Raw genomic sequence first — 288,358 nt, forward strand, 5'->3', positions numbered from 1 at the left:
AATAAAGAGCTTGTTGGATAAGTGCCTCTTTGTCATCCCTATGATCGGATTCAGGATTTAGAGAATGAAATAATCCCGCATGAGTAAACTCACCCACATTGTGCATGAGGTGGCAGGCAGGAGGCTACATAGTCACTAGATTTCACGTTGCAGTGGAGATATGAGGCATGTGATGTCCTGTACACAATTGGGAGAGAGGAGAGGGGAGATAACCACGTCTTCTCTTGTACAGGATGTCACACAAGCAGGTAATAAACACTAGGAGCATGGTCATGTGACTGCATGTTAAACTGGCTTACAGAGAAATTTCAGCTACAGAAAGTACATTATAAACCTCTTTGATCGCCCATACCAAATATTTGGTAAAAAGCTGTTCCATGTAAAATCTCATTGTAAGACAAGGGGGCACTATTAGGTTCATTCTCCAAAGACAACAAACATTCTTTAGGGCAAGAACTATGAATCTGTGGAATAGTCACCTCAAGAACTAGTTTAAGCAGAAACAGTTGATGGCTTCAAGAAAAGCGAACATCAACCTAGGGCTGGGCGATTAATCTAATTAATTCGATTAATTCGCCCTCAAGGCCTCTGACGATTGTTTTTTTAACAGAAGCGTTAAATCGATTTTTTAGTGGCGCCGTCGCGCCATGATGCAGGAGGAAGCTCAGCCCCGCTCCACCTCGTCACTGCCTGATCTGCCCCGTCTGACAAGCTGCACCCTGTTCTGTCTCTGCTTCCCAATGGAACTGCTGTTTTGTAGTGAACAAAGTATGGAACAGCAGTCCCGTGGGGAAGCAGGGACTCCTAACATATAGCCACACCACCCTGTAGATACTACCCCTCCTTGTAGATAGCACCCCCCCTTGCAGATCACACCACCCACCCTTGCAGATCGCACCCCCCCTTGTAGATCTCACCACCACCCCTCCTTTCAGATCGCACCACCACCCCTTCTTGTAGATAGCAGATAGCACCACTGTAGCTCCCACTAGGAGCTGTATCCCTGGTTAAAGTGTCGGCAACATCTGCCCGGGGATTGAGCCCCTAGTGGCGGCTACAGTGGCGCTATCTACAAGAAGGATTGGGTGGGGTGCTGCGATCTACATGTGGAGGTGCGATCTACAAGGCTGGTGCGATCTACAACGGGTGTGGGAGTGCGATCTACATGTGTGCGTGCATTGTGCAAGGGAGGGGGGTGTGATCTAAAATGGAGGGGGTGGTGCTGCGATCTACAAGGGGGGTGCGGATGCTAACTACAAGAAAGGGTGTGATCTAGAAGGAGGGTGGTGCTGCGATCCAGAAGGGGGGTGGGGGTGGAGCTGTGATCTACAAGGGGTGAGGGTGCGATCTAAAAGGGGGTGGGGTGCTTTCTGAAAGGTTGTGTGGCACTATATGGGGGGGGCACTGTTACTATATGTGGGCCCTGTCTCACTATATGTGGGAATTGCGGCACTATCTACAGGGATGCTGCGGCACTATCTACATGGGGACTGTGGTGTTTTCATGGGATTGGGACAAAAAAAACCCTGACAAAGGAAATCCATTTGGAGAGACACTGATGCAAAATGGACAATTGATCAGTTTTTAATGGCGATTTTTTTTTCACAGTTGTGTGACTGTAGCCTAAATGACTATGATGCCAGGAGTCCCGTTCACATGTACCGTGTTTGGGCCGGGAAATACGGCTGACACGGACAGTTTTTCACGGTCCAATCACGGTCGTGTGAATCTGGCCTTAATGTCATTTATTTGAAACCCCGTTCGGCCAGTACTGCACAGGGTCCTTCTGAGACTTCAGACACTATAATGTCATCTCGTCCCAGAGTTCTCCTGCCGGGGATCAGGTTAACAGAAATATAATCAATTAGAGATAAATTTTACCAATTGTATTTGTGATAAAAAAGTATATGCAGGGGTTAAAAGTTGTGAAGTTACGTACAATTATTATAGTAACATATGTTAAAAAGTTATTTATATAAAGAAAATAATTTATTAAATTATTTCTTGGTATTTTTTTCAGTTTATTTAACAGTAATAAGAAAATTGAGATTCAAATCTAAAATCGCCCATAGGGTTGAAAAAAAATCTAGATTTTATTTTTGGGCAATAACGCCCAGACCTACATCAACGCATATATAAAAGTATAGAATTGTATGAATGTCGAACTAGTCTGATTGCCACTTGGGGTCAGGAAGGAAAGGATTCCCTTTCAGGGCAGATTGTCTCATGTCTATGGCCAGGAAAACAAACACACACACACACACACACACACACACACACACACACACACTCACTTTTTTGCTCCGTTTTTTTGAGCCAAGGTCAGAAGTGGATCCAAATGGAAGGAAAGTAATAAAGAAAAGACTGATGCGTCTCGTTTCTTTTATGTCCACCTCTGTGTTTGGCTCAAAAAATTTAGCTAAAACCTGCACCAAAACCAGTATCAAAATTTTGTTTGTGTGGTCCTGACCCTATGGATTTATTTTTGCCTTCCTCTGGATTAATATGGGGAAACAAAGTTCTAAAATTTACCTCTACCCCTTGCGTTTACCCATCCACTGGTTGAACTTGATGTACATGTGTCTTTTTTAAACCAAACTATGTAACATTACTTAATAGGGTACATCAAAATGTATCACTCATGCATGAAATTATATTCATTTGTAAGGTTTTTAATTCGAAATGGTTATCCTGCGACTTTTCCTATCATATTTAAAAAATAAATAAATCCTATTTCCACTAGGATTGAACTTGCTTTTGAAAATAGCAGCCCATGAATAATAATTGTAATGGTAAAAATGTCCATGCAATGCTCATAGCAATTTTTGAAACCACCAATTGTTTGTTGTGGTTTGGGAAAAAAAAGTAAATGCAGCTTTACCCTATTCCTGTAAGCGCTCCACGTCCTCCGCTAGTAAATGCAGTTTATCTGTTTCTTGATTGCTGGAATGATCCACTCGATTAGCTTTCTTCTTTGTAAATATCTCGTTATCTTGCTTTCTAATGTTTATTTGGAATACTTTCTTTTCATTACACCTTCTCAATTTCCTTTTCTTCATACTTGTTAATTGTTCCTCTGTCACCATCTATTCTCTCCTCACTTCATTTGAGGCCAAACAAGATATTCTCCTGTCTTTACTGGGTTCTCTCTGTCTCTCAACAGAATATATGACCTTTGAGGTTACAGATCATTGCACATCCCTTTTGTTGTTGAGTTTCATCAGTCCCCGCCTAGTAACCCTGATCATGATACCTGGACCACTATTTGCTAACTCACATCAAACACCATCACCTGCGCAAATAATCAAGAAGGATTTGAGTTCTTATTATTATTTTTAACACTATGTTAGTTTGTTATTCTTTGTCATAGGATATGTGGCAGAAATGTTGAAAGGTGAAATTCGTTATACTCCAGTTTTAAAGGAAAACTAAACTTTCAACAAACTTCTGACATGTCATAGTGATATGTCATAGTGACATGTCAGAAGTTTTGATCGGTGGGGGTCTGATGAGCACTGAGACCTCCACCAATCGCCAGAACGAATCGGCAGAAGCGCTTGGGTGAGCACTGAGCCTCTTGGTTTTTTCTCAGAAAGCCGATGTAGCGGTGTACAGACTCAATAGAAAGTCTATGGTCCCGTACTCCGCTACATCGGCTTTCCTGAAAAAGACGTTCAGAAACGAAGCGGCTCAGCGCTCACCCGGGTGCTTCTGCGGATTTGTTTTAGCGATCGGTCGGGGTCTGAGTGCTTGGACACCCACCGATCAAGACTTGTGACATGTCACTTTGACATGTCAGAAGTTTGTTGAAGGTTTAGTTACTCTTTAAGGCAATGAATAGGTGGATATGCACTAAAATATTGATATAATGAATCAAACCAGATCTAAGTACAAGCACCTACTAAAGAGAGAGGGTAAGGCCACACGGTACGTCGTTGACTCGGTTTCGTGGCGTTTGAAAACTGCATGCGTTTTTTGTCTCTGTAATGCTGAAGTTCTGTTGCGTTTTTAAAGGAAATAATTGACGGACATAGTTTTCACCCGTGTTGAAGTTTGTTAGGTGCTTCCTGCATATAGTTCATTACAATACATTGCAGAACTGTTAGCAAAAATGCAAGCAGTTCAGCAACAACATTGGCAGCGCGGTCATTAACCGCATGCGGTCGGACATTATGAAGATGCAGTTAACTGCACAAAAAACACATTGTAATATAATAGCAGCAGTCTGGCCATAACAAACATTTCACCATTGACTTCTATTGAAAAATGACTTGCTGCAGTTTAAAACGCAACATAAACGCACCGTGACCGCACCGTGTGGCCTCACCCAGCGGGTCCAACAGCATGATACTGTCCCCATAAGGGCTCGTCCACATGCTGCGGAATTGCCGCATTTTTTAACAAATCTCATCCACATGCGTAAAAATTCAGAGCAGAAATTTACCTGCATTCCGTGTTTTTCGGACTGCAGCATGTCAATTCCTGCTGCGGATAGCGTCCAGAATTGCTGCGTTTTTCAGAGGAGATGTCTCCATCACCTAACATTGTGAAAAGCTTACGCACCATTTTCTGCCGTAAAAAACGCAGAAATTTTTTGCAACAGCGGAGAGTCTCTGACTTTCAACGGAATTGCTGCAGAGATTTTCTGATTTTCTGCAGCAATTCCATTGTGTGTGGACAAGCCCTAATGCTTAATGCGGTTGTCCAGGATTAGAAAAACATGGCTGCTTTTTTTCAAAAACAGTGCCACAGCTGTCCACTAGGTGTGTGTGATATTGAAGCTCAGCCCTCTTCAATTCAATAGAGCTGAACTTGCTGCAATACCAGGCACGACTTTCTACACATCCATTTTGGGGTACATTTATGTTAGCGTTTAATTCTTATTAACTTCATTTTGGGGGAGACAAGCAAAATAAAAAAACATTCCACCATGTTGTTTTTTTTAAGTTGTTCATTGCTGATCTGCAATAAGTATATATATTTATATGTGTTGGTTATGCGGATAGATTAGTGTATATGTATTTCTTTTTCAAATCAAATATATGTTATTTATAAAAAATGGTTTTGTAATTTTTTTTAAACAATACTTAATTGTATTATGTTTTTTCCTTTTTTTTCTTTAAATCCCAGTGAGAGGTTTCTTCACTGATCCTGGCACTTGTTGCGGGAGTTCGCCCCCCCCCCCCCGTCAGTGGTCACCTGGGCACAATGGCAGTGCCAGTGCAATCACCTTGATGTAATAGTAAGTCAAGATTTGCCAACCACCTCAGGCCCTTGACATACTATTACGTCAAGGTGCCAGAAGGGCTTGTCCAGAAAATCTGGCTGCAAAATAAGTGTTAAAATAACAAAACAGACAAAACTCACTTGTTAAATCTCTGCCACTCCAGCCATGATGCTGGATCGGTCATCAGTGTATTATCATTGGACACCCGTACCGATCAGCTGTACTGGCTGCCTCCAGAAGCTGTGCAGGGGTTGGTGCTGGGGGCAGGAGGCTCCGACCACCGTATAGCATCTGTGCTGGGTTACTGCAGCTCCGCTCCTATTCACTTGAATAGGAAAAAAGCTGCAGTACTGTAGCACGACTGCTTTAGGGTATGTTCACACGGCAGCCTCCGTTACGGCTGAAATTACGGAGCTGTTTTCAGGAGAAAACAGCTCCGTAATTTTAGACGTAATGGCATGTGCAGGCGCTTTTCACTGCGTCCATTACGGACGTAATTGGAGCCGTTTTCCATGGAAAACGGCTCCAATTACGTCTCAAGAAGCGACAGGCACTTCTTTGACGCGGGAGTCTTTTTTTACGCGCCATCTTTTGACAGCGGCGCGTAAAAAAAAATGACCGTCGGCACAGTACATCGTAAAACCCATTCAAATGAATGGGCAGATGTGTGCCGACGCTTTGGAGCCGTATTTTCGGACGTAATTTGGGGCTAAAACGCCCGAATTACGTCCGTAAATAGGGCGTGTGAACCCAGCCTTACAGTGGTCAGAGCCTTCTGCTTCCGGCACCGACACCTGCATAATTACCAGTGCCCAGAGGCAGCTGGAACAGCAGATCGGTGTGGGGTCCGTGTGTCGGACCCCCACGATCATATAGTGATGACCAATCCAGTGCATAGGTCATCAGTATAAAAACAGCCCCCAACCTGGACAACCCTTTTATCCTATTGTTAGTGTTGCTACTGGTGTCATGGTTGCCATTTCATCAGATTTTGTCCTGATTGGCAAAATAGCAAAACCAGAAGTACCCATTATATGTCATGGGGTCCATTGCAAAATGATTGATTATATAAGTTAAAGTTTGTAGGAAACTAGAGGGTCATATGTCTGTCCAAAAGCTAAACTTCTTGCCAAGCATTAGTTTAGTGTTACATTGTGGATGTAATGTTTTCTATATCCATATTATAGCCATATTTTGATCTGTACAGGGTCATATAGATGGAACACAGGGCTAGTGATGTGAACTGGGTGAAGGAAAGCCCGGCTACAACTTTCTTTTCATTAGCTGTTTTTGGGCCATGGTTACATTTTGAACATTTCAGGATATAGGAAATCGGCGAAGGTAAAAAGAATCAGATGTACTTGTGTATATTTACATTGTATGAGGTTCCAGGTATCCCTTCCTATGCTTCATGGATTACCAAACTGACCGAAACGAACATCATCAGCTGCTCATCAACACGACATTATCTCTATCGCTTTCCTTATTTACTCCTCAGGATATTTGTGTGGGTAAATAAAACAGTAATTCTAGTATCTTTCCCTTCAGAGACAGGATAACTTTCCAGTTTATTTTTACACCTCACCTCACCTCACCTCACCTGCCACCTTAGTTTCACTTTCTTTTAAGTAGTTAATCTAGTCATTGCAAATGATGGGAGTGATTGATTAAAGGGAAACTCCGGTAAAATGAAAGATACAGAGTTTCCCCTTCTAATTATTAATGAGAAAAAATGCTGTATAGACAGATACCAGCTGAAGACGGCCCCTGCATTCAGTAGAAGCGCTGAAGATAAGGGTGTGTTCACACAAGCAGGTTTTCTGGCGTTTTTTTGCCGCCTTTCTCCCAATACCATTAGCCATGAGATAAATGTCTAGATCTGTTTTAAATGTTTTTCTGTTTGACTTCTTTCCTATATTGATGAATAAATTGTCTTTCCTTCTGAAGGAAATGTTGTGTCCTGGTCCCTTAAAACAGTTTTGGGAATGAATTATTCATGTGACAATTCTTTGTAACGCCCTTGTATACAATACATTTAGGGTATGTTCACACGCAAACGCCAAATACGTCTGAAATTATGGAGCTGTTTTCAGGAGAAAACAGCTCCTGAATATCAGACGTAATTGCATGTACTCGCATTTTTCGCGGCGTCCATTACGGATGTAATTGGAGCTGTTTTTCCATGGAGTCAATGAAAAACGGCTCCAATTACATCCCAAGAAGTTTCCTGCACTTCTTTGACGAGCCGTCTTTTTTACGCGCCGTCTTTTGACAGCGACGCGTAAAATGACAGGTCGTCGGCACAGTACATCGTAAAACCCATTGATAGTAATGGGCAGATGTTTGCCGACGTATTGGAGCCGTTTTTTTCAGGCGTAATTCGAGGCGTAAAATGCCTCCATTACGTCTGAAAATAGATCGTGTGAACCCAGCCTTATACATCTTGTAATGTGTCATTAACACTTGTCAGAACATGTCATTAGGGACTTTTTAAAGGGGGTTTATTTATTTATTTTTGGAGGGACTATTTTTTTTTTTTACTAAACTTTAATTCACATGAGCGTATTTCACATCCGTGTCACGCACGTGAAAATAACGCACGTCACACGGACCTATGCAAGTCAATGGGGCCATTCAGACATTCCGTGTTTTTCACGCAGCGTGTTTCCGACACTGCATGTCCTATTCTTGTGCGTTTTTTGAGCATCACGCACCTACTGAAGTCAATGGGTGCGTGAAAAAAACGGAAAGCACATGGACGTCATCTGTGTGCTGTCCGTGTTTTCCACGCACCAGTTGCTAAAGAAATGATGAGGAAAAAATAAAACACGTAACTGAAACGCAGGAAAAATGCTGCATTTTTTATGCGCGCAAAACTGACACGTTCGTGTGAATTAGGCCTTACACTGAGGGGCAATAATGCTTTGGAATACAAGTATCGCAGCTTCATGTCCACTAATAGGACATACAACAAAATAAGGCTACATTCACACGAGTGTATCAGATTCACGCGTGTGAAATACGCGCGTAAATCTCGTCCGTGTGCGTTGCGTTATTGCATCTGTGCTTTGCGATGGGCATGTGTTTTTCACGCACTCGCAAAGCACATCTTTTTTATTTTTCAATGGAATTGATGCGCAAATCACGCACAGCACACGAATGTGTATCCGTTTGCTGTCCATGATTTTCACGCACCCATTGACTTCAATGGGCGTGTAGGTGTGTGAAAAACGCACCAATATAGGACATTTTCACACGACGGACACTCGCTGCGTGAAAACTCCTGCATGTGTGAATGGCCCCATTGAAATCAATGGGTCAGTGTACTGTGCGTGATTTTCACGTACAGCACACGGATGAGTTTTAGGGCTCATTCAGACGAACGTGAATAATGTCCGTGTGATGCGCATTGAAATCACGCGCAGCATATGGACCCATTGATTTCAATGGGGCCGTTCACACATGCAGGAGTTTTCACGCAGCGAGAGTCCGTAGCGTGAAACTTACTGCATGTCCTATATTGGTGTGTTATCACGCACCTACGCCCCTATTGAAGTCAATGGGTGCATGAAAAGCACGCACCGCACACAGATGCACATGCGTGTGCAGTGCGTGATTTACACATCAATTCAATTGAAAATAAGCTAAAAAAAAAAAGTGTCCGGCGCTGTACTGAAGACAGAACATGGGGTTGTATTGCAGTGTGCCTGCCATGTTCTGTCTTCAGTGCCGGCGCTCATTAGTGCAGCGCCGGCCACATCACATCATGCTGGCCGCACGCGCACTTCTCATACAGCCGCAGCCCCGCTCTCATACATTCATGTATTACAATGCTAAGCTATGTGGCCGCACAACTTAGTATCGAAATACATGAATTAACGGTATTGAACCGTTTGAGCATGCACAATAGCGAAACAGTATCAAAGTTTTGATGCATCGTGCAACCCTAGTAGATAGTGCCACGCCCCTGTAGATAGTGCCACATAAAAACCCCTGTAGATAGTTTTGCACACCCCTGTAGATGGTGCTACATCCTCATGTAGAAACTGCCACTATGCCCTCTGTAGATGGTGTCACACAGAACCCCATGTAGAGACTTCCACACAGAACCCTCTGTAGATTGTGCCACAAAGAACCCCTTGTAAATAGTGTCACACACCAGTGTAGAAAGTGCCACATAGAACCTCCTGTAGATCATGTCACACACCCCTGTATAGTCCAAAAAATAAAATATTTGAAGAAGCACAAATCCCGATATCAGGAGCGGTGTCACGCTGTAAAATCAGACAAACCCAGTCTGACGTAATGTAATCCTCAGAAAAAGCATGGTTGAACAGCAGCACACGTCTGCCAAATTTCAATCAATATATTCCTTTATTGGTCAAACATCCAGTAAAAAATGGCAACGTTTCGAGCCGTGACAAGTGGAGGGCTTGAGAAAGACCCTCCACTTGTCACGGGTCGAAACTTTGCCATTTTTTACTGGATGTTTGACCAATAAAGGAATATATTGATTGAAATTTGGGAGACGTGTGTTGCTATTCAACCATGCTTTTTCTGAGAACATCCCTGTATAGTGCCACACGCCCCTGTAGATAGCGCCACACGCCCCTGTAGATAGCGCCACACGCCCCTGTAGATAGCGCCACAGTGCCCCCTGTAGATAGTGTCACAGAAAGCCCCCTGTAGATAGTGTCACACAGCACCCCCTCCAGTGTCACATATCCCTGTAGATAATGACACACACACCACTATAGAAAGTGCCACACCCCCTGTAGATAGTGCCACACAACCCCCTGTAGATAGTACCGATAAAAACACAGGGACATATACAAAAACACCGAAAAAGGCCATACTTGCAAATGGACACAGCCAGGCCAGAAATGCTGATGAAAGGGCGAGCAGGTGCTTTAAATAATAATAGCCACTCCCACTAGTCTTGAGGGGAGTGGTGTGTGGTGCATGGGATGTGTAGTAAGAAATAATAAATGAATAGTGTGTGTGCAAGTGTAATACTATAAGTGAAATATAGGGGGCAGTAATAAATGAAGTGCCTCAATAGAAATAAATGGATAATGGGGTGCAAGTGAGTGAAACATGGAGGGATAGTGTGTACGTCATGAGGCACAACGTGACTAGCCAGGTAGAAGCCTATTTGTGACGCCTTGATAATTCATAGAGCGGGCTACCCTGCTTGCTATGCCAAACAACAACACACCATGCTCTCCCAGCATCAAAGACCCGGCTGTGTCCAAGAGAAGCGAATATACATAATAATGAAAAATACATGGGGTATTGGTAATCATTTTGGCCAAAAGGACGCAAGCTCGCAATCCACGACAAGGATCCCCAGACTTGCGAGTCCCTAACTCCTAAACTGGAACAGAACGTTCCTGATGCACAAACAGAACCGATAAAAACACAGGGACATATACAAAAACACCGAAAAAGGCCAACACAGCCAGGTCTTTGATGCTGGGAGAGCGTGGTGTGTTGTTGTTTGGCATAGCAAGCAGGGTAGCCCGCTCTATGAATTATCAAGGCGTCACAAATAGGCTTCTACCTGGCTGGTCCGGACAGCGGTCCACCAGTTGAGGACCTCTGTTCTACACAGTGTTCATTGAACCCTGTATACGTGAATACAGAGAAGAAAAAAGCGCTGAAAACCACTTCTGTCTTCTCTTCAGGGTCCCTGGCAGTCTGTCTGCAGGGCATCCGACATTAAAGGGGTTGTCCACAACAGGACAACTGATGACCTATCCATAGGAGAAGTCATCAGTATATGATCATTGGGGGTCCGACACCCAGACCCCGCACCAATCAGCTGCTCTGGATGTTATGCAGGGTATGCAGTAGTTGGAGCCGAAAGCAGATGGCTCTGATCACTGCATAGCGGCCGTTCTGCAGCTCTGCTGCTATTCTGTGACCGGAGCCATCTGCTTCCGTCATGGACGTCCGGTGCCCGAAGGCAGCCGAAGCAGATTATTGGTGCGGGGTCCGGGTGTCGGACCCCCACCAAGCATGTACTAATGACCTATCCTATGGACAACCCTTTAAGGGCACGTTCAGACGTGGCAGAATTGCTGTGGAATTACGCTGCAGGACAGTCCGCAGCGGAATTCTGCAGCGGACGTTTTTTACATTTGTATCTATACATTTTGAGGAAAGTTAGTACGGACGTTGCGGAAAACTCCGCTGCGGAACATACATTCATGCCATACATGCTACAGTGCGGAATTTTCCCTCCGCAGCATGCACTGTCTGTTGCGGAGAATAAGCGGAATTTCTCTGCGTATTTCAGCCTTTGCAATGCAAAAACTGAAATCTTTGGCAAGTCCGCTGGGTTTTCTGCAACGTCTGAATTACCTGTCAAATATGCAAATGTTGCTGCAGGTTCGTTGCGTAATTGCCCTAAATCTGCACCAACATTTGCAGCGGAAAAATTCTGCCACGTCTGAACATGCCTTTAAGATGCCCAATCGCTCGGGCAGCAAGCTTAAACCTGCGCCATATATTTACAATGGCCGGTCCTTAACCAGTTAAGGTTTGGATTGTTCTATACTACAAAGTGTACATAATCCTACACTTATGCGGTCCTGCATGGGCCTAGGATCTACATATGTCTCTGTACTGTGTGAAGTAGCTGCAACAGGTGTCCTTAGGTGTTATTCTGTGCACATAAACATTACATTGATACCAGCAATGAGGAAGAGCACGGCCCATGCTGATACCGTACACTACAGTGCATGGATGAAAAGCACGGAGCTCCATGTTCAGGCTCCTCAGCATCCCATGACTGTGAGGGACCGTCTGAATAGTGAGGACCTCCGTACAGCGCTGCGGAATATGTTGTCGCTATATAAGTAACAGAAATATGGTACTATGTCGCAGCACACCACCACGTCAGCCCGCCTCGTACTACTGCTTCCCCTCCCAGTGCGCTAATGAAGGGTCCCAGAACAAGGAGCCTGTGAGAGGGAGCCAGGAGAAAACAAAGAAAAGTGGGAGAGCGATTCGGTGACATCATGCTCCACCAATGCTCTCCCGCCCACACTCCTCAACCGGAGCTGCGGCGCTGAGAAGTCACAGAGTGCGGGATCGTGGTCTCCTAGCAACTCCGAGCTGTCATCCCCGACACAATAGAACGAGAGGATCGTGGAATGTCACAGTGGAGGAGCTCATCAATGCTGTGACAGTGCGGATCCTGCCCATTGTCTGGAGCTGCCGGCAATAAACTCCCAGTGTTCTCTATTGGCTGCTGCTCTCATCACCTTTTGTTTGGCATGAGGCAACATGCTAATGACTTGAACTTTCTTGTGTGCGGACATGAGGCCGCCTCCTGCTTTATAAACCCACCTGTGTGCTGAACTTGAAGAGCTGCTCTGGTCTCAGTCCGCGGGCAGCGGGAGCGCACTGACAAGAATAGGCTCTTTGTGTGAGGTAATGGAAGCTGAGCCGGTCACATTAGGTTGGCACTGCCTGTAGCTCCCAATGCACGGGTCTGTGAGAAGCCAATGCTGCACATAGAGGAGAAGCCTGGCCATCTGCATAAGGCGATATGCACGGCAGCTTATCCCCAGAAAGCCGTCAGTGTGGAGGCGCAGCCTGGGCTCCCCGAGACTCCTCTCCCCATCCTCAGCTCCCACCTCAACCCCTGCGTGATGTGCACCATGCTGCGCCCAGGACCAGCCCACCCTTCCCGCTGCCTTCTGGTGCGCAGAGCCCCGGGCAGCAGCCTGCTGGCTTTTGGCTTGTTCTCGCTTCTTTTGGGACTTTGCCAGTCAGGTGAGTTCTTGTACCCTGTGCTGAGAGAGATGGGCACCGCGGTAGTAACAGGTGGCATTATGACCTACCTGCCTCAACTACATCACCTGACATGTTATACACACAATATGGGGCTCAACATTGTTACTTTTTATTTCTATGCAACTAATAAAAGTCACATTAAATATTAATAGTCTATAATAATGAAGTTATTTAGTGTTATATAAATCCTTTATTATATAGTCAGTGCTTGTATAATACCTATAGCATCCATATAGGTATCTTTATGTGTGGATCTGGATCTATAGGTATATTTGGTGTCCATATAGCAGTATGTATATGTGGCCTCTATTACACAGATCTTAATGTACCTTTAGTATCCATATAGCTGTAGATATATTAGAACTTAGATCTATATATACATTTGGGTTTTATATAGCAGTATGTATAGCAGTATGTGTATGCATCTCCTGTATTACATAGATCTCAATGTACTTATAGTATTCATATAGTTATCTATATATGTGGATCTAGATCTATATGTATATTTTGAGTCCATATAGCAGTATGTATATGTGGCTTCTGTATTATATAGATCTTAATGTACCTATAGTATCCATATTGCTGTCCATATAGGTGAACCTAGATCTATGTATATTTGGGGTGGTTTATATAGCTGTGTGCAGTTGCTGATTTCATAGATCTTAATGTACCTATAGTATCCATATTGCTTACCATATTTGTGGACCTAGATCTATATGTACATTTAGGGTCCGTATAGCAGTATGTATATGCAGCTGCCTTATTACATAGATCTCAATGTACCTATAGCATCCATATTGCTGTCTGTATATGTGGATTTTTATATACATTTGGGGTTCATATAGCTGTATTCATATGAATGCTGTCAATAGACAAAGATATGCCCGCATTGTCAGTGGCCCATGCAAGCACGGTCCCCAAGATCAGCTGTCAGACACCAAGTCAAGCTTTGTTATAAAGTTAGGAAACTAAAGCAGAGCAAAATAGCTGCACATGTATAAATAAACTAGGACTGGTAACTGCTGGCCGGTGGAGCTAGTACAAAGGAAATATATTCAGTAACAAGGATCAGAAGAGATTCCCAGCACTTTACACAGCACTTGATGTGGTGCCCAGTAAGACTACTATAGTTTTTCATCATAATAACATTAGTCACAGTCCTGATGTAGGCACACAGCCTGCCGCCATAGAAAAGCTGGGAGCGTGATGTAGACTGGCGTTTACTGGTAAGAAGAAACCTCTCTGATGGCAGTGGCTGCAGACAGTTGGCAAAGTGACTCTCACATGCTTAACTTTTGGCATGCTGGCATATTAAATAGAGGCCACAAAGCCATTGTTTTTAGTTCTTTAAATACTTAGTGATACTCATCATGGACCATTTGTGAATGATAAAGTATTACTAAAGGAGTAGTGACCTTGGGTACAGCAGCTGTAGGTAAACGAGCTGGTCATTCTATTATAAGTGCTGTACAGGTACATCCACATGGATCCATTTCCCCATGCAAACCTACATAGGATGGGTCCGAAAGATCAAATCGTTTATCTTGGGCAATGTGAGTGCAAACAGTCCAAGGTAAAACTTACTAGAGCATCCGTGTCTCAAGTTTCTATGAGCGGACCTACTGCCAGACTCTCTGGACTGTCTTATTGCTATATGTCAATTTTGAGGACACCTCTGAAATCTGATGTTATGGGCTCGGCAAAAAGTCTTGTCCAGCCTATCAGTAGAACTGTTCTTTAACTTTTGCATGCCTGCTGTCAATTACCAATGTAAGGGCCCATTCACACGAGCGTGAATCTCGTCCATTGATTTCAATGGGGCTGTTCACACATGCAGGAGTTTTCATGCAGCGAGTGTCCATTGCGTGAAACTCACTGCATGTCCTATATTGGTGTGTTTTCACGCACCTAGCCGCCCATGGAATTTGATGGATGCGTGAAAACCACGGACAGCACACGGATGCACTTCCGCGTGCTATCCGTGTTTTACGCATCAATTACATTTAAAAAAAAGTAGTGCTTGCGAGTGTGTGAAATACACGCAACGTACACGGACAGATTTACGCACGTGTTATTTTACGTGCGTAAATCAGTCACGCTTGTGTGAATGTAGCCTTAAGCATATATGTCTCATAATGTCTAGATAGCAGTCCGTGTAATATAACTAGTTTAATATGTGCCATCCAGTGCTGACATTTACTTGGGCATATGCGGTTTGATGGTATTCTGTGTACTCACCTGATAAACAGAACATATCTATGTATGACACAATGATGCAGATTTACTATGGCACATGCGCCAGAATTCAGGCACAATTTGCGACAAAATATGACGTATATGGCGTGCGCCTGATTTGTTACATCTTTTAGACACTTTTTGCACCTCCGAGATGCTAATCAAAGGTGTCTAGAAAAGATGTGTCTAAGTAGAGTCCCAAAATGGCCCAATAAACAACGGACGTGCACCACAATTTATCTGTCTAAGGGTATGTTCACACGGTAGTAATTTCAGCCGTAACGGCATGTGCAGGCGCTTGAACGCCGCGTCCATTACGGACGTAATTGGCGCTGCTTTTCATTGGAGTCAATGAATAACGGCTCCAATTACGCCCCAAGAAGGGACAGGTCACTTCTTTGATGCGGGCGTCTATTTACGTGCCGTCATTTGACAGCGGCGCGTAAATATACGCCTCGTGTGAACAGACAAACGTCAGCCCATTGCTTTCAATGGGCAGATGTTTGTCAACGCTTTCAAGCCGCATTTTTCGGACGTAATGCGGGGCAAAAACGCCCGAATTACGTCCGTAATTAGTGTGTGTGAACATACCCTAATATGTCTATCAATATGCGCCAAATCTATCTCACAGCGTGCGCCACTGTGTTACATTTTTGACGCATCTTCTGACTGTCCTCTAGGTTTCTGTATTTTAGACAATAATAATAAATCTGCCCCCCGATATAAATGGGGCTGAACAGATCCTGGAGTCAGATGGCCATTGTGTCTAGAAATTTTCTACTGGAACTTAACTTATTGGGCTACTTTGTAGTAATGTCTATGACTACATTTCTTTAGCTTAGTTTTTCCGTTACTTTTGATGGGTCTAGTTAAGGTAGGCATAGCTGTAAAGACTTCCCACCAAATAGACAAAGGATCCTACATCTGTGCACTGTTGGGAAGCTCGTACGGTAACCCCATGCACACAAAAGGATTTTACTACTATTAGAACTTTCCCATTCATTAGTAGAAGAATGTTCTATACATTTTCACAACATATTCATTTGTGTGAAGCCGTTGGTTTATCGCAGCAAACATGTAGATTTTTTACTCTTACTTCTAGGTCCAAGTCAGAATTACAGCTGTATCTTCACTTCTATGGTCAGCTCTACACATAGATAGGAAAGCTTTATGTGCTTCTTTTAGTGTACCTGCATAATTCTAATAATTAAAAAAAACAGTATAAGGGCACATGCAAACATCCATATTACGGATCCTTTCAAGCTTCGATATGTGAGCTTTTGCCCCTAGAAGCATTGCTTATCAACCTTTCTATGCCAGTTTTCTGGCATAGAAAAGTCACAAAAGGGCCCAAAAACCTTGCATTGATAATTGCGACTTTTGGGAATTATACGCCGCCCTCGACACGTTTGTACAAATGGGGCGTTTCTTACCAACAAATTATAATTGATGTCAGAAAACTGGCGTAAACTATATTGGAAATCGACGCCAGCTTCTAGCTGGCGGAGATTTCACTCTTTGGGGCGTAGCAAGGTAGAGCATGACGTGGCTCACACAATGTACTAAGGGCGGGCAGTGTCAGGACATTGTATGTGACACAGCACTCAGGGCATTAAGTGCTGCGTCGCATATAAGGCCCTGATGCTGCTCAGCGTCAGGACCTCGTATAAGCCACAGCATGCCGAGGGAGGCTGAGGGGTCCCGGAGGGGAGAAGAGGTGAGGTGTATATAATTTTTTTTCATTTTATGTCTAAAGGGGGGGGGGGGGGATGGATGGCGCACAGCCCCAGTCATTACGCCAGTGCGGTCAGCAGAAGGATGTGAAAGATTTATAGCGAGACGTGCGCCTCTTATTACATTTGTTGCAACTTACTCCAGTGAAGCAGAAAGCTAGGACTGGCGTATAAGATACCAGTCTTTGTAAATCTGCCCCTTGGCGTCTATGGCTCGGTAGTACGGAACTATAGGGACTCCATGTACAAGCTCTGTCCACACAGCTCCATGTGTATGATGTCCTACTGATAGTTCAGTGAAAGTATAATATATCGAATGGAACAAATGAACTGTATCTGCTTACTATAGACAAAAAGCATGACACTGAATTTGCATGCACTGCAGGGATAAATGAGACAGACGTCTGCAGTACAGACATGACTTTATGACTTTACTCAACCACATTTGAGCTGTACATCCTCTGCATCAAACATATGTGAGAACTCTGCATGTGCATGTTTTAGTCTCCTGATATCCATTATAAATGTCCTCATCATAGACAACATAGAGTACAAATACTAGTATCTATAAAACCAAAATATGCGTGCTCAGTACTGACTAGTAAAAGATCGGTATAGTCATATAAGCCAGACTGTATCTAGCACAGCGCCGAGTAGCAGTATCTGGTGATATGTTTTCTTTTAGAAGAGCAGTTATTTTCCAAGACACAGTTTTCAAATAAATGGCCTTGACAGGGCAAGCGGGGTCACCTAGAAATAATAAACTAACATCTATCCTTAATGGCAAACATCAATCCAAATGAATCATTTAAAGGTGAACTGTCACTAGGCCCAGACTCTATGTTATTTGCTTTATATTCAGGTCATTATGTGTTGTCCTATCGAGTTGTGTTGAGTATACTGCTCTCTACTAGACAGGCAGCTGCTTCTCTGCTTACAGGGATGTGGCGGACCAGAATACAGCGTAAGGGAGGATTCACACGAGCGTGTATTCGGTCCGTGCGGGCCGCGTGGTTTTCACGCGGCACGCATGGACCAATACAAGTCTATGGGGCAGTACAGACAGTCCGTGCTTTTTGCGCAGCGTTTGTCTGCTGCGCAAAAAGCGCGTCAGGTTCAATAACTCTGCGTATTTCGCGCATCACGCACCCATTGAAGTCAATGGGTGCGTGAAAACTACGCAGGTTGCACGGAAGAACTTCCGTGCGAACTGCGTGTTTGCGCAACAGCTGTCAAAAGGATGAATGTAAACAGAAAAGCACCACGTGCTTTTCTGTTTCCGAACATCCAAACGGAGTGTCTTTGCGATGAGCGAAGCCGGACAAGCGAACCGAACTTCACCGGGTTCGGCCGAACTCGTTTTGGCCGAACCCGGCAAAAAAATTATCGGTACGCGACGTCAGGAGATAGTCACTGTCCATGGTGCTGAAAGAGTTAAACTGTTTCAGCACCATGGACAGTGACTTCCGATCCCAATAAACATGAACCTGTAAAAAAAAAACGAAGTTCTGACTTACCGATAACTCCCGGCGTCTTCCTCCAGTCTGACCTCCCGGGATGACAATTCAGGCCAAGTGACAGCTCCAGCCAATCACAGGCCAAGCACAGGCTGCAGCGGTCACATGGACTGGCGCGTCATCCAGGGAGGCGGGGCCCGATGTCGAGAGGCGCGTCACCAAGGACGCGTCACCAAGGCAACGGCCGGGAAGTTCTCGGTAAGTACGAACTTTTTCTTTTTTTTAAACAGGTTTTTCGATATTCTGTTCGGCATTCACTGTCGAGGGTGCTGAAAGAGTTAGCTCTTTCAGCACCTTGGACAGTGACGGGCGTCGACTAGCCTCATCTCTATGATGGCGGCTGCGCGAAAATCACGCAGCCGCGCATCAGACACGGATGACACACGCAGCTGTCAAATGGTTTTTGCGCGCGCAAAACGCAGCGTTGTATGCGCGCGCAAAAACGCAACGTTCGTGTGTATCTGCCCTAACTGTCATAGGACCTCGACTTCCGCTTGGGGCAGATCCTGGTGTATATGGTGGCAGGTGTGTATATATATACATATTGTTGTAGCATTTATAGCCATTTATACGATAATGATCATATTCAGAGCCGTTTTTTTGTTAGAATAGTCACACAGACCGTCTGTACAAAGGCTTGTTGTCTGGATTATTATTTATGTGGCTAGGGCAGCCTGAACTATGGGCCTAGAAGACCATTAAAAAGGAATCACCCATAATTCCCTCACTTGGGTTGATATATTCTTGACTGGATGCAAATTTGTATTGGTTATAGGTTCGCAACAGCAGTTCTGTGTGTTACTTTTTTTTAAAAATAAAAAAAATCTCTCACAAAGGAGACTTTAGTGGTAATTTATCAAAACTAGAGCAAGGGAAAAATGGAGGAGTTGTCCATAGCAACCAGTTCCCACCTCTCATCCTTTTGAAACTGAAAGCAGCAACCTGATTGGTTTCTTTGAACAACTGTCCCACTTTTCCTTTGCACTAGTTTTGATAAATCTCCCCCTCGTGACAACTTATGGCTGGGTCACATTTTGTCAGAGGCCTGAATCTTCTCATGACTTGTTGAAAGGCAGAATGTATCAGTATTTTATGAGGTTGTCGACTCACAAGAAATAAAAGCATCAATAACTTTTCATTCATGTTTCTTATTGTGCACGTTTTATTTTTCCCTGCTACAGGTTTCCATGGTCAGTATTTGTTAGGGCACGTTCAGACGTGGCAGAATTTTTCCACTGCAAATGTTGGTGCACATTTGGGGCAGTTACGCAACGACTCTGCACCAACATTTGCATATTTGACAGGTAATTCAGATGTTGCAGAAATCACAGTGGACTTGCCACAGATTTCAGTTTTTGCATTGCAAATGCTGAAATCCGCAGTGAAATTCCGCTTCTTCTCCGCAACGTCATGAGCATGCAGCGGGGGTGGGGGGGGGGGACGGGGAATTCTGCACCGCAGCCTGATTTCCACACAGTTATTTTCTGCAACGTCTGAACTAACTTTCCTAAAAATGTATAGAAACAAATGTAAAAAACGGCTGCTGCAGAACTCCACTGCGGACTGTCCGGTGCGGAATTCAACTTCAATTCCGCCACATGTGAATGTGCTCTAAGTCCTAACATACCTGTAAGCCTCCTTCACACACAGAAAATGTCATGGGTTTTAAACTCCATCAGAGAACGCTTCAAAAAACACTAGCAGTTTTCAAATGTAACACACGTTTTTTATGGCTTTTTTGTGGCGTTTTTTGTGGCGTTTTTCATTTGGTGTCATTTTGTACATCCTTTTTTTTGGTGTTTTTAAAGTCCAATAGAGAAGCCTGTGGGAAAGTCTCCTGAAAAAACGCCACTGACCACAAAATTACCTCAAAAACCAAAACGCAGTTGTGTGTAGTGCATTTGATATTTTACTATAGACTTTAATGTAACATCTGGCCGCACTTAAAAGTGCATTAAAAACTCAGCTTGAAAGGCCACAAAACATGCACAAAAACGCAGCGAAACGCTATGTGTGTGTGAATCCAGCTTAAAGGTCACTTAAGATTTCTACTGGCACCAAGAGATCAGACTAATTAGCTACCAATATTACCATTTTGCCAACCTCAATGGTATAGATATATATATATATATATATATATATATATATATATATATAAACCATAGAGGTGGGCAAAATGGTAATATTGGTAGCAGATTAATCTGAAATCTTGGTGCCAGCAGAAAGCTGAGGGTATGTTCACACGCTGAGCCAAAAACGTCTGAAAATACGGAGCTGTTTTCAAGGGAAAACCACCTGATTTTCAGAAGTTTTTTGAGCAACTCACGTTTTTCGCTGCGTTTTTCGCGCCGTTTTCTCGGCCGTTATTTGGAGCTGTTTTCAATAGAGTCTATGAGAAAACGGCTCCAAAAACGTCCCAAGAAGTGTCCTGCACTTCTTTTGACGAGGCTGTAAGGGTATGTTCACACGGCCAAATTTCAGACGTATACGAGGCGTATTATGCCTCGTTTTACGTCTGAAAATAGGGCTGCAATACGTCGGCAAACATCTGCCCATTCATTTGAATGGGTTTGCCGACGTACTGTGCAGACGACCTGTAATTTACGCGTCGTCGTTTGACAGCTGTCAAACGACGACGCGTAAATTTACTGCCTCGGCAAAGAAGTGCAGGGCACTTCTTTGCCATGTAATTTGAGCCGTTCTTCATTGAAATCAATGAAGCACGGCTCAAGGTTTACGAGCGTCACAGACGCCTCGTAAATTACGAGGAGGAGCTTTTACGTGTGAAACGAGGCAGCTGTTAACAGTCTGTCTTTTCACACGTAACTGCCTCTCAGCGTGTGAACATACCCTCAGTTTACGCGTCGTCTTTTGACAGCTGTCAAACGACGATGCGTAAATTACAGGTCGTCGGCACAGTACATCGGCAAACCCATTCAAATGAATGGGCAGATGTTTGCCGACGTATTGGAGCCCTATTTTCAGTCGTAAATCGAGGCATAATACGCCTCGTTTACGCCTGAAAATAGGTCGTGTGAACCCAGCCTCAAGAATTCTAGAGAAGTTATGTGTCTATTGTTATGGACAGAAGCAACTACTGTGATCTTTACACCAGTAATAATCTTGAGATACATTGACGAAGGCTGGATTCACACGAGTGTGTTTGGTCCGTAAAGGACGGAATGTATTTTGGCCGCAAGTCCCGGACCGAACACACTGCAGGGAGCCGGGCTCCTAGCATCATTGTTATGTACGACGCTAGGAGTCCCTGTTTCTCTGTGGAACTACTGTCCCGTACTGAAAACATGATAACAGTACGGGACAGTTGTCCCACATCGAGGCAGGGACTCCTAGCGTCGTACATAACAATGATGCTAGGAGCCCGGCTCCCTGCAGTGTGTTCGGCCCGTGATTTGCGGCCGAAATACGTTCCGTGCTTTACGGACTGAACATGCTCGTGTGAATCCAGCCTTAATGGTTTTCAGAGCCTCGTCCGTTGCCTTGTGTGCAGTGTTTTATACTCTGCTAGACTGTCAAGTCGACGCTAGAAAAAAATGGGCGACTTACCGGGAGAATAGGCTATTCTCCAACATGGGGAGGGCTTCACTAATTGCCCACGCAACAGACTTCTCCCTGCCTAGTCTATCTTAAAAACTTGACAGGGATTAATGTGTATCGCGGGCGGTCACAGAAGGCACTCAGCCTGACAGGCCTGCTGCTAAGTGGCGGTCACTGTCTGGCTGCTGGTTCTTTCAATACAGTTCATCTTCAGAGTGGTTGGGAGTGTTTTGGGGCATGGCCTTTATATGAAGGAACAGTCACTTCATGTAATACTCACAAGTTCTCCCTAAATAAATGTTCCGCAAAATAGGCGAGGATTATTATTGGATCACATCCAGCTGTAAGAAGAGTAATAAGATAATAACATTATATGAGGAACTTCCTAGTTATGCAATTTCTGAGGCTCCAAATGGGAGCTTCATTTTAACTTCATTTTATGCTCTTGTTTTATGTAATTGGCCTGTGTATGTTTGTTTGTGTGTGTATGTGTGTTTGTGTATATGTTTGTGTCTGTATGTGTGTGTATATGCTTGTGTCTGTATGTGTATATGTTTGTGTGTGTATGTGTGTTTGTGTCTGTGTGTGTGTGTGTGTGTGTGTGTGTGTGTCTGTATATATTTGTGTGTGTGTGTGTATTTGTGTATGTATGTGTGTGTCTCCTTTGAGAATGAACCTATATAAATTAATGGGTTTATAAAATAAAAATAGAAAAAGGGCTACTCTAGTACAACCCCTTTAGGCCTTGTTCACACATTGCAAATGTAATGCAGATTTTGCATGCATTTTTAAGCTAGACCCAGAAACGGTACCTAAACAGAAGAAATGTATAAAGGAAGGCCTTAAAGTGTCTCCTCTCCTGGATGATTTTGGATTTGGCTTGCAAAATCGGAATCTATTCTGCACCGTGTGAACAAGCCCTTAATGCATCCTCTGTGGACTAAAGGCACTCACTGCATGTATTTATATGCGTTTTTTTCTTTTCTTTTTTTATATAAATAGTGGCAGAACATTCTAGGGTCAGTCCCATGTGCCCTAGTGGCATTTACAGCCTAATTGCCCAAGCATGCGCATGTCATTTTTGTATCTTAAAACCCCAGGTAGAGTTGTCTAGTTAGTATCTTGCAGTTAGAACCATTTTATGGCAATGTTTTTTGATAAAGGTCACATGCATCTTTCCCTTTAGAATTCCTCAGTTGAAAGGTTAGATTTTTCCACCCTTCTGCCTTTAGAGACTTCATCTAAGATCACAGTTACTTTTTCAGGGCGCTATGAGGTGGAAAATAAGTATTATTTCTGACAGTTTTATGCTATAGGTCCATGCCAGATATCCATACAAGGTTGTTGTGTATCTAGAGTCTAGGATCATGACAGCCTGCAAGTCTTACATTAACATAAATATCTTACTATATAAGAAGCAGATCATTTTATCTGCAAATAGTGAGAATTGGAAACTATCGTCATACACAATGGGAGAGATTTATCAAAACTAGTGGCAAGGAAAAATGGAGTAGATTTTTATAGCAACCAATCAGATTTCAGTGCTAAATTTTCAGTGACCGTTTGGAAAATAAAAGCAGCAACCTGATTGGTTGCCAAGGGTAACTACACTACTTTTTCTTTACACTTGTTTTAATAAATCTATTTTATTATATCAGGATCTGAATGCTGTGCATGTAATAGAATAATGGGGGTCATAAGCCATTCTGGCTAAGGTACACACCTGCCTCCTAACTTCTGTTTATATCCAGGAGGAATAACAGAGGAATAAAACAATGCATAGTTCTAAGAAAAGATGCTCCAGCAGAGTTATTTCCTAGGAATGCCAGTATTTACTAAAACAGTCATGTCAGATTGACAGGTCCTCTTTAACCTTCAGTGACAATTCTAAAAACAACGAAAGAGATTAATGGGACAGTCAATAAACCACATTATTGATGTATGGCGGCAATGTTTATTTATTGTGTTGACAGGTCCATTATGGGTTAAAGAGGTCAAATCCATCTTCCTGGCTTTACTAATACCCAGGCTTTAAAGGTTTATTCTCATCATAGATCCAGGTGGAAAATGACTGGAGAGGTGGCTGCCCACGTCTGCCACGCTCTCCATTCATTTATGGGAGTTATGGAAATAGCCAAGCAATTGTGCTCGGCTGTTTCTGTAACTCCCATACAAATGAACGAAGGGGGACCATCCTTTGAGGACCACCATTCTGGAGATAGGTCTGACCCAAATCCAGAGGTGGGACCCGCACCAATCAAATGTCTATGATGGAAATACCTGTGTAATTTGTTGTTTTTTGTATACACTTTAGTCCATGATTTCAGTACTTACTGTGGAGTTGTACATTGTCTACGAACATACCTCCCCTCTCCCTTATGCCGAGATCCAATCCTCCTTTTGATTAAAAAAAAGACGTATAGGAGAGCGGATCTCCTGAACGTAATGTTAAAAGGGCCTTAGATTTACTTCTAGTGATTATCCAGTCTCATGACTGGACAGTTATTATTGGTCCCATTATACAACACCTCAAGGTACAATTCAGGTAAGATGCACTGCATTCTCAGATCTGATGTCATCCTGTATTTTTTAATTGGCCTCCTCTTGTCTCCTCTTTTTTCAAGTTATTCTCATCCACGTTCTATTTTTTACATGATTTATCGGTTTTCCTTTAACCTATTAGTGACCGCCAATACGCCTTTTCACGGCGGCTAATAACGGGCTTTATTCTGATGCAAAGAATCACGCCCGGAGCAGTTAAATCTCCCTGCTCTCATCTACCAGAAATAGCTGAGAACTTGGGGCAGCACTGCTCGAGCGGGCGGATCAAAATCTTCCCGTTTAACCCCTTAGATGCGGCATCTAAGTGGTTTTGGAGGGAGGGGGCTCGCTCTCTCACCCCACCGTCACTGCGATCGCAGGTTGCCAGTGGCTTCTATGGCAGCCGGGGTCCTTACAGGGCCCCCAGGTCCTAGTGGATGCCTGCTCTGGCATGGCCTAACAGGCATCTGTCAGTTTTTGCTGTTGAATTCCGCTCTGATTAGTCCGCAGTGGAATTCTGCAGCAGCCGTTTTTTTCATTTCTTTCTATACATTTTTAGGAAACTTAGTTCAGACGTTGCAGAAAATAACTGTGCGGAAATTAGGCTGCGGTGCAGAATTTCCCCTCCGCAGCATGCATGTTGCGGAGAAGCAGCGGAGCTTCACTGTGGATTTCAGCCTTTTCAATGTAAAAACGGAAATCTGTGCCAAGTCCACTGTGATATCTGCAATGTCTGAATTACCTGTCAAATATGCAAATGTTGCTGCAGATTCGTTGCGTAATTGGCCCGAATCTGCACCAACATTTGCAGCGGAAAAATTCTGCCACGTCTGAACGTGGCCTATCACTGAAAGGCAGTAATACACGGCAATACAGAAGTATTGCAGTGTAATATAAAAGCGATCAAATAATCGCACAGTAAAGTTCCCTAGTAGGGCTAAAAAAAAGTTACAAAATGTTTAATAAAGTTTATAATAAATAAATAAAATTCCCCCCCCCCCCCCAAAAAAAAAATATCCACTTTTTCCCCTTGTTGTTTTATTATGAAACAACAAAAAAAAAGTAAAAAAGTTACACATATTTGGTATTGCCGCTTCGGTAACGACCCCAAATATAAAGATATTAAGTTATTTAACCCGCACGGCGAACGCCATAAAAAATCAAATAAAAAACAATGCAAGAACTGCTGTTTTCTGTTTATCCTCCCTTACGAAAAAATGAGATAAAAAGTGATTAAAAAGTCACACGTACCTAAAAATGATACCAAGAAAAACGACAAGTCGTCCCGCAAAAGAAAAGCCCTCATACAGCTGCATTAGCGGAAAAATAAAAAAGTTATGGCTCTTCAAATATGTGGACACAAAAATAAATAATTTGGAAAAAAAAGTGTTTTTACTGTGTAAAAGTTGTAAAACATAAAAATTTTTATATAAATTTGGTATCGCCGCAATCGTAACGATCCGCTGAATAAAGTTATTATGTTATTTTTACCACACGGTAAACTGTCTAAATTTAGGATGCAAAAAAGTGTGGCAAAATTGCTGGTTTTTTTTCTATTCACCCCAAAAAGTTAATAAAAGTTAAGTAATAAATTATATGTACCCCAAAATGATCTTCTTAAAAAATACACCGCCAGCTCGGTGTGAGAACCTCTTTTAAAATTCACTTCTCTGTTGCTTCAGCACAATATACGAGTACATAAACACTGAATTGACCACTACATTAAGCTACAGCTATTAGGTCGAGTACCACCCATCTGACAATATCAATGGAAACCTTGGCCGTATGGGAAATTTGTGACTACAATTTCTGACTGTACTGTGAATACTCTAGGTCTGTGTAATGTGTGTGGTAAAATAAGATAGCGGAGGCATTGCTTTGAGTCGGCTGCTTCTGAAATGACCTTTGTTCACAGGGTCTGTTTTGGGAAGTCATCAGGACTAAGGTGGAAAATTTGACGCGCACCTTCTGACAGGTAAACCAGTCATTGCATCAGACGGGGAATTCCTTCTATGCAGTGTGACAGGTGATGTCTTGCTGGCATTGTATCAAATCATTTGCAAGCAAACAGGATCTGTAAACTCAAACAGTGCAAGACCTGCCCAAAAAGCATTTTGCATCAGCATAGTTGACGCTACAGGCAAAGCATATATAATCTATTCATATTGCTAGCAGGGGCAATCCAATAGATTGCTATGGATCAGACTGCATTGCAAAATAATGATTCTTTTTCTGTCAACCTTCAAGAGTCTGGGAGGAGGTAGAAACATGGGGGGCGATTTATTATGCCATTTCCACAAAAAAAAATTGGAAAGTTTGGTGCAAAAAAAGCGTTCCTTTTTTTATTTTATGTCGCTCTCGCCACTTTTTAAAAAACATGAGTGGAGCCATCCATGGCCCAACAGATTTGCTGTAATTTATGCCAGAAATTAGCATAGATTAAAGTGAAAATCTATACGAGTTTATAGCTGCCATAGATTTTAGTTTGTGGCGTACGAACAGTCCTAGATGTGCCAAATTTATAGCGTGCACCTCTTAATAAATTTGGCGCATCTTATTCCAGTGGGCTTCTGTTTAAGACCGACGTATGAAACGCCAGTCTTAGTACCGTATTTTCCGGACTATAAGGCGCACATAAAATGCTGAGAATTTCTCAGAAATAGAAAGTGCGCCTTATAATCCGGTGCGCCTTATATATGAACCCGACAGTAAAGAGAGGGGTTCATACAGGATCCTTTACCTCTATCGTGGGCGGCAGGGGTCGGCGGCGGCATACCACAGCACACACCATGCTCCTCCCCCCCGTGCGCCTAGGAATGAACTGAAAAAGTACGGTAAGGGTATGTGCACACACACTAATTACGTCCGTAATTGACGGACGTATTTCGGCCGCAAGTCCCGGACCGAACAGTGCAAGGAGCCGGGCTCCTAGCATCATACTTATGTACGATGCTAGAAGTCCCTGCCTCGCTGCAGGACAACTGTCCCGTACTGTAAACATGATTATACTACGGGACAGTTGTCCTGCAGCAAGGCAGGGACTCCTAGCGTCGTACATAAGTATGATGCTAGGAGCCCGGCTCCTTGCACTGTGTTCGGTCCGGGACTTGCGGCCGAAATACGTCCGTCAATTACGGACGTAATTAGTGTGTGTGCACATACCCTAAACGTTTTGATTTGCAATTACAGCTGAACCAGTTGCAAGTTATTGTTAAAAAGTGTAATAAATTTTGACTTGCAGTCTGAGCAATGGTTTATTTAACGGTAATGTGCTGCGCCTTATAATCCAGTGCGCCTTATATATGAAACATGATTGCTTATAAGGCGCTCATAGAAAGTGCGCCTTATAATCCGGTGCGCCTTATAGTCCGGAAAATACGGTAGATCTCCCTCTAAGGAGTATCTAAATCCTTAACCAAGTCTCAGGGATTCATCTAATGTAATCTGCTTTGTATGGTTTTCTGAGGTGGCTGCTTCTGCAATCTCTGCTTTCAACAGCCATCATTGTACTTTTTAATTTGTCCAATTTTCTGGAAAACAACGGCAAAAGATAGTGCAGCCAAACTTCAAGTATAAAAGCAAACACAAGAAGTTTTATTATACTGCAAAGGTAAATAAAATCAGCTGGTATAAGACAAATTTCTCCACGACGTCCCATGTCAGCTCTTTGATGATACCTAACCTGCATGTTAACGTGTGAACATTATGTTAGTGTTCATATAGCGATACTATACATAAAAAGTTAACTATATACAGTGCAATTTTTGTGCCACAGCCTTTATTAAAGGGGACCTGTCATTCCTGGCCGAAAAAGAATACCTATTATTTCAAGGTCATATAATCAATATATACGTATTTGCATATGGGAACCCATATAAGATATGTAAACTTCCCTTAGATGCTATAATAAGACCATATCCATCATTGTATAGCAAAAAAATACAAAAATCTTTATTAAAGACATAGGAACAGTTGTACATATCGTTTTAAACGAACACACCCATAAAAACCAAATGTACATATAGTAAATACTTGTTTTCCTCATGAAATAACGGTTCTGGAGCATCTTTTCTTAGAACTTTTCCCGTCCCTTGGTTGAACTTAATGGATATGTCTTTTTTCAGCCGTACTAACTATGTAACCATGTGACTATATATGTAACTCTGTGTTATGCCGTTCCTCTTTTATTCCTCCTAGAAATAAATTGACAACTGGGTGTTACCAGTTTAGGTCGTGTCCATAGATTGGTGGGGATCCGACTGTCAGCACCAGTGCCTATCAGCTGTTTGCAGGGGCAGCGGACCTCGATGCCTCTTTGTTGTTTACATGGTTTTCCTCTCCTCTCGTACTTGCACACGCTGTTACATTTGTAGTGGCTGTTCAAGGTATTGCACCACTGTCTCATTCAAGTTAATGGCACAGTGGAGCAATACCTTGCACAGTCGCTACAAATGTAACAGCGCTTGCAAGTACGAGAGGAGAGGAAAACCATGTAAGCAATGAATAGGCTACAGCGCTCGTACGAGTGCTGCAGCCCCTTCAAACAGCTGATCGGAACAGTCAGATCCCCACCGATCTAGAGACATGAACCAAACTGGTTCATGTCTACAGCCAATCTAATATTGATTAGGGTAGGCTATCAATTTTAATAACCCGAAGACCCCTTTAAAGGGGTTATCTGTTTTTGTTTTTTTACATTTTCCTAGGGCTGATAATGGTATAAAATAATACATTTATTCAATACTCACCCCTGAAATGTCCCCCTGCTCCAGGCCCCGGTGCTACATTCCCCGAAGCTCCTGCAGTGATTGGCTGCAGTGACACGTGACCGATGAACGCCACGTAATCACTGCAGGAGCTTCCGGGACCGGAGCCACTACGCTAGAGCAGGGCGGATTACCCCTTTAAGACAAAAGATGCTCCAGAATTATTATTACATGGAGAATACAAGTATTTACTAAAGCAGACATGTCAGCAGCGCTAACAGCTCCAGCACCTCATTTGCATGTCTGCTGGTTGCTATTGGAAACAGTCATCAGCTTTGTCAGAATCATCCCTAACAGCTTAACCGAGGTCTTATCAGATTATTGTTTCGTGCATTTAGTGTATAATAGTGCATTAATACTACGCTTGCCAGAATACAAGCCACCAGGGGACGCTCTATGAAGACACAGAGCCAGCAAAGGTTGCTAGGGAATGTTAGCTGTGAAGCTGCAAAATTGTGAATGAAGCTCTGGACTATAATACAGGCTGTAACTCAGAATCAAATACCAGACAAGTACTTCTATATTTTATGTATGTTCATTTTATAAGTAAATTGTAAAATGGTGTACAAAGACGAACAGACACTTTCACCACCCATTCCATCCTGTGAGAAGATAAGGCCATGTTCTCACGTCAGATTTTTCATGTCCGTTCAGGACCTTAGATGCTGATAGAAAAATCTTTGAATTGCAGTTTGTGCCAGTGTTCCCTGTCTAGCAGGAATCATTTACAGGTTTAGCAGGAAAGATCAATCTCATCCTTTTGGGATTCCTGAACTGCAACCCCACAAATCTACTAGAAGGAGTTAAATATGAGAAAATTATATTTTGGCAGTAAAATAGTCCTTTTTGTCTAAGGACCATGTGTGCAACAGTGATGTCATCTCAATCTGCAAATGGCTTAGTGTTCTGTATGTAAACCACTATATAACATCATTTACCTGATCTCCGTTTTTACTTCGTTCAGGGCCTACACAATATTCATTTATATCCAGCATGTCTACAGATCAGGTATGTGCGCAGTGAACTCTATGCATATATTTCTCATGTATGGATATGCTGGCTGTAACAATGCTGTCTCTGTCGTCCCAGATCTGCTCTTTGTGCTGCAGCTGTTTATTCATCTGAGCTTTATACACAAAATGAAGGATAGATAGATAGATAGATAGATAGATAGATAGATAGATAGATAGATAGATAGATAGATAGATAGATAGATAGATAGATAGATAGATAGATAGATAGATACTAGAGAGATAGATACTAGAGAGATAGATACTAGAGAGATAGATAGATAGATAGATAGATAGATAGATAGATAGATAGATAGATAGATAGATAGATAGATAGATAGATAGATAGATAGATAGATAGATAGATAGATAGATAGATAGATAGATAGATAGATAGATACTAGAGAGATAGATACTAGAGAGATAGATAGATAGATAGATAGATAGATAGATAGATAGATAGATAGATAGATAGATAGATAGATAGATAGATAGATAGATAGATAGATAGATAGATAGATAGATAGATTAGATTTCTAACCACAATGTCACTTATTTTTTTTTAAAGTAAATTAAAGAAATGTTTTTGAAACTTGAGACAAATACTGATTGTCTCTGTAAATCTGTTTTCTGTAAGGGTATGTTCACACGAGCATGTTATGTCCGTAATTGACGGATGTATTTCGGCCACAAGTATCGGACCGAACACAGTGCAGGGAGCCGGGCTCCTAGCATCATAGTTATGTACGACACTAGGAGTCCATGCCTCGCTGCCGGACAACTGTCTCGTACTGAAAACATGATTACTAGGAGCCCGGCTCCCTGCACTGTGTTCGGTCCGGTACTTGCGGCCGAAATACGTCCGTCAATTACGGACGTATGACCTCGTGTGAACATACCTTTACCATTCTGTAGGCAGAAGTCTTCATACATGACGCATAAGTTGTTGACTGAGGGTATGTTCACACGGCAGCTTCCGTTACGGCTGAAATTACGGTGCTGTTTTCAGGAAGCAGTTGGCTCCGTACATTGGATAGCCAAACTGCAGCTCTGCTCCTATTCACTTGATTATATACCGGTGGATAGGTCATCAGTTATCTGATAGTGGACAAACCCTTTAAGAAAAAGTAGCTGTCGGATTATGCTTTATTATCTGTTGAAAACATTCTTCTGTTTCCAGGTATAACTGATGGGTGAGCTTAAATAAAATAGGAATTTGCAGACGAACACCAGAAATTATATTCTGGTTGATCACTTTATTCTGTAGATCTTAGCCAAGCTATATAAATCTAAAACTGATAAATGGCTCTAACACGCAGTACAAGAAAAGCGATACCTACTGATCTACCTCTTGTGGAAATGAAAAATATACCAAGGCCTGAACAACATCACAGCACAAATGTAAGTTTTGACTGGAGATAGCCGTCTCTCCATCTGGTCTCCCATCTAGCACATGACTGGCAGTGTCAGACTCGGGATCCTTGGGCCACCAAAGGAGATGATTTTCTATACAGTGTGAAATTCATCTTTTAACTGTATCATCAACCTGTTATTTGTAAATCATCCTATAACAAATAGACAAGTGACTGTCTCTAAACCACCTCTAAATGGGGTTGTCTTGCGAGGGACTTTTGTGGCCCATTACTGTGTCAGAGCCTGAACCCCTGGTACTTCTAATGCACCATTGTCATAACCTACTCTAGGTGTGGGATCCCAGTTAAATAGGACTTTGTCTCATGGGCGAGGGAACTAAGGCTATGTTCACATTTGCTTTGGAGACTTCGTTCAGGACCTACTCTGGCATTTCCGATTTGAGGGCAAGTAAGAGTGCACAAAAAATTCTGTGGTAGGGTTTTGAGTAAATGTAGACTGGGTCAACACTCCACGAACAACAAACATTTCAGCAGATTGTTAAGTGCAATACAAATAAGTTCGGCTGACTGATATCTTAGTTGTACGGTTAAGTTAAAGGGCTTTTCCATGACCGGACAACTGATGACCTATTTACTTGAATAGGAGCAGAGCTGTAGTCCTGTGGATAGGTCACCAGTTGTCCGGTCGTGGAAAACCCCTTATAACTCTTTCATTGCAATATAGAAGCTCAGCTAATATTATAGGAATTTGTCTTGACGACAAGTATGTTGACTGTTTCCAGTGACTACCAGCAGAACTATGAATGCAGATCCAGAGGAGGGTACAGGATCACTGTAAGATGAGTAAAGCAATGTATTTATGAGGTTATTTTTTTTAGTTCGAATAATTTGATATATAAACTGTAAACTGGTGTTCCGAGGCAGACAAATACATAAATTGAATCCTTACCTTGGGCTTCTCATGCAAATACAAGACTCCTATTACTTTCATAGAAAATAATAAGTGTGTGTGGCTGCATGTTGGTGTCTGTGTATGCAGAGTCATATTTCAGCAGAAGGTATAAATTGAGTGTAAACATTATTTCTCTATAATTATCAATATTTTAGATCCCATAAAAAAAAGCAAGAAGAGAAATGCAGAATGTGAGTCACTGAGCTTTTCAATCACAAAGTTAATGGCTGTGAAATGTCTAAGACAACTGCAAGTTTTTCCAGAAGTTCGAGGGTATTTGCCACTTTTGTCAAGTCTGCAGTGTTTCGCTTCAGTGCTGTGAGTTCTGCAGTTTAACACAGACTCTGTATTGTTCCTGAAGAATGTGCTATTTAGGGAGAGGGCTTATGCTGCGAGCGGAGGGCTCTGTTTGTACTGATTTGTTTTACATATGCCATATCAGATACTAATCAGCCACCCACTAACTCCCTGTAGTATCTCTTGCTGCGTCTACACCCTCTGTTCAATGCACTTCCTTGTTTTTCTAAAAAAGACATTTATGGAAAATACGGCCCTATCTATTTACATACACATTTTCAATCACTTTCATTTTTTTTTCCTTTCAAAGAAAATCTACAATGTCTGTTCTTTCTCACCATGCGGCTGTGAGACTGCTTTCAGACAGGACTCTGGTGAATTGGATACCCCTGTATAAATGTCAGTGGAAATGAAGTAAAATAAGCTGGAGGTATTCCGCAAATATTAATAACTAGCATTCACTTTTTTAATTTTGATACAATTGTATGTATTTGGATTTGATCAATCAGAAATTGTATTACAAAAATAGAAAAACAAATTAACAATTATTATCCTAGCTTACAAGTAATCAAAAAACAAAAAAAAACAGCAACAAAGCACCAATAAAATTCACTTAGGGTAGAAAATGTTCACAGCCTCAAGATGCATTGTAAAAACAGGAGAATTACATTATAGCCCTGACTTAAAGAGTAGTAGAAATAACAAAGAACAATCACGTTGGTGCACTCCACCAGCCAAAATCACACTCCCTTGAAGGGATAGTCCAAAATGTATGCACTTAAAACAGAAATGGTGTAAACTTTTGCCCGTCACGGTCATTGTTTATTTTTTAACGCTAATGTAGTACCAACCGATTCTGCAGTGTTATACAGAGATTGTCACCATTTACATCAGTAATCAGTTGATGTCTTGACAATAAAACCACTTTGATGATTTGAAGACGTGTGCTGTTGTCCTACTACTTCTTTGCATTTACATCAGTGTCACCATTGAGGCTCACAATCTAATTTTCCTTTACGAGACACATACACACATGTCATAGAAAGTCAATTAACTTAGCAATATATTTTTTAAGTGTGGGATAACCCATGTAAATATGAGAAGAACATACAAACGTCATGCACATGTTGTCCTTGGTTGCATGTTATTCCAGGACCCCAGTGCTGCAAAGCAACAGTGCTACTGACTTCATAAATTATTTAATTCTAGCTTTATGCAGCCACCACTAGGGGGTGCAAAATGCATATGGATACATACAGCTCACATTGAACTCAATGGAAGCTGTATATTCAACATAGAAACACCATGTTGCGTGCTTTGTCTCTATGGTAGCTTTCCTACTGACCAGAGCATCAGGGAACAACATACCTGCAGCAGGGAACCTGAGCAGAATTGCAATGATCGGTATGTTAAAAGGTTTTTCTAGGGTCATACAGTACAAAGATGGTTTTTTTTTTAAATCTCGCAACCCCTTTCATTTTGGGTAAATAATGTGCCACCATAAAAAGAAATCAAATATCCAAATGGCATGTAAAAATCTCTGTTCAAATAATTTGTGTCATAAGTAAGTTCTGATCTACCTAACTGGGAACCCCATTAATATCAAAACCAAAAGGGTCTCTTTTCCTGAAGGTGGCTACATATATGCAGTCATATGGTTTTTCAATTAAATTACACTAGGTAAAAAAAAAATATTCACCTGTTATTGCATTGCTTATATGGAGTTAGATTATAATATAAAATCATCAATTTTATGAATATGGATTAGTGTGATATCCCTCTTTAGGTCTCATGTGTGTTCTGTTTATATTACGTGTGTTACTGAAGAGTTACCTTAACGCTCCAGGAGAGGGCGCTCCACTCATTAATACACCGGACTCAAAACTGATGTTTTTGCTAATAGGCAAGCTGGCCTATCCCCATACTACATTGTCCTTATATAGGGCAGCATAATTTGTTGAGACATTTACTTCTGTTACTTATACAGTGCTAACATATTCTGTGGTCGTGTACAAAGATCCACACTTACTGTCCCCATTGGGGCTCAAAATCTAAGTTCCCTATCTGTATGTTTTTGGGGTGTGGGAGGAAACTGGGGTACCTGGAGGAGGCCCACACAAATGTAGGGAGAACATACAAATTACATGCAGATGTTACCCTTGAACCCAGGACCCCAGTGCTGCAAGGCAACAGCACTAACCACCGAGCCACCGTGCTGCCCCACTTATCTGCTTTAGACAGGTTTCCCAACCATAAACCTTTCATGAATATCAATAGGATATGGTAGAAATATTTGATCAGTGGAGGTCTGAGAACAGAGTTGGCTGCCAATTTGTGGGCATTCAAGCGATTTAGTCTATAAGAGATAAGGAACCAGCTTAGTAAGCCACTAACCATAACGGAGGGTGCGACTAACTCTCTGGTCCTCTTTGCTCTGATGTGTACTGTAGTGTATTCCATAGAATGCATGACATGTAAAATTGGAGAAATCCTTTAAATATTAATACCAATGGGCAATGAGCTTGTAACTGGCTTGTAGGACATTAGTTTTGTGTATATTTAGGAAAAGTCGCCATATTCCTGCTTGATCGGGGTAATGTAGCCTTGTTCTGGGTTTGAGCCAATGGATCTTTGTGGTTGTAATAAGTAAACTATTTTTTCCAAACAAACTTTGCCTAAAATATATCCAGTGCTTGGAATCTGGTAGATTTAGATGCCTGAAATTTCAGCTACTGGTGATGACCTGTTTGAAGTCTTGGGAAAGCATGCGATGTACTTGCTTTTATTTCTAAATAGAACTTTGTGCTGCATACTCAGTTGCTGAAAAGCAGAAATATATCATTGACTGTGTGACAGAAGATTTTATTTTGCCTGAAATATTTATTAACTTGCAAGATATAGACTCAAAGGACAAAGCTGGCTCCTTTATGTGATGCTCCTGCAATGCATAGAAATAAGCCAATGCCTAAAGCCTTATTCACACGACAGGGTTTCCCGGCCGGGTGATGACCGTTCATAAAACGGCTGTCACCCGGCTGCAGTAGGAACAATAGACCCCTAATGGGGCTATTCACACGATAGTTTTTTTGACGGGCCGGGTAACACGGCCGTCAAAAAATGGGACATGCCCTATTTTCGGCCGGTCACCCGGCCGCCCGGCTCCCATAGAAGTCTATGGGGCCGGGTAATACACAGCCATTACCGGAATGTGTCACGAGTGACGGCCGGCTCTACCGTCGCTCTCTCCTCACAGCGCAGAGTGCATGTAAGGAGGAGTTTATGCCATTTGAACGAATGTGTAAAGGATCTGCCAGGCACAGCTTCGGGGTTAACGCCCATAGATAATCAGTCTGCACCTGCTTCTATGTCTGTGAGACTGACTCCATCTTCCACCACTCAGGGTGGCAGGCTTAGGAGTGGGAGAACCTATCACAGCCTGGCCAGACGGAGCTAGCTCCCGCCCTCTGTCTATTTATACCTGCCTTTCCTGTTCCTCCTTTGCTATTGATTCTGATTTAGTCTCTGAAATTGCGCTGATCAAGGTTCAGCTCCCGGGAGCCTTCCTGAGAACAAGCTGTTTGTTCCCCTGCAATTCCGGCTAAGGGTACTTAGGGAAAATCATGACTCTGCACTATCTGGCCATCCAGGCATCCTGGGTACCAAGCACCTCATTGCCAGAAACTATTGGTGGCCTGGGTTGCCTAAAGACGTTAAGGCCTACGTCGCCGCTTGTGAAGTTTGTGCTAGGTCCAAGACTCCCAGGTCCCGACCAGCGGGCTTACTATGTTCTTTGCCCATTCCCCAGAGACCTTGGACCCATATCTCCATGGATTTTATCACCGATTTGCCTCCATCTCAAGGCAAGTCGGTGGTGTGGGTTGTAGTAGACCGCTTCAGTAAGATGTGCCACTTTGTGCCCCTCAAAAAACTACCCAATGCTAAGACGTTAGCTACCTTGTTTGTCAAACACATCCTGCGTCTCCATGGGGTCCCTGTCAATATCGTTTCTGATAGAGGGGTACAATTTGTTTCATTGTTTTGGAGAGCCTTCTGTAAAAAGTTGGAGATTGATCTGTCCTTCTCCTCTGCCTTCCATCCTGAAACTAATGGCCAAACTGAGAGGACTAATCAGTCTCTAGAACAATATTTAAGGTGTTTTATCTCTGACTGTCAATATGATTGGGTCTCATTCATTCCCCTCGCCGAATTTTCCCTTAATAACCGGGTCCTTAACTTGTCAGGGGTCTCCCCCTTTTTCTGTAATTTTGGGTTTAATCCACGGTTCTCTTCCGTTTCACCTGGTAGTTCCAACAATCCCGAGGTAGAGGTCATTCATCGAGAACTGTGCACAGTCTGGGCTCAGGTTCAGAAGAACCTAGAGGCGTCCCAGAGCATACAAAAAACTCAGGCAGATAGAAAACGTTCTGCTAACCCCTTGTTTATGGTCGGGGATCTGGTGTGGCTATCGTCTAAAAATTTGCGCCTGAGTGTCCCGTCCAAGAAGTTTGCTCCCCGGTTTATAGGGCCGTACAAGGTCATTGAAGTCCTCAATCCTGTCTCCTTCCGACTGGAGTTGCCCCCATCTTTTCGAGTACACGACGTGTTCCATGCCTCCCTCCTTAAACGCTGCTCCCCGTCCTTAGCTCCCTCGAGGAAACCTCCGGTCCCTGTTCTCACCCCTGAGGGGGCAGAATTTGAGGTGGCCAAGATTGTGGACAGCAGGATGGTCCAAGGCTCCCTCCAGTACCTGGTCCATTGGAGAGGATACGGGCCTGAGGAGAGGACTTGGGTACCCGCTCGGGATGTTCACGCTGGGATATTGGTCAGGAGGTTTCACCTTCGTTTCCCCAGTAAACCAGGTCCACTTAGAAAGGGTCCGGGGGCCCCTCATAAAAGGGGGGTACTGTAAAGGATCTGCCAGGCACATCTTCGGAGTTAACACCCATAGATAATCAGTCTGCACCTGCTTCTATGTCTGTGAGACTGACTCCATCTTCCACCACTCAGGGTGGCAGGCTTAGGAGTGGGAGAACCTATCACAGCCTGGCCAGACGGAGCTAGCTCCCGCCCTCTGTCTATTTATACCTGCCTTTCCTGTTCCTCCTTTGCTTGTGATTCTTTTCGTTTGGTTTCCTGGCCCTGCTGCAGCTTCTTGTACTATTGTCCTTGCTTCATATTGACCCCGGCTTGCTGACTACTCTCCTGCTCTGCGTTTGGTACCTCGTACACTCCTGGTTTGACTCGGCTTGTTTACTTCTCTTGTTGCTCACGGTGTTGCCGTGGGCAACTGCCCCTTTCTCCCCCTAGCTCTGTGTACCCTTGTCTGTTTGTCTGTCGTGCACTTATTGAGCGTAGGGACCGTCGCCCAGTTGTACCCCGTCACCTAGGGTGGGTCGTTGCAAGTAGGCAGGGACTGTGTGGCGGGTAGATTAGGGCTCACTTGTCTGTCTCCCCACCCCCTGTCATTACAGAATGGCTGTACACTGGAGGTAACAATGTGGGGGTGCTGTATACACTTGCTCCCTTCTCCTGCTTGTTTTAAAAGCGCCCTGGCCCTGCGACACCTCCCATGGCCGATGGCCCCACTATAGCAGAGCAGGGAGGTATCTCCCTGCTCTGCTATGTGCTAGCCCGGGTCTAGCCCGGGTCTAGTAGCCCCACTTTAGCTCCCTGAAGGAGCGGAATCCCTGTGTGTTCGTGGATTCCGCTCCTGGACAGAGCGCTTGATGTCTCTGTCCATATCTGGACAGTGACATCAGGGGAAACTCTTGAAGCGGAATCCCCAAACACTCTGTGACCAGGGATTCCACACCAGGAGAAGCCAGTAACGTTCAGTGTCTATAAATGGACACAGACGACAGGGGCTTTTCCTGAAGTGGAATCACCAGCCACATGGGGATTCCCCTTCAGGAGTTGCCCCTGATGTCACTGTCCAGATATGCCCGGCCCGAAACGGATGCAAAACGAATGCAAACCGGCCGGGACACTCGGACTCGGTCGGGACCCTGTCGTGTGAATACGGCTTAATTCAAATAGTATTACACACGTAATGCAGAATATATGCCTATATCTTATCACAATCTTTCCACCGTGTATTGTATAGGGTGATTTTTCTTAAGGTTTTACTTGCTATACAAGATGCTGCCCGTGCATTTAAAACAGGCCAATTTTAGATAATTTCTACTCAGGCAGCATAATCATTGTAGAAGAAATTACACAGTCTTCGGAGAGGAGTAAATTATCTGTGGTGAATTGTGGGGATGGCTTTATGCAGCATAAAATGACCCATGTTTGTTGGAGGGGCTGGTTGAAAACCAGATGATCAGACTACACATTAGATCATCAAATTGGATCCACCACATAGGCTTATTAATGACTATCTTAGGCTTTGATAGAAAGGTCAGTTTAGCTATATTAGCCATTACATTGTCTATTTTTATTGTGTTTTATGTCATTATTGGTATCGGCGCTGTAGTTTCCGATTAAACACTAAACATCAAACATAGACATGATTTAGCTGACCATTAAGTAAGGCCTAAGGGCATGTTCAGACGTGGCGTATTTCTGCAGACACTGTCTGCATCAATGCCGCACATAATCTGCGTTGCAGATTCCGTTGCGCCTTTGCCTAAAATGTGAAGTAAAATGCTGCGGATTAGTCGTTGCGGATTCAGGTGAAGAGTACATCCTGCTCTCTTTTAAAACATGCCATCTCAGTCTGGCTATAGACCTCGAAACACCTAGGTCCAGCCAGAATGATGAAATATTCTGTTTGCGAAAGCAATCCGCAACGCAACACACAACATCTGCGGGATTTCATTGTGTAATTTTTCAACTCCATTGAAGTCAATGGAGAAATTACGCCACAAGTACGCATCAAGTCCGCAAAAGCCAGTGTAAGCGATGGACACCAAATTCCGCACCGCAGCCTATGGTCTGCAGTGGAGTTGTCCGCAACGTCTGCACGAAGATAACTAAAAAGGTGAGGAAACCAATGGACAGATTGTTTGCTGAGAATTTCAAGTGCGGATTGCCCGCAGCGGAATTCCACAGCAATTCCGCCATGTGTGAACGTGCCCTAAGTGGTCATGTGGTAGACAGAAGATAAGATGGCAGGTGTAAATCTTGTACTGTGATGCTGTGAGGGTATTCTTTGGTTTTCTACAAGTCGTATCTTGACTTTCCTTAAAGGGAACCTGTCACGTCGAACATACTACCCGATCTGCAGGCAGCATGTTATAGAGCTGAAGGTGATAAGCAGATTGATATATAGCTTTGTGAGCAAAAATTAAGTTTCTTTTTTTTCACCTAATTTCCTGCTTATTCTGGGTTTGGGTGTCCAGTTGGAGGTCCTAGTCAGTGATTGACAGCCTTCCGTGAATAAATGTGAATACAGATAGCTAGATAGCTGTCAATCACTGAGGAGGACCACCCACTGGACTCCTAAGCCCAGAATGAGTAGAGATTTAAGTGAATAAAATACAAGTTATACTGAATCTTTTTCCACAACGCTATATATCTATCTTCTCTGCTCTATAACATGCTGCCTGCAGATCAGACTGCACGTTCCCTTTAACCTAGGGCGAACATTTAGTTTTCCTGCTAAAGTCTTATCAGAATGGCTTGTTGGTACCCCCCCCCCTTCACCCAGCACCCTGCATGTCTCCTGCCAACCCACTCCCTCCAGATTTGCCACTACCCCACTAGATCCCTCTGTTAGGGCATCAGCAAAGATGTCTGTTTTAATGATATCGACAGTCCTTGCCTTTACTATTTTGGACCCAGATGACTAGCTTCATAATTGTTTTAAATATGTTACTTACAGAATTTGGTTTACTAGAAGTATTCATCATTTGTATTTATTGACTATGGTTACCATGCCCTTATTACATGTTAAAGAGTAATTACTCCTTCCCCTGAAAAAAAAAAAAAGAATATCTGCGCTGGACCAGTTCCTGATATGGGTTCACAACGTACATAAAAATATATAGTCCTTTTTACTTTTATGCTTGTTAAGACCCTTTTACACCGGCCGCTAAGCGGCTGGTGCAGCGAGTGCCGATCAACGAGACATCGTCACACGGAGCTATGGATGGGGACGAGCGGTCGTTACTACGATCGCTCGTCCCCATCCATTATTATCATGTCGGCAGCGCGTCTCCCTGTTTACACAGGGAGATTTGCTGCCGACAACGATAATATTTCACTTTTTAAAAAATGATACGACCAGCAGATGATTGAGCGTTTGCTCGTTCATTTTCTGAGTTTACACAGGGCAATTATCGGGAACGAGCATTATATGAATACTCGTCTGCCCAATAATCGTCATGTGTAAAACCCCCTTTAGTTAGCAGATGTGACATTCCTAATGTTGTGTTCATATCTGAATGCATGTCCTAATAAATAAATCCACTTATATTCCAAGTCATTGCATAGATAACATAGCTCAGAACAAACAAATAGCAGCGATTCTTTAGATAAGAAAGTGCCAACTAGAGGTCAAGTCTGGGCCCCAAGTCATGTCAAATGGCTGTACAAATTATACTGACACTTACCGAGACTGAAAATTAATTCACACGTCTATTTAGAGAATAAATGATGTCATACCTACCAAGCATTAATAATTCATGAGACACATTCTTAAACTGGAAGCTATTACAAATAGCAAAGCATTCGTACCTTGTTAGTACAGAGTTCTGTTTTTTTTTTGTTGTTGACCCTTTCACAGCGGCTAATAGCTGCCATCCATAAAAGTTCTAATTCCATAACATGAGGACCGTAGTTCAAGTATTTTAGCTGACGGAAAATTACATTTTAGGTTTTTGCCCTGTGTTCTGTTTAAAGGAATAGGCTGAATCCAAGCGCTACCGTGTGCTATAGAAGCAGGACAGGAGAATCTCCACAAATATAATGTTTGTGAGTAGGGTCAATAAGACCCTAATTTGGACAAAAATTTATTTGGAGATTTACACTATATGGACAAAAGTATTGGGACACACCTCTTAAAGAGGCTCTGTCACCACATTATAAGTGCCCTATCTTCTACATAATGTGATCGGCACTGTAATGTAGATTACAGCAGTGTTTTTATTTAGAAAAACAATCATTTTTGACGCGTTGCGGTCCATTTGACCTCAATTTTTTTTATGCTTTGCATCCGTGTGTCATCAGGATTTGTGAATCCGCAAAAGGGTTTGTAAATCCCCACATCCAGACCCTAAAATGCCTTGTCCTGAGTTTTTGTGGTCCGGATTCGCGGCCCCAGCACGGAGCCGTGAAAACCAGGGTCATATGCATGGAGCCATAGAAATAAATAGGTCCGCAATTTATCTGCAAATATGTGAATAACTTGCAGATGCAAAAGCACGGTCGTGTGCATGAGGACTAAGGCCCCATGCACACGAACTTGCTTTTGTGGCAGCAATTCCCCCGAAAATCCACGGGAGAATTGCGGCCCCATTCATTTCTATGGGGCCATGCACACGACCGTAGTTTTTGCGGTCTTTGCACGGCCCGGGAGCCCGCACCGCAGAAAGAACGGGCATGTCTTATTACGGCCGTCTTCTGCGGTCCGGGCTCATTGAAAACAATGGCGGCGGCCATGTGCATGGCCCGCGGCTGACAGTCCGCTGCCGGCCGACCCGAAAATCACGGCCGTGCACATGGCTACTGTGGTGTGCATGAGGCCTAAGAAAGAGCTGATCTTTAAAAAGAATATATGGGGTTACAAGTCCAGATCATATGCCAAAAATCTGCCTCAGGGGTTCTGCATCTTAAACATTCAGAAGAGGGCAATCTACCCATATGATTTGACCTAGAAGGAGTCTGAGAGTATTGATATTTAATACATAACTGTATCATTCTGTTAGCTGAGGGGGATACATGATGGTCTGATTTAGGAACTTCTTCAGGTCAATTGTCCGGTATTAATGTTTGCCATTTATATTCAATTGCAAGAGGACAAGAATTAACCGTGGCTGAGAGAAGATGGGTGTAAAGTGCGGACATAAGACCTTGAGGACCCTGAGATTTTAGAATTCTTATCAAAGGGATTGTAGAAATAGATCAGTCAGTATCCCTCCGGTCCCAGGACAAAATTATAAATGTGATGGAGTATTAGAAGTTATATTACCGTGTGGCCTCCAGTTGCGCCCCTCTGCCGTGGATCTGCCGCTTTGGTACCCTCTGTGTTGTCCTAGCATGGCTGCAGTGCTTCTTAGACTGCAAGTCTGGGAGACTCGCACTGTTCTTGGATTACCCAGAACTGGCCTTAATGGCAAATCCGAGAACAAAGGGAGTGTCTTAGACTGTGAAGCGATGTGGCCATCTTGAGACGACACAGAGGGGACCCCAAGACAGTGGATCCACGGCAGAGGAGCGCAACTGGAGGGCACCAGATAATATAACTGCATATACCCCATCACATTTAAAATGTTGTCCTGGGACTGGAGGGTCGCTTTAATATTATTAGACATTCAAAATTATGAAGATCATTGAGACATTAATCATGAAAAATATTGATTGTACGAGAGGGGCATCTCAGAGATCATATGGTAGTAGCTCACAGTCTTTTTAGTTTGCCTCCAAATTGAACGTGCCACTTTGTGCAGTTCAGAGGAGAACTTCTATAATGCTAGATCCAGGAAAGCTTATAAACATTTACTGTCAATTTCTTCCGCCAAGTGATGCTCTGAATTTGGAAGGGCAAAATCCAAGTACTTGGGACCTTTAACGGCCACCCCCCAATAATATAGATAGACCTTTGGAGAGTGGATTATTCGTGATCTCTTTGTCTATTCAGGGGATTTGGAGCTCAGTATCAAGAAAACAGTATAAAGATATATGCAAAATTTAATCTGCACAGAAGTTTGGTCCACAACCTCATTGTGTTAAAATGTGAACACTTTATGGACAGTTGTTCATTGGTCAGATGGGCATGTAATTTCTATGGGGGGAGTTGGGAAAAGCGTTTACAGATACTATAAGTACTGGTTATCTTTGGGATAATAGGATGAGTTCTGATGAAGTTCAACTTGTCTAATCCGATCTCTTCAATGGCAGACATCAGCAGATGAGATTGTCAGCAGATCTCTAGCTTTAGACCTACCGTGTTTCCCCGAAAGTAAGACAGTGTCTTACTTTCTTTTTATCCCCAAAAGCCCCACTATGTCTTACTTTCGGGGTATGTCTTATATTGGAAAAAAATTGTCGAATTTTTTGCACTTTACTTTATTATTTATTATTTTTTTATTACTATGGTCTGTCCCTCAAAGGTCAAAAAAGACCTTTGGGGAACTTTATATATATTTTTTTCTTTCTTTTACACCATCTTTTCCCCTGTAACTGGAGCTGCACAGCAGCCCCAGTTACAGGGGAAATCAGCCCTCTCATAGTGACGATTGTCACTAATAGGGCTGTGCTGGGTCTTGTTAGACCCAGCAGCAGTCTGTCACTAACGGGACCCGGCGATCATGTGACCTGTCACATGATCACCGGGAGGAATAGAGACAGCGCCGCTGCTGCTGTCTCTATTCCTATACACAGCGTTCATTGAACGCTGTGTAAAAACACATCGGAGAAGACAGAAGCAGCTAAAGCTGCTCCTATCCTCTCCTCAGGGTCCCCGGCAGTCACTGACAGCCGGAGACCCGACATTCAGCTGCCCGATCGCGCGGGCAGCAAGTTAAAACCCGAGCCGTAGAAAGTCTATGGCTCGGGTTTTAAGGAGGAGGCGGCATTGACAAGTGCTGGGGACGGCGCGGTGACGTATGGAGAGGGGGGCGGCGCGGAAGTGGGCAGGAGGCGGCAATACCCCCGTGTTTCCCCGAAAGTAAGACATATGTCTTACTTTCGGGGTACGGCTTATATTAGCCGACCCCCCTGAAACCCCCGATACGTCTTACAATCGGGGGTGTCTTACTATCGGGGAAACACGGTATTCTCTAACTACTTAAAAATTTGAGCAAACTAGTGGACAATTTAGACCCAGTCATTTTATTATTCAAGCAGTATAAACTGGGGTCTTATTATATTGTTCAGGAGTTTTTATAAATGTTATCATGGGCAAACGTCAAAGTGGCATAAATAGGGATCGGAACTGGTAGCACAGTTGGTTAGGTGACTGGCCACAATTACATTCTTGGGTGGAGGAGAAGATTTCACACATATGGCCTGATTTTTCATAACTAAAGTGAGTCATTTGGCACAAAGCACATCAGTTCCTTGCACTATAAGGTATGCACTTCCCATAAAAGTGAGAATGTTGCAACCGAGTGAATAATTGAGAATCTACGTATCAGCCGTTGTTTCATCGCTATGAACGTGGCTGCTCTGCAACAGCTCCGGGTAAAATAGCATGTTTTACTCTGTTTTTCATCTGCTGATCGCTGCCCTTTTACACTGGCCAATTATGAGGGAAACGAGCGTTCATAGAATGCTCGTTGCCGATAATTGCCCTGTGTAAACAGGGCAGCGATCAGCAGATGAACGAGCAAACGCTCGATCATCTGCTGGTCGTATCGTTTTAAAAAAGAGAGCACCGATGTCACGTTGATCGGTGCTCTCTGCACCGGCTGCTTATCGGCAGGTGTAAAAGGGCCTTAATACTACTAATGCGGTCTTCACACAGTAGCAGCAGGAATAACATTGTGGCGTGATAAGTAGATGTCTATCTATGGTCTTAAAATGATAGATAAGTCACTACCTTTGAGCAATTCTTATCTTCTGTTTGCTGCTTTTTAGTTCTGCTACATTAGATCACAGCTATGATCAGTGACTAGGATTCTTATTACACGGCCCATTTTTGACGTAACAACCAGCGCCAATCAACAAGACAGCTCGTTGATTGGCGCGAATTTCCCAATGAACTATTATCAGTAATGTATGAGGACGACCGCTCGTTACTTCAATCGCTCCACCCCATACATTTCTATCATGTTTACACAGGGAGATGTGCTAACAATAATATTTTCTGCAGCAGAAACTATATAATCAGCTGATGAACGAGCGTTTGCTTGTTCATCGGCTGATCGTTACCCTGTTTGCACAGAGCAATGATCGTGAATGAGCGTTCTGTGAACGTTCGTTATCCTGATGATTGGCCCATGCAAAAGGGCCTTAATAGGAGTCTGAAATCCATCTCTTGTCTCATTAGAGGCTCAGGCTGCTGCCTACTCTTCCATGCTTTACACTGCAGCACTTCTTATTATGATTATTATGATTTGCTGCAGTACATTAAGGGTATGTGCACACACACTAATTACGTCCGTAATTGACGGACGTATTTCGGCCGCAAGTACCGGACCGAACACACTGCAGGGAGCCGGGCTCCTAGCATCATACTTATGTACGATGCTAGGAGTCCCTGCCTTGCTGCAGGACAACTGTCCCGTAGTGTAAGCATGTTTTCAGTACGGGACAGTTGTCCTGCAGCGAGGCAGGGACTCCTAGCATCGTACATAAGTATGATGCTAGGAGCCCGGCTCCCTGCACTGAGTTCGGTCCGGGACTTGCGGCCGAAATACGTCCGTCAATTACGGACGTAATTAGTGTGTGTGCACATACCCTAACAGTGTATTGAGTATCTTCAATTGCTACATGGAGAATGAGTATATAAGTATAAGCTGCAAGCAACTTGACCAACAATGAGAAAAATAAAATAATCTTGTAACTGCTGCACATTCTGCGACAAATGAGCTTCATTAATGGAGTTTTCTGGAATTTGCTGTACAGAGGAATATTATTATAGTAATGAAATAGAAAGTAAATGCTGCTTTTATCAGTACCATGGACAGTAAATGTGCTGACATCATGTGAAAGTTGCACCTTCACAAAGGCAGTTACTGATAAAATATAATTTATTCAGTATTGCATGGATTACACCAGATATATTCAATACTAGTTATTGGTGTTTTGAGAATTAGTAATAATCATAAAACATTGTATTATCAAAGAGGAATTCCTGCGAAGATGAAAAATATACCTAGAAATATAGGGGCAGATTTACCAAGACTGGTGTTTCATGTGCCAGTCTTCGCTCGGCTGGAGTAAAATGTGGCAGACTTATTAATAAATCTGTGGCATCTCTCCGTTGGCCGTGCAAAACAATTGTGGCACAAGGACCGCAGACATGTGCCATCCATTCCCTCCCCCATTTAAAATGTATGTGCACCGCTGCTCTACACTTCTCTCACCGGGTCCCCTGAGCCTCTCTCTACAGGCCGCAGGTGAACATACATATGGGGGGGGGGTAGTCTGATGGGGGCCATTCCGATAAGCCACGCACCCTTTCAAAAAAATTGGCAAGAGCGATGTAATGTGCTCAAAAGGCGAAATTTGTAAAATAAATTGTGACTTTCTGGTCTTTGGGCGACTTTTTTACCTCAGAAAACTGAGTTGGTTAGTTTAGTCTAAAAATAGAAGTCATTACCAAACCTGTTGGGCTTGTCACCTAGCTTTCCAAAACTTCTGAATGGCATATATGTCTTCATAATCTTTCTCCCATTTTTTATTGATCTGCCTTTCACAGTAGTTTTATTATTATATCCATAAACCAAAGCTCGAAATGGACTTTTACCTCTCATATAGAAGTGTAGTGCACGGACTAATGACCATTCATGCATTATATGAGGAGAAATTCAAATGTAAATAAAACATAATTCTGCATCATTCTTCATGAGACAACCCCTTTGAAAAACTACCTCTGTTTGCTTCTATGCAGACCTATTTGTCTCCATGGTTACAGACTACAAAAAAAACCACTGTGTAGTCTGATCCAGCACCCATGCTACCTTCCATCTGTCCCTTACTTCTTGCTAACCTACATTTGTGTATGTAGTACTGTAGTACCTCTGTTAGTACTGTATATGCAATGAGACCATGTATGTATCAAAGATTCCCTTTTAGCTAAATTAGCTTTATGCCATAAAAGTTTGATCCGCTATTTACATATTTCAGGTTGACTTTAGTTGAGAAGGACCATGCAGGCCTGGGTCTTAATGGTCACCAATCAGGCTTTTTATGTCAAATCTACTAGATATACAATAAAAGTTTATGATGAAAATAGCCCTTCAACTAATCATGTATTTAGAGGTGTTAGGACCCTTCAACTACAGAGCGCCATTTATACTACTGGTGTCTTCCTTTGTGGCAGAGATGCTATTGGCCCCCCTCAGGCACTAGGACTCGGGAGTGTCTGCAACCTCTGCACCCCATATTATGCACCCATGCATGTAATTATATTGATCCCTTATACAGTTTAAATAGGAAGTATCATTTCTGTTGGAAAAGGTTGCCATATAGGTCACCATGATGGCTCAATCGTTAGAATTGTTGCCTTGCAGCCTTTTGGTCCTGGATTTAAATGTAACCATTGAAAACATCTGCATGGGTTATGTATGATCTGCCTTTGCTCGTGAAGGTTTCCCCTGGGTACTTCAGTTTTCTCTCACACTCCAGAAACTTAAGGTTAAAGGCTATGTACACCTTTGAGATATATATATATATATATATATATATATATATATATATATAGATATATATAGATATAGATATATTTATATTTATTTATTATTTAAATAAGAATGTCCATCAGTGTGTTTGGTGCAACTTTCTAAATAGTTTCTATTAAAAATATTTTTACTTTTTGAGATAAAGCTGCCTTGTATCCTGTATCCCTGCTCTACCATTCACTATGTATTGCCGGACACGAGGCAGTAACGTCACTCGTCGTTGTAACGGGGTTAGGTGAGTATGTAAATTACTATTTTTATCATGCACTATTAGGGCTGTGTGGGGGCATTATACAGAATGGGGGCAGCTATGGGACATTATACTGTCAGGGGGCAGCTATGGGGGACTCTATACTGTGTGGAGGACAGCTATGGGGGCAGTTATGGAGGCATTATACTGTGTGAGGGCAGCTTTGGGGGCATTATACTGTGTGAGGGCAGCTTTGGGGTAATTATACTGTGTGGAGGGCAGCTATGGGGTAATTATACTGTGTGGAGGGCAGCTATGGGGGAATTATACTGTGTGGAGGGCAGCTTTGGGGCATTATACTGTGTGAGGGCAGCTTTGGGGTAATTATACTATGTGGAGGGCAGCTATGGGGGAATTATACTGTGTAAGGGGCAACTTTGGGGCATTATACTGTGTGGGGTCAGATATAGGGGCATTATACTGTGTGGAGGGCAGTTGTGGGGGGCATTATGCTGTGGAGGGCAGTTATGGGGGGCATTATACTGTGTGGAGGGCAATTATGGAGGCATTATACTGTGTGGAGGGCAGGTATTGGGGGCATTATACTGTGTGGAGGGCAGTTAAGTTGGCATTATACTGTTTGGAGGCCGCTATGGGGCTTTATGGTGTGCGGGGGCAGATATTGGGCATTATACTGTGTGGGGAGCACTATGGGGGCAATATACTGTGCGGTGGCAGTGTCAGGGTGTATATTATATACAGTAGTATACAGCAGACTAGGGGGATAAATATTAATTCAGTGGTGTAGCATGCAAATAGGGGTGTGGCATGAAAAAGGGTGTGGCCTAAATAATCATTTATTAATCGTAATTGAGGTTACATGTTCAATTAATCATGATTTTGATTTAAGTCTAATCGCCCAGCCCTGGGCTATATCTTCTTTTTGAACATAAAAGAATAGCGCAGCATGTTAGGCGGTGCACTACCAGGTTGCTGGAAACTAGTGACAGCCAATACCTCCAGCACTATAGAAATGTACTGCTATGGAGAGTGTTCAGCGCAGTAACTGGGGCATAAAGTGGAAGTCATTTGCAGTAAGTAATATACTATACTATATGATAATACCTTAAACAGTGGAATCAGCTGCTAGGTCAGAAATACACAGCGATGCACTGGATGCTACATAGAGCATGTATCGGGGTCATTGTCTCCGTTCCTGTATTACGGGGATGGGACACGTTGATAGTTTGACTACACAGTATGGCATGCGGAAGATAAAGCAGATTGTTGCCAAACATTTTGTTCTGGAATTTGTTGGCGGATCTTCAGTGCTAAATCAATAATGGCATTATGTGGGAAATTACAGTTTTTTTCCCTACAGTCTGTATGTTTTGCATTATAAAATACAGATATGCCAAGCTGAAGACAAAGACAATCATTTTTCTAACCATTATCTTTGTTAAATAAATATTGTTTCAGTGTTTACAATTTAAATAGTTTTTTTTAACATTTATTTTTTAGAAATGATCATCTCTTAGTCCTTCTTCACATATAGCAGTAGCAGTTTAGCCACACCACCATTGCAGTAATATAAGCAGGCATCAAAAATGACTTGTGAATATTTATGGTTTTTGATGCAGTTTTTCGGGGAGGTTTTTCCTTTAAAATTGTTCCTTGAATTGCTTCTGTTGAATAAACATCACACCTGTACTTACCCTTTGTGGTAGTATAAATCCGTAGGGAAAAAATTGCTCAATTGAAGTCAGTGGGTGATACATTATTACACCAAAGTCCTCCAAAGCGAGAGCTGGCTGGGGACCTTCGTCTATGAAATTGATATTCCCTAATAAGCTATCTCGAAGGGGGGCGGGGGGGCTCCTGATGGTACAAATCCCTTCAATGACCACCTTCAGCCAACTTTTCATCAAACAGTTATTATAAAAAAATCTTCTGATTCTGGCAACTCACAGAGGAACGAAAATTTTAGAAAAGTTGGACAGTCATCATAGGACTGTCGGGCTGCCCCTAAACACATTATATTTTCAGAGAATGATGCTGAAACTGGCGGAATCAGATGATATTTTATATGTTTGGCCAGCTTAAGTCTGTCTGCTGATCAGAAGTTTATAGTTTGAAACCTATTGAATTAAAAAAAAAAAATTGCTGATCTCTGTGACCCCCGCCGATCACTAGATTGAAGTGTCAGTAACATTTGGAAGGCATGATGGCCCTTTGGCTCCTGTCGGCTCCACATAGCTTTTTCCAGATGCTGCATGGATACCCGTTGACTAGATGACCAATTATAGTTGATGGTTGATCTTTCAGGCTTTCCTAGCGCCGCTGCTGGGTCACAGCGATTTAACCCCTACAGATTGAATATTGATGGCATATCCTAACAATATGCCATCAATATCTTTAGTGAGATAAGACCTTTAACCTCTTAAAGCGGATCTGCCTCATTTATGCTGTCCTGTCTGAAGGCAGCATAAATACTATATGTGACAGACACGCTGATTTTAGCGTGCTATCACTGAGTTAATAATATTCTATAGTTTCTGTGTATTTTGACTTTATACTTATGGTGCGCAGCCAACGCCTCTGTCGACGAGTCCAAGTATAGTCATATATGCACCCTCCACCATCCTCCAGTCGCTCATTGACACTTTTCTCCCTATGTACAGAAATAGGGAGAAAAGTGTCAATCAGTGGCTGGAGGTCCAGGGAGGGTGCATATATGAATATACTTGGACACCTCACCAGCGGCGTTGGTCGTGCGCCTTAAGTATAAAGTCAAAATACACAGAAACTATAGAATATTACTAACTCTGTGAGAGCACGCTAAAATCGTGTCGGTCACATATTTATGGTCCAGGCCATAACATTTTTATTTTTCCGTCGCCCTAGTTGTGTGAGGGCTTGTTTTTTGTTGGACAAGTTATATATTTGAATGGCACCATATAATTAAAAAATTATTTTGTAGGGTTGAATGGAAAAAAACATCAATTCTCTTATTGTTTTATGGCTTTTATTTTTATTTTATTACGTTCACCGTGCAGTAAATAAAGGGGTTGTTAACTTTATTCTGTAGGTCAGTACAATTACAGCAATACCAATTTGATATAGTTTTTTTATGTTTTACTTCTTTTTCAAAATGAAAACTATTGGTTAAAAAAAATATTGTTTTGTGTTATCTAATTCTGAGACCCACAACTTTTTTATTTTTCCCATCGATGAAGCGGTGTGAAGCCTTGGTTTTGCTGTGTGAGCTGAAGTTTTTATTGGTACCATTGTGTGGTACATATGACTATTTGATCACTCTTTATTCCATTTTTTTGAGAGGCGAGGTGACCAAAAAACAGCAATTTTTATTATTTATGTTATTTTATGGAAAAAAAAATAAAAAGGGGTTTTAACTTAATTTTTTTGCATATTGTTAAAAACTTTTATTACACTTACTTTTACAATTTTTTAAGACCATGAACATGCGATCGCTGGTGCAATACTCTTCAATTCTTATGTATTACAGTGAATTGTATTTTTAATTGGCTCATATTAATCCCTTCACTAAGCCCCGCCTGCCATTACAACGTATCGACACCTCGCGATCACGTTGCGGTGGAGGTATGGGATGATAGAGGGGACCAACCACCCTTTGTCTATTGGCTTAGATAGCTTAGATGCCGCGGTGGCTCTAGACCGCGGGATCTAGGTGGTTAAACACCTGGGATCGGAGTCATCTTCAATCCTGGCCGTTGGAGGGAGGTGTCAGCTGTGATACATCTTTCCTCCACTCTCATCTGTGATACACAGCTGACACTCGTAGTGTATTGAGCAGGCTCAGCCCGTAATCCCGCTCCATACTCTCCTCTTTTTGGCTATGATACCGGTATGTCATGGTGCGGGAAGTGGTTAAAGTATTAAAATAACATAATATGCTGCAAGAAGTTTGTATGTTCTCCCCATGTTTGCGTGGGTTTCCTCCAGGTACATCCTATTGGTTAGGAATAGTGTGTGAGATAGGGAATTTAGAGTGTGAGCCCCTTTGTGGACAGGGACTTATGTTAGTGGTGACAATCTTTGAACAGTGCTGCGGAATATGTTGGTGCTATATAAGGAAATAAATAATACTAAAGCTTATTACGTGTATATATAGGATAAAATAGGGATCGTAATGGGTCTCTATGCACACCAATGTTTTTCCCACCCACCACTTATTTAAGGAAAATGCACACACCTCACAGTGGAAAGGATAATGAAGAATAAATGAGCGGCACAACACGTTTTAACTTTTCATTACAAATGCTTTTTCATCATTTTAATTACAGAAAATACAGCTGTGGTATTCTCCGTAATAAAAATGACTAAGTTCTCTACCAGCTCCTTTACTTATACATCTTTCTTCCACTCTCACCTGTGTCAGTTTTCTGTCTAACAACATACCAATTGTATATTGCCTCTATACAATGCAAAGGCTGAAACCTGCGGCAAGTCCATTGCAAATACATGTCTGTTAATTGCTGCGAATTCGCGGTAAAATCCACAGCGGGAAATTGTGCTTTTTCTTTTCACTTCCTACAGACCAATAGGAGTACTGAGAGGTGCCACCTGGATGGTATAGACAAATATCAGTGCTCTTAGGTAACCACTGCCACTGCGCTCCACATAATTATTAAAAAATGTGACATCTCAGCTCAAATAAGAATGATAACTTACAAATGGAAAGCAATTCACAGTGAAGATAGACTAAAGTCTCTAAGAAATCATTGTACCTTATTGTGACCTTTTTTCTTAAAAGGGTTTTTTCCATCTAAGACATTTATAGCATATCCACAGAATATGCCATAAATGTCTGGTAGATGTGCGTCCCAGTTGTGGGACCCGCACCTATGCTGAGAATGGGGGTCTCCATTCTGTTCAATGGGAGTTACTGAAACAGCGAGCAAGAGTGCTTTGCTGTTTCCGTAACTCCCATAGAAGTAAACACAATCACCTCTCCCACCCCTCTCCGTCTGGATGTGGTGGCTGCCTCACCAGGTGGTACGGAGGTTGGGGAACTCACGTTCTCCACATGGGTGCGGGTCCGTAGATATGCCATAAATGTCTTTAAGAGGAGTATGGACGCTGATCCTCCATGATGTAATCTCCATCCCTGTCATAATGAAATTTGTGATACTCCACATCCTCTAGCTCTGTCATTCTTATATTTTGATTCATCCGCTTCCATCTTGTCCTTCATCACCATATCCATCTCCTCATAATATAAGAGCCCAAAAAAGTCTGACACATTTGTCAAGATGTGAGCAATATTTATAGGTCTCATGTGATAATAGGTTATGCCTATATCAAGACATCACTAGAACTTTGTCTATATGGACCGCACCCATATTGTAGATTATGACATCACAGAAAGTATATAAAAATGATTCATACCCAGATTCTAGATTATGACATCACAGAAACTATGTGCTGCTTTGCAGTCCAGATAATGATGTGATAGGCCTTAACATTCACTCACTTTTTTTAACTATTTAAATTTCTATTGAGTGTTAGCAATATGATAAATGTATCCACCACATGAAGTTCATTGATATTCATTTCACTGAGCACTAAATGTACGCAGCAAAATAATTTTATTTTCCGTACCCACCTTCCAAAAACATCAGAGAAATTATGAGATTGTAACACGTATGCAATATTAAATATTCCAATTGCTACGTGTCAGATTTTGCAGGAAGTATAGCGCTGCATTCTTGGAAATGTTTTTATGTAGAAATTGCAAAACTAAATAACATAGACAAAAAACATTGGTGTAAAGAGCTGTAAATGCTCTGCCTCTATGGTAGGTGCGCCACTCTAGCCAGATCACATAATGCATTCAGATGACCCTATAGGGAGCACAGCCATAGGCAGGTATCATGGCCTGAATAATGTGATTCGACTTTTACTGTATGCAAAATAGCTCACCTCCAGAAGGAAGAAAACCAGACTTGTCCCCTTTGATTTGTACTCTTACAGTAGTGAATTCAGAAAGCTGGGCGATAGTCATGTAACTAACATGATCTAATAGAGTGTGACTGTACTGAGTCACGTTAGGACAGCAGTGAGGGATAACCTTGGAGCGACCTTGTGCTCAGAAGCCTTGAGTCACAGAAGTTGTGAATTTAATGCAGCTCATGAGTGTGACTGTAGTGCGGCTTTGCAGCAATGTGTGCCTAATTACCATCTGGCTTGACGCTAAGGGTATGTTCACTCGGCAACGCCAATTACGTCTGAAATTACGGAGCTGTTTTCAGGCGAAAACAGCTCCTGAATTTCAGATGTTTTGACAAGTGCACGCGTTTTTCGCGGCGTCTTTTACGGACGTAATTGGAGCTGGTTTTCATTGGAGTCAATGAAAAACGGCTCCAATTACGTCCCAAGAAGTGACATGCACCTCTTTGAGGCGGGCGTCTTTTTACGCACCGGCTTTTGACAGAGGCGCGTAAAAAAAAAGCCCGTCTGCACAGAACATCGTAAGACCCATTGAATTCAATGGGCAGATGTTTGCTGACGGTTTGGAGCCGTTGTTTTGGGCGTAATTTGAGGCGTAAAACACCTGAATTACGTCCGTAAATAGACGTGTGAACATACCCTAACATGTCAGGAGTGCCCACCATCAGCAGAATGTATTTGTACTTTTTTCAATTTCCATGCACTAGGCTCGTGCCCACCTGTGCCTTTATAGCTACTCCAGCCACCCAACATTTACTCGCTCACATCTGCAATTTCTTAGTGACATGTCAGAAGATGTCTAGAGGTGATATGCCATACCATCATGATAGTGGGGCTCCGACCTCTGGGACCCTGGTAATCCTAAGAACTAAGAGTTCTGCCACTGCAGGGAACTGCAGCACAGTCTAATTCACTTGAATGGAACTGTGTTGCACTTCCTTGCACAGCGCCAGGTCTCTTCATTCAAAAAACGAATGTTGTAGCACCTAAATTTTAAGGAATGTTGGGGTCCCGACAGTCAAACCCCCACCTTTCAGGTGGTGATGGCCTATCCTAGCAATATGCCATCACTTCTTATGGTCAAAAATCCTCTTTAAACTATTTGGTGGCTATCAGGATGCTGCACATATACAGACTGTTTGTCCATGTTCACACACTGAGGATTCTGTGTGGATTTGTGTGCGAATTCTGTAGATAAATCCGGACAGAATCGAGTGCAATTTCAAAGGCAATGCATGTGAATGAAGCTCCTTATTTCCACCCTACGTAAAAATTCAGTGCAAAATAATGACAATGGTGCAAATTTTATAAACTGCAGCATGTTCATTATTCCTGCAAATTCAGCGATGAAAAGCCACGGATTTGCTCCATTGAACTTCAATGGAGCCGACCCATGTGTTAATCAGCTTATAGCAATTACTAATCCGTGGCATGAATTCCGAGCGTGTGAACATGGATTTATAGGCCTCTGCATGTAGTGTCTTGTTTATACATCTATCTCTTTGCTGACTGAGGTTAAGGGCGGATTCACATGAACGTGATTTGCGTCCGTGCAGCCCGCATGGTTTTCACGCGGGTCGCACGGACCTATGCAAGTCTATGGGGCAGTGCAGACTGTCCGTGAGTTTTGCGCAGCGTGAGTCCGCTGCGTAAAACTCGCGACATGTTCTATATTTCTGCGTTTTTCGCGCATCACACACCCATTGAAGTCAATGGGTGCGTGAAAACCATGGGACAACCGTGGGACAAGCGTTATTCGCGCAACAGCAGTAAAAGAATGAATGTAAACAGAAAAGCACCACATGCTTTTCTGTTTACAAACATCCAAACGGAGTGTCATAATGATGGCGGCTGCGCGAAAAGCACGCAGCCGCGCATCCATATGAACAGGGCACACGGAGCTGTCAAGTGCCTTTTGCGCGCGCAAAACACACACGTTCGTCTGAATCTGGCCTAATGCAGATGGAGATCTCAGGACTACTGTCTTTTGACAGCCTCAGAGTACACTTTCCCCTCCAGCCTCTAACGAGACAGAAGGAACTGGACACTGTCAGTAAGGGTATGTTCACACGGCAGCGTCCGTAACGGCTGAAATTACGGGGCTGTAAGGGTATGTTCACACGGCTTATTTACAGACGTAATTCTGGCATTTTACGCCTCGATTTATGTCAGAAAATGCGTCTCGATAGCGTTGGCAAACATCTGCCCATTCATTAGAATGGGTCTTACGATGTTCTGTGCGCACGGTAATTTTTTTTATGCCCCGCTGTCAAAAGGCGGCATGTAAAAAAGACGCCCGCGTCAAAGAAGTGCCTTTCACTTCTTCAGACGTAATTGGAGCCGTTTTCCATTGACTCGATGGAAAAGCAGCTCCAATTACGTCCGTAATGGACGCAGCGAAATAGCGCTTCAACATGCCATGACGGCTGAAATTACGGAGCTGTTTTCTCCTGAAAACAGCCCCGTAATTTCAGCCGTTACGGACGCTGCCGTGTGAACATACCCTAATAGTGCAGTTGGGGACACCTGGCTGCCAAATTCATTCAGAACTGGTTAATAATGTCCTGAAACCAGGACTTATATGTGCACCCGTTCTTATAATACTCGGCTTCTGTATCTCAGCTTCTGCCATTTGGATGATTTTTCACAAACCCCAAAAAAGTCCATGTTATTCCCATGATTTAGTCAGAGAGTTATGCATTAAAAAATATAGGCTGCTTGGTTGGATTCTGTAAAAAGTTTCCATATTTCTGAAATATTTATTATTGTGTTTGGGAAAATGGAAAATGGTTTCAGGAAAGCAGTATTTCATAGAGCAAAGTAGGTGTGATTTCCCGCATTCCAAAAATTGTATGGTAACTGCTTTCCGTTTGTTTTTCCACATCAAATATTTATTAGGGAATGTTAACATTATACAGATCGGCACACCATAATCCAGCTAGAAAATAACCTTCACATTCCCTTTACAGGTAGCAAACACATCACAGATGACTGATGGAGAGCCAACAGGATCCTGCTTTGTAGTACATCTATAAAGGGGATAAATTATAGTATTGAAGTCTCGTAAGAAAACTTTCCTCCCTCTGTTCAGAAGTTTGATGTTAGACAGATAACATGTTTTGGACAGAAATGTAGTCTTGGCTATGAAATCCTCAGCTCTCGCACAGTAAAAGAGGAACACCAGAGCAAATAAGAAAAGTAAAGCGTCTAAGGTTACCGGCAAACAACAGGGTGTGTTTGCCGGTAATCCATATCCATAGATGTAGGGGTACATCCATTATGGATCTATGAACAGGACATATCTAGTCCTGGACAAAGTTGGGGTTGTCTCATCATGGACAACCCCTTTAATCTGAGAGAACGCCAGCAGACAGATGATTTTGCCAGTGGAAGCTGGAGCCAGACATCGGAAATATAATATTACATTTCGGTCATTCACATTAATGGTTATCCATGTAATACATAAACAGCTCGAGTCTGCCAGTGTGAGGTGTTGCTTGTTAGCAGCTCTCTGATCTGGCTTATATGGGTTCCAAGCAGAGGACCCCCTTTATGATATCCATATGCCCTTACAGGGAATATGAGCAGGGAGTGTCCTGATGGTACAACCTCTTTAAAGGCTATGAGGCATTTTTTTTAATAAATGGATTAGTCATTGTGATTAGTGTAACTTTGTAATTAGTCTTTATTAAAAAATAATTTTACTTTTGGAGATACAGCTGTTCTGTCTTCTCTATACGGAACAGCTGTATCACTTGTTTTACACTGAATCCGTCAGTCCCGCAGTCTGACATGCAGGATCCACCTGTAATCGATCACATCTAAGTTATGAGTGTTGGCGGGTCACAGACACGAGTCTTCCCCAAATCGGGTCCTTTGGTGGCTGTTTAGTAGGTGTTATAGCATTGCCTCTTCCCTTTCAGGCCAGGATCACACAATTTTGATGTCGTTTTAAGTGCTGTTTTTGGCTCAGTTTTTTTTTTAATTTGCCAAAATGAAGGCAAGGTATAAAGAAAAGACTGATATATCGCCTTCCTTTTGTGTCCACTCCTGTGTTTGGCTCAAATAGCTGAGCCACAAACTGCATGTGTGTGATCCTGGTCTTCAGGACATCTTTGTCCAATTCAGAAAAAGTATCACCTGTGGTAGTCTACTGGTAGTCTGCACAGTATTTCATTTGTGAGAGCAGCACTTTGTTCTCCAGAGCTGCTTAGGAGATTGCACCTATAGTAAGCCATTAGGCCAGGATCACACAAGCAGTTTTGATGCAGATTTTGGTGCCGTTTTTTTTAGCCAAAGCCAGAAGTGGATGCAAAAGGAAGGAAAGGTATAAAGAAAAGACTGACGCTAAAAACTGCATCAAAACTGTGTGTGTGATCCTGGCCTCATTGCAGCTACTGGAGCCTTCTGGTCGTCTACTTGCATACAAGTTTACACAGGGTCTTCACTCTTCTCCTTCCTTCTTCTCTCATTGTCTGTCAGTTTTGTGTATGTTGCTCCCATAGTCACACTGCAGTGTGAGTCAGACCTGGCCGTTACCTTATATTTTTGTGTGTCTACCACATTCGACATTATGTCAATTTCATATTTCCTTTCATATTTGGCTCTAGGAGACAAGGCAGTTTCATTGTTTCATTGTTTTTGCATTGTAAAGTCATCAGGATATTTTTTAGTCTTCCTCATTTTGGAATGTCTGCTTTATAAAGCCACCTGATATTTTCATACCTTTGGGCTAGATTCACACGAGCGTGACAGATTTACGCGCAAAAGAAACGCGCGTAAATCTGTCTGTGTGCGTTGTGTTATGCAATAGTGTGCTTTGCATATGGCATGTGTTTTTCATGCACTTGCAAGCACTTCTTTTTCAATGTATTTGACGCGTGAAACACGGACAGCACACGGATGTGCATCCGTGTGCTGTCCGTGGTTTTCACTCACCCATTGACTTCAATGGGCGACTAGGTGCGTGAAAACGCACCAATAAAGGACATGCAGTGAGTTTCACGCAACGAAAACTCACGCATGTGTGAATAGCCCCATTGAAATCAATGTGGCCGTGTGCTGTGCCTTGTTTAAACGCACAGCACACAGACGAGAATCACGCTTGTCTGAATGAGCCCTTAGGGCAAAGCCCCACGTGGCGGAATTGCTCTGGAATTCCGCTGCGGACACTCCGCAGCGTTAATCCGCAGCGGACCCGTTTCTCCATTGCCTTCCACTGCTTTTTAGTAGTGTTCGTTTAGACGATGCGGAAAATTCCGCTGCGGAGCATAGCCTGCGGTGCGGAATTTGGTGTTCGCAGCATACAATGGATGTTGCGGACCTGTGGCGGACAGGTTGCGGACTCATTGCGGAAGTTCTCCATTGACTTCAATGGAGATTCTAAATTCCGCAATGAAGTCCGCAGATGTTATGTACATGTTATGTGTGCTGTGGAGCGTATTGGTTTTTTAACATGACATTTCTTCATTCTGGCTGGACCTATGTATTTCTAGGTCTACAGCCAGACTGAGGAAGTCAATGGGGCTCCCGTAATTACGGGTGACTACGTGTGTGCACCCGTAATTACGGGTGACTACGTGTGTGTGTGCACCCGTAATTACGGGAGCGTTGCTAGGCGACGTCAGTAAATAGTTACTGTCCAGGGTGCTCAAAGAGTTAAGCGATCGGCAGTCACTGTTTCAGCACCCTGGACAGTGACTACCGATCACAATATACATCAACCTGTAAAAAAAATAGAAGTTCATACTTACCGAGAACTCCCTGCTTCTTCCTCCAGTCCGGCTTCCCAGGATGACGTTTCAGTCTAAGTGACGGCTGCAGCCAATCACAGGCTGCAGCGGTCACATGGACTGCCGCATCATCCAGGGAGGTCGGGCTGGATGCCGAAAGAGGGACCCGTCACCAAGACAACGGCCGGTAAGTATGAAATTCGTTTACTTTCACTAGGGAAAGTAGTGGCCCTTCTCTCTATCCTGCACTGATAGAGAGAAGGGAAGTACTTTCACCTCAATACGCAACGGCTAGTCCGCATCAATTTACTGCACATTTTGGGCAGATCCGCTACAGAATCTGCAACGCATTGATGCGGACAGTTGCGGAAGAAATACACCACGTGGGGCCATGCCCTAACACTATAAATCTGTATTATCTTGACACAGAATATGTGGCGGCACTATTGTATGACTATTGTATGACCATCAGACAGGGACGTGCACTGTTTGTAAAACGGTTGAGCTGCAGCAAATATTATTAGAGTTTTTCTTTATTAAATAACAATATTTCCGATATTTTATTGCCTTTGTAAAACCATGGCCACATTAGACAAACCACACCAGTGTCTGGCACCCCTACTTTCCCCCACACACCCTGCTTCCTTTTCCTCATTCCAGGTGGGCATCTCTGGTATTTTGCTCTTCCATAGAAATACAATGAGACAGTAAAATGAACATCCGAACTAACCTTTTGTAATGCCACTTTCATAACATTGGCAGGAACATCTTCCTTGTCAATCTGCCAGTATTAATAAATACCACAGGCATTAGATCTGCGTTCCATGTAAGAGGAAAGAAATAAGTCAACATGTACTTTACAGCTTTATTTTAATAGGGTTTTACAATGAGTATTTCAGGCTTTATACAAACCTAACATTCATTTTTCTAATTTATACTTTTCTTAGGAACATTTTACATCTTTTGTGCTGTATATTTACCAATTGGTTTAGGGTTAGCATAAAACAGGTCTGTCCACCTTTAGGCTTCCTTCACACACAGAACTAGTCTGGCAATTTAAACTTCGGTACTTCCAAAACTATAATTTAAAGAAATTAAAATGTAACGTGTTTTTAGTGACGTTTTTTAATTTAGTGTCATTTTGTACATTCTTTTTTTCTTACGTGTCTGAAGTCCTACAAAGAAGCCAGAAGACTGACCACAAAACTGTCTCAAAAAGGCCACAAATAAAAACGCAGTTGTATGTAGTGCATTTTATATTTTAGTATAAACTTTAATGTAGCACTAGACCGCATTCAAAAATGTCGCAAATAATGCAATTAGAACGCCACGAAAAATGCCCAAAAATGCAGCAAAACGATGTGTGTGAATCCATCCTTCGGCTACATGCACAGGTTGCAAAATGTGCTGCTTAAAATCTGCGCGCCATATTTGCACTATAATTTGCAGCTCATCGTAAGCGGGTGGGGCTTAGCGTAAAGGGCATGGTCTCTCGCTGTCCAACAAATTTTACTATAAATATCTTAAATCTAATATCTCTCTTACTGGTGCACGGACGGCCAGAGATGTGTCTAATTTATTAAAAGGTGTGCACATAGTAGTTAGGGCACATCTAAGGGGCATAGATATAGGTGGTGCAGAGGTGGCAATTGCACCCAGGCCGTGGTGCCTAAGGTCCTGTTCACACAGAGTTTTTGGCACATTTTTTGATGTGGAAACCGCGTCGAAAACCGTGCCAAAAAAGTCCGAAAACGTCTCCCATTGATTAGAATGGGAGGCTGAGCGTTTTTTTCTCCACGAGCGGGGGAAAAAAAGCGACATGACCTATAGTCCGCCTCAAAAACCCCAATGAAAACAATAGAGATTGAAAAAAACGTCCGCGACTTTTTAGGACACAATTTTTTTTTTTGCCTGTTGAAGAAAGAGGTAAATAAAAAGCCTCCAAAAAACGCAGCAAAAATCGCAGCAAAAAATGCGGGTGACGCAAGAAAACTGAGCTGATTTTTCCAAGCAGAATTTTGTACCATGGTCAGGGGTGGCCCTGTTAGTCCATGTTCAGACGTGGCAAAAATTTTCTGCTGCAAATGTTTGTGCAGATTCGGGGCAATTACGTAACAAATCTGCACCAACATTTGCATATTTGACAGGTAATTCAGACGTTGCAGATATCACAGTGGACTTGCCACAGATTTCAGTTTTTGCATTTCAAAGGCTGAAATCCGCAGTGAAATTCCGCATCTTCTCCGCAATGTAATGTGCATGCTGCGGAGGGAAAATTTTGCACCGCAGCCTGATTTCCACACAGTTATTTTCTGCAACGTCTGAACCTACTTTCCTAAAAATGTATAGAAACAAATGTAAAAAACGGCTGCTGTAGAATTCCACTGCGGACTGTCAATTCAACAGCAATTCCGCCACATGTGAATGTGCCCTTACAGATGTTGCATTGGTGCCAAGGAGCTTCAAGTTACGCCTCTGGTCCTTTTTGATTTATCCCATTATCTAGAATGTGTGACAAGTTGCATATGTTGAGTCCCATATATACATTTTACATAAGGGCATACCTGTCAATGGTGCAGAGTAACAATGTGGTGTAATCTATATACTACCAACCAAGTTAAACATGTGATGCTACGAGATGCGATAGACAACGTCATCATTTTAACAAACTAGTTTTCATAAATGTATTAACTTGTCTTAAATGTGTTAACTTGAGACTACCGAACCCAAACTGAACATTTACGTTCTTTTGCACACTCTGTTTTTTTTGCAGTTGAAAACAAGTGTTCCTCTTCCAATGCAGCTACATGCACAAAATGCCTTGCACTGGGCCCAGAATGTGGATGGTGTACTCAAGAGGTGTGTGCTTTCTATATTACTGCATGGTTTGTTTATGCTCTGATCAGTTGATCTTTGCCAGAACAGGATAATTCTAATCGTCTATTCACACCATGTCTCCGGCGGATATGCTGAACGGGTTCATAGACCACTGACAGATGCCAAATATTGTCCTTTTGGCATCTGCCAGACAGGTATATATCACTATAGCTTTTTTTTTTACTGTATAGGAAAGAGCTACCTGCTGAGACTTTCCCTATACAGTGGGCCACCGCAAAATGTATATTGTGCGGTATTACTTTTTTTTGCATCGGGGCCTATGGATGACTTATGCCACTGTATGGAACATGGTGGCTTACGCCAAGCCTTTACATTCGGTGCATACGTTGGAGATTTCCTTAACATATGCATCAAAGGAAACATTAGACGTGGTGTGAATACACCTTATATTTTGGCTGGAGCCACATGCACACTTTTTGTGGCGTTAGGCTGGGTTCACACGTAAACGTCCGATACGCCTGAAATTACGGGGCTGTTTTCAAGAGAAAACAGCTCCTGAATTTCAGACGTAATGGCATGTACAGGCGCTTTTCGCAGCGTCCATTACGGACGTAATTGGAGCTGTTTTTCTATGGAGTTAATGGAAAACGGCTCCAATTACGTCCTAAGAAGTGACATGCACTTCTTTGACGCGGGCATCTTTTTTACGCGCCGTCTTTTGACAGCGGCGCGTAAAAAAAAATGACCGTCGGCACAGTACATCGTAAAACCCATTCAAATGAATGGGCAGATGTTTGCCGGCGCTTTGGAGACGTATTTTCGGACGTAATTCGAGGTTAAAACGCCCAAATTACGTCCATAAATAGGGTGTGTGAACCCAGCCTAATAGTTTCTTATCTAGCTTTGTATTATTGATATATGGAAAAAAAATGGAAACAATCATTACTCTTGATATCACGACATCTGTAAAATGCCCTAATACAGCTGTGCTGCCCACACTAAACGCAAAGCAGGACTTCCCTCAGTTACTACTCCTAAGTAATCGGCAGCAACAGCAAGAGGGTCCACAGGATGAGTCCCACGGCATCTTTATTCTAACTGGCTACTGCTGGCCTGGAGAGATCGCCGGGGGAAGCCCTGCTTCGATTATAGCACAGATATGACTCGGTGTTATCTATAATAGCTGTATTAGGCATAGTATAATTGCCCTAAGGGGATATTTATGCCGAAAAGTTTTGGTGCAGTTTTTTGGTGCCGTTTTTTAAGCCACAACCAGGAGTGTATTAAAAAAAAGAGAAGAAATAGTATCATTAAGGCCGGGTTCCCACGGGTCGGATACCCTACGTAAAAAACACACAGCGTTTCCGACCCGGAACCCGCCATACATTCCGTCTGAATAACCGTACCACAATGTTTTTCGGCCGGAATTTCCGCTGCGGAAAGCAGCGCTTGGGAAATAAAACGCTCATACTTCTCTACTGGCCCTCTACTTCTTTTCTGCGCGTAGTTTGGCCTCCCAAGATGATGTTGCAGACCACGTGATGCTGCAGCCTGTGATTGGCTGCAGCGGTCACATTGGATAAAACTTCATCCCACGAGGCAGGACTGCAGGAAGTAAGAGAGCATTCTGGGTAAGTATGATTTTTTTTTCCCTGAGTTGGGTTTTTGCTGTGGAATCACTGTGGTGCCACCGAGTCGCAACTCTTGGCTTTCAGAAAATCGTCGAAAACGCAGCATAATTGACATGCTGTGGATTTAAATACCACACCGCAGGTTAAATTATCAACATATACCTTGCATCTTTTCTCCTCAACGTGGGCATGAGATTTTCTAAATCTCATCCACTTTGCTGCTACTGTAAAGGCTGCGGAATTTCCGCATAGAATTCCGCAGCGTTTACGCTACGTGGGAACCCGGCCTAAGGGCAAAGCCACACGTGGCGGAATTGCTCTTGAATTCCGCTGCGGACACTCCGCAGCGTTAATCCGCAGCGGAGCCGTTTCTCCATTGACTTCCACTTCTATTTAGTAGGGTTCGTTTAGACGAGGCTGAAAATTCCGCTGCGGAGCATAGGCTGCGGTGCGGAATTTGGTGTCCGCAGCATGCAATGGATGTTGCGGAGTTGTGGCGGACTGGTTGCGGACTCATGGCGGAATTTCTCCATTGACTTCAATGGAGATTCTAATTTCCGCAATGAAGTCCGCAGCTGTCATGCACATGTTATGTGTGCTGCGGATGCGTCTTGCTTTTTTGACATGACATTTCTTCATTCTGGCTGGACCTATGTATTTCTAGGTCTACAGCCAGACTGAGGAAGTCAATGGGGCTCCCGTAATTACGGGAGCGTTGCTAGGAGACGTCAGTAAATAGTCACTGTTCAGGGTGCTGAAAGAGTTAAGCGATCGGCAGTAACTGTTTCTGCACCCATGACAGTGACTACCGATCCCAATATACAGCAACCTGTCAAAAAAATAGAAGTTCATACTTACCGAGAACTCCCTGCTTCTGTCTCCAGTCCGGCTTCCCAGGATGACGTTTCAGTCTAAGTGACGGCTGCAGCCAATCACAGGCTGCAGCGGTCACATGGACTGCCGCGTCATCCAGGGAGGTCGGGCTGGATGCCGAAAGAGGGACGCGTCACCAAGACAACGGGCGGTAAGTATGAAATTCGTTTACTTTCACTAGGGAAAGTGCTGGCCCTTCTCTCTATCCTGCACTGATAGAGAGAAGGGAAGCACTTTTACCGCAGTCCGCAGCAGCTAGTCCGCATCAATTTACTGCACATTTTGGGCAGATCCGCCGCAGAATCTGCAATGCAGATTCTGTGCGGCATTGATGCGGACAGTTGCGGAGGAAATCCGCCACGTGTGGGCATGCCCTAAAGCAGCACTCCGGTGATATTTTTTTTTATATCTCGGCTCCTATTTGGAAAGTACACCCAGTAAAAGTTAGGGCAGGTAATACTCTTATGGTGTGTTTTGTTGCCAAACTACCTCCTCCGATCGCGGCTTCCGTTATGTCTCCTGACTGCCCGATTCCTACAGTGTCTGCTGTATGGACTGGAACTCACTTTCACTATGCATTCCTATAAGGTGCTCAATGTGACACTGTAGGAATCGGACAGTCACAGTGTGGTCACATGACATAACAGTGGCTGGGATTGGAGGAGATAACCGGAGATTACCGGGTGTATTTTCCAAGCAGGGGCCTGAGATAAAAATTATTCACCAAAGTGTTCACTTTAGTATATACTTCCTCTCACTTTACAATCCTCTCCTGGCTTCAAAAACTGCATAAAAAAACTACAGCAAAACTGCACTGTGTGAATATACCCTAATTCAGAGCGATCTGTCAGCTCCTCTTTAGGGTATGTGCACACGATAACGTCAATTACGGCTGAAATTACGGAGCTGTTTTCAGGAGAAAACAGCTCCTGCATTTCAGACGTAATTGCTCGTACTCGCGTTTTGCGAGGCGTCAATTACGGACGTAATTTGGAGCTGTTCTTCATTGGATTCAATGAAAAACGGCTCCAATTACGTCCCAAGAAGTGTCCTGCACTTCTTTGACGAGGCTGTTTTTTTACGCGCTGTCTTTTGACAGCGACGCATAAAATTACAGGTCGTCGGCACAGGACATAGGCAAACCCATTGAAATGAATGGGCAGATGTTTGCCGACGTATTGGAGCCGTGTTTTCAGGCGTAAATCAAGGCGTAAAACGCCTCTATTATGTCTGAAAATAGGTCGTGTGAACCCAGCCTTAGGCGTTCAGAGTAGCAGCTTTTTCTGAGCTAATGTTTCTAATTTGCATTTAATTTCCCCATTCGCATGTGGAAAAACTGATGTTCTATTTCTGTCCCATGAAACCTCCATCTCTATTCTATTATCTACTTTCAGATACGTTCAGCTTGTTATCTTTTTTGCTTTAAAAACAGTGATGTCAGATGGAAAGATTTTTGTTACTGAGCATGTGTTATTATAAACTGACTTATGTCACTTATCCTATTACGTAAAAAGGAAACTATATTTTCAGTGTATAAAGAACAGCGGGTAGAAACTTTACATCCATATTCACTTCATTCTTGTTATGAAGCAGGTCTTCTTTTTGGCAGAGACTAGTGTAGATGTATTCAGTCCTGCGAAATCTTTGCAGTTTGTGAGAAAATCTAGCCATCGTCATCAGATATATATTGGCAGATCCCGTGGGGATTTCCTGGGGAAAATTAGGATCCGCCAGACTGGATTTGTCCATGTCCAATCCCATTGTCTTCCGTAAGAAAATGTGTCTGGCGGCTGTTACTCTCCATCTCCCTAATGAAAAACATTCAAGTTCGGCATACTGCAAAAAGATAAAGGTTTACTTACCATCAAAATCCCTCTTCTGTCTCCCGCACCCTGATGCCAAGGCTAGGCTACAGTAACATTACATACATAGTGAGAATATGTCACATAGTAGGGTCGTCCAATGGCTGCCACCGGATGTTATATTCCTATGGATCAAACATTTCCTTGGCCTGGTCATCGTGCCACTTTGTCTATAGCTCCTCTGTTTGCCTAAACGCTTGTAAAAACTGATCTGGGGGAAAGTATTGGAAAAGCTGTCATGTGAGTGCTACCATGATGGTGATTGGACGCGATTCAGTGCAATGTCGACTGTTTATATGCACCTCGCTCCACACTGCAAAATTATGCAATAAGAAGAATAACTTATTATTCCATGCTTGTTGTATGTCTGTATACAAAAAAATACCCATAAACTTCTATTATTAAGTAATAAACCTGCCAAAAGGGCACTCATTTGGCCTACATTTGGAAGGTTTATGTCTGAATATCTCATTTTTTACAGCAATAGTTGCCATGCTTTTCACAACTACAAAATAAAAAAATCGATGACAGATTATGCAGATTTATGGAAGTACAGTTACATATATTTTCATCCCTTTTGGCATATTCTTTTCTGTTTTCTTGTTTTTACAAACAACAAAAACTATACCACAAATGTACCCACTTTTCTGGCCTACTACATTGAAAGCCAAGTATGTTTACGAGAACCGTAAACATAAAGCCCGAAAAAAAGCCTGAAAAAACACCACACCCAGGGCATGCTGCATTTTGAAAAGAAACGCCACAAGCAAAAACTGCAGATCCATAAAAATTGATAGAGCCGTTGACACCGTCTCTCCATCTTGTGGGAGCTGCATTTCCATGCATTATATGGTGGTCCCTTCAACTCAGTGGGCACTGGGATGCCCCATGTTCAGCTTAATCTGGGGACCTTTCATGTGAGAAGAGTTTTTAAGTGCACAACCCCTTTAATTTAGAGTGACTTTACGTTTCTAATTTTTTAATTCTTCACATGGAAATACTATGTAAAAGATCCCTATGGAACATCCAGGACTGACAAGAGTTAAAAGGAAAGTGTAGAAGTTTCCTACCTCAAAACTGAGACTATACTGGAAAAAATTAGACATACGTTCATTTTAATTGAGCTAAAATAAGCCGAAGCTATAAAAACCCGCTTCTGACCTATTTTTGCCTCATTGAATTTTCAGACAGCCGACTGAGGAAAAAAAAGGCAACTTATAAAAGGAATTTATAAGGGAAAATAAAAACACGTGTGACTGCTGCGAACCACATTTCTAGTACTAGTAACCAGACTATGATATGAGTGCCCCTTTAAATCCGCGCGGGGCTCTTTGACACCTTGCAGCTGGGACATATTCCAGTGGTTTCAGGCATCGAGCTGGACAAACTTTTTTGTAAGTGCAGCCATGTACAAAATACAGCCACAAAGCAGTGGGGGCTGGGATAGTTCATTAAAGGACACATACTTTTGTTCTGCAGTTTTTACTTACACAGCTGTTTATTTCATAATTTTGACTTTCATTCGGTCACATGTGAAGCAGGTGTAGAATCTGGAAGGATTTCAATGTGCAGCGTGCGGTGGTTTTAGAATATCTTGTTTATGGGCTAAATCTTCAGGCCCTCGCTGTGTGTTTATCTTTAAAGTAGCAGGCGATAATGGCGTCCACACAGCGAGGCAGCCATTTCTAGACCTTAAAGGGATTCTGTATGTTAAAGCTAAACTAACCGGGGACACATAGACCCCAGCTTTCTATTATAGGCCACATTGAACCTTGCAACGCAAGTGCTGAATTCTGCGCTTCTGTAGAGATGTGGATTGTTTGTTTACATACTATGTTCATCTAAGCATGTGACAGATGGACATATCCCATGTCTATGAACAAACATATACACCGATCAGCTATAACATTAAAATCACCTGCCTAATATTGTGTAGGTCGCTCGTGCCACCAAAACAGCTCTGACCCGTCGAGGCATAGACTCCACAACACCTCTGAAGGTGTGATATCTGGCACCAAGACCTTAGCAGCAGATCCTATAAATCCTCTTGCGACTTGAGACCTCCATGGATTGGACTTGTTTTACCAGCACATCCAACAGATGCTCAATCTGACTTAGATCTGGGGAATTTGGAGGCCAAGTCAACACCTTGAACACATTGTCATGTTTCTCAATACATCCCCGAACAATTTTTTGCAGTGTGGCGGAGCACATTATCCCGCTGAAAGAGGCCACTGCCACTAGTGAATGCCATTGCCATGAAGGGGTGTACTTGGTCTACAAGAATGTTCAGGGAGGTGGTACATGTCAAAGGTGCATCCACATAAAGGCCAGGACCCAGGATTTCCCAGCAGAACATTGCCCAGAACATCACACTGCCTCTACCTGCTTCCTTTTTTCCCATAGTGCATCCTGGTATAATTTCCTCCCCAAGTAAGTAAAGGACACACAACTGGCCGTCCACATAATGTAAAAGAAACCGTGATTTCTTCAGACCAGGCCACCTTCTCTCATTATTCCATGGTCCAGTTCTGATGCTCACATACCCATTGTAGGCGATTTTGGACAGGGGTCAACATGGGAACTGTAACTGGTCTACAGCTACGCGACCCCATATGTAGAAATGTGGAATGCACTGTGTGTTCTGACACCTTTCTATCATGGCCAGCCGTAACTTTTTCAGCAATTTGTGCTACAGTCGTTCTTCTGAGAGATCGGACCAGACGTTCTAGCCTTTGCTCCACATGCACATCAATGATCCTTGCGTGCTTATGACCTGTCTCTGATTCCTTCCTTGGACAATTTTTGGTAGGTACTAACCACTGCATACTGGGAGCACCACACAAAAACTGCCTTTTTGGATATTCTCCCACCCAGTTGTCTAGCCATCACAATTTGGCCCTTGTCAAAGCTTCTCAGATGCTTAGGGTATGTTCACACGCTTAGCAAAAAACGTCTCAAAATACTGAGCTGTTTTCAAGGGAAAACGGCTCCAAAAACGGCTGAAGAAGTGACATGCACTTCTTTTTTGCGGCCGTTTTTTTACGTAGCCGTTTTGGAAAAACGGCCGCGTAAAAAAAACGGCCCATCGGACCAGAACGCAGTTTTTCCCATTGAAATCAGATGTTTGGAGCCGTTCTGCTTCCGATTAAAATAGGCCGTGTGAACATGCCCTTACGCTTGCCCATTTTTCCAGCTTCCATTAGAGCAGCATCACACACACACACACAAACACAGTTTTGGTGCCATTTTTGGCTCAGTTTTTTGAGCCAAACACAGAAGTTGGCAAAAAAAAAGGCAATGCACCAGTCTTTTCTTTACACCTTGCCTTTCTTTTTGGTTCACTTCTGACTTTGGCTAAAAAAAAAAAGTGGTCGGTCTTACATCAACTTCAAGAACTGACTGTTCACTTGCTGCATAATATATCCCAGCCTTTGACAGGCACCTTTGCAACGATTTATCATTATTACTGACTTCACCTGTCAGCGGTTTTAATCTTATGGCTGATCGGTATATACAGAAAATGCAGGGGCGGACATACCGCATGTGCAGCCGGTGCAGCTGCACAAGGGCCCCGCGTGGGAAGGGGGCCCGTTCAGTGGCGTAACTACCACAGTAGCAGCCGTAGCAGCTGCTACGGGGCCCGCGGCATGGGGGGGCCCGTGTCGCCCTGACAGGCACATTACATTTTATGTACCAGGCCTGGCGGCACGGGCCCCCTCATGCCTAGTAGCATCACAACACTAGGCATGAGGGGAGGGAGGGGGCGGGGGCCCGGTGATAGCCGCCACACTGCACTACCAATCGGGAGGGAGGGGGCGGGTGCCCGGGCCCGGTGATAGCCGCTACACTGCACTGCCAATCTGGCACAGATGAATAGGACAGGACGGCGATGCTGGTGGTAGGAGGAGCGCTCAGGCAGGGGAGAGGACAGGGGGCGGTGCGACGTAAGACTTCGGGCGGCTGGACAGTACAGTCAGGACTGCCGGAGAACTCATAGGATGAGCGGAGGACAGACACAGGACGAGTGGAGGACGTGCAGACTGCAGAGGACAGGTAGATGAAGTTAAAAAGTTCATGTCAGAAGGGAGAAGTTTTTATGTAGAAAAATCTGCCTCATAATTCCTTCCGGAATTTTGAGCCATATTTTGACCTGCCGGTAGAACACTTCCCGCGTTTTTCATTGCGTTTTTTTGTGGCGTTTTTCGGCCATCGGGCCGTGGGCAGGGAAACGCAGCAAAAAACGCATTTTCTGCCTGCCATTGTTGTCAATGGGAAGTCAGAGACAGAAACGCCCGAAGAAAGGGCATTGCGCTTCTTTTTCCCGCATGCGGTTTTTACTGCTCGCAGGAAAAATTTCATGGATTTCAATGGGAGGCACTTTCTGACGTTTTTCGCGAAAAAAACCTCAGTGTGAACTCCCCCTAACACAGGGGCGTAACTACTGCTATAGCAGCCGTAGCGGCTGCTACGGGGCCGCGGCATGAGGGGGCCCGCGTCACCTGCCGGCACGGGCCCCCACCTTGGCCGGAATCTCCGCTAGCTGCCGCTATGGCTGCTACAGCGCGATGCCACGGAACACTACGGCAGAGCAGGGAGTATCTCCCCGCTCTGCCATTAAACATAAGACATGTATCCCCTATCCACAGGATAGGGGATACGTGTGTGATCGCTGGCATTGATAGGGAGAACGGGGGACCGAAAGTCCCCTGAAGTTCTCCATCACAAACCTCGGACTTCCGGGGTCTGTGTCGGCAGCTCCGTAGAAATGAATGGAGCGCCGGTCACACTTGAGCTGCGCAGACACCGGAAGTCAGAGGTGAGTGATGGAGAACTTCGGGGGACTTTCGGTCCCCCGCTCTCCCTATCAATGCCAGCGATCACACATGTATCCCCTATCCTGTGGATAGGGGATACATGTCTTTTGTCTTTTCACACTGTAGGTCGCATTTTTTTGAGTGATTGGGGGTGTATGGCGTTCCCTACAGGGGGGGGGCTGTATAGCGTTCCCTACAGGGGGGGGCTGTAAGGCGTTCCCTACAGGGGGGGCTGTATAGCGTTCCCTACAGGGGGGGCTGTATAGCGTTCCCTACAGGGGGGTCTGTATGGCGTTCCCTAAAGGGGGGTCTGTATGGCGTTCCCTACAGGGGGGGGCTGTATGACTTTCCCTACAGACCCCCCCTGTAGGGAACGCCATACAGAACCCCTGTAGATAACGCCATACAGACCCCACTGTAGATAACGCCATAAAGTCCCCCCTGTAGATAACACCATACAGCCCCCTGTAGATAACGCCATACAGCCCCCCTGTAGATAACGCCATACAGCCCCCTCTGTAGATAGCGCCATACAGTCCCCCCTGTAGATAGCGCCATACAGTCCCCCCTGTAGATAGCGCCATACAGTCCCCCCTGTAGATAGCGCCATACAGTCCCCCCTGTAGATAGCGCCATACAGTCCCCCCTGTAGATAGCGCCATACAGACCCCCCTGTAGATAGCGCCATACAGACCCCTCTGTAGATAGCGCCATACAGTCCCCCCTGTAGATAACGCCATACAGCCCCCTCTGTTGATAGCGCCATACAGTCCCCCCTGTAGATAACGCCATACAGCCCCCTCTGTAGATATCTTGAGATTCAGTCCTGCTTGATAGGTAACAGTGCAGTAAGCTAAGCATGATAAGATCATCTAAATTATTGCATCTCAGTTGCATGAGTGCTTTGTGTTATATTCAATGATTCAATTTAACCTAAGTCTCTAAATGTGGGCAAAGAAAATAAAAAAACTATACTCACCTCCTCCCTCGCCTCTGTTCACCCGCCGCAGCCCCCATCCTCCTGTCTCGGTCTGTGTTACAAGTGTACAAGGCTGCACTGGTGACGCGCTGCCGATGGCACGTGACCGCTGCTGCCAATAACTCCTCATTGGTGTGCTGCTGAGGACAGTAGTTCCACAGCAAATCGCTGTTGAGGGCATTGATTGGCTGCAGCGGTCATGTGCCATCGACCGCGCGTCACCACAGCAGCTTTGTAAACACAGAAAGGGATAGGGGCTGCGGAGGGGGAACGGAGGCGCCGGAGGAGGTGAGTATAGGTTTTTCATTTTCTTTGCCCACATTTAGGGACTTAGTTTAGATAAGAATTTAACCCGGAAAAAAATGTGTTACTTGTGTTCTAAACTGGTAATAAAATGTACAATATAAATCTTCCTTCATAATTTTTATTAGTAAGGTTTATTTTTATATGCATATATATGTTTAGGTAACTTTGTCGGTATTGGGGGGGGGGGCGGGGGGGCCCTGGCACATTATCTGCACAGGGGCCTTTTGCAGTCTGTGTCCGCCACTGAGAAAATGCCTCACCTCCTGTCCCCCTGGCAGCTACCACCCTTGATATAAGCACTGAGGGGCAGATATTTAATGCAATATAGGACTTTTCATAAAGGGTTTTAAAAAAATGCATTGTAATAATGCAAGACACACTGCATTTGTCTTTTTTTGTTGTGTCTTTCTTATTATTAAGGTCAATGGGTGGGAAAATGAAAAAAATAAATTATTCCTGCACATCCATTGCATTGTGGGTAATACATGTGGCTTTTGTTGTGGTTTCAGTGGTTGGGGTGATGTTTTTTCCTACAGAAGCAGTTCTAATAAAACTTGCATGGTGTAAAAACCACAATCAATATTTTACATGTGTTTTTCAGGGATGGGGTTTCTACACTGTAGCCAATGAGGTAAAAACACTGCAGAAGCACAAGGAGAGAGAACATGTTGCAGATTTTCAAATGCAAAATACAGCGGAAAAACCACATCGAAAATTGTGAACTTGACTTTAGGCCACTTTCACACAACCGTATTTTGGTCAGTATTTTGCATCAGTATTTATAAACCAAAACCAGGACTGGAACATAAACAGAAAAGTATAATGTACGGCCTTATTCACAAGACAGGGTCCGAGTGTCGGACGATAAAATCGGACGTTTTGGTCCGTTTTTCCCGGCCGATTTGCATCCGTTTTGCATCTGTTCTGATTCTGTTCCGGGGATTACGCTCCTTCAGGGAGCTAAAGTGGGGCTAGCACATAGCAGAGCAGGAAGATACCTCCCTGCTCTACTATAGTGGTGTCGCTTCAGCAGTAGCAGCCGCAACAGCTGCTAGCGGCGCCATCGGCCATGGCAGGTGTCGCCGCTAGCAGCCGCTATGGCTGCTATAGCGGTAGCGATGCCTGAAGAAGCGCCCGGGCGGAAAGGCGGCTGCTGATTCGCCGGGCCAGGGCGCTTTTAAAACAAGCAGGGGAAGGGAGCCAGCGCAGCACCCCCTTGCACCTGCTGTACACCCCGGCCATGCCACACAGTACCACTGTATAAGGGCACCCCCACATTGTAGAAACTTACCTGCAGCATACAGCGCTTCGTCTGATTGGCATAAACTCTTCCTCCTCACATGCACTCTGCACTGTGAGGAGGAGACAGCGAGCGACGGTGGACACGGCCGTCACTCGGGACACATTCCAGTGATGGCCGTGTATTACCTGGCCCCATAGACTTCTATGGGAGCCGGGCGGCCGAAAATAGGGCATGCCCCATGTTTTGACGGCCGGGTTTCCCAGGCCGTCAAAAAAATCGGTCGTGTGAATAGCCCCATTAGGGGTCTATTGTTCCTACTGCGGTCGTGTGACGGCCGTTTTATGAACGGCCGTCACCCGGCTGGGAAACCCTGTTGTGTGAATAAGGGCTAAAGCTTCCCACTTCTTCCGTGTTTTGGATGCACTTCTAGTTTTACAAATTACTGACCAAAATACTGCAATGTGAAAATGTACTTAGGGTATGTTCACACACAAACGTAAAATACGTCTGAAATTACGGAGCTGTTTTCAAGCGAAAACAGCTCCTGAATTTCAGCCGTTTTTGCAAGTGCACATGTTTTTTGCGGCGTCAATTACGGACGTAATTGGAGCTGTTTTTCAATGGAGTCAATGAAAAACGACTCCAATTACGTCCCAAGAAGTGACATGCACTTCTTTGAGGTGGCCGTCTTTTTACGTGCTGTCTTTTGACAGTGGCGCGTAAAAAAAAAGCCTGTCTGCACAGAACATCGTAAGACCCATTGAATTCAATGGGCAGATGTTTGCTGACGGTTTGGAGACGTTTTTTCGGGCATAATTCCAGGCGAAAAACGCCTGAATTACGTCCGTAAATAGGGCGTGTGAACATACAGTTACAGTGTGTTTTTTTTCACTGTGGTAATTTACCATAGCGGCCACCAGATGAGCTATTGAATTAAAATGATCACTCACACAATACAGTAAAAAACGGGTGGTGTACGGTTCACCCTGCTTTATTTTAATACCGCAGCTTACTCGATCTGATATGGTTTTGTCTCAGATTCGCTGCAGTTTTCCGCATTGACTTCAATGTGTTTACTCTGGCTACTGTGCCAGTTGGGGTTTATTCTGGGTACTGTGTCTGTGGGGGTTTACTCTGGATACTGTGCCAGTGGGGGTTTATTCTCGGTACTGTGCCAGTGGGGGTTTATTCTGGGTACTGTGCCTATGTCAGTTTACTTTGGGTACTGTGCCAGTGGGGGTTTATTCTTGGTACTGTATCTGTGTGGGTTTACTCTGGATAATGTGCCTGTGTGGGTTTATTCTGGGTACTGTGCCATTGGGGGTTTATTCTGGGTACTGTGTCTTTGTGGGTTTACTCTGGGTACTGTGCCTGTAGGGGTTTATTCTTGGTACTGTGTGTGTGGGTTGACTCTGAGTACTGGGCCTGTGGGGATTTACTCTGGGCACAGTGCCTGTGTGTGTACTCTGGGTCCAAAAACACTCTAAGGGTTGGTTTCACATAATTTTCGGAAAAACGGAGTGTTTTTTCCTGCTTTTTTTTTAAGACGTGGGGGAGGGGGGGGGGTCAAATCACTGCCACCAGATGTTACCTGAAAATCTACAGTGACATTTAAAACGTACTACAAGCAATATTTTTTTGTTTGTGGTATCTTTTTTGGCCTTTTCGCCTCTTTTTGGGTCAGTGGCTTTTTATCAAAATGCAGCCTGTACTAGGTATGGTATTTTTTTTCTGCCATTATCCCATAGGCTTCGCTGGAGGACTTGGAAAATGGCAGAAAATAAGCATGTTACAAATGTAATGAATAGAAAAAAACGTTCCATAACTTAAAAAAACGCAACAAAACACTTTTGAAATTTACGCCGTTTTTTTTTTGCAAACAAAGAGAAAGCAGAAAAAAGTGTGTGGTAGGAAGGTCAGGGGATATATTCATGCGCAGCAGATTTGTTGCAGAATTTTCTGACAATGAAAAATCATATATCTGAATGGGGTTGTTCCTGTAGCAGGTGCATGGATTTCTGCAAACCCCACACACAAGAATTGAACAGTTGCAGAAATGTATGCAAAAAATCATAGCCCATTATGAAATTGGTCCTACCGCATACTTGTAAGTTAGATTACATTGTCTCACTGGGGACAGGGACTAAATCCATTCTGCGTACAGCACCGAGGAATCTCTTGGCAATAAGAAAAAAAAGTTTCATCATTTCACCCTTACAGCATTACTGAATATATTCTAAGGCACTAAGATCTAAAGTTACAGATTAAAATGCTATATATAGAAAAAAAAGCCAGAAATTACATTACCCATTAAAATCATATTTATTAATTTTCTTATAAGTAAGATTCCATCAAAAAATGAACGCACAATGGAGACTATTTATGCCTTTCAGATAACAATACTCGCCTTTGGATAAGGATTGTTTTTCGACATGTAGCGGTCTTCAATTTTCATAATGGCTGTTTTTATTGCTGGGACTTTGTTTGAAAAGCGGATTTATAAGGGTATGTTCACACGGCGGGGGTCCGTAACGGCTGAAATTACGGGGATGTTTCAGCCTGAAAACATCCCCGTAATTTCAGCCGTACCGGCATGTGCAGGCGCTTGAACGCCGCGTCAATTACGGCCGTAATTAGCGCTGCTATTCATTGGAGTCAATGAATAGCGGCTCCAATTACGGCCAAAGAAGTGACAGGTCACTTCTTCTACGCGGGCGTCTATTTACGCGCCGTCATTTGACAGCGGCGCGTAAATATACGCCTCGTGTGAACAGACAAACGTCTGCCCATTGCTTTCAATGGGCAGATGTTTGTCAGCGCTATTGAGGCGCTATTTTCAGACGTAATTCGGGGCAAAAACGCCCGAATTACGTCCGTAAATAGGCCGTGTGAACATACCCTAAGGGCGGGTTCACACGTGGCGGAATTTCACTGAAATTCCGCTGCGGACACTCCGCAGCGTTAATCCGCAGCGGTGCCGATTGTCCATTGACTTACACTTTAATTTAGCAGTGTTCGTTTAGACTAGGCTGAAAATTCCGCTGCGGAGCATAGGCTGCGGAGCGGAATTTGGTGTCCGCAGCATGCTCTGTCTGTTGCGGAGCAGTGGCGGACTGGTTGCGGACTCATGGCGGAATTTCTCCATTGACTTCAATGGAGAGTCAAAATTCCGCAATGAAGTCCGCAGATCTTATGTGTGCTGCGGAGCGTATTGTTTTTACTACCATGACATTTCTTCATTCTGGCTGGACCTATGTATTTCTAGGTCTACAGCCAGACTGAGGAAGTCAATGGGGCTCCCGTAATGACGGGAGCGTTGCTAGGAGACGTCTGTAAATAGTCACTGTCCAGGGTGCTGAAAGAGTTACGCGATCGGCAGTAACTGTTTCTGCACCCGGGACAGTGACTACCGATCTCAATATACATGTATCTGTAAAAAAACATATAAGTTCATACTTACCGAGAACTCCCTGCGTCTGTCTCCAGTCCGGCCTCCCAGGATGACGTTTCATTCTAAGTGACGGCTGCAGCCAATCACAGGCCAAGCACAGGCTGCAGCGGTCACATGGACTGGAGCGTCATCCAGGGAGGTCGGGCTGGATGCCGAAAGAGGGACGCGTCACCAAGACAACGGGCGGTAAGTATGAATTTCTTTGACTTTCACTAGGGAAAGTGCTGTCCCTTCTCTCTATCCTGCACTGAATAGGGAGAAGGGAAGCACTTTTCCTGCAGTCCGCAGCGGCCAGTCCGCATCAATTTTCTGCACATTTTGTGCAGATCCGCAGCAGAATCTGCAACGCAGATTCTGTGCGGCATTGATGCGGACAGTTGCGGAGGAAATCCGCCACGTGTGGTCATGCCCTTATAGTAACACAAAAAGTGAGCGTCTCCATGCAACTTACTGGAATGTGTTGGTGCTATAGAAATAATTAGAAATAGATGGCAGTTCAGCCTTTTCATAAGCTCTACCTCTAGTCAGGACTGTGTCCGCATCTCATGCTCGACGCTTTAAAATGACGTCTCCCAAGATCAGTTTTAAACTTCTGGTTGTAGACACGGACGCAGTCATAACTGGAGCCTGGTATACTTTAAATGTATTGTTTGGTGTTCTTCTTTAGTCCCTATGAATAATATAGTATCATAAATAACACTACACCACTGAAGTACCATGTGGTAATGTACTTTTTTCTGTATGTTCCTGTTGTATGGTGTTTAGTATGAGTACCGTACTTGTTCCATATGAGTTCTGATCGTCTAAGATGTTATTCCCATCGATGCACATGCATTTTAGGAAAGAAAATCGTTACTCATATAGATCTGTATACACAGAACTGATTTTTATTAAATCGGCGTCCCTATGGCAACCGATAGATCATACCACAATTTCTTTACATACATCAGCACACGAATATGAAAAATAAAGCTCCGTAGGATAACATTAGTACCGGATTGCTTCTCTGTACCATAAGAAACTGATACGGATCAGTAATCCGGTTTTGTGCATAAAGCCTTACATAAAGGGAAACTTCCATAACCACAAAGCACAGACAGTTTTATTTAGTATGACTATAACATTTTAATTAAAAAATCAGTTTCATAAATTCAGTTTTCCTAATGAATGATATAACGCAGAAATGCAGAGTCTCCAACTGTAACCGCTTGTTTGGCAAAGTTTCCATACATCTGTGAAGACCCATCTGCTAAAGCTCAGTCTTTTCTTCATTGTCCCCTAACAGGATTTTATGGTGGATTCGGTAGAGAGTGAAAGATGTGACACTGTTTTTAATTTAAAATCCAAGGGCTGCAGAGCAGACTTCATACAGCATCCATCAGTACAGATACAGATTGTGAACAGCAAGGAGGCAAACAATCAGGTCACACCAGTAGAGGTGTCTGCTCACCTTAGACCAGGTAAGTGCTGAACTGGCCGTGTTTCCTGTACATATATACTTCATGTCTTATCTCGTGATATGATTGTTGTGCTGTAATGTATTAATTCTGTTATTAAATACTAATAAATAGGTGGTATGGAAATTCTAATGGGGCTGTATGGACATATGTTTTTGCATCCATACGGACATGCATGTGTAAATAAATACAGCACATGGGGTTACATTTCAGAAATGGGGTTTCCTCATTCAAGACCCCCAGCTGTTAGCCAATGTAAACATTGGCTACAAAGGGGTTTCCCGCTCTGGAGGACCCAGCATATCTGTATGGACATCTCATTGATTTCACTGTGTAATGCTTAATTTCCCCTGTGGTGGTCTTGCAGGAGAATTGAACACTTGCTGCCAGGTTCACCCACAAATTACAGCAGATTGGGGGGAGTCCCATCAGTAGGACACCCTGTAATCATCTTATCATTGAAGGCCCCTTAGAACAAAAAGGCATTGTTCAAAGTGGACAAACCCTTTTAGAGAAAATATCAATAAGATTTAAGTAACCGGGCACTAGACAACTACACAAACTGTTCTCCTCCCTCCCGCAACAAGTGGTCCTTGCATATTTGTATATGGGAATATATATTTTTATTTTCCAGGGAGATACAGAAGTTCCAGCCATGTATTCCATTTTCCAACTAGAAACAAGTTCATTAAAGTTGCAACACTGGACATGGTGCAAAAGAATGACAGACATTTCATTATCAAGTATCTGTAAAGATTAGCTGAGTGTAGTTATATTAAGTTACATTTTATTATTCCTTGGTAGATTACTTTTTATCTGAAAAGGCTCCGTGGACGCAGTATTTGGGAACACAGAGTCTGAATTGCGCACTCTCTGTGCTACAGTCTGGTCACTCTGCGAGGCACCATATTTTCCAATATCTGCATAAAAATGTCATACAATGGAGAATGTCATGATCTATTTTTCTTTGCATGCCATTTGTACCCGTGAAAAAACTTCATATGCCTCTGTATAAAAATCGGAGGCACTCGGAGGTACAGTGTAAACCCATAGCAAGCTATGGCCTCCATGTTATGGATCCGTACGACACAACAGTGTGTATGAGGGGTAAGGCTATGTTCACACAGAGAATTTTGACGAGTTTTTTGACGCGGAAACCGCGCCAAAAAGCTAGTCAAAAACGGCCCGAAAATGCCTCCCGTCAATTTCAATGGGAGGCGGGTGCGGTTTTCTCCCGCGAGCGGTAAAACCGGCTCGCGGGAGAAAGAAGCGACATGCCCTATCTTCGGGCGTTTCCGCCTCTGACCGCCCATTGACTTCAATGGGAGGCAGAGAAAGTGTATTTCGCTGCGTTTTATGCCCGCAGCGCCCAGTGGCCGCGGGCGAAAAACGCAGCGAAAATCGGCGTGCAGGGAGAGGAAAATCTGCCTCAAACTTCCAAACTGAATTTTGAGGCAGAAATTCTGCCTGCAAAATACTCCGTGTGAACATAGTCTAATGCAGACATATTATGTAGGGTTGTTTTTAGAACGGATTTATTTGCATAGGTTTCCACTCTCTCACCTTCAATGACATCAGTATTGTCTGCACTATATACAGCTCCTCAGCAATGTGGCCTAGTTCTGCTGTACTCCGACTTACTCATAATATGACCTCACTTTAGAACTATGCCAAACAGATTATATTGTATTACAAGTTCCAGGGTCATGAAATACAAAGAAATATAATGACTGTGTAGTTTATAATTGGATATTGTAGGATAACAAATATCAGCCTTCCATGGAAATTGTTAGCTCATTCTTTCTAATGAAGCGCACGCTCCATCTTCATATGGCTATTAGCAGGTGTATATAGGGATGTGTATATGTGTGTGTATATTTTAGGTCATTACACAGCAGAACAGAACATAGTAACCCACATGGGACTTGGTGTCGGTAAGTGTCTCTGCAGATGAAATCAGCGCCAAACACAATATTAGTTTAAAAAAAAATAGATGACTCCATATTAAATAAACACGTGTAAAAAAAAATCCCCTTAGGCGTGCAGTTAATAGCTGCTTAGCTGAAGATTTATGCTTAGTTTTTTTTTGTTTTTTTTTTATATCAAACTTGCATCAAAGGGTTATTTTAGCATCTTTTTGTAACGATTTGTTTTGTTAACTGTTATTTTCTTAGTCATATTGGCCAAGTGTCCATGTTTGGGGGATTCAATATTCCTTTTACTTTTGAAGATTTTGATTTATCGTGATCCTTAGTTTACCTTTGTTCTAGTTTTCCTGCTAAACAGTTTGTTAACGTTTTTTCGTTAAAATCCCAAAGCCGTTCCCTGTGACTTCATTGTTCCAGGAGAAATAAGACTATATAATGGTTAAATACACGTTATAGTTTTGTGGACTATATTGAAGCGTATAAAACTCCCTACAGAATATTTGAACTATTGCATGCCTTATCGCTGAGCAATTGTCCCCTAAACGAGACTTCATGTACCACTACTTTGTCCAGACCCATTCATACCTGATTGAAATAATTTGACTGCACATACTTCTTTACATTGGTGTTTTTCCTTACTTGTAGTATTTCACATTATTGTTAATGTTTGGACATTTGTTTATTTGCACTATTCATTTTGTATGTTTTTTATGTTATCATGTAGATCATTCAAATTTTTCTGTTAATTGTTTGAGGTTTTAGGACTAAGGCCCCATTCACATTACATTTCTGACCCACGTTCAGCGTATTCGCCGGAAAAGCTCCCAATGTATATGTTTTCAACAGAAGCTGTGACGGACACCACAGACTATTAGGGCACGGCCAGACGTGACGGAATTGCTGTGGAATTCCGCAGCGGACATTCCGCAGCGGAAATCAGCAGCGGACAGTTTGTCCATTGGTTTCCACACCTTTTTAGTTATGTTCGTGCAGACATTGCTGAAAACTCCGCTGCGGACCATAGGCTGCAGTGCGGAATTTGGTGTCCGCAGTTTACACTGGCTGTTGCGGACTTGTGGCGGAATTTCTCCATTGACTTCAATGGAGTTGCAAAATTACGCAATGAAATCCGCAGATGTTATGTGTGTTGCGTTGCGTATTGCTTTTGCGAACAGGATATTTCATCATTTTGGCTGGACCTATGTGTTTCGAGGTCTATAGCCAGACTGAGCTGGAATGTTTTAAAAGACACCAGGATGTACTCTTCACCTGAATCCGCAGCGACTAATCCGCATCAATTTACTGCACATTTTAGGCAAAGCCGCAAAGGAATCTGCAACGCAGATTATGTGCGGCATTGATGCGGACAGTGTCTGCAGAAATACGCCACGTCTGACCATGCCCTTATAGGATCTGTTTAACATATACGTCATGAGCTTTTCATGACGTATGCATTACAAAGATGCCATAATACCTTATGGATGACGAATGCCACTGTTAGGCATCCGCTTCAGCCATCTGTCACCCATAGGCTATTATGGAAACCATTTAACGTATACGCCTTAAAAAGTTAATGACTTACACAATAAACCTATGCCTGTGGCCGATAACATGCAGTCACCCATAGGCTCTCATGTAAATAAAAAAACGCATATAATATATGTTTTTTTACGTTATCTTGTTGTGTGGAATAGCGTAGTCTACTACGCTATTCCATACTTTATTTTTTGTGTTATGTCAGCCCGATGGAGGCTAAAAGGGCACTCTTATGACCTTCATAGGGCTATTGTAACCCTATGGAACACTTAGCATGTACGTCAGGATCTTTTAAACTTAGAGAAAAAAATGTGAGGTGAATAAAGCGTAACATTATTTTCAAATAGCTTTTTATGTATTTATCTATTACATCATGTTATACACAGTTGAGTCACATTATTATGACCACCAGCTAATATCCAGAGTAACCGCCGTGTGAAGCACGGACAGCAGCTAGACGGGCTGGGAGTGACTCAATAATGTGCTGGTAGGTTGTCTCTGGTATCTGGAGCCATGCTGACTGCAGTGCATCCTACATTTGCTGGAGGGTGCGTGGGGGAGGATCAATAGAGCGAACAAGACGATCGAGGTGGTCCCACAGATGCTCAATTGGGTTCAAGTCTGGCGAAATAGGGGCCAGGAAAGTTCTTGGAAGTCTTGGTCGTGCTCTTCCAACCACTGTCGGACATTTCTAGCCATGTGACATGTTGCATTGTCTTGCTGGAAGATTCCATCTGCCCCAGGGAAGACAAACGGCATGTATGGGTGGACATGATCTGCAACGATGGGTTCATACCCAAATCGGTTCAGAGTGCATTCCACATGGATAAGTGGGCCCAAGGAATGCCATGAAAAAATTCCCCAGACCATAACGCTGCCACCACCAGCTTGTGTTCTTCCAGCAATGGTTGCTGGGTGTTTGCTCTCTGATGTGTCTCATCTGACATGCCAACGTCCATCCTTTCGATGAAGCAGAAAACGTGACTCATAGAAGGTAACCCTTAGCCAATCATCGGTGGTGCAATTCCGATACTGCTGTGCAAAGTGAAGCCTTTTTTTCCGATGCACCTTTGTTAGCATAGGAGCAGTGACCATCTGTTTGCTTCGGAGCCCCATACGCAGTAGAGTTCGCTGAACTGTTGTTTTAGACACACGTCTGGTAGCCCCCTGGTTGATTTTCACGGTGAGCTGCTCCACTGTAGCGTGTCATTCGGCCCTCACGCACCTTCGTAGCCGATTTTCACCTCTCACATCAATGGCAGTTTCCACGTCGGTTATTCCCAATGGTGCCATTTGTCCACTCACTATACACTTTCACAACAGCAGCATGCGAACAGTTCACAAACTGCGCTATTTAAGAAATATTGCCACCCTTGGCCTGAAAGCCAATAACCATCCCTTTTTGCAACTCTGACAAATCGCCCCTTTTACCCATGGCAACAACGAGTGATGTGTGTTCAGACAGCCTATCGCACACCTTATATACCCAGGAAGCCAGCCCATGACACATCGCTTCCTTCATGGGGTACGAGCTGCCAACGTCGAAAGTAGGAGGTGGTCATAATAATGTGACTCGACTGTGTATGTTTTTCTATGTTTCTAAAGTCACTAACCCTTGTCATTACCATTTTAGCAGAAAACAATGCATCTCTTATGGAAATATTCTAGGTCATAGAGTGCTACAAAGTTAACTGCTGTATATGGCATTAGGCTTCATGCACATGGCAGAGCTGGACGGAGACACACACAGTCCCAATCGCCATATGGGGTGCTGTATTTTGCCATATTATTAAAATGATTCTCCACTGGAAGCAATGCTTCTGGGGAGAATAGATCCATAATACGGCACAATTTTTTTTCTGTTCAAGGTTGTACAGAGGTGTAGTACCCAAGGTAGTTTCTAGGAAATTTGGCCAACAGGGCAAACATCAAAACAGCGCCCCCAACATGAAATAATGCTTACAACGTTAATAATAAGAGCAGAGCAAGTACCTGTGTATAGAAGATATAATGATTAGAAGATATAATGAAATCACATATATAACTCATAGACAAGAGTGGTGTGGTTTCTAATCCTGGACAATAATTTTAATGTTTCTTTAAAAAAAGTATATGTAACTAGGCAATATTTCTTCTTACAGTGCAATTGGTGTAGTCCACTTTAGTCGTCCAATTAGTTGGTGTAGTCCAATTTAATAAACTTGGATTTCTAATCCCGAAGCAGACATCATGTAGATATGCTTTCTATAGAGTGACTTTTAGCTAACCTGGACACTCCTCACCATTGTTGAAATGTATGGTCCAGCACCCACCACTATGAGCAGTCATTTAAGTTGTTTTGTCCTTTTTTCTTTTTTATTGTTACCCGGCTTTGGGGTATGCTGTCACTTTACTTCTTTTTTACGTTAATAATAAGGCTGCATATGTAGATCCATGCAAATAAATCTGTTTCTTACCGTTAACTCCATTAGGTTGATCTTCAAGACATCAAATTTTAAACAAAGTTCACTTTTCTCGACTTGGCTGCCTCAAAAATGTCTATTTCTGCAGAATAATCCATTTTTTTCTGCCAGCTCACTTTCAATAGATAAAGTAGTAAGAGCTGATAACCTGTCTTCAGATATAGCAGAACGCAAATGTTTTTTTATTACCTCTATTTGCTAAAGCTCCTTGCACAACTTGCAACTGTAATTGGAAAGGTTAATAAAATTCTCATAACCGTCCATAGCGTTTGGGAACAGCTCATGGGACTGGGTATGTTGTATGTGTTGCAGAACGTCAAGGGGTGTGAAAGAATCACGATTTTGCTGGTATTTCTGTGGCCATTCGCCACTGCATGTGGTTTCAGTTGAGAGCGCTGGTAGTAGCCATGGCCTTATACATGACATTGCTCGCATCATTTATTTTTCCACATTAACCCAGCCTGATAGCAGCCATGACATAGTGATTTGGTGGGGGAAAAAAAACGATGGCAGTAATGTAACGATTACATTTCTCACTCACTACGTGTTATTTCCACGCCATACTTTATTCTTGCTTTGTCTCAGTAAGTTAGGGAGGGGTCAGAGAGGGGTAGTAGTACTGTACTACTACTCCTCTCTAACTCACTCAGACAAAGCAAGAATAAAGTTTGCCAGCCCTGCGCTAAAAAGTATATCAATGAAGACATATTACATCATTTTAATTGAATTTTTTTTTACAATTACATAACATTGGTGGCCTGCTGCCGCTCTTCCAGAGCCCAGGTCCTAGACTCTCACTCGGACAAGACTGTAGCCGATCTCCATCCTGCTCCTCTTTCTGGAGCCTAATAAGACAAGGATGAGCTGGAGGACAGAGAAGTCTCTAGTGCCACAGTGACCGACAACAGCCACAGTGACAGCCCACAAAGTACCCACAGCCCCTTTCAGCCACAGCCGCTACTTATCACTGGCTTTGGCTTCTGGCTGCTGCCTTCAAAACTAGTGCCAACCCTGGGTGCCCCCTTACTCACTACTGACGACTCTGCCGACTCCAGTTCGCATTGACTTGCCCCTTTCTTGCACTATGCACCCTCCGTCTCTTGCAGTTGTCGCCAAAAGGCAGAAAGGAGGAGGAGTCAGCAGAGGCGGCGCTTCAATCTGTAGCTGATCCCTGCATTGGCGCCGTTTCTATATGCATCAGTAGTGCTGGCGTAAGAATTTTCAAAATATAATGAGCCCCCCGCGCTTTCCAAGCTGTCAGCGCCTTAATACAATCATAATTTCTGCTTATTCGTGTGCAGCGATTAACATGACCTGTTTCTCAGAAGGGTCCATTTAGTCTGTTGAGCTCACTAGTTGTTAACCTGTTAAGGTACAGCCCAATTAGCAATTTACACTTTACACTACAAATTGCTTAAAGGAATATGAGATCATAAAAACAGCTTATTCAAATCCTAAAATAACATGTCAATGAAATAGTGGAAAATATTCACTTAAATGTTAAGTCTTGTGTAGCAGAAAATGCTGTGTACTTTAGGTAATAAAAAGTCTAGACTTTTTGGGGCCGAATTATCAAGTACTTTCAGCAGCGCTACTGAATGTGTGGGTACATTGGCGAAGAAGAACTGGCAGTACGGGATCTCAACCTCTTTGTGCCCTTTAAAAAATAGGTGTTGCAGGTGACAACGAAAGTTTGCAGTGGCTATAAAGGTCAGGATAGATTGTATATATATATATATATATATATATATATATATATATATATATATATAGTATAATCCAAAGGAAATAATCCTTTGAAATGACACTACCGTATGCATATTAAAAAAAGCAAGACCGCCAGGTGTTCAGTGATGCAATTCAACAATTATGTTAAAATAACTTTATTTTCCCTGCCAGTAAAAACAGTTTGCCTTCAGCCTCCATCAGATGCCCAGTTGAAAATTCCACTATGTGCAGACCTTGTTAATGTTAAAACCAGATCTCTACAAATACAATTTTAATTCAATTATTCTAGCTATACTTTAGGTTCGTCCACATTATTATTTTTTTTTAGGCAGTGGAAACCTTAGCAGAAAGAGATATCACATCCAGCACTGGATGCGATATACACTGTCTTGCCAAAAATATGTGCACACCGGACCATCACACCTACAGTATATGAGCTTGTTGGACCTCCCATTCTAAAACCATGGGCGTTATTATGGAGTTGGGCCCCCTTTTATGGGAATAACAGCCACCGACTTTCCACAAGATTTTGGAGTGTGTCTGTGGGAATTTGTGCCCATTCAGATAAGATGGCATTTGTGGGGTCAGACACTGATGTTGGTTGAGAAGGTCTGGATCACATACCAATTCATCCCAAAAGTGTTCAATGGGCTATGGTGCAGCCATTCAAGTTCCTCCACACAAAACACATGGCTTTATGGACCTCACTTTGTGCACTAGGGCATAGTCATGCTGGAACCTGGAAAAAGAAAATGATGTTCCCACAAAGTTAGAAGGGATAATTTTATAATTTGGGTCATTATGGATGCAGCAATACCAATTTTGTGTATTTTATTTTTCTCATATTTTTCCATAATAAAGAATTTTGTAAGGGAAGAAAGGGTTTTTCTAATTTATTTATTTTTTTGCTTGGGATTTTTTTCTCTAGAAACTTTATTGACCTTTCTGCAGCGCTTCTGTATGGCATGTTAGGGTATGTGCACACGATAACGGCAAATACGTCTGAAATTACAGAGCTGTTTTCAGGAGAAAACAGCTCCTGAATTTCAGACGTAATTGCTTGTATTCGCGTTTTTTGCGGCGTCCATTACGGACGTAATTGGAGCTGTTTTTCAATGGATTCAATGAAAATAGGCTCCAATTATGTCCCAAGAAGTGTCCTGCACTTCTTTTGACGAGCCGTTTTTTTTACGCGCCGTCGTTTGACAGCGACGCGTAAAATGACAGGTCGTCGGCACAGTACATCGTAAAACCCATTGATAGTAATGGGCAGATGTTTGTCGCCGTAATGGAGCCATTTTTTTCAGACGTAATTCGGGGCGTAAAACGCCCGAATTACGTCTGAAACTTGGTCGTGTGAACCCAGCCTCAGTGTTAGGTGATGGTCACATGGGTCAGATTTGTGTGGGAAAACTCTGCAGCAAATCCGAGCCAGATTCTGCAGGAAATTCTGGCCAAAAGTATGCAACACATCATGTTTGATTTGTTGCAGATTTTTTGCTGGATTTGCCAGTGTGGAGAAGAAGAGAAGAGCAGAGGGGACTAAAAAAAAAAAGGCTATACTTATCTCCCCTGGCGCTGCCATAGTAAAAAGTCCCTTCTTCCCTGGCTGGTCTGTGTAGAGCTGGCCTACTAGAATAATGTATTGTCCCATGTCACACTGCAGCCTGTGATTGGCAATATCGGTAACATGGGACAAAACTTCAGACCAGGCAGGGCCTAATAGGCTCTTGTCCATTTCAGACATGAAGGTCTTTGTAAGGCCCCCTGCTGCCATTGGCAACCCATTGGTGCTCCCTCCCTCTGTAAAACCGCTTAGGTGCCGCAGCATCTAAGGGCCTGTTCACATCAGCGTTGGCTTTCCACATCGGGGTACCGTCGGAGGTTTACGTCGGGTAAACCCTGCAACGGAAAGTCAAACTGAAGCCACAGCTTGTATCAATGGTGACGGAAACATTTCTAATGGTTTACGTTCCTCACCATTCCAGCAGGTTTCAGTTTTTCCGACGGAATCAATAGCGCAGTCGAACCCCGGAACGGAAAGCGAACGCTGTTGTGAACAGGCCCTTAGGCACCTCTAGATGACAAAGAGCAGCAGAAACCTGACAGAAAATAACTAAAGTAAGTGTGAACAGAGGCATTATTGGGATTTTAATTTTACCAAAGACACAACATATTTTTAAGGCTTCAAATATATTCCGGTTCCATACAACCTCTGAACTATGATAATGACACCAAAAAAAGTTATTTGGGGCCTCCATATGCCTCTTTTCATAGAGTTTTTTCTGCCAGATTCCATTGCTTCTATGGGACAATAATTCCACAACACGGCGCCGTGCACCATATGTCAGGACACAGAGTGCCTATGGGTCCATACTATAAAGCTGCAAGGATCTGTGTGACCCCATATAGCCTCCTGCACATGACTTCCACCATTTGTGTGAGAAGCCAGGTCTAGCCAGATGTACAGAATTGTGTGCTACAAATAACGAGATTATTATAATGAGATACATGTCACAATACTAATGCACAGGCCTGCCCCAAAACGCTGAAGCCATCAGTAAATAAGAGGAATAACAGGTTTTTCACTTTACATTAGCCTTCTATTTGTGCATGCGGACTGAATCACCCCAAGCATCGCTCAGCTAACAGCGTATGACAGCGGATCTGTTGTGAGGTCCCTAACTCGTACGTTTAGCGGAGCTTCATATGAAGCAGTGCCAGGTGGTTGAGGCTGAATCCTGGAAGAGAGAAGTGCTAATGGGACAACACATCATCTGATCATTCTGGCCCCACCAGAGCTTCTTAGTAAGCATCGGTCAGGATGAATGAGTTGTATAATATAAAGAAGACACCACAGCTTCCTAAAGCATGAGGACATTAACATATAGAATTGGTAATTCTGACATTTCTTCATTCTGGTTTTTATGACGTAAATACCAAATATTTCATTGACAATAAGAATCGGAGCCTTCTCTCTGCTGTCGTGAAGGTGCTGTAATTAGATTGGCTGAAAGGAGTTCTGTCCCTTCAACGGTGCGGCCACAATTGTGTTTTTCCAATTGAGTGCAGCTAAAATAAATTTGGTGGATAATAGCTGTGCAGTATTGCGAGTATTAGCTGATGCAGAGGAGCAAAACAAGGCAAAAACCATGGAGACCACAGGCGGCTGAAGGAAACTAGTGATTGTAATTGGTTCTGTCGGGGGTGTCCGTGGGTTAAAACCGGAACAAATAGATCAGCATGCTACACTATTGTTTCCGGTGTTCCCGACGGATCTGCGACAGAGGTCCCTAACGGAGCCTCCGACGCAGATGTGAACGAGGCCTAAGGTGAAAAATTTTGTGGGTTTTTTTTTTACATTTTTTTTTTTGTCTTGCATTCGTTTTCGCTCAGTCATTTTGTTCTTTTTTTAATATGCAGCAAGGGGTTGGTCTGGCATTTTTTTAAAGCCAGTAAGTAGCATTTGTCTCTCATATACCTAATCCAAAAAATGCATGTCTGAGGCCCTATGCCCACAACCGTAGAATTTATCCGTAATTGCGGACCGTAATTACGGTCCGCAATTACGGACCAATTTGCTTCTATTGACCATGGACACCTTCCCGTATATTTACAGAAGGGTATGTGCACACACACTAATTACGTCCGTAATTGACGGACGTATTTCGGCCGCAAGTAGTGGACCGAACACAGTGCAGGGAGCCGGGCTCCTAGCATCATACTTATGTACGATGCTAGGAGTCCCTGCCTCTCCGTGGAACTACTGTCCCGTACTGAAAACATGATTACAGTACGGGACAGTTGTCCTGCAGAGAGGCAGGGACTCCTAGCGTCGTATATAACTATGATGCTAGGAGCCCGGCTCCCTGCACTGAGTTCGGTCCGGGACTTGCGGCCGAAATACGTCCGTCAATTACGGACGTAATTAGTGTGTGTGCACATACCCAAAGGTTTCTGGGCCGAAGAAAGTCTCCACAAAAGATAGGACATGTCCTATCCTTTGCTTTTTACTTTGTATGGGCGCACGGGCCGAAAATGCTGGCGGCTGTCCGCGGCCGCGAGCGGCCAGATTTGCCCGTAATCGCGGACCGTAATTATGGGCACGGCCATATGCATGAGGCCTAAACGTGTATTGCAGTTGTTTTTGTGATTTTTTTTTTTAGAATAAATCATGTCTTGCAAATCTTTGAAATTTCATTTCCATTCTGAATGTGGTTGTTTCTGCAGCAGGTGCTCGGATTTCTGCAAGTTCCCTTTAGAGGAATAGAATTATTTTATGCCAAAAAATATGCTGCGGGAGACTCAACCCTAAGGCCACATGCACGCGATTTGTATTTCCGCATCAAAATGTAAAAACCGCACCTAAAACGCATCCAAAAACTCACTATGAGGCCTTATTCACACGGACGTGTCCATTTTGCTCGCGCAAAAAACGCTGCGTTTTGCGCGCGCAAAAGGTCCGTGTGGCATCAGCATATGGTGCGTGGCTGCATGATTTTCGCGCAGCCAGCATCATTATGACACTCCCTTTTTATGTGACGACACAGTAAAGAAGGAGGGGATTTTGTTTCCCTTCTCTTCTTTACAAACTGTATCGCGAATCACGCGCGTCACCCAGAAGTGCTTCCGTGTGACGTGCGCGATTTGCATGTACCCATTGACTTCAATGGGTATGTGCTGCGCGAAACACGGGCAAGTATAGGACATGTTGTGAGTTTTACGTAGCGCACATATGCTGCGTGAAATTTGCTGACAGTCTGAATAAGGCCTTAGGTGCGGATTTTACGATTGGTTTTGATGCAGATTTTCTGCACCAAATTCAACAACGTGTGCATGTAGCCTTCGAGTGTTATTATAAGAGGCCTTCTGCACAGAGACTAGACTTGTAGGGTTTAGGGACATGTCGCTATGGCAACGCCAGAGAGTTAAGTATGGACTGTTGTTTTTTTTATACCGGGTCTACTTTCCAAATTTGGTGCAGACTTTCCTCCCCTGCCTGTTCTGGGTCAGATACGCTGCATACTTTTCTGCAGCGTGATTCGACCCGTGTGAACATACCCTTGAGGCTGGGTTCACACAACCTATTTTCAGACGTAAACTAGGCGAAAATACGGCTACAATACGTCGGCAAACATCTGCCCATTCATTTGAATGGGTTTGCCGACGTACTGTGCCAATGACCTGTCATTTACGCGTCGCTGTCAAACAATGACGCGTAAAAAAGACGGGTCGTCAAAAGAAGTGCAGGACACTTCTTGAGACGTAATTTGAGCCGTTTTTCATTGATTCCAATGAAGAACAGCTCCATATTACAGCTGTAATTGACGCCTCGCAAAACGCGAGTACATGCAATTACGTCTGAAATTACGGAGCTGTTTTCTCCTGAAAACAGCTTTGTAATTTCAGACGTAAATGCAGTTATCGTCTGCACATACCCTAAGGCCACATGCACACTCTGCGTAATTTGGTGCAGAAAATCCGCATCAAACCGCAGCTAGTCACGCAGGTAAAATAGTGTGTTTTTAGATGCGGTTCTTACATTTTGATGCAGAAATTGGTGCGGTTTATGCTGTGCATTTTGGTGCGTTTTTTAAAATAAATTTGTCAGATACAATTCGCAGGTGGAAACGCAAGGTAAATTGACATGCTGCAAATTTTAAAATATGCACCGCAGGTCAATTTGCCCATGGAATAATGAGTAGATGAGATTACCTGAAATCTCATTCACATTGGTAGTACTGTATTATGCTGCAGATTTGCTGCAGGAAAATATGTGCCGCAAATCCACTCTTAATATGTATCGCTTGCATTTGGCTTAAAGTAGAATTGAAATGCCCTGGAAATGATACGGATACGCTGTGAAAAATTTGCAATAAGGCCAGATTCACACGAAGGAGTGCAAACTCGAAAGTGAAAACTGCCGTTTTTCATGTCCGAATTGCACCCATGCGGGTCCCATTCTTACAGATCCCCATAGACTTGAGTCTATTGAGGGATCCGTGAAAACTGAAGAAAATAGGACAAGTTCTATTTTTGAATGGCCCCATTGAAATACATGCGTCCGTGTGACGGCCATTGTTTTAACGGCCTTTACACGGACGTATACTACGGTCGTCTGAATTTGGCCATAAGTGGATGAGCAGAATGACAGCTGTGGGTATGTGCACACGAGGAGTGGCTTTTACGTCTGAAAAGACAGACTGCGTCGTTTCAGACGTAAAAGCTCCTCCTCGCATTATGCGAGGCGTCTTTGACGCTCGTAAATCTTGAGCTGCTCTTCATTGACTTCAATGAAGAACGGCTCAAATTACGTTGCAAAGAAGTGCCGAGGCAGTAGATTTACACCTCGTCATTTGACAGCTGTCAAACGACGACGCGTAAATGACAGGTCGTCTGCACAGTACGTCGGCAAACCCATTCAAATGAATGGGCAGATGTTTGCCGACGTATTGTAGCCCTATTTTCAGACCTAAAACGAGGCATAATACGCCTCGTTTACACCTGAAAATAGGTCGTGTGAACCCAGCCTTATCTTTGTCTTCATTATTTTCTGCTCATTGCTTCTCTGGTGTTTTGCAACATTCCGGAACTTTGTGACCTGGGTAGTCAGCAAAATGTCCTTCATGTCCACGGCATTCCAGTAGTGATGTTCACAATGTCCAGCTTATCATGTTTGTACATAGCTGAGGTTATTAGTGTTTCAACTATGCAGCTGATACATGGCTGAGTCAATAGCTTATGAATAGTACTTGAATGTAGAAAAAAAGTATGAAGGAACTCTGTCAGCAGTTTTGAGACCTAAAGACGGCTGATATGGGAGCGGGGGAGGACATTGTAAACATACCTTTTGTCTCAGCCATGCAAGTTACATGACCAAGAAAACGATGTTTAATTCCCCTGCCGCTGCGATCACAAGTGCCACTAAGGTGGGGCACTTGATGTGCAAGTGTTCAGCCCCACCCCTCTGCTCTGAGTGATGGGTCGAAAAATGCTTTTTTTTCCTCCTATTGATTTCAATGAGAGGTCAGAGGCGGAGCCAATGTTTTTTTTTTACTGTGAGAGGTTAAAGGCCACCGCGAAAAAAAAAAAATACCTGCCTCCCATTGAAATCAATGGGAGACCCTTTCGGTCATTTTTTTTAAGCTGATTCCGACGCGGTTTCACCGTCAAAATCAGCAAAAAAAAAACACCATGTAAACTGGGCCTTAGAATTTTTTGTTATTACTTTTTGTGTATTTAGCTATAACTTGTGCTGTTTTTCCTTTAACCAGGGACTTCTGTGAACTTCTTGCTTAGAATACAACGTCTGGAAAAGTATCCACTGGATCTTTATTATTTAGTCGATGTCTCTGCTTCAATGTTTGCAAGTATAGAAAAACTTAATGCCATTGGATCTGACTTATCTCAGAAAATGGCAGACTTCTCTCATGACATTAGGTTTGGATTTGGATCATTTGTGGATAAACCTGTATCACCATATATTAGCATTCATCCTGAGAGATTAAAAAATCAATGCAGGTGAGTGTGAATGATTGTACTTAATGATAATATTATAAGCTCAGATCGCTAAACATTTGTGTAAGAATGCGTTCACACATCGCTTTGAAAACCATTTTGTTGCCTTGATTTTTGCTAAAGGATAATTTTACAGCAATTTCTCAAGAACCGCAGCAATAACCACGATTTGTCCTCGACATGTGGAATAGTCCTTTAAGTCTTAGGGTATGTGCACACACTTACTAAAAAACGTCTGAAAATACAAAGCTGTTTTCAACGGAAAACAGCTCCTGATTTTTAGCCGTTTTTTAGCAACTAGCTTTTTTCGCAGCGTTTTTTACGGACGTTTTTGGAGCTGTTTTTCTATAGAGTCAATGAAAAACAGCTCAAGAAGTGACTTGCACTTCTTTTTTGCGGGCTTTTTTTTTACTCGGCCGTCTTTCAAAACAGCCGCGTAAAAAAACGGCCCTTCGGAACAGAACGCCGTTTTTTTCCTTTGAAATGAATGAACAGATGTTTGGAGGCATTCTGTTTCCCATTTTTCGGCCGTTTTTCGGCCATTTCCGGCCCGAAAAACGCCCGAAAATAAGCTGTGTGAACATATGCTTAGACAGTTTTGATAAAAGAGACCCAATGTACACGGAAAGTCTTCAGACCCTTTCAATTTTTTAACAAGTTTTTCCCCATCATTCTGCATTCAATACCCCATAATGACAAAGTGAAAACAGAATGTTAGTAATCTTTGCTAATTTATTCAAAAGGAAAAAATAAAAAACTCAGTACTTAGTTGAAGCACCTTTGGCATGTAATGAGCAGTGCTTAGGCTGGATTCACACGAGCACATTACGTCCGTAATGGACGGACGTATTTCGGCCAGAGGTCCCGGACCGAACACACTGCAGGGAGCCGGGCTCCTAGCATCATAGTTATGTACGATGCTAGGAGTCCCTGCCTCGCTGCCGGACAACTGTCCCGTACTGTAATCATGTTTTCAGTACAGGACTGTAGTTCCACGGAGAGGCAGGGACTCCTAGCGTCGTACATAAGTATGATGCTAGGAGCCCGGCTCCCTGCAGTGTGTTCGGTCCGGGACTTGCGGCCGAAATATACGTCCGTCCATTACGGACGTAATGTGCTCGTGTGAATCCAGCCTTAGAGTTGAGGCCAAAAATTTCAATCTTGGTTTCATCAGACCACAGAATCTGGTTTCTCATAGTCTGAGAGTCCTTTAGGTGCTTTTTTGCACACTCCAGGCGGGCTTTCATGTGCATTTTACTGAGGAAAGGCTCCTTTCTGGCCACTCCGTCATAAATCCCAGATTGGTGGAGTGCTGTTGTTGTTGACCTTCTGGAAGTTTCTCCCATCTGCACACCGGATCTCTGCTCAGCCAGAGTGACCATTGGGTTCTTGGTCACCTCTCTTACAAAGGCGCTTCTTCCCCGATTACTTAGTTTGGTGGGGCGGAGAGCTCTAGGAAGAGTCCTGGTTGTTCCAAACTTCTTCCATTTAAGAATTATGGAGGCCACTTCTCCAGATCTGTTCCTCCACACAATCCTGTCTCTGAGATGTACTGGGAGTTCTTGCCTCCTCATGGCTTGGTTTTTGCTCTGATATGCATTGTCAGCGATGAGACCTTATATAGACAGGGGTGTGTCTTACAAAATCATGTCCATTCAAATGAATTTACCACAGGTGGACTCCAATCAACGTGTAGAAACATTTCAAAGGTGATCTAGAGAAATTGGAGGCCCCCAGTGCTAAATTTCAAGAGTCATATCAAAGGTCCATTCAAAAACTGGAGTTTTTCATTTTTAAATTTGCAAAAATTTCTAAACTTCTGTTTTCACTTTGTCATTATGAGGTATAGAGTGCAGAATGATGGGGATAACCGTGAAAATTGAAAGGGTCTGAAGACTTTCCGAATGCACTGTACCTAATATGGGGACGTTTTATCAAAACTAACAGAAAAACTGTCTTTGTTGCCAATCACCATGCAGCTTTATTTTTTTCAGAGCAGTTTAAGAAATGAAATCTGAGCATTGATTGATTGCTATTGGCAATCAGGTAATTTTTTCTGTTTTTGTTTTGATAAAACTTCCACATATTTTTTTTTTTATGTTATCTGTTTATTATCTTTTTTTTATTTGCTGTGCTTGAGTTTTGCCATGAGGGGTGCACTCCCCTCACCCTCCTCACAGTGATTGATAGGCTTCTGTGTAAGCAGATGCACAGTATCCAGCAGTCAATCAATGCCAAGAGTGGCGGGGGGAGTGCTCCCTTTGTGAATACACTAGGTTTATACATTGAATCCGGTATATTCTTTGATCGCTCCTATTAACAAAACGGCACAATATTTTTTGTGCCATTTTGGCTATTAGAATAGCGGACCTGTCCCTGTAATATGCTGACCTTCTATAGGGTAGTATAGACTGCAGAAAGATCAGCTTTAAGTCAACTTTTTCTATGCAGTAAAGTATGGAGAACTAATATGTAACAACACCTGTTTGCTTGAGCCCTCAATATTAGACAGTGAAGTAAAAAGTTGACTCTTTTCTTTGTAACTAAAGTCTGCATCAAGATTCTATTTAATCAATGTAAAATAAAGTTTAAAAGAAACTTCCACCTTGGCAACCAATTTTTAATTAAAAATCTACTATTAATTTCTACAGCTGCTATTCAGATCTTTGTGTCTCCATGGTAACAGACTACAAGCAGACCCTGTGTAGTCTGATACTCCATAGATTCGGTAGGTTAGCAGAAATTAGGGGAGAAATGCATTGCAATATGACTGGAGGCACACTACACAGATCTTGTTTGTAGTCCACTTTAAAAAGATAGGACAATTTATGTTAACTAAGACCATTTGCCAAGTTCTTTCATTTTAGATCCCAAAGAAAATTTGATGCTAATACTAAAGGGAACTTGCGACTAACATCTATATATTATTTTAGCCAGTTGCACCAAATATGCACCGGCATCTTCTAACATCATAACTGCTAAAAGCTTTAACCTTTATCCAACAAGTACCTATTACGTGCATTCTCAGAATTTAGCGAGAAACCAAGGTGTTAAAGTTTGCGTTTCTCAAGGGTCATTTCCAAGCAATTCACTTGTTAGTTCATCGGTCAATATTTTGTAGCTGTTAAGCGCCCCATTGAGAGTTTTGTGTGGCTGCCTTTGTATCGGTTCACTTGGAGTGTAGACACAGGTGGCTTTGTGTGATAACTGTGTGACCATTATTTCCTTACAGTGTCTATAACAAGAACTGCATGCCACCTCATGGATTTATTCATGTGCTCTCCTTAACAAATAATATTACACAGTTCAAGCAAATTGTTAGTAAGCAGAAAATTTCCGGAAATATAGATGACCCAGAAGGTGCATTTGATGCCATGCTGCAGGCAGCGGTTTGCCATGTGAGTATCTGTCGGTAAATATTATTTATGAAATATCTCTGAATGTTTAACCAATTCAAAATTAGGCAGGAACTGAGATTTGAAACTTTCAATCCCAGATTTTTTTCATATTTACTGTATACCCAGATTAAAGTTTGCAGGCAGATTAGGGATGCAAATAATAATAAAATGAGAAAAGTATTAAGGTATGTTCACACGCAGCGACCAAAAACATCTGAAAATACGGAGCTGTTTTCAGGCGAAAACAGCTCCTGATTTTCAGACGTTTTTGTAGCAACTCATTTTTCATGGCGTATTTTACAAACGTTTTTGGACCTGTTTTTCAATGGAGTCAATGAAAAACGGCTCCAAAAACGTCCCAAGAAGTGACAAGCACTTCTTTATCGCGGGCGTCTTTTTATGCGCCTTATGTTGACAGCGACGCGTAAAATGACACCTCGTGGGAACAGAACACCGTAAAACCCATTGCAAGCAATGGGCAGATGTTTGTAGGCGTAATGGAGCTGTTTTTTTCAGGTGTAATTCGAGGTGTAAAACGCCCAAATTACATCTGAAAACAGTGCGTGTGAACATACCCTTATGGTAAACCTTTTATATTCCGGCACCTGATAGTTTGGAGTTCTGTTAGTCATGAAGCTTGGTTTTCTACAGGATAGGTGATAAATGTAGGTTTGCTGGGGACACCCACTGATCACCAGAACAAGGGTCCTGAGCCAACTTTTCCTCCTTACTGCACAGGAGGAGTTTGAATGGTTCGATGGTCACGCATGCGCCCTTCTGCTCCATTCGATGTCTATGGGGCTGACGGAATTAGCCAAACGTTGTACTCAGGACAGGAAATTTAGTTGCTTTGGTCAGATGCAGGAACGGGTAGATATATCATATATGCAACCTGGGTCTCACTAGTCAATTGGGCTCATTCCTACCTTAAAATAAAAATATCAGTGCTTCCTATTGCCAGCAAGATTGCATGCAATGGGCTACACTAATGGTTCTCATGACTCACAATTACTGGAAGATTGGCACACCAGTGTTAAATTTTAAGGAAAACAATAAGTGGCTGCCACAAGAGAAATGTAGTTTTACATGGCAGCCTTTCAAATAAATGGCTGACCATGTTATACATGGATAGCTCAAGTCTTCCATAGCAAGGGCTCTTGCTTATAGAGGGGGTACAGAGCAGGGTTATAAATGGGGTTGTACTCTCACATTTATAAGTATAGTAAATATAGTGGTAATGCAATTTAAAATAATAAAGATATACAATGCATGCATATACAGTATCTTAAGGGCTGTTCACATCTGCGTTGGAGGCTTTGTTAGGTGCACCCCGACGGAATCCATTAAAGTTAATGGGCCCCGTTCGCCATCGGCGGTGTCCGTGTTGCAATGGAACCGTTGCGTCCGGCATTCCCTTGTTCTGCTTCTCTGACGGAGCAGAGTAATGGAATGCCCTGACGCAGATGTGAACAGGGCCTTAGCACTCGCGGGGTATATCTGCATCTTTGTGTTTTACTCATGGGACAAGAGTCTTTCGGCAAAACTTTAGGTGAAAATTGTTCAAAAACAATCTCTAAATATGAATCTGGCTATTGAGCTCCGACCCAGCGAGACATAGATGAAGCGTAACAGCATGTATGATAATGATGATATTAATGGACACAATAACCCGTCTCCATCACTGTACATTGGTCAGATTCGGTGGAACGTCACTCAGATATGCTGCCTTTGTTTCTTTCCTACCCTTTTGAGCTAATCCTTTTAATTTCATTATACAATGTCATTTTTTGTTACTTTCCTGAAATTTTATTAGTGTTTTTATGCGGTTTGTGAAATGTCTATTCCAATGTTATGATTTGAAACTTTGTAAATATAAATGGTAAAGACGTTTCTGCTTGTTCTTCATTTCCCTATTACTAGATTAACAGTAAACAGTTTAGTAATGCATTTATTTTTATGTTTCAGAAAGAAATTGGCTGGCGGAAAGAAGCAAAGCGCTTAATTATTTTGATGACAGATCAAACTTCTCATTTAGCACTTGACAGTAAATTAGCAGGGATAGTGTCCCCGAATGATGGCAACTGTCATCTCAAAGACAACGTTTACACCAGAGCTTCAGATATGGTAAGGACCTGTTCAAGAGGAGTTATCTGTGTGTAAGAAGAACTCATTATTATAATCTTGGTTCCTAGTGCAAGTGATTTAAGTCATACGATAAGTTGTCAGGAAGCGGGAATTGTATGTACGTGTGGTTGACATACTGAACGGATACGACATTAATTAGGTTATACGTCATTATAACCTCTGCTAAATGTACCGTACACATATGTAAAGCAACCTGCCTTGTTCATCAATTACTAAGAGTACACGACCGCAGACAATAGCATTCTAAAATATTGCACAATGAAAATAATTAGCAAATATAGAAATTGCAATCACTTTAATACTGTCATATTGTCACCAGCTCTTTAGAAATCGCACAATATTGTAGCAGCAACTGGATTAAATAAAAACTACCTCTATCATAAGACAGAGCATCATTATATGATGCCCAGATAGGGTTAAACTAGTGGGTGCTAAGAACTTCCAACTATACGCTACAATAGCCAGTTTGGAGTGCTGTATACTGTGGCTGGCATTCAGCTGAAAAGAACATTTGGGAGGAGCTTTGTAAGGAGAACCCTGTCTATCAGCTGCTCTCAACCAATCAGCATTGATGAGAACCCCCCAAACAATGAGAGAGCGGTGAGGCTATGGAGCTCTCTGCCACAGGATGTTGTGTGTTGATTCTTTGATCCAGTTGAAGAAGTGCCTTGGTGCCTTTCTTGGAAAATATAATATTACAAGTCATGAGTAATAGATTCTGGAGATAAGAAGTGGATCCAGGGATTTATTCTGATCGTCATATTTGGAGTTGAGGAGGATTTTCTTCCTCTAATGAGGAAATTGACATTCACCTCATGGGGGCTTTGCCTTCCCCTAGATCAACACGGTAGGATTATAGGTTGGACTTAAAGGACCTGTGTCTTTTTTCAACCTTATCAACTATGTACCTATGTAACACTGATTGGCTGAAAGCAGGTGTATGATCTCTCAAAGTGCTCACAAAGCAGTGCCCAAATGCCTTTTTTAGCTGGATGTGGAGTACAGTTTACAGCCTCCCTAAGGGTATGTGCACACGCAGAGTCAAAAACGTCTCAAAATATGGAGCTGTTTTCAAGGGAAAACAGCCCCTGATTTTTAGAAGTTTTTTGAGCAAATCGCGTATTTTCGCGGCGTTTTTCGCAGCGTTTTTGCAGCGTTTTTTATGACCGTTCTTGGCGCAGTTTTCATTGGAGTCTATGAGAAAACGTCTCCAAAAACATCCCAAGAAGTGTCCTGCACTTCTTTTGACGAGCTGTCATTTTACGCGCCGTATTTTGACAGCGACGCGTAAAATGACAGCTCGTCTGCACAGAACATCGTAAGACCCATTGCAAGCAATGGGCAGATGTTTGCCGACGTATTAGAGCCATCTTTTCAGGCGTAATTCGGGGCGTAAAATGCCTCCATTACGTCTGAAAATATGTTGTGTGCACATACCCTTAATATTGTATAGTGGGAGCACTTAGCGCCGACGGGTTCAACCCTGTCCTATGGCAGAAGCACCTTAAGAAAAGAACCTCACCACCTCACAGGAATAGTTTAGAGCAGGGGTCTCAAACTCGGCAGGGTAAGTGGGCCGCATATAGAAAAAATGGGAAGTTGACGGGCCGCATTACTTTCAAATTTGATACAACACAAAATTATTATTAATAAATTACTTATTTGAACTACTATAACACTACATTACTATAATAATAATACTACATAATTACACAGCCCTCTGCGGATGCTGCCGCACAGTCCTCTGCGGATGCTGCCGCACAGCCCTCTGCAGATGCTGCCGCACAGCCCTCTGCAGATGCTGCCACAAAGATGTCAGGGGCTTGCCCAGAGCTGGAGTCCCAGAGCAGAGCCGCTTCTAGCACTCTGCCTGGGATTCCAGCTCTGCTCCTGACATCACTGTCCATATATGGACAGAGATGTCAGGGGCAATCCCAGAGCTGGAGTCCCGGGCAGAGCGCTAGTAGGCTCTTCCTGGGACTCCAGCTGTGGTCCTGACATCACTGGGACTCCTGCTCTAGGGAATTCCACAGAGTCCCGGAGCAGAGCCTGTACTAGCGCTCTGCTCGGGACTCCGCTCTGGGGAAGACCCTGACATACTGTCCATATATGGACAGCGATGTCAGGTAAATTCACAGAGTCCCGGAGCAGAGCCTGTACTAGTGCTCTGCTCGGGACTCTGCTCTGGGGAAGACCCTGACACACTGTCGATATATGGACAGCGATGTCAGGGAATTCCACAGAGTCCCGGAGCAGAGCCTATACTAGCGCTCTGCTTGGGACTGCGCTCTGGGGAAGACCCTGACACACTGTCCATATATGGACAGCGATGTCAAGGAATTCCACAGAGTCCCGGAGCAAAGCCGATACTAACGCTCTGCACAGGACTCCGGCTCTGGGGAAGCCCCAGACATCGCGCTGTTCATATGTGGACAGCGATGTCAGGGGATTCCACAGAGTCCCGGAGCAAAGCCGATACTAGCTCTCTGCACGAGACTCCGGCTCTGGGGAAGCCACAGACATCGCTGTTCATATGTAGACAGCGATGTCAGGGAATTCCAGAGTCTAGCGGCTCTGTGTCCCGCGGGCCGCAGATGACAGCCCCAGGGGCCGCGTGCTTGAGACCTCTGGTTTAGAGGAACACTTAGGCTCAGTTCAGACAGGAAAACCGTGTCAGAATCAGCGCCAAAAAACGTCCGAAATTGTCTCCCATTGATCTCAATGAGAGGCGGAGGCGTTTTTATTTCCCCCGGGTGTCTTATAGCTGCTCGGCGGAAAAAAAAGCGGCATGTCCTTTCTCGCTGCGGCTCCGCCTCTGATCTCCTATTGAAAACAATGGGAGGCAGAAAAAAATGGTTTTCGCTGTGTTTTTTTTGCCCGCGGTCCTCAATGGCCTGTGGCCAAAAAACTCAGCGGAAGCTGTGGCAAAAAAGCGCAGAGAGGTCAAAATTTGCCTGAAAATTCCTGTAGGAATTTTGAGGCAGATTTTCTCTGCCTGCAAAATACTTTGTGTGAACTAGGCCTTAGTAGTCAGTACTTGGCATTGTAAACATTGTGTACCGTACACAGGAGATTGCTTATAAATTGGGGGTTTTGTCTTGAAATTTAAATTAGTGCATTTTTATTTGATACAATCATAACCTTAGATTGTACAGTAAAAGAAATTTGGATCACGGGGCTAATCGGGATGTGGGTTCAGTCATAACATCCTGTAATTTGCAGCTGCTTGCTTCCAATTTATGATGTCTGATAAATATAAGATAGGAAACAGTGCATAGTCTTTAGTGTAATAGGTTAAAATCACTATATTTCCGTCAATTACAACCACATCAATTTTAGAGACCAAAAATAACAATTTTGCATTTCCTTTCTATACTATTCCACTTTAAACACATACTGGTGAGGGCCGTATGTCTGACGTATAAATCTGTATACCAAGACATACTATAGAAATATATACTGTGACATTTCCGTATGTTTCCATGGGGCAAACATAAGCTAAAACAGAGTATACATTTGACAGATTATGGGGGGAATTTTTTAAAACTGGTGATTCATGTGCGAGTTTTAAACTATAGTACGTTGGAGTGAAACATGCCTCTTAATTAATATGGCGCTGGTTGGACAGGGGCGGCTCTCTCAATGCTTGGGACCTGGCTCTGGGTGACTGGTGGCAGAAGGTATCAGTGAAGCGGCATACACACATACACTGCAGAAACGGCTTTGGTAGGGAGGAGGCGGCGCTGGAGAGAAACAAGGGGGAAATGCAGTGCTCATTACTGAAGTTGTAATAAAATGGCACCATGTGAATCCAGCCTAACATTACCCTATGGACACGTGTAGCATGAACGTCAGGAGCTGTTCTGGCCTTCACGTCAAACATAGGGAAAAAAGTTACACCTCTTGCACAAAAATGAGTTTGGGCCGTGAAAAACAGTCCAAGTGTCGGACGCATTCCCGGCCCGACCGCGGCACAGGTGAACAGGACTCCTGGCATCATAGAAATTTTATGATGCTGGGAGTATCTGCCTCCCTACAGAACTGCTGTTCCGTAATGAACAAAATGATACAGTACGGAACAGCAGTTCCGCGGGGAGGCAAAGACTCCTAGCATCATAAAATTTCTATGATACCCGGAGTCCCATTCACCAGTACCGCAATCGGGCGGGGAAATGCGGCCGACACTCGGACCGTTTTTCACGGCCCAAACTCGGTTGTGTGCAACTGCACTTTTTGTGAATGGGGTCTTATATGTGAATTTTACCTCAGGCCTCCCTGTTTTCAGGCTTCTCATATATGCAACTCGCCACATATACATAGTATACAAGCAATGCACCATTTATACCAAAGTATAAATACACCAGGCATGACACACAACATACAAGTATATCTCTATGTATCTACATCACACTTTATATGCATAGCATAGAAATACACCATATATACACCGTGCATACTCGGTTTAGTTATCCAGTGCCAGGCGAACAAGTTCGTTATAGTTGGTCACTAGCTATGATGACCATTTCTTAGCTATAGTTAATCATATCTGGGTGGCGGGACGAGATAGCCTGCATCAAATATATCCGACTCCTTCACCCGGCACCAGCTCACGAAACTTGTTTTCGTTTCTTATAGCAAAAAACAAGAAAATTGGGATTCAAAACAAGAATCCCCCCAAAAATTTAAAAAAAAACACGGTTTTATTTTTGAGCCATATCGCCCAGTCCTACTTTGAGCAGTGCAGAATATATCATGTGCATGACAGACATCAATATAATCATAAAAAATTCAAGGGTTACATTTCCAGCCCTTCCCTGTTTACTCGTCGCGATCATAAACTTCAGTGCACCTGACAAAAATGAAATACAACAATGGAGTGATAAATCAAAATGTTATCACCTTGTTATTGCACATAAATAGGTAGTAGATGCCAGATGATAATGAACTTCTGCATATTCTCTAACCACACAAGCATTGCCTGTGCCAACTTATATGAACGGTTTATGGACACGGGGTGTACGGCAGCTCATGGAGTCTCTACTGTTCAGTATTATGGTGCCCCTCTACAGCACTCTATATTGCTTCCAGGGAAGAATACCTCGGGAGCATGGCTTACGATGAAACATGCCTCAATATGCCTATGTATGCAAGAGGTTTATGGAGGTACAAAAGGGGCTCATAGATTGTAATGGGTGCCCTATAATGCTGCTATGTGCATGAGCCCTAACTGGTTGATATTTACATTTTATACCCTATGATGCATCAGAACCTACAATGGATGTGTGCCGAAGGATAAGGGCATGACCACACATGGCGGAATTCCTCCGCAACTGTCCGCATCAATGCCGCACCTAATCCGGGTTGCGGATTACGGCTGCGGATCTGCACAAAATGTGCAGAAAATTGATGCGGACTGGCCGCTGCGGACTGCAGGAAAAGTGCTTCCCTTCTCCCTATCAGTGCAGGATAGAGAGAAGGGACAGCACTTTCCCTAGTGAAAGTAAAAGAAATTCATACTTACCGCCCGTTGTCTTTATGACGCGTCCCTCCTTCGGCATCCAGCCCGACCTCCCTGGATGACGCGCCAGTCCATGTGACCGCTGCAGCCTGTGCTTGGCCTGTGATTGGCTGCAGCCGTCACTTACACTGAAACGTCATCCTGGGAGGCCGGACTGGAGACAGAAACAGGGAGTTCTCGGTAAGTACGAACTTCATTTTTTTTTACAGATACATGTATATTGTGATCGGTAGTCACTGTCCCGGGTGCAGAAACAGTTACTGCCGATCGCTTAACTCTTTCAGCACCCTGGACAGTGACTATTTACTGACGTCTCCTAGCAACGCTCCCGTCATTACGGGAGCCCCATTGACTTCCTCAGTCTGGCTGTAGACCTAGAAATACATAGGTCCAGCCAGAATGAAGAAATGTCAAGTAAAAAAAGCAAGACGCATCCGCAGCACACATGACATGTGCATGACAGCTGCGGACTTCATTGCGGAACTTTGAATCTCCATTGAAGTCAATGGAGAAATTCCGCCATGAGTCCGCCACTGCTCCGCAACAGACAGAGCATGCTGCGGACACCAAATTCCGCTCCGCAGCCTATGCTCCGCAGCGGAATTGTACGCATCGTGTAAACGAACACTGCTAAATTAAAGTGAAAGTCAATGTAGAAACGGCTCCGCTGCGGATTAACGCTGCGGAGTGTCCGCAGCGGAATTTAAGTGCAATTCCGCCATGTGTGAACCCGCCCTTACATTGACTCGTGGTACATATACAGCTGAATTCATTATTTAAAGGGGTTTTCCCATAATTAATATTGATCACCTATCGGCAGGGAGGGTTCCTGGGAACCCCATAGGAATGGATCAGTAGTTCACATGCTCGGTCACCGCTGCATTCATTTCTTTGGGGCTTCTGAAGATAGCGCTCGGTAGCCCCATAGAAATGAATGAAGCGGTGGTCGAGCATTCCCATTACTGCTCCGTTCCTATGGGGATCCCAGCAATGGCAAAGTAAGCCGGTTCTCGTGATTGGTGGGGGTCCCGGCGGTCAGACCCCCACTGATTAGATATTTATCACCTATCCTGTGGACACGTGATAAATATTTATTATGGGAAAACCTTTTCACCATAAATACTTATAAATATGAAAAACAATGCATTTATTTCTTGTCATGAGGATATTAGAAGCTAGATGTATACCAGGAACATTCTGATCTTAGTTAATTTAGCTAGATTGATTCTATATTGAGTAGGTAATGAGATTTTATTTATTTACAGGAGCATCCATCACTAGGTTTGCTGGGGAAGAGATTAGTGGACAACCATGTATATGGACTGTTTGCTGTCCGGGGAAATGCCTTTGATTGGTATAAGGTAAAAATTATTTCAATGTTTGCGGTTATTGAAAAGATTGTTTCCCTTTAGAGGTAAATGACATTTGTGATTTTATTTTTAAAGGATCTCTTACCATTGATGCCAGGGACAGTTGCCAAGGAACTGGACCCCACTACATCGAACATTAAGAATGTGGTGGTTGAAGCTTATCAGGTTAGTGTTTTAGAATATAGGTATTTCCTCACAGGATCCAATGTTTTTTTACTTAGTAACAGGATTTTGATTCCTGCCCAGATTTGACCTCGGTCTCAAGCCTTCCTTTTCTGTCGCTGCCCAAAAGTGTTTTTGGGTTTAAGGGGTATTCCAGTGTTATTTTTTTTGGTATAATGAATGATACAGTATTCCATTATACTTTCCATATCAATTTCTCATGATTTTCGAGATCTCTGCTTGTCATTAACAATCAGGAGACCACTGCAGCTTATGATTTGCTGCAGCGGTGGTTACATGGGATAAAGCATCATCCCAGGAGGCCAGCCCTCTGACGTCATCCAGGCCGGCCTCCTGCAATGACGTTTTATCCCAGGAGGCCAGCCCTCTGACGTCATCCAGGCCGGCCTCCTGGGATGGTGTTTCATCCCATGTGAAATCACTGAAAAAGGCCAAACGTATTCACAATGGCAGGTACGCACACCAATTCCCAAGAGGATGCAAACAGACTACAATTCTACATAGAGGGAGATTGCACAGGTGCAAAATACTGATGAACAGAAAGTCTCACGCCTACTGTTCAAGACTGGAGTGGCTGCTTTGTATTACCATTGCACCCAGATATAGCTTCTATAAGTGTGCCAGTCACACAGTTACATATAGTACACCATGCTGGCATACAGCCTATTCGTTACGCTCAAAAAAAAACGCAACTAAGAAAACTTAAAAATCGTATACTTACCCAGAAGTCTGTGTTTCTTCCTCCAGGCCAGCCTCCTGGGATGAGGTTTCATCCCATGTGACCACTGCAGCCAATCTCAGGCTGTAGCAGCGGTCACATGGGATAAAACGTCATCCCAGGAGGCCGGCCAGGATGATGTCAGAGGGCCAGCCTCCTGGGATGACGTTCAAGTGATCGCCGCCGCAATCAAAGGCTGCAGCGGTTTCCTGGGGTGAAATGTCATCCCAAGAGGCTCCCATACTGAAAATGCAGGCCGCCATCAGCAGCTAGCCGTGCCCGCAATTGCGGGCCATGATTACGGGCCCGGCCGAGTGCATGGGGCCTAAGCAAAATATTATTGGGAATTGGTAGGTGGCACTCTCATGAATATTGGCTTTTTACAATCCACAATGGATGGATGCCTCTGTGTGTACGCGGCAAAAACCTTTACAATAAATGCCTATGGGAAAAATATTCCGCAACTGAATGTTTTTCCGACAAGCATACATTGTGTTTCCCGCAAAATATTTTTACAATGTGGAAATACAATGCAGCTACGCCATGTGTCATCGTACCCTTATTGTCTGGCATGGTGCTGAAAGACAATGTTAACGTTTATAGCTTTTTTTATATTTGTGACACATATCTGCTCTGTGTTAGCTGTCAGAATACTGTAAATTTCACCATGATTAAATGGCGCTCCGCTGTTTGTAGAGCGCGTGTTTCCATTCAGCTTGTGAACAGAGCTGACAGTGCATTCTTTATGCTCAGGAAACAGTTCATCTATTGTGACAATCTCACACAAACAAGATGTTCATTACCCAGCAGAATAAAACGATGGATGCTTCTGTAAATACAATTTAACATCAACTTTGATGTATTCTTTTTAGGCACTTCTCTCAGAAATAAAGATTCAAGTGGATAATCCCATGAAGGGTATTTATGTAAATATTACTGCTATATGTCCAGATGGAACGAGACATTCTGGGATAGAAGGATGTCGTAATGTACAGAGTTATGAAAAGGTACAGTATATCTAAATATCCTCCACAGCTGCAGATAAAAGCTTTGCCTACTATATCTGTTCAAATAACCTTGTTCTAGTCTCAGAGAGGCTCTATGGTCCCACTCACATCCCATTATTGCCCTACGTTTATTGTGTACATCGGAAAAGCTCCTGACATACACGATAAACGTCTTCATAGGGCTCACGGTATACGTTTTTTAACATGGGAGCCTATGTGTGAAGGATGCCACTGTATGGCATTTGTCACAGGTTTACGCTATATGGTCACAGGTTTACAGTGTTGTCAGGAGCAGTGCTGGAGTCCCTGGGCAGAGTGCTAGCTGATGCTCTACTCGGGGTCTCCAGCGATAGGAAACTCCTGACGTTGCGGTCCATCTATGGACATTGACTTCAGGAGTTTTTCCAGGGCTGGTCCCCCGGCGATGTATACCACTGAATGCCATACAGTGGGACATGTTTTGGCCTTTCAACAGAGGTATACATTCTGGTATACGTCAAGGTCTTCCTTATCATCTCCTTTAAAAGAAAAAATAATATGAACAATAATTATTAACTCCTTCCCGATATCCGGTGTCTATATACAGCGGAGGTCGGGTAGGGGATTATGAAGCGTGCCTACGTGCTGAGCCCGATCCATAGAACGTTACAGCCGAACATTCAGTGTAACCCCTTAGATGCTGCGGTCAATAGCAATTGCAGCATCTAAGCCGTTAGAATGAGGGGGGCCCCCTCTAACGTGCCATCGGTCCCCCTGCAACACAATTGCGGGGTGCTGATAGTCGTCATGGCCGCCTGGGGGCCTACTGAAGGCCCTCAGATCTGCCATCTTTGTACACCTATAAATCCCTGCCGGAACCAGGGCTTAATAGGGGCCTCTTAGAATCGCAATATATTGCAATACATCGCTAGGGGGACTAGTAACACACCACTTTTTTTCACCAATTTCCTTGGAGTGCTTTTTTTGGGATTTCATTAACGAGGGTTCCTAGCCTCAACCTAGGAGGCCTCTGCTGTTGCTGTGCTGCTTTATTCTTTTTCTCATTATATATATATATATATATATATATATATATATATATATATATATATATATATATATATATATATATATATATATATATATAAAGAAATGAGAGCACAGAAGCGGCACTCAAAGAAAAGAAGTGAAATTTACTCAACCAGCACATGGGTGAATAAATTTCACTTTTTTTCTTTGAGTGCTACTTCCGTGCTTTCATTTCTTACTATACATTATATGGGGAGAAGTTACTCCTTACCATGTGAAGCATAGCACTGACTATTTTTTGGTTTTTGTCACAAGTGCTGCTCCTAACTTGCTCTTCATTTTATATATATATACTATCCAGCAATGTAAAAACATGGCTTGAGAAAGGTTCCTGTTGAACCGAAACGTTGCTGTGTTTTTTTTTAGGTGAATAAATCCACTTTGCTTGCATCTGCCTTGAAGTCCTGGTGCCGTCACTGTTTCCTACGCTGTCTTCTATATATATATTTTATAAGTTCAGGGAAAAAAACTTTTCCCATTTCCCCCCAAAAGCAATTGAAAAAAAAAAATCATAACTGGTATCACCACGTCTGTGAAAGTCCAAACTATCACAATATAACATTATCTAACCCGCACAGTGAGCGGCGTAAAAAACAAACAAAAAAAAAACTGGTCACCTCATCTCCCACAAAAAATTTAATAAAACATGTACCCCAAAAAGGCATCCAATAGAAATTACAGCTCACCAAAAAAATAAGCTGTCATACCGCTCAATCAATAGAAAAATAAAACAGTTATGGCGCTCAGAAAATGGCGTCACAAAAATCTTTACTTTGGCTGAAGTCAAGTCCCATACAACTTCCTCCCATATGATACTGACCAACGTCTAGGAAGCTGAGATATAAGAAGCTGTTTGAATAGTTCTCATACGGTAGAGCTACTTTAGCTTTTCCTGTGCCTTCATTACTAAGGCCCCATGCACACGAACGTGTTTTTGTGGCCGCAATTCACCCGAAAATCGACAGAAGAATTGGAAAAAATTAATTCCTAAGGGGCCATGCACACGACCGTGGTTTCCACGGTCCGTGCATGGCCCAGGAGCCCGGACCGCAGATAGAACGTATATGTCTTATTACGGCCGTGTTCTGCTGTCCAGGCTAATAGGAAATAATGGCCACGGCCATGTGCGCGGTCCGCGGCTTGCGGGTGACACTCCGCCCCCGGCCGACCCGTAAATCACGGCCGTGCACATGGCTATGGTCGTGTGCATGAGGCCTAAGAAGGAAACAATGTGGAGAGCAGGGAATTTATTTAAATAGGGCAAGATTAAAGGGGCTCTCTAAGTTTAGAAAAACATGGCTGCTTTCTTCCAAAAACAGTCCCTCACTTGTCCACATGTTTTCTCTGGTAATGCAGCTCAGCACCATTTAAGTGAATGCAACTGAGCTGCAATACCAGAAACAACCATGTGGACAGGCGTGGCACTGTTTTTGTATTAGAAAAAAAGACATGTTTTTCTACTCCTGGAAAAAAAACTTTTTGGAATCAAATGATTATCCAGAAAATAAAGAAAATTCCTAATGATGTAATTTTGTCACACTGAGGTATGGGAGCAGCTAGAGCAAGGACCGTGCAAACAACTCCTCATATCTCAGCTTCCTGGACCCCACTGCAGTCACACCTGAATTTCCAGATTCTGAGTGTAGCAAACAGATCTTTGTAAACAAAAAAAGACTTAAATCTATTCATCTTTGTAAATGAAACGATAGGACTGGCCGACATGAGAAGGAATTTATTGGACATGTTTGTATTGAACATTTCCCTGTGTTATTATGGTCTGCTAATCGGAAATTGCTGTTATTTGATATATTGCTGGAGTTTTGCTATGGATACTGCAGTCCTGCATTACAAAGGAAACAATGTTATAAGGCTGGGGTCACACACACTATTTATGGCTGTAATTCGGGCGTTTTAGCCCCGAATTACGTCCGAAAATGAGGCTCAAAAGCGTCGGCAAACTTCTGCCCATTCATTAGAATGGGTCTTACGATGTTCTGTGCCGACGGTTATTTTTTTTACGCGCCGCTGTCAAAAGGCGGCGCGTAAAAAAGACGCCCGCGTCAAAGAAGTGCCTGTCACTTCTTCAGACGTAAATGGAGGCGTTTTCCATGGACTCCATGGAAAAACAGCTCCAATTACGTCTGTAATGGACGCAGCGAAAAGCGCCTGCACATGCCATTACGGCTGAAATTACGGTGCTGTTTTCTCCTGAAAACAGCACCGTAATTTCAGCCGTAACGGACGCTGCCGTGTGAACATACCCTAAGACTGCTTGTATACTATGTGATGGGTATTTTTCCCTTCCTACCTTCCAAAAGTCATAACTTTTTTACTTTTACGTCAATATAGTCCTATGAGGGATTGATTTCTGCAGGCCGAGTTGTAGTTTTTCATGGCACCATTTATTGTGCCATATAATGTACTAATAGACGTGGGAGAAATATTTGCGGCCAGAAAATGACAAAAAAACAGCGATTCCGCCATTGTTTTCCTTCGTTTAATTGTAAATTAAATTGACGTGTTAACTTTATTCTACGGGTCAATACGATTAAAGTACCAAAAAAGATTTTACTACTTTTACAAGGAAAAAACTAACTGTAAGGGCACATTCACACATGGCGGAATTGCTGTTGAATTCCGCTGCGGACAGTCCGCAGTGGAGTTCTGCAGCAGCCGTTTTTACGTTTGTTTCTATACATTTTTAGGAAACTTAGTTCAGACGTTGCAGAAAATAACTGTGTGGAAATGAGGCTGCGGTGCAGAATTTTCACTCCGCAGCATGCTCATGATGTTGCGGAGAAGAAGCGGAATTTCACTGCGTGTTTCAGCCTTTGCAAAGCAAAAACTGTAAGCAAGTCCGCTGTGATATCTGCAACGTCTGAATTACCTGTCAAATATTCATATGTTGCTGCAGATTCATTGCGTAATTACTCCGAATCTGCACCAACATTTGCAGCGGAAAAATTCTGCCACGTCTGAACATGGCCTTAAAGATACAATTATGAGAGCCATAACTTTTCTTTATTTTTCTGTCGATTTTCAGCAGCATATTTTTTTGCGGGACAAGCTGTAGTTTTAATTATACAATATTTGGATACATACAAGTTTTTGATCACGTTTTATTCCATTTTTGTGTGAGATGAGGTCACCAAAAAACGTTTTTATTTTTACGGCGTTTACCGTGCGTGTTAACTAATGATATATTGTAATAGCTCAGATTTTTACGGACATGTCGATACCAGTTATGTTAATTATTTCAATTTTTTTAAATGCTTTTGGGGGAAAAGGGGGGTTTTTGAACTTTTAATATTTTTTATTGTACATAAAATAAACTTTATTTCACTGATTTTTACTAGGGGACTTGAACCAGTTGGATCGCTTGCATTATATACTGCAATAATAATGCATTGCAGTATATCGTCTTTTTGACAGGCTTCTATTAAGCTCTGCGAGAGGCCGTGCTTAATAGGTGCACAAAGATGGCAGACCTGGGGGCCTTCATTAGCTGCCATAACAACCATCGGCATCACGCGATCGCGTCGTGGAAAGGGGCTATGGACTGTTAGAGAGGGTCCCCCCTATTTCTAATGATTTAAATGCGGTGGTCAATATTGAGCGCGGCATTTGAAGGGTTAAACTAGCGCGATTGAGCACGGTCTCGTACGTTACAGAGAAGTGTCGAGTGTAATATAAAGCCGACACTCGCTTTGTATGGAGCGGGCTTAGCCCATGAGCCCACTCCATACTTCCCCTACCCGGCTATGACGTAAGTATATGTCATACATTGGGAAGGGGTTAAGATTCAAATAAACATATCTTTTTGCTCGTTGCTATAGTTGCAGCGCGTACAGTTTGCTTCCCTCTATTTCTGGCTTTTTCCTTCGGTGTATTCTAAACCGGAGCCTCACCTATAAAACTTAAAGCTGCGCGTTTGACCTTTGTATGACCTTCACATCTGTTATGGGAAATGATTGCACAAACTGTAGATTAAAAGTGTCAAACTCTTCCATCTGCTCTTCCCACCTTCAGCTACATTTTTCATCATTACACACTGTTGCCAAATTGTCTGACCGTGTCACAGCTCCAGCCAGAGTAAATGTTTCAAAGGTCATTTTATGAGTCTCTGCACATTGGGATAGATATTGAACACCGGCTATGTTATTTTATCATCTGTAATCAAAGAGTTTGTCTGGGATCAACAGAAAAACGTGCCAAGTGGAGAAATGGCATAAAATAATAAAAGTAGCATTACGTACCTGTTAAATCCCCTCTGCTCCATTACACCTGTTCCGTTTTTCCATGCCAGTCTTCGTTTACTGTGTGGATGTGGCGTCATCACTACAGCACAGTACGGACACTGGCAGGGAGCACCGGAGAGGTGGGGGCAGGGCCAGCTCCAGTTTTATGTGGGCCCTTGGGCGACACGGACTTCGTACGGCGGCAGTAAAACGGCAGTTTGTGCCCCCATATAGCAGTTAGGCCCTGTTTCTGCCCCCATATAGAAGTAAGTCCCTCAATATATTTAGTACCCTAGTGCCCCCTTGTAGGTAGTGCAACACAGCCCCCCTCGTAGGTAGTGCCACACAGCTCCGCTCCCCGTAGGCAGCACCATTGGGGCTTTCTCTAGGAGTGGAATTCCTCTCCGGGAGTAGCCGCTAACATCACTGTCCATAAATACAGCTGATCGGCAGGGCCGCCGGGAGTCGGGCCACCACCGATCAGATATTGATGGCCTAACCTGAGGAAAGGCCATAAATTTTTGTGGACTGAAAAACCCATTTAACGCCCCCAAAATGACTCTTTTATGGAAATTAGACCCCCCCCCCCGCAGGGTATTCATTTGGCGACATATCAAAGATTTGAAAATCTGCTGTGTAAAATGTCTGCAGCATGTGGATGAGATTTGTAAAATCTCATCTACTTGCTTTGTATTGTAATCCGTTGCGACTTTACCTGCGGAAATCCGCGGGTAAAATTTACAGCGAATCCGCCACATGTAACGTCACCCTAGGGCTGGGGCTACACTGTTTGAGAAAGGCCGGGACTGAAACATCGCACTTTTATGGGTGAATAAATAAACACTTTTTTTCACTAGATAGATACTTTTATGGATGAATAAACCACTTTTTGCATTTTTAAACTATTGTGAGTGCTGTGATTTCTTCATACTTTGTATGTTTTCAACTGCATATATGTACGTATTGTATACACACGATTGCTGTGCCAATATATTAGTAAATTATAGTTTCACTGAAAGGTGTAACAAATTTTGATGTCAAGAGTAACATCAGACACCGTCTGCACCAGATGGTTTCCAGTCATCTCCTGACAGCTGTCAAGTGATGGACAACAGTTTTCTATAATGCTTTAATTAGGATAAGGCCACACGGTGCGTCGATGACGTGGTTCTGTTGCGTTTTTAAAGGAAATAATTTATGGACATTATTTTCACCCGTGTTGAAGTTTGTTAGGAGCTTCTTGTATGTGGTTCATTACAATGTATTGCAGAACTGTTAGCAAAAACGCAAGCAGTTCAGCAACAACATTAACAGCGCGGTCATTAACCGCATGCGGTCGGACATTATGAAGATGCAGATAACTGCACAAAAAACACATTGTAATATAATAGCAGCAGTCTGTCCATAACCAAAGTTTCACCATTGACTTCTATTGAAAAATGACTTGCTGCAGTTTAAAAACGCAACATAAACGCAACGTGGCCGCACCGTGTGGCCGCACCCTTACTCTCCAATTAGAAAAGTGGAGCAGGAATGTTAATTGTGTACTTTTGAGGGCCTAAGTCGATTTCTTTTTTTACCAGTATGTGATGTGTGTTTCTGCTAATAATTCATAGACTGGACACAACATGTGTAAAAAGAAATTCCACATTCATATATGCTCTAGATTTATTTAGCATGTGGTGTCACTTTTTTTTGTGTTTGATAACTCTCTGTTCGTGAGCACAATCATTGATGAGCACGTGCAACAATTAGGGTATGTTCACACGTAGTCAACAAAAACGTCTGAAAATCCAGAGCTGTTTTCATGGGGAAACAGACCCTGTTTTTCAGACGTTTTTTTACCAACTCGCATTTTTCGCGGCGTTTTCGCGGCGTTTTTTACGTCCGTTTTTGGAGCTGTTTTCATTGGAGTCTATGAGAAAACAGCTCCAAAAACGTCCAAAGAAGTGTCCTGCACTTCTTTTGACGAGGCTGTATTTTTACGCGTCGTCGTTTGACAGCTGTCAAACGACGACGCGTAAATAACAGGTCGTCTGCACAGTACGTCGGCAAACCCATTCAAATGAATGGGCAGATGTTTGCCGACGTATTGGAGCCGTATTTTCAGACGTAAAACGAGGCATAATACGCCTCGTATACGTCTGAAATTTGGCCGTGTGAACATACCCTAACAAAAACTCCTTCCTAGTTTCCAAAAACTGCGGCCATTTAACACGAGGCCAGACCTGGCATACACACGAAAAGGGTTTTGTTAAAGGGTGAAGTGCTTTATGATCACACCAAATTGCAGATATGTGTGAAGGAAGAAGTCACATTTATTTGATAGCGTTATATGTTACTGCTGTACTTTTTTGCAATACTTCATGTCCCATTCCTCAGTGATTTACTATAGGAGCGTGTATATGAATATAGAGTGTGTATCCTATTCCTAGCCACATACATCTGGGTGCCATTATCATTAATATGGCATTCGTTTGACGAAATATGTTTTCTTTTATGGAAGGACAGGGTTCAAATTCACACTTTGTCCCAATGTGCTTAGTAAATTTTGTGTTTCCATGGAGACTTTGTGTGGATTCAAATGACCACCTTCACGTTCACACATATACACATACATTTGCCACTACAAAAGCCAGGTCTGAAGTACATACAGTATTGATGTAGGTGGTGATTTGAATCCACACACGTTCTCCTTGACAAACAAGATGAATAGGTAAATGTTCTCATCAGAACCTTGCAGCAGTGCACCCTCAGACTCTGGGCCGTTACGTTCAAGCTATAATAATACAGTTTTACATTTAGGGCATGCCCCCACGTGGCGGATTTCCTCCGCAGCTGTCCGCATCAATGCCGCACAGAATCTGCGTTGCAGATTCTGCGGCGGATCTGCCCAAAATGTGCAGTAAATTGATGCGGACTAGCTGCTGCGTACTGCGGTAAAAGTGCTTCCCTTCTCTCTATCAGTGCAGGATAGAGAGAAGGGCCAGCACTTTCCCTAGTGAAAGTAAACGAATGTCATACTTACCAGCCGTTGTCTTGGTGACGCGTCCCTCTTTCGGCATCCAGCCCTACCTCCCTGGATGACGCGGCAGTCCATGTGACCGCTGCAGCCTGTGATTGGCTGCAGCCGTAACTTAGACTGAAACGTCATCCTGGGAAGCCGGACTGGAGACAGAAGCAGGGAGTTCTCGGTAAGTATGAACTTCTATTTTTTTTACAGGTTGCTGTATATTGGGATCGGTAGTCACTGTCCAGGGTGCAGAAACAGTTACTGCCGATCGCTTAACTCTTTCAGCACCCTGGACAGTGACTATTTACTGACGTCTCCTAGCAACGCTCCCCTAATTACGGGAGTCCCATTGACTTCCTCAGTCTGGCTGTAGACCTAGAAATACATAGGTCCAGCCAGAATGAAGAAATGTAATGTTAAAAAAGCAAGACGCATCCGCAGCACACATAACATGTGCATGACAGCTGCGGACTTCATTGCGGAATTTAGAATCTCCATTGAAGTCAATGGAGAAATTCCGCCATGAGTCCGCGACCTGTCCGCAACAGACAGAGCATGCTGCGGACACCAAATTCCGCTCCGCAGCCTATGCTCCACAGCGGAATTTTACGCATCGTCTAAACGAACACTTCTAAATAGAAGTGGAAGTCAATGGAGAAACGGCGCCGCTGCGGATTAACGCTGCAGAGTGTCCGCGGCGGAATTCAAGTGAAATTCTGCCACGTGTGAACCCAGCCTTATAATGTACTCTAAAGGGCCTTTTATACATTTCTTCTGGCAGATCTTCAAGTGTAATTTTAAATGCAGTTTTGCATTCGTATTTTCTAGTCGACTAACGTCATTTGACAGGTTTTATTGTATGTCCTGATTCCCGTGCCAGAGCCGAGACTGAGGAACTGAATGAGCGAGATATAATAAGGCTGAGTTCACACGACCTATTTTCAGGCGTAAACGAGGCATATTATGCCTCGTTTTACGCCTGAAAATAGGGCTACAATACGTCGGCAAACATCTGCCCATTCATTTGAATGGGTTTGCCGACGTACTGTGCAGACGACCTGTAATTTACGCGTCGTCGTTTGACAGCTGTCAAACGACGACGCGTAAATTGACTGCCTCGGCAAAGAAGTGCAGGGCACTTCTTTGCAACGTAATTTGAGCCGTTCTTCATTGAACTCAATGAAGAGCAGCTCAAGATTTACGAGCGTCACAGAAGCCTCGTATATTACGAGGAGGAGGTTTTACGTCTGAAACGAGGCAGCGGTTTTCTTCTGAAAACAGGCTGTCATTTCAGCCGTAAAAGCCACTCGTCGTGTGCACATACCCTAAAACAGAATGGTTTAAGTTTAAATCTCTATTTACTGTGCTGCCAAAAGGACAGAGTGTGGCTAAGTAGGGGGCTTATGCGGGATGGTATGTACTTTTTTTATTAGCCAAGTAAGGTGTTAACAGTTCAAGATAATTTTTCTTTAGGAGGTCCTACGTATCCCACATATATTCTGTAGCCCGCTGTACACTAAGCTGCAGCCTCTATTGCCCAACCACATTGCTCTACCAGTTTCCAGCATCATAAAATAGTCCTAGGAGATGGTTTTTCATTGGTCAAACCTGGTCTAAAAGTCATTGTTGCATTACTTTTTGTGTCTGGGATAGATTCCATTTTTATTTCATTTGAATAGTATTTTCAATACTTTTTACAGAAAACCATATTAGTTACAAGCTGAGGAGTAGGCAGGAGTGGCAGTCGTCATTTGTAGTATGTATGTTAGTCCTTCGCTGGCACAATTCCGTGATTTAATGTAAATGTTTTCTTATTGTTTAGGTTATTTTTAATGTATCAGTTACTATGAACACTTGTGATGTAGAAGGAGGACATAACTACATCATTCTTAAACCTATTGGTTTCAATGAAACCACTAAAATAAAGATTCACCGAAGTTGCACGTGTCAGTGTAACAGTCCACTAAGGCATAAGTGTGTTACCGAGGTCCATCCAGACTGCCCAGGAGTTCCATGCACAGACAGCAACTGTAGCTCAGGAGAAAGTGAACATCAGTCCGAAAACTGCAAGCAATCCGCATCGGAGCCTGAATGTAGTAGAAGAGGAACATGTCTGTGCGGAAAATGCTACTGCTCGAAAACCAAACTGGGAAAAATATATGGGAAATACTGTGAAATGGACAATTTTTCTTGCTCGTACAACCTTGGAAAACTATGTTCTGGTAAGTAGCTCAGCCGTGAAATGTTTTAGGCTTTGTTCACACTACTGCTATGGCTTCAGTCCTTAATGGGACCATGACCAGTAAGACGTTTCTGTTGGGGTTCCAGTGTTTGTGACAGCAAGAATAGCGCTAGAGACTATGCACTGTTGTTGCTGTCGAAAAACACTGGGGCAACAACAGAATGAAAAATTCCAATGTGAAAAGAACCCAAGGAAATCAGAATTTATTTTTGATTCATCCTTGGACACATTAGTGTTTATTACGAAAGAATCCAGTTGTGTACACCAGTGGTCTGCAACCCAACGCTTTCCAGCTGCTGTGAAACTACAACTCTCAGCAAGCTGACCAGGCATGTTGCAAGTTTTAGTTTGACAATAGCAGGTGAGTCGCAGGCCACGGATTTGCGTATTTTATGTATTACTTTAAAATGTCTTTGTAACTTATTCTACTCAAGGAATTAGAATGGTCTAGTACTCTGACACAGGACCATCATGCAATGTTTTTATGGTCAGACGCTAACAGTGACCTGGGTTTATAGCTTTCAACGAGCGCTCGCTCAGGAAATGAAGCTTTGTAATACTTCACTGATGAGTATTAAATCTGCCTGGAGCTCGGAGGACCCCCTCTGCTTTCATCTCATGTTTACAGCGAACATGTATGTTATTCACAGCGTGCGAAGAGGCATAAACTTTCAGAGCTAAATGTAGGATTACAAATGATTTGTGGTGTTTGTTATTTTAAGCAGAAGTTCCTCTGCAGGGGAGCCATTAAAAACACCACTGAATTACATTAGAATTTGGAATGTTTTTCCTAGACACCCCTAGAACAGGATCATTTATCCTGGAATGCTCATGGCGTATCAAATACACATCATTTTGTCAAAAGCATTGCAATAAAAAATATAATGAAATGTTAGAGAATTTCCTGTAGTTGATGTTCATGGTGTTAATCACACTCAGTCATAAGAGTCAGATCGGTTGGGGTCTGGTAGCTGAACCCTCACTGATATTGAGAAGGAACAGTTTAGTCCCTATTATCAGTGCAGAGGTGGCAATGCATGAACAGTTTCACTCCATTGTAAATAACAGAAGATAGGATACTCCGATTTCTAAATAGATACCTCTTGTAATTTACATAGCTGCCTCTCCGATAGAAATGAACCTGTTTGTTCTTAAAATCAGAGCAAGAGTATGTGCACACGACCTATTTTCAGACGTAATGGAGGCGTTTTACGCCTCGAATTACGCCTGAAATGACGGCTCCATTACGCCTGCAAACATCTGCTCATTGCTTTCAATGGGTTTTACGATGTTCTGTTCAGACGAGGTGTAATTTTACGCGTCGCTGTCAAAAGACGGCGCGTAAAAAAACGCCCGCGTCAAAGAAATGCATGTCACTTCTTGGGACGTTTTTGTAGCCGTTTTTCATTGACTCCATTGAAATACAGCTCCAATAATGCCCGTAAAAGACGCCGCGAAAAACGTGAGTACTTGCAAAAAGTCTGAAATTCAGGAGCTGTTTTCGCCTGAAAACAGCTTTGTATTTTCAGACGTTTTTGCTCACTGCGTGTGAACATACCCTACTAGTTGCAGGACCCCATACCAACATCAATATAAGTAGGACTGAAACTTCATGAAAGTTTACTGTGAAAAACTCATTGAAATCCTTAGAAAGACAGCATTTGCCATGGATACAGCAACTCCAAATGTCAGTGGTGTAGTCATTTAGGGTATGTGCACACGAGAAGTGGCTTTTACGTCTGAAAAGACAGACTGTTTTCAGGAGAAGACAGCTGCGTCGTTTCAGACGTAAAAGCTCCTCCTCGCATTATGCGAGGCGTCTTTGACGCCCGTAATCTTGAGCTGCTCTTCATTGACTTCAATGAAGAACGGCTCAAATTACGTTGCAAAGAAGTGTCCAGCACTTCTTTGACGAGGCAGTCATTTTACGCGTCGTCGTTTGACAGGCTGGGTTCACACAACCTATTTTCAGACGTAAACGAGGCGTATTATGCCTCATTTTACGTCTGAAAATAGGGCTACAATACGTCGGCAAACATCTGCCCATTCATTTGAATGGGTTTGCCGACGTACTGTGCCGACGAACTGTCATTTACGCGTCGTCGTTTGACAGCTGTCAAACGACGACGCGTAAAATGACTGCCTCGTCAAAGAAGTGCAGGACACTTTGCAACGTAATTTGAGCCGTTCTTCATTGAAGTCAATGAAGAGCAGCTCAAGATTACGGGTGTCAAAGACGCCTCGCATAATGCGAGGAGGAGCTTTTACGTCGGAAACTACGCAGCTGTTTTCTCCTGAAAACAGTCTGTCTTTTCAGACGTAAAAGACAGTTTTCGTGTGCACATACCCACAGCTGTCAAACGACGACGCGTAAATGACAGGACGTCGGCAAACCCATTCAAATGAATGGGCAGATGTTTGCCGACGTATTGGAGCCGTATTTTCAGACGTAAAACGAGGCATAATACGCCTCGTTTACGTCTGAAAATAGGTTGTGTGAGCCCAGCCTAATAATGCAGGGAACTGATCCTGTAAAACCAGTGACCCTGTAATTGGCATATACAAATGTAATAATACATACAATACATAGTGGAAAAGTTGTTGCTACACTGTATAATATAGTTGGAGATGTGCCGTATTGACCCAGACATTACTAGATTTCATAAGATCTATAGCAAAGTCAGAAATGGGTCTCTATCACCTTGTCGACAGTAAACTGAGATATAGCAATGCAAAGAATTGCATCACACATTGTATTGTCCAATAGAAAAGCCATCACTATGTGTTTTCGCAACTAAAATGAACCACAATCTATAATACAGTACAATAGGACAAGTCAGAGGATGGGCATTCATATTTTTTTGTGGATGGAAGCGCAATTTTCACCAACAATAAATAATAATTTCTACTTTTATTGTTCACTGTTTTGTTTCTGTGTTACATTGGGTAACTATTGTTATAAATGCTTAGAATAGTTTGATTCACAGCGATTAGCTTTAAAGTGAATGTCCACCTTTTGGCACCATGTTATTTTTGGGTCCAAATTTCTGTGCTGATTAATTTTTTAATATATCGTTATGACAGTCGGAACTCCATTTTTTCTGATATAGACATAGGGTTAAAATATCCCATTCTGGTTTCCTGTAGCTGCCACTGGGGGGAGCTAAAGAGCTTACTGCATACTGTTTATACATTGATTTCAGTTAGCTCTAGTGGTTGCTTCAGGCAGGTAGACTTGTATATTTTAACCCTATGTTTATGCAGGGGATGTAGAGCTCCGATCTGAAAAATATATTAAAAGATTAATCATTAATCGGCTCAAAATTTTGGACCTATTAAGATTTTTATTTTTTTTTTAAATGGTGTTTCAATGGTGAAAATTACCTTTAAAGTACAATATATTAATAGCGAAATTAACATAAATATGAATTTATGATTTTTTTTTATATTTAAAATATGTACTGCTTGTAAATTTAAAGGGAACCTGTCACGTTGAAAATGCAGTCCGTTGAAAATACACTCGCTGTCACATTTCTACCATTTTCTTCTTTATATGAGGCTTTAATCTATACTTGTCCTTTTTTTATTATAGGTAATGGGGAATGTAACAATGGGGATTGTAAATGCTACAGTGGATGGGAAGGTGACCGATGTCAATGCTCCTCATCCAAGAAACACTGTATAGATGCTAATGGAGTTGAATGCAGTGGGAGAGGAACCTGCACATGTGGCAAATGCGGGTGCACTGATGACAAAAGCTTTGGCCCTCTGTGCCAATACTGCTCTGGATGTAGCAATACCTGCACAGACAACTGGTTTGTTCTATTTTTTTCATCAGCTATCTGAAGTATTGTATTTATTAGCCATACACTACATGGCCAAAAGAGGTAGACACCCATGAAATTAATTGCGTCTAGCATTTAACTCCAAGCGCATTAAATGAAACATACAGCGTTCACGTTGCCAAATGTAAACATTGGCACTAGAATGGATGATACTGAAGAGCTCAATGACTTTCATGATATTGTCATATGATGCCACCTTTATATGAAGTCAGTTCATCAAAGTTGTACCCTGCAAGAACTGTCCCAGTCCACAGCCAGAGCTGGTGTTGGGAAGTGAAAACTTCTGGGAGCAGCTACAGCCTGGCTACAATGTGGTAGGGTACATAAGCTCAGAAGCTAAGACCACACAAGTGCTAGGTATGAGACTCTTGCCATGATCCTATACAGTATATACTATCCGTGTAGCACGTCCTCCATAGTCATTCTGATCAAGTCAGGAGAATAGATTCCAAGGGTTGTGAATCTATTCAGAAATTTTACAATCATCATATTGCGGCAAACCAATGTAGCGGAATATTGACCAACATACCATGTAACGGATTCCAGGAGTATGTCCCCTACAAATGCATAGTGTCAACTGAATATTTTGGGGAAGAATCCCTTAGTTCCATTGCAGGGATATTTTCATATTGCAGCATACAAGGACAATCTAGCAGAAGGATATTTTCTGGTCCAGCATGACAATTCTCTTATGCACAAAATGAAGTCTTTAACCAAATAATTTGTCAAGTTTAGTGTAATAGAAGTTGACGGGCTTGCCTCACTTCAAGTGAATGGGATCATGCTGTAGTTCCCTACGCAGCCAGTGGCCAGAAGCACTACAGTACAGGGGAACGCTGAGAAGGGGACGCAGCGCTATATCAGCTCTGCAGTTCCTTCCTTTTATGGATCAGTGGGGGTCCCAGCAGTCAGACCACCACCGATCGCAAAGTAATGGCATATCCTAGCAATACCCCAAAAACATACTGATAGGGAACTTAGATTGTGAGCCCCAATGGGGACAGTAAGTGTAGACCTTTGTACAGCGCTGCAGAATATGTTGGCACTATATAAGTAACAGAAATAATAAATAATATCCCATCACTTTGTGTGATTCATTTTATGGCAAGCTTACATGAAGCATGACTTGATTTTTTCAGATTTTTTTTTAGCATTATTTTTTACATCACGATGCATTCTTTTTTTTATGGATACAGCGCAATATATACAAAATTGTACAGTATGCAAAAATATATTATTATTATTATTATATTAATAATAAAATAATAATTTAAAAGAATCAACTTTCTTTAGGATGTCCTCTAATCTTGGAAATGAGTCAGACAAAATATTTTCTCCATTAATAAATGATTTAATACTACGGATGTAGAAATTTTGAACTTGACCCTGATAACTTGCTGCAGTGCGATAACGTATCACATAATACAACAAAAGCCATTGAAAAACTCAAGTCAAAATTTCTTGCCACGTGTATGTTACGCGGTGTGTCAAGTTAAAGATTGCTACATTTGTACATACATTGTCATTAAATACATGTAATTCATGTTTCCCTGATTTTAGGAACTGTAACTTCTGTTTTCCCCTGAGTTAAATATTCTAGAAACTTATCCTGTTTGCTTATAAACTAAGGCAGGACTGAGCTGCAAATCACAGTCTCATCTGTTTATAAAGCTACTCCCTTCAATCCAGCGTGCAGAAAATGTTTTGTAATACTAACGCAAAGCTTACACGGTTCATGTCCTTTACAGAACATGAAACCGTTGTTCATAAAGTTCTGCTTCTACATTGTTATCTTACATACCCGATACCTATTACACATCACATTCTCCATTTACATAAACATTATCAGCCTTATTTTGTTTTTGCCTTCTTTTTTCACTATATACATGGCACAGGTGGGAGCACAAGAATTATGGAGGAGGGAATATAATAAGATAAAGTGGAGTGGCAGGGGTACAGATCGGAGGAGATGTTCAGCAGTCTAGACTGGCCGTTCTAGCATTTCCATTGGGCTTTTTTGTTTGTTTTTTAGACCTGTTGCCTCATCAAGACTTCATGACCTGCTTTGAACCACATATTGATGTTACAGATCATTTGTTGTCTCTATGATAACAAGTGGTCATCCCTCTCTAATCATTTGGTCCAATAATATCTGTTTTGGGATACAGATGTGTTAAGTTTGGTGCTTTTTGACATGTTTTTTTTTATAACCAGTTCATGACTATATTATGTATATTTATGTCCTCCATGCAGTGAAGATGTAAAAATACTGACTAACATTAATGTTGTCATGAGTTTTCCAGTAACATATGGGAGCTTATGTTTTTGCCATTTGTTTAGCGTGAATGCCGGGAATGCTCCCAGTGTTCACGCTAACCATGTCCTATAATGTGTGGCATTAGCTTTTTATTAGGTTTTCATCAGTTCATGGGTTAAATGAATGTCATAAAATCCTATACCCATAGGCTAATATTGAATTATTTTATTGTATACGTCATGAAAAGCTCGTAATGTATTCTTTAAAGACTCTGTTTAAAGTGGATCTGTCTCCTCCCCTGACATGTTTTTTTAGTAAATAAATGTATTCACCAAGAAATAACAATCCTGGGGCATCTTTTCTTATAACTCGATGTTGTGCCGCTCCTCTGTTATTCCTCTTAGAAATGTATGACTAAATTGATAACTGGATGTTACCAGTTGGGGGTGTGTCCTTACACAGACTGACAATGTCCAATCAGTGCTGACAGAGTAAAGCCTTATTTACACGAGCGTGGCGCATCTCGGACGTGAAAAACTGCATCCGTGCTCTGCACTGCTGGACGAGACGTCTCGCATCCCCCATAGATGAGAGTCTATGGAGGGATGCGTGACGTGTGAAAAAATAGGACATGTCCTATTTTCTCACGGACTCTTCACACGGTCCGTTGAAACAACGGCTGTGTGAACGGCCACATTGGAATACAAAGGTCCGTGGGACGGCCGTTGTTTCAACGGCCGTCCCACGGACGTTTAACAGGCTCGTGTAAATAAGGCCTTAAGACTGTGTAGGAACACACTCCTTTCACAAGGGAAACAGTAACACCCAGTTGTCAATTTATTCATAAATGTCAAAGAGGAATAACAGAGGAATGGCACAACACAATGTTCTAAGAAAATATGTTCCAGAATTGTTGTTTCATGAGGAATGCAAGTATGAACTAAAACAGACATGTCAGGAGAGGTTACAGGTCTTCTTTAATATATACTTCGGTAGCTTCTTTTTTTTTTGTTGTGAATGGAGCATAATATGAAGGTGACATGACCCATTAAGACAATGTATAGTAATTGTAAATATGATGTTTACCTATCAAGATTAACAGTATTCTGACAAAAAGTTAGGTTTCAACTAAATTGTCAGCTTTTTAAGTATGGCTTTTGCTTGCTTTTTTGTTTCTTTTTCCTGCTCCCACGCATTAAGTCATCCTATTCAGAATCAACAGATTTCAAACCACTTAATATTAACTATGTGACTAATCTACTCTGTTTATGTAATACACAGGAATTGTGAGCACTCTCATGGCTCACTAAATGGATCAGTCAATCCAATGGATCCCTATACAACCAAATGTAATACACTGGTGTACTATATTGATCAGACTTCAGGTAAGAACCGTTTTAATTCAACATTTTGCCCTGTACTAAAATATTTAGATTTGTAATCTTCTAAGAAACGTCTAAACCTCTTAATACATTAGATATTTTGGGCCTTAATGACTAGACACAGTTTGAAGATTTTTAGTATGGGGAAGGCTAAAGGGGTTCTTTGAGTTCAACATTCAGGGACAGACTTATTCAGACTGGTGTTTCCTGCTCGAGTAAGATGCGACAAGCCTCTTAATAAATCTATCACATCTTCCAGCTGGCCGTGTGGCGCAACAACCGCGGACGTACATCACGATTGTGGCGCCATGACTGCGGACTTGCGCCATCCATTCCTACCCAACCCTAACATAAAGACGAACATAAAATAAGAATTAAGTTTACTCACCTCACCGCTTCTCTTTTCCCCTCAGGCTCCCTCAGCATGCGGCGACTCATACAAGATCCTGACACCAATCAGCATCAGGGCCTTATATGCGAAGCAGCACTCAACTTCATAAGTACTTTGTCACATACAATGTCCTGACACTGCCCGGCATCAGTAAGTTGTGTGAACCGCAGCATGCTAAGGGAGACTTGGGGGACCTGGAGGTGAGAAAGGTGAGAAGAGGAACAGTGAGTTGAGCATGAGTTTTTTTGTTTTTTTTTACTTAATTGTCCAATGGGGGGTGGCAGTCTGATGGGGAGGGGAGTCTGATCTAGTGGGGCAAGGTACGGGGCCTCTACCTTGCTACGTCCCACATAATGAAGGTGTAGATTTCTACTATAATTGACACCAGTTTTCTAGCGTAAATTATTCAAAGCCACGCCCCCTGTTCACAAAAGTGGTGAAGGCAGCATAAAATATTGAGACTTTTAGTCTCTTTTGCAACTTTTCTACGCCCAAAAAAATTACCAGAAGTGATACATGAAAGGCCCATTAGTGTATTTGAACAGTTTTAGAACAGTTTTTAATGACATTACTAAGTGCTTGAAGTTACACCCCCGAAGCCTGCAGCTATTCCTATGCCCTCATGTGTTTTGGCCTTGTTCATGCTTGTCATATGGATATGGTTTTGAATCACCATCCACATCAATCCTCACATCCTAGCCGGCTTGAATAACTGTTCTCTTTGTACATGTGTATACTTTGATGGTGATTCAGACCCAACTTCTATCCCTAAGAAAGCGCTGAGCAGGGCCAAGCTCAGGCAGAAAGTATTGTCATCATTCCAATAAATAAAATTGACCTGTTCACCCAGAGATGACCACAATAAAAGGGTTAAGCATTTTCATACATTTTCATCCAAATATATGTAAAAGTTCTGAGTTCTAGACTATAGTGATCTTATAAATATACTCGTACATGCTGGGAATCAGTCAGTAACATCTCTGACATTGTCCATGATGAAGAAAATGGAGCAAGCTGTGTTTACTGAGTCTTTAACATCAAGATAGTTGTGTAGCCTAAGAATTGATTTTGCCTAGATGAATTCCAGACCACTTGTACACACTTCAAAGCTATACAAGGTCATCGCCAATGGCAAGGTCATGCCGTCCGATAAACTGAAAGTCTAGTAATTTGTAGACTTACAGCAGCATAATATGTCATTTTTCCAAATATGTTAAGGTTATCAAAAGGTCTCATTGTATCAGGCACAGACTGTTCCTCCTTCACTTTATTAACAACATTCTATTGTGTTTAGGAAGTCAGGGGAATTAGAAGAAGTCATTATAATCTTACAAGTTGATGACTGATGACTTGCAGCCTTTGAGGATCTCCAAGAGACTAGTTCTAGTGGGAGGAATTAAGAACGCTCAAGCTACCTAGTGAAAGGCCTGCAGGACGTGTAGTATACAGCTGAGAAAATTTCCCTGAACATTATAATATGTATCAATGTAACTTGTGGAATATTACTAAAAGAGTACAAATCTATATCACTCCATAAAGCAACAAATGTAGAACAGTAAAAGGGAAACAAAAACCATGTTCTGTAGGCAAAGCTAGAAGAAGAATGTTGACTTGCGGTCTGTTACATCCAGTCATAAATTGACTTTAGATGTACAGTAAGATTATTTTGCCTACCAATAACGAATATCCAGAAGAATGGGTGTGCCTATAGTACAGAAATTATAAGGTTTAACTAATTAAAATCTCTTTGAGTCATTCATTAAAGCAGAAAGTGTATATGGTCATACACGACCACAAAAAACACGAGAGACACCAACCTAACACAGACTCCAACGATTCGAAGAGTTCAGATGTCCTTTTTTTTTTAAAACAAAATAAAAATTGTCTCAACCTATAACAACAGCTTTCGAGGTATCAGAGTCCCCTTTGTCAAGCTTGAACGTGGGACATTGCTGTGAAAATGTTACGCCCATGCCCATATTTTCTTGCAGCAAGAACAATGTTTAAAAAGAAAATAACGTCATAGGTCCAGGTCTATGGCCACCACGTCATGACGGTGCTCTAAAGAGCAATTGAACCCCTTTGGATATTTAATTTCCTGGAAATCTCCGACACAACATTTCAAGAAAAGCAATGTTGATTTATATGGCCTTTTTGTTTCAAATGTTGTGTTAGAGGATTCCTACGATGCAAATTTCAATAAGTGCCACTTAATGGATTTCACTGCTCCATAATTTAGAAAATCGGAAGTCTGAAATCAAGGAAATATTCTAATATGTTTATAAAGACTTGAGGGGAGCACTTTTGGGTGGATTTCCATTTTAGGAACATCTGTCACTGTTTGCTGTGAAGCTTTTAACATTTTAAACAAATTACGTACAGTAGCAAAGGAATGGGCATATTAATGAAAGCCAGTGCAAAAGATATATATTTATTTTCTAACTTGCCCTTGAAATCGGCAGATGGAATACGACATCTACACTTCCTTTGCACTAGTTTTTCATAAATGAAGCCCATTTGTCTTTAAATTATATTCTCAGTCCGGCAGTTTTGGCCTTGTTTTTTCATTTTCATAATGATGAGATTATCTTTACAGTTAGTTCAAGGTCATTTTAGCTTTTGCTAAGAATGAAGCATATTCTGAGCTGCAGTAAATGCACATTGATTGTGTAGTCAGTTTAAGAAAATAAACTTCTTTCAGCCAAAATATTACAAAGATTATACTGTAATAGCCAAACATAGTGGCAAATTATGAAATAAATATATATACCGGTAAAGCTAGAAATGAATGGTAGAAATATGCAGTAGAAAATTGTCCACAGAGTGCACAAATACATATAGGTTTCTGCCAGCAATGTTTGTCAATCTGCAGGATTTTCTACTTGCTCCTGAAACGACAAATCTTGCAGAGAATACAGGTTTTAACTTCATCTTGTTTTCTTCCATCTTCAGCTAGTAGGCAGCTAAGAGGGTGGTGTGGTAAGATTTGGGCTCCTGCTACAGCCAGTTGCATTATAGCCAGAGACGTGTAAGTCTAGGTTCACACCACGTTTTGGGCCAAGGTTAGGCTTATACACCAGGATATTCTCCCAACATGTACATCTAATGTGCCCAAGGGCTATCGTTAAATAGAAAAAGTGGCAATGGCAGATGTATACAAGTATACAGGTATTATATAGGTATTTCTCCATTACTAATTCTTTCTGATATTTTATGTAATTATGTCAAGTGTGAGTTGTTCAATGTAATGTTTTTAACAGAATTGTTCGTAATGAAGTGTTTGGCCTTGTTCACACAGTGCAGATATTTTTTGCATGTATTTTTTTAAGCCAAAACCTGGAACAGAACCTAAACAGAACAAATATATAAAGGAAGGCCTTCTATGTTTGCTCTTCTGCATCCAATGCTGAAATTCCCACACGGCAGATTTGTTGCAGAAATTTCTGCGACTGAAAATCAGTTCCATTAATTCGAATGTGGTTGTTTTGGCAGCAACCTATATTGACCTATATTGATTTAATATTTGCTGTTTTGGCAGCAAGCACATGGATTTCTGCAAGCTCTGTTCAGATAAATGGGACTGTCAAAAAAAATTCTGCAACAAATCTGCCACATGTGAATATACCTACAGCGTGAATTCACACCCTGCAAAATTGCTACGAATTTTCAATCCGTGCTCCCCACTCAAAATTTGCAACAACTCACAGCACAATACATGTGGACAGGGTTTTAAAAATCCCATCGACATGTAGAAAATATGTCAATTCTATTGCTGAAATGATATCGGTGAAATCCGCATCAAAATCCACATATAACACATGCAGATTTAGCTGCAAAATCTACAGCGGAAATAAGTCTACAGTGTGTGGACTCGTATATATTATTTTGAGAGACATATAGACATATTTTAAGGACCAAACAGAAACTGTGGGAGGGATCCTCCAGCTCACCTTTAATGCAGGTTTTCTGCGCTCTGCGCCTGGATCTCCGTGACGGCTCACGGTGTTGAATGCAGGAATCCAGCGCAGTTAGTTAAAATAGAACATTCTTCCAATTTTATTTGGAGTATTAAAACAAGATCAATCCCGAGTGTAACAAAAAGCCATGAGGAAGGACGTGGTGTGCGTCTGAAACGCGTTGGCACCTATCTATCTATCTCTAAGCATTACACTCGGGATTGATCTTGTTTTAATACTCCAAATAAAATTGGAACAATGTTCTATTTTAACTAACTGCGCTGGATCCTCCATTCTTTCGTTTTTCCTATATTTTCAGGACCCTATACTATGATGAGCTGTTTCCATGCATGTTAGTCTAAGTAAAAAAAATTAAACCAATTTTTATATTGAAAATATATTTGATAATGAAAATATATTTAATAAAATTATTTCATATATTTAATTAAAAAAAAATTTGTTTCAGTCCCCTCGGCACATTTGACACCACCCCATCACTTGCCATGTTTTGTTAATTTGTTTTTATATAACTAAACAATATTATATATAGCCTACATAACGATAAGGGTATGTTCACACGCAAACTCAAAAACGTCTGAAAGTGCGGAACTGTTTTCAAGCGAAAACCGCTCCTGATTTTCAGACGTTTTTGTAGCAACTTGCTTTTTTCGTGGCGTATTTTACGGCCGTTTTTGGAGCTGTTTTTCAATGAAGTCAATGAAAAACGGCTCCAAAAACATCCCAAGAAATGACCTGCACTTCTTTTTACGCGGCGTCTTTTTATTTGTATTTTGAAAATGACGTGTAAAATTACGCCTCGTGGGAACAGAACACAGTAAATCCCATTGCAAGCAGTGGGCAGATGTTTGGAGGCGTAATGGTGCCGTTTTTTCAGGTGTAATTTGAGGCGTAAATGGCCCGAATTACGTCTGAAAACACACCGTGTGAACATACCCTTAGGCCTAATTCACACGAGCGTGTCGCATCTCGGACGTGAAAAACAGTCGTTTTCCACGTCCGAGGTGCATCCGTGCCCAGCGCTGTGGGACGCGATGTCTCGCATCCCCCATAGATGAGAATCTATGGAGTGATGCGTGAAAAGAACGGACATGTCCTATTTTCCCACGGACCCTTCACACGGTCCGTTGAAACAACGGCTGTGTGAACGGCCACATTCAATTACATAGGTTCGTGGGACGGCCGCTATTTCAACAGCCGTCCCACGGACGTTTAACACGCTTGTGTGAATCCGGCCTTAGGTGTAGACTGCAAGTTGCAGTAAAATGTGCCATATGGGAAGTGCAGAATTTTTTTTTTTTATATATTTTTTTTCAATTGCAGTGCGAGTCGCAAATTTATCATAAATCACAGCCATGTCGCTATGAAGCCCTGGCCTTACATGTATTACATAGACATACACACAGTGGTGTTGTAGAAACTCAGTAACTATACATACCTGCATTTAGTTCTCTTCTACACCCCTGATAAAGTCAGACTCTTTACAATGACAGCCATGAATATCTTAGAATTTGTTCTCTGAAGATGTAAAAATCTAAAATGTGTTTTCCACCTGTCTGGGGACGTTGTATCTGGCGTGAAAATAAGTGTAAAATTCACGCATCTTATCATTTTTCCCCCAGAATGCTTCTCGGACCCTTGGATCTTGAAGATATTTTTCATCATTTTTACAGCCACCTTCTTAATTGGGTTTCTTTCTATACTTCTAATTAGAGTTAGTATTTTACAATGCAACAACAGAAGGACCTCTTCATCTGACTACAGGGTTCCTACATCCAGGAAGGTAAGAATTCCCAACGTATGGAATCTCTCCTTACAAGTCTCTACGTAAGTTTTTCTCAGGGCATGACCACACGTGGCGGATTTCCTCCGCAACTGTCCGCATCAATGCCGCACAGAATCTGCGTTGCAGATTCTGCTGCGGATCTGCACAAAATGTGCAGTAAATTGATGCGGACTAGCTGCTGCGGACTGCGGTAAAAGTACTTCCCTTCTCCCTATCAGTGCAGGATAGAGAGAAGGGACAGCACTTTCCCTTGTGAAAGTCAAAGAAATTCATACTTACCGCCCGTTGTCTTGGTGACGCGTCCCTCCTTCGGCATCCAGCCCGACCTCCCTGGATGACGCGGCAGTCCATGTGACCGCTGCAGCCTGTTATTAGCCTGTGATTGGCTGCAGCCGTCACTTAGACTTAAACGTCATCCTGGGAGGCCGGACTGGAGACAGAAGCAGGGAGTTCTCGGTAAGTATGAACTTCATTTTTTTTTACAGATACATGTATATTGGGATCGGTAGTCACTGTCCAGGGTGCAGAAACAGTTACTGCCGATCGCTTAACTCTTTCAGCACCCTGGACAGTGACTATTTACTGACGTCTCCTAGCAACGCTCCCGTCATTACGGGAGCCCCATTGACTTCCTCAGTCTGGCTGTAGACCTAGAAATACATAGGTCCAGCCAGAATGAAGAAATGTCAAGTTAAAAAAGCAAGACGGATCCGCAGCACACATAACATGTGCATGACAGCTGCGGACTTCATTGCGGAAATTAGAATCTCCATTGAAGTCAATGGAGAAATTCCGCCATGAGTCCGCCACTGCTCCGCAACAGACAGAGCATGCTGCGGACACCAAATTCCGCTCCGCAGCCTATGCTCCGCAGCGGAATTTTACGCCTCGTCTAAACGAACACTGCTAAATTAAAGTGTAAGTCAATGGACAAACGGCTCCGCTGCGGATTAACGCTGCGGAGTGTCCGCAGCGGAATTTAAGTGAAATTCCGCCACGTGTGAACCCAGCCTCATAGTAACTCTATTATCTTTTCTTCCCCAAAGGATAAAAGTAGCTTGCACAGTGTGTACTCAAGGACAGTAACCTATACTCGGGAAAAACCAGAAGACATTACTATTGGCATTGGGAATCTGGCAGTGCATGAAGCATTCAAGTACAAGTTTTAGGATCATCCATGGTTTAGGTGACCCTCATCACTCCGTGTGGTTTGCGTTCAGTGACTTTTATGCCTTTTGCTAAAGACATTTTTATAGACAATTTTTTGAATGAAATTAATGTCATATAAATGGGCAGGGCCCGTTTATTCCGCACGTGCCAACCCACAAACCATCAGAACAGATACTATAGTGGCATAGTAGCATAACACTAATGGTAACAAGGCATTGTGGTATTCTACAAGTGATGGCATGCAGTGATCAGTTTTTACTACATCTTTTTTTCTCATCTTGTGTAGATTTGGGAACTGACATAACTGCATAGAGATTTTTTTTTAACAATTTAGCTGCTCTAATAGATTCATGTGCATTACTACTGTACGGTACAAGGTTTGAATGTAGCACTTTATTATTTTTATTTTCTTTTGTATGTTTTATACAAAGCACTGATTACACTTTAGCTAGATTTTATGTGCACTCCACAGAGAGGTTTGTAACCTTGTCATGATACGGATGCAGCTGAGCTGTTTGTCATTTGACCCAAAGTTTTCTTTATATTACAATGTGCTATCTATAGTTTTTTATAGGACTCCAGGTAAACATACGGAGGTATGATGATGCACAAAAGAAACAGTTAAATGACATAGTCAGCTCTGTTACATCTGTAGACATGAAAAATAAACAACTTCAGAGTGCTAAAACTGCTGCAAGGGAAAACTTTAGACAGCATTAGTTAAAGGGTTTGACCCACAATGAAATATTACACGTCTCTGTTAGATCACACAAAAATGCACCTACTGCATGTTTATATATTGCAGTTACTTGTTTGTTATGGCGCCCCTGGTGGTCTTTTGATTTGCACTCAGAATGTCCCGCTAATTGCTGGTGTGAAGAAGCCACTTTTAGAGAGATGATTCTTATTGGTTGGCCTGCACAGCAGCAGGAATCACTCCGCTGCCCGAAGGATCGGGGAGGTGAGACTGAGCTACTGGACTCATAAGGTGGATGTTTTGAAAAGGAATCCAATAACAACCAGGGGGCGCCGTAACAAGTGTTTTACAGCAATATCGTGCACAGGAGCATATATATAGTTTTTTTTTAAAACAGTTACAATTAAGAAATTGTTTTAGTTGCGTGATTTGACAGAGAAATGTAATAATGATTCTTGGGACAACCCATTTGATTCAATTGTAACTCTTAGAAAGTACTGTAATAGTGGGTTAACTGATGTAAAAACTTATATGCAAAAAAGGCCATTAATCAAATTTAATAATAAAAATGTGCACGTTTTTATGTGCTAATGGTCTAAAAAAAATTGAAAACAAATTATTAAAAAATATTAAATATAAAGCTGGAGGTACAGTTATCCAAAGTTATATTATTTCAAACAATCTAACAAACAAACAGCAATACAAGGCCCTTTTATTTTATAGATTGAAAAACAATGTAAAGGAACGACTGTTGGTGCAAGCATCATTTAAAGAGGACCTGTCATCTGCCCAAAAAACTGCGGTTGACATCTCAGAGTGCAAGCGCCTCACAGATTCCGATACTTTTTTTTTCCTAGCCCCCACCGTACCTGAGATATTGGGGCCGTTAGTTCTGGTGTCCGATATGCAAATGAGGCCTTTGCCTGTCAAGTGGGCAGTTACCCCTTATCAAGTGACAGGTGTTACCAGCCCACTTGACAGTCAAAGGCCTTATTTGCATATCAGACACCAGAACTAACGGCCCCAATATCTCAGCAACGGTGGGGGCTAGAAGAAAGAATAAAAAGCGGCAGCTGTGAGGCGCCTGCAATCTAACTGAGATGTCAGCTGCAGTTTTTCAGGCAGGTGACAGATTCTCTTTAACAGGTAGCATGTTTAACAATATGTAGGTTGCCTAACTGGCTATATTGGCACATTTTTTTAGGTTGTCAGGACAAATACCAGTTGCCTCTGTTTGCTTTATTTTGGCTTACAAATTGTGTGATATTAGAAAAAGGGTACCCTTTTTTTTTTTTTTCAGAAGCAGCGCCACTCTTATGCATGGGCTGTGTCCGGTATTGCAGCTCAGCCTAATTTAACAATATGAAAGCAATGCAGCTGCATGTTAAGTGTTGTCCTGAGTGACAACAAACTGCCATGATGGTTATTTTAGATAAAATCAGTATGTACGTTTATTATAATTGTACCTCCACCTTTAACATAACTCTTAAAGTGGCCAGAGGAGTAGCAACCTTTTTTGTCTGATAGGCAAAGCTAGGTATCTGTAACAATAATGACGGTACATGTCATAACACAATAATTCACTATATTGGTTGGGGATTTTCAGTTGTCTAATTTGTTGACTAAAGTTTTTACATCATTTGTCATATTGACAAAAACTTGTTACATCTATGGCCAACTTTAGTAAGTCAAGTCTGTGTTATTTATACATGATACTATGTTACTCTCTGAACTATTCAATAACGTGATGTCACATACTGTTTTATTTGTTATCTATGTTGTCCTTAAACAGATTATTTCAGAACACTACAACAGTTACCAAGCAATGCAGTAGTACAATGTTTATGTCTACACCAGAGATCCCCGAACTTTTGTAAGAAGTGGTAGTGATCTACATCAAGAATATCAAAAATGTTGTGAAACATTTTTTAGAAATGATTAGAAGTGAATGTCTATTCTTACCCACCAAGTTGTTGTTTTTTTGTTTTTTATTGTAATCTAAATAGGACCAGATTTCTGTGCTTATGCATTTCTTAGTATATCTCTATATTAGTCCGAATTACGTTTTTCTGATACAGCACTCCAAATCGTTTAAATAAATGAAGTTAAAATCATGTCTACCTGCTGCCGCTACTTTCGGGAGCTTAGGCGCTTGCTTACTTACTGCATACTGTTCATACATTTACCCCTTCACATAATCGGGAGGTTGGAATGGAGCGGGCTCAGAAGCTGAGACATTTCCTCATATGCTGCGGGTGTCAACTGTATATTACAGCTGACACCTCGCTGCAACTGGGATCAGCAACAGCTCTGATCCTGGGCGCTATCAATAGCGGGCTTAATACGAGGGCTCAAAATGCGCAATACAATTCAGCACAAAAGTATTGCAGTGTATTGTGCAAGCGATCTTACGATAGCATGTTTAAGTCCCCTAGTGAGACTAAAAAAAAGATTGTACATTTTGAACAATATACAAATAAATATATATAGATATATCTATATATATATATATATATATATATATATATATATATATATATATACTTATACATATACATATTCAAATCCTCCAAACCACGAGACAGCACTCCTCAATAAGTGAAAAAGTGGATTTATTCACCACATGCAGCGTTTCAGCCCTACGCCGTGGGGCCTTTCTCAAGCAGGGAGTAGGGCTGAAACGTCGCATGTGGTGAATAAATCCACTTTTTCACTAAGGCCATGTTCAGACGTGGCGGAATTTTTCCGCTGCAAATGTCGGTGCAGAATCGGGGCAATTACGCAACGAATCTGCAGCAACATTTGCATATTTGACAGGTAATTCAGACGTTGCAGATATCACAGCGGACTTGCCACAGATTTCCGTTTTTGCATTGCAAAGGCTGAAATCTGCAGTGAAATTCCGCTTCTTCTCCGCAATGGAATGAGCTGCTGCGGAGGGAAAGATCTGCACCGCAGCCTGATTTCCACACAGTTATTTTCTGCAACGTCTGAACTAACTTTCCGAAAAATGTATAGAAAGAAATGAAAAAAACGTCTGCTGCAGAATTCCAGTGCAGACTGTCCGCAGCGGAATTCAACAGCAATTCCGCAACGTCTGAATGTGCCCTTATTGAGGAGTGCTGTATCGTGTTTTGGAGGATTTAACTAAGTATCTGGGTACACAGGTCACTTGTCCAAACGGGAATACTGCAAATGGCTGTACGTATTTGGAAAACGGGGCTGCTTCTTTACCTTTTTGCTATATATACACATATATGTATATATGTAACAACAACAAAAAATTTTTCAAGTTTTTAAATTAAAAAGTCATTAAAAACATTATGTATCCAAAGAAGTGGATGGTGTAAAAAAAATGTTTTAACAATTTTTTTATTTATTTAGTAAAAATAATAAAACATAAAAAAATATATATAAATTTGGTATCGCTGTAATTATATTGACCAGCAGAATAAAGGTAACAGCTCATTTTTACCGCATGGAGAATGCCATAAAAACAAAACCCAAAAAAAAACGGAGGTCTTGTTGTTTTTTTCATTCCACCCCACAAAATATTTTTGGGATGTTTCCCAGTACATTAAATAGTGCCGTTAAAAACAACAACTGGTTCTGCAAAAAAAAACTACTTCATATGGCTAAGTTGATGTAAAAATAAAAAAGTTATGAATTTTGGAAGGCCAGAGGACAAAATCAAATTGATAAAAACAAAAAATGTCTGCAGCGGGAAGGGGTTAAACTCTATAGTAATGGTATGCATGTGATCTTCCCCTAGTGGTGGATGAAGGCAGACAAAATGTTATTTGTGAAAACGATGGCCCACATTTATTAAGACGTTTCATACACCAGGCTAAAAAAAATATTGTTGGAGTGAATTGCGGCAAATTTATTAAAAGATGCGCGCCTCTTAAAAAATTTGGCACATTTTAGACTGTCCTAAAGTCAGAAAATTATATCTATGCCTGCTATAAATAAACGTAGATATTCGCCAACCTTTTCACAATTTCCTAGAATAAGTATTAAACAATCTGTTTAAAAGTTGCAGGTCGCGCCTTTCAGTAATCCACGCCCACTTTTCTCTGCACTATTCGAAACTGCCAAGTGCCGATAAAAGTCGCACATTTTTGTGGAAAAAGGCATGCGCTTTCAATTTCACGTTTTTGGGCTCAGTTTACGTTAAAAACTGGTGTAAACTGACTAGTAAATGTGCACCTATGTCTATTCAGGGGATTTGGAGCTCTGTATCAGAATAAGGGAGCTCCGATTACTATAAAGACATATTGAGAAATCCATCAGCACAGATCTGGACCTAAGCATGGCACGCTATTACAAGGTAGACATTTACTTTCATCAAATCAATGTTCATGAACTGACAACCTCATAGCCAACCTTACAGAATTTTGAATGTTAAATCCAGCAAAGCATATTTCTTTTTAAAAAATTGTTAGTGTTGCTCTACAAAACTTACTGATATGATCATATGTTAAATTGGTCGTCATAAGTTAAATGTCTACCCTAATCCTGGTGCCAGTGTTGCTGTTTTGAGAGTGCCAGTTAAATTCTACATTGTCAGATGCCTATATGATTGTGGTAATACATAACATGATATCAAGTATCAGTTATAGACTGTTACACAATGTAATATCGTGCCTGTGAGTCTGTGCTCACATTGGTGCCAAGAATATAGCGGAGAAAATAGTGGCAAATGTCAGATACCAACCCAAAGATCCTGATGATCCTGGTCTTCTTAGCTTGGCACCAAGGAATATATTTTAGCACTGAATGTAAATCTTCTTCTACCTTGTATTTGATAGCAATAATAGGGGTTCAATGGTGTCCCAACATTTTCTATAGTTATGATTTTTTTTATTTTTTAAGGGAGTCATTTTTTATTATATACTCATAGCCTACACTATAAGGTTAACGTTTTATGTATTCAGAAGAAGACACATTTGTTGGCACTCCCATATCTGTTGGTACTTATAGGACATGTTACCTTTTTTGGAAACTGGTGACTTAACTTTTGATCCATTCGAGAGGTATGGATCTAAAGAAAAAATTCAAACCCAAAATTAACCAAAATGTTGTTAGTTTTTGTAAAGACAAAATTTGCAAACCACTTATTGAATTAGGAGTCAAGCAGGGAAATGCAATGAAACAAACGAAAATGCAAGACTGATGTGACAGGGTAGCTAAAGGGACTCGGGGAATGATTAGAGAACCACAAAGTTATTATCTCTGCAATATTTGTATTTCACAAAAAATATGGAACTAATCATTTACATACTATTTCATTTAATGTTACTTAGCAATTTAATGACATCGTGTTTAAGCCAAATGGTATTTTTATTGCAGTTTTCCAAGAATTCAACCAAAAACAGACATGTTATAATTGAATTTTTTTTAATGTGTTACATTTATTATACTCAGGGAAAATAATTGTGCAAGCAAATTGTGCCTTCTTCTGAGTACATATCCTGATATCACCCTGATAAGTTATTTGGATTCAAGCTAAGACTAAAAGCATACTACATCAAATAATAACTATTAAAATAAGCACTTGACAATATTCAATGCTTACTCAGATGAAAAAAATTATTCTTAAAGGGTTGTCCAGGATTATAAAAAATATGGCTGTTTTCTTCCAGAAACGGTGCCACAACAGTCCATGGGTTGTGTATGGTATTACAGCTCAGCTCTATTGAAATGAATAAAACTGGGCGGCAATAACACACACAACCTGTGGACAGCTGTGGTGCTGTTTTTGGAAGACAGCAGCCATGTTTTTCCAATCCTTGAAAACCCCTTTAAAAATTCTCCAAATAATATATTTATTACCCAATTAATGCTCTGTTCAAAAAAGAAAAGTGTAGATGACAAACGATGATATAAAATATTATGAAAAAAAAAAGATGCCTAGTTTGAAATGGTGGATAATCACTTTTAGGAGTTAAAGGAACACTCTGGCCAAACGCATGACCCAGGGATTCTTGTTGGTGTTCTTTGAAAGTCTGTGTCATGCACCGTCAACACATTTATTAAAGTTAACTTTAGGTAACCTTTTTCTGGTTTTCCAAAAATTTGCCAAAAGCAACATTATATAAAAAAGTTTCCATCCCCATCTCTTTATCTTTATTTGTCTTGTACATTTCTTGCTTTTCTGTCTATTAACATTTTAGCTTCTTCTTCTATTAGTGGGGGCCGTAAGCCAAAACTCTCTCCGATTACTGGAACAAATCAGTTTCTGCATCCCTTTGGCTTCTGTCAGCTTCACTTGGCGGTTCTCATGAGTGAAGCTAAAAGAGGATAGTTAAATCAATGGATCGTAGCGTCCATAGGCTTCACTCTGTGCTGCTTTGCTCTGTCTGTTTTGCCAATGACACTTCCCGGGTATTATAATGCTATTGAAATGTGCTCCTTCATCATAGCGTTCGGCTTCATGACGTGTCATGAGATATTAAAGGTCACGTACACTTTAAGTAACTGTGTGGAGAAAATTGTAACTACAATGTAGCCTATTCTAAAATATGGTTTAGGTGTAACGTTACAGATCGCATTAGGAGATTGTAAAAAGGGTTGTTAATGGAATTGTTCCCATTAATAGTGGGAGTGGTTGTAAATATAGCAAGACAGACTCAAGAAATAAATAAATCAACTACTGCTTCCCCGCCAACCGTCAGCAGGCTATAGACTATTTTATAAGAATTTGTAGTCCTGTGGGAGGCCTATTCAGTGACTGACAGCCATCTGTGTATACTTATACAAAATAGGAGTCCAGTGGGCAGAGTCAGACCGGCTGTTGGACTCCTAAACCCAGAATGAGTAGGTATTTAAATGAATAATATACAAGTTATACTGAATTTATTGCCAAAAAATTAAATATTAATCTGCTCAGCTCCTCGTGCTCTATATATAATATGATGCCCACAGATCGGACTGCATGTTCAACATGACAAGTTCCATTTAATTGAGTCATATTATAGCTCTCAACGAACAACAATCTAATGATGCCCATTGGGGTTGACCATTATTACTTTGAGAGTGCCACTTGCCTTGAAGGCAACAATCGACAGGTTAAGATTGAACCGTTTCCATTCTTGCTTGCTGTTTCCGAGATGGCAAACATCATGAGGCAGGTTGCCAGGTTGACTCATTATTCATGTGGAAGCGTTTTCAGGACAGTTTAATCCTCCTAGATATGGGAAAAATCCAGAAACTCCTACTGTCCAGAGCTGTTTAGTATTAGGATCATATTGTAGAGATAGGTAACAATCCATTAATGTAGCATTTGTAGCATAATATGTAGCCTAATGCTATTCAGCCTGATGTGAAATCACTGTAATTTTTGTGAACACATGTCACAGACGTAGTGAATTTCTACATTTCTTAACAGGTAAAAGTACAGTCAAATATTTCTCTAAGCAACACAGAACAAACATCACACATCATCTACCAACCATTTAATTGTTGTATGTGGACTATAGATAGGTTTATGCCACAGGGATTTCTTTAGCCCACACACAGAGTTAGTTGACATTATTATTTAGTATACATGGTCCTTTAAATTGCCCCTGGGGCCAAAGTACTTGTGTCTTCTTCAAAGAAATTCATTCATTTAGTTGGCAAAGAAGATCCTTTCCTGTGATCTAGAACATTTTTTTACTTAATTTACTAAATGTACTGCAGATTTACTCCAGGCTGCTGTCTACAGTGATGGACTAAAGTGCAATTGTTAAAGAAGTTGGATAATTTAGACAACCCTGTCCATGTGCCCTATTAGGGCAAACGGACATCATATAGGGGAGGTCATTATCTCGGGACCCCCCTGTATGAACCAGAGCAAAGAGCCGCTAAGTAAAGGCCCTATTACACGGGTGAATGATCGGCAAACGCTCCTTCATCGGCTGATCTGCTCTTTTATGCGGAATTAAAAATCAGTTGTCGGCAGCACATGTCCCTGTGTAATCAGGGAGATGTGCTGCCGACATGATGAAAATGTATAGCGAGCCCTTGTCCCTATACATATCCAATCATTGCTACGTGTGCCAGAAGCAAACGAGCACTGATCAACGAGCTGTCTCGTTGATCGGCACTCGTTTACACGGCCCATGTTGAGCTGTGTAATAGGACCCTACGACAGGTTCTTCTCTGGTGGACCCTGTCTATTCATGTCCTAGATGGTCTACCATTCTATTTTCTACATGAATGTATGGCTAGTGGCATCTTTCCTTGGTAATAAAAGCTGATTGCCAGAGTTCTATAGTCTGAATGGCGTTAATCAGTTGATCGTCTGGCTGACCCTTTATTAGCACCCATTTAGAAGCGTATGTGACTTTAGGCTTGGGATAACCTGACATTTTTTCTCAAAGTAAAATTTTGGTTGTTCTTTCTGCAGTGAATATGAATTGACAATAGGACTGTAAGATAAAAGATTTTTTTAAATCTAAATTATAATTTAATTGAATTGACTGGAATTAATCTTCACATTCTGAGTGCTGTATGAGGACAGGGAGAAATGCATTTTGTTCTTCACAAGTAGTAGGCAGCTAGTCTGCTCTGACAAGACGGATGGAATTCCTAGCGGGTGACAAAATGTGATATCTGGTCTGTGTTAAGATCCTTTCTCACAAGAAACACTCTACACTCATCTGATCAGTGGCATGAGCAGAACTTTTTTTTTTTTTTGTCAACCAGCTTCAAATATATTTTTTTATGTTTTTCAGTCATCGGCTTCAAATCTATTTAATCCATGCACTATAGAAAATAAATTTTGTTCCATAAAAAGTGGCCAAAAAAACCTTGTTTACATTTGGGTATGTCTCCGTCCAGGATTGTTTTCTTTACAACATTCTTTCTCTGAATTATGGGGAAATTTGCAAAGGAGAAAGTCAGTGTCACCAATCACAAAGATTTATTCTTCCCACCCAGCGACAGGAACATGACAAGTATCAGTTTTCAGCTGAGAATAAATTTACTTGATAATTAAATACGTTATTTGTTTGTAAAGGCAGAAATCGAAAAGTAATAATTTTGAAATTGAACATAAAAAAGATAACAAATGTATTACAATACACAGAAAAGATATATTCATTATAAGTTGGATATAGACTGAGGCAAGCTAAGAGTGGTCTGGGCCCCCGGGCAGTAATGGTTATGGATCCCTTACAAACCAACCAATGCATTTGAGCAGCATTTATCTCATGTATCTCTTGTTTTTTTTGTTAGATTTTTTCTTTTGCAGACCATGCACTTAATCTGACCAAGGGGCTTTCGGCCATGGGCCCTCGGGCACTGTCCTAATGCCCAAATGATCAGTCCACCCCTGCTATACATCAGACATAAATGTTGAATACACTTATTGCCTTTTGTACTACACAATTGTTTTTACAATTTGTTAGTTTTTGAACGATCATAACAATAATTGTTCAGTGTAAATGCCCAAAAAGAATAAACTTTCATTGATCTAAATGAATTGTGTATACATAAAATTACCGCCACCGTCCTCGGTGTCTGTAAATGCTGCTTGTAGTGAGATTTACAATGCATATACCTGCCTAGCGCACGCCCTTCTGGATAGCCATCAATAGCGCTGCCAACCATAGAGATGGAATTTGTTTCCTCATCTCTATGATGATTATTCTGATAGAAAATGTCCATCAGAGTCTTTAAAAAAAATGTCAAGCCACAAATTGTTTGTCGGTGGTTTAAATAATTTTTCCATGAAAAGGGGCCTTAATCCATTGGGGAATCCATTTCTTTTTTTTTAGGCACTGTAATCCTTAAGTACTAGCCACCAGGCACTTTATTAGTACATGCAATGTTTTTTCATTTCTTTTTAGCCCACGTTCCTTTTCATTGGCACCATCATGTATGTAGGATCTTCCATTTCCTTTTGATGACTGTTAGGCCTCGTGCACAAGGCATAGCCAACAGTTCCATACTACTGAGCACTCAATGTGCTGCTGTGTGGTGCCTCTGTACAGAATCTGCCAGTAATACAGCGTCCACATATTTCATATGGAACAAGGCATAATATATTTTCTGTTTAATTCCTCATGAATCTGACAAAAATCCTCTGTGTGAAACTGGAAGCACATGGATTTACAGTATGGACCCATAGACTATTCAACTCAAAACTTGTATGGAGACATGATATAGCCATGTGTATAAGGGCTTAATGAAATGGGGGGGAAAAAAAGTCAAATTCTTCTAAAACAAAAATATAATAAAAATTAATTAAAATAAATATTAGAATTCCCAGTTACAATTTTAAGTTATGATATTAAGATGTATATGTTTATCTCTCTCTCTCTCTCTCTATATATATATATATATTTCTCATTCATAAAATAAAAGGATTTGTTTTTCACCCCAACCAAGAAAAAATGTAAGACGTAGACCTAAATTCTTTTGCATTGTTAGTATGGTCATGACAGCGGGATTGCAGGGGCAACATTGTGTCAAATTGCAGTTTTCTGTTTTATGAATTTTCACATCTAACAACGTTTTCTGTGGATGAATTCTGTATTGTATTCTCATTTTTGTTCTGATTTGAATTCCTGGAAGGTTTCAGTTATTCTTGTGTATATTATCAACTTTACTTGTTAATTTAATGACTACTAAAATGTATGTTAATATATTTATTAATGAACTGACACTGTAGAACATAGTGTTTATTTTTTTTAATAAATATGCTGTTTTATAACGGTTTTCATATCTTTGGGGAGTTTATTATGTGTTGTGTGCATTCTATGGGAGCCACTAGGTGTCAGTATACTATGACAATATACAAACCACAAAGTCAATCTCGAGGTGGGAGTCACACAATATACAACAAACATAATTTTCATTTGCCACATTTTCCAATCAATATAAAAGGGAGAGGAGTAATTAAATAGCTCATCCAACCACAGTGCTCACAACTACTCTGTTGACAACTAAAGTTTTCATATTCCACATGTAATTCTAATTTTTGTTAATACCACTGTTTTTTTCTTTACTTTTTGATGACATATATGTCATTTGTTGCTCTGATGAAGTCGTAATGCAAGTTGGAATTTTCTCTGCTATACACCAGTAAGGGTATGGTCACACGGCTTAGCAAAATACGTCTGAAAATACAGAGCTGTTTTCAGGCGAAAACAGCTATTGATTTTCAGACGTTTTTGTAGCAACTCGCGTTTTTCGCGGTGTATTTTACGGCCGTTATTGGAGCTGTTTTTCAATGCAGTCAATGAAAAACGGCTCCAAAAACGGCCCAATAAGTGACATGCACTTCTTTTTCGTGGCCGTATTTTTACGCGCCGTCTTTTGACAGCGACGCGTAAAATAACACCTCATGGGAACAGAACATTGTAAAACCTATTGAAAGCAATGGGCAGATGTTTGTAGGCGTATTAGGGGCGTTTTTTTCAAGCGTAATTCGAGGCGTAAAACGCCCGAATTACGCCTGAAAACACTGTGTGTGAACATACCCTAATTCTGGATGCATAATTGCCCACAATGATAAAAAGGAATTATAAAAGAGGAAGCCACTTTGCAAATAGTTTTGATAAAAAATATTGTTTTGCATCTACAGTTACAATGCAGAGCACATTATACTCCCTTCTATCTGTGCCCTACTTCTTGGTAACCTACATTAAAAAGAAATAGGGGACAGATGGAAGGGAGTATGACGACAGGATGAGACTACACAGGGTTTGTTTTGTAGTCTTTAACCATGAAAACAAAAAGATGTGCATATGAACTATATATAAAATGTGCCCGCATTATGGACCTCTCTAGGCGATGCAGAAGAACCAAGATTTCCATCTTTTCAGTGTACAAGGCTGGATTTACAAATACAGTTTTTGATGCAGTTCATAATGCAGGATTTGAGCCAAACATTGGAGTGGATACAAGAGAGAGGTGAAGTATAAGTTTTTTTTTTCTTTTTTGCTTCCTTTTAAATGCACTCCTGGCATAGGCTGAAAAACAACTACATGTATAAACCCAGTCTAAGGCCTCATGCACACGACCGTGCTCGTAATTACGACTCGTAATTACAAGCACGGCCGGCCACGGGCAGCCGGCCGCTTTTCCGAGCCGTGCTCCCATTATAAAGTATAGCAGCATGGCCTGTAAAATAAAAAAATAGAACATGTTCTATTTTTTTAACGGCACGGGCACCTTCCCGTAAGAAAACGGGAAGGTACCCGTGGCTAACAGAAGTCTATGGGCCCGTTATTGCGGGTCGTAATTACGACCCGCAATAACGGGTGTTTTTACGGTCGTGTGCATGAGGCCTAAAACATTCAAGGGCCTACCTAAGTTTAGGGGTTCTCCTGAAGTCAGAAAATAAAGTTTATTTAACTAAAGGGGTCAGGGAAATGTTTTCTTTTTTACATGCAAAATATCCAAGGACACATATGACCAAAACTATGTAGGTACCCCACCTAATTAAAATGTTCAGGTGTTTCATCTTTACACATTGCAAACAGGTGCATACAATCCAGCACACAGTTATACAATCTCTTTAGACAAACATTGCTAGTAGTATGGGTCGTACTGAAGAGCTCAGTCATTTTTTAAACGTAGCTCTGTCACAAGATGCTACCTTCACCATAAGGCAGTTTGTGAAAATTGTAATCTGCTAGATCTGCTTCTTTCCAGTGAAGGGTAATGTTAAGACTACAGAATAGAAAGACATATTGGACAATTGTATGCTTCCAACTTTGTTGGAGCATCTTGGGGAAGGCCCATTTCTGTTCCAGCATTACTGTGCCCCAGTGCACAAAGCAAGCTCTATAAAGACATGGTTGGGTGAGTTTGGTGTGGAAGAACTTAACTGGCCCACACAAAGCCCTGACCTCAACCCCATTGAACACCTTTTGGATGAATTGGAATGCCGATTTTGAGCCTGACCTTCTTGTCCAACATCAGTACCCAACCTGACAAATGCTCTTTTGGATGAACGGGCACAAATACCCACAGACACACAAAATCTTGTAAAAAAAAACAAAAAACTTCCCAGAAGGGTATAGGCTGTTTTATCAGCAAAAGGGAGCTCAACTCCATATAAATGCCCATGGATTTGGAATGGGATGTCCAACAAGCTCATATACTCTAGGTGTGATGGTCATGGGTCTACATACTTTAAGCCATATAGTGTATATGAATAGTACAAAGCGATAATGAAGTCCTTGAGATTGGTGTATTGGGAGCAGATTAAAATACAAGATTGGATTATGAGCTGGGCTCTGTTAAACCATCATATTTACAAGTTCACTTCTATGGATTTAACACTATGGCCTCATGCACACGAACGTAAAAACGTCCGTAATTACAGGCCCATAGACTTCTATTGGCCACGGGTACCTTGGGGAGCGTTGCTAGGCGACGTCAGTGGATAGTCACTGTCCAGGGTGCTGAAAGAGTTAACTGATCGGCAGTAACTCTTTCAGCACCCGGGACAGTGACTACCGCTGGAGTTAATAGTATTAAAAGTTAACTTACCTGCTTCTTCCTCCAGTCCGGCCTCCCGGGATGATGTTTCATCCCATGTAACCGCTGCAGCCAATCTCAGGCTGCAACGGTCACATGGACTGCCGCGTCATCCAGAGAGGTCGGACTGGATGTCAAAAGAGGGACGCGTCACCAAGACAACGGTACGTATGAACCTCTTTTACTTACAATCGCTGCGGAAACTCTGCCCGAAAGGGCTGCCCTTTCTCTCTTTCCAGCACTGATAGAGAGAAGGAGCTGCCGATTAGTGCAGAGATAACGGGTCCGTAAATACGGGTGGAATACTGGTGACACCGGACCCGTATTTACTGGGCACGGGTCCGTAAATACTGGTGGAATACGGGTCGAATATGTGTGACAAAGGACCCGTATTTACGCCAGTATTTACGGGAGGAAAAAAATATGTTCTTGTGCATGAGGCCTAACAATGTGCCATAAGGTTATAAAGTTGTAGCCCTGCCTATATGGTGGGTGGTTGTAGAGCTTGTTATAAAATTACTTCTACAAACAAACCCTGGTGGTCTCATGACCTGTAACTATTGGTTTTTCCCTTAAGATTTCCAGTTCTGCTGCCATGAGCACCGAGCTCTAGTCCTAATCTGACACCCCCTTCATTGTCAACAGAGATATTTGGATTTGATCTTTTGTAGGTTTGCAGAATTAGAAGAAGCAGGGCTGAATTGCTGGCTCTCCCTTCAGAAGTCGTCCCCCAGAGTTCTGCTAGCTGTTTAAATAATGGGGGGAGTGGTTAAAATAATTTTTGGGTTGAAAAAATGTTTAACCTCCTGCTATCAGTACTTGTAATATACAAACAGAGAGAATAAATGAAACCGATGATGGGAAACCTGCTTGTACAAAAGTCATGCAAGGCTAAATGTATAAAACATATGTGATATATAAAATAAACAACCTGCAGCATCACATGCTATACTTTAAACATGAAGGGAAAAAAAAGGTTAAAAACAGTCCAAGTATTAAAGCCAGAATATTAGTCCTCTGGGAGTCTGAGAAATGTAAACACATTTTGCAGAACAGGAAAAGATCCTGCCTGAAGCACATTAGTGACAGTGTACGGCCAGATCCCAGGATGCCGTGCTCCAAACAACTAATCGAGTTTCCCAAACTCAGTAAGGCTTCAATCATCCTGTAAACAGAGCTCATCTTTTATAGGCCAGTCATCACACTGGCACTCAAAATTTACTCCTTTGCCTTGTGTCACATGTTATTCAACAAAAATACATACAAGATCTTTGTTACAATATTTGTAGGTTTTTCTTATTAATATTTTTTTTTGTATATTGCATTCAAAGTAGTGTGCTACTCTGTTTAAAAGCACCAGAGCGTGCTATTGAGAATGTATTGATGTTATAAATAGAAATGAGGATTATCAGTAAAATTCTAAATATTGTTTTTTCATTATACTGTATCTGTACGTTTTAAGTCCAGTTCCCCCCCCCCCCCCCCCCACTTTTTCTTTTCCGGCTCCAGTAGGTATCTTAGACACTCGCCAAGCCATGTCCTGAATAGTAGAAGTGCCCTGATCTCTTGTAGGCTCCCAAGAGTATGATATAGAAAATAATAGCAATCTATCACGTTCTAAATTAAAGTCCAATATTTATTTGAAACAATTCCATAAAACATTTTGCAAAAAAAACATTTGAGAGGTCCAGTTTAAGCATACTGTACATATTTCGAACTTCCTTGTTCCAAATCGTAGCTTGAGAAATGTTACTAGCCATAAATGTTGGTGAGACATCTAACACGTTATGACCAATTTATCATAGATTTACAGGTTTCAATTAAATGGACTGAGAGTTTGTATTTGCAGCAATTTTTGCTATTCTATGACATGTGAATTTATTGTCACCAGTTTTGTGGTACAATATCTTGTAACAAGCTTTCAGCCTTCAATTTATTTAAAGTGTCGCTAAACGTTTGACAAACTTCTGACATGTCATAGTGACATGTCAGAAGTTTGGATTGGTGGGGTTCCAAGCACCGAGACCCCCACCAATCGCTAAAACGAAGCAGCTGAAGCACTCGTGTGAGTGCTCAGCCGCTTCGTGTCTGTTCGGCTTTTTCTGTAAATAAATGTATCGGGGTACGGACTCAAAAGAAAGTCTATGAGCCCGTACTTCAATACATCGGCTATTCAGAAAAAGCCGAAAAGAAATGAAGCGGCTGAGCGCTCACACGAGCACTTCAGCTGCTTAGTTCTAGCGATTGGTAGGGGTCTCAGTGCTCGGACCCCCACAAATCAACACTTCTGACATGTCACTATGACATGTCAGAAGTTTGTCAAACGTTTAGCTACAATTTATGTCATTTTATGGTAACCAACAGCAACCAAGATACATTTTCTAAAATATCTTAGTATTGTTTTGATTGGTGCAATACACTGTGATAGTTTACACACAGTTATTAACTTCCTTAACAATCAAACATTTGGTGATTGTATTGGCAAAATGATGTGCTTGTTTAATGATGACAAAAGGTTAACAGAGCTTTTAAGATGACAGTGATTAAGCCTGTCCATAGACCTAGGATAAGTGAAGTTGTTCAGCTGACAGTGATCTACTCTCCCAAGAGAGTGGATGTTCAAGATGTTCTGACACCATCATAAATCTAATTTGTATCGGTGTCTTAACTTTTCAAAACTCTTCTGATTCTTCCCCACTGTATACGTGAAACAATTATTAAATTAGAGTAATACTAAAAAACGTTATAAGCCTTGAACATATTCCATATTATTTTATAATACCAATAAATTACAATACAACAATAAGCTGTAAACACAAAAAAATGAGTCCCTAACTTCTGTCAGATCGGAGAGATGCAACAAATGAACAGTTGGGACCCCTTGTGATCAGTTTATCATTGGGGGGAACCATCAGATGGATAAGGGTCTGTCCAAAACAAACAATGTTTTAAAAAATATATAAACATCCACTGGCAATTAAACCGTTGTTTACGTCAGTGTGCTATCCATTTATTATTTTTTTTTAATGGATTTCACACTGACCCATTCATTTATATGGCCCCGAGCACATTACCGTGTTTTTCCCGATTCTGTGTCGGGGCCATGGGACCGGGCCACAAATCTCAGCAGGTCCTATTCCTGTCTGCGGCTCGATCTCACCCATTCAAGTGTATGGCGATGTTGCCATCCGTGTGCTGTCTATGTTTTGCGGATCCGTTGTTTACGAACGGCAAAATACAAATGGCCGTGTGCATGCAGCCTTAGCCTGTACGAAATGATGATATGTATACTATAAATATAAAATAAAAACTTTCCATCTTAATAAGTTTGTTAAAAGTTAAAAAATTTGGGAATGTTTGTCCAGTTTCAAATGGCCGTGTGCATGTAGCCTTAGCCTGTACGGGAATGTTTGTCCAGTTTCAAATGGCTGTAATACCGGTGCATTTTAGTTTCTGTATTATAGCAGCAATCTCCCACAGTTCAACTGAACCGAATTTAGATCTTAGTTCGCTTTAGTAATCCGTGGGAGGTCCCGGTTTTGCAGCTGTTCTAATTATCCTATAATGCATCTGTATTAGGGCTGTGTGAAAATGGCCTAAATCTGGAAGAATAGTCAGACCCGAAATTTCTTATCAAATTCTTGTTTTATAGACCTACTCCATCATTACGTCTCCTGCATTCATAATAAAAATATTTCAAGTAAAGTTCAAGCTACCCTAAAGAGAGAATAACAATATATTGGGAAACGCCAAGTATTCCTTCCCCTATTTATTTGTTCATATCACAATGGATCTGTGTTCATAAAAATAATAGTGTGTATAAAGTAAATTGAGTAAAAAGAAGGAAAAAATGTCCTGTACCAGAGATAAGGAGGAAAAATAAAAACATATTTACTTAGCAGTCAGTCTGAAAAACTGTAATATGCTTATATAACACCATATCAAGGCCCATGTGATGGTCTAACAACTAATTTCCTGGACTAAGTGAATTTTTCTATCAATAAGCAACATACATTACTTTAAAGAGATAAGTCTTCAAAAGTATTCAGAAGGAAATGAAAGAGAGCAGAACAGAACATCTCTTACCCGAGACTAATGCAATTTCCTCAACACTTTAAATTATATTTTATTATGGTTAAGCGAATGAAAATTGTTCTACAAATTCACAGATGTGTTAAAAAGGCATTGTAGCCCTTGGCATGCTATGGGTTAATGGCACCTTTTTTCTTGAAGTTTACTCTTATGAGGGCTCTATCCATACAGAACCTGCACTACCAGCTAGGATCAAATCTAACTAGTAATTCAATGCAGCCCCACTTACACATCCGTAAGGTGTCACATAACCACCAGGGATCAGAGAGGACCTTTTACCTTTTAGGGCAGATTGGCTCATGCCTTATGAGATTTTGCCTCCCTCTAGATAAATAGAGGGACAAAAATTCTATGTGGCAGGATGGATCATGACACCACTACATGTAGGTCCTTAGGAAGCAGACCATGAAAACCTCTGAGGTCTCCGCAATATGCTATTCCAGGTAAGCAAAAAAAATTTGGTGGGAGAAACCAAGTCTAATATGGGTAAAAACAGAAAATAAATAATGTTCAATGGAAACAAGTATAAAAGAGTATATGAATTAAGGGTGTTAGAGGAAGTAATGTCCTGAAGTCCCTGGATTTCAATTTGCACTGCTCGGGTCACCTTTACATGGCTGTATTTGGTTGGTCTTCCTATATATATATTTTCTATAAATAGTAGAGTAATGGTGTTTTCAGATCAGCGTCGGGGTTCCGTTCGTAGGTTCGATGAGACCTTTCCGTCAGGGGAACCCATGAATGGAAACCATAGTTTTCAATTTGCATTATGCAATGGTAATGCTTCCAAAAGGCTTTCCAAGTTCTGTCTGCTGGATTCCATTATTGTTTTTTTTTTTTTTTTAAATGGCCGTAATACCGTTGCATTTTAGTTTCTGTGGGAGGTCCCGGTTTTGCAGCTGTTATAACTATCCTAAAATGTATCTGTATTAGGGCTGTGTGAAAATGGCCAATATCTGGAAGAATATGGGGGGGCGTACCTGCGTGCGGCATGGGCCCCCTAATGCTGCGGGCCCCGTAGCAGCTGCTACAGTGGTAGTTACGCCACTGCTTTGGTCAGTATATTGCATCAGTATTTGTTAACCAAAAACAGGAGGGAAACAAAAAGAAAATGTATAATGGAAAGATTTGCACCTGCTTGGACCCACTTTTGGTTTTGGCTTATACTGTAAATACTGATGCAAAATACTGACTTAAATATGCAAGTGTGAAAGTGGCCGAACTGTAGTTTAAAGTCCTTTAGAAAACTGTTCAGTAATCAATAGAGTCTCCAATAACTATCTATATTTTAGAACAAGGATCCATATAATTAACTTGCATTTTAGTCTTCTTTGACTTCTACATCGAGAATATAGGGGCGTGGCTATATGGGGTGCAGAAGTAGCCGTCTCTCCCATGCCCTGGTGCCTAAGGGGGCACAAAGGCCCCCCTGCCACGTAAGGAGACACTAGTATTATAAATGCCACACGGTAGGTGAGGGCCCTGTTCCAGATTTTGCATTGGAGCCCAGAAGCTTCAAGTTATGGATCTTCAGTTTCTATTTTCGCCAGTAATGAATCAGAAATTATTATTATTTTAGGAGAGGCTACACACTTACCAAATTCTTTGCTCCTCTCTAGTTCCCGTTATGTTTCTGAGTTATTGGTGAGTAATAACAGACACGGTTCCTATACAATGTGTACAATTGTGCATACATTATTCTTCATAAGTTAATGAGAGCCATTACTGGTGTACTCTTATTAATCTTGCTTGCCTCACTTGACTGTGGAGGAGGGAATCCGCACAGTTCTCTGGTTTCTTGTCAGTTGTGGGATGGAAGATGTGTGGGAGGTGAGGAATGTATTGGTGTTTAAAAAAGAGCAGATTGATGTATTAATATGCCATGGACAGGGATTTATGGATGACGCCTTGTAATTTTGTTTACATAGGACAGTCTGAAATTGGAATTTATCCAGTATACATGAAAAACTTAGGCTACAAGTACTCCATGTTCATGAAATGCTGGACTGATAATTGGTGTGAGATTGTTTTGTTGGTGCTGGGTTAGTTTCTCGGTGTGCCTTAATCTAGTTTCTAAATTATTTTGCATTTAATATTATAGTTAGAAAACACTAAAAATGCTGAGAGGAAAATTATTTAATTTCATTTAGAATGAGGGTTTGGTGGCATCTAGCGCAGAAGATTTGAGAAGTAATATGTGTAAGAGCTGCTTAACAAAGCGGTCTCAGAGCATCATGTGTAGAACATTATGTGGTCATGGATAAAACTGCGATCTAGGCAGGGTTAAAGTCAGAGACTAGAGTCTGGAGTATGGCAGTATGGCGGCTCAGTGGTTAGCAGTGCTGCACTATTGGTTTGTATGTTCTCCCCATGTTCATGTAGGTTTCCTCCCACAAAACATACTGATAGGGTAATTGGCTTTTCGTGCGTGAGAGATTTGGAGTCCCAATAGGAATATGTATTTAGTCAATGATTATAATCTGCAGAATGTTTTGGTCTTTTTTAAAAACGGAAACAAGAGCATATCATATTCACACGCATGTAAAACGTGCGTGAATCTGGTCCATTATGCATCAGTGTGCTTGTTATTCACACACTCACAAAACACATATTTTTTTTTTTCAATTGAATTGATGCGTAAATCCTGCACAGCACACGGATGTGCATCCGTGTGCTGTGCGTGATTTTCACGCACCCATTGACTTCAATGGGCGACTAGGTGCGTGAAAAACGCACTAATATAGGACATGCAGTGAGTTTTACGCAACAGACACGCGCTGTGTGAAAACTCCTGCATGTGTGAATGGCCCCATTGAAATCAATGGGTCCGTGTGTGGCGCTTGATTTCCCTGCGCAGCACACGGACGTTATTCATAGTCGTCTGAATGAGCCCTAACAGACAAAGACTAAACGTAGGAGGCAAACAACAACCATTGAGTAATGCTCTCGTGGTGAGTCTTGAGGCTCAGGGACGATGTACTTTGAGTGCCTCAATTACAGCTTCCACGCGTTCTTGTAGACCAGTATGCATTCACAGGTAGTAAGCTAGCTGCTGCAGGGTTTAAATACACTGCTATTAGGGCATGTTCAGACATGGTAGGTTTGCTGCGGAATTCGCTGCAAACAGGCAGCAGCGGAAATCTGAAGCTGACTTTTCTTTCTTTGATTTCTATAGCTTTTTAGTTTACTTAGTGTTGATGTTTCGGAAAAAAATGGTGCAGAAAACAGCTTGTGGTGCGGAATTTACATTCTGCTGCATGCTCAGTCTGTTACGCAGAAGCAGCAGATTTTCACTGCAGATTTGAGTCTTTAAAATGCAGATGCTGAAACATGTGGCAAATCCACTACTAGATACGCAACAAAATATGCATGTTTTATATTTATAGTTCCATTGCGGATTTGCCATAACATTCAGTCACTACAAAAAGGTTCCTGTTATACTGTCGATCTGAATGCCTCCCTGACGAGCCAGGTGAAACGCGTAGGAGTATGAGCTAATAGCGTTATGGTTAAAACAGGAAGCAAGGGTTATGTGCCAGTGGTATTTTGGTCGTTCTTTTCAGGACGGGTGCCTGGCACAATACCGATGCTAGTGCTGGCACAATACCGATGCTCTGTGAACTTTAGATAGGAGACAGTAAGGCGCTACTCCAAAATCCCCTACAGGCTTATAAATACCACAATCTAGATTAGAAAACCATAGATCTAAGCTAGAACGCAGATAAACTTGAAGTATTTACCTACATATACATTATTTCATCAAAAGCATATTAAAAGCTAAGTTTTATAATTTAGTCCTTCTCTATAAAACCAATAAGCTTCTGATATTTAGTAAAGGTTCTAGTTCTAGTAAGGTGCCTCATTTCCCTCCAGATGTCCCCAGAATTGCTACCCAGCATATCCTGTAACCTGACAGCATACTCTTGTTTCACCCTAATGATAGATTTTTGTAGGTCATATTTGGCCTTCTGCAGCAGATTAACATCCGCCACAGCAAAGACCTCTGACCTTGCCCTCAAATAACATCTAGCCTTATGGTTTACTCAAGGTTTCTGATGCGGATACATTTTCACAGGCAAATATGTAATAGAGAGTGACAAATATGGAACATAAGTTTTGTAGTTGACATAATTTATGGCATGTCACAGGATCAAGGTACTGTAGATCTCTGAAGTCTTTGTAGTATCTAACCACCTATGGCTAATCTGACTGACAAATTTTGGTATAATAGCTGTGCAGCTAACCTCGCAATTCGCATAAAAGCTGCTCCAAAAAGTCTTCAACTTGTGATTTGCGTTGTGATACGAGTCGCAGTATCTGGCTTTAGCAGATCTAACCCCACACATGTGCTCTGTCTCTTTTGAAACTCCCTCTAGCTGTTCAGCCAATGGGCCGGTAGAGGGGTACATAATAAGTAAGCCCTACTCATCCTTTTTAGCAGCACATCTTCTCCTGGAGCCCGACCTCTAGACCCGGCCCTGGTTTATGTGATGTGTGGCCCTTTGATGAGTATTTTGATGTCATATTCGAGGCCACAACAATATGTCAGGTTGACCACCACTGTTCTAAACATTTGCTGCTGTAAAATGTGAAGAAAGTCATTATCTATTATAGGGGATAGAGCAAAAAAGATTTTGGTGACATTTTTAAGATATTATTTGTTAGAAGAGGTGGCTCTTAGGCTTTGTTCATATCCGTGTCGGCAGCTCCATTAGGGGCATCTGCCGCAGGCCCGGCAGAGATTACCAGAAACAAAATCGCAGCATGCTACGCTATTGATTCCGGTAAAACCACAGACACCTCGCTGAAGGAACCCATTGTTTCTATCAGCCGCTGGTGGTATCTGTGGTGCAACGGAACCACAGCTTCAGGTTTTCCCTTGTCCTACTCCTCTGACGGAGCATTACAACGGAAAGCAGAGACGCAGATGTAAACATAGCCTTATATTTTAACATATTTATTTATTTTAATATATCCTGTCACTTGATGGTATATTTACACTATAGAATTTATCCAAAAAACCCTCAGGAAGAATATTAGTACACAATAGCTTAACATTATATCAGTTGTTCTACAGCTCTACTGCCTCTTGATGCTGTGACTGGTAACATCAACACGTTTAGTACAAGGTTTTATTTCGATTTCTTCGATAATGTGGTAAATATCTAATGTTTAGTGTCTCCTCTATTATTTGCTTCAGAAGAATTTCCAGAATAAATTACAAGTTGTTAAAAATATCCAGAAGTTTCTTTATCGTTATGTATAGTGGAAGGACTCATCCATGACCCCCAGCTGCAACTCGAGAACAAATACTGAACAAAACGAAATCTTGTACAAACAAAGGGTTTAAAATATTCTAAGACATGTGATGCAGACATTGGATTTATAGCACAAGAGGAATTACAAGTTTCACACTAGAATTTTAATCCAAAAAGAGGAGAAGCGTTACATTCGGAATGAAGAGATAGCAACAAAGGTTGGTACATTTTTATGTGTTTCTGTTCTTAATATAGTATGAACAAACTCTATTGTTGAGTAGGCGTCAAATTTTTTTTTTGTATTAAAATGTCTTAAAATGTATTTTCCTCTATTTGGGATTCAAATGTTAGGAAGTTTAGGGGTAATGTCTGCTGCCCTGATGGTCTAGAGTAGTGGTTGAGTTAATGATAGCATCCCTGGTTGTCTAGGGTAGTGGAGGGGTTAATGCCTGCTTCCCTGCTGGTCTAGCATAGTGAAAAGGTTAATGCCTGCTTTATTGGTTATAGGATAATGAAGGTGTTAATGTTTTCCTCGTGGTCTAGTCTAAGGGAGGCGTTAATACCTGGTATCTACTCTCTGACAGGAAGCTAAAGTTGACGCACTCATATTTATATCTTTCTATCTATCTATCTATCTATCTATCTATCTATCTATCTATCTATCTATCTATCATCTGTATCATACCTTCCAACCGTCCCGGATTCCGGGTGGTGTCCCACTGTCCCGAGCGGTCGGTGACATGTCCCTTTTCAACTTTATCTGCATCCTCAGGACGCAGATACAGTTGAATCCAATGCTGAAGCAGGGAAATGTCAGCTCCCTACTCCAGCATTCAACTATGGAGTCCCGGGCCAGAGCAGCGCAAGTTCTCTGGCCAGGGACTCCTGTCTTGGGAAAGCCCTTGACGTCACGGTCCATAAATGGACAGTGACGTCAGTGGCTCCTCCAGGTGCGGAATCCCCGGCCAGAGCGTTGCTGATGCTCCATATATGTTTGCACTCATAACATATATGGACAGTGACGTCAGGGGCTCTTCCTGAAGCGGAATCCCCGGCCAGAGTGTTGCCGATGCTCTGGCCAGGAATTCCGCTCCTGGAGAAGCCCCTGGTGTCACTTTCTATACATGGACAGTGATGTCAGGGGCTCTTCCTGAAGCCCACTTTATATGTGGGCACTGGCACTTTATATGTGGTTGCTAAGGCACTCTCTACATGGGCACTGTGGCACTATGTGGGCACTGGCACCTTTATATGTAGGCACTGTGGTGGTATATTGGCACTGGCACCATCTATATGGGCGCTATCTACAGTGTGCACTATTTACAGGGGGTCATTGTGGCACTATGAGGCATTATACTGTATGGTGGCATCTGTGTGGTCATTATACTGTATGGAGGCAGCTATGGGGGCATTATGCTCTATGGGGCAGCTTTGGTGACATTATGCTGTATGGGGACATCTATGGGGCAGTATACCATATGGGGGCATCTGTGTGGGTATTATACTGTATGGAGGCATCTGTGTTGGCCTTATACTGTATGGGGGGCATTATACTGTGTGGGGGCAGCTATTTGGCATTATACTGTGTGAGAGGCACTATGGGGTATTTTTCTGTGTGTGGGGCAGCTATAGTGGAATTGTACTGTGTGGGGGTTCTATGGTGGCATGATAATGTGTGGGCTGAACCGGGTGTGTATGGACGGGGATTAGGCGGGGTTAGAGGTGTGGCTTAAAAGGGAAAAAAATTGCAGCGACGCATCGGTTGTCCCTCTTTGTGACACTTGAAAGTTTGGAGGTATATCTATCTATCTATCTATCTATCTATCTATCTATCTATCTATCTATCTATCTATCTATCTATCTATCTATCTATCTATCTATCTATCATATATTTATATTATGCATGTAACATTTGTATTGCAGTATCCTCATTTTTGTGTATCACTATGCTTAATGCAATGTTCAATATTCAGAGATTTATATGTACTCAGGTGACCATATCTAGGAGTACAAATGACTATTTTGACACATGATACAGATAGAGGATGGTATTTGGCATACTGGACCCAGGCTTTGGGTTTCTGCCTTGCTAAAAGGCTAGATCTCTATATAAGAGCAGTCCATATTGAAAATATGTGAAAAAGTGGACATCAGTCTAGAATTATAAGTTGTTTTTTCATATTGTTAAACTCTAGTTTGTTGAACCATGAATACTACAGCAGTCTGTTTAGATACTATTTTTGTTAGAGCTACTATTTTCCTATGTAGTTTATTTTTAACTTGTAACTCTGTGCAATTAATTCATTTATTAAAGCTTTAAATCTGATATTTTTTGCTTACTAAATTCAGCTGTTTGGAAGAAAATTGCACAATTACCCTTAATTTGCAATGTGAACCTTATTATGGCCGTTTGCATGCCATCACAGGGATGGTCATTAAACAGACATTATATAATAACGTGTGACAAGACATTGACACATATTGCCCCCAAAATCGAAGCCCTACAAGCCCCGGATTTCTACAGACATTCTGAGCAGCTCTCTCTTTAGACTATAACCATTTGCTCACATAGGGGCTCAGCCATCTCTGCAGTACCTGCTATCCAGCCTAGCTTGCCTATATTTCCTTCCAGAATCTCTGGGACCTCACCCATGGATTTCGCCTCTGCAATGCCTTGCCTGTTCTTGCCAACCCAAATACATTACCATCTAGCTGGAGTTCATTCAAAATTTAAGATCATTATCAGTTCATTAGGATCCTGTTACATCAATAAAAAGATACCAGAATAATAAAATTGCTCTAAGAGTAGAAAATATCCTTTACATGCCCTAAATGACTAGAGTGGGAAAACCCCTTTAATTCACTCTGATGTCAATGGGTCTGACCTCTTGGCATTGGTTGGAAAGTACAGTTTCTATCCTTAGTCACTATTATGACTCTAAGCTAGCAGCAACACCCTAGGCGCCAAACTTGCTCCACATTGGTGTGAACTGTGGGTTTGGAGCAATGTGTTATAATTACACACAAAAGTCTTATCCATAGCCTAGTCCATGACTGGCACCTTATAAAAGCCTCATTTGTGTAATATTATAATACCAAGTTGCTACCCCCTACTAAATAATAGATGTGACATACCTTTCAACTTTCAAAAATCACAAAGAGGGACAACAATTTTTTTCTTTTAAGCCATGCCTCTAATCCCACTCAATCCCCGCCCATACACACCCGATTCAGCCCACACGGTATAATGCTCCCATAGTGCCTCCCACACAGTATAATACCAAATAGCTGCCCCACACATTATAATGCCCCATAGCTGCCACCATACAGTATAATGCCCCCATAGCTACCACCATACAGTATAAAGCCAACACAAATGCCCCCATACAGTATAATGCCCACACATATTCTCCCATGCAGTATAATACCCATACAGATGCCCCCATGCAGTATAATGCCGAAATTCCCCCATACAGCATAATGCCCCCCTTGCTGCCCAATACAGCATAATGCCCCCTTAGCTGCCCCTAGTGCCAGTGCCCTTGCAGATAGGGACACAGTGCCCATGTATATAGTGCCCATGTACCTAGCGCCACAGTGTCCCCTGTAGATAGTGCCCCTATATAGTGCCACAATGTCCATGTAGATAGTGCCACACCCCCCTGAAGACAGCACCAGCCCCCCCTTTAGATAGCGCCATTGGGACTCCCTCTAGCAGCGGAATCCCCAGCCAGAGCATAGGTCTGGGATTCCGCTCCTAGAGGGATGCCCTGATGTCACTGTCCATCTATGCTACTCCAAGAGGAGCCACTGACGTCAATGTTCATATATAGACAGTGACCTCAGGGGTTTTCTCTAGGAGCGGAATCCCCGGCCTGATCATTGGCAACGGGAATTCCGCTCAAGGAGTAGCCACTAATTCTGAAGCGGGAACCATCAGCTTCCTGCTTCAGAATTAGTTCAGAGCGGAGGAGCAGAGGGAGCTCCTCCGCTCACTGAGGACTCCCCCGGGCACAGCGCTACTGTAAGCGCTGTGCACGATGGGACTGTCCATATATGGACAGTGACGTCAGTGGCTACTCCTTGAGCGGAATCCCCGTTGCCGACTCTGGCCGGGGATTCCACTCCAGGAGGGGCCACTGGCGTCACTGTCCATATATGGACAGAAACCTCAGGGTTTTCCTCTAAGAGCGGAATCCCCGGCTAGATCATCGGTAATGGTGATTCCACTCAAGGAGTAGCCACTAATTCTGAAGCAGGGAACCATCAGCTCCCTGCTTCAGAATTAGTTCAGAGCGGAGGAGCAGAGGGAGCTCCTCCGCTCGCCGAGGACTCCGCAGGCACAGCGCTACTGTAAGCGCTGTGCCCCGGGGAAGCCCTTGACGGTACTGTTCATATATGAACAGTGACGACAGTGGCTACTCCTTGAGCGGAATATCTGTTGCCGACTCTGGCCGGGGATTCCTAAAATCAATACCAGAATTTCTGTTTTTTGGTCACTTTGCCCTATACATATTGGAATAAAAACTGATCAAAAAGTTGCATGTATCCAAAAATGGTGCCTATATAAACTATAGCTCGTCTCGCAAAAAACAAGCCATAATACAGCTCTGTCGATGAAAAAATTAAAACTTTATGGTTCTCACAACATGACGAGAGTAAAAACTACATTCTTTTTACAAAAGTAATTTTATTGTGCAAAAAGTTGTAAAACACAATAAAGTGCTATAAATTAGGTATCGCTGGAATCGTACTGACCCGCAGAATAAAGGTAACATGTAATTTATAAGAGGTCCCGGGCGCCACAATAGGAACTACAGTTCATTGACCTCTAGTTTCTATTGCAGCTCAGGGGAGAAGAAAGAAGACAGAAGACTGCAGTAGGTGAATATAAGTATTTTTATTTTTCATACTGGTTATGTTTTGTTTTGCAGGTTCCGCTGGACCATGTGGACAACGTAGTAGATTTGTTGGATTACTTTGATGATCTACATTTTTTTAATAAAATGGTCAGAGGGTTATGTGAGGGAGTTTTTATTTTAATAAAAAAAAATTGTATGTCTTTTTTTTTTATACTTTATTACCGTCTTCGTAATAGCCGCTGTCTGACAGCATCCATTACTAAGGCTGGGGCTTAGTGTTAGCCAGTAAAAAGGCTAGCACCAACCTCTCATTATTACCCCAGTACTCACCGCTATCAGGGGTACCAGGAAGAGCCAGGTACGATCCAGGACCCAACCACCTGAAGGGATGACGGTGCCCGGCCGTCGCTTCATATGTTCAGGTATTGGATTGTACCCGGCTCTTCCCGGTACCCCTGGCGGTGTTGGGTACCGGGGTAATAACGGGAGGTTGGTGCTAGCCTTTTTACTCGTTAATAGTAGGCTCCAGCCTTAGTAATGGATGCTGTCAATCAGATAGTGGCCATTACACTGGCGGTAATAATGTATTAAAAAAACACATGGACATAAGAAGCATTTTTTAATTTAAATAAAAACTCCCTCACACAACCCGCTTTCTCCATTTTATTTTAAAAAAAACATAGATCATCAAAGTAGTCAAATAAATCTACAGCGTAGTCCAAACGGTCCATTGGAACCAACCGGGGAAAAAAAAAAGTATGAAAAATAAAAAAATATACACTTTCCTTCTCCCCTGCAATGCACTAGAATCTAGAGGTAAAAAAAAATACAAATAATTCCCCTTCAGACTCTGCTACCTGTCAACTGAAAAGTCTTTCGCCAGAGGGAACATTTTTTCCACATGGCAGAATACCAGGTCCCAGGCTCGGGTGAAGCTTTCTTTTACTCCACCATTTGGAAACATTTTTTCCTCTGGTGGAAGATTTTTCCATTGACATGTAGCAGTTTATAGCGGTGGTGTTAGGGAGGACAAACTCAGCAATTGCACAATGCCCCCAAAATGGGCCGCTACTCTTGGGAAAGTGCTGTGTGCTTGCCTCTAGGCTAAAATGTGCCAGCCAGCCCTGGGCCGTTGGCTCCCTGCCCCACTGTTTTCTCTCGTAGACCACAGCCTGGTTTAGGCATGGGGTCTACAACAGTCCAAGAGCACACTATTGACGTCAGCGGCCTAGCGCGATAACATCACTGCATCATGCCATCCGCGCTGGGCCGATGAACTCAGCAGAAAGTCAGAACGTCCGGCTGTGGTTACTTGAATAGATTTGTGGGGGGGGGGGGGCGCCTTTCTATAGTTCGCCTCAGGCAGCAAAGGGGCTAGGTTCACTCCTGGATCCACCCCTCCCGTGACCTGGTTGTAGTCCTGGATACACACAGGCTTGATGGTCTGCTCTGTGGTTCCTCGCACTGGGCTAGGGCTGGATCGGTTTGCATGGAGAGTGGTCAATACAAGGACATCACGCTTGTCCTTTGACCAGCAGCAAATTGTCACTGCAAACAGCCCTGCTTTCCCTTCGGCGCACTGTATGATCTAAAAAGTCCTTGGGGAGACCCTTTTGGTTTCTCCTAATTGTGCCGCATGCTGCGGTTCCTCTAGCAGAAAGGCACTTCAAAAGGGGGACACTATTATAAAAGTTGTCAATATATAGATGGTATCCCTGGTCCAGTAAGGGGTGCAGCCAATCCCATACTATCTTCCCACTTATTCCTAGGACAGGGGGACAGTCTGGGGGCTCTATTGCAGAATCTTTTCCCTCATAGATTCTGAATTTAAAAGTGTATCCAGACACGCTTTCACACACTTTATACAGCTTCACGCCATACCTAGACATTTTGTTGGGCAGGTACTGGCGGAAGTGTAGCCTGCCCTTGAAATGCACCAAGGATTTGTCCACTGCAATGCATTTTTGTGGGGTGTAAATCTCCTTAAATTTTGAATTGTAGTGGTTCACTACAGGTCTAATTTTGAACAGTCGGTCAAAACTGGGGTCATTTGTGGGTGGGCATTCCTCATTATTGTTGTAATGCAGGAACCGTAGCAGGATCTCGAAACGAGCTCTAGGCATGGTGAGGCGGTAAAGTGGGCAATGGTGTAGCATATCAGTGCTCCAATAGGAGCAAATACAGGGCTTTTTGTAATGCCCATATTAAGTAGTAGGCCCCAAATTTTTTTTAATTTGCATTGGTAGGGGTCCATTTTTGGGGCCTGGCATAGTAACTGTTGGGATTGTGGGCAATAAATTGTGCCGCATAATTATTTGTCTGCTGTACCATAAGACAAATTAATTCATCAGAGAAAAATTATTTAAAAAATCGATCTCTCTGAATCCAGTAATGTCCACGTTGGTGCCTGGGGGGGCAGTAAATTCAGGCACCTGGGGCATATAATTATCAGGGGCAATCCACGCAGGGGCATCTGAATTTGGTTGTGCTTGCGCACTAGCTCTAGAACGTCTACCGGGGGGGGTGGGGGGGAATTCATCACTAGATGTGTCACTTGAGGATGACGACATCAAAAATGTCACCTCATCCCCACTGCCAGACTCTGACTCTGCACAGAATAAAGCGTAAGCCCCTTCCGCAGTGAACACCCGCTTTGTCATTGTAATAACTTAGTTTTTAACTCCCTGAACCTCTAACCCTAATTAGCCCTACCTAATACCCTAATGCTAAATTGTTTTTAACTAGCCCTGACAGTACCTAACCTTACACCACGTACACTCTAACAAGCTAGTTTGATACTATCCCTAACTAATTTACTATTCCTGTCGCTCACAGAAAAAAAAAAATTTTAGGTTTTTTCTTTTAGATTTTTTTATAATGATACTTCTATACACAACGCCCAGCTAGTAAAAGAAGTAAAAACGCCCCGATGTAACGAACACAATACACGCCCAGTTGTACTTTTACTTTAAACACGCCCAGTTGTACTTTAGAAAGCCTCATTTACATAAATATAAAAATGGTCATAACTTGGCCAAAAATGCTCGTTTTAAAAAAACTAAAACGTTACTCTTATCTCCATTGCAGCGCCGATCTGCTGCAATAGGAGATAGGGGTTGCAAAATCTGGTGACAGAGCCTCTTTAAGCTATGTTCACACGCTTAACACAAATCGGCTGAAAATATGGAGCTGTTTTCAAGGGAAAAGAGCCCCTAAATTTCAGCCATTTTTTAAGCAACTTGCGTTTTTTGCAGCGTTTTTTACGTCCGTTTTTGGAGCTGTTTTTTTATTGAGTAAATGAAAAACGACTCCAAAAACGGCTCAAGAAGTGACATGCACTTTTTTTTATGGGGCATTTTTACAAACGGCGTGTAAAAAAAACACCCTGTGGGAACGGAACGCCGTTTTTCCCATTGAAATCAATGGGCAGATGTTTGGAGGCGTTCAGCCCCCTTATTTTTTTAGCCGTTTTCGTTTTTTGGGGCGTTTACGGCCCGAAAAATGGCTGAAAATAACCCGTGGGTACATACCCTTAAGGTTTTAAGGGGAAAAATGTAATGTCTTGGTACGGCCGAGTCAAGGCCCAGACATCAATGCAATTTCGAACCTGTGGCATGACTTTAAGATTGCTGTACAACAACGAAACCCATCTAACTTGAAGGAGTTGGAGCAGTTTTGCCAGGAAGAATGGGCAAAAATCCCAGTGTCTAGATGTAATAAGCTAATAGAGATATACCCCAAGAGACTTGTATCTGTAATTGCATCTAAAGGTGGCTCCAGAAAAGTATTTCAGGCGGTAAATACTTATGTACATTAACACCTTAATGACACAGCCAATTTTCGTTTTTTCATTTTAATTTTTCCCTCCCACCTTCCCAAAATCATAACGTTTTAATTATTTCGTCCATATAGACATATGAGGGCTTGTTTTTTGTGGGACAAGTTGTCGTTTTTCATGACACCATTTAATGTACCACATAAGGTATTGTTAAACTGAAAAAATATATATTTGTGTGGTGAAATGGGCAAATAAAAGTGACTGCGCCATTTACTTGGAGGTTTCGTTTTTACGGCCCCCATCAAGCGGTAAAAATAAAATTTTCACTTCATTATAGTTGATACGATTACCAAATTTATATGATTTTTTTTTACCACTTTAAAAAAAAAAAAAGCAATTTGTTAAATTGAAAAAAACATTTTGTGTCGCCATATTCTGAGAGCTTATTTTTAGCGGGGTGAGCTGTAGTTTTCATTGGTATATTTTTTGTGTACATGCAACTTTTTAATCACTTTTTTTCAGATTTTTTGTGGAGCTGAGGTGACCAAAAAACAACAATACGTGTTTTCTGCTCTTTTTTCACGGCATCCACCAAGCGGGTTAAATAACGTTATACTTCAATAGTTCTGACTTCTATGGACGTGGAAATACCAGTTATGTTAACTTTTTTAACATTACTTTAGGGAGAAAATGGGAAAAGGTTTTTTTTTTTTACTTTTAATATATATTTTTTGGAACATTAAAAAAAAACTTATCTCAACTGTTTTTTATTTTTTTTAGAAGTCCCCCTAGGAGACTTGAACCAGCGATCGTTGGATCGCTTATATAATATACTGAAATACTAATGTATTACCTAATGGCATTCATTAGGCTTCCAGGCAGCAAAAATCAGGAGACCGATGGCATGTCGGAGGGGGCCGACCCCTGATTCTAACACTATAGATACCGCAGTTGAGATTAACGGCAGCATCTAAGCAGTTAAACGGGCGGAATCAAAGTGATATTTGATTCCGCCCATTGCAGTGAGGTGTCGGCTTTATTACACAGCTGCCATCCGCTAAGTATAGACTAAGCTCGCTCAATACTTACCCTTAATGGTGGTCAAGTATATGTACATGGCATGTCATTAAGGGGTTAAAGTTCTCTATTTTTTGTTTTCATTTATTATTTGTGTCACAGTAAACATAATTTTGCACCTTCAAGTTGTGGGTGTTGTGTAAATCAAATGGTATAAACCACCCAAAAAATCTGTTTGTAATGCCGGTGGGGGGGGGGGGGTTCCGCTCCTACAGGCGATCCCAGCAACTGGGTCTTGTACTTTGTGCAGGGTCCTGTCCCTTCTCCAGGCCACCGGCATATTATTCTGTCTCCGGCCTCACCGTCCTACATGTCTCTTGTTTAATGGCAGAGCGGGGAGATACCTCCCTGCTCTGCCGTAGTGTTCAGTGGCGTCGCGCTGTAGCAGCCATAGCGGATGCTAGCGGAGCCTCCGGCCAAGAAATGCCTCCCGATCTGACCCCCTTAGACTTTTATCTTTGGGGTCATCTGAAGGCAATTGTCTATGCTGTGAAGATACGAGATGTTGAGCAACTGAAACTACGGATACTGGAAGCCTGTGCTAGCATTTCTTCTGCGGTGTTGCTATCAGTGTGTGAAGAGTGGGAGAAGAGGGTTGTATTGACAATCCAACACAATGGGCAGCACTTTGAACACATTTTATAAGTGGCAGAAACTTGTAAATAACTCATGAAAGAATAAAGTAACGTTAAAACCAAGCACACCATTGTTTTTCTTGTGAAATTCTCGATAAGTTTGATGTGTCACATGACCCTCTTCCCATTGAAAAAACTAAAGTTGGATACAAAATGGCCAACTTCAAAATGGCCGCCATGGTCAACACCCAGCTAGAAAAGTTTCCCCCCTCTCATATACTAATGTGCCACAAACAGGAAGTTAATATCACCAACCATTCCCATTTTATTTAGGTGTATCCATATAAATGGTCCACCCTGTATATCTGTTTAAAGGCTATGTACACCTTTGAACTAATTTTTTTTTTTAAATAAAACGATGTTTAAGTTGATTTTAAGCAACTTTTAAATTGTTTTTTATTTAAAAAATAAATAAATAAAAAAAGTAGTTTTTGAGATACAGCTTCTATGTATCCTGTATACATACAAGCTGTATTTTGCCATCAAAGTCGATTCCACCAGGTCAGGAAACTGGTCGTGTGTGTCTCTGACACGAAGGATCCAGCTAATAATGATCACATCTAAGTTCATTAATTTAGATGTGATCGTTATCAGCTGGATCCTGCGTGACCAGCTTTCAGCCGAGTTCAAAGATGTACAAACATGTACATAGCCTTTAAGGCAGTGGTGCCAACCTTGAGCCTACTGGCTTTTCTCCCACCTTCATTGTTTACATAGGCAGCTTGTCTCAACTTGTGTCATGCTTTCCAACAGGGTGCAGGTCACAGTTCACAGTTCGTATAAGGTACCTGTGGCAGCTCGGACAGTAGGAAGGCAGGCTCGGCTGGGACTAGACAGGGAGTAGACGTCAGCCGTGGAGCAGCAGGACAGGCGAAGGTACAGCACAGCACGACTACAGCACAGCACGGCACTAGGGAACAGGAACAGGGAACATTGGAACTGGAAAACATTAGGAGACCATTTGCTAGACAAATTAGGATATAACAAACAACGCTCAGGCATGGGAGGAGGGGGCTGGGACCTTCTTATAGCCCAGGGTGCTCTGGGAGCAATCAGCTCAATCTCCCACATGCGTGCACTTTGGCTTCTTAAGTGTGGACTGAGCTCGCGAGCGCACCCTGGTGGTCACTGTGGAACAGGATGGCCGTATGTGCAGACATCTCTGGAGAGAAGGGCGTCGACTGGATGGAAGGAGTTCGTGGTCAGTGACCACGCACTTTACAGAAGCATGTAGATATGAGCGGAAGTATGGCTGGACTCTGTATGGGCATATGTTGCTGCCACCATATATGGAGGGATTAAAGGTAGCTGGCCTTGGAGGGCACTCTATATGGGGGCATAAGGCTGCCGTTGTGGGGCACATGCGACTTACACTGTAAATGAGCAGCAAGAGGCTGGCACTGTATTTTAGATCTTTAGATTCTTTTTGTACCCTGTGGCTGGCAATCTTGGGGGGGGGGGAGGCAAAAGCACCTCAAAAGACAGGACTCAAAAAGTTTCCAGAGTGTGCTGCCGGCTTGCGTTGGAATGTTTCCATATCTCCTTTACTATAATGGAGAGTGACGACACATGTGAGATCTCCTCTCTGCTGCAAACGTCTAGGGACATTGAATATTATACTCTGTAAGGGACTGTTCACATTGGTGTCATGGGTTCCATTTTTATAGGAATTATGAGAGATCCTAATAATTCCTGATGGATCTGACAGACTTATAATGGGTCCAACAGGTTTCTGTAAAGTTTACAGTTTCTAAGGCGCCCTGCACACAGTCCGTGATTACGGGCACGGCCGGCCGCGAACAGTCACCCGCATTTTTGAGCCTTGCTCCCATTATAAAGTATGGGAGCACAGTCCGTAAAATCCAAAAATAGGACACGTCCTATTTTTTTCTGATCATTTTTACGGTGAGGACACCTTCCTTAAATATACGGGAATGTGTTAGTGGGCCATAGAAATGAATGTGTAGCGTCCACGGCCGCGGACTGTCGGGTTTACTCCCACCCCGACGTCCGCAGCCAGGGATCTGTGAGCGCTGGCCCGCATCTCCTCCACAGGAGATGCTAGCGCTCACTTCCTCTCCATTCTGCTGCATCCCGAAGGGTGCGCGCGCACGTTAAAGGGCCAGCGCACGCATAATAATGCCAGCGCACGCAAAAAAATGCGTGCCAGCGCACGCAAAATAATCATCAATTTACCCATGATCACTCTGGACTATAAAAAGGGCTCTGCCCTTTCACTCATTGCCTGAGCATTGTTGTGTTTACCCGTGTTAGTTTTGCAAATGGTCCCTTAGTGTTATCCTGTTCCCAGTGTTCCCGTACCTGCTACCTGTATCCTGTATCCCGTGCTACCGTTGTTCCTGTGCCTTAGAAAGTTGGAGTTGTGGTCACGCCTGCTGTGTTACACCACGCCTGGTGTCTGCTGCCAAGGTCCCCTCTGAGCCTAGCCATTACTACTGTCTGAACTGCTACAGGTACCCTTGTGCTTGGACTATATACACATTTATTTGGTACACTATTTTGGCCAGCTGCTATCCCGCTACGGCGGTACGGCCCAGTGGGTCCACATACCCACTGATCGTGACAGAATGGATCAGTATTTTGATCCGCAATTACAGTCCGTAATTGCGGATCAAAATTACGGTCGTGTGCATTGGGCCTAATAGTGCAGCAGCCTTCACTATTCGGAACCATGAAGCCAGTGTGAGGAGAGCATTTTATTTAAATACTTTATGTAAAGTTTTATAGCATTAAGTGGTAGAAGACATTCTTAAAATCTGTGGCTTGGTTAACGTATATATGTATTGCTCTTCCTATGTTTTGCAGCTAATTCAAATATTAACTATTCCATGTTTAGGCCTGGTTGCAACATTTCAATACGATGAGCCAAGGTCAAACAGCTACACCCAAAATTGGTATGTTTTCTGGCTTTTCTTTAATAGTCCTATATACTTTGTGTGCTTGTCTTCTTGATAAATCTAATAGTAATTAAAAGCTATATACACCTTTGAAAAATGTTTTTGTTTAAATAAAACAGTGTGATTAGTGCAACTTTCTAATTACTTTTTATTAAAAATGATTTTTACTTTTTCAGATACAGCTGCTTTGTTTCCTGTATACAGAGCATCTGCATCTAGCGCTGAAACTTGTATACGTCAGCACCTGCAGTCACTGAACCCATCAGTCCCACTGATCTGACGGATTTAGGTCTCAGCGCAAGATACAGCTGCTCTATATACTGGATACAAAGTAGCTATATCTTAAAAAGTTAAAATAATTTTTAATAAAAAAGTAATTAGAAAATTGCACCAATCACACTGATGCACTGTTTTATTAAATGTATAAATTTTATAATATCTAAATATTATATATATAATTTTTTTTTCCAAAGGTGTACATAGCCTTTTAAACTGGTAAATATAAAAATCTGGTCTGCAAATGTGCCGCACTGTGCTAATGATGTGTAAACCTGCCCTTAAAAGTCAAGGGGGGTAAATAATTTCATGTATTAATAACCCACAGGAAATACTACTGACCTTAGCAACAGTTCTGATTTTCAGCATTATGAAAAGACCAACAGTAATGGTGCCACTGGAAGGTAAAAGAAAAAAAATAACAACAATGTATTATATTTTAGCCTTTGTATTTATACAACACACCACCAAAAGTTATAATATTATTAAAACTAAAATCAAATTTCTTAAACTGCAATTATTAGTACTATATTAGTCGTATTATTAGACATATTATTATTTTATAGTTATTATTATTATTGTTAATAATATTAATATCATTATTATTTTACCTTGTATAAGTGGAAAAACAAAAAAAATCACATGGCACAACAGCCCCTAAAGAAATGGTGGGATTTATGGAACTGGTGAGTTTTTCTTACCTTTATGTATTTTTAAAGTTAGTATATTTAATATACTTAAATTGGTATTCTGGTTTCAGCAAATTAAAGGGGTTGTCTGGTTTAGAAAAATAATTTTTAAATACCCTGTTAGGGAATTTTACGTTTTTATAGCTGGGCCACCTGTTAAAGACCCTTATCTATTAGCAAGAGCGGCCACAAAGAGCGCCACTTGCTCTGGTGGTCCCAAGTCTCCATGCATTACATTTAATGCCCATTGAGTTCAATAGGCAATATGTAATGCCTGATTTGCCCTATGGTGTCACAGCAGCACAATTAAACACTTGCTGTCCGTTTCCCACACAGATTACATATGATCACTGGGGGTCCCAGCAGCTGGACCCCTGTGATCAGATTATCGTCTGGAACCCTTTTAAAGAGGCTCTATCACCAGTTTATTAATTCCTCATCTCCTAACTAATCTAATAGGCGTTTATTATTTTAAAAGTTCTGTTCATTTTAATACATATGCTAATTTGGCTCCAATAGCCAAATAGGAGGTTACATTTTATTTCTGCTCTGGACGGTGTAAAGACAACTGTATAATGTAGCGTCGTAGAGGTCTCCTCTTCACAGCCTAGCGTGATCTCAGCTTCAACAGCTTCAATCACGAGATCACGCTGTGTTTGTCACTTCCAGCCGCAGGTCCTTCACCACAGAGACTCAGCGGTACTGGTGACAGAGCCTCTTTAAGTACAAAGCAGATGACCCCCTTAAGTTTGTTTATTATATAAGGAAATGTTTTCCAATTTTCTGATATACTTTGTGCATTATTTCTTCACAGTTTGCAAGATCTCATGTAGTTATTGATGGATTCTTTCAGTGTTTACTTCCAGGAGCTGAAAATCTGTTGAGGTCATGTGATGATCACACAGGTGTATGGCTCATTACGATGACAGTCTGTTTGTTAGAGCTCCTTCTTATTTTGAGCCATGTACTTGCATGATCATCACATGATCAGAAAAGGTGTTGAGCCTCTGGAAGCAAACAGAGAGGGTTCCCATTAGTGGTTACATACACACTTATATGCTCAGCGGAGACACTAGGGTAGATTCAGCTAGTGACTTCATTGAATAGAGAATATTTGAAGTTAAAGGACTATTTTAAAGGACATGGCTTTTAACATTTTATAACTGTAGCTAAAGACAAAAAAAAGAAAGTCAAGAGCAGCACCATATGATGGTGTATCATATGTGTATCATATAGCTAAAGACAGAACTTTGATATCATAATAAGGGTATGTTCACACGCAGTGACTAAAAACGTCTGAAAATACGGAGCTGTTTTCAGGCATTTTTGTAACAACTTGCGTTTCTCGCTGCGTATTTTGGAGCTGTTTTTCAATGGAGTCAATGAAAAACGCCTCCAAAAACGTCCCAAGAAGTGTCCTGCACTTCTATTGACGAGCCGTCATTTTACACGCCGTATTTTGACAGTGACGCGTAAAATTAAGGCTCCTGGGAGCAGAACACCGTAAAACCCATTGAAAGCAATGGGCAGATGTTTGTAGGCATATTAGGGGCGTTTTTTCAGGCGTAATTCGAGGTGTAAGGGTATGTTCACACGGCAGCGTCCGTAACGACCGAAATTACGGGGCTGTTTCCAGGAGAAAACAGGCCCGTCATTTCAGCCGTAACGGCATGTGCAGGCGCTTGAACGCCGCATCCCTTACGGACGTAACTGGAGCTGGTTTTCCATGGAGTCCATGGAAAATGGCTCCATTTACGTCTGAAGAAGTGACATGACACTTCTTTGGCGTGGGCGTCTATTTACGCGTATAAATATACGCCTCGTGTGAACAGACAAACGTCAGCCCATTGGTTTCAATGGGCAGATGTTTGTCAACGCTTTCAAGCCGTAATTTCGGACGTAATTCCAGGCGTGAAACGCCCGAATTACGTCTGTAATTTGCCGTGTGAACATACCCTAAAACACCCGAATTACGTCTGAAAACACTGCGATCAGACAGGATCAGAGACAGATAAAGGAAAAATAACAAAATGCAAGAAACATTGACAAAGGAGTGGGTATTGAGGGTTCAGGTAAACTGTAAAAATTAGCGAATTGTGATATTGCTTTTGTATTACAGAACATAGTCCGTTCAAGTAAGAGCAGTCATTATTCTGATGCTTTCTTGCAAACACTAGATTTGCTTGTCTTGTTTTAACCTGTTGTGGTTTTCTTCAGTAATGGCTTCTTCGTAGCCACCCTCCTATTCAGTTCAGTTGTATGCGGAGCTCTTGATATGGTTGACTGGTGCAGCTTCATCATTGCAATCTCAGCCAAAAAAAACTCTGTAGCTCAAGTGATTGTTGCCTTTCTGTGGCTTTCCTTGCATTTTTCCTCAGTGCTTTCAGAATCCTGACACTTCTGAATCTTTTTTTGTGAGATTCCGGCAAGTGAAACCAAATCTCGTTTAGCTCCGTGATCTCGCGAGATTTTGTATCCGTTGCTGGAATCTCACAGAAAAGAGTCAGAAGTGTCGGGATTCTGAGTACACATGACGTCCAGGCTGGATGGTCATGTGTATTCATTATCAGGACACTGTAGTAATGTTAGGGTTTGTGTATGAGGCTGCACATAGCGATATATCTATATCGCTAGTGCAGTGTAAATGAATGGAGAGGAGTGCATGATGCCGATTGGTCAGCGTCATGCACTCCTCTGTACAACGCCCACTTGGTCGAAAGTAAAAGTACGCCCACTTGGGCATTAAGAAGGCTCATTAGCATAAACCAAAATCGCTCCTAACGTTGTGAAAATAGATCGTTTTTTTAAATAAAAAGCATTACTGTCACCTACATTACAGCGCCGATCTCCTTATGTAGGAGATAGGGCACTTATAATGTGGTGACAGAGCCTCTTTAAAAATAATAATAAAGAAATAAACCATACATAATTGGTATCGCCGCATCCGTAACTGCCTGAACTACAAAAGTATTTTCTTATATTTCCTGTGCGATAAGAGCTGTAAAACAAAATAATAAACTATACCAGAATCACAATTTTTTGGTCACTTCACCTCCCAAAAAATGGAATACAAAGAGATAAATGGTACTGATCGAAACTACCGTTCTATACGCAAAAAACAAGCCATCGCACGGCTTTCTTGATGGAAAAATAAAACAGTTATGGCTCTTAGACTATGGCAACACAAAAAATAAATGTTTTTTTATAAAAAGTATTTTATTGTGCAAACGCCCGTTAAAGACATAAAAAAACAATACATATGGTATCGCCGTAATCGTATCGCCCCGCAGAATAAAGTGGATATGTAATTTATAGCGCATGCTAAATGCTGTAAAAATAGGAATAAAAAACAATAGTAAAATTGCTGTTTTTTAGTCACCATGCCTCTTAAAAAATAGAATAAAAACTGATCAAAAAGTCGCATGCACCCCATAAAACAACAATGAATTCCTCAAAGCATCTAGTTTCCAAAATGGGGTAATTTTTAAGGGGTTTCCCCTGTACTGGTACCTCAGAAGCTCTCCCAGTAACCAATCCAGCAAAATCGACATGCCAAATAGCGCTGCTGCCTTTCTGAGCCCTGCCGTTTGTCCAACCAGAAGTTTATGACCACATATAGGGTATTGCCGTAATCGGGAGAAATTGCTTTTCAAATGTTGGTGTGATTTTCCTTCTTTATTCCTTGTAAAAATAAAAAATGTGCACGTTTTAGCCGAAAAATATGTGATTTTCAATTTCACAGCCTAACTCCACGAAATGCAGCAAAAAACCTGTGGGGTTAAAATGCTCACTATATCCCTTGATAAATTCCTTGAGGGTGTAGTTTGCCAAATTGGGTCTTTTTTGGGGGGTTTACACTGTTTTGGCACCACAAGACCTCTTCAAACCTGACATGGTGCCTAAAATATAATCTAATAAAAAGGAGGCTTCAAAATCCTCTAGGTGCTCCTTTGCATCTGAGGCCGGTGCTTCACTCCATTACCACATTAGGGCCACATGTGGGACATTTTGAAAAACTGCAGAATCTGGGCAATAAATATTAAGTTGTAATTCTCGGGTAAAATCTTCCGTCTTACATTCATTTTTTTGATAAAAAAAAATTTCTGCATAAAAAATTAAATTTTTAAGTTTGGGGCTCTGAAATAGAGTTAAGCTCAATGGAGAGAAATGGCGTGCCTGACCTCGAAATTATCGATCCAATATCAGGAGTTGAGCCGGCGTCATCAGCAGTGGATGTATGTTACAGCTAACATCCACCTGTAATGGCAGGAACCAGAGCTAGCTCCGATCCCTGCCATTAAACCCTTAGGTGCAGCGACATGGCGACAGAAAAAATACATTCTGTTTACAAAAGTAATTTTATTTTGCAAAAAGTTGTGAAAACATAAGTGCTATAAGAAACAGTGCTATAATTTAGGTATCGCCGGAATCGTACTGACCCGAAGAACAAAGTTAATATGTAATTTATAACGCATGGTGAACGCTGTATAAATTTTTTTTTAAATAAACTATGCCAGAATTGCTGTTTTTTGGTCACTATGTCTCCCAAAAAATAGGATAAAAAGTGATCAAAAAGTCGCATGTACCAATAATAACTACAGCTCATCCTGCAAAAAAACAGCCCTCATACCACTACGTCTATGAAAAAATAAAATTAGTTAAGGCTCCAATAAGTCAGGAAATAAAAATATGCGGTTGTGCAGGCCCGAGGGGAACATGTCGTCTGTTTCAAGGGGTGATTTATCGAGGCCCTAAAATTAGGGAACCAGGAAGGGGAGGGCCCAAACATATCTGCTGGAAACGAGGGTGTCCGCATTATACCAGGACAACACTTCCCAGCAAAATTCCCCAAACTGCAAAGTTGCGGACTGTGGACCAAAAGGGGGATAAGAAAGAACACCATTTATCAGTGCGACACAGGCCTGTGCAGAAAGGATTGCTTCACAGCGTAACAAATATCTATGGATTATTTTATTGTTTTTTTTTTACCCCATTATTATACCACCTGACTATGCCCCTGATGTACTCTGCCCGGCTTACATGTACCCCCACGTTATAAACTGCAATACCAGTAATACTCCAAACAAAACTACTACCAAGCAAAATCTACGCTTCAAAAACCAAATAGTGCTCTCTCACTTCTGAGCCCTACAGTGTGCCCAAACAGCAGTTTACTTCCACATATATGGCATCGCCATACCCGGGAGAACCCTTTTAACAATTTTTGAGCCGTGTGTCTCCAATGGCTTAAGCTGGGCATGACATATTTGCCACTGAAATGGCATATTTGGGGAAAAATTTTAATTTTTACTTTGCACCATCCGCAGCGCAATCATTTATGGAAAAGACCTGTGTGGTGAAAATGCTCACTACACCCCTTAATAAATGCCTTGAGGGGTGTATTTTCGAAAATGGGGTCACTTCTCAGGGGTTTATTTTATTTCACAACAGAGCCCTGCAATTGTGAACCAATACTTTGTAGGTCACCAAATTAGGCCTCAATTTCGCATGGTGCCCTTTCAGTCCTGAGCCTGGTCGAATGTCCAGGCAAAAGATTAGGACCGCATGTAGGGTAATCCTAAAACCGGGAAAACAGCATAATAATTAGATAGCTGTCTTGTTATGGTGGCACAAGCTGGGCACCACATATTGGCATTTCTATGGAAAAAAATCCCATTTTCACTCTGCAACATCGAGTGCACACTAATTTCTGCAAAACACGTGCAGGGTTAACATGCTCACTACACTGCTGGGTGAATACCTTGAGGAGTGTAGTTTCCAAAATGGGGTCACTCCTGGTGGGTTTCCACTGTTTTGGTCCCACAGGGGCTTTGCAAATGCTACATGATGACCAGAAAACAATCCAGCAAAATCTGCACTTCAAAAGCGAAATGGCGCTCCTTCCTATATGAGCCCTGCCGTGTGCTCAAAAAGTAGTTTATGACCACATATGGAATGTTGCCGTACTCGGGAGAAATTGCTTAACAAATGTTAGGGTGCTATTTCTCCTTTATTTTTTGAGAAAATGAAAAATTTTGAGCTAAAGCTACGTCTTATTGGAAAAAAATTACATTTTTATTTTCACTGCCCAATTCAAATAAAATCTATGAAACACCTGTGGGGTCAAAATGCTCACTACACCCCTAGATTAATTCCTCAAAGGGTGTAGTATCCCAAAGATAGTCACTTTTGGGTAGCTTCTGTCACGATCTGTGGGTATGTGGACCCACTGGGCTGTACCGCCGTAGCGGGATAGCAGCTGGCCAAACAGGGTACCAAGTAATGTCTATAGTCCGAGCAAGGGTACCTGTGATAGTCCAGACAGTAGCGATGGCTAGGCTCAGATGGGACCTTGGCAGCAGATACCAGGCATGGTGTAACACAGGACGACTCCAACTCTCTAAAGCACAGGAACAAGGCAGCACGGGATACAGGATACAGGTAGCAGGAACGGGAACACTGGGAACATTTGCTAGACTGACAACAACGCTCAGGCAATGAGTGAAGGGGCAGGACCCTTCTTATAGTCCAGGGTGATCTGGGAGCAATCAGTCAAATCTTTAACATGTGTGCACACTGGCCCTTCAAGGCCAGGAATGAGCTTGCGCACGCACCCTAGTGGTCACTGCAGGACAGGACGGCTGCATGTGCTGACATCTCCGGGGAGAAAGACGTCTGCAGGATGATAGTGGTCTGCGACCGCGGACGTTACAGTTTCCACTCTACTGGTACCTTAGGGGCTTTGCAAATGTGACATGGACTCTGCAAACCATTCCTGCTAAATTTGAGCTCCAAAAGCCAAATGGCGCTCTTTCCCTTCTAAACCCTGCAGTGTGTCCAAACAGCCGTTTATGGCCACATGTGGGGTATTGTTTTACTCAGGAGAAATAGCTTTACAAATGTTGCAGTGCTTTTTCTCCTTTAGAAAATGAGAAAAAAATAGCTAAGCCTACATTTTCTTTGAAAGAATGTAGATTTTCATTTTCACGGCCTACTTCCAATAATTTCTGCAATAAACCTGTAGGATCAAAATGCTCACTATACCCCTAGTTAATTTCCTTCAGAGGTGTAGTTTCACAAATGGGTCACTTTTGGGGAATTTCCATTGTTTTGTCACCGCAGGAGCATTTCAAACCTGACGTGGTGCCTAAAATATATTTTAATAAAATGAGGCCCAAAATCCACTCGGTGCACCTTTGCTTCTGAGGCCTGTGCTTCAGTACATTACCACACTAGGGCCACATGTGGGATATTTCCTAAAACGGCACAACCTGGCAATAAATATTGAGTTGCTTTTCTCTGGTAAAACTTTGTGTTACAAAAAAAAAAATGGATTAAAAATGATTTTCTGCAAAAAATAAATAAAAATGTGTACATTTCACCACTTTGCTTTAATTCTTGTGAAACTTCTAAAGGGATAAGAAACTTTCTAAATGCAGTTTTGAATACTTTGAGGGGTGAAGTTTTTAAAATTGGGTGATGTTTTGGTGTCTCTAATATATAAGGTCCTCAAAGCCTTTTGAAATGTTCTTGAAAATGTGAGAAATTGCTGCTAAAGTTCTAATCCTTGTAATGTCCTAGAAAAATAAAAGGATGTTAAAAAAACAATGCCAATCTAAAGTAGACATATGGGCGATGTTAATTAGTACCAATTTTGTGTGGTATAACTGTCTGTGTTACAAGCAGATACATTAAAACTTAGAAAAATGCAAATTTTCTAAATTTTTCTCAAAATTTTGGTGTTTTTCCACAATTAAATACTAAATGTACCGAGCAAATTTTAACAGTAACATGAAGTCCAATGTGTCACAAGAAAAAAGCACTATTAGCGTTCTGTCCAGGACTCCAGCTCTGGGGTTGCCCCTGATATCTCTGTCCATATATGATCAGTGATGTCAGGAGCAGAGCTGGAATCCCAGGCAAAGTGCTAGAAGCGGCTCTGCTTCCGGACTCCATATATGGTTACCGATATCAGGGGCTTCCCCAGAGTTCCGGAGCAGAGCCTATACTAGCCCCTGACAGCACATTCCGGTCCAGGAGGATCACCTGACGTCACTGTGTATGGACAGTGACGTCAGGGGCTCCTCCAGCAGAGGAATCCCTGGTCAAAGCGTCGGCAATGCTCTGGCTGGGGATTCCCCTCCTAGAGGGAGCCCCAATGGAGCTATCTACTGGGGGAGGGTGTGGCACTATCTGCAAGGGGTGTGTGGCATTATCAACAGAGGGCACTGTGGCAGCATCTACAGAGGGCACTGTGGCAGCATTTACAGATTGCATTGTGGCAGCAACTACAGAGGGCACTGTAGCAGTATCTACAGAGGGCACTGTGGCAGTATCTACAGAGGGCACTGTGGCAGTATCTACAGAGGGCACTGTGGCAGTATCTATATAGTGCACTGTGGCAGTTTCTACAGAGAGCACTGTGGCAGTTTCTACAGAGAGCACTATGGCAGTTTCTACAGAGGGCACTGTGGCAGTATCTATAGAGGGCTCTGTGGCACTATCTAAAATGGGGCTGCCCAATCTTGACATTTGTGTGTCTGCCAAACATTGCCAACTGGGCCGCCGGACTGCATTTAGCGACACTTAAGCTGGAAAAAAGAATTGTTGAAATAAGCACATGGAGAAAACTCACAAATTTCCGTTAAGTTTAAACCTAGCGCTATTATTATAGTAATGTAGTATTATTACAGTAATGTAGTATTATTATAGTAATGTAGTATTATTATAGTAATGTAGTATTATTTAAGTAGTTCAAATAACTAATTGATTAACAATAATTTTGTATTGTATCAAATTTGAAAGTAATGCGGCCCGTCAACTTCACATTTTTTCTATATGTGGCCAACTTACCCAGCCGAGTTTGAGACCCCTGGGTTAACGGGTTAATATTGACCAGTAATAATGAGCTTGAAACAAAACGATCTAACAATAAAGACAGACAGCATATGCAAAAAAAGTATAACTAAACCCTATCATAATTACCTTTTTATGCTCATTTTTAGTTGCGTTATGCAGACAAATGGGATTTCATCCTGATGGTTATAGGGCTGGTGTGCGCTGCTGCTTGTGGAACAGGGTTGCCATTTATCATCATTATATTTGGACATATGACTGAAGACTTTGTCCAATTTGAAAAACCCATAAATGGTAAATGAACCTCTTTAAGAATATTTTTGGCTATACAGGGTAAGCATTAATTCTAATACAGAACTTTCTTTCACTATAAAATAAAAAACATCACTAACCCCTGAAGAACATTCTGGGTCTTCAGGAAGCAGCATTTTATTTTTTCTAGTTTCTTCGTCTCATTGCAAGAGCCGTTATTTTTTTTTTATTTAAGGGTGGACATAGCTATATGATGCTTTGTTGGTTGCAGGACAAATTGTATTTTTAATGGCACAATATTAGGATAAATATCATTTATTAATTAATTTTAATTAATTTGCTTTAGGGGGATTTTTGTTCACACTGTTAACCGGGCATTATAAATAACCTATTAACTTTATTCAATCGGTCATTACAATTGCAGAGATACCAAATATAAATAATTTGTTATATTTTAGCACTTTTGTACAATAAAAGCCTGTTTTCTGGGGAAAAAAATATATTTTTGTATCACCACATCCTAAGAGACATTACTAAAATATTTCCATCTATATATCTGCATGATGACTTGTTTCTCACAGGATGAGTTGTAGTTTTTACTGTGGCACCATTTTGGGTGCATACAACTTATTGATTGCTTTTTATGAAAAATAGTAGGGGGATACCATATTTTGTTAGTCCCACTAGAGTACTTCAGGCTGCAATCACTTTGTTGCATTTATAATGCTTTGGAATCTGTAGGATTATTGCCTTCCAGTGTTATACTGATCTATTAGGCCTGAAAGGTATTGTAAAAACTGGCAGGTATGTTGACCCACTGGGCCAGTCTGCCGTAACGGAGCAGCTGCTGATCAACAGAGTCTGTTAGTCAGGGAAGTCAGGAGTAGGTAAATGCAAGACAGTGGTGGGGAAGCAGGCCTGTACAGGATAATGGACTTTGGCAAGGACTCTGGACTGGAGTAGTGCAGTCATCTAGGAAACTGGACTTGGCTAAGACATCAGACTGGAGTAGTGCTGTCATCTCGGACACTGGACTCGGCTAGGACACTGGAGTGGAGTAGTGCAGTCGTCATCTCGGACACTCGGCTTGGCACGGAAACCAGACAGAGATGGTGAAGTCGTCTCGGACACTCGGTTTGGCACGGGCACCGGACACAGATGGTTAAGTCGTCTCAAACATTCAGCTTGCCATGGGCGCCGGACACAGATGGTGAAGTCGTCTCATACACTCGATTTGGCAAGGGCTCCGGACACAGATGGGGAAGTTGTCCCGGACACTAGATTTTTCACTAGAACTAGACACAGATACAGGAACCGGGATTCAGGATACAGGGTACAGGATACAGCTAAGGAACCATTTGCAAACATAGGAAAGACACAACATTCCTCAGGCAAGGAAGGAGTGGGCAGAGCTCCTTTTAAGGTTCCAGGAATGCTGGGATAGGTCGAGGACAGATTTCCTGGTGCGCATTCTGTCCCTTTAAGCGTGGTGGCCAGCGAGCGCGCAGCTTATGGGCATCAGTCAAAGAGGAGAGCAGTGAATGCCAGCATCTCTGAGGGAGGAGACTTCAGAGATCTGCGGTTGTGGCTGCCGGTAAGTGGAAGATGCCGGTGGTCAGTGACCGTGGCCATTACAGGTATATATACCTATGGCAGACCTGGGGGCCATCGTCACCCGACAATCATATCGTGGAGGCACCGATGGGCTGTAAAACTCCTTAGGTGCTGTAGTCGTGATTGACCAAGGCATCTAAGGGTTTAAATGGCTGGAATCTGAGTTATCTTTGTATATTACTACCAACATCTTCTAGTGATGGTATGGGCACAGCTTCTGTGCCCGCCACATCAGTGCGCCATAATAGTACATCAAATCATGAGAATGACCTGCTAACCATGACGTACAATTACGGCATACGGCAGGAAAGGGTTAAAGCATTTAATTGCTGCTGATCATGCACATGACTAGTCTTATTAAAGCATTCTAGAAGGAGTGTGCACATTCTGACCGACTAATTTAAAATATCATATATTTATTTATGAAAAAAAGTTCCCTAAATTGTGGTTGCATATAACTGATATCACATAGTTTGAGATTTCATCACAAGTTAGCAGAACTATCTTAATGCTCAGGCTTTTTGTTGCAGATACAGCCAGATTAGCAATGGAGACCGTGCTATATGGGTAGATGAAAAAGGAGGACTGGTCTGCAATATGACTTTTGTGTGCAATAGGCACCACATTAATTGAAGTGTATGCACGTGCTAAATACATGCCTCTTTTTCCTTTCAGCTTCTAGTAATGTTTCTAGTTGTGCATCATACATTGATTTGGAAGCTGAAATGTCCAAGTAAGTGATGACATATTAACCTATCATTATACCACATTCAGTTACATACTGCATGCTATGTGCACAGTGCAGTTTCTAAGTAATTTGACAATGACATCTTTGGCTAATTCCATTTCAGTAGACTTATTGTATAATAAAACAATTACTGTTAGGTTACATTTCAGGGTTAAAGGGTTATTCCCGAGTTGAGTAAAAAAAATTTTTTTTAGGCATTCTAAGCTGAAATGAAATAAAAAATAATTTGCTGTTAAAATTTTTACAAAATTAATTCCCTAACTACCTTTTTTTAAACTTGGTAACTCAGCTAGTGCTGGTTATCTTTTAAAAAAGGGAGTGGGCGGCTCGATGTCAATCAAGCCGCTCTGCAGTGTGCGCGCTCCTGACATTGCTAGCTAATGTAGTTCTAGCAGCATCGGGAGAATGTTCGTCTCAACCGGGCATGGTAAGCCTGGTTGAGACGAACACACAGTTATTTGCAACACCACGGCACCCTTCACACATATAAACACATATGCACACACACACACACACACACACACACACACACACACACACACGCACACACGCACGCGCACACACACACAGACAAACACAAAGACACAAACAACCACACACGTTACATGCAGTACCTTCAGCGGACTGCTGACTTCTCCTCACGACTGGTGGCCGGCCCGCCATCTAATGCGCATGCGCCGATATGCGCATGCGCCGATATGCGCGTTCATGCTAGAAATTACAACCTCTCCTAATGACGGAGAGGATATCATTGCGCAAGTGCGGCCACCGCTAAAGGTAAATGATGTTGGCCGGATCCCTAGACAACGAGCTACAAACAAAGAGGGACTGACAGTGAGAAGAAGAAAGAATATCCAGAAAATGACATCGCTGGGATAAAGAAAGGTAATTACAAAAATAATTATCTTTAGAATGGTGAGCTTAATAGATAGATTTTTGTAGATGGGAATACCCCTTTAAAGGACAGATTGCAGTGATTGAGTGTATAAATATTTATATTGGTTATTGTAATCTTTTGTATATGCGGATGACTATCTCACAGGTCAAAAAATTACAATCTTGAATAAAATTGTTGTGGACAGTACTTTATTACTAGTCCATTGTAATGGCTACAAGAAGTTGCAACCCGTAGACATCACTAGAGGCAGGTAGCATGGTATATTTTTGGGTAAATACATGGCACATCATCCTGGGCTTTTGAATTTACGGCAAGGGTTTAAAGCTCTTACAATTTAGCTGGAGAAGGTCTGGAGCAGGTTGGGTGCCGGACATCCTAAAAAAGGAGACAGAAGAGGTTTACTATGGTCTTCTCTAATTCAGCTTACATAGTGACAAGAATAAGTAAAAAATCAATAAAAAAATTCCCAGCCTGCACCAAACCAAACCATTGGCGCCGATCAACTGAGACTACAGAGAATGCATAAACCATTCTAACGCTTTATTTTAGGGAAAAATATTTAAAAAAAGATTTTTACATTTAAAAAAAAAATATATTTTTTGTACTTTTGTTTACGTTACCACTAATGAAACTAAAAAAGTAAAGAAAATATTACAATAAAAAGGTATGAAAACATAGCCCTAGGTGTCATGAAAAAACTACACAAAAACTATTTTAGTTGCCCACCAAATAAAAAAGGGTTGTTAAGCCACCACATGTACAAAACCACTAAAAAGTGTTTGGTCATCTGGGATCAAAACACTCTGGTCGTTAAGAGGTTAGGTAATAGTTAGCACAGAAATTTGGACCAATTTAGATAAAAAAAATACATTGTGTTCAAGGTTAAATATTTACTTTTAAAGGAATACTTTTTTATCTCGGCCCCATTTGGAAAGTACATTCGGTAAAAGGTATGGCAGGTAATCCTCTTACCGGATGCTTTGTTGCCGAACAATCTCCTATGATCCCGGCCACCATTATATTCGGTGACCGCACTTTGACTACCCGATTCCTACAGCATCTGCTGTGTGGACCGGAAGTCACTTTCGCTATGCTTTCCTATAAGACTCATGTTGAGCATCTCATAGGAATGTATAGTGAAAGAGACTGCACTATACTTGGCTGTCTCCGTCCATAGATTTTGAATAGAGAGGCACAGTGCTTGCTCATCCTCCACTACATTGAAGCACATCCTCACTGCAATCGAGAACGGGGGACTTGGGACCCCCTATTCTAGTGATTGGTGGGGTTGTGGTTAGGTGTTAAATGTGAATCTTCGGGTAAGTCCTTTAATGTGACTCCAAATCACAAATTAACTTCAAAGTAAATGTCTGTGATATAATCAAGAATCCCCCCTCCCCACCATACCCTGTGTTACTGACCAACTAACTACACACTGCATTGTATGAGTGATAGATATGTAGAAGTGTAGAATATGGCTTGTATCACATGGTGACAGTACATACAATACGTACATTAGAAATGGGCCAGGAAGATTTTCAGTTGCCATATGATGTCTTTAGGTTTTACATAGATCTATTCTTATCATGTTATTTTTTTTTCCACTTCTTTTAGGATCTCCATTGTTTATATTGAACTTGGATTTATAATATTAATATTAAGTAGTTTTCAAATCTGGACATATGTGGTCTCTGCAACAAGACAAATCACAAGGATTCGGCAAAGGTTTTTTAATGCTGTGCTTCATCAGGAAATGGCTTGGTTTGATTCATACCAGATTGGGACTTTGAATAATAGACTAACAGAGTAAGTAGATTGGAAGTTTTGAGGCGTTTAGTTCTGCTGTCACACCCACTACCTTAGTGATATTTGGGTATCGGACAGATGCCCTAATTTCTAGACATCTGTCTCTGTGACAAATTCCCCTTAAATAAATGTACAAATAGCAAAAATACGTTATATATAATTACAATAGAATGGTACTAACCAGAGTACTGTATGAACTTGAGTAATAGTGTGCAACAGAATTCATTCAAAAGTGTTATATAATCTACACTTTTGAAACACGACCCATGCAATGTCTGGAAAACAGTAAAAACATCATGCGAAAGGTCTAACATGGTGGTGGTAGTATGATGGTGGCCAAAAGTATAATTTAGGGGTAGGCAACTAGTGTAATAATAGAGCTGGTATTTAAAATTAAGACTGTGCACGCACTCTATTACACCTGAGCTCAGAGGACCTGTCAGAGACTCATGCTGCCCAATCTAAGCAATTTACAAGCTCTTTCACGTTCACATTTGCAATAGCGTACAGTACGACATGTAGAAATCGTAATCACATTTATTTATTTTTATTATTTTTGCCGTTTTTATGGATGAGACCCAGTATTTTTATTACTAGCCGTTCACCATTGCAGTGCACTGCTCACATTCATCCAACGTCCAAAGATTTATTCATCGTCTATACTTCCACATCACAGGTCACATTGTGTTTTCCTTCTAAGGAAAAATTAAGGCCATTTTCACACTGTGTTTATGGAAAAGCTCCCATCGTATAATTTAAAGTGGGGCTGTGATGGATACCTAACAGTGGCATCCTTCACCCATAGGCAGGGGCGTAGCTAAAGGCTCATGGGCCCCGATGCAAAAGTTCTTATTGGGCCCCCCCCCGCAAACTTCTCATGGCTGACGGTCCGCAGCTTTCAGCTGCATCGCTGGGTCTCCTAAGTGACCCAACAATGCAGCACTAGCAGCCAAGGGCGTCACTAAGGACTTAAGATGTCAGCGGAAATAGCCCCAATACATATGTGTCCACCCAAAAAAATGTGTGTGTGTATAGGAGACAGCATAGCATATCTATAGCACTACGATCCTGTAAACTAGGGATAGGTATCACACATGATAGGATTAGATACAGTAACACATCCGACTATAGGGCCCACCCTGGCGGTCGCGTCCCGGCTCTTCCCTCGGAAAGAGATCTCTCCGTTTCCCTCTCCCTTGTTCCCTATCTTGGGCAATCCTGCATTTCCACCGGGACAGGATGGGGGCCCCTTCCGACACTGGCTGAGGGCGGGTAAGGGCTACGCTGCCAGTTTTATACAGGATTCGGCATGGATGACCGGCTCACAGCTGGCATCTTTGTCAGAACCCATCTCCTTTACTTCTTGGCAGGTCACCCAGTTAAGACACTTCCTTACATCCCTACCTAACCCACAGGCATGCTCACGAGATAGCTCCCCTTTCGAACTCTTATGCAGGGGCACGGACACGGTGCGTCACTTGCTGTCCAGACTTTATGCGCTGCTGATCTCTCCATCTACTCTTACCACACCTCCATACTTGAGTAGCTGGGAGAGGGACACATAAATCCTCCATGGCTAGCAAATTCCAGGAAGCGGGATTTAAGATCCTCTTGCATTGGTATAGGGTGCCTTCCAGATTGAATGCAATGATCCCTGCAGTCTCTCCGTTGTGTTGGAGATGTGGGAACCAGGTGGGCACAATTTTACACATCTTTTGGGACTGCCCGCAGCTGTCAGATTTCTGGTCTGAGGTGTGGCGCATTTCTTCCAAATTCACGGACTTCCCCCTTCCGCATTCTCCGGCTCTGTTCCTGCTCCACCTGTGCGATGTCCCCCTGTCTACGTACCGACGCTCGGTGGTTCGCCATTTGGTGAATGCAGATAGGGGGTGTGTTCCCGGGTTGAGGAGGAAAACCTGTCCGCCAACAGTGGGCATGTGGTTCGGCAAGATCCAGGAGATTATAGGAATGGAGGACCTCAGGGCATCAATAAGAGGGGCCCATGCTAAGTTTCTCAAAACATGGCGTGAGTGGATTCGATTTCAATCGTCAAGTGGAGTATAGGACCATCATGGCCTCCTGAGCATAATTTCTAGACTTAAGTGTGGGAGGTCAGTTTCCTCCCCTTCCCCTTTCCTTCCTGCTCCCTCTTCTTTCCTGCTTTTCTATACTTCTATTTTGTTCTCATTTGGGTGTTTGTGCATGGCTGCTGGTTCAGGATGTATAAATTATCTGATTCTTCAGGATTGGTTTCAGCTGAATGTTATGGTTTTCTATTGTGTCTCTTGCACTTATTGTATCTACAAATACTGGCCTGTGAGCCGATGTCAGTGCTGATTATGTCTGCACTTTCTTCTTTGTGTTTGGAAAATGGAAAATAAAAGAATTTAAAAAAAAAAGGATTAGATACAGTGGCCCAGCAGACAGTATCACACATGATAGGATTACATACAGTGGCTCAGCAGACAGTATCACACATGATAGGATTAGATATAAGGCCCAGCAGACAGTTTCACACATGATGGGATTAGATACACAGCTCAGCAGACAGTATCACACATTATAGGATTAGATACAGTGGCTCAGCAGTCAGTATTACACATGATAGGATTAGAGATAGGGCCCAGCGGACAGTATCACACATGATGGGATTAGATACACAGCTCAGCAGACAGAATCACACATGATAGGATTAGATATAGGGCCCAGCTCGCTGACATTGCGGCTCCAGCGCCGGACCCGGAAAAGGTAAGAATAATAATTGTTTTGCTTTTTTATGTGTTACTAATTATTTTTGTGTGGTTGTGTTTCCTTACAAGTTCGGTTGTTGGACTACTTCGGATTCGAGGACTACTTCAATGACAGCGTTTTTTTATTCTCAATAAAATGGTTAATGGGGGTTGTATTTTTTTATTTCAATAAAATATTTTTTCTATGTGCTTGTATTTTTTTAAACTTTATTATTACCGCCTTAGTAATGTCCGCTGGTTGATTGACAACCTCCATTACTAAGGCGGGGCTTAATGTTAGCAGGTGCAGAGGCCAAAACTAACCCCAATTATTACCATGGTACCCACCGCCACCAGGGGTACTGGGAAGAGCCAGGTACGAACCAGTACCCGACCATCTGTAGTGATAGTCGAGCACCGGGGCGGCCGCAGACTGGTATCATTAGGCTGGGGAAGGCCAAAAACAGTGGCCCTTTCCACCCTGGTAATGCTGCCTGCTGCTGCTGTGTTGTATCTGGCTGGTTATGAAAATTTGGGGGGACCCACATCATTCTTTCCAATTATTTTTTATTTTATTTTTTCTAAATGATGTGGAGTCCCCCCACCCATTTTTCATAACCAGCCAGATACAATAAAGCAGCAGAAGCCTAGCATTACCAGGATGGGAAGGGCCACTGTTTCTGGTCTTTCCCAGCCTGATAATACCAGCCTGCGGCCACCCCATTACCCGAACATCACTACAGATGGTCAAGTACTGGATCGTACCCGGCTCTTCCCAGCACCCCTGGTGGCGGTGGGTACCGGGGTAATAAAGGGGTTTAGTTTTAGCCTCAGCACCGGCTAACACTAAGACCCGCCTTAGCAATGGACGCTGTCAATCAGCCGACGGCCATTACTAAGGCGGTAGTAATATAGTTTAAAAAAAAACACAAAGACATAGAAAAAATATTTTATTGAAATAAAAAAAAATCCACACAACCCTCATTAACCATTTTATTGATAATAAAAAAAGCCGTCATCGACGTAGTCCTGGAATCTGACGTAGTCCAACGACCGAACCTGTAAGAAAACACAAAAAACTATTAGTAACACATGTGTTAGGCTTACATACAGGGCCCATGTGTGATACTGTCTGTGGGACCCTGTATCTAAGCCTACCACAAGGCAGGCTTAGATACAAGCCTCCAGCAGACAGTAATCTTATACAGTATAAGATTACTGTGTGCTGGGGCCTTGTATCTAAACCTACCGTGTGGTAGGCTTAGATACAGGGCCCATCAGACATGATCACACATGGGCCATGTATCTAAGCCTACCATGTGATTGGCTTAGATACAGGGCCCAGCAGACAGCATCACACAATCTGTGATCCTGTCTCATGGGCCCTCTAAGCCTGCTACATGGTAGGCTTAAAGGGGTTGTCCAGTCCCTAAACATTGATGGCCTATCCTCAGGATAGGCCATCAATAGCTGATGTGTCGTGGTCCGACTCCCGGGAGCCGGCCAATCAGCTGTTTTGAAGGGGCCGCAGCACTCGTACGAGAGCTGCTTCCCCTTCATTTCCCTTACTCCCCCACACTGTGAATCGCCGACACGTGTGAGCAAGTGACCGGAATGAAGGGGAAGTAACTCTCGTACGAGTGCTGCGGCCCCTTCAAAACAGCTGATTGGCCGGCTCCCGGGAGTCGAATCCCGCCAATCGGCTTCAGTAAACATGGATATTAATCTTACCCTCCTCTTCAGCCGCGGCGGAAGTTCTGTCCTGACTCTATCCAGGATCACGATGTTGTGCGCGGCGCATAACGTTGTGACGCCATGCGCTGCGCACAGCGCTGTGACGTCAGGATCTCCACTGCGCTCCGTAACCAGGAAGGTAAGTACTCTCAGTTACTATAGTAACAGGGGCCCGCGGCCCGATTTTCTATAGTAACTTTTTATTGATGTAATGTGGGGGGCCACGGGCCCTCTGGCTTCGGGGCCCGGTCGCAATTGCGACCGCTGCGACCCCTATAGCTATGCCACTGCCCATAGGCTATAATGGTATCCGTTAAACAGATACATCATGATCTCTCATGACCTTTCCATGACATATCAGTTAAACAGATTCCATAATTGTCTATGGTTGACAGATACCACTGTTAGGCATACGTCACCCATAAGCTGTTATGTCATCTGTTTATCAGACATGTCCCAAAAAGCTATTGAAAAGCTCATGACGTATACAATAAATGGATGCCTATGACAGATGCCACATAGTAGCATACTTCACCCATAGGCACCCATGTGAAAAAACCTGTACCGAGCAGTATATTTTTTTTAATGGATACTTCTGAATAAAATAGAATAGTCGACTACGCTACGCTATTCTTTCTAACCAAAAAAATGGTAACTCCAATGTATTCCCCCCCAAAGGAGGCTAAAAGGACACTCTGCCGGTATAATGGGAATCTATAGGTAAGTTTGACATATGCACCAGGAGCTTACCTTATCCATACATCAATCGTGCAGGGTAAACGCAGTGTGAAAAGAGCCTTAGTATACCCTTACATGTATCACCACCTTGAAGACCACCAGGTGTCTCAGATCAGGTGAAAATGATTAGAACATTGTTAGAGGAAAACTTGGAGGAACCTGTCTCGGGCTTCATGCACATTGTGTGCATAAAGCATGTATGGACCTGCATGGTGTATAGAGCCGTATTTCCTTTGTATGCTACCGTACTGGCCCCATCGGGTGCCATATATACAGGGCTATTTTTTCATAGAAAAGCTTAGTACATACGGCATCAAATGAAACATGCTACTATTTTTTCTCTCCGTATGAAATCGTCCTTAGACCTCATGCCCACAGCCGTATTACGGCCGTAATAAGGTAGCCATATAGGTGCATGGAGACTTTACTGTACCTCCATATGCCTCATACAGAGCCAATTTCAAAGTCGTTGTTTCCATTGGGACAGTGATTGCCTACCCTCTCCAAACAATATCTTGTGCTTGAGCCCCCCTAGAGCCCTCACGACTGCATGCCTTTTACTCCATACTTTTCATGCAGCTTCTGCTCATTTAAATTGTCCAAACAGACCTGGCTATACTTGTGAGAGCAAAAGCTCTTCAGCACAAAGTTAGTTAGAGGTGTCACAGATATTGGTTTCACCATCACACCCAGGGACCCTAAACTTGTGTGCTGTACTGGGATATATGGGTTTCACTGTAAGAGGGCAGTTGATGTGGGCATTTGACTAACACTGTTAAGAGCGACGTGGGACTGACCCTGTCCAGGGGTACATGTGGCTGATAATGTTTATTTATATAGGGTTTGTTAAGAAAGGGCTAACTGTATCTCTATGTGGGCAGTTGTGTACTTATGTATGTGCATCATTATCTGTGCCTTTTAATAAAACCCATCATTCTCCCCTGTTAGGGGTATTCTGGGATTGGAGATTTTTTTTCTGGGGTACTCGCTTAGCAAAAATGTTTTGAATAACTACCTCCGAACATATTAGCAAGCTTTAGACTACCATACAGGTGGTCTATAGTCTGCCTGTTTTATGTTGATATGCTGCGGAGTAACTGCAAAACAAGCAAGAGTTTGGCAGCTGATAGGATAATAATACAATCTGTAATATTTAGACCAAGGGTCCTCCATGCCAGAAGTAAATATTTTCATGGCTATGTTTAACTTATTAACTGGTATTTCCATAATGCCATGCTTATTTATTATCTATTGACATACCTTTTGCTCTTGCACTTTGCTAAGATGCATATCCTTTCTTTGGTAGGGACATCAATACCATATATCAAGGACTGTCTGATAAGTTGTGCATACTTGTGCAATTTATCTCCAGCTGTATCGCTGGCATCACCATAGCATTTGTGCATGGCTGGAAGTTGACACTGGTGATCTTGTCAGTCGCACCACTGCTTAGTCTATCAATAACACTATGGAGTAAGGTAAGTTTGTAAAATCCAGTATACCAAAGTATTGGTATTGGTTGAGCAATGTATTGATCTTGTTGTCTTTCCAGTTTGTTGCATCACTTACCACTAAGGAGTTAAAAGCTTATGCGAAGGCGGGTGCAGTTGCAGAAGAAATTTTGACAGCTATACGAACAGTTATTGCATTTAATGGACAGGAAAAAGCTATGAATAAGTATGATCTTTATACCTGTAGTTTGTAATTGTGGTATGTCAATGCATGGACTATATGCTCTCCATCTTACCTCATTTTGCACCTTTTTCTTGTAAATAAATGTTTAAATGCTGCTAGGACTCAGAAAACCGGTAAGTCCTACGCCCCCTCGCCCACACAGAGTGATTGACAACTTTTCCTGTGGCAATCCAGCATGTGGCAATTTATGTGGCAATAACTCTTCAATTCCTTTTACTTAGGCCTCATGCACACGACCGTGTTTTTGCGTCCGCAATTCAACCGCAAATCCACGGGTTAATTGCGGACCCATTCATTTCTATGTGGCCATACCCACTATCCGTGTTTTCACGGCTCTCCGCATGTCCGCACATCCGTGCCGCAGAAACTCCGGACATGTCTTATTATGGGCCGCAAATGCGGTGCGGACATGCCAATAGAAGTCAATGGGCCCGTGGAAATTGCGGATACACCGCCGTGTGTCATCCGCAGTTTGCGGAAGTGTTGCTAGGCGACGACCGGGAATGACTTCTGTCATCGTGAAGTCTGGAGACAGTGCATGAGAGCAGCAGAGAGCAGCAGAGAGCAGCATGGCTTCAATAAACGTCGAGAAACTAATCATCCTGGTCCAGCACAAGCCCTGTCTGTGGAATAAGCGGGTGGAAGAATATGCAGACAGGAATCTGAAAGATCTTGCCTGGCAGGAGGTCTGCAGTGAGGTGCATCTTACCGAGTGGGAGAAGGCAACTAAAGTGCAAAAGAAGCGCATGGGTAAGTTTCACACCTTGATGCGGTTTCTGAGTACTCCTGTCATGTCATAATGACATGCCTGACGTTTTGATTGTTGGCAGTTGGATCACTGAAACACCCACCAATCGCTGAAATGAAGCTGCAGAAGTGCACGTGAGATTGTGGGGGTCTCATGGCTCTGAACAGCACCGATCAAAACGTGACATGTCACTATGAGGGTATGTTCCCACACACTAATTACGGACGTAATTAGGGGGTGTTTGACCTCTATTACGCACGCTAAATACGCCGCAATAGCGTTGACAAACATCTGCCCAGTGAAAGCAATGGGCTGACGTTTGTGTGTTCAAGCGGCGTGTATATTTACGCGTCAATAGACGCCCGCGTCAAAGAAGTGACCTGTCACTTCTTGTGCCATAATTGGAGCCGTTATTCATGGGCTCCTATGAAAATCAATTACGTCCGTAAAGGACGCTGCGTTAAAGCGCCAGCACATGCCTTTACGGCTGAAATTACGGGTGATGTTTTCTCCTGAAACCAGCAACGTCATTTCAGCCGTTACGGACGCTGTCGTGTGGGCACATGGAAAACGTGGCAAGTCTGCTGTAGTTTCTGCAACGTCGGAATTACCTGTCAAATATGCAAATGTAGGTGCAGATTTGTTGCGTAAACAACAAAAATTTGCAGCATCATTTTCATATAATAAACAACATTTCCTAATATCTAGTAATGTACTCTTCTAAAATGTTGATCTGTGATTGGTTTATTTTATATCATAGTCGAAAACGTCAAAACACGCTGGAACACGTGCCGAGACCAATTAAAGCGTGAGATGAATGACAAGGGGAAGAGCGGAGACGGACGTCTGAAAAAAAAGCCATACATGTACACCAAACAACTTTCGTTTCTTCTTGATGTAATGCAGGTTGGCCCGTAAGTATTGCTTATATACTTTGATCATTGTAGTCTGCCCATGTAGCCAGTTGTGTAAGTACCGCTGTAGCAGCCGTAGCGACTGCTACGGGGACCGCGGCATGAGGGGACTCCACCATGTCCGGAGGCTCCGCTAGCAGCCGCTATGACGGCTATAGCGGGACGCATCTGAACACTACGGCTGAGCAGGGAGGTATCTCCCCGCTCTGACATTAAACAACAGACATGTATCCCCTAACCACTGAATAGGGGATACATGTGTGATCGCTGGCATTGACAGGGAGAACGGGGGACAGAAAGTACCCTGAACTTCTCCATCCCAAACCTCGTACTTTCGCCAGCTCCGTCAAAATGAATGGAGCCAAAGTCGTGCTTGTGCGCATACATAACCAGCGCTCCTTTCAATTTTTGGGAGATGTGCAGACGGCAGAACTTAAGGGGACTTTCAGTCCCCCCTTCACCCTATCGCTGCCAGCGATAAGGCATGTATTTGTAGGACACACTATAGGTGGCATTTGTCCGGGGGGCGGGGAGGGGGGCCTGTATGGCATTAGCGGCATACAGCCCCCTCACTAGATAACGCCGTACAGTCCCCCTATAGATAACGCCATATAGTACCCCGGTAGATAATGCCATACAGTGTACAGTGTGGGGCTGTATGGCGTTATCTACAGGGGTGGGGGCAGCAAAAAAGGCACTATCTACAAGGGGGGGGTGACACCCAGTGGAGGGATGGCCCCAGTCAAAAGTTTGCTATGCGGCCCTGTCTTTCCTAGTTAGGGCTCTGCATGTAGTGATGCATACATAGTGTATTTGCCCAGCTGTAGACATGACGTTAAATTACTACAAAAATTCCCTAACATTATGTTTTCATTTTCAAACAGAACCAAGGATAATCTGGAGGAAGAAGAAGACTCTGATGAGACTCAAATTGAAGAGCCTGACGTAGCTTTGGGGACTGCTAGGTCCACTTCCACTCCTGTGACAGCGGAACCAACAACAGTGGATAATCCAGTCTGTGCCGCGGACGAAGAAATTATACCCCGAGGTAAACGTCGACGTTCTGCCAAAGGTCCAACACATACAGAGCCAAGGCAGGAAGTCGACTTGCGTGTATTAGAGCACTTGGAGAAAAGAGCTACTGAAACTGAAGAGGGCACCTTCTGTCGCGCTCTCTCTAATATTCTTAAAAGAGTGCCAATTTCCAGACAGATAAGGTGCCAAACAGAACTAATGGAAGTCGTGGAAATATTTGCGACACATCCTGACCCACGTGCAATGCATCAGGCCATCGAGTTTCATAGACGGGGGTGTGATGCAAGCACCTACAACTCTGTCCCTCCAGCACCTGCAGCAACCGCGCAAGGCATCCAGCATCCGTCATATGTAGACTCAATGCCGCTATTCAGTCACGATCGTTCAGTTTATGGCATGCCAGGACCTTCTCAGCAACAGTATGGGCACATGCAGCAGGGGGAGGCAGTTCCACGACCACATCATGAACCTGCACCTTCGCAATCCTTTTACAATTTATAATTTAGTTATATAACATAGTTTTGTTTATGTTTGTTGACACTATTTTATGCAAGAAATAAAATAAGTTTATAGTTAATTATGTGTTTGTCTTTATTATTATTGCAAAACATAATGAGGTATTGGTCTGCATTTCTGCCAAATGCAAATAATCGTTTTGTTTTTTTTTAAATTAATAAAGAATTAAAAAAAAAAAAACAGAAATACATTAGCTCGCAACCCGCGTCAAGGGTCCTCATTCTCTTGCGAGTCCCTACTCTACTACTGCAACTTTAACTACTAACATTTGTAACATAAACCGGAAATACAACAGTCCCTCTCAAATTTTAATTTGGCAGACGAAGCACATCCCTTTGCCAAGGAACTGCTCCCTCAGGTGATACAAAATAGTCTGTATACAAATTACGGACTGCCAGTCCAGACACTCCAGGTCTTCCATGTGGTGTGTAGTCCAAAGGGATGTAATTAGTAGAGAAATGGTTCAGCTCTGCGTCCACTGCCGACTCATGAATCCTCAGAAAATTGTGGAGGACAACACACGCTTGTATAACCTTTGTCACATTTTCAGGATTCATCTGAATGGAGCTCTGGAACACACGCCACTTGCTGCTTAGAATTCCGAAGGCGCACTCCACATACCGTCTTGCACGTGTAAGGCGGTAGTTAAAAATGCGCCTCTGTTCATCTAAGCCACGCCTAGGGAATGGACGCATCAGGTGAGGGGACAGTCCGAAACCTTCATCACCCACAATGACAAAGGGTGCTGGTGGTCCTGTAGATCCTGGAAGCTGTCTAGGTTCCGGAAGGTCGAGCTGGTTAGATGCTAGACGTTCACCCATTCTGGAAGCCCTGAAGATGCCAGCATCCGCAGAGCTTCCATAGGCCCCAATATCGACAATTATAAACCGATAGTCACTGTCAGCCAAGGCCAACAGCACCACCGAGAAAAACTGCTTATAATTGAAATACTGAGACCCTGAGTGAGCAGGCTTTTTTACGCGGATGTGCTTACCATCTAGCGCACCAACACAGTTGGGAAACTGTGCTGATTGGAAGAAGCCATCGGCAATCCGAATCCAGTCCTCTGGCTTGGGCTTTGGCATAACTGCTGCTCGAAGTTGCTGCCAGATGACTTCGCAGGTAAGCTTGACAATCTTCGAAATAGTGGAGCACCCCAGCAGAAACTGGAAATGTAGCGATGCAAAGGAGTTGCCGGTAGCAAGAAATCTGTAAAAAAAAACAAAAACATATATAACAAAATATGCACATACAGGAAAAATATCTGCAGCACGGTGGCAAGGCGGCAATATGAACAGGGGACAAGTATACTAATATTGTTTGCAGGGTAGAGACATGTCGTAGAAGGGGATTTAGGTTTTCTTACCTCAGAGTGACCATCAGGCGTTCCTCTGGAGAAATGCAACGTCTCATGGTGGTGTCCTGGAAGATCAGTCCAGGACGAAGGTCCGCCAGCAGACAGTCAAAAGTTTGCACGGACATACGGCAGTAGCTGAGGAACTTGTCCGGGTGCTGCCGCAGGTCTGAGTACAGCATGTTAAAATGCCCCTTCCTAAGCCGTTGTGAGATAATGGGGTGAACCCAATATCTCCTCCTCCTCCTCGGTTCTTCGTCCAGCATTGGTGGTTGCTGTCCAAATCGCCTGGAGAGGAGCCAGTGCAGGAGTACATCATCCACATCATCAGAAGACATGTTCGCAGTGAGTAACTGACAAAAACCACAGCTATATCAGCAGCGCAATCTCACTGAACTCGCACAAAGCAAAGATCAGGAAAAATGCAGCAGGAAATGGCTCCAGAGCGATCATGTGACCTTCTAAAGGGGGTTTGACCAAGCTTTTGGCATCCTGTTTAAAAGTCCTTTTTTTTTTTTTTTTTCATCCGCATTTTTGCGGATTACATACGGATGAACTGCGGATTACATACGGATGAACTGCGGATGACATTCCACGGAACACGGTCCTGGAATTTGCGGACCAGAAAAACACCACGGTCGTGTGCATGAGGCCTTATCCAAGTGATTCTGAGATTCTGTTTTCTGGTAAATTTTGGTCAATATGTTTTGTATTTATTTATGAAGAAATTTGCAGTTTTAAAATAGTTGAATTCCTCTGCTACTAAAATGGATAATCATACGACACAAATTAGTAAATAAAGTTTTCCATATGTCTTGTGGTTTCCAAAACATATTTTTCTTGCACAGTTTATCCATCTTAATGAATCTTAAATGAAGGCTTCCTTTAAAATGTACCAGGGACTCGGCAACTAATATGCCCTTCTAGAGAGTGTATGCTTCAGTAAAACTTGGCTCAACTACTGGCCTCAGCACCTCGACCTCCAGCCTTTTTTCAATAGACAGTTTTCAAAGGAATAGACAGCACTCCACGTAGTTTCAAGTGAAAAACTGAACGCATTACTATGGGTTAATAAAGCATCACTTTTTCACTTGAAATTACATGGTGTGTTGCCGATTCATTTGAAAACAGCAAGTAAATTAACTTCTTACATTGACACCTTAACCTGGATTTGTAAAATATTGTCTTTAATTTTCTGCGGTAACTTGCTCGGTAAATACTTAGGGTATGTTCACACGCTGAGTCAAAAACGTCTGAAAATACGGAGCTGTTTTCAAGGGAAAACAGCTCCTGATTTTCAGAAGTTTTTAAAGCCACCCGCGATTTTCGCTGCGTTTTTCGTGGCATTTTCTACGACCGTTTTTGGAGCGGTTTTCTATAGAGTCAATGAAAAACGGCTCCAAAAACGTCCCAAGAAGTGACCTGCACTTCTTTTTCGTGGCCGTTTTTTTACTCGGCCGTTTTTCAAAACTGCCGTGTAAAAAAACGGCCCGTCGGAACAGAACGCTGTTTTTCCATTGCAATCAATGGGTAGATGTTTGGAGGCGTTCTGCTTCCGATTCTTCGGCCGTTTTTTTTGGCGTTTACGGCCCGAAAAATGGACGAAAATAGGCCGTGGTAAACATACCCTTAGTGTGAATTGCAGAATATGGAAAGTCCCACCTACTGCTATCTTATGGGCATTTTGAAGTTCAGCTTTTCAGATAGTCCTTTTTGCCCAGAGCACAATTTGCTGCCATATTTTACCCGTGTCATGATTGAGACGGGGAGATCATTTGATAAGTGGCAAAGAATCTTGTTGAACTTCATCAATCATCTCCTGTGATCCGTCAAGGTCCCCTCCTCACTGGACACTAGATTTGTATGCTGACTTTGTCTTGGCCAACAAATCCATGGGCACCTTTGTAAAATTATGACATAATCATTACTTCTCTACTACTTTTCATTGAATTTTTCAGTACTATTAAATTTTACCACATTTTTTTTTAACCTCTTTTTCCATGACATTACCAAGTTCCTTTTGGAAGTAAATAAACAAAAAATTCTTATGTATTACTCTATATTTGTGCTTGTGCTGGGGACAGATTTTAATGTGCTCTTTCATTACAGGTACAATGGCAATTTAATTACTGCAAAATATTTTGGAATAAAGAAGTCTATCACTTTAAACACGTCTGTTGGATTAACAGAGTTTATGGTATTTGTAGCCTATGGCCTGGCAATTTGGTATGGAACAAGACTGACTGTACAAGAACCTGAAAATTACAAACTTAGCAATGTGTTAATTGTAAGTATGTCAGCTCTTGTAAAGTATTATTGCCATTATTTTACCACTAGTTTTATCATTATTCTAGTTTAGGGCGTTTCTATGGGCAGATAAGTGCCCCTTTGGCTGGGAAGGGGACATCTATGTAAACTCCCTAGGTTACCTCACTCACTCATAAGGCTGAGCGCTCATAAAGCTGATATTCTTGGCAGTCACACACACACACACACACCATCAATTTAAAGAGGTTGTCTCTTGAAGACTTAAGTTTTACAGTGATTTTGGACAATTGAAAAATATATATTTATAGACTGCAGACATAGTACTTTGTTTAGAATTGAACATATGGGCCTAGCATTCTAGAGCAGAACTCATAACCTCTGTTTTATCTTGATACAAAATTGAAATAGTGTAAGATGTAGCCATAATTTCGAATGTAAAACCTGAACCTTCTCTGCTTTTGTCTACTGTCACACAAGATTCTGACCATTTTATACTTTCAGAGTATAAAGGTTATATTAAAGGGTATTTTAATTAAAGGGGCCAACTCCACTAACCAACTCCAGCTCTATGGACATCATAAAAGGGAGTCCCCCCCTTAGGACCCACCTCTGTTAGTTAGAAAAGCAAAATATTTGTTATTCTAAATCCAAGACCTGGAGGAGCACGCAAATATACCATGGTAATAGATGTATGTGCCATTTTAAACTTGCTTTTGGATAAATTAAAATCCATTCTTCTGAATAGGGCCAAATTCTTACTGCCCCACTTACTGTAGCCATTCCATAAATATGACAATAAATGCGGCAAAATCCTGGCGTGGGGGCAATGAGAGCACATAAGTCCAGATATATTGTTTGACATCTTTCTATCCCTTATAGAAATTATGGTTAGTAGTAGTCTTTAAAGATTTTATGCCTTGTGCTATAATATTTATCCCCCTCTACAAATGATGCCTCTAGTTTGGTCCACGAGATCTATGAATATCTCTATCTGTCGAGGGAATAGAATCTCTTGATCCAGAAAGTATTGTAGACCTCAAAGTCCCAAATCAAAGGAAAAAGTTGAGGCAGGGTCTTAAGAACATCCAAAAAAGAAAGTCTCAAGGGCAAATTTTTTAAATATGTTCTACAATTTTTAATATTTTTTTTGCAGTCCTAAACCCCCTACCTCCTTCATTTGGCTTGGGATTAAGTTCCTTATCCAAAGACAAAAGATAAATACTAACCGCAAGAGTACTACCATCTCTAAAAGTTGACTTTGTTGAAATTGTACTAAGAAAAGGAACTTGGTAAAAAAAAAGCATCTCTTTGCAAATATGTAATAATATTAGATAGATGTTAATCTGAACAAGACATTTATGCAGCAAATTTGAATCTACAATTGAAAGATAATAGGGCGTGGTATAATATTGTATCCACCTAAACAGTGTAAGGGCCTGTTCGCATCAGCGTTGGCTTTCCTTTCCAGGGTTCCGTCTGAGGTTTCCCCGCAACAGAAAGTCAAACTGAAACCACAGCTTCCGTTTCCGTCACCATTGATATCAATGGTGACGGAAACATTGCTAATGGTTTCTGTTCGTCACCATTCCGGAAGGTTTCCGTTTTAACGACGGAATCCATAACGCAGTCGACGGAAACCTCTGACGGAACCCCGAAACGGAAAGCCAACGCTGATATGAACAGGCCCTTATTTGCTCTTCATGCGGATGTCGGTTCTGTCATATACAATTACAAGTAGAGCTGTGCGTACAGTATGAACATCTGCTAAATAATACATGTACAACTGGGTACTTGCTTGGATATAATAAAAAACAATGCATAATTAAATGTTTACCTAATCTCCCGGATGTACTGGAGACTTATTAAAAAAAAAAAAGAGGTCTCCCATGTAAAGCAGGCAAGTCTCTCACATAGCCTGGAATATGTAGATAGTCTGTCATACACTGACAGCTAATTTCTGATCATCAGATAAAGAGGAAGCGACACGTATTGGCGACTCACTTTCTAGCGGTGGAGGAGAGCAGTGTGGGTGTGTGAACAGGGGTGAACCTAGCCCCTCTGCTGCCTGAGGCGAACTATAAAAAGGCGCCCCCCCCCCCCCCCAATCTATCGGAGTTTTCTCATTACTACCTTTACACATCAAACACGCAATATATAAAAAAAAAAAAAATAGGAAAACATTTGTTGTTTATTTGTAAAGTGCTGTTTAATGTATAGAGAAGATTTAAAGAACTCTTTTTACTATATTACTTTAGTATCATAGATCAGCAACGCAGCATTAACATCTTCTATGCCCCCTTTTTATTACCTAATTGACTTATGATTTTTAACCGAGTTCAGTGGCCCGGCGTGGTCGGCATGATGCAGTGACGTCATCGTGCCAGGCAGTTGACGTCATCAGCGTGCTCCCGATCTCTTGTAGGCCTCAGGCCTAAACCAGGCTGTGGCCTACAAGAGCAAACGGCGGAGCAGGGGTTTCTATTGTGGCAAATTATTTATTTTTTTACATTTTATACTGCTAACTTTTTTTGGTGGGTTCCGCTGGACCGTTTGGACTACGTCGTAGATTCATTGGACTACTTCAATGATCTACTTTAAAAAAAAAAAAAATTGTGAAAGAGGGTTGCATGGGGGAGTTTTGATTTCAATAAAAAAAAATTCTTATGTCTGTTTTTTTTTAATACTTTATTATGGCCTTAGTAATGGCAGCTGTCTGATTGACAGCGTTCAATTACTAAGGCTGGGGCTTAGCATTAGCCAGTAAAAAGGCTATCACTAACCCCTATTATTACCCCGGTTCCCACTGCCGCCAGGGATACCGGGCTAGAGTCGAGTACGATTCAGTACCTGGCCATCTGAAACGACTGTTAGGCCGCAGGCTGGTATTATCAGGCTGGGAAGGGCCAAAAAAGTGGCCCTTCCCACCCTGGGGATGCTAGGCTGCAGCTGCTTTATTGTATCTGGCTGGTTATGAAAAATTGGGGAAACCCCTCGTCATTTTTAAAAAAAAAATTGAAAAAAAAATTACGTGAGATCCCCTCCATTTTTCATAGCCAGCCAGATACAATAAAGCAGCAGCAGCAGCCTAGCGTCACCAGGGTGGGAAGGGCCATGGTTTTTGTCCCTTCCTAGCCTGATAGTACCAGCCTGCGGCCACCCAAGTGCCCTTCACTTCAGATGGTCGGGTGCTGGATCGTACCCAGCTCTTCCCGGTACTCCTGGTGGAGGTGGGTACCGGGTAATAATAGGGGTTAGTGACGGCCTTATTACTGGCTAACACTAAGCCCCTTCTTAGTAATGGACGCTCTCAATCAGACAGCAGCCATTACTAAGGCGGTAATGAAGTATTAAAAAACAGAGACTTAAAGTAATTTATTTTATTGAAATGACAACTCTTCCACACAATCCACTTTAACCATTTTATTAAAGAAAAAAAGCTTACATCAGCGAAGTAGTCCAACGAATCTACGACGTAGTCCAAATGGTCCAGCGGAACCTGCAAAACAAAAATTAGCAGTATGAAAAATAAAAATAAAGTTGGCTGCCCCCACAGACATATGAATAAATAGCTACCTTCGGGAACATATTAAAATAATTAGAAAAATTAGGCCCATAAAATAAAACATATCAAATAAAAAAAAAATAATTATAACACCTTTCTTTTAAAGAGAACCTTTCACCTCCCCATACATGTACAGCTGAGTGCAGCATGTAATGGGGAGGGCCGCACAAACTCTGGGGCACTTTACATATTTTTCCTAGCCTCCTTCGTTATTTAGATATCGGTGCTGTAATATTTGGTGCCCGATATTTAAATAACCCCCTGAACTGTCAATGGGGAGGTAATTGGCAAGGGGGCGTGTAACATCGCTGTGACACTGTCCAATCAGCTACAGACAGTTTCAGAGCAAGAGCTGGACAGAGAGCGCGTGCGCGCGAGCGCGCAGTTCCGCCACCACTAAGGAACAGAAGAAGAATGTGAATTCTTCTTCTTGTGTTTCATGGCATCGGAGCTGTGCGCGCACGCACGCTCTCACTCTTTAGCTCTTGGCAGACAAGGACGACAAGACTGATCTCTTACCTGAGATCACAGTCTTGTACTTGCCTGCCGAGAGCTGAAGAGTGAGAGCGTGTGTGCGCACATGCTCTCCTCTCTCCAGCTCTTGCTGTTGACATTGTCCGTAGCTGATTGGACAGTGTCACAGCGATGTTGCACGCCCCCTTGCCAATTACCGCCCCATTGGCAGTTCATGGGGTTATTTAAATATCGGCGCCAAACATTACGGCACCGATATCTAAGTAAGGAAAGAGGGTAGGAAAAAAAATATATAAAGTGCCCCAGAGTTTGTGCAGCCCTGACCATTACATGCTGCACTCAAATGCAAATCTGTGGGCAGGTGAAAGATTCTCTTTAAAGTGTAACAACTTTTTTAAAAACTTTTGACATGTCAGAAGTTTTGATCAGTGGGGTCCGAACACTGATACCCCCCACTAGTCGCTAAAACGAAGCAGCAGAAGTGCTCAGGTAAGCGGTGTGCCGCTTCAATTCTGTTTGGCTTTCCTTGGAGCAGTGTACGGGCTCAATAGAAAGTCTAGGAGTCCGTACACCGCTCACTCGGCTGAAAGTCGATCATAAATGAAGCGGCATAGCGCTCACCCGAGCAATTCTGCTGCTTCGTTTTAGCGATCGGTGGGGGCCTCAGTGCTCGGTCCCCCACCGATGAAAACTTCGGACATGTCCCTATGATATATAAAGATATCTATTACTGCGATTGGTGCAAGTTTTAATTACTTTTTATTGAAAATGATTTGCACTTTTTGAGATACAGCTGCTTTGTATCCTGTATACAGAGCAGCTGTATATAGCGCTGAGACCTGAATCCATTAGGTCGCCTATTACCGATCACATCTAAGTTATGAACTTAGATGTGATTGGTAACAGCTCGATCCTGCAGGACCCGCTGACCTGACGGATACAGGATACAGCGCTATATACATTATATAATATATTTATTTTAATTAGCGGGGGCAGGTTTATGGGGAAGGATTAGGGCCTGTTCACATCAGCGTTGGCTTTCCGTTCCGGGGTTCCGTGGGAGGTTTCCGTCGGGTGAACCCCGCAACGGAAAGTCAAACTGAAACCACAGCTTCCGTTTCAGTCACCATTGAAATCAATGGTGACGGAAACATTGCTAATGGTTTCCGTTCGTCACCATTCCGGCAGGTTTCCATTTTTGTGACGGAATCAATAGCGCAGTCGACTGCGCTAATGGTGACGGAAACGGAAGCTGTGGTTTCAGTTTGACTTTCCGTTGCGGGGTTACCTTCGACGGAACCCCAGAACGGAAAGCCAACGCTGATGTGAACAGGCCCTAAGGCTTCTTTCACACTAGCATTAATATACGTTTACATCTCTTCCGTCAGAGGAAGAGAGGATCGATACGTTAAACGGAAAGCAACGGTTCCATTAGAATTACCATTGCTTTCAATGGTAATTCTTTTGTATCAGTTGCTTTCCGTTTGTCTCCGTTCGCTAAGTTTCCGTTTTTTTTAAAGGAAACAAAAGTGCAGTCTGCAGAACTTTTATTTCCGTTCAAAAGAACGGAAACCTAGTGAACGGAGACAAACGGAAAGCAACTGATACAAAAGAATTACCATTGAAAGCAATGGAACCGTTGCTTTCCGTTTAACGTATCGATCCTCTCCCTCTGACGGAAGAGAGGTAAACGTATATTAATGCTAGTGTGAACAAAGCCCAATACAAGATATTAATATTAAAAAAAACAAAAAAAAAAACCAGCTGGGATTTGAACCAGCAACCTCCATGTGTAAGACAGACAAGCTAACCACTACATTATAGAAGCTGTCATAGACAATGCCTGTGAAACTGTAGTAGTTGGGGGTTTACTATTAGTCTCTGCTGCGTGTGGGTGGTGACTAGTCAGAGACTCACATTCAGACTGGCTGCCGCAGCGGCCGCATTCTGTGTGCACTGTGAGTGACTGTGAGAATCACCAGTCACAGCCCTGTTTGTAGCTTTCCCACGCTAATTAAGCACAGGAAAGCTACAAAGCCAGGAGTATTACTGCAAGGGGGGGGGGGGGGCGTTTTACTGACAGCAGAGGGCTCTATAGGGGGGAATTATCCCCCCGCCATAGAGCCCTGACTAGTTACTATACTGAAAGGTTAGGGGGGTCTGAGCATCTGACTGACTGCTCTAAAGGGGGGGGCAGAATCCCCCCCTATAGAGCTCTCTGCAGTAAGTCAGACGCTCAGACCCTCCCCCACCCACACTAATCCTTTCATTATAGTGATGTGAGGGCTCTATGGGGTGGATTATTCCAGCCCCATAGAGCCCTCTGCTGTCGGTAAAATGCCCAGACCCCCCCTTGCAGTATACTCACGTCACGGGTCCCGGTCCCAGCAAGGCAGGAACTTACCTCATGCTGCTCGTGCTGCTCGTCGCTCCTCCTGCAGACTTGCTCCTCTCTGCCTGCATGTGCTGTGTGCAGCGTCAGAGAGGAGGAGGAGTATTACAGACGTTCGGCACGTCTCTCCCCGGTCCAGTCCATCCCGGGCTGAAAATGCCGCCCCCCCCTTTTGGGTAGGTGGTGCCGCCTGAGGCCGTCGGCTCACCTGGCCTCATGGCAGATGCGGCACTGTGTGTGAAGAGAAGGTGTTATTTTTGCTTATTTAGCAGAGTCTGTTATGCCTGTCAATATGGTAGCATTAGCTCAGAATTATGTGGCATAGTGATGTTATTTAAGGAATGAGAATTAAGAACAACATCTATTCCTGATAACATGTGTAAGGAACATTTGCATTGACTGAGAAGTTTCTCATGATTGAAATGAAAGGTTGTCACAGACCCACCTCTATTTCTAGTATCCCTTAATACTGATACTGTATGTTTAACCCCTTCCCACCGCAGCTATTTTTCAGATTTTTATTTTTATTTTTTGCTCCCCATCTTTCAAAAGTCATAACTTTTTTTATTTGTCCGCCATTATAGTCCTATGGGGGCTTGATTTCTGCGGGACGAGTGATAGTTTTTCATGCCACCATTTATTGTACCATATAATATACTAGGAAAATCTTTGTGGGGTGGAAAATTTAAAAAAAAACAGCGATCCCTCCATTGTTTTATGCGCATTTTCTTTACAGCATTCACTGTGCAATTAAAACGGCATGTTAAATTTATTCTGCTGGTCAATGCGATTATGGCAATACCAAATTGATATTGCTTTTTTGTATTTGACATATTTTATAAGAAAAAAACAAACTGTAAAAAAATAACATTTATTGTGTGTCGCCAAATTCTGAGAGCCCTAACTTTTTTATTCTACCATTATAGTGTTTACCGTGGGTGTTAAATAATATTGGGTGTTATATTGTAATAGTTAAGACTTTTACGGTAGCAGTGATACCAATTATGTTTTTAACTTTTTTTTTCAATGCTTTAGGGAGAAAATGGGAAAAGGGGAGTTTTTTGAACTTTTAACTATTTTTTTTACAGAAAAAAACCCCATTATTTATCAGATTTTTCTTTATTAGTCCCCCCAGGGAACTTGAACTAGTGATCGATGGATCACTAGGAATATATATTGCAATACTAATAATACTAATGTACTGCAGTATATCATGTTTCTGACAAACATCTATTAAGCCCTGCCGGAGGCCCCCAGCCTGCCATGCCAGCCATGGGCACCCTGCTATCACGTCACCGGGGGGCCGATGAGCTGTTAGAGGCGGTCGTCCCCCTCTTTATACTGCTTTAAATTCTGCGGTCGCTATTGACCGCGGCATCTAAGGGGTTGTTACAGTGAAGTGTCGGCTGTGACATTCAGCCGACACCCGCGTTGTATAAATCGGATTCAGCCCATGAGCCCGATACATATGTCCCCTACCTGGCTATGGCGTTGGTATACGTCATACATCGGGAAGGGGTTAAAGAAGTTTCCCACTTAAGATATTTATAGAATATATGTAAGATATGCCATAAATTTCTAATAGGTTCCACCTCTGGGACCCGCACCTATCAGTGGATAGGGGTCCCCCGATCCACCCCATGATCCACTGGGTGCATACAGCAGAGATTGAATAAAGAGGTAGTGACTCCCCCCATTCAAGTCTGCTGAAGTTATGGAAACAGCTAAGCAGGCTTGACCTCAGGAGTTAGAAACCCCTGTCGTGAACTTGTTACTAAATCAGGTGGCCTACAGAATGGGTAAAATTTGAAAGAGTAGATCACAAATTTAAAATTAAATTTTTGCTGTGGTGCAACACCTACAACTGCTGCAAATATAACAGCGCGTGCAAAGTAATAACGAGAAAGGGGCCCCTTCAAACAGCTGATCAGCTGGAGTTCCCGTAATAACACCCCAACGATCTAATATTGATTGCCTACCCTAAGGATAGGCCATCAATTTTAAAAACCTGAATAACCCCTTTAAGCTGACAGATCCGCTTTAAGACACAGATGGAAAAACTCTATTTACGTTATTTTCTTCAATGTTTACTTATGCTGCTGTACGTTTTCATATAAGGATGGGACAGCTGTGATACATCTTTATTGCTAGGATTTTCATTTGTTGTTTATTTGTAACATTAATGCACTTATCATTTTTAAGGTCTTCTTTTCAGTGCTGATTGCTTCATCTACACTGGGACAGATGTTACCAAACATAGAAAGTATTAACAATGCACGAGGAGCAGCCTTCGAGATATACAAAATTATAAACAAGGTAATAAATGGTAGCTTGTGGATTAGTAAATGTGGGGATACATTAATTTGGAAGTTAATAAAAAGAATCTTCACTTTTATGGTGCTTCACAAGATTTTGTTGCAATTAGATAATATAATGTATAATGTAAGATACCTATCTCAAGATTATTTGGGATTCCAAACTTTGTGCAACAAGCGCTCTGTTTTACAAAGTCCTAAAATTGTCATACAGTTGTAGTGTATAATTCTGTAACAATTTGGTACTCAAATCTTGAGCTAAGGGACTCAAGAAGACTTTGGCAGTGGTCACTCGTTGCGGTAGTGTGCCATCTGCGGCCACGATTTGGGGATGCAGTTATGACCACACAGCCAATAACCGCACCACAAAAGTGTACTTTTTTCTACCACAATGTGTGAACCCAGCCTTTATGTACTGAGTACTTAGGATTTTTCTTCTGTCGGCACCTGGTCCAACAGAAGCAAATTGGGTTGTCAGAACCACAATGAAGGTACGAGCAAATAATAGTGCATATTATACCTTCTGGGCAGAGGTTGCTCAATTGTGAATCCTTGCTTTAAAGTGTAACTACTAAAGTATCACTATAGAATTTATTTTTTATTTTTTAACGTGCATATTTGGAATCTTTTTCCTTTTCTTCTTGTGGTTTCAGTAAAAGTACATTCTCTCTCTCCATTCTTGTTGACTGGACCAGCTTTTCCTGATATGAAGTACAACCTGTGCTGTGTGCTCTGACCAATCAGATGACTTCTCACTGCTGCTCCTCCTCTCTTCTCATGCCTTACTCCTCTATGTCTTGTATTATCTGTTTTATACTAGAGGGATTTTTTGTTGACTGAGGAGGTTTCTGAACATTAGACAGAGAACCTGCAGAAAGTGAAAGAGGCACTACAGGATGCTGGATAGAACTGTAGTAGTTCACATGTACTAGAGTCTGCAGATGGTAAAAAATTTTCAGCAGTGTCTAGAACAAAATAATAAAGATTCTTATGGCTACAATAGCTTATCATATAATTTCTTCTATGTCATTAGCAATTACCATGAAGTGACTAGGATAATTTCCACATAATTTAGAATTCATTTGAACCTGTGATCTAGCAGGTGGTCCACATACATCCAGTTCATTGGGAAATAAATATAGGGGTATAATGTTTAAATCTGACCGAGGGCCTCACCTTCATGGAGTTGGATATGGCAACAGCAATAGATAACAATAGCTCACCGACAATGCAGTAAAATGAGGGTAGACCTGGTTTAATTTAATTAAAAAAATTTGTAAAGACTAGTGTATGTTACAGACGTAGCCGTATCAGGGCCTTCTTTTTGTGGGATGAGTTGTAGGGTTTTTTTTTTAAAGTATTTTGGGGTATATAAAATACGTTATTTGACTCATATTTTTATGGAAGGAATGGGAAAAAACAGCAATTCCACCATTGTTTTTTTAGTTTGTTTGTTCATGCCATATCTGATATGTGTTGTCTTTTTGTATGGGTTGTTGCAACTGTGGCTGTACTAATAAACACATATATATATATATATATATATATATATATATATATATATATATATATATATATATATATATATGTATATATGTATATGTATATATATATCTATATATACTGTATGTTATATTGCGTTAAGGTGTTAAAGGTTCATTGAGTATTTAATCCGAAATATGTTTTTCAAATCGATCCATATGTCAGAATTTTTTATATCGTTTATGAATGATCCTTATCAATGTTGTGATGAACAAAAACAATAGATATTGGACATACATTATGTTTTTTGCAAACAGATCCATATCCAGTGGTAAAGTTTGTAGACACACGCTGGGCCCTTATGGTATCTTTTATACAACAATATTCTTCTGCCATTAGATACGGTGCATTCAGAAAGTCTTCTGACCCTTTCGCTTTTTTCACATTTTGTTAAGTTGAGGCTAAAATATAAAACAAATAACGTTTTTCGACATCATTCTTCACTCTATACCCCATAATGGCAAAGTGAAAACAGAATTTTAGACATTTTTGAAAATTTATTAAAAATTAAAAACTCAAATTTCGCATGGACATAAGTATTCAGAGCCTTTGTATGACACTTCAAATTCAGCTCTGGGGGCCTCCCATTTCTCTAGATCATCTTTGAAATTGTTCTACACCTTGATTGGCATCCACCTATAGTAAATTAATTTGATTATATATGTCTATATAAGGTCTCACAGCTGGCAATGCATATCAGAGCAAAAACCAAGCCATGAGGAGGAAAGAACTCCCTGTAGAGCTCAGAGACGGGATTGTGTGGAGGTACAGATCGAGAAAAGGGCACAAATAAATTTCTGCTGCACTGAAAGTTCCCAAGAGCAAAGTGGCCTCCATAATTCTTAAATGGAAGAAGTTTGGAACAACCAGGACTCTTCCTAGAGCTGGCTACCCCACCAAACTAAGTAATCGGGGGAGAAGGGCCTTGGTAGAGAGGTGACAAAGAACCCAATGGTCATTCTGGCTGAGCTCCAAAGATCCTGTGTGCAGGTGGGAGAAACTTCCAGAAGGTCAACCATCATTGCAGCACTCCACCAATCTGGGCTTTATGGCAGAGTGGCCAGAAAGAAGCCTCTCCTCAGTAAAAGACACATGAAAGCCATTCTGGATTTTGCAAAAAAGCACCTAAAGGACTCTCAGACTGTGAGAAACAATATTCTGTAGTCTGATGAAACCAAGATTGAACTTTTTGGCCTCAATTCTAAGCATCATGTCTGAAGGAAACAAGGCACTGCTTATCACCATCTCTAGAGTGAATCATGGTGGTGGCAGCGTCATGGTGTGGGGGTGTTTTTCAGTGACTGGGACAGAGAGACTGGTCGGGGTTGAGGGAAAGATGAACGAAGCAAAGTACAGAGATATTCTTAACGAAAACCTGATCCAGAGTGCTCTGGACCTCAGACTGGGCCGAAGGTTCACCTTCCAACAAGGCAATGACCTTAATGAGCTTAAACACACAGTCAAGACAACACGGGAGTGGCTTAGGGACAACTCTGTGAATGTTCTTGAGGGGCCCAGCCAGAGCCCTGAATTGAACCCTGTCGAACATCTCTGGAGAGACCTGAAAAATGTTTGTCCGCCGACGGTCCACACCCAGCCTGACAGAGCTTGAGAGGATCTGCAGAGAAAAATTGCAGAAAATCCATAAATCCAGCTGTGCAAACCTTGTGGCATCATACCCAAGAAGACTGGAGACTGTTATCTCTGCCAATGGCGCTTCAACTAATTCCTGAGTAAAGGGTTTGAATACTTATACAATATTTTAGTTTTTCCTTTTCAATAAATTAGCAAAGATTACTAACAATGTTTTCACTTTGTCATTATGGGTTATTGAGTGTAGAATGATGGGGAAAAAATGAGAAGACTTTCTGAATGCATTGTATTGTTGTAAGTGTATTTCAGTATATTATAGCTTAAAGAGGCTCTGTCACCAGATTTTGAAACCCCTATCTCCTATTGCAGCAGATCGGCGCTGCAATGTAGATAAGAGTAACGTTTTTTCTTTTTAAAACGAGCATTTTTGGCCAAGTTATTACCATTTTTATATTTATGCAAATGAGGCTTTCTAAAGTACAACTGGGCGTGTTTAAAGTTATGTACAACTGGGCGTGTATTGTGTATGTACATCTGGGCGTTTTTACTTCTTTTACTAGCTGGGCGTTGTGAATAGAAGTGTATGATGCTGACGAATCAGCATCATCCACTTCTCTTCGTTAACACCCAGCTTCTGGCAGTGCACAGACACACAGCGTGTTCTCGAGAGATCACGCTGTGACGTCACTTCCTGCCCCACGTCCTACATCGTGTCGGACGAGCGAGGACACATCGGCACCAGAGGCTACATTTGATTCTGCAGCAGCATCGGCGTTTGCAGGTAAGTCGATGTAGCTACTTACCTGCAAACGCTGATGCTGCTGCAGAATCAACTGTAGCCTCTGGTGCCGATGTGTCCTCGCTCGTCCGACATGATGCAGGACCTGGGGCAGGAAGTGAGTGACGTCACAGCGTGATCTCTCGAGAACACGCTGTGTGTCTGTGCACTGCCAGAAGCTGGGTGTTAACGAAGAGACGTGGATGATGCTGATTCGTCAGCATCATACACTTCTATTCACAACGCCCAGCTAGTAAAAGAAGTAAAAACGCCCAGATGTACATACACAATACACGCCCACTTGTACATAACTTTAAACACGCCCAGTTGTACTTTAGAAAGCCTCATTTACATAAATATAAAAATGATCATAACTTGGCCAAAAATGCTCGTTTTTAGAAAAAAAAAAAAAACGTTACTCTTATCTACATTGCAGCGCCGATCTGCTGCAATAGGAGATAGGGGTTGCAAAATCTGGTGACAGAGCCTCTTTAACGCATTGCTGTTGCTTTATAAAGTGCTATGTATTATGCAGTTCTGTGTTGTTTCATGTTGAGCCAATTTTCAATTATTAGTCATTCAATATGTATTGGATGACTGATGGTTACACTTATTCTTCTGTGTAGCAGATTAAATATATCTTGTGTGTGCTTTTGACATTAAACCACATTTGGTACAAATTGCATTACTAATGGTCAGTTGCTTTGCAAGACTTCTATGGAGGATTAGCACTGATTAACGTTATAGAAATTATATTGTGTGATTGAATACATGTTAGTATCAATATAGTTAATCTTGATATAAATATAATCCTACTGGGGCACACACACACATATATATATATATATATATATATATATATATATATATATATATATATATATATATAGTTTTTATATTTGCATGCATTTTTCATTATATGTTCAACTAGTATACAGCAATTTTGAAAGAAGGTTTCAATTTTGAAATACACGTGAATTCTCAGATCCGACCCATATTTTTAGATACTGTTTTAAGATGTATTTTCTAGGTCAGGATGAATACAGAAATTCATAAATATCAGTAAAGGCAACTAACCGTGAGTGACGTGGTTTATACTAAATGTGCTTAATGTCAAGAGCACACACGAGATGTATTTAATCTGAAACACAGAAGAAAAAGTGGTACCATCAGTCATCGTATGCATATTGAACGACTGACAATTGTATATTGTCTCCACACGAAGCAACACCGCACTGCATGAAACATAGCAATTTATGAAGCAATATAACATTTGTCGAAGCCACACCAAAGTATTGATCTATTATGTAATGCGGTTGTCTATATGAATCTGTTTCCGTATAACATATGTCAAATATCTAGCGTTTTTATCACAACATTGTTAAGGATAATTCATAAACTAAATGAAAAGCCTGACGTAATGGATCTATTTTGGAAACACATTTTTTGGATGAAGTACTCAATGAACCTTTAAAGAAACTGAATGTTAATTTGCATTTATTTGTATTCATTTGTATTATTTTGTTGCAATTTGCACAATTGTTGAGGTATATGTTATATGTTGTATATCATTTTATTCTGTTTATAGGGCTTCAAAAAGTATATCAAAATTCATTAATGTATTGTATGTGATCCATTTGGTACGATATACAGAGAATGTTATATATCATTAAGAGCATACACCATCTATATTTGATAGCATATCGTAATAAATATTGTCTTGTTATACTGAAAGACTAAGTGTGTCTAGAGAGTGTGGACTTGTATATTGGTCTGCCTGGTAGTTGTCTGGTAGTTTGATGGGTTTTCACTGGGTACTTCAGTTTGACTTTCTTGTTAAATGCCTTGCTCTGAATTTGCTCTAGTGTGTTTGTTTTGAGGAAGTAAATAAATAGATTAGATTATAGATTGACAGATATAAATATTATTATTTTATTATTTATTTATTTATCTATATAGCGCCATCAACTTCCGTAAGGCATTAAATAGCACAATATTGGTGTTACACATTGTAACAATTATATAAGACAGTGTGGTACAGACAAATGAAACATTGTTTACATTAGGATAAGATACATATCCTACATGAAATACATTAAGTAGGACCACTGCCCATACAAGTTTACAATCTAAAAGTAATAAGACATAGATACAAGAGGTCAGGGAAAGGAGTAAGCATCTTCAGACATAGGTGGAGGTGGTGTTGGAATACCAGTTGAGTAACACTTTAGGCCAGGTTACATGCTTGTTTTGAGTAAGCATTTGCTTGTAGGGTCGAAGAAAGCGAGTTCCAGTCTTGTATGTGAGAGTGTGAGGAGGCAGTGAAGAGAAGGTTGTCATTGGTAGTGTTTAGGTTATGTGTGATATCTGTATATTATGATAGAAATGTAGGACGGAGCAGAATTGAATAGGGATTTTTAGGATAGCGTCATGATTTTAAATTGGATTCTTTGTGTGGATGGGCAGCCAGTGGAGGCACTGACAGGGAGGGGGGTTAGAATTAGAGGAAGGGGAGAAGAGGTAGTTTATTCATATAGCAGAGTTAAGGATAGTGTAGAGAAGAACTTGTCAGTAGGACACAAAGAACTGATATTTTAAATATAAAAATATATTTTTTTACTTTAGCATCGCCCCATTGATAGTGGATCTACCGAGGGATACAAGCCAGACAAAGTGATCGGAAATATTGAATTTAACAATATTCATTTTGCTTACCCAAGCCGTGCGGATACACAGGTATGTTTTGTGTATTTATAATTTATTAAACAAATCATTCAAATATTGGATGTTTATGTACATTTTTAATTTTAGATTCTCACTGGTCTGAACCTGAAAGTACCGGCAGGTAAAACTATAGCTCTAGTTGGTATGAATGGCTGTGGGAAGAGCACGACCATCCAGTTGCTACAGAGGTTTTATGATCCAACAGAAGGGGAGGTAGGATTTTTTTTTTTTTAAATAAGTGATGAATTTTAATTTCTATTTGATAATGTGTATTATAAATGAATGATAAACACATGCACACACCTATCTTTATTTCCTTGGTGAACTGGTCCTGTGGGGCCAATTTACTGCCAGGCCCAGGCACATCCACTTTGGCTGCTATCCTCTTTGAGGGCCTGTTCACATCAGCGTCGGGTTCCGTTTGGGGTTTCCGTTCATCCATCGGAAAGACATATGGAAACTATAGCTTCCGTTTGCATTATCATTGATTTTAATGGTAATGTTTCTGTTGCAGTTGGTTTCCATTTGTTTTAGTTCCGTAAAGTTTCAGGCTGTTTTCACAGTAACAATAGCGTAGTTGACTGTGCTATTGTTTCGGTTAAAAAAACAGAAAATTTACAGAACGGAAACCAACTGCAACGGAAGAATTACCAATGACATTAATGGCAATGCAAACAGATGCTATATTTTCCATTCGGCTTTCCATTCATCTGTTGCTCTGATGGAATGGATGAACAGAAACCTCAAATGCAACCCGATGCTGATGTGAAAAGGCCCCTATGATGTTATAACCTATACAGAGGAAGGCCATTAGAGCATGCACAAGCAAAGATGACTCTTTGTACAGCAGAAGTGAAATTAGGCTTTAATCCAGACTATCTGCATAATTTCAGAAGAGAGTACAATAACTTTCTTTCACATTCACCCCTAGAGGGACTGGTTACTATTTCTTGATGGAAGAAATTAAGGAATATGTATGACAGTATAATTATTTGAATGGTATTGGGGAAATATAAATGTTAATTCTTTAATTTTATTCCCAATTTTTAGATTACATTGGATGGACATGATATACGTTCCCTCAATGTCAAGTGGCTAAGAGATAATATTAGTGTGGTAGGTCAGGAACCTGTCTTGTTTGGAACAACCATTTGCGAAAATATTCGTTTTGGTAGAGATGGAGTAACGGATGAAGAGATTGAGAAAGCAGCCAGAGAAGCCAATGCCTATGACTTCATAACAAGACTCCCTAACGTAATTATAATTTCACTAATATTTGTGCAGTTTAAACTGTTTAGTAGGTTTTTACTGATTTTATGTTCTTGATAAACGCCACTAAAAATATCACTGTTTAATTCTGTGAGTCTTTTCCACTGCTGGATTTAGACATACTGTAGAAGTTACATTTATAGCTGTAAATTTATTTATACAATTCCAGGAGGAATAACTGAGGAACTGCACAATGCAAAGATCGGAAACAACGTGTTCCAGCATTGTTATTTCATGGGAAATACAAATATAAATACACTAAGTGTACCATGTGACCGTAACCAGGAAATGCCGGCTTCGCGGCACAAAGCACAGAAAATTTATGTAATCGTCATGCTGTATGGCAACGGGGGCCCCATGGGTCCCCCAGGCTTAGGGGCCCAGTCGCAACTGCAACCGCTGCGACCCCTAAAGCTATGCCACTGGCAGTGCCCCTTCAACTGTAATGGCAAAACGTCAGCTCTTTTTGACTCTTCCCGGAAAGACGGAGTTAACTGAAGAGGGGCTCATAGACTTCTATGAGTTCGTCTACAGTTAACACAGCTTTTCCAAAAAGAGTTGAAGTTATATAGTTACAGAAGGGGCACTGCGCTCTGCTGAGCTTTGTTTTAGCGATCAGTGGGGGTCAAGACCTTAATAATCAAAAACTCTGACATGTCACTATGACATGTCAAAAGTTTTATAAAGTGACAGTTACTCTTTAAGATAACTTACAACTAATTCATGGTGGTGACTCTTACATGTACAATGCTACTCTGACCTCATTTGCTTTTGTAGCACTATCTTTCTTTTTTAAATGGGAAAATTAGATCTACAAAACAGCTAAATATCTAGAGATTTTAACTTTTATTGCGTTATTTTATTGCTTTTCACAGCAATTTAACACAATGGTGGGTGAGAGAGGAGCCCAGCTCAGCGGAGGTCAGAAACAGAGAATAGCACTAGCAAGAGCTCTTGTACGAGACTCAAAAATACTGCTTCTAGATGAAGCGACGTCAGCACTGGACACTCAGTGTGAAGCTTTAGTGCAAGCTGCCTTGGATAAGGTGATATATTTCATACACATTGTAATATGTTTTATCATTTATTATGATTACTTTTTTTTATTATTACTCTAATTATCATTATTACTTCTATGTAATTATATAGTGTTTTAATGTAATTTTATATTTTTATTGTTACTTTGAGGCTAGGGTTGGTCGGACCACCATTGTGATAGCACATCGAATGTCCACCATCAGGACAGCTGATATCATTGCTGGCATCCATGAAGGGGTGATTGTGGAGCAAGGAACACACAGTGAGCTCATAAAAAAGAAGGGGATCTACTATTCTCTTGTAATGCTTCAGGTAATGAATTCTGTATGGCATCTATTGAGAACTTCAAGTGGTCATGTAAAGTATAACACATCAAAATGCAAATGCAACAAAATACAGAACAGTCTAATATCTAGTGTCTAATTCAAGAAATTCCAATAATCCAGAAATTGAAGGATTACGCAAAAAATATGCACTAATAGTCTAGTCTGTAGTATTGCATTCCAACTTTACTTGAATATGAGCAGAGCTGCAGTCCTGCATCATGGCTGCTATACAGTGGTTGGGGCCTTCTGCTTCCTGCACTGACCCCTGCATAGCTTCCTGCCCTGAGACAGACAGAACAGCTGATCGGTGCGGGGTCCGGGTGTTGGGTGATCATGTACTGATGACTCATCCTGTGGATAGGACATCAGTATAAAACCTGGACAACCCATTTTATTTCCTTATAGGGGTTTTGCAAAATATTTAAGTGGCCAAGGAAGAATGGGTGCATTAAAAAAAATAATAATGAAAAGAAGCATTACTCACCTCACATGTCCTGGTGTTCCAGCACCGCTGCTCCGGTCCTCGCTGCCACTGTCTATTGAGATGGCTGCAGCGATGACGTGCTTCTAAACCCATGTGATCCCTGCAGTCAATCACTGGTCTCAGTAGGTATACAGCACAGGACCACTGAGGCCAGTGATTGGCTGCAGTGATCATGTGGGTATAAGGGCATGTCATCGGTGCAACCATATCAATAAACAGCGGCGGGGAGGACCGGAGTGGCAGCGCTGGAATGCCAAGGGATCTGTAAGGTGAGTAATGCTTCTTTGTTTTTCTAATGCATCCCTTCTACATTAGCCACTTTTTTGAATAAAGTCGTAAAACCCCTTCAAAGAAGCACTCCGGGAAAATATTTTTTCTTTCGACTTCATTTGTAAAGTAGGTAAAAGGTAATGAAAAGAATTCTCTTTAATTATTGTAAAGTTCCCCGCACTAGGCTGCAGTTAGATCACATAACCCGCACTCTGACTCTCTGAATCCTACAGCGTCTGCTATGTGGACCGGAATCTCAGGGTTGCAAAGAGAAACCATCGGATATTGATCAAAACATTTTTACTATTTGGGTTAGAAAAAAAACACAAAATGGTATTCAATGGTGGACAGTCACTTAAAATGTTAAAACAAACATGATCTGGGGTTGTTGTCTATAATAAAATAAGGACCACTGTGAAGGAAAATTCTTATTCTCTACTGATAATTGTTACGTTGGTCCCATTGTTTACAATGCTTATCAGCTTAATGTGGGTGGGACTTCAATGTCATTGACAGCTCTGGTCTGAAATATTGTTATGTCACACTCCTGGGTTCGGAGATCACCACATATTTTTAACTGGCATATGTGTGTATTTGTCTGTAGTAATAATATCAGTCAGTAGTGATGGCGGTGTGCAGCACAAGAGTTATTATTTTTATATGTATTATTTACTAGAACATGAACTCCTGTAACTGATAATAGTTGTGTTGGCACATTTTCTAGAAACAAGGCAAAGACAGCAATGTAGAAAATGAACGTACAGACAGTGAAAATTCTGGAGACTTGTGTGACATGGATGAAAAACAAGATGAAGAAGAAATCCGTCCTTCCTTACAAGATGTTGAGAACATGCTGGCACCCATCAAAACGGGTAGCTTCCGAAAAGGTTCAATTAGAAGAGAAAGTAAAATGGATCTTTCAGAAATAAAAACTAGTAAGAAAGAGTCTGGAAGCACAGATGAGGTAGGAAGACATAAGAATACAATACTTAAAATTGAGTTCTGAATATTACACATTTTACATATGGCTCCTGTTCACATATGGCTCCTGTTCACATCTGCGATGTGGTTTCTGTTTATAATGGAAGCCACAATGATCGTACGACGAATACCAGCTGCGCCCAACTAGCCATATTGACTTACAATGGGGCTCGTCGGGGTTCCATTGCGGTTTCCGTAACTCTGACAGGAAGAATGATGCTCCATGCAGCTCTATTCCTCCTGTCAAATCTGATGGAATTTGTGATGGAGGCTCTGATGCAAATGTGAATGAGCCATATAGATTTGGCAGAACACAAGATACAAGACACAATAAATGCTTTATCATCTTGTTTATGTACAACAGTATTTTGCACCAAAAAAAAGCCACAAATAAATAGGACAACCATCATAAGTTGTTTAGCCACATCTCTTTGATGCATTTTTTTTCAAATTTATTGTACATCTTAGAAGAACGATAAAAGAAGCTCAAATGTTTTATATATATATATATATATATATATATATATATATATATATATATATATATGTCGTACTTCACTCCATTTTTGTTGTTACCTTTAATATGTAATTTTATATTATTTTCTGTAACCACATAGTAAATGACGCCATCTAGTGGTAATAAAGTATATTAACTGTGATTGCTGCCGTTCAGAGAACGCACATTCATTGTGTTATTAATGATAAAAATGATGATGATGATAATAAGAATACTGTTGTTGTCTTTACCACCAATAATATTAGTAGTAATGATAGCATAATAATACTAATAATAATATCATATATATAAATATATACATATATATATGTATATATATATATATATATATAATATATATATATATACATATATATATATATACATATATATATATATATATGTATATATACATGGCATTATTATTAGTATTATTATATATTTCAGTGTCCAGCAAAACTTTCACTGTCAGCATTGAAATGCAAGTCCTAAAAAAGTCTTAAAGGCTAGGTGCACCTTTGAAAATGTTTTATTTTTATTTTTTTAAATAAAAAGGTCAGTCCGTGTGATTGGTGCAACTGTCTAAATACTTTTTATTAAAAATAATTTTTACTTTTTCAGATACAGCTGCTTTGTGTCCTGTATAGAGAGCAGCTGTATCTAGCGCTGTAACCTGTATTAGTCAGGTCAGCGAGACTGATGGATTCAGTGACAGCGGGTCCTGTATGTTTCTGACACGCAGGATCGAGCTATTACCGATCACATCTAAGTTCATAACTTAGATGTGATCGATTACAGGTGGATCCTGCGTGTCAGAAACATACAGGACCCGCTGTCACTGAACATGTCAATGCCGCGGATTCAGGCAGAGGTGTAGTTAAGTTCTCCTGCACCCGGGGCAAAGATTCGGATTGGCACCCCCCCCCCAACTTCTTTCCTGACATGTCCGTCCCCCTCGACATGTTTGCTTTCTCTACCGATTAATGAGGTGTACATTTTTTTCACTTTTTTTAATGTAAATGGAGCATAAAACCATTTGTAAATTTGACAAGCAATATAGTTATATAAGTGAGTTACCATAACAATGAATTAAAAGAAAATAAATTAGAGAGGTCCCACACAGTTCCCTGTAGATAGTGCCACACACAGCCCCCATGTAGATAACGCCACACACAGCCCCCTGTAGATAGCGCCACACACAGCCCCCTGTAGATCGCTCCAGACACAGCCACCGTCTTGTAGATAGCACCACACACAGCCCCCTTTAGATAGCGCCACACACAGCCCCCTGTAGATCGCTCCAGACACAGCCCCCGTCTTGTAGATAGCACCACACACAGCCCCCTGTAGATCGCTCCAGACACAGCCCCCGTCTTGTAGATAGCACCACACACAGCCCCCTTTAGATAGCGCCACACACAGCCCCCTGTAGATCGCTCCAGACACAGCCCCCATCTTGTAGATAGCACCACACACATCCCCCTTTAGATAGCGCCACACACAGCCCCCTGTAGATAGCTCCAGACACAACCCTGTCTTGTAGATAGCACCACACACAGCCCCCTTTAGATAGCGCCACACACAGCCCCCTGTAGATCGCTCCAAACACAGCCCCCGTCTTGTAGATAGCACCACACACAGCCCCCTGTAGATCGCTCCAGACACAGCCCCCGTCTTGTAGATAGCACCACACACAGCCCCCTTTAGATAGCGCCACACACAGCCCCCTGTAGATCGCTCCAGACACAGCCCCCATCTTGTAGATAGCACCACACACAGCCCCCTTTAGATAGCGCCACACACAGCCCCCTGTAGATAGCTCCAGACACAACCCTGTCTTGTAGATAGCACCACACACAGCCCCCTTTAGATAGCGCCACACACAGCCCCCTGTAGATCGCTCCAGACACAGCCCCCGTCTTGTAGATAGCACCACACACAGCCCCCTTTAGATAGCGCCACACACAGCCCCCTGTAGATAGCTCCAGACACAACCCTGTCTTGTAGATAGCACCACACACAGCCCCCTTGTACATATTGCACACAGCCCTCCCTTGTATATGATGCCACACAGCCCCCCTTTTAGATTGTGCCACACCGCCCACCTGTATATATTGTCATACAGCGCCCCTTGTAGATAGTGGCACACACAGCCACAGGGAGCTGCTCCGCCATAGTATTCAATTGTAACTGCGTCCTGAGGACGCAGATACAATTGAATGTGGCCGTCGCTAGCACCGGGGCCCCCTCTGTGCTAGCGATGCCACCGGCATGTGGGTGTCTGTGCCGCAAGATACAGCTGCTCTGTATACAGGATACAAAACAGCTGTATCTCAAAAAGTCAAAATATTTTTTAATAAAAACGAAGTAGAAAGTTGCATCAAAACACACTTACTGACATTTTTTATTTAAAAAAACAAAAAAAAAGTTTTTAAAGGTGTACATAGTCTTAATCATTTCCTATTTTACTAATTTCTTTGCAGGAGCAAGAGAGGATTTCTGTTGCACCTCTAAGAAGACTTCTAATGCTAAACAAACCAGAGTGGATCTACATTGTGATTGGAATGATGGCTGGTGTGATCAATGGGGGCATATATCCTACATTTGCAATTTTCTTTTCAAAGTTTCTTAGTGTAGGTATCTAATCTCCCTGACACTCATAATTGGTAGAACTCATTGCACTTCCGCCATTTGTTTTATGGTTTACATTGTGGTACTGGATATTTACTGTATGTGTTGTAAAGTACAGTGTGTGAAGCTGGCTATAGACACCAAATAAAAATGTGATATCAAATGCATGACCGCTCATTTTGTGAAATACTCCTGCAAACAATGTAAAGATAAGCAGGTTTAAAGATCAAAAATACCAAACGCATTCTCTATTATTAGGTTCAATCTGCTGCAACTAACTATTCATACTGTAAGGTTCAGATTGCAACAGATTTCTGCAAAAAATATTTTATATGGATGATTGCATTTTTAGAGATGAACAAAAAATACCTGACTCTCTGCAGATAAACAAATTCTTATTTCTGTACCATAATTATATGATGTCTGTAATGTGTTGTCCTTATTTACACATGACATTTTCTAGATATGTAGTTAGGTTTTCCTTTGCATTGGGCAAATATTGAGTTTGCTGCCATAGCCCTGTATCTAAATACCCTGGCCAAGGCATGCTCTCTTGTTGATGGCCCCCCTGGCATCTAGCACCTGGGTACAAGCACCACCAGCTCATAACTACATCTTTGATCATATCCGTTTTGCCTTCTTAATCATATTCATTCCCCAGTAAATAATTTGCCATTACATAAATACTATGCCACTCTACCACCTACATGCTCTGACCAGTTGAGCCCATTGATAAATCCCACATTCTCCAGTGTTTTACAGAGAACATTATATGACGGGTGTTGTTTGTATAGAACATTTGCTTTCATTGTCATTCTTCATTTAGACTTTTCATGTAAGGAGTTGCAGACAAGAGTCGTCGTCCCCCTCTTTTTATTGAAAGACTATTTTTGTGATGTGTTTTTTACCGGATGAGCTGTATTTTTCAATGTCACAATTTTGGGGTACATATAATTTTTTTTTATTAAAGTGGTTTTCCCACGAGGGACATTTATGACATATCCACAGGATATGTCATAAATGTGCGATAGATACAGGTCCCACCTCTGGGACCCGCACCAATGTCTAGAACCAGGTCCTCTAAACCCCTTTCTAGCTTTTTGTGCTCACGCTGACTCCTGGTCACTTACTGATTACGTGGTCGGGACATTGTCTAGAGATATGGAAACAGCGTAACGCGCTGAGCTACACTGTTTCCGCAATTCTAATAGTAGTGAATGGCAGTTACGAAAGCAATGCAGTATGCGAGCTAGGCTGTTTCCTTAACTACTATTCAGTTCTATGGGAGTTATGGAAACAGCATGATGATAGTGCATGTGGTAGGCCTAAAACATGTACTATCATCATGGTCTGCAATGATGGATTACAGAACTGAACTAGCCTGGAGAGCTTCCCTGTGAATTGATGGGGTTATCATCTCCTTCTCTGTACTACATATGGTAACCTGGGTTGTGACTGTCACGACTGTGGGGTATGTGGACCCACTGGGCCGCTCCAGCGTAGCGGAGAATCAGCTGGCCAAACAAGAGTCAATGATAGTCTTTATGACAAGAGAACCTGGATAGAAGACTCGGCAGACACCTGACTCGGCAGACACCTGACTCGGCAGACACTTGACTCGGCAGACACTTGACTCGGCAGACACTTGACTCAGATGTAGTGTAGTTGTCTGGACCCTCGGGCCGGCATGGGCACCGGGCACAGATGGTGAACTCTACTCCGACACTAGACTTCGCACTGGAACTAAACACAATTACTAGATAAGGGTAACAGGATAGGAGAAAACAGGATACAGGTTACAAATAATGAACCATATGCAAAACAAACATGGGTAGACACAACAACGCTCAAGAGGAAGTGGGCAGAGTCCTTTTCAAAGTCCAGGGTAAGTTGGGATTGGGCATGGACAATTTTACTAGGGGAAACAGTGGAGAGATGCAATCGCGTGTGCCGGTGTGTCCAAAGAGGGAGACGCCGGCAAGCTCTATGTGTCCTGTGGTCGCGGCTGCCAGTAGGTAGGCGATGCCGGTGGTCAGCGACCGCAGGCATAAGAGTGAACTCCTCAACCCACATGACACATTGGTTTTATTTGCTGTTGTACATTGCTGATAATCTTGAACCAGTAGGACTTTTTGCATCCATCTTTGTTGCATTATATCTTACAAGTATTGATCTTGTTTTTTGACTATTTCTTTTTGACTACTAGTTTTGTTCCCAGATGAACCTGCCAATTTTTATTACACCGAATAGGAAGGGTGACCGACAGGGTATACCAGGGTCTGTGGTTTTTCTTGTTCTCTCAACTCAGTGAACAAAAAAAACTCCCCTCACCCTTATTATTATTTTTGCATCATTGTTTGGAGGGATAATCATTTTCCTTTTTTATCCCAATATATTAATCAACGGTTACGTTTTACTGTGTCATTTTTTTAATCAGCTGCTTTTTTCTGTGGTTACTTTTTTTGACTACATAATAACTGACTAAACTTTTGTCCTGCCAAAGCCGCTATATTTGCTTGGTTCTGTGAGTATACTATTAGAGTAGCATAAGTTGTTTAAAACTTAGTGTCCATTTAAAGAGGCTCTGTCACCAGATTTTGCAACCCCTATCTGCTATTGCAGCAGATAGGCGCTGCAATGTAGATTACAGTAACGTTTTTATTTTTTAAAAACGAGCATTTTTGGCCAAGTTATGACCATTTTTGTAGTTATGCAAATGAGGCTTGCAAAAGTCCAAGTGGGTGTGTTTAAAAGTAAAAGTCCAAGTGGGCGTGTATTATGTGCGTACATCGGGGCGTTTTTAATACTTTTACTAGCTGGGCGCTCTGACGAGAAGTATCATCCACTTCTCTTCAGAACGCCCAGCTTCTGCCAGATCACGCTGTGACGTCACTCACAGGTCCTGCATCGTGTCAGACGAGCGAGGACACATCGGCACCAGAGGCTTCAGTTGATTCTGCAGCAGCATCGGCGTTAGCAGGTAAGTCGATGTAGCTACTTACCTGCAAACGCTGATGCTGCTGCAGAATCAACTGTAGCCTCTGGTGCCGATGTGTCCTCGCTCATCTGACACGATGCAGGACCTGTGAGTGACGTCACAGCGTGATCTGGCAGAAGCTGGGCGTTCTGAAGAGAAGTGGATGATACTTCTCATCAGAACACCCAGCTAGTAAAAGTATTAAAAACGCCCCGATGTACGCACATAATACACGCCCACTTGGACTTTTACTTTTAAACACACCCACTTGGACTTTTGCAAGCCTCATTTGCATAACTACAAAAATGGTCATAACTTGGCCAAAAATGCTCGTTTTTTAAAAATAAAAACGTTACTGTAATCTACATTGCCTCGCCTATCTGCTGCAATAGCAGATAGGGGTTGCAAAATCTGGTGACAGAGCCTCTTTAAGGGGTTAATAATTGGGGTTGTCCATTGTGAACAGACCATGCATTCTGCTATAATGTAATAGAAGTGTTCTTGATTTCGATTTCACAGGCATTTAATGAACAAGACATCGTTAAAAGAACACAGAAGACTGATTTAATAGCATTAATAATGGTAGTCCTGGGACTAATCAATTGTACAGGGTATTTGATCATGGTAAGACATATTTATATAATAATAATAATAATAATAATAATAATTAAATATACGGATGTAGCCATCTTTATCTTGACTCTTAACGCATTACATACACAGTGGAAAGAAACTTTAGCTTGACTTTTTCAATGACTTTTCAATGGCTGTTGTTGTGTGATATCACGCTGCAGCAAGTTATCAGAGTCAAGATAAACTCGGCTACATCTGTATATGTATTTTATGAAATAAAGGGCACCATAATATGTATAAATATTTATGCTATCTGCCAAGGATATCAGTAAAAAATATTAACAATATAAATACAAGTATTGCTATGAATCTGTGAGAGAAACCTCCATAGGCCTCTGTATGAAATCGGAGGCATATAGAGATACAATATGGGGCCATAGACTTCAATGGGTAACTCAGAACTTGCCCTAATACAACAGGCCTAAGGCAATGTTTAGACAACCATTCAGGGTTACTTTTAGAGCCTCTGTTGGCAGTTCTCTCACTTCGGTTGGCAAGAATTGTGTAGTTCAATACAATTCTTGCTTGAAAACGAAGGAAACCATAATGTAAGCTTTTATATCCATGATGAAATCAAGCTTCTCATCCGGTATGTTCATTGTATAGACTAGTCTTGCATTTACAAAGATTAAAGAAAGACATATAACTGGTAAATAATGGTTTACCTTAGTCTAATAGTGCAATATAAAACAGATAATACTGAAAACCGCCCAACATATGACTGTAAAAATGATATAAAAGGAAGCCTCCATTGAAAAAGTTAGAATCAGAGCAATTTGTAGATGTATCAGGGCCAGTTATATTGACCTTGTTATATTATTACCATTACTCGTTGTGGCAAAATTTTCTCGCTTTAGGAAATCATTTAGCAGTAAACCTAAAATTAACCTAAAATTAAAACAAAACCAAACACCTGTTTGTTTGTCAAACTTCAGTGGCTTCCGCAAGTTTCTGAAACAGTAGTCAAGAATTCTGCTATGGAAACTGTGGTTTTCTCTATGTTTTGGTCAAAAGAGGCGTGGCTTAATCAGAGGGGTGGGTTCGAAGTGAATTGCAGCAGAGGTACATTTCAGACTGGTGGTAGTTTTGTAGACTGTCCAGTTTTTTGCTATGATCGTGGTTGCAATTTTCCAAAGGAACATTTTCCTATGTCCATAGAAAATCTCATTGTGATATCGTAATTAAAAAAAAATGCAAAAGTTGTAATTTTGGTTTTCATTGCAGTTGTACTTTTTCTTTAATAGTTAATGGAGAACAACAATAGAAAACAAAAAAAAAACCTGAAAAACTCTACAAATAGGGAATGCAACATTTCCTCCCAATTTTATATATAAATTTTATATAAAACATCTTATTTAATATACTGTAATATCTGGCAAAAGTGCAACATAGCCACTGCCTGTGAATGTACCCTAGATGGAGATTCCTACTCCCACTCATCCCGACAAAGTAGCCTGTGCTGCCCCTTTTCCCAAATTATTATATTATTATTCTCATAGTCCAAGTGTAACAGGGGTAAGGAAGGGGGAGATAGATAAACGTCTCTAGGAAAAAAAAAGATCTTGAATCCATATCAAAGCAAGTAAAAGAAGGAAAACTTCTCACATAGGAAATATTTTGTCTTTCTCCCATTACAGGGAAAATATTCAACAAACATTTCATATTTTTTAGGTATTCAATTGCTATCAGACATCGTCAACCTACCTAAATCATCATCAGCATTTACATAGTCTGTCTCATGATAGAAAAATGACTTGTTTAATATATCAAGCAGGTTTTCTTTAATAACATGGGATGTTTTGCAAATTGTGTGAATTTTCACCTATCTGTAATATTTCCCCCGAAAACACAGATTTCCACAAAATTATTCCAAGATCACACATTTTCTTGGAAAACAGCCACACAGTATGATTCTGGGTTAATTGAAGTACAAGGACAGAATTACAGTAACACACTTTTTTTCCATTCATTGTATTTTTTCAGGGTTTAATGTTTGGAAAGTCTGGGGAAAATCTAACAATGAGGCTCAGATCTCTGTCATTTAAAGCGTTGCTCCGACAGGTAAACAAATGAACATTTCTTTGTACTCTATGATCCTTCCTGTTACTATAGTATAATCTGGATGCTGATATGGTGCTACTTTGGCTCTTTGTCCACATTGGCGTTTTTGCCATTCCATCAGGGTTTACAGTACTTTTGTTAGCTAGAATATTAGAATGATACTAGTGTGAACAGAACTGTACTTGGTTATTGGTGATTTATTTTTATCTGAAATATTTTACTTTCCGTGTTTTTCTTTCTCCAAAGAGGCAAGGTAGACCACAGCTTAAAGGAACCATGGTGGTGGTGGGGGGGGGGGGAGATTAATTGGGAGATTAATTGGCTGGAGTCTATTCACATTGTGCTGCTTGCAAACCGCAGGACAGCACACAATCAATTGTGGTTTTTCACAGTGACAAATTGTTATACTGTCTATATGGCCCTAGGGTATGTGAGTTTGTGGGTCACTCGCACAAACCCAATTGCACCATTGGAAATTTTATCTCAATTTCTTTATTTTAATGATACTATTAAAAGTTATATATTAAATAGATCACACACTTCCCTCTTCTCCTTCCCTTTAACTTCATACAATTATCTAGGTGGTGTACACCAATGTGGTCTATCTTTCATACACCTGTGTGATAGGTGGTCTCTAACATATTACTTACAACTGATAGAAGTCTTGCTAGATTCCACAGTATAAGATGTAACATACAAAAGTGGCATAAAGAATAAAAGTATAGCTCAGACTACCATATTGGACATAATCCATAAATAAGGAAAAATACACAAATTTTATTTAATTTTAAAGACATTAATAAAGTGGTAGCAGTTGACAAATGCATTTAATGGTTCAGGTTCTGCTTTGACTAACCCTTAATTTTTTTTTAAATTCTCCATACATTACATAATGGCATATTCCAAAAGTATGGCAACCGTGGTTGCTTTTTAAGAATTTATCTGAATTCCAGACTTTATTTGCCTCAGGGGAGGATGCTGACACAGGGTTGGAGTCCCCGAATTCGCCCCTGCCCAATTTCCCCCATCCTTTATTTTTCTTCCTCTCCTCTATCCTTTTCTTTATTTATCTTTCACTCTTTTTCTCTCTTTCTTATGCTTTCTCTATACTTATTGCTTATACTAGTTCTGACTGTTTTTGTTTATATGGATATTTTGTGCCAACATCCCCAGCCCACTGATTATTATCATAGACGACTATTTTGAGGATAAGTGCAGCAGATCTCTACTCTAGGTCATTCTACAGGCAATAGGTACTCTAATAGGGTTGTCTGGGGATGGGGCGGTTTATCATACTGATGACCTATCTACAGAATAAGTCATCAATATATGATCAGTGGGGGTCCAACACCCAGACCCCGCACCAATCAGCTCCGGCACCAGGAGTTGTGCAGTGTTTGGTGCCAGAAGCAGATGGCTCCATACACTGTATAGCATCCGTGTTGTGTTACTGCAACTCTGCTCCTATTCGCTATACAGTGGTTGGAGCCTTCTGCTTCCGGCTCCGACTACTGAATAACTTGCATTGCTGGAGGCAGCGGGAACAGCTGACCATTGTGGGGTTCTGGTGTTGGACACCCACTGATCATATACTGATGACCTATCCTGTGGATAGGTCATCAGTATGAAAAACTACCCAATGCTCAGACAACCCCTTTAAGACTTACTGTAACCCTCATGAAATACTGTTGGTACCAGGGTTCGCTGGAGATGTAATGAATGTTCATTGTGTAAAGTATATTTTTGTCTTTGTATTTCTGGTCCACACAGACGGGTCTAGTTGTAACTTCTATACATTTTTTTAAAAACTCATTAAAGAATAATGAAACATAATGGTATATTTCATTTTCTGAAGGGTATTTCAGAAGCCCAGTGAGTGGGCATGTCTGCAGGTGAGCTTCTACCCTTGTAATTGTGATAATTTGGTTTCATAGTGTTAAGCTATTCTGGATGTGGCACTATTGTGGCTCAGAAGTTGTTTCCTATTTCCAGGATTGGATAATGATATCCTTCATGCATTTAAATATTTTTTTCCAGTTATTCCTTCAATACTTCCTATAGATATAGGTGTAGCTACAGTAGCTATAGCAGCCAGAGACTCACTGAGACACAGGAGCGTTGTTACTTTTTGTGGGGAAAAACAAAGTGGTGGCTTCCTGTTCTCTACTATGTGGGTTCAGAAGATCTAATATATGATACCACTATCTATAATTTATGAACAGAAATGGTTAAGTAATGCTAGAAAACTTAAAGATTGCATCTCTCATTCATCAAATGGTAATTTTCAATTATTACCATTAAGGAAAAAGTTATGGGTATTGCAAGAGTTAAGCTTAGAGAGAGGTGTTTTTTTTTTTACTGCAGTGTGTCTTCGGAATCAGAATTTGCTGACCCATAGGATGATGTATACTTTCAATTGTAACAAAGTTGTTATGTGTGGCAATAGAGTTTTCTTTACTGTTTTTCTATCCATCCCTTGATTGCTGCTCAAGTAAAAGTGGTTATGCTGTGGTTTGTATCACCACTGTTCAGTTTATGATCGACAAGTTAGGGGGCTTATTCCTGTTTTTGCTTTTATACATTCTTGCTTTGATCTGCTTTTAGGGATGTTCCTAAGGGGCGTCTGGGAGTGCTATCCACTATTGTATTCACCCAAGAAGGCAGACGCTGATGTATAAATATTGAGATACAAACATGGACAGAATAGAGGGGTTAGAGAGGGGAGAGTAATGAAGAGTCTGTGACTTGGAGAGCCATAGTCATTGTAATGGCTGACTATGGGTGAAATTTTCTGTCCCCAGTTATAATAGGATGAGTTGCCCCAAAACACATTCTGTGCAGGCTAATAGAACTGGCACATTAAAGTGACACTACAGGCGGAAGCTGGAAATCCAGTAGAAGCATCCACCCCCAAAGTTTCACTTCCAGCTTTACTCTTCTTGGGTTCTTCTTGTAGGCCTCTTCTGCACTCCTAGTTCAGGAAATTACTCTGTTAACGTCTCCATCCTATATAATTCTACCTATTTTATCTAAAGCTATCCTATTTATTAGTCATCTAATAATATAATATTCTTTTCAAATCCTACTAATAGGATATGGCCTATTTTGATGATCATAAAAATGCTGTGGGAGTCCTTCTTACAAGACTTGCCATGGATACTTCTCAGATTAAAGGGGTGAGTATTAATAAATTTAGAGGTAGGTATCAACACCAGAACTGTTGCAGAGAAATAAAACCCCCTACAATTGCACTGAAATCCTGTATGGCAGCATACAAGCCGTCATTGATGTTGCCCTTGCATGGTCTGTCGAACAGTGTTTTGGTGCTGAAAATGTCACATTTGTATTATACATTTTAAAGTATACTTGTGATAAACGGAACCCTGTCCTCAAACTTAAAACAGTCTTGGACATAAGGAAAACCTAAAATAATTCCACCTATGCCAAATATATTGATGAAGTCAAGCATGAGACAATGATATACTGTACTGTACTATACATCCTCTTTTAATTAAATAAATGTATTTTTGCATAAAAATCCCTTTTGTAATGTACTTTTATAAACATTGTTGCTCAGTTTCCGTTCTGCAACTTCTATGTATCACTGTATATAAAAGCTGCAGAACGCCGTTGTCAGATAAATTTGTCAGTGAGCTGGTCTGATGTCTCATGAGACATCACCTAAGCCAGGGGCGTAACTAGGAAAGACTGGGCCCCATAGCAAACTTTTGACTGGGGCCCCCCTCCCCTGGGTGTCACACAACCCCCCCCCCTTGTAGACAGTGCCTTTTTTACAGCCCCCCCTGTAGATAACGCCATACATCCCCCTGTAGATAGCGCCATACAGCCCCCTGTAGATAACGCCAAACAGCCCCCCTGTAGATAACGCCATACAACCCCCCTGCAGAGAACGCCATACAGCCCCCCTGTAGAGAACGCCATACAGCCCCCCCTGTAGGGAACGCCATACAGCCCCCCCTGTAGAGAACGCCATACAGCCCCCCCTGTAGGGAACGCCATACAGCCCCCCCTGTAGGGAACGCCATACAGCTCCCCCCTGTAGGGAACGCCATACAGCCACCCCCCCCCTGTAGGGAACGCCATACAGCGTTCCCCCCCTGTAGGGAACGCCATACAGCATCCCCCCTCCCAAAAAAATGCGACCTACAGCGTGTCCTACAAAATACATGTATCCCCTCTCCACAGGATATCCACAGGATAGGGGATACATGTGTGATCGCTGGCAGCGATAGGGAGAACGGGGGACTGAAAGTCCCCTGAACTTCTCCATGAAAAACCTCTGACTTCCGGCGTCTGCGCAGCTCAATAAAAATGAAAGGAGCGCTGGTCACGCATGCGCACAAGCACGACCGGCGCTCCATTCATTTCTACGGAGCTGCCGACACAGACCCCGGAAGCGATCACACATGTATCCCCTATCCTGTGTATATCCTGTGGAGAGGGGGTACATGTCCTGTGGAGAGGGGATACATGTCCTGTGGAGAGGGGGTACATGTCCTGTGGAGAGGGGGTACATGTCCTGTGGAGAGGGGGTACATGTCCTGTGGAGAGGGGGTACATGTCCTGTGGAGAGGGGGTACATGTCCTGTGGAGAGGGGGTACATGTCCTGTGGAGAGGGGATACATGTCCTGTGGAGAGGGGATACATGTCCTGTGGAGAGGGGATACATGTCCTGTGGAGAGGGGATACATGTCCTGTGGAGAGGGGATACATGTCCTGTGGAGAGGGGATACATGTCCTGTGGAGAGGGGATACATGTCCTGTGGAGAGGGGATACATGTCCTGTGGAGAGGGGATACATGTCCTGTGGAGATCCTGTGGAGAGGGGATACATGTCCTGTGGAGAGGGGATACATGTCCTGTGGAGAGGGGATACATGTCCTGTGGAGAGGGGATACATGTCTTTTGCTCTATTTTGCGCCTTCAGGACCAGACACCGTTTAGCCATTTTTAGCACGTGTTCGTTATATGGCTATAACTTTTTTATTTGTTGTGCTAACGACGTGATTTTTGCGACTTTTTTTTCCGTAGACAATGCAGGTTTCATTTTTTATCGTTTTTATACACATCCTTTTTTGCTATTTTAGAATTTTTATTCATAAAGTTTGAAAATAATAGTAAAAAAATAAGCTTTTTTAAGTTTCAGCTATTTTTTTTGGTAATAACATAGTTTTACCCTAAAATAGACCTTTTATTTGTGATCGCCATTGTCTACCGTAAATTTTTATATATTACATGTCTATATTAGGGTAATTGGGTCAGCGCTAGCGTTATAACAATGATTGGCGGGGGGGGGGGACGTTTTTTTTTTGGGGTGGTTATTTTATGTGTATTTATTATTTAAATTTTTTTTGCACTTTACTTTATTATTTTTTTATTACTATGGTCTGTCCCCCAAAGGTCAAAGAAGACCTTTGGGGAACTTTATATATATTTTTTCTTTCTTTTACACCATGTTTTTCCACTGTAACTGGGGCTGCACAGCTACAGGGGAAATCAGCCCTCTCATAGTGACGATTGTCACTAATAGGGCTGTGCTGGGTCTAGTAAGACCCAGCAACAGTCTGCCACTAACGGCACCCGGCGATCATGTGACCAGTCACATGATCACCGGGAGGAATAGAGACAGCGCCGCTGCTGCTGTCTCTATTCCTGTACACAGCGCGCATTCAGCGCTGTGTACAAGTGATCAGAGAAGACAGAAGCAGCGAAAGCTGCTTCTATCCTCTCCTCAGGGTCCCCAGCAGTCACTGACAGCCGGAGACCCGACATTCAGCTGCCCGATCGCGCGGGCAGCAAGTTAAAACCCGAGCCGTAGAAAGTCTATGGCTCGGGTTTCAAGGACCCTGACCGCTGGCCGTAAATATACAGCCAGTGGTCGGGAACCAGTTAATGGCAGAGCGGGGAGATACCTCCCTGCTCTGCCGTAGTGTTCAGTGGCGTCCCGCTGTAGCAGCCATAGCGGCTGCTAGCGGAGCCTCCGGCCATGGTGGGGGCCCGTGCCGGCGGGCGACACGGGCCCCCTCATGCCGCGGGTCCCGTGCTACGGCGGTAGTTACGCCACTGACCTAAGCCTAATACTAATCAAATTAAATGTCATTAACTTTGATTTCATCATTATTAGGCTCAGGTGATGTCTCAGGATCAACTTTGACTTGATTAGTATAAGGCTTTGGAGATGTCTCAGGAGCACAAAGGACCTGCTGTCAGCTGAGACCAGTTCATTGACAGATTTGGCTGAGAATATCGTTCTGCAGCTTCTTTTTTTACAGTGTTGCATAGAAGCTGCAGAATTAAAACAGAAAATGTTTAGTAAAAGTACATTACAAAAGTGATTTTTATGCAACAGAAAAAATACATTTAAGAAAAAATAAAGGTGCCTTTAAGCTTTGTTTTCAGCATTGACACATTGTTCTCTTTTGAGATTACTTTAAAAGAGTTTCCCTTTTCGTCCTCTAGGTTACTGGAAGCCAACTAGGTTTACTCACAATGGCTGTGTGCACTTTGCTTACTGCAGTCATCATTGCATGTGTACATGGCTGGCAGCTGACATTAATTATCTTGGCATGTATTCCAATCCTTGTCGGAGCTAACGTGATGAAACAAAAGTCTGTAATGGGTAATACCGCTAATGATCGTACTACCTTGGAAGAAGCTGGAAGGGTAAAATTACTTAATTTTCTCTTTGCAGTTAAAGGGGTTTTTCACTTTCCAATAACTATTAACAAACACATAGCAAATAGCTGTTACACAATCTTTCTAATATACTTACCTTTTTAAAGATCTTGATTTGTCCTCATTGCAACCTCGGTCACGTGAATTGTTGCAATTGTTGGAATTCTGGACTTCCGATGACGTTCCGAACGTTCAGTGCCCTTCTGGACTTCTGGACGAAGGCCTCTTCCGGCCGGCTCCCTGAACAGCGTGTCATCAATGACTCGTTCAGTGAGATGTCCCAGCCAACAAGGCATCAACCGCGTGCATGCTACTTTCTTTGCTACTCTGTAATGTACTGAGAGCAGTAAAATGGTGATGGGGAGGAGGGAGTGTGGACATGAGAGTGTAGTGGGTGACACATGACATGCTGGAAGAGAAGCGGTGCATGCCAGGAGCCGACCGGAAGCTGTCATAGAAGCAACGGAGGCATGTCAACAAATAACGTTTACAGCACTGAAATTACTGAAAAAGTAATAAAAAGGTATTTAGGGAGGTTTGTGTGTTGGAAAATAAAGCGGCCGACAATAAATAAAAATATATATTAGGTCTTGGAATTTTTTTTAGACAAGTCATTGATTTTGCTTTAAAACATTTGTTTATAGGGGTTTTCTAACTATTAACCCCTTCTCTCTTTAGCCACTTTTGACCTTCCTGACATAGCCTCATTTTTCAAATCTGACATGTTTCACTTTATGTGAAAATAACTTCGGAATGCTTTAACCTTTCCAAGCGATTCTGAGACTGTTTTCTCGTGACACATTGGACTTTATGCTACTGGCAAAATTTGCTCGATATGTTCAGTATTTAAATGTGAAAAACACCAAAATTTTGCGAAAAATTTCAAACATTTGCATTTTTCTAAATTTAAATGTATCTGCTTGTAAGACAGGCAGTTATACCACACAAAATAGTCACTAATTAAAATCCCCCGCATGTCTGCATTAGATTTACATCGTTTTTTGAATATTCTTTTATTTTTCTAGGACATTACTAGACTTAGAACTTTAGCAGCAATTTCTGACATTTTCAAGAAAATTTCACAGGCTATTTTTACAGGGGCCAGTTCAGTTGTGAAGTGGCTTTTAGGGCCTTATATATTAGAAACCTCCAAAAAGTCACCCCATTTTAAAAACTTCACCCATCAAAGTATTCAAAAAAGCATTTAGAAAGTTTCTTAACCCTTTAGACGTTTCACAGGAATTAAACCAAAGTAGAGGTGAAATTTACAAATTTAATTTTTTGTTGTTGCAGAAATTCATTTTTAAACCATTTTTTTTGTAACACAAAGTTTTACCAGAGAAACGCAACTCAATAATTATTGCCCAGGTTCTGCAGTTTTAGGAAATATCCCACATGTGGCCCTAGTGTGCTTATGGACTGAAGCACCGGCCTCAGAAGCAGAGGAGCACCTTTGGAAATCCCCCAAAAGTGACCCAATTTGGGAAACTACACCCCTTATGGAAATTATCTAGGGGTATAGTGAGCATTTTGAGCCTACAGGTTTATTGCAGAAATTATTGGAAGTAGGCCTTGAAACTGGAAATCTACATTTGTAAAGCAATTTCTCCCGAGTAAAACAATACCCCATATGTGGTAATAAACGGCTGTTTGGACACATGGCAGGGCTTAGAAGGGAAAGCGCGCCATTTGGCTTTTGGAGCTCAAATTTAGCAGGAATGGTTTTCAGAGGCAATGTCGCATTTGCAAAGCCCCTGAGGGACCAAAACAGTGGAAACCCCCCATAAGTGGCCACATTTTGGAAACGACACCCCTTGAGGAAATTATCTAGGGGTATAGTGAGCATTTTAACCCCACAGGTTTTTTGCAGAAATTATTGGAATTAGGCCGTGAAAATGAAAATCTACATTCTTTCAAAGAAAATGTAGGTTTAACTAATTTTTTTCGCATTTCCACAAGGACTAAAGGAGAAAAAGCACCACAATATTTGTAAAGCATTTTCTCCCGAGTAAAACAGTACCCCAGATGTGGTCATAAACGGCTGTTTGGACACATGTCAGGGCTTAGAAGGGAAAGAGCGCCATTTAGCTTTTGGAGCTCAAATTTAGCAGGAATGGTTTACGGAGGCCATGTCGCATTTGCAAAGCACCTGAGGGACCAAAACAGTGAAAACGCCCAAAAAGTGGCTCCATTTAGGAAACTACACCCCTTGAGGAATTCATCTATGGGTATAGTGATTATTTTGACCCCACAGGTGTTTCATAGATTTTATTAGAATTGGGCAGTGAAAATAAAAACAATCCTTTTTCTTCAATAAGAAGTAGCTTTATCTCAAAAATTTTCATTTTCTCAACAAATAAAGGAAAAAAAGAACCACAACATTTGTAAAGCAACTTCTCTGGAGTACGGCAATACCCAATACGTGGTCATAAACTGCTGTTTGGGCACACGGCAAGGATCAGAAGAGAAGGAGCGGCATTTGGCTTTTGGAGCACAGATTTTGCTGGATTGGTTTCTCGACACCATGTCGCTTTTGCAAAGCCCCTAAGGTACCAGTACAGTGGAAACTACCCAAAAGGGACTCCATTTTGGATACTATACCCCTAGAGTAATTAATCTAGGGGTGTAGTGAGCATTTTGACCCTACAGGTGTTTTATATATTTTATTTGAATTGGGCAGTGAAAATAAAAAATTGTTTTTTTTTCCAATAAGACGTAGCTTTAGCGCAAAATTTTTCATTTTCTCAAAAAATAAAGCAAAAATAAGAACCCCAACATTGTTAAGCAATTTTCCCGAGTATGTTAATACCCCATATGTGGTTAGAAACTCATTTTTGGGTACACGGCAGGGCTCAGAAGGGAAGGAGTACCATTTGGCTTTCAGAGTACAGATTTTACTGGATTGGTTTCTAGTCGCTATGTAGCATTTGCAAAACCCCTGTGGGACCAAAACAGTGTAAACCCCTCAGAAGTGACCCCATTTTGGAAACGACACCCCTCAAGGTATTCACCTAGGGGTATAGTGAGCATGTTAACCCCGCACACATATTAGTGTGCACTCGATATTGCAGAGTGAAAATGGGATTTTTTAATAGATATGCCAATATGTGGTGCCCATCTTGTGCCACCATAATAAGACAGCTTTCTAATTATTATGCTGTGTTTCCCGGTTTTAGAATCACCCTACATGTGGCCCTAATCTTTTGCCTGGACATTTGAAAGGGCTCAGGAGTGAGAGAGTACCATGCGAAATTGAGGCCTAATTTGGCGATTTACACAGAATTGGTTCAAAATTGCAGAGGCTCAGATGGGAAATAATAAAAGAAACCCCCCAGAAGTGACCCCATTTTAGAAACTACACCCCTCAAGCATTTATTAAGGGGTGTAGTGAGCATTTTCACTCCACAGGTCTTTTCCATAAATGAATGCGCTGCGGATGGTGCAAACTAAAAATTACAATTTTTCCCCAGATATGCCAATTCAGTGGCAAGTATGTGTCGTGCCCAGCTTATGCCACTGTAGACAGACACCCCAAAAATTGTTAAAAGGGTTCTCCCGGGTATGGCGGTGCCATATATGTGGAAGTAACCTGCTGTTTGGGCACACTGTAGGGCTCAGATGGGTGGGAGCGCCATTTGGCTTTTGAAGAGTAGATTCTGCGTTGTAGTAGTTTTGTTTGAGTATTGCTGGTGTTTCCATTTATAATGTGGGGGCATATGTAAGCTGGGCAGAGTATATCAGGGGCATAGTCAGGTGGTATAATAATGGGGTAAACAATAAAATAATCTATAGATGTGTGTTACGCTGTGAAGCAATCCTTTCTGCACAGGCCAGTGTCGCACTGATAAATGGTGTCTTTACTTATCCCCCTTTTGGTCCACATTCCGCACCTTTGCAGTTTGGGGAATATTACTAGGAAGTGTTGTCCTGGTATAATACGGGTGCCCTTGCTTCTAGCAGATATGTTTGGGCCCTCCCCTTCCTGGTTCCCTAATTTTAGGGGCTGGATAAATCGCCTCCTGAAACAGACAAAATATTCCTGGCTTATGGAAGCCTTAACTAATTTTATTTTTTCATAGACGTAGTGGTATAAGGGCTGTTTTTTGCAGGACGAGCTGTAATTATTATTGGTACTATTTTGGGGTACAGGCGACTTTTTATCCTATTTTTTGGGAGGCAAGGTGACCAAAAAACAGCAATTCTGGCATAGTTTTTTTATGGTTTTTTTTTATACAGCGTTCACCGCGCGTTATAAATTACATGTTAACTTTATTCTGCGGGTCAGTACGATTCCAGCGATACCTAATTTATAGCACTTTTTTATGTTTTACAACTTTTTGCACAATACAATTACTTTTTTAAAAAGAATGTACTTTTTCTGTCACCATGTTGTGAGAACCATAACTTTTTTTTAATTTTTCGTCGACAGAGCTGTGTGAGGGCTTGTCTTTTGCGAGACGAGCTATAGCTTTTATAGGCACCATTTTTGGATACATGAGACTTTTTGATCACTTTTTATTTCAATTTTTGTAGGGCAAAGTGACCAAAATCCAGAAAGTCTGGCATTATTTTTTGGTATTTTTTACGCCATTCACCGCGTGGAATAAATAACCTAATATTTTTATCGTTTGGGCCGTTACGGTCGCATCGATACCAAATATGTATGGTTTATTTTATTTTTTCAATAACAAGGGACTTGATAAGGGAAAAAGGGTGATTGTGTTTTATTTTATTACTTAAAACTTTTATTATATTTTTTACAACTTTTTTTCACTTTTCTTGAAGGTCCAACTTTCAGATTTTTTTTCTAATACATTGCACTATCTACGTAGTGCAATGTATTAGATCTGTCAGTCATTCACTGACAGCAAGCCGATTAGGTTTTGCCTCTGGGCGGGGCCTAATCGGCTTCTTTAATGGCAAACAGGAGGCCATTGTTAGGTTTCCTGTTGTCATAATAGCAGTCGGCAGTCGTGTGATTGCAGGGCACAGCTGGTGATCTGCTAGCAACCACAAATCCGATCGCTGCATCTGAGGGGTTAATGGCAGGGATCGGAGCTAGCTCCAGTTCCTGCCATTACAGTTGGATGTTAGCTGTAACATACAGCTGATATCCACCGCTGATGACGCCGGCTTATCTCCTGAGCCGGCGCCATCTTGCTGGCGGCTACGGAAGCCTTTCAGGCCCCACCTCCGGGCGGGGGCTGGAAGTTTTACATGCTAGGCACACCGGGAGGCCAGTATTAGGCCTCTGGTTGCCATTGAAGACACCGACACCCCGGCGATTTCATTGCTGGGGTGTCAATGAGCTTCAAACACCTTAAATGCAGCGATCGCTTTTGACGGCTGCATTTAAGGGGTTGATGGCGGGGATCGAAGCTAACTTCGGTCACCGTCGTTACAGCAGGATGTCAGCTGTAAGATACAACTGACATCCGGGGATGATGGCACCGACTCAGCTTCTGAGCCGGTGCCATGCATTTGTCGTAAGTATACAACATTTTGCGGGAAGCACTGGCTTTCCATGTCGTATACTTACGACAAATGTCGGGAAGGGGTTAAATATCATATTTATGGTATAGATCATAAAAAATAAACAATGTTTGCTATTACATGTCACACAGTATATAGCTTCACTACTCTGGATCCCATGTTACCTATCTGCAGGGAAAGTAAGAAGGGACTATATTGTAGACAGGCAGTGGCGGAAGGAGATTAATACCACATCAGAGATTAGCTGCAGCATCAACAGGGACACAGGGAGGCAAATAAAACCAAAAAACTCGAAAGGTATTTTTATATACTAGAAACACGGCAAACTACTTTAAAACAGCTATTTACAGTTACTATTTACTGTCTTAATTTTGTTCTTGCTTCAAGCACCCCTGCGTGGTAAAATCCTCTTTATTTACAACACTAATATAGTTGAAAGTATATTAGTTCCAAGGGAATTATATATTTATTTATTTTTTAAATATAATGTTCCAATTGCTGACTTATGTTTTTGATTGATATTGAAATGTACTATTGAAAATGTGTAATTTAGTAAATTTTCACTTTTAATTAAGTAACAAGAAGGCAGTAGTCTGAAAGAGACTGTACATGTATAAATTATGCCAAGAGCATAATGCCTAATAAAAGTGAAGCGTCGCATCTACATGAGGACCAACACACTATAGTTTACAATATAGCACAATCCGGATGGTATTACCAAATGTGAAATTAAAGAGTACCTGTCAATCCAAGTAAATTATGAGAATAAGCCACCATGTATGTGCATGTAATGCGAGACCTGGGTGGTGTAAGGCGCATGTGCAGGGTAGTCGTGGAATTTATGCCAGGATAATGGCATAACAAAGTCTAACTCACACAAAAACACAGAAGACCGCAACACAACACTTCTCAGGATACACCAGAGATACAGTCTCTTTAACACCTTTCACTTCAAGTAGGTTCAGGCAATGATGGCTGGCCCACCACTGATTTGTAGGATAGAGTCCAGGGCACTCCTCCCTGATACAGTCTCTTTAAATGCAGGTCCTTCTTGACCTTCTGGCTTGCAGCCTATCCAAATTTTATTGCTTGCTTGCGGAGAGGATCTGGCCACTATTACCCACCACACACACTGGGTCTCACAGGAAGGCTCCTGCCCATTACCCGACCGACAGTAGAATACATATGTGAGGGGAGGCTCCTGCCCATCACCCGCTGATACTTCAAAACCACTCTGACTCTTAGCCCTCACTCGTGCTGTCTGGCACCAATGCAGCAACACCTCTGCTGCCGAATGGCTGTCGTCTGCTCAACCTCCGTGGCCACGCTGGTAACCTCCTCATAGCTGTTATGGCACGGCAATACCCTAACCAACATGGCGCCCGCATCATTGTCTGAACCTGAAAATATAAATAAATAATACTGTAAAAACATAAAATGGGACAAGCATCTATTGCACAAGATATGTTCTCCTTCTGGATAACACCCCTGCAAGAAAAAACTGTTTACCGCAATCATTTAAAGAGGCAGTACAAAACAAAGATACACAATAATCTGGCATAAGAAGCAAATATAGAGTAAATACAATGAATAATCCCTTTAAAGAATGGCGATTAACCATTAAATTCTTACATGCACTTAAGTAATAACAGTATTTTTGACCACACTATTACCTGTATAGTGCATTTTTCAATACTCTTTCCCCTCTGCAGGCTCCATCTCTAATTTTCAGTTTTTCCATCTCTAATTGTCACTACCTGCTATAAAGCTCTGCACCCTGTCCCCCAGCCCACAGTTCTGTGACGGATTATTATAAACTAACTGCAGATTGTGATCAGATGCCCTGGGTGAGCTCATCGTGATCTCCCATACTCAATGCTGTGATCAATCACATGCTCCTTAGTGACACATGAAAAATGGCAGCCTGTCTACAGAACCCTACAGACGCAGAAGCAGCAGTAGCAGTGCCTTGGATATTATACATTAGCTTATACACTGAAAAAACAGCACTGCTGCAGTCTATTAAAGAATGTGTGAGTGTGTGTGTGAGTGTGTGTGAGTATGTGAGTGAGTGTGTGTGCGCGTGTGTGTGTGTGTGTGTGTGTGTGTGTGTGCGTGCGCGTGTGGGTGTGTCAGTGTGTGTGTGTGTGAGTGAGTGTGTGTGTGTGTGTGTGTGTGAGAGTGTGTGTGTGTGTGTGCGCGTGTGTGTGTGTGAGTGTGTGTGTGTGTGTGTGTGTGTGTGTGTGTATGTATGTGTGTGTGTGTGTGTGTGTGTGTGTAGACCTTTCTCTCCACCATCCTCCTTCTCAATCTTTCTGCTGCTTTTCTTTCATGACTAATAGTTGACTCTTGTTATTGAGTGAGTGTAGAGTTTGATTGTAGAGATGATTATCTCGCCTCAGGCAGCGGCCTAAGTTTCCTCAGGGGCAGAGGTGCAGCCGAACTCACACAACAGCCGCCACTACCGATCCACATAGTACTCTATTGTGTCTGCGCCTATATGAAGCAGGTACAATTGAATAGTCTAAACAGCACGCGGGAGCAAGGGATCCAGCCGCAGTTTTTCTGTGAGGCAGGTGGCGTGATGACGTCATCACTCCACCTGTGTTGTTCATCAAGCCTCGCTAGAAGATGTCAGGACTTTGGCACTGGACAGCAAGGAGAATGGGACAGCTGAGTATATTTGTTTGGCACTGTGTGACACTATCTACAGGGGTACTCTATACATGGGGCACTGTTTGTGGCACTATCTACACGGTGTACTCTGTGACACTATCTACAGGCATTCTATCTACAAGGGGCACCGTGTGTGCACTATAGGTTCTTGTCAAATCTCAGATTTTGACCATTTAAGTTTTATATATTGAGCTACTCTAATATTATAATCAGGGTGAAATCGTAATGTGGACACAGTGAATGACCAGTTTAGCATTTGTGTATTTCAGTGTCTATGCTATAAATGCTTGTTTTTTTTCCTTGCATGCAGTTTTATAACTTTTTATTATAAACATTTTTCCCATAATCCTTAGATATCAACAGAAGTTGTTGAAAATATCAGGACAGTAGTGTCATTGACCAGAGAAGATGTCTTTTATGAAAAATACAATGCCAACTTAACAAGTTCATACAGGTTATTACTCTTAAAATATAAACATAGGTCAAAAGACAATAAAATGAAATGTTATGTTTGTGTATAATAATCTGCATGCGTAGTATTGTGAATGACAGTATTTCTAAAGTAGAGCAGATAAAGCGGGGTCAATACTGGTTTGTTTACCTTCTCTTGTCCCTGTTCCCTATTTAGTCCCTATTCAGCCTCCTGGAACCCTGGATGACATGACGAGGAGATGTTACATTTTGCTTAAAAGGGTTATCTGGGAAATAAATAAAAAAAAGAAAATGAAACAAATAAAAAATACATTACGATAAATAAATACATTATATCCCTTCAATTATTTAGGCCTTATTCAGACGAGCGCATTGTACGTCCGTCTGCTGTTCGTTAAAAAAACAGACAGCACACGGGCCTATGCAATTAAATGGGGCTATTCACACATCCGGGGTTTTTCACGCAGCGTGTGTCCGTTGCGCAAAACTCACTGCATGTCCTATTTTGGTCAGTTTTTGCGGACCGAGTCGCCCATGGGTGCGTGAAAAACACGGACAGCACACGGACGACACCACTGATACCACACGGAATAGAAATGAAATACGGCCTGTTTTTTTGCGGACGTAAAATGGACACGCTCGTCTGAATAAGGCCTTATAAACGCTTGTCTTCTTAATCTATAGGTATATTAACCCCTTCAGGACTGAGCCTGTTTTGGCCTTGTGGACACAGATGATTTTTTTTAAATCTGACGTGTCGCTTTATGTGGTAATATCTTTGGAATGCCTTAACCTTTCCAAATGATTCTGAGATTATTTTCTTGTGACATATTATACTTTATGTTAGTGAAAACATTTCTTTGATAAATTCAATATTTATTTGTGAAAAACTTCAAATCTTAGAGAAAATTTGCAAAAATTTGCATTTTTCTAAATTTAAATGTATCTGCTTGTAAGACAGACAGTAATACCAGACAAAATAGTTACTATTTCACATATCCCATGTCTACTTTATGTTTGCATAATTTTTCGAAAATCCTTTTATTTTTCTAGGACGTTGCACGACTTAGAACTTTAGCAGCAATTTCTCACATTTTCAAGAAAATTTCAAAAGGCAATTTTTTCAGGGACCAGTTCAGATGTGAAGTTGCTTTGAGGGCCTTATATATTAGAAAGTCCCCATAAATCAACCCATTTTGCAAACTGTACCGCTCAAAGTATTCAAAACAGCATTCAGAAAGTATTTGAACCCTTTAGGCGTTTCACAGGAATTAAAGCAAAGTAGAGGTGAAATTTACAAATTAATTTTTTTTGGGCGAAATTAATTTGTAATAAAAAAAATTCTGTAACACAGAAGGTTTTACCAGAGATACGCAACTCAATATTTATTGCCCAGATTCTGCAGTTTTTAGTCATATCCCACATGTGGCCCTAGTATGCCTAGTATGCCAATGGGCTGAAGCACCGGCCTCAGAAGCAAAGGTGCACTTAGTGGATTTTGGGGCCTCCTTTTTTCAGGAATATATTTTAGACACCATGTCAGGTTTGAAGAGGTCTTGTGGTGCCTAAACAGTCGAAACCCCCCATAATTGTCCCAATTTTGGAAACTACATACTTCAAGGTGTTTTCCTAGGGGTATAGTTAGCATTTTGACCCCACAGTTTTTTTTGCAGACTTTACTGAAATTAGTCTGTGAAGATGAAAATCTACTTTTTTTATGCTAAAACATAGATTTTTTTCATTTTTACAAGGAATAAAGGAGAAAAAGCACCACAACATTTGTAAAGCAATTTCTCCATATTACGGCAATACCACATATGGGGTCATAAACTGGAGCGCAGATTTTGCTGGAATGGTTTTTGGTGCCATGTCTCGTTTGCAACGCCCTGGAGGGACCAAAACAGTGGAAAGCCCTCAAAACTTTCCCCATTTTGGAAACTACACCCCTCAAGGAATTTTTCTAGGTGTATAGTTAGCATTTTGACCCCACAGGTTTTTTTGTAGAATTTTGTGGAATTAGGCCATGAAAATTAATATCAACTTTTGTCCACTATAATGTTGAATTTTTTAATTTTCACAAGGGATAAAAGAGAAAAAGCCACACAACATTTGTAAAGCAATTTCTCCCGATTGCGGCAATACCACATATGTGGTCATAAATGTTATTTTATTAGTAATTAATTAAACATTTCAGGACTGATCCTTTTTTGCTTTTTCATTTCTGTTTTTCACACCCTGCGTACCAAAAGCCATAACTTTTTTCTTTTCCCGTCAATAGAGTGGCGTGAGGCTTATTTTTTGCAGGGTGAGTTGTAGTTTCTATTGACACCATTTAAATGACCATATAATGTACTGGGAAACTGAAAAAAATATATTTGCGGGCTGAAATTGGAAAAAAACTGATTCCTCCATTGTTTTTTGGGTTTTGTTTTCACGTCTTTCACCGTGCAGTAAAAACGACAACTTAACTTTATTCTGCATCTCAATACAATTACGGTGATACCAAATTTGTATAGTTTTTTTTTATGATTTACTACTTTTACAAAGAAAAGACTATTTGTTAAAAAAAAATTGTTTTGTATCACCACACTCTGAGAGCCATAACTTTTAGATTTTTTGGTCGATTGAGCGTTGTGGGGGCTTATTTTTGGCGGGTCAATCTGTAGCTTTTATTGGTATAATTTTATGGTACATACAATTTCTTGATCACTCTTCATGAAAAATTCTTTAGACCTGAGGTGACCAAAAAACTGCGATTTTGTCATTTTTAATTCTTTATTTCTTACGGCGCTGACCGTGCACAATAAATTACATTTGACTTTATTCTGCAAGTCGGTATGATTACGGCGATACCATATGTACATAGTTATTTTATGTTTTGCAGCTTTTGCACAATAAAATCACATTTTTATAAAATTATTTCTTTTTTGTGTCACCATATTCTTTTTCAGTCAAAAAAGCTGTGTAAGGGCTTGTTTTTTGTGGGATGGGTGTTAGTTTTTATTGGTACTATTTTGGTGTACATGTGACTATTTGATAACTTTTTATTCTATATCTTGGGAGGGGTGGTGACCAAAAAATGCAGTGTTCAATGTGCGGGAAAAATAACATTATAGTTTTATAGCTTGGGTCGATACCAAATATGTGTACTTTTTTTTTTTCACGTTTTCATTTTTATCCTATAATAAAAGACTTATTATAGGGGAAAAAAAAACTTTAACACATGTATAAAACATTTTTATTAACATTTTGCTTTACTTTTTTTTTTTAACTTTTTACACTTTCTTTTTTTACCTGCATGTCTGATTGCTGCTATAATACAATACCTTGTAGTGTAATGTATTCCAACTGTCAGTGTAACGTCACATTCACTCTGACAGTAAGCCTATGAGGACCAACCAGAGGCTGGTCCTCATAGGCTTCCATACATGGCAGACCTGGAGGCTGTTGTCTGGCCTCCGTTTGCTATGGCAACCCCCACGATTGCATGGGGGCTGCCGATGTGCTACAAACCCCCTAAATGCGGCGATCGCCAAAATATTAAGGGGTTAATTGCCTAAATCAGCTGCGATGAGCCACTGATCGGCAACACTGGAGTGTCAGCTGTCGGGCACACTGCTGACATCCCGGTTCCTGATTCCCGATGCACACTGTCACCGACAGTGTGCATCGGGAACGACACAGTGACTTCCTGTCACTCTGACAGGAAGCCTATCTGAACCAACCATCGGCAATCCACATGATTTCAGAGTGGGGTCTGCCAATGTGCTAGAAACCCCTAAAATTCGGCGATCGCATCCGATCGCCGCATTTAAGGGGTTACTTGCCGAAATCAGCGGCAAAGAACCGCTGGCCGGCAAGAGTGGAGTGTCAGCTGTCGGACACAGTGTGCAATGGGAACGACTATACGTCCTCGTGTGGAAAGTAACCTATAGTTACTGAGTGGTGCGGGTAGGGGTTAAAATGTCCTCCATCATGTTAGTAAACACAAAACTTGTCCTATAATAGAGAACACACACAGCAGAACAGGTTGTGTCAGGACGCAGAACACGAGACTGACGTAAGCCCTCCTTCCTGTTCTGGCTGTCAGTCCTCAGGGAACAGGCAAACCGTTACCCTGACAGAACTAAAGGACTTATAGGCTATCTACATATCACACCTGACACACCATCTCAGCTGCATCTGTGTGCCTCAGAGGCTATTTAGGAACTGAGCGCACGCAGACACAGCTGAAGTAGTAACAAGGAGGGATGAGATGTAGTTCTGTTGTGGGGTATTTTGTTTTCTAACAGCCTGCGTCTCGTCCCTCCTCCTTACAGATGTAGCCAAGTTTATCTTGACTGTGATAAATTGCTGCAGCGTGATATCATACAACAAAAGCCATTGAAAGTCAAGTTAAAGTTTCTTGCCACTCTGTATTTAATGCATTAAGAGTCAAGATAAAGATGGCTTCATCTGTACCTTCTCTATAGGCATCCCAATCCCTGAACCATTTGACCCCAAATGTTGTAGCCAAACAAGATGCAGATGGCAATATACCACTTCTTATTGCTGATTGCTGCAGGACTGTAGAGTCACTTGAGCACCTCACAAGAGCAGTGTTCCCTGACATTGGCATTCAGTTTAAAGAGGCTCTGTCACCAGATTTTGCAACCCCTATCTGCTATTGCAGCAGATAGGCGCTGCAATGTAGATTACAGTAACGTTTTTATTTTTAAAAAACGAGCATTTTTGGCCAAGTTATGACCATTTTTGTAGTTATGCAAATGAGGCTTGCAAAAAGTCCAAGTGGGTGTGTTTAAAAGTAAAAGTCCAAGTGGGCGTGTATTATGTGCGTACATCGGGGCGTTTTTAATACTTTTACTAGTTGGGCGCTCTGACGAGAAGTATCATCCACTTCTCTTCAGAACGCCCAGCTTCTGGCAGTGCAGATCTGTGACGTCACTCACAGGTCCTGCATCGTGTCGGACACATCGGCACCAGAGGCTTCAGTTGATTCTGCAGCAGCATCGGCGTTAGCAGGTAAGTCAATGTAGCTACTTACCTGCAAACGCTGATGCTGCTGCAGAATCAACTGTAGCCTCTGGTGCCGATGTGTCCTCGCTCGTCTGACACGATGCAGGACCTGTGAGTGACGTCACAGCAGTGATCAGGCAGAAGCTGGGCGTTCTGAAGAGAAGTGGATGATACTTCTCATCAGAACGCCCAGCTAGTAAAAGTATTAAAAACGCCCCGATGTACGCACATAATACACGCCCACTTGGACTTTTACTTTTAAACACACCCACTTGGACTTTTGCAAGCCTCATTTGCATAACTACAAAAATGGTCATAACTTGGCCAAAAATGCTCGTTTTTAAAAATAAAAACGTTACTGTAATCGACATTGCAGCGCCTATCTGCTGCAATAGCAGATAGGGGTTGCAAAATCTGGTGACAGAGCCTCTTTAACAAAGGAAGAACCCCTTACTACGATTGGATATGTCAGAGATCTACTTTGGCTCAAAAATAAATAAATGTGGTAAACATAATCAACTTGCAAATTCTTAATGAATTGCTGGGATTAGTTTATTCTTACAACTCCATTGACACCATAACAGATCCAGAACAGATGTTGCAGTACCCAGTTGAGTTTTTAAACTCTTTATAACCAACGGGACTGCCTCGTCATCATTTGGATCTAAAGGTTGCTGCTCTAGTTATTCTCTTTTGAAATCTGGATGCACCAAGACTGTGTAATGGAACCAGGATGTGCACTAACACATGCCATTCCCATGTGCTTGAAGCATCCATCCTCCCTGGATGTGCTTTTGGAGCAGAAGTATTTATTCCACTAATTCTATTGATTAACTCAGATGAAACAAAACTTTTTCAACGATTACAGTTAACAGTTAAGTTATCATTTGCAATGACGAAAAAAAGGCACAAGGCCAATCATTGCAGATGGCTGGCAAGAATCTGCATTCTGCATGTTTCTCGCATGAACAATACTATGTTGCATGCTCCAGAGTTGGATCATGTAAAAATCTTTATGTCTATGGAAATGGCAATAAAACTGCCAATGTTGTTTATCCACAGGCTCTGTCATAGAATCGTATGACTCCATCTCCTATCAGTTTACTGTTAGGTATTCAAGAGGTTAAAAATGTGTAACTGCCAGGGTATATAGGGCTACTAGCGATTCCCATGTAATAAAAAAAACGAGGGCATGGATTGGTCTCCTAGGCACACTTGGAACAAATCCAATGATCACATAAACAGACAAACCGACACTTTATACTCGGGCAGCGCCGGATACTTTTTCTAGTAGTTTTTGAAGTGTAGCTAAATGTTCGACAAACTTCTGACATGTCAGAAGTTTGGATTGGTGGGGATCTGAAGCGTTCGTCTGAGCGCTCAGCTGCTTCGTTTCTGTTCGGCTTTTTCCGGAAAGTCGATGTATCGGTGTACGGGCTCATAGACTTTGTATTGAGTCCGTACACTGATACATTTATTTCCGGAAAAAGCCGAACAGACACGAAGCAGCTGAGCGCTCACACGAGTTCTTCAGTTGCTTAGTTCTAGCGATTGGTGAGGGTCTCAGTGCTTGGACCCCCCCCCAATCCAAACTTATGACATGTCACTATGACATGTCAGAAGTTTGTAGAACGTTTACCTACACTTTAAGTAATTGAAGGTATTTATGAATTTATTTATCGTAAGGTATTTTTAAAAATTATTTCATTATCCTTGTTTACCTGGAGAACCCCTTTAGTATTTCCAGGCCTCTAGGCCTAGTTTTACTCAAAATCTCTGAAGTTAATAAAAGTCTGGAAAGTTTGATTGGAATATTCCATCTATATTTCTATGAATTATGTTTCATAAATATAGATAATGAACAAATAATATTATTTAATACTAGTGGGTTATTCAAATTTGTATATTCATGTATACTATATGGCCAAAGTATGTGAACACCCCTCCTAATTATTGGGTCCAGGTGTTTCAGTCACACCCATGGCAAACAGGTGCATAAAATCACACCATAGACAACCATTGGTAGTAGTATGGGTCGTACTGAAGAGATCAATAACTTTAAATGTAGCACTGTCATAGGATGCCACAGGGCCATCCTAAGCGTTTGTGGGGGCCCCCTTTACTTCACAAATATCTGCATGTCACTCCAGCTCATGGTATTTTTTTTAACTTACCCTGTTTTCACTGAATCACTTATGAGTCCTTCTTTTATTCTATTCAGGCGCCAGCCGGGCCCAGTGATCACATCACATGACACTACCTGTCTGTCATGTCATGTTATCCGCGCGAGTGTAAGATGGTGCTGCTCTGTTCTGAGGGCCCCAGCAGCCAGTTTCATACATAATAGGCTTTTATACAGGGCCCCAGCAGAGTATAAAACATGATAGGCTTAGATTCAGGTCCGCAGCAGACGGTATCCACCATATTATAGCTACCCTCTCTGCTTCTGAGTTAAGTCCTCTTCACCTCCGGACGCAGCACTGGCTCTTGACGCCATTCAACGCCAGGATATTTTCTCTGCCGAACATACAACATCCTGACGCTAAACAGATTCAGGAGCTAGCGCTGCACATGGATGAGGACATGCCAGGAGTGGGGATGATAGGTATGTGGAATGATGGCGGCAGCGACAGCGACAACTGCGGTGGGTCACATGCCCCGCTTGACCTGTCCAAAGGACAGCCCTGGGACTTTTGCCAGAAGTGAGAACATGAAATTTCTGTCCTGCTAGATCTTCCTTGGTCAACTGTATGTGCCATTATTGTGAAGTGGAAGTGTCCATGTGTAATAAGAGCTCAGTCTTGTAGTAGAACACGCAAACTCACAAAGCGGGCTCGTTGAGCGCTGGTGTGCCTGCGTATGTAAAAATTGCCTATCCTTTGTAAACTGCCTCTGGAAATAACAGCACAAGAACTGAGTGTTGAGAGCTTCATGAAATGAGTTTTCATAGTTGGGCAGCTGCACACAAGCCTAAGATTACATGCACAATGCAGGCGTTTGCTGAAGTGGTGTAAAGCATGCTGCCACTGGACTCTGAAGCAGTGGAAAAATTTTCTCTGGAGTGATTACTATCTGGCAGTCTGATAGATGAATCTGGGTTTGGCAAATGGCAGTAGAACACTGCCTACCGGAATGCATAGTGCCTACAGTAAAAGTTGGTGGGTAATATTCTGTGTAACGCCGGCGACAGGTCCCACTCCTGCCGGTGCTCCCTTTCGCTGGGCCTCTTACCTCCTCTGGTGGCATGCCTCTCACCCAGGCCACTGGCGCCTTTTGTTGTCCTCCGCTCGCGGCCGCTATGTCCCTACTCTGAATCCAAAAATCACTCAACCAATCCCTGTTGCTCCCAGGACTATTTAAGGCACCTCCACCTAGTGCCTGAGCAACATTGGAAAAACCTACTTCTTGTAAAGGATCTGCTAGGCACAGCTTCAGGGTTAACGCCCATAGATAATCAGTCTGCACCTGCTTCTATGTCTGTGAGACTGACTCCATCTTCCACCACTCAGGGTGGCAGGCTTAGGAGTGGGAGAACCTATCACAGCCTGGACAGACGGAGCTAGCTCCCCCCTCTGTCTATTTATACCTGCCTTTCCTGTTCCTCCTTTGCTTGTGATTCTTCTCGTTTGGTTTCCTGGCCCTGCTGCAGCTTCTTGTACTATTGTCCTTGCTTCATATTGACCCCGGCTTGCTGACTACTCTCCTGCTCTGCGTTTGGTACCTCGTACACTCCTGGTTTGACTCGGCTTGTTCACTACTCTCCTGCTCTGCGTTTGGTACCTCGTACACTCCTGGTTTGACTCGGCTTGTTCACTACTCTCCTGCTCTGCGTTTGGCACCTCGTACTGTCCTGGTTTACCTCGGCTTGTTCACTTCTCTTGTTGCTCACGGTGTTGCCGTGGGCAACTGCCCCTTTCTCCCCCTAGCTCTGTGTACCCTTGTCTGTTTGTCTGTCGTGCACTTATTGAGCGTAGCGACCGTCGCCCAGTTGTACCCCGTCGCCTAGGGCGGGTCGTTGCAAGTAGGCAGGGACTGAGTGGCGGGTAGATTAGGGCTCACTTGTCTGTCTCCCCACCCCCGTCATTACATAATCACAAGCCCATACCTAGTCTACCCTGGTCCCTGACACCACTATGGACCCCCTTGAGACCCTAGTTCAGCAAATGCAGGGTCTCTCCCTACAGGTCCAGGCCCTGGCTCAGAGTGTCAACCAGCCTGATGCTACCATGGTAGTCCTCCTCACCTCACCTCTTGAACCCCACCTCAAGTTGCCCGACCGGTTCTCAGGGGACCGGAAGACTTTTCTCTCCTTTCTGGAGAGTTGTAGGCTCTATTTTCGTTTAAAGCCCCACTCCTCAGGTTCTGAGAGCCAGCGGGTGGGTATAATTATGTCCCGGCTCCAGGAAGGGCCCCAAGAATGGGCCTTCTCCTTGGCTCCTGACGCCCCTGAACTTTCCTCCGTTGATCTTTTCTTTTCTGCTCTCGGACTCATCTATGACGAGACTGACAAGACTGCTTTTGCCGAGAGTCAGCTGCTGACCTTACGTCAGGGTAAGAGACCTGTTGAGGAGTATTGCTCTGACTTTAGGAAGTGGTGCGAAGCTTCTCGGTGGAATGACCCTGCCTTAAGGTGCCAGTTTAGGTTGGGTCTGTCGAACGCCCTGAAAGATCTGCTAGTTAGTTATCCCTCTTCTGACTCCCTAGACCAGGTTATGGCTTTAGCGGTATGACTTGACCGACGTTTCAGGGAACGACGACTTGAACGTCTTGATGTTTTCTCCTCTGACTCCCCCATGATGCCTCCCGAGGTTCCGTTGCTTCGTTCCTCCTCGGAAGACTCGAAGGTACCTATGCAACTCGGGGCCTCCGTGTCCCCCCAACAACGTAGAGATTTCCGCAGGAAGAATGGTCTCTGCTTCTACTGTGGGGATGACAAGCATCAAGTGAACAACTGTCCTAAGTGTAAGAATGCAGCCGGAGAACTTCCGCGCCTAAGTGATCATCGGGGAGGTCACTTGGGCGCACAGGTATTTCCCGTAAATATGTAACGTAATAAAATCTTGCTTCCCTTTCAGGTCTCTTTTGGTGGTAGGTTTGCTACCGACAGTGCCTTCGTGGATTCAGGGTCTTCTGCTAATATCATGTCTGTGGAATTTGCTATGTCTCTAGCTATGCCTTTGATTGATTTGCCTAAACCTGTCCCAGTAGTGGGTATCGACTCCACTCCTCTTGCTAATGGTTATTTTACACAGCATACCCCTGTTTTTGAACTCCTTGTTGGCTCCATGCAGTTGGAGCAGTGCTCTGTACTGTTAATGCAGGGATTATCGTCCGACTTGGTTTTAGGCCTTCCCTGGTTGCAGTTGCATAATCCCACGTTTGACTGGAATTCTGGGGACTTTACCAAGTGGGGTAATGAATGCTTGACGTCATGTTTTTCTGTTAATTCTATTTCTCCCCCTGAGGAGGTGAACACGCTACTTGAGTTTGTTCAGGACTTCGTCGATGTTTTCTCTAAGGAGGAACAGGAAAGGCAGGTATAAATAGACAGAGGGCGGGAGCTAGCTGTAATGGCAGGAAGGAGGTGAAGGGAAAGTGAGCCCTAATCTACCCACCGCCCTGTCCCTGCCTACTTGCAACGACCCGCCCTAGGCGACGAGGTACAACTGGGCGGCGGTCCCTACGCTGGCTAAGTGCACAGGAAGACAAACAGGGAACACGCAAGGGAAGGGGCAGTAGCCACGGAACGCCACGAGGAAACGGGGCGGCGAACGAACAGTCAGGACCAGGACGAAGTGAGTACACCCGAGCGGGCACGGAGACAGAAGCAAGCCAGGGCAAGCAAAGCAGGTCAAGCAGAACTGCAGCAAGGCAGAAGCACGGCAGAAGCAGGCTGGAGCAAGCAGCAGTGGGGCCAGGAATCCAAAAGAATTACAAGCACTGAGGGAGAGCACAGGGCAGGTAATAAAGGGCAGGGGGCGGAGCTAACTCCGAGAGACCAGGCCGCGATAGGCTCTCCCACTCCTGAGCCTGCCACCCTGGTTGGTGGGAGATGGTGTCAGTCGAACAGGTCTGGCCTCAGGTGTGGATTGATTAATCCCAGGAGTATAGCTAGATGAAGTACCTGGCAGATCCCTAACACTAGCTCCGTCTGGCCAGGCTGTGATAGGTTCTCCCACTCCTAAGCCTGCCACCCTGAGTGGTGGAAGATGGAGTCAGTCTCACAGACATAGAAGCAGGTGCAGACTGATTATCTATGGGCGTTAACCCCGAAGCTGTGCCTGGCAGATCCTTTACACTTCTATCCTGTGAAGGTTCCTGTGTGCATCTGATTCCAGTCCACTATCGCTATCTGTTGTCAGCCGCTATTGCTGCCTGTTGTCTGTCAGTATTTAGTCATCCGCTACCAGCCTGTATCCAGTCCGCTTTTGCTGCCTGTTGTCAGACAGTATACAGTTATCCACTGTTTACCATGTCCAGCTACCTGCCTGTGTCCATCTGTCCGCTATCTGCCTGTGTCCTGTCATCTGCTATCCAGCAGTGCTCAGCAAACCATTTTCAGCTTCCATCGAGTTACTCGCTGTGAGTCTGCCTCCAACCGTTGGTGAACATTCTAGTTCACTTGGCCAGCAGCTGCTCCGCCGGGACCACCTCAAGAGGTAGCAACCTGGTAACCTCCCCGCAGCAAAAAACAGATCCCTGTATAAAAATTAAAGGGTGAAGATCGGGGAGGCTACTTAGATAGCGCCCTTAGAGGTGGCCCTAAACCAAACCGGTGGAGTAGCCCAGTGGGTCCACAAAATCTGCTAGTCATAACATTCTGGAGCTGTTTTTCAGAGTTTGGACTAGGCATCTTATTTCCATTGAGGGGTAATGTTAATGCTACAGAATATAAAGACATTTTACACAATTGTATGCAACTTGGTGTCAACAGTTTGGGGAATGCCCCTTCCTGTTCCAGCGTGACTGTGCCCATATGCACATAGATACATGGTTGGTTGAGTTTGGTGTGGAGGAATTCGAGTTGCCTGCAAACAGCCCTGACCTCAACCCTATTGTATACCTTAGGGATGAGTTGGAACATTGAAAGCAAGCCGGACCTTCTCACCCAACAGCAGTGCCTGACGTCTCATATGCTCTTTTGGCTGAATGGGCACAAATTCCCACAGACACGCTTCAAAATGTTGTGGAGAGGCTTCCCGGCTGGTATAATTGTCAGTGGACCTGACATAATTACAAAAGGGGACCGAACTCCATATTAACACCCATGGTTTTGGAATGGGATGTCCGACAAGCTTATAAATGGGTGATGGCCAGGTGTTCACATACTTTTGGCTAGATAATTTATGTATTTATTTTGCAATTTATCATAATGACAATTACACCAATGTTTAGTTTATAAATTCTTGTTTCCTTCAGGGATACATTAAAGAAAGCACCTATTTATGGATTGGCATACGCAGTAGCACATTCATTAGGCTTCTTTATCAATGCAGCGGTGTTTAGATTTGGGGCATGGCTCATTTCACATTGCTACATGCATTTTGAAAATGTTTTCATGTAAGTATGTAAATAAAACTTTTTGATCCCAAGTATTAAACAAAATAGTTTTTTAAAATGTCTTATTTATGACTTATTATCCTGTCCCTTTCATACCCCTCCCCCTCTTCTCAGTTCCCAAACAACATATTACTGTTTCCTAAAACTCAGTTGGTGCAATTAATCTTTAATTTTTGCTACTATTTTTCTTTTTACTATTATTGATTTATGTTGTCTGTAGACTCATACATTATCAAACAAGAAATTTGAGGTAAAACAGTTACAACATACTGTATACATAAACAATGAATCATATACATAGTGTAACAATCTAAATATAGTGTACAAATATTGTGGATACAATAGGGGGTCGATATAAGAGTTGACATAATCGGTAAGTTTTATAGCCTTGTCAGGTTAGTATTGCAGGACTGCTCAATACTCGATTCGCGGCCAGCCACACATTTTTTTCCCTGCAGCAGCAAGACAGAACAGGCCATGTCTGTCAGTGGGTCGAGCCACTAATATTCAGCAGCTCAACGCCCTGGCTCATAGAGGAAGGCCCCCAGTAGGGGACCTTGCTCTATGAAGTCCATAAGCCCTAATAGGTCATATGGACAGGGATTATTCAGATGGAATAGCTGCTTAAAGTATAAAGATTGCAAATTCCTAGCACAATAGGATATAATGGTATATTTGGTTTTGCACATCATATGCTCTTTCATGATCTAATGCTCAATGATGTTACCTTACTGCAGAGTTGACTAAAAACATAGATGTTAGCAATAACGCAGGCATAGGATTTCCACATTGTAGGAAAAAATAGTTGGTTTTCCAACCTCCCCAGCATATCAAGTTCAGGAGATCTGCTCTCCAATCTGTATAAACAGAATAGTAAGAATGCAATTTCTATAGCTGTTCTCTTTATCGAGTAGTCTAAATAGTAGTCAATCCTTATGAAGTCATACAGTCTCAATACACATATTTTTACCGTTTTGGGACCAAACAACAGTGATCCCAGTTCAAATCCTTGAATTACTGATTGTGATATGGAACTGACAGTGTTAATGTTAAAAACAAAAATAAGATAGACATCCTCTAGTTCATGGCTTCTCAATCTTTTCTATTGATCTTCACCAGGGCCGGCCTTAGGGGTATGTGACCTGTGCCTTCGCACAGGGCACATCACTCCAGCAGGTGGAAGGGGGCGCTGCGCTGGCTCCCTTCCCCTGCTTGTTTCAGAAGAGCCCGGGCCTGGCGACTTAGGCTGGGTTCACACATAGTTTTTTGCAGACAGAAAATCTGCCTCAAAATTCCGTTTGGAATTTTGAGGCAAATTTTGCTCTGCCTGCACAGCGAATTCCGCAGCGTTTTTCACCCGCAGTCATTGAGCGCAGCGGGCAAAAAACGCAGCGAAATACGCTTTCTCTGGCCCCCATTGATGTCAATGGGAGGTCAGAGACGTAAACGCCCGAAGAAAGGGCATGTCACTTCTTCTTCCCACGAGCCATTTTTTCCCGAAAAAAAAACCGCCACCGCTTCCCATTGAAATCAATAGGAGGCATTTTTGGAATTTTTTTGGCGCGTTTTCCGCGTCAAAAGACTCTGTGTGCACTGACCATTAGCAGTCGCTTTTCCTCCCGGGCACGTCTTCATTCAGTGGCCATCGCTATCGCTGTAGCAGCCATAGCGGCTGCTAGCGGCGACACCGGGCCTGAGGGCGGTGGCACCGGTAGCAGCCGCTGCGGCTGCTACAGCGGAAGTGACGGCACTATAGCAGAGCAGGGAGGTATCTCCCTGCTCTGCTAACTATTAGCGCCACTGTAGCTTCCTGAAGGAGCAGAATCCCCTACCCCTGGTAGAGAGTGCCACACAGCCCCCTTGTAGGGAGTGCCACACAGCCCCCTTGTTGGTAGTGCCACACAGCCCACAGCCGCCTTGTAGGTAGGGCCACACAGCCCCCTTGTAGGTAGTGCCAGACAGCCCACAGCCCCCTTGTAGATAGCAACCCTCCCTTCCTGTACATAGCGCCACTGTAGCTCCCTAAAGGAGCGGAATCCTGGTGTGGCCGGGGATTCTGCTCCTGGAGCGTTCCTTGATGTCTCTATCCATATATGGACAGTGACATCAGGGGAAACTCCTGAAGCGGAATCCCCATCCACAGCGTTGCAGACGCTGTGACCAGGGATTCCACTCCACGAGAATCCAATGAAGTCACTGTCCATAAATGGACACAGACGACATGAGCTTCTCCTGGAGTGGAATCCCTAGTCACAGCGTCGGCAATGCTGTGGATGGGGATTCTGCTTCCCGAGTTTCCCCTGATGTCACTGTCCATTTAGGGAGCTACAGTGGCGCTATCTACAGGAAGGGGGGGTTGCTATCTACAAGGGGGCTGTGGGCTGTCTGGCACTACCTACAAGAGGGCTATGTGGCACTACCTACAAGGGGGCTGTGGGCTGTGTGGCACTACCAACAAGGGGGCTGTGTGGCACTCCCTACAAGGGGGCTGTGTGTCACTCCCTACCAGGGGGCTGTGTGGAACTCTCTGCTGGGGTCTATGTGACACTCTCTACAAGGGGGCTGTGTGGCACTCTACAAGGTGGCTGTGTGGTGCTATCTACAGGGGGCTGTGTGGCGCTATCTACAGGGGGCTGTGTGGCACTATCTACAAGTGGGCTGTGTAGTGCTATCTACAAGGAGGCTGTGTGGCACTACCTACAAGGGGTCTGTGTGGCACTATCTACAAGGGGGCTGTGTGGCGCTACCTACAAGGGGGCTGTGTGGCGCTACCTACAAGGGGGCTGTGTGGCGCTACCTACAAGGGGGCTGTGTGGCGCTATCTACAGGGGGTCTGTGTGGCGCTACCTACAAGGGGGCTGTGTGGCGCTACCAACAATGGGGATGTGTCCTCCACTACCTACAAGGGGGCTGTGTGGCACTACCTACAAGGGGGCTGTATGATGCTACCTACAAGGGGGCTGTGTGGCGCTACCAACAATGGGGCTGTGTGGCACTACCTACAAGGTGGCTGTGTGGCGCTACCTAAAAGGGGCTGTGTGACGCTACCTACAAGGGGCTGTGTGGTGCTACCTACAAGGCGCTGTGTGGTGGTACCCACAGGGGCAATCTGTGAGTGGTGGGCTTTTTGTCATTTTACTGTGAGTGGTGGGCTGATGGTCATTTTACTGTGAGTGGGGGGCTGATGGTCATTTTACTGTGAGCTGATGTCCTTCAAGTGGTTTTCGCCTCTGACCTCCAATTGAAATTAATAGGAGGCAGAAAATACCTGCGGCGCCCATATGGAGCTTTTTTTGCCTGCGTCTTTTGCATTAGCTTCAACTATTTAAGAAAAAACACAAGATTTTTTTTGCCTTACAAAAAAAGTGTGTAAACATACCCTACAAGTGTAGTGTTTTTTGTTTTTTTTTAGCCGTTTTCTGTCTTTCTTAAAAAATTTTTGGTAGGGGTGCCCTGAGGAAATTTTATTTTTCCAGTGCTGCCTCGATTCCGAAAAGGTTGGGAAACTCTGTAATAGGCTACAGGATCCCGTCGTGGAGCAGCTCAGTTCGTCGTGGGAACGAGGCCTAGGTGAGTACAATTTTTGTTTTTGTTTGGGGGCACTGTCTACAAGAGGGAGGTGGGGGACTGAATGGCACTGTCTAGAAGGGGGAGGTTGGGGGGCTGTATGGCACGATCTACAAGGAGGAGGTGGAGGATTAGGGCAGTGTCTACAGGGAGGCTGTATGGCAATATCTACAGGGGGCACTATACTGTGTGGGGGCCACTAAGCGGACATTATACTGCGTAGGGGTACTACAGGGAGCATAATACTGTGGGCACAATTAGAGGACAAAATAATGTGTCCTTAAAGGGGTTGTATTATATTATATTATTAAATATTATTATTATACTGTATGGGGCACTAAAGGGGCATTATCATTTTTTTATGGGGCATTTTTTTTTTTAAGGATGAGGGTGGGCGCCGAAAGATCATTTCGCATGAGGCGCCATCTATCCTAAGGCCGGCCCTGCTCCTCACCAGCAAGAACATGGTGATTCCTAGGCCTTACCATTGGTTGCTTGTAGTCCATGGTAATATTTGAATAAATGTAAAGAAAAGATAATCACAGAAAGGTGCTGCATATTATCACTTCTGTCAAATTTGCTTACCCAGTTGCGCCCCACCAACAACTGGCTAATTCCTATTTGAAAGGCACTGCACCAGATGACAATACATGGTATTATATTTTATTATTGTACACCTATGCTTTTATGTTAACTTTTTATTATTGATGGATTGTTGATACTATGTCTTTTTTTTTAGAGTTATTTTCACTGTTATTTTTTCTGCTGCTCATATTGCGCAGTCCAGTTCCATGGGTATCGATTTTGGAAAAGCAAAGTTATCAGCTCAACATATTTTTCAGTTGTTGGACAGAAAACCAGCTATTGACGTATACAGTGAAGAAGGAGAAACATTGGTAAATAATATCTTAGTTGTTTTTCCTTATTGTGTATATTGCAGTAGGGACATGAACAGATATGAGTGGAAAGAATCTCTGTAAAGTGTTGTGAATTATAATGGGGCAGTACAAATACAGCAGAATTCAGATGATCAGGCACTGTTGGGACCACCGAGGTATTGGATTGTCAGATGTGCTGGACTATTGGAATATGGGTGATAATCACACAGGTAAAGAAAGGTTTAAATGAAGCCGCAAGACCAGATAGGGACAGGGTTGAAAAAGCAAAAATTAGTGGCTAAGAGTCAATTTTCTATGTAACATAAATTGTGGGTGATATGAATTTACGAATGTTTTAGACCATAATGCCGATGCAAAATTAGTTTGTGTTAAACAGGAATTGTAATACTGGGGCATGTTGGCTGAGATTAGCAGAAATACGTGATTTCTGTGTTATTTGTCTCAATATGTAAATCACCTATAACAGTATTCAAATAGTGATCTTGATGTAGCCCATTAGATTACTGTCACAAGTGATCTGTATATAGACATGCAGAGTAGACACAGGTCGCATCTTCTCTACATGAAGTCACGTGGGTCCCTAGCAGCTGACTGAATGCTTCTGCATTTGGGAACACAGTGCTCAATAAAAGCACTGTTACCACTTTTTACTTACAGGGATATAATTGTTTTCAGTTACCTGTCACAGTACAGGATCCTGCCAATGCCACTGTTTGAGCACCCATTTGCCATCTAAGTAGAAACTTAAAGCAATTTGGATGGGTCCATGTCATTAGAATGTTAATTTACGTGGGGTGGATGGGTAGGCGTTACCTACTACAGACCTCCTATGGCGTGCGGAATTATCTTCATTTTGGTGTTTTTGATGATCTCACAATGACAAGAAAACAGAAAGATAGTACCACACACAGTGCCCCCTGTAGATAATGCCACATAACCCCTGTAGATAGTGCCACACAACCCCCTTTTAGATAGTGCCACACAACCCTCTTGTAGATAGTGCCACAGTGCACCCTGTAGATAGTGGCACAATGCCCCCTGTAGATAAAGCCACACTTCCCGTGTAGATAGTGCCCCTATTAAAAAATAGTACCCCCCAAACAAATAAAACAAACTTGCACTCACCTAGCCCCATTCGCACGACGTCTGAAGCTGCACAGCTAGCCTCCTCAGCTATGTTAGGCCAGCCACCTATGAGACGTCGAGACAAGACGCTTGCATAGGATAGCGCGATGCAGTGACATTATTGCTCCGGCCTGTGCATAGATCATGTCTATGTGCAGGCCTAATATCACCTGTAGCCTACTGAATGGTAGAGCAGGAAGCTGATGGTTCTCTGCTCCACCACAGTATTCAATTATATCTGCGTCCTGAACGTGGCAGTTGTCCGGGGATCCGGGCCACCGGGCCAAAAACTGGGGAAACTGGCCCGAATTCCCGGTGCTAGCGTTGACACTAGTCCGAGCAACTGGCATCAGCCATCTGGATTCGAACCACAGTCCACCAGGTGAGGACCCCTGATATAGAGGATGGGATTAATAGCACGGTTTCTATTTTTGCAGATGACACCAAGCTATGTAATATAGTTCAATCTATGGAAGATGTTCAGAAATTACAAGCTGACTTGGACACACTCAGTGTTTGGGCATCCACTTGGCAAATGAGTTTGTAATATGGATAAATGTAAAGTTATGCATCTGGGTACTAATAATATCTGCATGCATCATATGTCCTAAGAGGAGAAAAACTCGTTGAGAAGGATCTGAGTGTACTTGTAGATCATAGATTAAATAACAGCATGCAATGTCAATCAGCTGCTTCAAGGGCCAGCAAGATATTGTCGTGTATTAAAAGAGGCATGGACTCGCAAGACAGGAACAGAATATATGATTCAATAGTGCGGCCTCATCTGGAATATGCAGCTTAGTTCTGGGCTCCAGTTCATAGAAAGGATGTCCTGGTGTTGGAAAAAATACAAAGAAGAGCAACCAAAATAATAAGGGGCATGGAGAATCTAAGTTATGAGGAAAGATTAAAATAATTAAATTTGTTTAGTCTCGAAAAGAGACGACTAAGGGGGGACATGATTAACTTATACTGTATAAACATATGAATGGCCCATGCAAAATATATGGTGAAAACCTGTTCACTGTAAAAATTCCCTCAAAAAACAAGGGGACACTCCCTCCGTCTGGAGAAAAAAAGGTACAATCTCCAGAAGTGACAAGCCTTCTTTACTGTGAGAACTGTGAATCTATGGAATAGCCGACCGCAGGAGCTGGTCACAGTAGCTACAGTAGATGGCTTTAAAAAAGGCTTAGAACAAAAAATATCAGCGCCTATGTCAATGTATAGAATTCCTATTTGAATGTTCATCCAGTCGGATTGCCACTTGGGATCAGGAGGGAAATTTTTCCTTTTTAGGGCAGATTGGTTTATGCCTTTATGGGTATTTTTTTTTAACCTTTGCTTTGATCATTTGGAGTCCCTTTCTCCCATCCCTTGGTTGAAATTTATGGAAAATAGTTTGTTTTTTTCAACCGTACTAACTAAATAACTATGCAACTATGACAAAGACATAACAACCAGAATGGATACATCCATTGCTGGCTGCATTCAGAAAACGAAAAAATCCTGTATAATAGAACTAAGATTTTCATTACAAAGTTGTTGTTTTTTTATACAAAAAAAAGAACACTTTATATATAGAAATATAAATATTGTGTATCCACAGAAAGAAAGACCTACATATTCTACTTTATAATATTTTTTCACGTATTAGTTGGCAGCATAAGATTTATGGGGCATTGTCTTAAACATTTACATAGTGATATTATGTCTTTATTAGAAAAGACCCACAAAATATCATGTTTACTGGCTGTAATAGGGAAAAATGCAAAGAAAATTCATATATTATTAATGGCCTTCTGAGAAACATTTAGAACCTCAAGTGGGGATTACAGATAATCTTGAGAAACTCTGAAAATCTCGTCTGAGGGAGGTGTTGTAATTTTAAATAAAGATGTGATAGTGATTGTTCATGACAGAAATAGTAAATAATCTAGATGAGCAGAACTTGGAATGCGTAACCGGATCCTCTCCATGTCCTGTGGTGTTGGTTGTGGCTTTATTTCAGCTTAGCCAGGAAACAAAATTTTAATCTTCAAAAAAATATTCATTCTCATGGCTTTTCATCTGAAAGGTCATGTTGTTACACCCTTAGAGAATATACTAGATTGAGCACCATCTGAAAAAGACATTGTGAGGGAGATTTATTAAGACTGGCGTTTCATACGGAGTAAGCTGCAACACAATTATTAAGAGGCGAATATAGGTCTGGACCCCGTAGGTAAAAATGTCATCCACCATCTGCAATGGTTCTATACTACTCAGGTATACTACTTAGGGGCAGGACAAGCTCTATTGGTGCCCAAGTTGGTTGTTTCAGAAGGCCCCCTCAGTCCCCGAAGTTCAGCAATATAGTTGGTGGATGGACAATAATTAATTTAATTGCCCCCTGTTGCTCCTTTCTTTATTAATTCCCAGCGTTCTTCTTTATAAAGGGAAACACTGGTTGGTAAAATACAAAAAAAACACAAAAAAAAACAAACTGCGCACCCCCTTGATAATGCCCTAGGTGTCTGCCTACGTCTACCCCTGACATCACTTATTGTTATAACAATATTAGTTATTTTTCTCAAAACCATATAGACATAAGCCACAGACAGACAGACTGCATCTCTGAATAACTTTTTTTTTAATATGTATTTTAGAACCAAATGGAGGGAAATCTTGAGTTTAAAAACATCCAATTTGCTTATCCAACCAGACCAAATGTTCAGATTCTTCAGGGATTTAGCATGAAAGTTTGTAAAGGTCAGACACTCGCATTGGTCGGTAGCAGCGGCTGTGGAAAAAGTACATTGATTCAGCTATTGGAGAGATTTTATGACCCTGCTGAAGGACAAGTGGTAATGTTTTTGCTTTACTATATGTAAAATGTATTAGAATAATATTTTGGCCATAGAGTCATGTATTATACAAAAGTACACAAGAAACATACAGTATACAAATATTTAGACGTTCACAAAACTCCATCCCACCAAACTTTAACCTACCTGGGGACCTCTATGGCTAAAATCAGCAGGTGATGCAGAAATTGTTCAGTTTCCCCCGCAGTTAAATGGCATTGTGATATGTATCATTACACAGTGTCCTCTGAACTCAACGGGTTGTCCATGTAATGCACGGACATGTTGGGTCTTCCAAAGCAAGATGCTCTTTGTAGCTATTTTCTAACTCAGAATACTCTAATACGGTCTTTGAAAATTGGTGAACCATTCATTACCATTCATTATTGAGGTAAATGTTTTGTATGTAATGGAAGTATATGATAACTTTACATATTATATTTAGTTGATATTATATTTCAGCTTGCTGATGGAATTGACACCAAGTCTTTACATTTGAAGTGGCTGAGGTCTCAGCTGGGCATTGTGTCACAGGAGCCAATCCTTTTTGACTGCAGCATCAAAGAGAACATAGAGTATGGAGACAACAGTAGATCTGTTCCACAGGAAGACATTATAGAGGCAGCAAAAGTAGCCAATATTCACACTTTCATTAAGAGTTTGCCACAAGTAATTTATTATCTATTATCATATACCTAAACTTTTAGCCCTTTTGTTTCCTAATTCAACCTTTCTGACTTTTTCTTTTTCTTTCCTATTTTTATTGTAGGGATATAACACTTGTGTTGGTGATAAGGGAACTCAACTTTCAGGTGGACAAAAGCAAAGGATAGCCATTGCCCGTGCTCTTCTACGAAACCCAAAAGTTTTACTCCTGGATGAAGCCACTTCTGCAATTGATACTGAAAGTGAGAAGGTAACAAAATAAAAATTATAAGTGTGCAAGGCGAAAATAGGGCCACACCAATCAAGTAAAGATGAACCCTTAAGGACTTAATTTGTCACTGTCCTGGGCCTGTAGATAGGACTTTCTAATGTGTATGAGTCCTAAGCAACCTTTCTCTTTGCTGTTCTCTTTATATCTATACTGTGATCTCCATCATTACATAAAGCGTAACTTCACCGTAGAGCTATACTTATTATTAATTAATAAAGGCTATGTACACCTTTGAAAACATTTTTATTTATTTTTGTTAAATAAAAATGTGTATCAGTGTGTTTGGTGCAACTCTCTAATTACTTTTTATTAAAAACTATTTTTACTTTTTGAGATACAGCTGCTTTGTATCCTGTATACAGAGCAGCTGTATCTAGTGCTGAAACCTGTATCCGTCAGGTCAGCGGCACTGACGGGTTCAGTGTCAGCGGGTCCTGCGTGTCTCTTACATGCAGGCTCAAGCTATTACCGATCACATCTAAGTAAGTTCATAAGTAAATGTGATCGATAACTGGTGGATCCTGCTTATCAGAGACACGCTGACACTGAACCCATCAGTGCCGCTGACCTGACGGATACAGGTTTTAGCGCTAGAAACAGCTGCTGTGTACACAGGATACAAAGCAGCTGTATCTCAAAAAGTAAAAATCTTTTTTAATAAAAATTATTGAGAAAGTTGCACAAATCACACTGATAGATATTTTTATTAAACATAAAATATTTTCAAAGGTTTACATAGCCTTTAAGGAATTGTTAACTAACAACCTCTCTTCATTTCAATAGGGAAAAAAATAGGGAAGTTTATATGCTGGTTAGGCCCAATACATCAATAAAATTGAATATGTTTAGTGCTGAAAATGTAAAAATTAAATCCTGGAGAACTCCTTCTAGCTTTAAACTTTGATGGCCTATCCCCAGGGCCCCCTGCCGATCAGCACAATAAATGGCGAGCCATTTTGCCAGTCTAGACAGACTGTGGGAACAAATCTGCAATGCAACCCAACAAAATCCGCACATAACTTTATGGAATTTTTCATGGGCTTCATAAAAATGGTGTTTTGTCCAAATGATGCACAGGCTTTTCCCTGGCTTCACCAATCTTTGATTTAGCAACATAATTGACTCCTTTTATGTTCATTTTAATGTTATACTGGGTTCAGGAGACAAATTGAGATACATTTTTTATTTTTTCATGGGACTTTGGCCAATGCTGAGGCCCCAGTAGAAAAAGGTTGAAAAGTCCTGCCCTAAAGGGTTTCTTGAGGTTCCATGTTCACAAGTTTATTTCAGGTAAAGCACCTTTCAGACCACACTTATGAACTAGATCAAAATGAAATGTTTGGGTATTAAAAAGGTATCCAAATGTAGAGTGTGACTGCTCATATTGTAGTTTTCTATGGCCATACACATGCCGAAAGAGTGTTCTTTTGGCATGTGGTTGACATTTTAACATTTGTATCTATAGACTTGGGTTTGAATGCTGTCTTGCATGAACCCCCACCCTAACTGCAGTCCTAATATGATTATTTAGCTTTATTACCTAAGCCACATCATTGCTGCCTTATTGTCTAATACTGTCTGCTTACCATTGTAAAGCAATATTTCAGTGTAAAACGTAATTTATTTTCACAGATTGTGCAGCAAGCTCTGGATAATGCAAGACAAGGACGCACATGCATAGTGATTGCTCACCGGCCAAGCACAATACAGACCGCTGACATTATTGCAGTGATAAAGAATGGGAAAGTGGTGGAATATGGCACTCATGACCAGCTTTTGGCTAAGCAGGCTGAATATTATGCTCTTGTGAACTCACAGGTCTCAAAGTAAGGTCTCGTGCACATAGGAAAGCCTGTATATGAAGGTCCTATAGGTCCATATTATGAAGCCATAGGCACGCCATGTGCCACCGCAGGGTGGATCTGTAAAGTAGTATATTCTCCCCTGTAAGCAATGATTCGAGGGGAGAATACATCTCTGTGAAAAAATCTCTGTATGCCTCTGTATTAAATCAGAGGCACCATACAGTACACGGTACAGTGTAGGTCCATAATTTCTTTGGGTGCTGTATTACGAATCCAACATGGATCTATAATACTTTTGTGTGTATGAAGCCTAACTGAAGGAGAAAAAGGGAAAAACATAGCAAAATAAAAACATAAGTTTATAAAATTTTGCATCAGTTTTTTTCTTATGAAAATGAATAGGATCTGTCAATATATATATTTTATTTTTACTTAAAACATACTTAAAAAAAAATGCAAGTATGAACCAACCTGAAGTCCGGACGCGGTGGATTGTGTTACATGCTAATTTTCGTCTTAGATTTTTCTCCCTGAGAGAAGTGAGAGTGCAAATGGTATCCCAATTAAAAACAAATTAACCAACAGAGAGAACGTCTACAGGAACCGATAGGGGCTGTCATATATAAGCCCAAACTCAACTACAGTCCTAAATTATTAAAATATGGGAATTTAATTGTGGATAGAAATTATATGGACTCCACTAGTATTTTTTAAAACAGCGTAGCTCGCTGAGCTACGCTGTTTCCATAAGCCCCATAGAACTGAATGGTAATTACGGAAACAGCGTAGCTCGCATGCTACATTACTTCCGTAACTGCCATTCACTACTATGGGGCTAAGGGAAACAGCGCAGCTTAGCGAGCTACCCTGTTTTAGTAACTCCCGACCATATAATTGGGAAGTGGCCGGGAGGCAGCGAGAGCAGAAAAAGGTAGAATGGGGTTTAGGGGACCCCGTTGTAGAGATAGGTGCGGGTCCCAGAGGTGGGATCTGCATCTATCTGACATTTATGATATATCCTGTGGATATGTCATAAATGTCCCTCATGGGAAAACCCCTTTAATGGCAATTTTCTGGTTTCCCTAAACCCTTTTCTACCTTTTCCTGCTCTCGCTGCTTCCTGGCCACTTTCTGGTTATATGGTCGGGAGTTACAAAAACAGAGTAGCTCGCTGAGCTACGCTGTTTCCCTAAGTCCCATAGTAGTGAATGGCAGTTACGCAAGCAACGTAGCATGCGAACTACGCTGTTTCCGTAACAACCATTTAGTTCTATAGAACTTACGGAAACAGCGTAGCTCAGCGAGCTACGATGTTTCCTAATCCATGGTGAGAATTCATCTGCTTCTGCCGCAACAAAGAGCGGCAGAACAGGGTTTAGGGGACCCCGTTCTAGAGATAGGTGCAAGTCCCAGAGGTGGGACCCGCATCTATCTGACATTTATGACATATCTTGTGGATATGTCATAAATGTCTCTCATGGGAAAAAACCCTTTAATTGGTATTATTACATACCAATACGATTTTAATGCTCTGTACTGTATATTTCTACTACATGAATAGGCTCCAGAATTTCTTTGTTTTTAAAGTTTAGTCTGGTACATTATAGACCAGAACCCACGGTAGTCTGTAATCCACCAAATGTATCCCAAAACCCATTTCAACTCCAAATTATTCCACAAAACACTTTATGATCTGGACTGTTGGTTTAAAGTCAGAAATTCAATCATTCTAAGGGTATGTTCACAAATTGTGGTGCAGTTTTCCGGCTGGAATGTCCGCTGCAGAAAATAGCAGGTAAAAAGAAAAAGAAAGCTCATACTTACCCGTAGCCATGGCGACGCATCCTCTGATGTCCTGCAGCCTTACCTACAGGGATGAAGTTTCATCCCATGTGACCGCTGCAGCCTGGGATTGGCTGAAGCAGTCACATGGGATGAAACGTCATCCCTGGAGGCCAGGCTGGGAGATCTGGGTAAGTATGAGATTTTTTTTTTTTTCTGAGCTTCGATTTAGGCTGTGGAATCACAGCTTTTCTGCCGCAAAAATCACAACATCTACTATTGCCTCCCCTTGAATTCAATGAGGAAAACCAGCAACAGAAAAGCAGCTATTCGACATCATAAACTGACATCCTGCAGATTAAAATTTATGAACTTTTTTGGGTGTCTTTTACACAGCGTGTGGGTGAGATGTGTTCAATTCTCATCCACTTTGCTGCTACTGTAACACGCTGCAGATTTTCCGCAATTAAATCTGTATTCACACGAAACGGTTTTTGCATCGTTTTTTGCCCGCCGCGCGGCCAAAAACTGCATGGAAAAAACACATGTGATTAGCAAAATCCCGGTAAATCGCGGTAAAATACACCCTATGCCTTGGTGAACAGCTACTTCAACCTCATTGAATCTAAAATTTAACCCTGAAAGTTTTTCAGAGGGATTGGACGCTGGGAAATAATACTGGATATGAGGTTGATGTTTTAGTGTACATGGTGTTTTTCTTTAGAATTATTTGGGGAAATTTATGGGGCTCCATTTCTGGGATCCTATCTGGCAGGTTTCAGTCACTTTAGCTACAGTGCCTACAGAGAGTCAGAGGTAGTCTGAAATCCACCTCTGATCTCATAAATGGTTCACCATCTACGCAGCCCAAAACGCTGATAGAAGCGATGCACTGTGTGTTCTGACTCCTTTATATCATACCAGCAGCAACTTTTTCAGCAATTTGCGCTACAGTAGCTCTACTGTGGGATCAGACCAGATGGGCTAGCCTTCTCTCCCCACACACATCAATGAGCCTTGGGGCGCTCATGACCCTGTCGCCAGTTCACGGATTGTACTTTCTTGAACCACTTTTGGTAGGTACTAGCCACTGCATACAATGAATGCCTCAGAAGATCTGCCGTTTTGGACATGCTCTTACCCAATCGTCTCGCCATTATAATTTAGCCCATGTCAAAGTCGCTCAGATCCTTACACTTGCCCATTTTTCCTGCTTCAATACATCGGGTTCAAGAACTGACTGTTCACGTGCTGCCTAATCTATCTTACTCCTTGATAGTTGCCATTGTCATATATAATATTTTGTTTAAGAAAACTATAGGTATACTAAGAATACATACGTCAAAGCTGCTTGTATTGATTTTCTGCTGACTTTTAGGGAGGTAAATCATTATTCTCATCATCATGCATATTTTTTGTGAATTTTATATTACCCTGACATCTCTAATTTTTCAGAAATAAGAATATAACTCCCACTGGTGTGATCAATTTGTGAAAAAACATGAAAGCGCAACATACAGTTCATCCTTATGACGTCCACTGAAATTATGTTGTGGTTTGGGCTCGAATGGGAAAAAGAAACTAGATCAATAACAGGGTGATAAGGTTAATGTAATATAAACTAACATATTTAAGTGAAAAATGCATACTTTAAAAAGTTCATATCTTAGTAAACAATAAAGAGTGATTTGTCACACTAAAGAAATTTCTTCAAGTAACAGTGGTAAGAATAATGTGATTGGCATACTAGTCTGTCCACTTGGTGGCACTATTCCATTACAATCTTTGTCCGGTTGAAAGAACACTACATGAAAAGTAAATCTAAAAGTATAAATCTAGTACATATAAAACCATCTATGTGGCCACCCGAACAAAAAACAAGCTAACAGAATATGAAGTGGCATGGTGCATTTCTATCACCTCCACTTCATTTATGCCATATATCTAGGAAAGCTAGGTATCAACCAGCATGGCTGACATTACAGTCTCTACTATGGTGGCCACCCAGATTCCTTAAACAGCCTAGCTATCCAGTGATATGAAATGTACAGGTCCATATGCAGAAAACTGCCACTAGGGGTGGTTACTGGCAGACAGAATGTTATCATCTAGCTCTATAACTGTGAAATTAAGGAGATCTGTATCAGAAAAATAGAGCTCCAACCACTGTTAAAATATATATAATGAAATTAATTTGCACCAAATTGTTTGCATATAAACTAAATGGTGTTGAAAGATAGACATTCACTTTAACATTTGCCATTTAGATGTCTGGGGGAAGCAAGAGTGTTACTGCTAGGGTAGCAGGCACAGTAGTTGCTAAAGGGCTTAGCGGGTGAGGGGACCAGCTCCAAGTTTATGTGGAACCTTGGGCGACACACAGTGGTGCATTAAGTAGGCCATAGGCCATGGGCTGTTACCCAAACTTGGGCCCCCCTGCCGCACCGCCGCCCTGCCGCGCCGTAACTATTGTTAACACTACCTTTTTGGGCAAGCATTAACAAATGGGTGTTACGATTCCCTTTGTCACAGGGCTGTGTCCCTACATACTGACAGCATCACACTGTGCAGGGATACATCCTCCTGACAAGGGGAATTGTCTATCAGTCCTGGACTGTGCAAAGACATTTTGTGAAATACAAGGATTTCCTATAATAAACATGTCAGGAGAGGTGACAGATTCTCTATAAATCTAGGGACTCACAGGGGACGACGTCTCATATTCTAGTAGATTTTTCCTCTTTTCTTCTCCATCCGGTCCAGAACTCATGACGACTTCTCCCGGCCATGACCCATTTCTGCAGAATCTGCCACTCAGATGTCTTCGGCTCCTCACTTTTTCAACATTTCCACACCTATAAACAAAAATAAAATTATCATGGTGCCACATACTGCCCCCTTTGTTTATAGTGCCACACAGCTCTCCCCTTCCCCTTGTATATAGGGTCACACAGCACTTCCCCCCCTTGTATATCGGGCTACACAGCACTTCCCCCCTTGTATATAGGGCCACATAGCGCTCCCCCTTGTATATAGTGCACACAGCACTCCCCCTTTGTATATAGTGCACACAGCGCTCCCCCTTTGTATATAGTGCACACAGCGCTCCCCCTTTGTATATAGGGCCACACAGCACTCCCCCCTTGTATATAGTGTCACACAGCGCTCCCCTCCACCTTGTATATAGGCCCACACAGCGCTACCCTCTTCCTTGTATATAGGGCCACCCAGCACTCCCCCTTGTATATAGTGTAGTGGATCACTCCCCCCTCCTTGAATATATACACAGCGCTACTCCCACCTAAAATATATATATATATATATATTTTACTTACTTTGCCCCGTGGCGGCCGCCCCAGCTGGACGCTTGTGAATCCTCCGGCCTAGATGCATGCGCAGATCGGCGTGATGCAGTACCTCATCACGCTGGCCTGCGCAGGGAGTCTTTCCAGCGCTTTATAGGCTGCAGGCCTAACGTGGCCTGCAGCCTATAATATTAATTGGTATCTGAGTCCTGAGGACTCAGATATAAATGAATGAGGCTGCCGCTAGCACCGGGGGCCCCCTCCGGTGCTAGCGACGCCACCGGGCATGAGGGAGCCCGTGTGGTCATGTGCAGTTCGGGCGGCCATGGGCCCCTAGGAGTCTTGGGCCCCGGGCGGCCGCCCAAACTGCCCTAATGATGATCCGCCACTGGCAACACAGACATAGTGGGCCACTTTGCGGGGGAACTCACAGCGGCAGTAAAATGCCAGAAAACATCCCTTTGTGCCCCCATATAGAAGTTAGGCCCTGTTTATGCCCCCATAAAGAAGTTAGGCCCCCAGTTTGTACCCCTATAAATTTAGTGCCCACGGTAAATAGTGCCACACAGCCCTCTTCCCAGGTAGTGCCACACAGCCCCCTCCCAAGTAGTGCCACACAGCCCCTCTCCCAGGTAGTGCCACACAGCCCCCCTCCCAGGTTGTGCTACACAGCCCCCTCCCTGTAGGTAGCGCCATTGGGGCTCCCTCTAGGAGTGGAATCCCCAACCAGAGCATTGCCGACGCTCTGGCTGAGGATTCTGATTCAGGAGGAGCCTCTGACGTCACTGTCCATATAGCTCCTTTATATATGGTATTTTGGGAATACAACTTCATGTTTTTTTCTGATAATCCATTTGGAATGCTATAACTTGGTTTAAAGGTAATGTGTTGCCAGAAAAACATGTTTTGTTTTTTTTAATTAAACATTTAGTGTGTAGGTGATTAAACATTGTTCAAATTATTTTATTTTTTTTCACGAGTCAGGAAATATTATAAATTAATTCTAATTTATAATATTTCCCATTGCTGGTCACTAGATGGAGCTATTCCCAAAATTGCAGCATTGCAAAATTGGGTAAAAAGCCCTCGCTCTAGTGAGCTCTCAGCATCCCCCCCCCCTCCTTTATCCTGGCTAGTGCCGGGATAAACGAGGGGTTTGAACGGTCTAACCTCCTACACTGTGTGTCGCCATTTTTTGAGCTAACACACAGTGTAGTAGGTTTACATACAGTAGTAAACGTACACAAACACGAACATACATAGAAATCTCTTACCTGCTCCTGCCGCCGCGGCTCCCTCCGGCCCGTCCGCTCCGTCTGCTGCCGCTGGTCCAAGTGCACAAGTCCGGAAGCCGCGACCGGAAGTAGTAATCTTACTGTCCGGCCGCGACTTCCGGTCCACAGGAAAATGGCGCCGGACGGCGCCAATTTCAAATTGGACTGTGTGGGAGCGGCGCATGCGCAGTTCCCGCACAGACGGCGTACATGTTAGTGGATGGAACGGGCCCCGTTCGCAGTCCCTATGGGACTGTGGCTGCCGTATTCCATGTCTGTATGTGTCGTTAATCGACACATACAGAAATGGAAAAAAAAATGGCAGCCCCCATAGGGAAGAAAAAGTGTAAAAATAAGAAAAAGTAAAACACAAACACACAAATAAATATAAACGTTTTTAATAAAGCACTAACATCTGTAACATATTAAAAAAAATATTGTGATGACACTGTTCCTTTAAGTACGGCATTGCCAACCTCATATTTTTTGTTTTTTCTGGAATATAGGAACAGCAATAGTCTTAATCTACAATTCACTTTACGACATGATTCTTAAGAAATAATCTTATTAAGATTGCATTGTGTGATCTGCTGTTGCTGAATGTAGAAGACTTGAATAATGGTCTTAATGTATAGCTGTAAATTGTGTGAAATAAAATAAAATGAACATCTCCTGATATGAGGATACAGAAGAAGTTTGTTTTATATTTTAATGCGCTCCAGAGTACACAAGCAACATTTGGTTACAAGTAACATTTGGTTACCTGATTTGGTGAAGGCCTGGTCAGTGAGCACGTGGCATATCTAAGGGATAAGACCGTACTTTGGTAAGTATTTGATCAGTCATAAAACACAGATTTTTTAGGAAGCTGAGGGTAGAGGGGGTAAATAGAAGGTACTGCACAGGGCACCAAACAACCAAAGGCCTGCCCTGCAAGTGGTCCTTGTCGGGGAGTTGGCATGTGCCAGGCACAACTGTTCCAGTAATGATGATAACCATTAAGAAGGAAATAATGTTACCAGTAGATACCGGATCGTAAGACACACCAATAATTACACGCATAAAAAGCGAAATAAAGATATCTCATTTACATTTCCTATGGGTAATATTAAGGTTATATAGTTCATACACAGTAATGTATAAAAAGCCAGAGTACCTTTTCATATTGCCAGCCACAGTGCCCCATCACATTGCCAGCCATAGTCCCCTATCATTGTCAGGGACAGGCTTGCAGTAAACATCTTTCCCTGAGCTTACCAGACAGCAGAGGTGTGGCACGGCAGGAGTTAAGGGTGAGGAAGGAGTTAATGACGCTGAATATTCTCCCTGTAGACATCATTATTGCTCCTATTTATAACATGTGGAGGGCATGGCTCGAAGGTTCTTGCCGAGCAGAAGCTACAGAAGTCTGTGTGACTGAGCAGATTATGTACACTGTGAATGCTGCTTCCACTCAAACTGTACTGCCTGGACCTTTGATTCTTCTGCTTTTGAACATAGCTGCATGGATAAAACTATTAGACGCACCAGCGTATTGCTACACATATTAATGCTAAAAAAAAGTGTGTGTAAAATAGTCCAAATAAATACGAAAATTTCTAGAAAATACCCTAATACTTTAAAAATAAATCTATAAATAAAAGAAATCTATAAAATTAAATCTAGCATTCGTAGGTACTTACCTGTTTTATTTCAAAATGCCACGCTACAAAATTCTTAAGTTCAGCTTTCCTAAAAGAGCAACTACCTTAGATCAATTTGTATCCCCAAGTTTATGTCACAAAACTGACATTCAGTGTGGAATATTTTAAATGTGACCATAAAATAATTGTAATAAACTGTAACAGCAAAATCCTTTCCATCTAAGCACACTAGAAAAAGTTACAGCGTTAGGCCTCATTTACACGAACGTAATATACGCGCGTGCGACGCGCGTGCTTTGCACGCATGTCGTACGCACCTATATTAGTCAATGGGGCAGTTTAGACGATGCGTGAATTGCGCTCAGCGCGTGTGCGCAGAAAAAAACTCACGACATGTTCTATAATCGTGCGTTTTTCGCGCACTCACGCACCCATTGAAGTCAATGGGTGCGTGAAAACCACGCATGCCGCACGGAAGCACTTCCGTGCGAACTGCGTGATTCGCGCAAGAGCTGTCAAACTCCTGAATGTAAACAGAAAAGCACCACGTGCTTTTCTGTTTACAAACATCCAAACGGAGTGTCAAATTCGAGATGAGCGCACCGAACTTCACCGGGTTCGGCCAAACTCGTTTTGACCGAAACCGGTAAAAAATGTTCGGGTACGCGACGTCAGGAGACAGTCACTGACCACGGTGCTGAAAGCGTTAAACTGGTTCAGCACCATGGACAGTGACTTCCGCTCCGAAAATCCATGAACCTGTAAAAAAAAAAAGACGTTCTGACTTACCGATAACTCCGGTCCGACCTCCGGGATGACAGTTAAGTCCAAGTGACAGCTGCAGCCAATCACAGGCCAAGCACAGGCTGCAGCCAATCACAGGCTGCAGCGGTCTCATGGACTGCGCCGTCATCCTGGGAGGTGGGGCCGGATGACAAGAGTGGGACGCGTCACCAAGGCAACGGCCGGGAGCCCGGACTGGGGGAAGCAGCAAGTTCTTGGTAAGTATGAAAGTCTTTTTTTATTCACAGGTTGGTGTATATTGTGTTCGGCATTCACTGTCGAGGGTGCTGAAAGAGTTACTGCCGATCAGTTAGCTCTTTCAGCACCTTGGACAGTGACGGGCGTCGACTAGCCTCATCTCTATGATGGCGGCTGCGCGAAAATCACGCAGCCGCGCATCATACACGGATGACACACGGAGCTGCCAAGTGCCTTTTGCGCGCGCAAAACGCAGCGTTTTTTGCGCGCGCAAAACGCACACGCTCGTGTAAATCAGGCCTTATATTGACCGTAACACATCTTATGTGGTCTATTTGATCTTGTGTTCTTTGAATCAGGTACAACATGTAGTTTGGCCTACCTGCCCCATAACAGTAAAGCTGTGTTCACACGTAAAAACGGCAGATTTTTCGCAACGCATTTCATTGCAGGAAATCCACAGCATAATACAGTCGGAGCAGAGTGGATGAGATTTGTTCAAATCTCATCCTCACGCTGCATAAAAAATCAGCCAAAAAAAGTTTATAAATTGACCTGCAGTGCAGTTTTTTAATCCACAACATGTAAAATTATGCTTCATAATCGCTGCTTCTCTGTTGCGGATTTTCCCCATTGAATTCAATGGGGAGGTAAAACCCGCAACAAATAGCAGATGTGGTGATTTATGCGGCGTCCAGCCCGGCCTCCAGGGATGACGTTTCATCCCATGTGACTGCTGCAAGACGTCAGAGAGATGTGTTGACATGGCTACGGGTAAGTATAGACTATTTTTTACAGTCTGTTTTCCGCAGCGGACATTCCGGCCGAAAAACTGCACCACAATTTGGTGCGGTTTTTCCGTCTGGAATTCCCTGCGGCGTCCAGTGTGAACATACACTAAGAATTAGGAAACATGTATTGGATGTTTGTAATTCTAATGCTGTAAATATTTTGCAGGTTTTAAAAATGTTTTTATCAGTACATAATAGTGATGTGCTGTCTTTTTTCTTTCTAGGCATTAAACGAGTTCATTTAAGTTCTAGCGGATGAGACTATAGGAAGACCCTGCTCAATATGGTGTCTTTATGGATTTTTGTTTTTCAGGCCAGTTTACATGTCAAACTCTTATTATTTCTTAAAATTCACATGCTGCTGCTGTGACTATAAGGGTATGTGCACACGATAACTGCAATTACGTGTGAAATTACGGAGCTGTTTTCAGGAAAAAACAGCTCCTGAATTTCAGACGTAATTGCATGTACTCGCGTTTTGCGGGGTGTCTTTTACGGACGTAATTTGGAGCTGTTCTTCATTGGAGTCAATGAAAAACTGCTCCAATTACGTCCCAAGAAGTGTCCTGCACTTCGTATTTTTATGCGCCGTCTTTTGACAGCGACTCTTAAAATGACAGGTCGTCGGCACAGTACATCGTAAAGCCCATTGAAAGTAATGGGCAGATGTTTGCCGACATATTGGAGCCATTTTTTCAGACGTAATTCGAGGCGTAAAACGCCTCCATTACATCTGAAAATAGGTCGTGTGAACCCAACCTTACATTGATGGTCTAGGGTAGGCCATCAATATTTGATTGCTGGGGCCTGACCTTCAAGTGAATAAGATGAGCTATATACAGTACAAGGCACCGTCACTCAAGCCACTGTGCCTATGGAGACAATAAAGTGGATGTGGCGCTGGTATTGTGCTGAGGTCAAACCCCCACCGATCAGACATTGATGGTCTAGCTGAAGGATAGACCATCAATGTTATAGTCAATGTCATAGTCCCGGAGAATGTCCAGTATACTATGTATATCTGTAATGACGGGGGGTAGGGAAACGGACAAGTGAGCCCTAGTCTACCCGCCACTCTGTCCCTGCCTACTTGCAACGACCTGCCCTAGGCGACGGGGTACAACTGGGCGGCGGTCCCTGCGCTCAGTAAGTGCACGACAAACACGACAAACATACAAGGGAATACAAGCAAGGGAAAGGGGCAGTTGCCCACGGCAACACCGTGAGCAACCAGAGTGGTGGCCATGAAGCTACGCGACAGTGCATCAGCCTTAATATTTTTAGACCCAGCCCTATAGGTAACCAAAACATTGAATCTGGTAAAAAATAACGCCCATCGAGCTTGTCTCGGGTTTAGCCTCCGGGCAGATTCTAGGAAAACCAGATTCTTGTGGTCGGTAAGGACCGTTACCTGGTGCCTAGCCCCCTCCAGGAAGTGGCGCCACTCTTCAAATGCCCATTTAATGGCTAAGAGTTCGCGGTTGCCAATATCATAGTTACTCTCAGTTGGCGAAAACTTCCTGGAGAAGTAGGCACAGGGGCGGAGATGGGTGAGGGACCTGGTACCCTGGGACAAGACAGCCCCCACTCCCACCTCAGATGCGTCAACTTCCATGATAAATGGCTCCATTTGGTTGGGCTGAACAAGCACCGGGGCCGAGATAAAGCACCTCTTAACCCCTTAAGGACGCAGCCTAGTTTGGGCCTTAAGGCTCAGAGCCCATTTTTCAAATCTGACATATTTCACTTTATGTGGTAATACGTCGGAATGCTTAAACCTATCCAAGCGATTCTGAGATTGTTTTCTCGTGACACTTTGGGCTTCATGTTCGTGGTAAAATTTGGTCGATATATTCAGTCTTTATTTGTGAAAAATTGCAAAATTTAGAGAAAATTTACAAAAAATAGCATTTTTCAGAATTTAAATGCATCTGCTTGAAAAACAGACGGTTATACCACCCAAAATAGTTACTAGTTCACATTTCCCATATGTCTACTTTTGATTGGCATCGTTTTTTGAACATTCTTTTATTTTTCTTGGACGTTACAAGGCTTAGAACATAAACAGCAATTTCTCATATTCTTAAGAAAATTTCAAAAGCCTTTTTTTGAAGGTGCCAGTTCAGTTCTGAAGTGGATTTGAGGGGACTATGTGTTAGAAACCCCCATAAAACACCCCATTTTAAAAACTAGACCCCTCAAAGTATTCAAAACAGCATATAGAAAGTTTTTTAACCCTTCAGGCATTTCACAGGAATTAAAGCAAAGTGGAAATTAAATTTGCAAATTTCATTTTTTCTGCTGAATTTCAATTTTATTCAATTTTTTTTTAGTAACAGAGAAGGTTTTACCAGAGAAACACTACTAAATATGTATTGTCCAGATTCTGCAGTTTTTAGAAATGTCCCACATGTGGCCCTACTGCGCTCGTGGACTAAAACACAAGCCCTAGAAGCAAAGAAGCACCTAGTGCATTTTGAGGCCTCTTTTTTATTAGAATATATTTTAGGCAGCATGCCAGGTTTGAAGAGGCGTTGAGGTATCAAAACAATGGAAACCCACCAGAAGTGACCCCATTTTGGAAATTACACCCCTCAAGGAATTCATTTATGGTTTTTGTTATCATTTTGACCGCACAGTTTTTTCACAGCACCTATTTGAATTGGGCTGTGAAATGAAAAAAATGATATTTTTTCCAATAAAATGTCATTTTTGATCAAATTTTCTTATTTTCACAGGGAACAACATACCCCATTTTGTTGCCCAATTTGTCCTTAGTGCGGCAATACCCCATTTGTGGTGATAAACTGCCGTTTGGGCCCATGGGAGGGCTCAGAAGGAAAGGAGCGCTATGTGTTTGTTGGAGTCCAGATTTTGCTGGATTGGTTTTCGGGTGCCATGTCGCATTTGCAGAGCCCCAGAGGTATCAAAGCAATGGAAACCCACCAGAAGTGACCCCATTTTGGAAACTACACCCCTCAAGGAATTCATTTATGGTTTTTGTTATCATTTTGACCGCACAGGTTTTTCACAGCACCTATTTGAATTGGGCTGTGAAATGAAAAAAATTATATTTTTTCCAATAAGATGTCATTTTTGATCAAAATTTCTTATTTTCACAGGGAACAACATACCCCATTTTGTTGCCCAATTTGTCCTTAGTGCGGCAATACCCCATTTGTGGTGATAAACTGCCGTTTGGGCCCATGGGAGGGCTCAGACGGAAAGGAGCGCTATGTGTTTGTTGGAGTCCAGATTTTGCTGGATTGGTTTTCGGGTGCCATGTTGCATTTGCAGAGCCCCAGAGGTATCAAAGCAATGGAAACCCACCAGAAGTGACCCCATTTTGGAAACTACACCCCTCAAGGAATTCATTTATGGTTTTTGTTATCATTTTGACCGCACAGTTTTTTCACAGCACCTATTTGAATTGGGCTGTGAAATGAAAAAAATGATATTTTTTCCAATAAGATGTCATTTTTGATCAAAATTTCTTATTTTCACAAGGAACAACATACCCCATTTTGTTGCCCAATTTGTCCTTAGTGCGGCAATACCCCATTTGTGGTGATAAACTGCCCTTTGGGCCCATGGGAGGGCTCAGAAGGAAAGGACCACCATTTGGCCTACTGGAGCTTTTCTGGTGCTAAGTCATGTGTGCAGAAGCCCCTGAGGTACCAGTACAGTTGAAACCCCCGAGAAGTGACCCCATTTTAAAAACTACACCCCTTAAGACATTCATCTAGAGGTGTAGTGAGCATTTTGACCCCACAGGTACTGTGTAAAAGATAATGCGCAGCAGATGGTGCAGTGTGAGATTTGCAATTTTATATATGTATATGCCATTTCAGTGTCCAATATAGTGTGCCCAGCATGCGCCACCGGAGATATACACCCCTTAAATTGTAATGTGGGTTCTCCTGGGTACGACAATACCCTACATGTGGCTGTTATCAGCTGCCTGGGCATACGGCAGGGCTCAGAAGGGAAAGATGAGGGGGGTAAGCTGTGCGGAGTGCATCAGGGTAAATTGAAAATCAAGGGATGTATGATACATTTTAAAACAATCTTTTATACAGAGCCCTGGTTTTTCGGGACACGTGTCACATTGGTATATTGTGTTCTTCCTTATCCCCCTCTTATAGCAGACTCTGCACCTCTTTTGACTCTTTCCCTTTCCACCGGTTTGGGGACCTTCTCCTGGAAAGTGTTGCCCTGGTACGATGCGCCCCCCCTTCCTGGTCCCTAAAGATTAGATCTTGAAATTCCAGGAAAGTTCCCCTCTGGCCTGCACATCGACGTAGCACATACGCATTGTACAAAGCCATCTGTATGATGTGCCCGGCCAGCTTCTTATACCTCACCGCATGGCGCTGTAGGGCTTCAGGACTTGATTTGACAAGTCCATCCCTCCCATGTACCTATTGTAGTCCAGGATGCAGTCTGGTTTGGGGGTGGCCTTTCCTTCATATATCCTAAACCTGTAGGTATACCCTGATGCACTCTCGCAGCTTATACATCTTCACGCCATACCTTGCCCTCTTACCTGGCAGGTACTGGCGGAATTGAACCCTCCCTTTAAAATGTACCAGGGACTCATCAATAGAAAAACACTTCTCGGGGGTGTATGCTTGGGAAAACCGGGCACTGGAACGGTCTAATAGGGGTCTCCGTTTATACAAACGGTCAAAACTGGGGTCATCTCGGAGTGGGCACGGCTCATTATCAGTATAATGTAAGAAGCGAAGTATTGCCTCATTTATTTATTTTTTTAGGTTCCAGTTCATTTCTGAAGTTGCTTTGAGGGGCCCATATATTAGAAACCCCTATCAAACACCCCATTTTAGAAACTAGACCCCTCAAAGTATTCACAACAGCATTTAGAAAGTTTATGAACCCTTTAGGTGTTTCACAGAAATTTAGAGCAAAGTAGAGGTGACATTTACTCTTTTTATACCATTTTTTTTATAACACAAAAGGATTTATCAGAGAAACGCAACTCAATACTTATTGCCCAGATTCTGCAGTTTAGAGAAATATCCCACATGTGGCCCTCGGGCGGTAATGGACTGAAGCACCGGCCTCCGAAGCAAAGGAGCACCTAGCGGATTTTGAGCCCTCTTTTTTATTAGGCACCATGTCCGGTTTGAAGAGGTCTTGTGGTGCCAAAACATTGGAAACCCCCCAAAAGTGACCCCAATTTGGAAACTAGACCCCTTGAGGAATCCATTGTAGTTTTCATGGGGTGCATGCGGCTTTTTGATCAGTTTTTATTCCATTTTTAGGTGGCGTGGTGACTAATAAACAGCAATTGTACTATTGTTTTTGTATACTTTTTTTTTACAGCGTTCACCGTGCGCTATAAATGATATATTAACTTTATTCTGCGGGGCGATACGATCACGGCGATACCAGATGTTTATAGTTTTTTTTTATGTCTTATGGCGTTTGCACAATAAAGTAAGTTTTGTAAACAATCATTCACTTTTTGTGTTACCTTATTCTAAGAGCCATAACGTTTTTATTTTTCAATCAATAAAGCCGTGCGAGGACTTATTTTTTGCGTAACGAACTGTATTTTCCATCAGTACCATTTTTAGGTACATGCGACTTTTTGATCTCTTTTTATTCCATTTTTTGGGAGGTGAAGTGACCAAACAATTGTGATTGTGGTACGGTTTATTAATATTTTTTTTTACGGCGTTCACCGTGCGGGATAAATAACAAAATAATTTTGTAGTTCAGGCCGTTACGGACGCGGCGATACCAATTATGTATAGTTTATTTGTTTGTTTATATATTTTTATTAATAATAAAGGCCTGATAAGGGAAAAAGTGGGACTTTTACTTTTATTACTTTTAAAACTTTTATTTTCTTATTTTTACACATCTTTTTTTAACTTTTTTTTTACTTTATTACTTTGTCCCACTAGGGGACATGAGGGCAGGAGGCCCTGATCGCTATTCTAATACACTGCACTACATGCGTAGTGCAGTGTATTAGAACTGTCAGCTACTCACTGACAGCAAGCATAGTGGGTCCTGACGTTGTCAGGACCCACTAGGCTTCCGTCTATGGCATAGCCGGACGCCATTGTTTGGTGTCCGGTTGCCATAGTCACCATCGCCGGCCGCTATCGCGTAGCAGGCCGGCGATGGCAGCTTAACCCCTAAAAAGCCGCGATCTCTATAGAACGCGGCTTTTAAGGGGTTAATCAGCGGGGACACAGCGATCGGTCCCCGCTGTAGGAGCTGTGACAGCTGCTGAACAAGACAGCAGCGTCACAGCTCCTGTATGTGTCGGGAGGACGGCCGAAACGGCCGTTACTCCCGAGACGTACTATTACGGCATGGAGCGCGAACGATACAGCTGCCATGACGTAATAGTACGTCAAGGAGCGGGAAGGGGTTAAGGACCTCAAAAGCCTGGACAGCCTCAGGAGGCCAGTGGAGGAGATCAGCTCCTTTGCGAGTGAGGTCCGTAAGAGGCTTAGCGATGACCGAGAAGTTAGCAATAAATCTCCTGTAATAATTAGCGAACCCCAAAAAACACTGTAACGCCTTCAGGGAGGCAGGTTGGACCCATTCCGCCACAGCCTGAACCTTGGCGGGGTCCATGCGGAATTAATGAGGAGTGAGGATTTGACCCAAAAATGGTATTTCCTGTACCCCAAACACACATTTTTCGGTTTTGGCAAACAGTTTGTTTTCCCGAAGGACCTGGAGCACCTTCCTGACATGCTCAATGTGGGAGGACCTGTCCTTGGAAAACACCAGTATGTCATCAAGGTACACTACAAGAAATATCCCCAGGTAATTTCTCAAAATCTCATTTATGAAATTCTGGAAGACCGCAGGGGCATTACACAACCCAAAGGGCATGACGAGGTATTCGAAATGGCCTTCGGGCGTGTTAAACGCAGTCTTCCACTCATCCCCCTCTTTGATGCAGATAAGGTTATACGCCCCCCGTAGATCCAACTTAGAGAACCATTGGGCCCCCTGAACCTGATTGAAGAGATCAGGAATCAAAGGAAGGGGATACTGGTTCCTTACCTTGACCTTATTCAGGCTACGGTAGTCAATGCATGGCCTAAGACCACCATCCTTCTTCCCTACGAAGAAGAAGCCAGCACCTACCGGAGAAGTAGAGGGACGAATGTAACCCTTGGCCAGGCATTCCTGGATATACTCTCTCATGGCTTCACGTTCGGGACAAGAAAGATTAAATATCCTACCCTTAGGAAGCTTAGCTCCTGGTACCAATTCGATAGCGCAATCGTATTCTCTATGAGGAGGTAACACTTCGGAGGCCTCCTTAGAGAAAACATCAGCGAAGTCCTGAACAAACTCGGGTAGCGTGTTCGCCTCCTCAGGGGGAGAAATAGAATTAACAGAAAAACATGACGTAAAACATTCATTACCCCATTTGGTTAGCTCCCCAGTATTCCAGTCAAACGTGGGATTATGCAACTGCAACCAGGGAAGGCCTAGAACCAAATCGTACGATAATCCCTGCATCAACAGTACAGAGCACTGCTCCAAATGCATGGAGCCAACAAGGAGTTCAAAAACAGGGGTATGCTGTGTAAAATAACCATTAGCAAGAGGAGTGGAGTCGATACCCACTACCGGGACAGGTTTAGGCAAATCAATCAGAGGCATAGCAAGAGACATAGCAAATTCCACAGACATGATATTAGTAGAGGACCCTGAATCCACGAAGGCACTGCCGGTAGCAGACCTACCACCAAAAGAGACCTGAAAGGGAAGCAAGATCTTAGTACGTTTCCTATTTACGGGAAATACCTGTGCGCCCAAGTGACCTCCCCGATGATCACTTAGGCGCGGAAGTTCTCTGGCTGCATTCTTACGCTTAGGACAGTTGTTCACTTGATGCTTGTCATCCCCACAGTAGAAGCAGAGACCATTCTTCCTGCGGAATTCTCTACGTTGTTGGGGGGACACGGAGGCCCCGAGTTGCATAGGTATCTCTGAGTCTTTTGGGGAGGAACGAAGCAACGGAACTTCGGGAGGCATCATGGGGGAGTCGGAGGAGAAAACACATAAACGTTCACGTTGTCGTTCCCTGAGACGTCGGTCAAGTCGTACCGCTAAAGCCATAACCTGGTCTAGGGAGTCAGAAGAGGGATAGCTAACTAGCAGGTCTTTCAGGGCATTCGACAGACCCAACCTAAACTGGCACCTTAAGGCAGGGTCATTCCACCGAGAAGCTACGCACCACTTCCTAAAGTCAGAACAATACTCCTCAACAGGTCTCTTACGCTGACGTAAGGTCACCAGCTGACTCTCGGCAAAGGCAGTCCTGTCAGTCTCGTCATAAATAAGTCCGAGAGCAGAAAAGAAACAATCAACGGAGGAAAGTTCAGGGGCGTCAGGAGCCAAGGAGAAGGCCCACTCTTGGGGCCCTTCCTGGAGCCGGGACATAATTATACCCACCCGCTGGCTCTCAGAACCTGAGGAATGGGGCTTTAAACGAAAGTAAAGCCTACAACTCTCCCGAAAGGAGAGAAAAGCCCTCCGGTCCCCTGAGAACCGGTCGGGCAACTTGAGGTGGGGTTCAAGAGGTAAGGTGAGGGGAACTACCAAGGTAGCATCAGGCTGGTTGACCCTCTGAGCCAGGGCCTGGACCTGTAGGGAGAGACCCTGCATTTGCTGAGCCAGGGTCTCACGGGGGTCCATAGTGGTGTCAGGGACCAGGGTAGACTAGGTATGGGCTTGTGATTATGTAATGACGGGGGGTAGGGAAACGGACAAGTGAGCCCTAGTCTACCCGCCACTCTGTCCCTGCCTACCTGCAACGACCCGCCCTAGGCGACGGGGTACAACTGGGCGGCGGTCCCTGCGCTCAGTAAGTGCACGACAAACACGACAAACATACAAGGGAATACAAGCAAGGGAAAGGGGCAGTTGCCCACGGCAACACCGTGAGCAACCAGAGTGGTGAACGAGCCGAGTCAAGCCAGGAGTGTGCGAGGTACCAAACGAAGAGCAGAAGAGAAGTCAGTAAGCCAGGGTCTGTATGGAGCAGGATCAAAATAGAAGGAGCTGTAGCTGGGCCAGGAAACCACACGAAAAGAATCACAAGCACCGAGGGACAGGAAGGGCAGGCTTAAATAGACCGAGGGCGGGAGCTAGCTGAGTCTGGCCAGGTTGCGATAGGCTCTCCCACTCCTAAGCCTGCCAGCCTGAGTGGTGGAAGCTGGAGTCAGTCTCAGGGATGTAGATTCAGGTGCTGACTGATTAATTATGGGAGTTAACCCCGAAGCTGTGCCTGGCAGATCCTTTACAATATCACTCTGTTATCATATCCACATAATCAATATGCATGTGTTAAAGGTGCTCCATAAAAACCATGAAACAGTGTAAGAATAAACACATTACCTCTTCAGCTTCTATGCTCTGAATTTTTTCTTAAATAAGTACAAATATTTTAGTTATTCAAAAGTTCATAGTACATGCATACAATTCAGTGGCGGATTAAGTAGAATATAGGCCCTGGGCTGTTACCCGAACTTGAGCCCCCCTTCTGCACCGCCGCCCTGTCGCGACGTAACTATTGTTAACACTACCTTTTTTGGCAAGCATTAACAAATGGGTGTGGCTTGAAAAAACAAGTGGCTTGTAGATCAAAACCGGATTGACTTACTGTGTTGTGTGTGATAAAGTGGGGGGCCATTGTATGTGATATATGTATTGATTGCTTGCTTGCTACAAAGTTTGCAAAAGTGACATTATTTTTCCTTTGCAGTTTCCTTCCTGATTAGCTGAGTAAGGGGGAGGGGTTAGCTGGTCCCAGGTGCTATAAATCAGGACTCAGTACTCTGTAGAGCCTGCTCTGTGGCTTGAAAAAACAAGTGGGTTGTAGATCAAGTGGAGTTCCAAAAACCGGAGTTGAAAAGAGGAGTTAAAGCCCCAGTAAGTGCTCTTCTACTTCTTTTTCTTTTTGATTAACACCTGTTCGCTGTTTTTTTTGTAACTTGGATAATGGATAGCAAGATTGGAGGTTTTCTTTAGTGCACAGTTTGCCATATGTATGCACGACTGGAGCCGGAGTTCCAGGGTGAATATCTCTGTGGCAGATGTGAGCATGTTGTTCACCTGGAAGCTCGTATTAGAGATCTGGAGGAGCAGAATGCAACACTGAGGAGGATAGACAATCTTGAGCTGAGCTTGCTGCTGACTGAGCATGCAGTTAGTGGGTTACAACTGGAGGGTGAAGACATGGGTGTGCAGGATCAGGTAAGTAGCTGGGTTAATGTAGTTAGGGGCAGTAGAAAGGGGTCAAAGAAAAGGAAGGCCGATCCGGTTTCTGACATTCCAGGCAAAATTGCCAAGTTGGGTGATGATGCGAGGGTGTCAGTCTCAGAAATGGCAGCCCTAGTGGATACTGATCTCCCTAACAGCCGGGAGAACAGCCCAGCTAGCAGTCGGCGGGATGGTAATGCAGGTAAGCCAAGACAATTGATAGTCGTAGGGGATTCTATAATCAGGAAGACGGATAGAATAATTTGTCGCCAAGACC

The 288,358-nt window shown here is 42.2% G+C and overlaps 2 protein-coding genes and 1 long non-coding RNA gene across 4 annotated transcripts; 2 read left to right on the forward strand and 1 right to left on the reverse strand.

The window, feature by feature from the left end:
• The first annotated feature begins 12,175 nt into the window (after nucleotides 1-12,175).
• On the forward strand, nucleotides 12,176-136,253 carry ITGB8 (integrin subunit beta 8). Its single transcript, XM_075827304.1, has 14 exons — nucleotides 12,176-13,012; nucleotides 63,211-63,296; nucleotides 79,723-79,897; nucleotides 94,823-95,069; nucleotides 98,299-98,464; nucleotides 100,430-100,588; nucleotides 107,393-107,488; nucleotides 107,573-107,662; nucleotides 109,271-109,405; nucleotides 119,547-119,946; nucleotides 123,559-123,781; nucleotides 127,350-127,453; nucleotides 133,438-133,598; nucleotides 134,648-136,253. Exons 1-14 carry the CDS (start codon nucleotides 12,742-12,744, stop codon nucleotides 134,768-134,770), a joined length of 2,436 nt encoding a protein of 811 aa, XP_075683419.1. The 5' UTR covers nucleotides 12,176-12,741; the 3' UTR covers nucleotides 134,771-136,253.
• Nucleotides 136,254-206,968: 70,715 nt separating this feature from the next.
• Nucleotides 206,969-268,354, forward strand: LOC142651982 (ATP-dependent translocase ABCB1-like). Of its 2 annotated transcripts, none has more exons than XM_075827305.1 (20): nucleotides 206,969-207,041; nucleotides 209,068-209,181; nucleotides 215,719-215,829; nucleotides 215,905-216,030; nucleotides 216,868-217,071; nucleotides 217,962-218,132; nucleotides 218,275-218,436; nucleotides 219,929-220,168; nucleotides 223,165-223,314; nucleotides 226,809-226,913; nucleotides 228,906-228,983; nucleotides 232,076-232,159; nucleotides 235,465-235,668; nucleotides 244,203-244,303; nucleotides 256,717-256,857; nucleotides 261,164-261,320; nucleotides 265,097-265,294; nucleotides 265,757-265,963; nucleotides 266,064-266,210; nucleotides 267,864-268,354. In XM_075827305.1, the coding sequence occupies exons 2-20, from the start codon at nucleotides 209,110-209,112 to the stop codon at nucleotides 268,059-268,061; spliced, it is 2,856 nt and encodes a 951-aa protein (XP_075683420.1). In that variant the 5' UTR covers nucleotides 206,969-207,041; nucleotides 209,068-209,109; the 3' UTR covers nucleotides 268,062-268,354. The 2 variants fall into 2 exon arrangements, with proteins under 2 accessions (XP_075683420.1, XP_075683421.1); XM_075827306.1 differs by lacking the exon at nucleotides 206,969-207,041 and adding an exon at nucleotides 207,069-207,113 and having other exon boundaries at nucleotides 209,081-209,181.
• Nucleotides 265,113-275,723, reverse strand: LOC142651983 (uncharacterized). The gene is made up of 3 exons (XR_012847754.1): nucleotides 275,655-275,723; nucleotides 268,508-268,566; nucleotides 265,113-265,230 (listed from the first exon to the last, which is right to left on the reverse strand). It is a non-coding gene; the product is annotated as an uncharacterized LOC142651983 (long non-coding RNA).
• Between the last annotated feature and the right edge of the window lie 12,635 nt (nucleotides 275,724-288,358).

The sequence above is a fragment of the Rhinoderma darwinii genome, chromosome 5, assembly GCF_050947455.1.
Source record: "Rhinoderma darwinii isolate aRhiDar2 chromosome 5, aRhiDar2.hap1, whole genome shotgun sequence".
NCBI classification, from domain to species: Eukaryota; Metazoa; Chordata; class Amphibia; order Anura; family Rhinodermatidae; genus Rhinoderma; species Rhinoderma darwinii.

Excerpts from the sequence above, each read along its gene's own strand:
- ITGB8 (XM_075827304.1), top strand. The coding sequence starts at position 12,742 with ATGCTGCACATAGAGGAGAAGCCTGGCCATCTGCATAAGGCGATATGC. Across the intron at positions 109,406-119,546 it reads ATGTACAGAGTTATGAAAAG|GTTATTTTTAATGTATCAGT; the intron begins GTACAGTATATC and ends CTTATTGTTTAG. Across the intron at positions 123,782-127,349 it reads AATACCTGCACAGACAACTG|GAATTGTGAGCACTCTCATG; the intron begins GTTTGTTCTATT and ends TGTAATACACAG.
- LOC142651982 (XM_075827305.1), top strand. The coding sequence starts at position 209,110 with ATGTTACCAAACATAGAAAGTATTAACAATGCACGAGGAGCAGCCTTC. Across the intron at positions 226,914-228,905 it reads GTACAGGGTATTTGATCATG|GGTTTAATGTTTGGAAAGTC; the intron begins GTAAGACATATT and ends GTATTTTTTCAG. Across the intron at positions 228,984-232,075 it reads TTAAAGCGTTGCTCCGACAG|GATATGGCCTATTTTGATGA; the intron begins GTAAACAAATGA and ends TCCTACTAATAG.